We start from the raw sequence: 288,358 nt of genomic DNA on the forward strand, positions 1-288,358 counted from the left end.
AATGACCTTGACATGTGTTTCATAGAGCAGCACATTCAGAAAATGATAGGTACATAAAAAAAATGTAAACATTTTACATGCATTCATTTTTAAATGAAATATTTTATTTATTATATAAAATAAATATTTTATTTTGCCAATTATTGTACGTTTTTTATTTCTCTGGCTTCTGCTTTAAAGATGAAAATGTAAATTTTCATGTAAATAAAAAAATGAAAATGTGTTGATAATTTACATCCAAGATGTATCTGATTTTCTTTCTTCATCAAAACAGAAAAAAAATATTTTAGGATTTAATTTCAGGCTTGCTCATTTTAACAATGTAATTGAATGTACTCCACTTTCTTGACAGTCCAAAATGTATATTTAGGGTGCATCAAATTAATCCACACAACTCCAGTCGACAAATAAAATTCTTCTGAACCCAAACGATTGATTATTTTTAGAAACAAAACAATACTTATATACTTTATAACTACAAATGTTCATTTCCGTACATCTCGCGTCACGTGGGGGAGGAGTCAGGAAACGCCTCATTGTTTACAAGATAAACTTGCACAGACCAAGCACCGTTCACAAACCAAAACAGTCCGAAACAATTTCAAAACAATATAAAATAAAAAATCACTTCCAAATAATAATAAAAACAACATTACTGCAGTAAATAGCCATCCTTTATTTCGGAGCAATGTCGTTGCGTTTTCTACATGTACTTTTTCTTTAGCAGAAATACAGTAGGCCTATATATAGCCCAGCCAACATTTGTATGTGGGGCCCATGCGGTTATGAAATGGGCTGAAAAATAGGCCCTACATGAGATTGTCCACGGGTTCCATAATGGCCCCATGTCAGCTGCCCACATGGATTTCATGCAGGATTGCACTTGGTGCTAGGCGGGCCCCAGCAGGGCAACATGCGCAAGACCCATCTCCGTCCCAGTTTTAAGTTTTATGTGGGTACTACATGGGGACTGCATGGGCTGAAATCTGGGTTGCAAGTGGGATTGGCCATGTTTTCCATAATGGGCCCATGTCTGCCCACTATGGATTACACTGGGTGTTAGGGTGGGCCCAACTGGGCAATATAAGACCCATCTGGGCCCCATTTTTATGCTCTGTGTGATTGCTACTGATATATGGGTTACATGTCCCCTTGCAGATTGCACACACATGGGTTTCACACTGGACCTAGATGCACACATATACAGTGAGGCTATAATTAAAACCCCAACATCTGCTACATCTATATGTAAATACTAATGCAAAACAGATATGGCACAATTGGTCAAAAATAAATTCACAGTAAAAAACATTTTTGGTGTCTATTCCAGGGGGCCAGTATGGCTGCAGATTTTCGTTCCAGGAGCAGAAGCAAACTATACTTGACTTTCAACTGATTTAGTTGATTAGTCGTATCAGGTGTGCACTTGTATTGTTGTAATGAAAACCTGCAGCTACACTGACCTTCTGAAATAGACACATTTTCTTCTTGTGTATTTATTGTACAATAAATAGAATACACCAGCCCTTTGTGGACCGTACTCCCCATCCTTGGGCTATGCTACATGCCCCACAGACCAGAATAAAAGGTTCTGAACTATTTTCAAATAAGATGATAAATGCCTCCCTCGCTACGTTAAAATGACACAGCATTTTGTACACACAGTTACACTTAAAAATATTGTCCTATAATCCTTCTTCAGGCAAATCGGATTAGCAACACTACACAAATAAGTTAGCTAAATATTACAATGGCAGAAAGCATTAAAGCACACAGTGAGACTGAGATCTTTTCAAATTCTAATTTTATTTAACTACCCATCATACGAAGTCACAATGGAAGTAGTCCTGGTAGTCCTTTGCATAAGTGTTTACAACCATGAAAGCAGCATTAACACTTTGAACTCATGCTGCATATTTTTTTTTTCCTGGAATGTCTGATTGCACCCATATAATTAATATTTCTATAGCCCATTCTATGTCATTTCCAGAGACAATATTAACAGAACAGTGCCAGATGAAAAGGTATCTTTTCAAAGTTATCTAAAAAATGATATTACGGATACGTTAACTATTTTTGAACCAGTCTTGAGTGTTTTGGAAAGCTTTGAACGCATCTGAAAATGAAACACATTGGGGACAGTTAGAAGCAGCAACTCCACCTAAAACTTTTCTAATACTGCTTGCACTGCAGACAGTCTTTGGTGCATTCTAGATGCTCTCTGTCCTCCTTTGTCTCTTGCCCCAGTGAACCATTTTGACAGTGCCCTCTCAGCTTCTTCCTGGTTGACCTTTGATGTCAGTGCATTGTTCTTAAGAGCCTCTGCAAAACAAATTTCTTAAATGTGTTTTAAAGCATCATTTCATGAATTGAAAGGAGTTAACCATTTATAAAGAATTAATAAACATAAAATAATAATAAATTTTTTTGTTGAAAAAAAACAAAAGGTCTCTGAAGTCAGTTTATTGTCAATTTTACTATTAGGTGTGTTCTCACATTCAGATTCTGCATCCATGGACAGACAAAATAACATATAATAATTTCTTTATTATTGCTAATGATTTATGAGTGCATTGAGTATTAAATTAGAAACCCACCATTAAAATATTTCTATTTGTGTGTTTGGTTACATTGGCACACACACACAATCACAAGTGTGGGCCATTCTTCAATTTCCAGGATGACTTGACTGAAGAGTCACAGTATTAACAACTTAAGTTATACTAAGTTAATTTACCATACACAACGTTGAAAAGACGCAAGTCTTTAAACTTTTTTTTTCCCATGACGGCCAAACATATTGTACTCCATTGCCAACTCGTTTGATAAGATGTATTTCATCATTCTTCTGGTTGCGTCATCCACACTTGTGCCCCCTACATCTGCCACCATGGCAACCTAAGAATGAGAGCCAAAAGGACACAATTTGTTTTTTTTTTACATGGACAGTAAAGACAATAAGCTTCAAAGATTCAACAAATCAATTACCTAAAGCCGACTAAACATTTGAATTTGTAGCCTTTATGTTATTTAGCGTAATGCAATACATTTGCATATGATCAAATGTTACTTTGTAGTCCATGTACAAATTCAGATATTAAAACTTTATTTCAGAATAACAAGAGGGTCCATAGCAATAAAAAAAAAAGAAGACTACGGTCCCCCAGCTTCTCATCGAGAGCCTCAACATCAGCCTGGGTTTTCAGAGGTAAGACCACTCCTTCAGGGAACTCTACCACAGATCCTTCTTGCTTCTTCAGCAGGACATTTAACATCTTACCATGAACCCGTTGGGTTTCCTTCACTTCTTCTAAAATTGTTAAAAGTTTAGAGAACATGGCTTCACTAGTGGGGCTTGCAACCCTCTGGGCAGTGGGGCTGGCGACTCGTTGCGCAGTGGGGCTGGCCAGTCGTTGGGCAGTGGGACTGGCGACCCAGCTGATAATTTTCTTCGCCGCTGGCCCAAGGAGTTGGTCTGGGGGAGTGGGTGGAAGTTCCTCCTCTGAATCAGAATGCTCACTTGATTCTAGTTGGCTGCTCACTTGACTCTGGAGGCGTTTTGCACTTGGCCTAGAGAGGTTAACAAACATATAAGGCACACCATACCTACTGCTTCCATATTAATTATAGAGGGCATGGCCTTTAACCTGCATTACCCCACAAACACCTACTTTCTTTTTCTCGAGCCATTTTCAGTGTCAGTTAGGTCTGATGAATACTCAGCTTGATGTAGCTTTACCCTGGCATCTGCATAAGTGGCTGTAAAATACAATAACACATAATAACAGGAGTGAGGTACAAGTGTTTACTACCATTAAAAATACATGCACATACCTATAAAGCAGAGGTGTCAAATCTTATGTGCAAAGGGTTGGTGTGGTTGCAGGTTTTCTTTCCAAACAAGCAAGAGCACACCTGCTACAACTAATCAACTGTATAAAGACAGATCAGTTGAATGGGTGCTTCTCAAACAGAAGGCTGCATCCTATTAAGGGTGCATATCTTGGCTGCCATGTCAAGCGCAGTCTCATTTTGAAGGATCCTTGGAAGGCAGCAATCATTTCATGGCCTTCATTAGAAGGATGCATCAAATATAACTTTCGAGTCCTCTAATCACCCACAATCCTTTGAACAGAAAAAAAAAGGCGGGATACGAATAGACATTGAGCTTGCCCGAGTTTATTATGAAATGTAAGACCAAAAATATTTTCAGAGATGAAGGTATTCACATTTTATTTAGATTTGTTGTAAATTAATCACATAATGCACGTGTTATACAATGCTGGAATGTCAGAAAAGAAAGATATTTTAAAGATTTTTAAGAATTAATTAAAACCTAACCCTAAACCTAAGCCTAAAGTTAACCTAAATTAACTTTTTAAATGGTATTACAATACTACAATTACAAAAAAAACAATAGTACTTGTAAAAAAAAAATTATGGCATTACTGTTATGGCGTCAGTACTAGAAAAATAAAGTAGTTAGCAATTCACGATAATACTGCCATAACGTAATGCTAATATATTTTTGTGGCGGTTTTCTTACAATGCAGATCTCATACGTTACAACCCTAGCGAAAGTAAAAGAGAATGATTTGTGAAACTTAAATTATTTTAGCTCAAGCTGTTAAGTATTAATATTATACATTAAGCAGCAGTGAAGCAATACTTTATGCAAGTTCTTTGTGTTCTGTAAACTGAAGTGCTCTAAGCATATGTTCTTGTATTATTTTCTTTTGGAAAGTTATATAACTTATTGCTGTCTGAGTATGGTCATGTTGTAGTTCAAGTGCTGAAATTGAAAGTAAAATGACACAAGTTTTTCAGTGTAATGTTGCAGAGTCTATTGTCTTTATGGGGTGGAAACCTTCATGAAATAGCCATGCGGACTTACTAGACCATCTCATTCTAGCATTCAATGCTGAAGAGTGAAATTACTTTTCTAGGAAGGACACAGCCTCACTAGGATGCAGCCTTCCATTTGTGAAGCACCCGATTATGAGTCTGGTGTGATCCTGCTTGGTTAGAGTGGAAACCTGCAGCTTCACCAGATATTTATGGACTTGTTTTGACAACCCTGGTGTAGAGACATTAACACAAAAATAAAAAAAAGAGTTGGAGGGTCAAAGAAGCTTTTAAGAAAGGAAAGTAGTGCAGTAGTTATTCTAAGGAGGAAAATCAACGTTACCTGCATTTCCCATCACACGCACATTACACAGTATCCAGTTGCTGGCTGGTGGTGTGCCCTGTTTTCACAGCCTTGGTTACATTGACCAATGAGGCCGCATACATTTCTGTTGGTGCCTTTGAACCACTCTGATGGAATGATGTCCACCTTCTTGCTGCCATCAGGGTCAACTTCATCCACAAATTCCACCACACTGAATGAGGACATCCCGCAAAGTTCATCAAGTCATGTGCTGTGTAGCTGAGGCAAAGCCACAAACATATTCTGAAGAGGCAATAAAAGCAGTGGTTTTGTGAAGTCTGTTACTGGAGAACTGGCAAGTTGACCAGACAGTTTAGATAGCAAACGGACTCCTAGAGATGTCAAATCAATGGGGTAGCTGAAAAAACATGTCCCCGTCTCAAAAGGTTCATACACCACACGTGTTCCTCCAGTGGAATGCACAATGTTCCGAACAATCACAACTCAGCACTCAAGTTCAAAACAATTGGTACCACTGGAGTTTGAGATTATTGTGTCTTTTTGTTTATACATTTTGTATTGAACATACTGATGCATGGGAAATTCTGTCAACATTGGTCCAGATGCATGAGGCTGTGTCAGTTTAATATCTTCAGGCATTTCTTCAGACATGCAAGCAAATAACTGCCTTTCATAGACACGCCTGACAATTTGTTGCACAGGATACTGTGGTCTTCTCACCGATTTTTTCAACTGTCCCAAATAATTCTCAAATGGAAACCATGAAACCGAATCTAGAGGGCCATACTTTTCAGCATCGTCTGCTAAATGTAAAAGATTGTGTGTATTGTTAACCAAAACTTTTGTCCCATATATCTTAGCAAAGTTGGTAACAAACCATCTTAAAAATTTTTGGCCATAACCACAGTATTCTCTACACATAGGAGACAAAAGTATTCTCATAGCAGATGACAAAACAAGGAAGTTTTTGTACTGTTGACAGGGCAATCTTTGAAAAAGCACAACTGGCCCTGTATATAATAAAAACTGCCTGAATTCTGTAGCCTTCCATTGGCTGTACTCAGTCAAAGACCTTGGCTTTCTGGAGAAGCTCCGTGGTAAGCTTTGTCTACACAGTTTCAAGTGGTCAGAGATGGCGGATAGAACAGAAGATGACACCCGACAATGCAATGGTCCCTTAAACCACAGAGCAATCAATTTACGGACAATGCCCAAGCAAACTAAATGCATATAGTCCAAAGGAAATGCGGAAACCATGCCAATGCCCAGCCCCTGGAGAGGTGATTTAGAGTGATGGTTGTCTTCATCAGACATTGTTCAAACTGAGTAGCTGTCCGTGGGTTGGAATCCATGTCAGGAAACACAACTTTACCATCAAGATAAATGCCATACTGTGAGCAACACTCACAGGAACTGTAGCCACCATGATCTTTGATACACTTTAAAAAAGCTCTTGCTGGAGTGTCACAGATAAAAGCATCTGGAAGTGGTACATTGTAGTGTTTACCATTAAAAGTTACACCAACTGTTGTAATGAGTTTTAAATCTTCTATAAAATCATGCATGTAGTCATTTACTGATTCAGGTTTACAGGGACCTGCATATACACATATGATAAACACATTTGCTTTTGGTAGTTCAACTATTCGACCTAATATAGGCCACAGCTGCACATTAGAGCTCCTAGAGAGAGGCAATCCATCAACATTCACGCGAACAGTCAATGTATCTGTTGTCAGTTCATGCTCATCTGTCAATTTCAATTCAGAAATTATTGCACTTGCAAGCCCAAAATGGTAGTAGCTTCCCTGTCCCATCTCTTTCACCTCACAATCTTTCAATGTACTGAGGAGAGTTCTGGGATACTTTGGTAAATCCAGACCTAGCTCCAAAAGTATACCTAATAGCTCTGACAGTGCAGAATGAGACACATTTCCATTAGCTGCCCATTCAGCCAGTTTCCTCTTAGCATCAGAATGGGGTTCCTCTTCAGCAAAATCACAGCTAAAATCTTCATCAGGATCACTAGCCATGTACAAGTCATCAACTTCAGTTTCAATGTCAACATCCAGATTTACAGCTTCATCAGCATTGTCCTCCACATCTTCCTCAATATTTTGCACTGCCTGGTCCATGGCCTGATCAGCCTGTTCCACAGCCTCCATGGCAAGGCTCAATAAATGCTGCTGCACTCTGACTTTCATTCTCCTCCTCCTTGTCCGTGAATTGACATGAAGGTAATCCATTTCACTAAAATACACAAGAGGAGACCAGGTACAGTCTGGGGCTGCACAATTAATCAAAAAACGAATCATGATTATGTAATCGTGAAAACTGACAATGAATTGTTCAATTGAATATGTATAATTATATATTATAAATAAGTCTGCTCCTTTTGCTTCAATGGTTTCCATTTACAATGTGTTTTTGCAGCGTTTGAGTATTCTAACCAATCACTAACATGTCCGTTGAGCAATGAAATGGCAATGGCCAATCGAAGTCGCTTAAATTAATCCTCCATCCTATAATTGATCTTAATGCGCAGGTTTTAAACCATACTGTCATGTTAATAAGTAGGCCAATGTGAATTTGAATTGTACAAAATAGCAATAAAGTAATTTAGCTTAACAGTTCTAAGTTTGTTTTGGAGGTGTAGCCAACATAAAGAATATGGCATGAATAGCATATTTCAGGAGTCATCTTTATTGTAATCGCATCTGCTCTAATAATTTCTAACAATAATGCTCATTTGCCACGCAGCTGGTATTAGTAGATTTAACATTTTCAGGAATTGCAAAAACTCAGATCGCAAATGACTGTTTTTAATTTCTAAAGTGCAACCACTCTGGCCAAAAATGATCTAACGATGATCTAACGATGATCTTACATGAACAAGATCACCATTGAAGATCTAATGGGATGAATGGTCCCCTGTCACTCCATGAAAGGTCTTACTGAACAGAGTAACTTGGATTATTTAAATAGGCTGTTAATAAGTTTGAAAATTGAATGTCATATTATTTACTGTATGTGGACTAATAATTTAAGAAGTAATTTAGCAATAATTTAATTACATTTATTCCATAGATATCCATTTAAAATAAGTTTTATTTGGCCTAACATTAACAAACAAATATTTACTGCTTAAAAGAAACTGGAGAGCAGCTCATATCCACCACTGAAATCTGCTACTTTGCTTGCTTTGTGTCGTGACGGTAATTTTATAATTTAAATCAACATTAATAATCACGATTGCAATATCAACAATTATGATTTTTGCTATAATTGTGCAGCCCTAATACAGTCCCCACCAAAACCATTTTGAACAGCAAGGCCAATTCATTTGTTTGTGCCATACACTAATGACATTTTGGTTTGAGATCAAAACATGCATTTGAGAAGAGAGTTTAGAATTTCAGCTTTTATTTCCTGGTATTTATATGAATATGTATACAAAACAATATAATTGTGGAATAATTAATGCTTCTCAACAACTTCTCTGGTGATGTAATGTGGAATAATGAAGGCCTCTTTTATGTATCTTTTGTTGGGGGTAGCTACAACTGTTTCCTGTTCCAAAGATGTTCTAACGAATGTGTTTTTGTCTCTGTTCTCACGTTTCACACGTAACTGAAACATGTATGTCACCCCCATATAAGGTAAAGAACTATTTCCAGTGGAATGTGGTTTTCTGGACCATACAGCAGAATGCTGAAGCAATAAACGCTGAAGAAAGGATTTGATACCATTCGTGTCTGTCAGTTCTTCCCTCAGCTGAGCCGTATCGAGACGGGGATTGCAGATCAACAAATAAATTAAATACATTGGATGACAAAATTATCTAACAATAATATAATATATTATATGACGGTTTATGAAAATAAATTTACATGATAGATGATCAAATTGGCAGATATACTCGCCGCAGTTGAAGCAAGCTTGCAGCACTCCTTGCCTCGCGAAAAGATGTGAAAAAAAAATGACCGCCAAGATCTCAAAATGGCGCTATTACGCATGTCCCCTGAGTATTTTTGTATTAAATTTTTTTTAGCCATGACGCATCATACTTAGCCGAATGGATTATATTACATTACACTGTAATTGATTAATTAAAATTTTAATTTATTATTTTTCTCTCTCTTTTTAATATGAATAAATACAATTTTGAAGGAGAAGAAATCGCAATTATTGGTGAGGGGGGAAATCCTAACTAAAATAAATAAATAATAATAATAATAATAATAATGAAATAGATAAATACTGAACAGAAAATTGACAGGGAAAAATATATAAAATTCGATCTTCTCAAAGCTTATTTAAAAAAAATTAAAAAAAGGTCAACACATATGACGTTGAAATTTGTTTCCTTTTTATGTCTTGAAAAAAATAATAATTTACTTTCAAAAAATGTAATACTGTTTTTTTTAAATAGATTTTCTTATTCATATTAGTTCTACATTTTTATTTAATATTAATATATATATATATATATATATATATATATATATATATATATATATATATATATATATATATATATATATATATTTTAAAGAGTAAGGAAGTATAATTATTACTATAAAAATCTATTATTTTAAAAGTCTATTATTATTCCAGTGGCATAAGGATATTCTGCTGTTGTAGTCAATCACCCTTGACATTTGATGTGTTTTGTGTTCCAAGATGCTTTTGTGGATGCCACTGTGTGTCTGTTTGTTTTGCTGTCACCTTCCTGTCAGCTTGAACCAGCCTGGCCACTCTCCTGTTACCTATATCAATTTAATAGCCGGGGTTGATGTGTTTGCCCATATGTAACCAATACATTTAACCCACAGTAGCCCTGAACTACTGCCCACCCTGCCACCACATATTCTCTTACTGAACAACTTTTGGCCCATACAGATAAACACCTATTGGCCTGTGTTTGCCCATATGGTTTAGCCATGTGGGCCCCATATGTATTTCCCCATTCTGAACCCATATATTTATTACCTATTTGTGTACCGCCTTGGACCCATGTAGTCATCCTATGTGGGATTGACTGTGTTTGCACATGTCTAACCTATTGGTTAAACCAAAATGGGCCCCATTTGTGTTGCCCATTTTGAGCCCATACACTCATTACACAGCCCACCTGGGTTCGCCCATGTGGGACCTACTTAGTTGAACCAAGTAGGCCCCAGATAAGATGCCAATTTTGGGACTATGCCCTTTTGGTACCCATGTATCCCAAGCAAAACCCACGTGGGGCCCACATACATGTTGGCTGGGAGGCTATATGACTGTCAGGAATTCAAGCCACACAAGTTGTAGTTACTGAAACCAAGTGCAAGAGCATTTACTGAGATTCACAGGATTTACAGGACTTAAACAGTGAGGCAGTGAAGTGGTGTGAAGTCAAGTGAATTGATTGCAGGTGCGGTGAATTAGAAATTGGGTGATTAGGAGCGGAGCGCTGAGGGAGGTGCCAATCCCGAGGGAGGCGTGACAATGACAAAGTTTTCACACATACCTGAGTTCACTGGAAAAACAGCACGGGCATAGCCAATGAATTCAGAAATCGACCCTTTGTTTCTTTTGATTGCCTGAAATCCTCAGGGGTAAAATGTTCACAATATTTGAGAGAATAGGGGTGTACTGATATCCAGGTTCAGCGTGATAAGTCAGAGCTTCAATCGCTCATGATCATGATAGGCAGTCGATGCAAAGTTTATATTTTTCTCGGCGTGCTTTTTCTTTGGGGTTTCTGAAGGTTGAAGCATCCATGATACACATGCCAAATGACCATTCTGAACAATACACTTATACAAATACAAGCAAAAGACAATTAAACTTTTGTACAGCACTTCTTCTCTTGTAAACAGTGACGCGCTTCCTGCCTCCTCCTCCACGTGACCTTATCAACAAGCTTACGTCATCCCTCTCATGAATGCGCGTCACAGAGATGTATGGAAACGAACATTTGTAGTGAAAAAGTATATAAGTATTGTTTTGTTTCTAAAAATAATCAATTGTTTGGGTTCAGAAGAACTTTATTTGTCGGCTGGAGTCATGTGGATTATTTTGATGCACCCTAAATATGCATTTTGGACTGTAAAGAAATGGAGTACATTCACTTGCATTGTTTAAAGGAGGCCTGAAATGAAATCCTAAAAATCTTAAATTCTGTTTTGATGAAGAAAGAAACTCAGATATATCTTGGATGGCCTGAGGGTCAGTACATTACCCGCAAAATTTCATTTTTGTGTGAAATATTCCTTTAAGCATTATGGGTTCAGTGCATCATAGTTCAAAGAAATCTGAATTCAGAAGCATTCTATGAACTTCCTGTTTCGTCCAGCCTAATTGTGCCCTTACTTCCCGTAGAACATACTCATTTAAAAGTACCCAAAAGAAAGAACTCTTTGCATGAAATCTCACTCTGCAACATTTAGGAGTGAAGTTTCTAAACACTTTTAGTTTGATGTGGAGGAACACAATGTGTCCCATGCTAACACCTAAAAATATATATGAACTCATATTAATAAATGGATTCACAGACAGGCACATTTCACTCATACACTTTCCCCCATGTCTTTGAATGACATAAACGATAGCTCAATGTGTTGGTGTAGCAGATCAGATGCTTTTTATTGTTTTTTCACAACTTTCCTTTCTTCTTAATTTTCTTCATGTTATTTTAAATATTGAATATGACCATTTGTAAAACATTTTACAACTAATTCAATTTTAAAACAAGAATCACATGAAGTTTACTGAAACTTTACAGCAACCCAACACCAAAGCAAGTACCCAAAGTTATTGAAAAAGCATTTCAAAAATGCATTCAAATCAAACTATTTTCTAATCTATTTAGGCTCTTAGAGCTCTTGCTTTGGCTTGACCTGCCATATGGATCGGTAAGATCACTCTAATGGATAAGCTATTTCATTTCACATATGTCATGGTTTATTTGTGTGTATTTTCCTGATACATACTGTATGCAGTGCATTTGATAATGTCTAGATAGTCAACATTTTCAGTGATTAAAAATGACAATTCATTGCAAGCACGAGTCTGGTGAGACGGTTATGTTTTATTTTATAATTAGTTGGGAAACATTAGCAGACTTGTAAAAGCAATGTATTACTTTATTGTGTTAATGATCTTTCTGACTGAGCATTCTGGTGTGCACGCTCTACAAATTACTAATTATTACTTAATTGCAAAAGTAATCATGTTACTAATTAATTTACATTTAAGTTACTTTCTAAAACTCTTTTCCACTCAACAAATTAAAAATAATGTCTATATTTATTTTGTTCATTGTTACACACAAGTCATAAACTCAGCACCTCATATTTCTCCTTCACAATGCCTCATTACTTCCAATTCATGTATTTTACATAAATAATATATTAGAAATAAGCATAACCCTATAATGTACTTTTTATTATTAATTTATAATTAAATTAATTGAAAGTCAGTATATGTAATCTGATTAAAAGTATTTAAAATGTTATGCATTACACTACTTTTTGACTAAAAAGTAATTGGATTACAATAACTAAGTACTTTGTAAGTGGATTGCATCCAACACTGGCGTTATGTGTTTGTGTGTGTGTGTTAGGGCTGCAACTAACGATTATATTTATAATCGATTAATCTAACGATTGTTAGAACAATTATTGACTATTCAGAGATTATTGCAACAATTAATCATTAGCTCTTAACTGATTCTTCAGCTTGTGCCCTGAATTATAAGGTTGTATTAAACATGCTTATTAACAATAAAGAGGACAAAATCATCTTTTAACAATACCTCTAAATGACATTCACTGAATTAACGGGAAAAATGTTTTATTAAGTATAATTCAGTAAAGATATTCACTACAAAAAATTATATTGTTATCATGTGTTTTTGTCTTGTTTTCCATTTAAAATTGTCTAAAAATCCTTAAAACCAGATACATTTAATTGAGAAGCAACATATAAGATATTTAGACTTGTTTTAAGAGAATAAATATAAGTGTATTTTGTATGTAAGTGCATTTCTTTACTTGGTTATACTTCTATACTTCTTTGTAAAGACAAAATATACTTATATTCAAGATCTATTCTCTAAAAGCAAGTCTAAATATCTTATATGCTGCTTCTCATGTGAATGCATCTTTGTTTAAAGGATTTAAAAATATTTGTATTTTTTATATTATATTCAACATTCACAGATAAAAAGAAAAAAATATTCTGCAGTATTGCTGCTAAAGAAAATGTATGTTGTTTTAAAGGAGTTTTATTACCCCTTCTGTCGCTCACTGGACAATGTGTCGAATGAAGTGACACAAGGGGTCTTCCTGGGACGCCAAACATACCTCTGAACATGAGAAAAGGCCAATGTCAAGTTGGCAGACAAAATTTGCATGCCACACCCCGGACATATGGGTATAAAGGGAAGCGGGGAAGAGAGTGCCAGTCAGAATTTTTCTTCGGAGCCGAACGGTTGTGCAACAGCAAGCAGAGTTCAACACTGTTCCACTCACCTCTACTGGCGATAAGCACTGCCGTTGGATTTATGGTGCGTTTCCAGCTGGCGTTCTCTCTCTCTGCACGCTGTGCAGTCCATGCCCCTGGGTGCTTCGACAGCACTTTCATTGCCTGAAACAGTGTTTCTCCTCCTAAAAAGAGTTTATTTCCTCTAAAAGAGTTTGAGTTCCCACTCATAAAAGAGCAATACACAGCAGGCGTTGAACGTCCTTTTCAGGACGCATCTTTTTAAAGATGTCTTTCTGCCTCTGTGTAGTTCCTGGATGCGGTTGATTTCTCTCCACTTCTGACGGTCATAAAAGCTGCCTCGCGTGTCTGGGCTGCGATCACACGCAGGCAGCGTTTTATGAATGGTTCACGTTCTCAGTGCGAACCCCTCCGGCGTCGTTCCTTCTTCCCACGGGATTGAGGACGACCCGGCTGGCGATGAAGGCGATTTGGGGATGAATACGGGCTCGGTTTCGCCGGGTAAATTCCCACGAACCACCTGCCCCCCGGCACGCTTGCTTGCTTCCGTCTGAGCTCAGGATGAGGGCGGCTCGCCTCGCGGCGTGCCGGAATTCTCCCTTGAGCCCCCGGAATTGGATGCTGATAACTCGCCTGGGCTGCCACCTTCGGGTCTGCTCGCCCAGTCTGAGGCTGACGCGCAGATGTCCGCTATGCTTTCCTGGTCCGCTGTTAGCACAAGGCTGGACTGGAAACCTCCGTCCCCCTCTCACAGCTACTCAATCGGTTCTGTGGGTCAGGGCGCCGCTCATAGCCAAGCCCTCCGGTTCCGTTCTTCCCGGAAGTGCATGATGAGCTGACACGGTCGTGGAGGGCACCATTTACTGGCCGGAACCGACCCCTCCGCTCGTCCGCTCTCACTACCCTGGATGGCGGGGTGGCCCACGGGTACACGGATGTCCCCCAGGTGGACAGAGCGGTTGCGTTCCACTTGTGTCCCGAGAATGCCGCCACCTGGCAGGACTGCCCGGTGCTCCCCTCTAGAGCCTGTAGAATGACGTCATCACTGACCTCGAAAGTCTACACCGCCACTGGACCGGCCACCTCCGCCCTGCATGCCACGGCTCTCCTGCAAGTTCACCAAGCTAAGGCACTCAAAGATCTGCACCTGGGTAGTTCCTGCAGAATGACCCCAATGTGCTGCAGGAACTGCGCTCTGCCACCGACCTCGCTCTCAGAGCCATAAAGGTCACAGCGCAGGCACTCGGGCGGGCGATGCCCGCCCTCGTGGTCCAGGAGCATCACCTCTGGCTGAACATGGTCCAGATGCACGACGTTGACAAGGCATACTTTCTCAACGCCCCCGTCTCCCAGCTTGGCCTCCTCAGCGACACCGTCGACGATTTTGCCCAGCAGTTTTTGGCAGTGAAGAAGCAGATGGCGTCCCCCTGAGGTTAAACAACATGTAGCTCCGCCTCAACCCAGGCCCAGCTCTCAGCCCCAGCATCGGGCACCTTGCAGGCGGCAACCGCCTCCAGTCTCCAGGACCCCTTCCAGGACCAGGAAAGCTCTGAAGCACTCCTGAGACGGGCAACCCAGGCAGTCAGATGTTCGCTCCGGAGCTGGTACCAAGACAACTCCGTCCCCCGGTAGGGGGCCGGGAGGAGAGGCATTCCGAAGATGCCTCTCTAGGACCTCTTCCCCTGCAGGGTGCGCAGAGCAAGGTAAGTGCTTTGAGTATTTTCGCAGCACCCAAGCCTCGGGGTGCTCTTCTGCCTCCTGACACGCTATTACCCGCCTAGAAGGTGTATGTAGCTGCTATCACAGCCCACCACAAAGCAGTAGATGGCAAGTCCCTAGGTAAGCACGACTTGATTATCAGGTTCCTGAAAGGTGCCCGGAGACTGAACCCTCCCCGGCCTAGCCTGTTCCCCTCCAGGGATCTCTCTGTGGTCCTCGCGGGACTTCAGAGAACCCCCTTTGAGCCACTTGAATCAGTTGAGCTCAAGGCCTCTCCCTGAAGATGGCCCTCCTGATCGCATTAGCCTCCATCAAGAGGGTTGGGGACCTGCATGCGTTCTCTGTCAGCGACACCTGCCTGGAGTTCGGTCCGGCACATTCTCAAGTTATCCTGAGGCCGCGACCGGGCTACGTGCCCAAGGTTCTGACGACCCCCTTCAGGGACCAGGTCGTGAGCCTGCAAGCAAGCTGCCCCGGGAGGAGGCAGACCCAGCCTTCTCGTTGCTGTGTCCAGTATGTGCTTTGCATATCTATTTGGGCACGCAGAGCTCTAGATTTTCTGAGCAGCTCTTTGTCTGCTTCAGCGGACGGTGGAAAGGGAACGCCGTCTCCAAACAGAGGTTAGCTCACTGGGTCATTGATATTATTTCCTTAGCTGATCACACCAATGCCGTGCCCGTCCCCTTGCGGGTTCGAGCACACTCTACGAGAAGTGTGACATCCTCGTGGGCACTGGCCCATGGCACCTCTTTAGCAGACATCTGCAGAGCAGCGGGCTGGGCAACACCCAATATCTTTGCCAGATTTGACAATCTCAGGGTTGAGTCAGTCTCGTCCCGCGTTTTGTCAGGTCCGAGCTGGTAGAACTCGGTAATGCAGCACATCCGACCGGGTATTCCGCTTGCACACAGCGTCCTTCACCAAGTTGATCCAGTGCGCCTTCTATCCCAGGTTAGCCACTAAGTGTCGCTCCCTGGATGTTCTCCTCCCAAGCCTTCTGGCCGGCAAATTCAGCAGAGCAATTCGCGGCCAGACCCACTATGAGTCACAGGTGCTCTGTACTGGGGTCGGGCTCCACGGGCATAGTTCCCTTTTCAGGAAACTCCCCGTGATGTATTTCCCACGGTATGGTTCCCCTGTCGGCGGACCCATGTTTCCCCTTGGGCAGCCCCACTGCCACGGTCGCCGTGCTTGTAAAGTCCCCCCTCATTAGGCAACCACCGCGCCATTTCCCACGTACGGCTTCACAACGCTCGTGGTGTATTTTCCACATATTACCTCCCCCTAGACTGGGCAGGATGTGGCCTCCGCAGGGTCTTTTCCCCCAGAAAGAATAGGACCGGGAATGACTGCCTTCCCCGACGCATTTCATAGCATTAAGATAACCCCAGCCGATTCACGTCCTATGTAAGAGACATAGTGAAAGAAAAGGCGTGGCTGCCGGGCTTGCTCCCATGCTAGTCATGTAGTGCCTGCTCCTCCCCTCAGGGGTGCGGGGAACCTAAGGTCTGTATGTGATACCTCTTTGGGGGCATTGGGGAGGGCTGCGTGCAGCCGACACAGTTGCCTCTAGCACGCAGTAGCCTGCTTGCACCTGTCTCGGCAGTTCACGTAACACGGTCAGTGCCTGGCATTTTTATATGGGACCCCTTGTGTTACTTCATTTGACACAATGTTGAGTGAGTGACAGAAGGGGTATGTCTTGGTTACTGTTGTAACCTCCGTTCCCCGAGGGAAGGAACTAGACATTGTGTCCTTCCTGCCACAGCACTAGACCTACCACTGTAAATGGCCGTACCTTATTTTTGGCACCTCAGTGCAAAATCCTGACTGGCACTTGCTGCCCCACTTCCCTTTATACCCATATGTCCGGGTGGGGCAAATTCTGCAAATTCTGTCTGCCAACTTGACATTGGCCTTTTCTCAGGTTCAGAGGTACGTTTGGCGTCCTATGAAGACAACTTGTGTCACTTTATTTGACACAACGTCTCGTTCCTTCCCTCGGGGAATGGAGGTTACAACAGTAACCATGACGATATTTATATTGGAAAACAAGCCAAAGCAAAAACAAATCAAAAATGTATTTTGATTCAGTGTATAATGGGGTGAAGACTCTCTCACCTTTCTGTTCAGTTCAATCCATCTTTAACTCACAAAAAACAAACTCTTATTAATAAAGCTGCATATTGCCAATATTCTTCACGATAATAAACACACAGTGACACATATATTTTGATTCAATAAGTTGTGAGCCATCACGTTATTATCTAGCTGCATTAACCACGCACACTCGAGGGACGAGTATCCCCATGACAGAGTGTGCATCAGCCGGATGCAGTTTCAATCTCTCCCCCTTAAATCGCGACATTCACTCAACTCATAGAAGAGGCGCTGACCGCACAGAAAAATGCCAGTTTCTGAGTTTATAGCTATTTACATGATATGCTTCCGTATTATTTGAACTTAAATAAAGCTATAATGCATTAAATTAACTGCATTTAAGGGTAACACTTTAGAATACTGTATCTTACTTAATGCATAACTAATAAGGAATTACTTCAGAACTAATAGTCAATTCTTCATTAACACTTAAGTCACTACTATTAACCACTAAGGAAGATGTGTTAACTAATCAGTATGTAATAGCATTTTATAGTTGTGTTAAGTAACAATTAGCTAATCAATAACTATTCAGTCATGCCTCCTGATGAACTATTTTTAATTATCTACTAATTAAGCTTCAGGAGAAATAACTTTTGAGTAACTACTAATGAACAGTCGATTAATTACAATTACAATAATATCATAACAATTATCCATTACAATATTCAGGTTGTGGCCCTTTCTTCTTCCTTATTTCTAATGTTATTATGGAAATGCAATACGCATTTCGTGGAATTACTACACTCCCAAAATGAGTCATTACAGTGAATTTAGTAGATTTGGCATGTATGGTCAATTGCTAAAGTATTCAGTATTCTAAAGTGAAAATACAGGGAACCCATGATTTTTTAATACAGAATTACCAGATAATCATTCATTAATGGGGTTCCCTGTATTTTCACTTTAGAATACTGTTCCAGGTTGTAAGTAATTCCCTCATAATTATGTGGCAATTCTGTATTAATTACTCATGGGTTCCCTGTATTTTCACTTTAGAATACTGTTCCACGTTGTAAGTAATTCCCTCATAATTATGTACACACTATACTGTATATAAATCATAAACCTACCAGAGGTAAGTTGGCTAGTCACTTATAGTGGGGATGGGGTTCCATTCCGTTGTTGATTTCTGGTTACAGACCACACTCACAAAGCAATTGACCATACAGGCCAAAACTACTAAATTCGCTGTAATGACTCATTTTGGGAGTGTAGTAATTCCACGAAATGCGTATTGCATTTCCATAGTAATAATAACATTAGAAGTAAGGAAGAAGAAAGGGCCACAACCTGAATATTGCAATTGCTAATTGTTATGATATTATTGTAATTGTAATTAATCGACTGTTCATTAGTAGTTACTCAATAGTTATTTCTTCTGTTGCTGAATTAGTAGATAATTAAAAGTAGTTCATCAGGAGGCGTGACTGAATTCAAGTTATTGATTAGCTAATTGTTACTTAACACAACTATAAAATGCTATTACATACTGATTAGTTAACACATCTTCCTTAGTAGTTAATAGTAGTGACTTAAGTGTTAATGAAGAATTACCTATTAGTTCTGCGGTAATTCCTAGTTATGCATTAAGTAAGATACGGTATTCTAAAGTGTTACCCATTTAAGATGTAACGCTAGGTGTTTCCTTTAAAGTTGCTTGACATGCAAAAAATGCCGGCACAACTTATTCCACATCGATAGTTCTTCTGTATTTACTTATTTTGTATTTTTGCATTATTATTCCCTCATACATTGCGATCAACATTACCTGAATCTGTGAAAGTTTAGAGTGCATCTGGACTGCGATCTGTGTAATTCTTCCTCTCCTCAGTCAGACGTGAACTGCAGTGCTGCTCTCACGCATCATCATTACAGTTTCATGTGATCTCATGTTACATTAAATTCGGCAATTAACATTATTGTAGACATTTCTTTATTGTCGACGTTATCGATAACGTGGACTAATTGTTTCAGCCCTAGTGAGTGAGAGAGAGCGAAAGAGAGAGGCTACATTAAAATGAAAACTGATGCAAAGTATTAGATACACAGAATGTGTGGTGATTGTAAAGAACACATACAAATTAAAACAAACCAAATTTTGAAATTTGGACAATTTGGAAACCCCAACCAGATACCTTGTTAAACCAACAGCTAATGCTACTGTAGTGACTTCTGTTGCTAGTAAGCAATACCAAAATGTCCTCAGACAATAACCCCAATACCAAAACAAAAATATGAAAACAGTGCATGGTATCACGTAGCCTAGTTCAACATTTATCTTTAAAAAGACAGTAGCTTCTTAATAAACTAACCATATATCAAACATGCACAAAAATTGTGCAGTACATAAATACATAGCACATTGAAATACCTCAAATTCATATGCATGTGCTAATGCAATGTCATCCAAGTGTCATTTTGTATACTTAATACAGTATGCTCGGTAGATGCTAAGGAAAATATTGTAAATAGAAATTATTATGATTGTATCTGCTGTCAGTATAAAAACAAATTGATCTTTGACAAAAATCTAAAATTGCCTATTGGGAAAAACGTATGTAACCTCCGTTCCCCGAGGGAGGGAACGACACGTTGTGTCGGAGAAGCGACACTAGGGGTCTCTCTTGAGTGCCGATATTCACCTCTGATCTTATTGAAAAGGGCCAATGGGAGTTGGCAGTCGGTATTTGCATATCCCGCCCCCGGACATACGGGTATTTAAGCGGCGCAAATATGGGAGTTCATTCAGGATTTTTCTGAGGAACCGGAAATGGTCCGGCCACAACAGTGGCTCGGTTCAGTGACATGGCGGAGGAAAGACACAACGTGTCGTTCCCTCCCTCGGGGAACGGAGGTTACATACGTAACCAAACGTTCCCCTTCTGTCGCTCTCTCCACGTTGTGTCGGAGAAGCGACACTAGGGGACCCATTCCAGTCTTGCCATGCGCTGAACCGTGTACGTGAACCGCCGATCCAGAGGTGGGCAGGGATTTCATCCAGTGCCACGCATTGTCTGTACCTGGCTGCACGTACCCTTCCCCAATGCCCCATAAGAACATCGGAGTCCTTCTAGTTACCCTGGGAGGGGAACAAGGCGATGTTTGCCAACATGGGAACGGGCCAGCCTGGCTGGGCCTCTTTTCTCTCTATGTTTCTCGCATAGAGCAATCATGGCCGGGGCCCTTACACGCATATAGGGAAGGGGGTCTTACCCAGACCCTGCGGAGACCACACCTGCCCTTTTTCTTGGGGAGGAAAAGTGGTAGACACGTCACACGGCCGTCTTAGGGCTCGTGTGGAAAGTATAGTGCGGTGGTAGATCCAGCCTTGAAAGGGGGGAGTTGCTACAGCACGGCGACCGAGGCAGCTGTAACTGCCTAAGGGAGACACGGGGGTCCGCTCATAAGGGGACAGAACCATGGAATTACACACAGGGGGAGTCCGAACAGGAGGCCTTCTTATTTTACCTGTGGAGCACCTATACCAGTACGGGGTGGCCATCAGGGTACCCGCAGTGGCTTGGGTCGGCGAGTTCCTCCGCTGAACCGCGGACCCGGAGGGCTGGGGAGGAATCGACCAGGGGCCCGACTCGGAGTGGGGCGCCCTGGGAAGAAGGCGCACTACTTTACCTTGGCGTCAGGAAAAGGGCTGAGCGCAAGCGATCCACCCGGCCGGTCGGTCTACATGTTACCGAGTTCTACGGGCTCGGACCTGAGAAAACACGTGACACAACCGACTCAACGCGGAGGTTGTAAAACCTCGCGAAGGTGTTGGGTGTTGCCCAACCCGCGGCTCTACAGATGTCTGCTAGGGAGGTGCCCTTGGCCAGTGCCCACGAGGACGCAACACCCCTTGTTGAGTGAGCTCGGACCCGTAAGGGTAGGGACACGGCCTGGGTGTGATAAGCCAGTGTGATGGCATCGACAACCCAGTGGGCGAGCCTCTGTTTGGAGACGGCATTCCCTTTCTGCCGTCCCCCAAAGCAGACAAAGAGCTGCTCAGAGCGTCTGGTGCTCTGTGTGCGGTCCAGGTAAATGCGCAGGGCGCGCACTGGACACAGCAACGAAAGGACTGGGTCTGCCTCCTCCCGGGGCAGCGCTTGCAGGTTCACTACCTGATCTCGGAATGGTGTGGTAGGAACCGTGGGCACATAGCCCGGTCGCGGTCTTAGGATCACAGACGTATCTGCCGGACCGAACTCCAGGCAAGTGTCGCTGACAGAGAACGCTTGCAGGTCCCCGACCCTCTTAATGGAGGCGGCGCGATCAGCAGGGCCGTCTTAAGAGAGGGCCCTGAGTCCAACTGATTCGAGCGGCTCGAAGGGAGGTCTCTGGAGTCCTGCCAAGACTACCGAGAGATCCCAGGAGGGAACTAGGCCTGGCCGGGAGGGATTCAACCTCCGGGCGCCTCTCAGGAACCACGAACGGCGCAAACGGCGCGCTGCCCCCAGGAACCAATCATCCAACCGAGAAGGCTGTGGGGAGGATGGAGGGTTCCAGTCCAACCCCACGCTCAAGGCGGCCCGGGCAAGCATGTCGGACATCTGAGCGTCGGCCTCAGCCTGGGCCTGCTGGCCCGAAGGTGGCAGTCCAGGGGAGTCCTCAGCATCAGACACCGCACTCTCCGATGCAGCGGCGAGCTCATCTGCTTCGGACTCAGGAGGATAGACAGCCGGGCCGTGAGGCGAGCCGCTATCGCCCGTGGCGTGGGCGGAGACCAGCGAGCGTGTCGGGGAACGGGAGGTTCGCGGGGGGCTACCCGGCGAAACTGCACCCGCTGCCGCCCCCAAATCGCCCCCAGCGCCAACCGCACCATCCTTAATCCCGTGGGAAGAAGGAGCAATGCGGGGTGCAGCTGGGGTGGCTTGCTTTCTGTTGAAAGCGAGCCGCGACCGCAACGTGGTCATGGTCATGTTCTCGCAGTAAGAACATGAACCATCCACAAACGCTGCCTCGGTGTGATCGCGGCCCAAACACACGAGACAGCGCCTGTGGCCATCTGAAGCAGAGAGCACTCTACCGCATCCAGGAACGACACAGGGGCGGAAAGGCATCTTGAAAAAGACGCGTCCTTAAAAGGACGTTCAACGCCGCTGTGTTTGCTCTTTTAGAGAAAATTACTCTTTTAGTAAAAAACTCTTTTAATACACAGTGTGTGTGTGTGTACGTGTCTGCACTGTCGAAGCGCTCAGGGGCAACAGTGCACGCCGCGCACTGAGAAGGAGAAAGCCGCTGTTGTGCGCCGTCAAGATCCAACAGCATGCAGATCGTCAGAGGAAAACAGGAATGTTTAAGTGGCGTGTAACTCGCAGCAAACTGCAGACAGACCATCGGCTCCGAAGAAATTTTCTGAATGAACTCCCGTATTTGCGCCGCTTAAATACCCATATGTCCAGGGGCGGGATATGCAAATACCGACTGCCAACTCCAGTTGGCCCTTTTCAATAAGATCAGAGGTGAATATCGGCGCTCAAGAGAGACCCCTAGTGTCGCTTCTCCGACACAACGTGGAGAGAGCGACAGAAGGGGAACGATGAATAACTCTGAAATTACTGGACTGCTGATGCTGTATTAAACCTCAATGTATGCCATGTTAATGCATCAATGTTTTGTTTTATTTATGGACTGAGTATGTTAAGATAGCTTCACATGACATCCACAGCAGTTAAAAAGCATGCACTTATATCTTTTACTAGTAATTCTTGTCATAAATCTTTTTACCATGAACAAACGGTTTCATCTACATTTGTTAAGAGATGTAAAATATATCTCCGTTCAGAACCTCTAATGGAAAGAGCACCACCACAACTTCCCTTCATTAATTCAACCACGTTGCTGGTTAATCAGAAACAGAGCAGTTAAAAACAGCAATGTTTTCATGTGACATTCAGCAAGTTAAAATGGTCTACTTCAAAATAGCTCTATGGAAATAAAACATTTCACAGATATATATATGTATATATTTACCGTGGCACAAGATCACTTCCAAGGACAACATCTAAAATGTTCTAAATCAGGGCATATACCCTGTAGTAACCATTTGTGCAGTAGTATATACAATTGCAATAAATAAATAAATAAATAAATAAAATAGTGGGTTTATTCTTTTATTGAAAACACCCAATTACAAGACAGACTAAGAAAAACTAATTGGGTACCAATAAGTAATGTAACATTTAAAATACATGCAAGAAATAAAAATTATATTTAGGCTTGCTCACTCCTCTTTGTGTCTTTTGATCAAAAAATCTAAAAAATATTAACTCTGATTTATTTTATAGTTACCAAGTTGGTAACTCTATTTGTTATATTTTATTAGAAATGTTCACGGGGGGGACTTCAGCCAGGTCTCCTAAGCAACCAAATTGGATCGGTTGGTATAGTCACATGGGGTAACCTCCTCGTGGTCGCTATAATGTGTGATTCTCGCTCTCGGTGGGGCGCGTAGAGAGTTGTGCATGGATGCCACGGAGAATAGTGTGGGCCTCCACACACGCTATGTCTCCGCGGTAATGTGCTCAACAAGCCACCTGATAAGATGCGCATATTGATGTCTCTGAGTTTCGTCCTCCGCCACCCAGATTGAGGCGAGTCACTACGCCACCACGAGGACTTAGAGCGCATTGGGAATTGGGCATTCCAAATAAAAAAATAAAATAAAAAAGAAGTGATCACAGAGGCAAGGTTGTGCCTAAGATTATGGTACACACTTCTACTCGTCTTTCAGCACCACTGTAAACATCTAGAACAGGAGACGAAAGAGAGAGAAAGAAATGTCAGACAACAGAAAACCATTACCCAGTATGCTTCTTTTAAACTACACCACATGAAGGTCACAGGGTGTGGCTACTTACACTAGAATATTATTGTCTATAATAGTATCACATAGATAATAAATACTGCATCAAAGCTTGACAAATCACCTGGTGATAAATATTATTATGTATTATTGATATTAGATTTGATATTATAATTTTTTATATATTGACCTAGTTCCCTGCTGCACTTCACCAGACATGAAAAGGGGAAAACAATTTGAAATCATAACATCATTCTTCAATAATTTTCAAAAATAAGGATAGCCGAGTAATTGCAATAAGCAAATTAATAGCTTTACTTACTTAACACCTTAGAAAATGTCAAGCAACCACCCAGAACAGCCCAGAAACTATTTATAAACCACTCTGAACAACTTTCACAAACACTGGGGAAGTGGTCAAGTTTTTTTATTTTATTAAGAAAATGTAAAAATCTATTTGCATTCTTAATAATTAATTAGCCAAGTTTAAAATGGTATAAACCTGTAATTTTCTTTAAAATTCCTAAAGGTGTCAGGTTTTTAGGTGTTTCTTGAAACAACAGATGAGGTTTTAGCTTTTGTCAATTTTTTGTGGGCCTTCCAGGAAACTATGTTGATGTGTTTTTTCTATTCTCTGCTTTGAGTTAATGTGGACATGTGGTACTGTGAAATGTTTGACCATGTGCAGCATACTGTGCAGGCCTGTTTGGCTACAGTTTCATTTTTAGCACACACAGCCATGCTAGCCTCGTCAAGTGGAATTGGCTGCATTCTCACTGCTTGCAGTGCCCTCAATGTTCAGGAGGTCTTTAAGGGCTAAACAGCTGCCATCACATATCAGAGACTCCCAAAGCGCAAAATGTACAAACAGAGACCTGTGATGATGCTTCTTCAGATTGCACAGTTGGCTGTCTGTCAAGTCAAAACAAGGTCTGGACTGGGAAGAGAAATCGTCCCGGGATTTTACATGGCAACTGGCCCAAAACTTGTTGATCGAGACGGACATTTCCGCATATTGCAGTGCAGTTTTGTGGTCCGTTTTGCATAACGCAGTGGCTCATTGTAATTTAACGTGGCTCATTCGCCACGTTTCGCGGCCGATCCACCGGCCCGCTCGATACTCCCAATGGCCACTCCGCCCCTGAACGGCCCCAAAGTGCGTCGGTCCACCAGGAACATGCCCGGCATTCCAGATTACCAGTCTAGCCCTGGTCAAAACGCTGAATATTAGATGTGTGGATTCAGTCTATCCAGTCCACCATGATGAGAAATATTGAACCATTATATTTATTTCAGTCATGACAACTCTTGATATGGGTTGTAAAGTTTTATAATGGATATGACTGTCTAGTAGGTTTGGTCTTGGCCGACTAGATCTGAAATGAAGAGTTTCATGGCTGAACTTAAAATAATTTACAAATGAGAACTGTAATATCTAAACAGAGCAAAAGACTAAGGTAAGTACAGAATAGAAGAACCAAGTTTTTTTGTTTAACCATGAAATAAATGTGCGAAACCATAACAGAGACTTACTGCTAACTATTATTTTAAGCTTGAGCTGCTCATTTCTTTGAAGGATATCTGAGAAAATTTCAAACCGTCCTAGAGGCATAGTGTGTATTCAACAGGATTTACAGACCCTTTAAAGTTACCACAGAACAGACGTGCTTTTGAAGTACATCTAAAAATGTGGGAGCAGCCTTTCAGAACTTAAGTGTGTGAACTTCATGACCCTACAATAAGTTTTATTTTTAGAGTAACAAAAATTATGTGCGCTATAGCTCGATTTAGGATAGGTTCTTCAATCACTTGTTTGTTTCAAATTGGGGTCTGTGAACCCGCGTATGAATATGAACATTTACAGAATTTACTTGTGTTGTTTCTTTTTAGGGAGTGTCTCCACAACACTATCGCCTTCAGCTTGAAATATTTTCATGAACCTTGTGTGACCCTGGTGCACCTTGTGCACGGACATTGTGTTGTGTCTTCGCTATACACTATGCAAAGTTTAATTTAATTTAAACCAACTGATCTCAGTTCAGGACACTCTGTGTTGTCAGTAATGGGTTAAACTTTTTACGCATCGAGACATGTGACAAAACAACATGGCACCAATCACAGCAGAGTTTGTCTTTGGGAGATACATCAACAAAGCAACATGTGGTAAGAAACCTAGTAAAGTGTTTACATACAAAAAACTTTTTTGAATTCGCCTTCGAATGCGACCCCGAATTCGGAGGATGCACAAGGTGTATCCTTTATTGGCACTCACAACCCACAATTTTTTGCTTCAAAGGAAATGTCTAAAAAACAAATCACGCCAATTTGCCCGTAAATATGATGTTCAAATGCAAGTAATGTTAAATCCCAAGTTGAAGTACCTCTGTAGATGGGTGCAGAGTATATAATATGTATAATTATATTAATATATAATTAAAATAAAGTATTAGACTAAAAGTACACCTTCAAAATCTAATTTATTTTCTCTTTACATCATTATAACTCTCTTAAAATGTACCTCATACATTCCCTTCTAAAGGGACTTTGTTACTGTCTCACTCGAAGCACTCTTGCTTGTTAAGAGTGGCGTGCTGTCATAGCAACCATGTTACGTTACATTTCCGTTTGTCCTACGAAGGCCGTCTCGTTAAACAAGGTTTGTAAAAGGTTTCCTTAAAGAAGGACACTTGGTATACTGCAGCCTTCAAAGGACGTGTCCTACCTAGCACGCAGCCTTCAAAACGACACACAGCCAATGTATCATTTTATTCTAACATGGTTGGCAGTGATTGGACAATGCTGGCAATTACTTTGAATCAGAATTAATTATGCTAATTTCTTATTGGTAAAATTCTTCAGCACTGGCTATCACTAGTTTATTTAACAGTGCAAAGAGAGAACATTGTAAGTTTGTTGCCAAAGTAGAACATTTTTTCAAAGCAGCTTTAACATCTTAAAAACACAAATAACCAACATTCCTAAAACATAATATACAATTTGATTAAAAAAGGTGACTTTCTATAGCTTGGTTTTATTTAAATTTTCACAACTTCCTGTTTCCCCCTATTTTTAGGAAAACTATTAGCTCTTAAAAGCATGTATGTTAGGTGCTACTTGTTATAAATAAAAAAATGGAAATGGAAAATGTACACAGCAGTCATGCTTGGGTCTAAGAAGGATATAGATGCTTTGGAACAATATTATGTAAAAAGTGACATTTGAATTGAAAATGTTTCTCTTCAGGTGAAAAGTACTTTTTTTTTACTATTTCAATATAAAAGCCAATTATAAAACTGTGAGTACAATGTAAAATAAAATAGTTTTTGTTAAATTTACTGACCTGTGCAAATACGTTTATTTCTTCTCTTTATCATCCTGGATGATCACCTCTGGTAAAAGAGAAAGACTAATAATAAAATCTCAGTATATCCCATTACCCATACATACTGTACAGTGCACAGATACCCATACATTTATACATGTCATTTAAAACCAACTCAAATGATCACAGTCAGCACACAAAATGCTTGCTTGCTTTTCCTCTACTGGATAAACACCTTTTAAGGATCAATGTCTCAATAATCATATTAAAATGAACTACTAAATGATCCTGTACTTACGTTTGACCTCAAGCTTGCAGGCAACTGTAGCTTCTCCAAGGGCATTCTTGGCCCTGCAAGTATATACACCTCCGTCAAAGCTACATGGTTTGCGGATTTCAAGTGAGCACACTCCCTGGTTGTTGATCTGCCTATATTTGGGATCATCCCCTATAATCATCTGATTCTTCAGCCACTCGATCTTGGGCTAAAGACAAAGTACAGATCAAAAAAGTCATTTTAAAACTGATGTGGACACAAACAGGTTCAACAAGTTATTCAATACTGGTACAGTTAAACACATTTTAAACATTATAATTTCAACCTTCTCAATTATGTCTATTAAGATACTAGGGCTGTGAATCGATATTTAATTTTTTTATATATAATTAACAGTTGTCTGTGATTAATTGCGATTAATGATGTTACATGCAGGGTTGGGAGTAACAGAATACATGTAATGGGATTACGTATTTAAAATACAAAATATAAGTAATGGTATTCCACTACAGTTACAATTTAAATAATTGGTAATTAGAATACAGTTACATTCAAAAAGTATTTTTATTACTGAAGAGATTACTATGCATTTTATTGTCATTTATTTCATGTAATATTTAGTCCTTTCAGATGGAAAACATTTACACATATAAATGATGCGATCCAAAGTGCATTTGAACAGCGGTGAAACACTTTCTTTTGATGTGTTACATTCATACGAGCAGACAGAGAAGTAAGTTTGAAGCAAAGATATAGAAATAAAACTTGTGTAAATTGACAGCTTTATGCTAAGCTTAAATGTTATTTCATGTTACATGCACGTTACCAGCCATGATCATAGTTTTTTTATCAAGAAAATTCACATTAGATCATAATTAATTTTTTTTTGTAAGACCTTTGATATTAGGGCAAAAAGCATATTCTGTAATATAATAATTGTTGTATTGTTTTCCTGTAAAAATATCTAAACATCCTTAAAACAAGATCAATTTGATTGATCTTGTTTTAGAAAATAAATCATTTAGAGAATGTATTTTTAACATGTGTATTTTGTCTTTCTGTACTGGCAGAGTTTTTATAGTCAAAACAAGTGAAAAAAATCTACCAGTACTCAAGAAGTAATCCAAAGTATTTAGAATACATTACTGGCCATGAGTAATCTAATGGAATACGTTACAAATTAAATTTTACAGCATGAATTCTGTAATCTGTAGTGAAATACATTTCAAAAGTAACCCTCCTGACCCTCCTTACATTAAAAAAACAAGCATACATTCAAAGAACTTTCAGGAAATGGATTAGTCATAATTTATTTTAATTATTTAAATATAAAAAAATATATATTTATTGATTTCAGTATTTGGTACAAGTATATGAATATAGTACAGCCGTGGCCAAAAGTATTGGCAGTGACATACATTTTGTGTTTTGCAAATTTTTCTGCTTCAGTTGTTGTGGTGTTGATTCACATTGTTTCTAGATTATTGTGCAGAGTGATCAGAATCATTTTAAATAATTGCAAAAAGCTTCATTGGCCAAAAAAATGTACGATCAAAAACCCAAATATCACTGTTTTTTGGCCCTGGCACAAAATGTCCAGCTAACATAATTTCACTAATCATACCAGCAGCACCTGGGAAAGTATGAATGAGTACTAGTCTGGTGAAATCACTCTATCATACTGATTGGATTATAAGAGCAGACTGATTGCTTCCAAGCTGGCCCAGAAGCTGATATCCAGCATGCCAGAGCGAATTGCAGCGGTTATGAAGAACAAGGGTCTACACGGTTGATATTGACTCTTTGCATATATTTAATATTTTTGCCAATAAAAGCCTTTAAAACTCATGAAATGCTTAGCATTGTTTTCCAGTATACCATAGAAACATGTGAAAATATAATCTACAAATACTGAAGCAGCAAACTTTGCAAAACATAAAATGTATGTCACTTCCAATACTTTTGGCCACGGCTGTATATGCCATAAAATCAGTGGCCATTCTGTAATTAAAAGTTGGACAACATCTTCTGCCGTTTTCCATTCTACTGTTTTATTCATAAGATCAAATGGGCAGATTCAATTTATACCAATATTTTTTGGCAAGATAAACTTAAGTTTACATTGCTGATGCATTATTAGACATTGTACATAGAGACACAAAACAAATTAAATGCTGAAATTAAATTTGCTAAAGTGTAAAATCTCAAAACAACTTTTCTCTGGCTGCGTACAGTCTCCATGGCACACATGCTGAGTCTCTCTCGCTCAGTTTCAGATGACAGTGAGTGAGCATTTTTAAGTGATGCAAAGAGATACGGCTGCTTGCCCATAACTCTCCAACACCTGGCTTACCACTTGTGGGTGAAGTCTCCATTCTCGGAACCCCTGTAAAGCCATCCCCATGTTTACTATGCCCAGACATGTGTTGATTTATACTAATTTTAGCCACAGGAAGTAAGGGAAAACAATAGTGAAGTTTCAGGAAGTAAAGAAAAACATTTATACAGCGTTTCTTTACTGCAGAATACCAGCATTGCTGGTCACCAGCTTTCGTTTATGTTTTGGATGCTGTTATGCTTGTTTAGGCTTCTTCAGTTACTTAATCAGTAAGCCTCTCTCGGTCAACCAGTTTTTTTAAAAGAACATGATGGGCGACCACCATTTTTTTGCTGGTGCTCGACATTCTAGTCGACATGCTAAAATTGGTTGGTAAAACTGGTGATTGTGTTTTTATACTCTGTGTTTTATCCTTTAATGTGGTTTGTTTTAACCTAGATGTTGTACAGCACTTTGGCCAACTATTGTTGTTGTTTTTAAATTTGCTTTATAAATAAATGTGACTGGTAATCATGTGACCCTTTGGCGACAATGCACGTATAGTTTCTTGGCTCCGCTCTCTTAGCCAAAACTATCAATGATCATGTGGTTAAATTTGGAACATTCGATGTTATGCTCATTATGAATATCTCTACAACTAAAGATGCTCGGAATAGGGGGGGTCGAGCAGTCTCCAACTAAGAATACAATTTGAAGATTCCACCATTTCCAGAGAGGAGCTCAATGCTGCTATTGCTAAAGGTATCAAGTTATCTCTTGAGGAACAACAATGCACCCTGGATACAATTGTGGCCTCTGCAGTCAGAGAAGCTATCGATTCGATCCTGACTTATGCTTTATAGGGACTGCATGTAGACATAAGAAAGACTAACGAGTTGTCAAAAACCTGAGCAATGAATTGAAAAGCTAGCCACAACTGTAAAACGGACTCAGGACCGTGTAGACTCCAAGCAGGCGGCGGCACAAGACAGACATTATTTCTCAAACCTGAAGAAACAGCTGGATCTCCTCACTGATTAGATGACAGACATTGAGGCTAGTAGGCTTACCAGGGAATGCAGAGGGCTCCAATGCTTTCTCTGGTACTTTTTCTTGGATAGATTATATATTTCTTAGTCCTTCTCTAATCTTGACAGATACCTCTATTTCCATTTTACCAATTTTAGTGTCTGACCACTCTGCAATATTGTGCAACATTGATATCTCTAATACTAAAACTAAGGTTCTCAGATGGCATTTGAACACGTCTTTGCTTACTAACTCTAAATTTGTCAGTGCATTGAGGAAGCATATACAGATTTTTCTAGATTATCCCAATGGGTTGTGTCACTCCACAAATTCTGTGGGAGACAACTAAATGCATCATTCAGGGTTTCTGCATTTATTTTTCCATACAAATATGGCATCTAACAATCAGGTGATTATGGCCCCTAAATCCATCAACGACATATACAGCTGAAGCCTATCCAGATGAATCTCTGTGTAAGGAGTATTTAGAGAAGCTGAATCTACCTGAATCTACCCTAAGAGCAATCTGGATAAGACCATATTAAGCAACTATAGACCAATCTCAAATCTTCCTTTCATAGGCAAGATCATTGAAAAAGTTGTCTTCAATCAGCTGAACAGATTCTTGAACTGGAATGGATACTTTGACAATTTTCAATCTGGTTTCCGATCGCATCACAGCACAGAGACAGCGCTCATAAATATAATAAACGATATTCGCTTAAATACTGATACAGGCAAATTATCAGCACTGGTACTTCTCGACCTCAGTGCTGCATTTGACACTGTCGATCACAACATACTTCTTGACAGGTTGGAAAACTGGGTGGGACTTTCTGGGATGGTCCTAAAATGGTTCAGGTCATACTTAAAAGGGAGAGGTTATTATGTGAGTATATGAGACCTTAAGTCCGAGTGGACGTCCATGACATGCTGAGTCCCTCAAGGCTCAATTCTTGCGACACTCCTGTTCAACCTGTATATGCTCCCAATGAGCCAAATAATGAAAAAGAACCAAATTGCTTACCACAGCTATGCAGACGACACACAGATCTACTTAGCTCTATCACCTAATGATTACAGCCCCATTGACTCCCTGTGCCAATGCATTGATGAAGTAAACAGTTGGATGTGCCAAAACTTTCTTCAGTTAAACAAAGACAAAAATGAAGTCATTGTGTTCGGAAACAAAGATGACGTTCTCAAGGTGAATGCATACCTTGACACTAGGGGTCAAACAACTAAAAATCATGTCAGGAATCTTGGTGTGTCTCTAGAGTCAGACCTTAGTTTCAGTAGTCATGTCAAAGCAATAACTAAATCAGCATACTATCATCTGAAAAATATTGCAAGAATTAGATGCTTTGTTTCCAGTCAAGACCTAGTGAAACTTGTGCATGCTTTCATCACCAGCAGGGTGGATTATTGTAATGGATTCCTCACTGGCCTTCCCAAAAAGACCATAAGACAGTTGCAGCTCATACAGAACGCTGCTGCCAGGATTCTGAGCAGAACCAGAAAATATGAACATATCACACCAGTCATCAGGTCTTTACACTGGCTCCCAGTTACATTTAGGATTGATTTTAAAGTATTATTACTGGTATATAAATCACTCAATGGGCTATGACCTCAATATATTGCAGATATGCTCACTGAATATAAACCCAACAGATCATTCAGATCATTAGGATCACATCAGCTAGAAATACCAAGTGTTCACTCTAAGCAAGGAGAGTCTGCTTTTAGCTATTATGCCAGCCGCAGCTGGAACCAGCTTCCAGAAGAGATCAGATGTGCTCCTACAGTAGTCACATTCAATCCAGACTCAAAACACATCCGTTTAGCTGTGCATTTACTGAATGAGCGCACTGTGCCACTGTGTGTCCGACTGTTTGTACTGTATTTTATTTTATTTATATTCTAAACTGTTTCAATTATTCTTATTTTTCTTTTTTATTCTTATTTTAATCTCTTCTATGTAAAGCACTTTGAATTACCATTGTGTATGAAATGTGCTATATAAATAAACTTGCCTTGCCACTTGCCTACCCTGTTTCTCACAGATGGACAAGGATTCTTTAGACTCTCCTCTGGGGTTAGATGAGTTACATAATGCTTTAAAAAGTCTCCAGAAGGGTAAATCGCTTGGTTTAGATGTTATCCCTTCTGATCTTTATCTAGACATTTGGGACCTTGTGGGCCTGATTATGTTAGATTTATTTAATTTTGCAAATTAATTCTGGAACATTCCATAGAGACCCGAAAACAGGTTTGATTTCTTTTGAAAAAAGGAAAGGATCCATTAGAATGTTCTAGTTATAGGTTGATTTCCCGAATCTCATGTGATTTATAAATATATGCCAGGAAGTGATTTCCATCCATCATGAAAACGTAATTCAGTGTTTAATCAATGAGGATCAGACTGACTTTATTAGGGGCCACCTGGCTCTGAAAATGTACGGCGGGTTCTTCACATAATTGATGTTGTAGAATCTTTTCAAGTTTTCACTTGATGCTAAGAAAGCCTTTAATAGGCTGGAGTAGACTTATCTGTGGGCGGTATTAAGACATTTTGGCTTTGATATTAACTTTATTTCAATGGTCAAGATGTTTTATCATTCTCTGGCATCCGAGCTGACAGGCAATGTGATTTCCTCCCCCATTTCTTCTACAGCACTGAACACGGCAAGGCTGCCCGCTCTCCCCATTGTTGTTCTGTTTATCTGTTGAACCCTTACTGCAAGCGATTAGGCAGTCTAATATCTCCTCTATCATGATTCAAGGTCATAACCATATCATTTCACTATATGCAGATGATATCATTTTATACCTAAATCATTTTGATACTGCAATCCCTCTAATTATCAAGGAAATAAACTATTTTCATGGCTTAGCAGGCTATAAGATAAGTCAGCTTTAATGCCAATCAACAATGTTGATGTAAAATCTCATATAACTTCATTCATCCTAGTGAAAAATTCATTGTTCCCTTTCAAAAAGCTACACTTATGATGCTGCGCTGAAAAAGCGCTTTGGGAACAGCTTTAGGTGTGACCAGCTGTGAATATGTGTGCAACACGTCAATGAACATTGACCGGAATTTATATCCTCTGCCGGTGTAATCATTGGATGCATCTGTGGCAGGGCTATAAATAGATGTGTCACAGGCGCATTGTCAGATTTTTTGTCTTCAGATCACTCTGTGTGTGTGTGCTTCATGAGCCTGTCAGAAACTTTCTACTTACCTCTGTTAGGAGTTAGAATTGTTAGGCAAAAAAAAAGAAGGAAAAGAATGACTGATAAACAAAGCAAGCGGTGTGTGTTCTCAAGTTTACGCTCTATGGCTGAAATGGACACACTTCATGGTCCTTCTAGACGGGAGGCTAAAAAGCAAAGCATGGCGAATCGTGCTCCCCCTCGTAAAGACTGGGGGCCGATTCATCGTCCTCAGCAGCCCCCAAAGCAAGACAACAGGGCAGTTAATTCTAAAGAGAAAAAAAAAAACCCTGACGGTTTTGCACCCAGATTTGTGGGGTAGCACCCCCCTTGGGACGAGTCATGTGAAACATCCACCTGTGCCCTCCCGATCCTCCCACAAAACCGTTCCATTCCCGCTACCTCTGGTGTTTCGGGATTTAGCGGTTTCCAGCGAAATGTTGGGTGTTCCGTTGCTTCCTGCCTTAGTCCAGGACACGGGACACTTGACATCTCCTCAACAGGAAGTGTCAGAATAGATACCCATCTCAGAGAACCTGGCAGCATGGAATCTACTGCCAGGTGGTTCTATGTGGGTCCTAAGAACAGTAGAAAAAGACTACAGAATTTTATTTGTTCGCCATCCTCCGTGTTTCAACTGCGTGGTTCCCACTACCGTGAAACCGGAGCAAGCATGTTTATTGTGGAAAGAACTGCAAAATCTCTTGGTTAAAGGGGCCATAGAACACGTTCCCCTTCCAGGGAGAGAGTCAGGTTACTACAGCAAATACTTCCTGGTTCCCAAGAAGGATGGAGGGTTGTGTCCGATCTTTGACCTTCGAGACTTGAATCGCTCTGAGGGCATTCAAGTTCAAGATGCTAACAGTCAAGATGGTCGTGTCTCAAATCCAGCATTGCAATTGGTTGGTCACGATCGATCTCATTGAAACTTACTTTCAATATGTACTTTCATATAGATAGTCTGCCACAACACAGGAAGTTCCTGAGGTTCGCTTTCGGGGGCGAAGCTTTCCAAAATCGGGTTCTTCCATTCGGTCTAGCCTTATCACCCCGCACATTCACTGAATGGATGGATGCAGCACTGACTCCTTTGCGACCCCGGCGCATCCGCATTCTGAATTACATAGACGACTGGCTGATACTAGCATAGTCACAAGAACTGGCATTACAGCACAGGGATATCATCTTAGATCATCTGGTTTCTCTGGGGTTGAGGCTCAACGCCAAGAAAAGCGTCCTCTCTCCCACTCAGAAAACTACCTATCTGGGGATCATATGGAATTCGATCACAATCCGGGCACAATTGTTTCCCGCTCGAATCGAGTCCATTCAGAACACCCTGAGCAAAGTCAGGCTAGTCCAAGGTTGCACTGTTCGTCAGTATCAACGACTACTAGGTCTCATGGCAACTGCATCCTCGGTGATCCCTTTGGGCCTTTTTGCACATGAAACCATTTCAAAAGCCAGGGGATTTCATCCAAGGGCCAATACCCTAGGCTGATAAGGGTTACGCGCCACGTGCTACGTGCCCTTTCTATGTGGTTCAGACCCCGGTTCCTCACTTTGGGTCCCACTCTAGGTGTGTCTTGCTGTCGTAGGTTGCTAACCACAGACGCCTCCCTGACAGGCTGGGTAGCGGCCTTAAGTGGTCGTCCGGCTCAAGGGGAATGGGAGGGTCATCAGCGTGATTGTCACATTAACTGTCTCGAGTTGATGGCTGTATTTCTGGCCCTGAAATACTTCCTCCAGAGGCTGCCATATCTTGGTGCGGGTGGACAACACAGCGGTAGTCTCTTACATAAACCATCAAGGAGGTCTACGTTCATGCCAGCTGAACAGACTGGCACGGCAGATTCTCATTTGGGCCCAGAGCAAGCTCCTGTTGATCAGAGCAGCTTATATCCCTGGATGCCTGAATGGGAGCAGACAGCGCAATGTCCCTTCTACTTCTCTCTGAGTTACCCAGCCCCCCCCCTCCCCCCTGGTCTGGACGCAATGGCAAATATATGGCCCAGAATGCGCCTGTATGCTTCCCCCTGGTTTCTCTGCTCCAGGGAGTCTTGGCCAGAGTTTGATAGCACCGCATTGGCCGAACTGGATATGGTTTTCGGAGATAATGTCTCTCCTCGACGGCTCGCCCTGGCGATTCCAGACAGGAGGGACCTTCTGCCTCAGGCGCAGGGGACAATATTTAATCCCTGGCCCAAGCTGTGGAACCTTCATGTTTGGCCCCTGAAGGGTACCAACTGAGGGACACTGGGTTTTCACCTGAAGTTATCGAGACCATTCTAAGTGCTAGGGCTTCCTCTACTTGAAACAAATCTGGGTGAGATTTTACAGGGCAGAAGTGGACCTCTTCAACTCTCAACAAACCGCTGGACGTGATGGCGCATACATGGCCCAGAATGCGCCTGTATGCGTTTTTCCGCTACTCGCTCCCTTCATTTGATGAGCTATGCGACTGAGGCCTACTGCCAGGAGCTGGACCCCTTCATGGGACTTAGCAATAGTCCTTGAGGGTCTGGTTGAGACCCCTTTCGAACCTCTAGAGTCAGCGTCTGATAAACTTCTGACTCTCAAGATGGTTTTTCTTATGGCAATCACCTCTCTAAGAGGATTTGGGGATCTACAGGCTCTGTCTGTCTTGTCCGCCTGCTTAGATTTTGTCCCATGAATGACCAAAGCAATTTCGCACCCTCACCCTTACTACCTGCCAAAAGGTTCATTTCTCGACCTTACATCCGGTCACTCTCCAAGCCTTCTGCTCCCCGCTGTTTACATCGCCGGAGCAGGAAAGACTTCACAGACTTTGTCTAGTCTCTGCCCTTCAGACTTATGTCCACCGCACTAGCCAGTGGTATAAGTCAGGGCAACTATTCGTTTGCCATGGGGGCCGCAACAGGGGGGAGGCCGCCACCAAGCAGACTATGTCGCATTGGGTGAGGGACGCTATTGCCCTGGCCTACGAGGCGCGCGGTCAAGCTTCGCCAGTAGGTTTCAGGGCTCCCTCTATCAGAGGTGTCACCTCCTCTAAAGCCTTGGCTAGAGGTGTCCCTCTGCAGCATGTTTGTGATGCGGCAGGCTGGTCCCCTCCGCACACATTCATACGATTTTATAGTTTGGATGTTCATGCCACTCCAGGCTCTTATGTCCTAGAGTCGACATCTCAAGCTCATGTCTGAGACATCTCACGCTCTTGTGAGCACACTACACAACCGTAGGGGGTCCGGACAGTCACAGTGCGGAGGCGTGGGTATTCTCGTTCCCAAAGCGCTTTTTCAGCGCAGCATCATAAGTGTAGCTTTTTGAAAGGGAACGTCTCAGATAACTTAAGTGTAAACCTTGTTCACTGATAAAAGCAGAATGAGATGCTGTGCTTCATTGCCGCACTGGGATGCCCCAGGACTGCTCTTCAGACAAAATACCTGACGATGCGCCTGTGACACATCTACTTATAGCCCTGCCACAGGTGCATCCAATGATTACACCGGCAGAGGCTATAAATTCCAGTCAATGTTCGTTGACATTGTTGCACACATATTCACAGCTGGTCACACCTAAAGCTGTTCCCAAAGTGCTTTTTCAGCGCAGCATCTCTTTTATCAGGGAACAAGGGTTACACTCAAGTAACCCGAGATGTTTTATCTGGGCATTACCATTAAAAAAGAAATTAGCAAGATTGCCAGTGATAAATTTAACATTATTCTAATTAAGATTAAGAATGATCTTCGAAGATGGAACAACCTCAAGGCATCGCAACAGGGAAGAATTTCCACCATCAAATTGAATGTGCTACCTCGTCTTATTTTTCTGTTCTTTATGTTGCCACTTTCTCCTCCCCTAAATTACTTCAAGGATCTTAAGTCTATGATCTCCAGATTTATCTGGAACAGTCGACGCCCTAGGATTTAATTATCTACACTTCAGCAATCCAGTACGAAATTTTCAGCTATACTATTCATTCCACATTAGAGCCCTTCATAAATGGCTTGACAATCAATCTATGGTATTATGGAAAACAATTGAATCTGCTAAGGTAAAGACACATAGGCTGCAAGATATTTTATTTTGTGCATAAAGAACAAAACGGCTAATTCTACATTTGGCCCCATCGTTGCAAATTCTCTCAGGGTTTGGAAAAGGCTAGAGCAGCATGTTGGGGGCTTTTCAGATTTCTGCTGTACCACACCCCTATGGCATAACCCCAACTTTTTAAGAGGAAATCGACCATTCGTCCAATCCTCTTGGGCTGCCCTGGGTACACACACGTGCGACGATCTCTATGTTAGCTTAGGCCTTTGCTCACTTCAGACTTTAAGAACTAGATTTTCTCTGCCTGCTTCTTCATATTTAGTTTATTTTCAGATTTGATCAGCCTTAACGGCATATGGAGTACCTTGGGCATCCCCTTTCCCTTCTTATCCCTTGTTGGATTGGATCTCGCAATAAGGGGTGCGTGCGCCTGTCTCAATCTATAGTAAACTAATTGAAAATACCTCAAAATCTCTCCCCATCCTATCCACATGGAACTGTGAATTGGACATGCTAATATAAAAGTGGATTGGAAACAGTGTGGTCTAATCTCAATTTCACTTCCAAGAATTTAGCTCATCAAATTATCCATTACATAACTATTCTCAGAGCATATGTAACTCCTTATAAGAGATTCAAAATGAAACTACAACCTACATATGACTTTCACATTTGTAACACTGCTTCTCCGGGTACCTTTCTACATATGTTTTGGGAATGTCTCACATCTTTGGGTTCATGTAAATTCTGTTCTGCCATTCGTGCATATTTATTGTTTTGTTGTGTTTCGCTTATTTCAAAATAGAAATACAAATTTGATCACAAAAAAAAAAATGTAGGAGTGAAAGGAGCAAAGATGTAACAATATCATCATGCCCTAACTTGGATAAAAATGAACGTATCCACTGCAAGAACTATCTGATCCAGTCTAGTACTTGTTGACTTCCACAAATTGGCAATACTGAAATTACATTAGAAAATGTTATCTATTGAGGACAAAATTATTGTCTTTTTATGAATTAGCCTACATCATAGTGCTCTACTATCTTTAAGGGTTTGAAGTTTTCAACTGCATCCAACGGTCAGTCAATACACCCTGGACATGCCTGGAAATAATAGACAGTGAGCCTCATCACAGCAAGCATTAATAAGCAAGGTTTTTGGAGTGTCCAAGAAGGGTACATCAGGATCTGCATTCAGCTCAGGTTTGCATCTATCTCAGCTGTTCTCGAAATTTGACTCTGCACCCCCATCCTTGGGAATGACAGGCTAGCATATGACTGTCTACCAGCTGGCTTCAGTGGTCAGCAGGAATGGCCAACAGTGCTGTGCTTTTTCTACCTTATGACTACAGCTATCCAGTTCAGATATGTGTATAACGAAGCAGTCCATTTATTAAGATTGAATCCAAGAACGTTTGGAACTCTTGATACTAGCATTAGGATTATAAACAGCTGTCATTTAATTACGATGATACCCTTCATAAGTATATTTGTAGTAACACATCAACTAATTCTGGACTTCAAACATGTAGCTACTGTGCGTTCTTCATTCTCAACAATAGAAAATGTTGAAGGCTTGTAAATAAAGGCAAATACCAAATAATTAAACAATGCTAAAAGGGTTAGTTCACCCAAAAATGAACATTCTGTCATCATTTATTCACTCTCATGCCATCACAGGTGTGTATGACTGATTTAGATATATATCTTAGCTCAGTAGGTCCTTAAAAAAAGTGGATGGTGATATGACATTTGAATCTCCAAAAAGAATAAACAGTCAGCATAAACAACATCCATACGATTCCAGTGGTAAAATAAATGTCTTCTAAAGCGAAATGACCATGTTTTGTGAGATAAAGATAAATATTTAAAGAACATTAGGTCATGAACAATATGCAAGTACATTTTAACTATAAATCATCACTTCCAGTCAGCTTCAGTACATGCATGTGATATAATCGAATTGTCATGTTCACACGAAAACAGAAACACCCAGGGCTTAACATTAACACCTGGCAATCAAAATAACTCTGTCATCCTTACTAGCCACTTTGGCGGGTGGCTGCAGACGAAGCAAATTAAGCAGAAAATATGCTTCTCACATCTGACACTCACATTTTCATGAGCCAGAGTTCAGCGCAGAGCAAAACTTGTGTGATTCAGTCAGGCTTATCTTGGCGGACGGTAGATACCACAAAACTAACTTATATAAAATATTAAACAGCACTGACGAGGTAAAGAGAAAACAGTGTGAGACAATTACAAGGGTTTTAAAATACACATCATCATCATCATCATCCAAACTAAAATGTTTTTAATGCAGTAACACTAACTGGTATCTGTTATAGATGCATATAAAATCAATTAGGGTGAATATACAGTACATATATATATATATATATAAATAAAAGACTTAATTTATTAATATTATTCTGTCATAAATTTCTCACTCCATTTATGGAAAAAGGTGCAATGAAATTTAATGGTGACTGTGTTAAATCAATCTAACATCTCTTTTTGTACTACTCAATGCAATTATTACTTTGAAAATTGTAGTTAAAGGTTTAGGCTATTAGTTTTTCAAATAATATAGTTTTTTTTTTAATAAAGATTAAGAAACATTAGCCTAACCACAGCAATAATGTGGAACCATCCATGGTCTGATTGTTGCTTTATTACAAATGCCACTGTTAAAAAAAATGGTAAACACATTGGTAAAGTTTTATGAAGGCAGGTACAATTTAGAATGATAAAGGGACTTCCATTTGACAGAGGGACCATCTGAACTTCCAAGGACAAATGGACACATTATTGAGAGTTTTCCTCCTGTTCTATCCTTCTACTGTTCTAACTGGCCATGTTTGCCTTCAGATATGATGGTGACATTAGTGAACTCAAATCCTGCTGAACTCAAATATCATTCTCCTTCAAATAAAATGTCCAAAGAAATGCATGCAGTTCCAGTCTCAATTTAACTTGATACCATAGTAGCCATTGACCCAAAAAGTTAATTTCCATCCCTGGACGCATGTGACCCAATTGGAAGAGCAGCACTGTTTACAACTGAGTAGAAGGAAAGCTGTACAGAAGGTCTGTTGGATTTTTGGTTTAAATCTGTTCGTTTCCTCATAATGGGGTGTTTGTGTGCTCATTCTGGATGTTTCAACCAAGAAAAAAAACACGAGATAACATTGGTATAATGCCAATATGAATACGTTGCATGAGAACGTGTGAACTTCCCTCTGTGAATGAGCGTACTGGTACTGACTGGAAGCGATGATTTAGAGATAAAAAGTGCTTAAATATTCACTTTAGCAGACATTCATTAAACAAGTGGAGTTGTATGGATAACATTCATGCTGAATGTCTTATTTTTGGAGCTTCAAATGTGGTATCACCATCCACTTGCATTTTAAGGACCTACTGAGCTGAGATATACTTCTATTATTCTGCAAGCATTTCCTGCTGAAGAAAGAAAGTCATACACATCTGGGATGGCATGAGGGTGAGTAAATGATGAGATAATTTTAATTTATGGATAAACTATCACTTTTATAACTTTCAAGTTCCTACTGCACATCAATTATTTTAAGATCAGTCATGAAACCGTACATGGTGCAAGCTGATTGGTCCTTTGAACATGTAATCTGTTAGACAATTGGATAATATTTAAATTGCCTGAGTTTCATTGCAGTGTGTCATGAGAAATTTCTCTCTGAAACCATTCTCCTCCCAAGCACCAATTATATAGATTTTATTTTACAGTTTTATTTACTTTGAAAGGGTGTTCTCACAGACACAGTATCCAAATATTCATCACTGGACATTTGCATAAAGTTGGTCATCAAATGAATCTGACCTCCTGTAGCCTGAAATCGCTGGTGCTTGGCAGTATCAATATTGTCAGTATTGCTAGTTGTAACGAACCCCGCTCCTCTAGTTCTCCCCGCTTCATCGAGCTCACAGGCTCGCTCCCCGAGCTCACACGCTCACTCCCAATCACCCCCCTCTGGCTCTCATGCACGCTCCCAATCACCAGAGTATTAATTTCACCTGTACTCGTCCCAATCACCTAGTTATTCGTTTCACCTGCACCGCTCGTTTTCTCCCCTATATATATCACAACCCTTTCGTTTCACTCTTGTTGGTTATTGTTTAGTTTACCCCTTCGCTTTGCCAGCTCTAGTGTTCCCCTAGCTCCCCTGTCTATTCAACTCGCTTGTTTACCCGTTCTGCTATTCTGACTTCCCCGGCTTCGACCTTACGCTTTCCTCGACCACTCTTTTGTAGTTTTGCCCGTTGCCATATCCTGATTCCCGGCTTCGACCTTACGCTCCCTCGACCACTCTCTTCTGGATTTGCCCTATTTGTACTTTTGCTTTGCCTGCAATAAACGCAGTTTGACTATACATTGTGACTGTCTCTTCTTGTGCGGGTTACAGAATAACCAACCCTACAGAAGACAGTCACAATGGAATCCATTGAGGATCTCCGCAGCTCGCTAGAGCGGATTTGCACAGCGCTTTCTGCCCAAGGATCTACGGTTGGGAAACACGACCAAGCGCTCACGGCTCAGGAACAGCAAATACAGGAAATACTGCAAACGGTACGTACCATTTCCGATCAGTTTCAACCTGTTCCACCTGTGTCTGTCCCTGTACCCGTTGATGTTCCCACCGCATTTCCCAGCGCCCCGAGCTTTCAACCCCCGAGCGGTTTGACGGTTCGTCGGAAGCTTGTCAGGGTTTTTAATGCAATGTACTGTTTATATGACGTATCACCCCTTTTAAGCACTGACAGTGAGAGAGTAAATTTTTAATCTCACTGCTCTCGGGTAAGGCACGGCAATGGGCCACTGCATTGTGGACTGCCGAGAGCCCCCTTTTGACGTCATATGATCAGTTTTGTCACCAGATTGCCGTGGTTTTTAATCACCCGGCAGCTGGTAGGGATGTAGGCAGCCGCCTCGTGTTTTTGAAACAGGTGTCACGCACAGCCGCTGCCTACGCACTTGATTTCCGCACCCTTGCCGCTGGTAGCGGGTGGAGCGACCCCGCTTTGTTGACTGTGTACCGCCTGGGTTTGAATGACCAGCTCCAAATGGAATTGGCATGTCGAGGAGAATCGCTGTCGCTGGAGAACTATATTCAGCTCTCCATCACAGTGGATAACCTGCTTCGCGACCGTGCTTGTCGGAGCCCCTCTGTCGTCCAAGAGCCTGCTACGGGTCTCAACTCGCCTAAACTCGTTTCTCCCGAGTGTTCTTCCAAATCCGAACCCATGCAACTTGGTCGCGCTCCACTAACCCAGGCAGAACGAGCTAGACGGTTGACACAGAGCCTCTGCCTATACTGTGGCACCCCGGGTCACCGAATTGACTCATGCCCAGCCGGTCCCCGGCGTTCCCTCTCCAAAAGCCAGGTGAGAACGTCTCTTTCTCAACGTTACCCAGAAACAAGTCTGCCTCCCGGTAATGTTGAGTTTTAACAATGTCTCTTTTTCTACCCCAGCCCTAGTGGATTCCGGGGCAGCGGGACATTTTTTAGACGATGGCTTGGTCCAGAAACTATCCATCCCACTCAGTCCGGTCGTGCCACCTCTCAGAGTTAACTCTCTAGATGGGGCACCCCTCGGTTCGGGTCTCATTTCCTTCCGGACCATGCCATTGTCCCTCCAGGTGGGCTTGTTTCACATGGAGCTCATCCAGTTTTTTATAGTGCACTCACCTAGAGACCCTGTGGTTTTAGGCCACCCCTGGTTAGCGCTTCATGACCCCCACATTTCGCCAACTACTACCGGCGTTTTATTAGAAACTTCGGCAAGATCGCCGCACCCCTCACGTCCCTGACCCGAGGCAACCCGAAGTTCCTCACTTGGAACACACCCGCCCAGCAGGCCTTCCAGGCCCTAAAGGAGGCCTTTACAACCTCCCCAGTTCTCCAACAACCCGACCCCACTCTGCCGTTCGTGGTAGAGGTGGATGCCTCAGAGGTGGGGGTGGGAGCTGTACTCTCCTAACCACACGGGACTCCCCGCCAAGCTATACCCTTGCGCTTTCTATTCCCATAAACTGTCCTCCCCCAAACAGAACTACGACGTTGGGAATAGAGAGCTGCTGGCCATCAAGCTAGCCCTGGAGGAGTGGCGTCACTGGTTGGAGGGCTCTAGGTTCCCTTTCATAGTTTTCACCGACCATAAGAACCTGGAGTACCTCCGCTCAGCCAAGAGGTTGAACCCTCGACAGGCCAGGTGGGCGATGTTCTTTACCCGCTTTAACTTTTCTGTCACTTTTCGCCCGGGCTCCCAGAACATCAAGGCTGACGCCCTCTCTCTTCTCTTCGACCATGGCTCAGAACCCCCGGGGTCGGAGACAATCCTCCCCACGTCGTGCGTCGTCGCACCCGTTAGGTGGGAACTGACGGAGGCCATCCTGCAGGCTCAAGGCGACGAGCCCGCGCCTCCTCAAATGCCCCCCAACAGGATGTATGTACCCACCATTATTCACCCCAGCTCATGCAATGGGTTCACACTTCCCTCTGTTCTGGCCACCCGGGGATTACCCGTACTACCGAGCTCCTTGCTAGGAGATTTTGGTGGCCCTCGCTCAAGGACGACGTCCACGACTACGTCCTCTCGTGTCCGGTCTGTGCCCAGTCCAAAACACCTCGTCACCTTCCCGCAGGACTCCTCCAACCGTTACCTATCCCTGAACGACCATGGTCTCACATCGCCATGGACTTTATTACCGACTTGCCCCCCTCCGACGGCCGGACCGAGATCCTTGTGGTAATAGACCGTTTCTCCAAAATGTGCCGCCTGATTCCCCTACCCGGGTTACCCAACGCGACACAACTGGCCGACCACATGATCACCCACATCTTCCGAAACTTCGGTATTCCCGAGGAGATCACTTCGGATCGGGGTACCCAGTTCACGTCTCGCTTCTGGCGGGCCTTCAGTGACAGACTGGGTATCCAACTCAACTTCTCCTCAGGATACCACCCCCAGACCAATGGCCAGACTGAGCGTCTCAACCAGGAGATTGGCAGGTACCTGCGAGCCTACAGCGCCCAGACCCAAGGCAGCTGGCACACCTATCTCCCCTGGGCCGAATATGCCCAGAACAGCCTGGTCAGCTCTTCTACTGGTCTTACCCCTTTCCAGTGCGTCCTGGGCTACCAACCACCCCTTTTCCCGTGGGAAGCGGATCCCAGTGACGTTCCGGAGGTGGATGCCTGGGCCCGAAGATGTGCCCAGGTCTGGAGAGCCACCCATGACCGGATTCAACGCTCCACCCAGACTCAGAAGGCTAAGGCAGACCGCCGACGCCGTCCTGCACCCCTGTTCCATCCGGGCCAAAGGGTTTGGCTCTCGACCCGAGACATCCGCCTCCGTCTCCCGTGTAAGAAACTAAGCCCCAAGTATGTCGGCCCTTTTAAAATTATTAAACGTATTAACCCAGTCACTTACCAATTACTTTTGCCACCCCGCTACAAAATTTTTCCTGTGTTTCATGTTTCCCTTTTGAAGCCCGTGTTCTATAGCCCCATGTTCCCGCCCACGGCAGCCCAAACACCCCCTCCACCACTCGATGTCGGTGGTCAACCCGCCTATACGGTCCGGGCCTTGCTAGACTCCCGACGTCGGGGTGGCGAGTTGCAGTATCTGGTCGACTGGGAGGGCTACGGACCTGAGGAACAGTCGTGGGTACGATCGAGAGATGTCCTGGACCAGGCTCTCAAGCTAGACTACCATCGCCAACATCCTGATCGTCCCGCACCGCTTCCCAGAGGTCGCGCTCCTCGCAACCGAGCGCGGCCGTCCGGAGCCGTCCGCAGCAGAGGGGGGAGTACTGTAACGAACCCCGCTCCTCTAGTTCTCCCCGCGTCATCAAGCTCACAGGCTCGCTCCCCGAGCTCACACGCTCACTCCCAATCACCCCCCTCTGGCTCTCATGCACGCTCCCAATCACCAGAGTATTAGTTTCACCTGTACTCGTCCCAATAACCTGGTTATTCGTTTCACCTGCACTGCTCATTTTCTCCCCTATATATATATCACAACCCTTTCGTTTCACTCTTGTTGGTTATTGTTTAGTTTACCCCTTCGCTTTGCCAGCTCTAGTGTTCCCCTAGCTCCCCTGTCTATTCAACTCGCTTGTTTACCCGTTCTGCTATTCTGACTTCCCCGGCTTCGACCTTACGCTTTCCTCGACCACTCTTTTGTAGTTTTGCCCCGTTGCCATATCCTGATTCCCCGGCTTCGACCTTACACTCCCCTTGACCACTCTCTTCTGGATTTGCCCAATTTGTACTTTTGCTTTGCCTGCAATAAACGCAGTTTGACGATACATTGTGACTGTCTCTTCTTGTGCGGGTTACACTAGTTGGCAGTATCCAGCTATAGCATGAGGCAGATCATGTGAGCTTCACCGTTAGTTGCCATATTGTTTAGCTGCTTGTTTGCATAAAGTTGAATTCTGCTCAAACATGGGTGGTGCTATGGATGGGCTACCAGGACTTAACCCCCAAATGTTTTTCAATTTGTAGTGATGTAGCCCAGCAGAAGGAAATTAAAAAGAATCAACACAGAATTATACCAAGATGGCTTATAATTCCGGGAAATACCTCCTAAGAATTATGAAGCCAGGAAAGCGAACTGGCGCCAAGGAGTCTGAACTGACCTGTATCTGGCCAGTGTGGCTGTCACAAAACACCCAACCTTTTCACCCCAAAACTCCTCAATGCAACACATTCTGCCAAAAGACTCTGTCAAAGACGGTGCATTGAAGTCTGAAGCAACCCTGTGCAAATGAGACAAAATGCACAGCTGCATATGCTAACTTCCTTGTAAACAAAGAGAGTTCTGTGGACTCACCAAGATTCCTTCTCAGTCCATGTTGTACATTAGCAATGCCCTGAACGTTAATGATCATTACATGACTTAAAGAACATCTTCTTCAGAAAACCCCAGATTTGGAATTGGAAATCTAAGACACTTTTTGTCCTTCGATTTGACCAATTTGACACACTTAAAAATTAGACATTTCCTGTGTCATATGCTAAAACCATGTAAGAGATAAGGATGTATCATCATACTGCAGGAACTTTTCTTGGGTTTTAACAATGAATATACATGTATTATGAGCTATTACACTATAAAAGACTCCATTGTCTCATCATTCTACACTTCTGAACGCATATAGCCTAATTTTAATATGCTAAGATACCTCACATGATACCTGACTGTGGTTAGAATCATAGAATGCATTATGCCGACCTTGTGCGTACATGATGCTAAATTATACAATGTATAATAATGAATATTTAAATTTTAATGTGTAGTGAAGTAACCATAAATGTCATGTTTCATATATCATTTACTTGCCCATTTATGTAGAGAATGTTGATGTTAACAGATGTCATGTCTCTTACAATAATTTCATTATATAAAATGTATGATTAAAACATGTACTTTTTTTGAGTGGGAAACAGAAACCTTTTAAAACAAAGACTCATCAATCACCTTCAGATGGAGGTTCAGAGAGATGATCACATAGTATCTGAAAAGACACTTCTGATTGGCTCATGACACCTTTGGGTTGCGGCCAACCTCAACAGTGCAAAGCCTCCCCACCTAGGACAAACACACTGCTCCTCTTCTTCTGTTCCTCTCTTGCCCTTGTGGCTCTTAGCCTTCTTCGGCTGGCTTTGCTTCGGTATTCCTCTGCATAAGTTCTGCACAATGTCCAGGAAAACTCGGAACGCAAAATTCTGAAAAGAGTTATCTTCTCTGCGCTACGACTAACAAATGTGACAGCGAGTCGCAAGTCTTCCTCGGGGAAGGCCACGCTTCAAAGCCACACCTCATCACTCCAGCAACAAACTATACACAATCTTAACAGAGGTCCAAAACATACACGGAACAACCAGAACTTTCTACAGAGAATCAAAGAACCAAATGAATGCAAGGAAAAGCAAGTACATCTCAAAACTTTCACTGAAAGTGCTGGTGTCTCTTTAATATAATTTGAGCAACCCAATTGCAAATTGATTTAGATTAAATGAAGTATCGAATGGTTCTCATGGCATTGTCTATAGACTTCATGAAGTTCAATTTTCTCTGTACAGATCTTTTCCATTCACCTTCTGTTATAGCACACTTACCAATCTTTAGAAATAAAGCCTTGTTTGTATTCAAAGCTAATTTGACTGTGGTATATTTTGATAAATGATCTCATCTCTCAAGAATGCGCTCTGAAGATCGAACCATATCTAAACATATGTGATATTTTTTTCAATAAGCCATGAGAATAGTATTACTCCAATAAGTTAATTAATTGTAATTCCCTTATTAAGCTAATTTCTTACATATAAATTATGAGCAGATACAACAAGCCTGTTGTATTACGATTTTAATGGAGGAGAATTTTATTCCAATTTCTAATCTGATCATTTGTCATTTATCCTACATATTAATGGTTGAGTATGCGACAGTTTAATACAAATTTCCTACAATGATGTCAAAAGTACTAGTGCTTCGATATCAAGTCGATACTAAAATATAAAAGTATTTTTTATATTAAGTATCATATCTAAATTAATGATAACAGTAAATTAATGATGCAGTATCAATAATGCCAAATACGGAATCAATTCAGTACCCAGTCTCAATTACGGCTGCTTTCCAGCATTTATGCATACGTGCGCACAGAAGAGTGCTTGCGACTCATCATTGCGGCTGTGTGTGAACGGTCAAAACTTTTACTCAGTTACAGGTGACATGATTGGGAACAAAACAAAGCAGTTTGGAGCTACCTTATTTACACCCTGAGATATATAATGTCAAATCAGAAAATAAGAAAATATTTTTGCTTACAATCCAACATTGAAAAGTTTTCTTTAAAGTGAAACCAAACAATTGACCCTCTCTGGTTTTTTGTTGAGTTATAAGCTATTCATTTTTGGTATGCCACTGAAACAGAAAACTTTTAAAAACATCATCACAGCTTAAAGGGTTAAAACACTAAAATAGGCAATAAAGCTGTCATTTGAACACAATGTCAAACATCAAACTATGGAAGCCGTAACGGACACAAATATAGATTTTTTAAATCACGTTTTTTAGGTAAATGGTGTTAAAAGCATACAATGTATCTGAGCGTATCTGAGGCTGAGACAAAAGTTAAGTGGAACCTTTTAGATTTAGTTTCAGTAATATTTACTCTATAATAAAAGCTTAAATGTTACATCTGTGAGGTGTCATTTATAAAGTTTATTTTATTTTGATATGTGATATTCCATCAAAAACAAAAACATACTTATTCCAACGTCCTAGATTGCTCATGTTCTCTGAACTCACAATTAAATGCACAGTCTTACACCAATTATGCTTACCAAGTGTTAAAAAGAGAGCACTGCACCAAGTAGGCAAAAGACAGATAATTCATACCTTTGGACTGCCCCGGACTGCACACAGTAACTTAGTGGTGTAGCCCACAGTGGCAGCTCTGTCGTTGAGGGCTGCTGTGAACTTGGGAGCCTCACTGTAATCGTGCTCCTTGTACTCTGGTGGTTTGTAGACAATACCTACAGGACAGGAGACAACAACCTCAGCCGGGACTGACAGTTGCGCGGAGGGTATAGCAGTTATGACGACATGAGTAACTAAGACAGCCTAGAACAAAGTTTGCTCATCAGCGGAAAAAATATAGAAATTAGGCTGCATTCGATTCAACTCGGAAATACGAAGTCTTCCTAATAGGAAAAGTGCAATAGTTCCACCTTGGAAACTCATGGGGAAATCAACAAATCAGATTTTACCAAGATGTCAATGTGTGACATTACGCAAACACGTCAGCACCAAGAAAGTTTTACAAAATGATTTGCAAAATAAAATGCAGCTATGAGTCAAAGTTCTTCCATTACATAATAATAAAACTTGTTTAGAAAAATTATATTCTCTTTTGATAATCGTACACCTGTAGAACAAATGCTAGCATTAAAGAGACATGTCTGTTGACGATCGGACATGTGCTAAGTTAACGGGAGTTGAGCAGATTTGTTTGCTTATACGTCATCTTCCGAGCATCATGCAATGGAATGCCTTTATTGTTAGCGATCAGAGATATCCAATCAGAATATCCCATATCCCACTTTGAATGAAACGCAGCATTATACAGCTAAGGGCTTAACAGCAAGTAGTTTTTTCTACTGGTCGAGTCGGGCCAGTAGTTCAGATTTGTCCTTTTCCTGCCATTATTTTAACTGGCCTCGTTATTGGTTCATCAAATAACTAAATACCTTAATTTCGTTTAAATGTGTCTGACATTTGTATATGTATATTGGCATTTTTCATTAAACATTATTCAATGTAAACATTAAAAGTTTATATACTTATATATTTATTTATTTTTAATTATTTAAGATATTTATAACTTTTAAGTTATTCAAATTAAAACAATGAATTTGTAATTTTTTAAAACTTGTAACTGATATATCTAAGACTATCACAACTCATTCTCACAACTGCGACAAAACCTAATTTGCGCTAGTCAGCTATATAACCATACCTTGGTGACATACCGTATGTAGATAATCAGCAAAATTCGCATACAAAAATGTTCAATACATCACAGAAAACCACATGTTTAAGTTTGCAAGGTGTAAAAAAAATAAAATCACGTACATGATCAACAAAGGCAAGACTTATTATCAACGCTACATTGGCAATTTGTTAAGTGAAAGTTCATGCAACATGACTGAAATTCTCTCACACTGGCTGTGGGCCATCTGCAATCCTTACTGTTGAGCTCTGTTTACAGTTACATTCAGCAAAGACCATGTTCTGCCTTTTGTGCTTGCAGAATGCTTTTGCAATTACAGCTCAAGATGAGAGTTTACAACAGGCTGGAAGTGAAGTAGCATATTTGTTAAAGCCACACTTAGTTCAGTGCTGTGAACCACCTCTGGGTGTAACAGTTAACTGATCTTAGAACTTCATTTAAATGTCTAGGGTTGACTGACACATCTTGCCAAATTATTTTTACTTTGTTGTCATGCCACCACTTCTGCATAATCCATGTTATGCAGATCCTGTGTACCTTCTTATGTGAAGAATGAGAACTGACATTAGCACTCAAGATAGAGCCAAGTGTCATCTGTTCACAAGGTGGAAACATTTAGTACTTGCTTTCAATTTTTAGTGCCAACAAAAGGGATTCACATTTTTTACATGCTTTCAGCAAAATCTATGTATTTGTTTAGAGAAGTATTTAAAAAACATTCTGACTAAAAAGTGACCAGGTCCAACTGAAGTTATTTTATGATTTTCTTTCACTTCAGTCATCAGGTTAAATTAAAACGGAAAAAAATTGGAAGTGACCTCACCTGTTTTTTGAATATGAGCAACTTCTTTTGTTACAGCAGCGGCCTCACTGATCCCAACTTTGTTTTCAGCAAAAATTCTGAAGGTATACACATTTCCCATAATAAGGTCAGAGACTGTAGCGTTTAGCCTGTGGTAGTGCTCCAGAACTGTGAACCATTCCTGCCAAACACAACAATACTATTCAAATAAACCAATTCATCCAACTTATCAGTACTTTCACAATGCATGAATAGCAAAATGTGGAGTAGCTTTCAGGATAGTGATAAATATGAATTACATAAGTTAATATGATTAATGTATACTCATTGATCAGTAGAACACACAAAATACAACACACACGTGAGCATTAAACAGTTGCATACATTATATCACTTCTCAATAGTCATGCAAAAACAGAACAGGGAGATAATTTCATATTCACAATAATTTAAAGTTTTCTGACATGAGGAATCAAATTTTCCTTGATCTTTTGACACATAAGAGGGGATTGTACTATAAAAACATACTGTACGTTTCAGAAATGAAAACTTCCTAATATAAAAAGAAAATGTATTTAAACCAAACTGCAAAAGGTCTCGTTTGGAATTTGTGGAACTTGTGACGTTATAAGGACCAAATACATCTGCATATGACTGCCTCTTCAGCATGACATCAACACCTATTTTTCCATCATTATACCCTTGGCCCCGCCCACTGGTGCTCAGTCAGTCAAACAGGTGAAGAGGAGAGAGATGGTCATGAGAGATTAATAAACGCCAAAGTGGACTTACACAGGACAACTCCATATCTGGATTTAAATGTTTTTCTACATAACTTTGAACAGCTTTTAAAATATGCAACGTCAAGTTATAACTCCAAAAAAGATCCCCCATTGTGTTTCATTCAGCTGTGCTGTCTTGCTGTTGTACTGTTTTGAAGGCATCCTGGACAGTTTTTGCACCCATCTGTGCTATTTTTAATTATCTGTCTTTTGTAAAAAAGCACTCAATGGACTTAGTTTTGATGCGTTTATGGCAATGTGTGGTGTGTTTTCAGAGCAGTACAAGTGCAACTTTTAAAAATGCGTCTCATTCTTCTACTGCCATTGACTGGGAGAAACACATACCATTCTGTGTGTAAACAAACCAGAAAAATGTGAGATGTGAAGACCAGCGTCTCTGCTTTGGCCTGTTGAAGCCAGTGGATTGAAGAACATTTGCTTATTCAGAAGATTTCAGCATGGATTGCTTGTGAAACAATCACAATATGATTCAAGCTTTGCAAAATAACTATTATTGAAAGATGGAGCAGTTAAAATTGGACTATTGGATGAAAAACTGTAAGTTAACTAATGTTTTTTAAATGCCATGACTATTTGATAGTTTATGCTGTGCTTAAGTGAACAGTTTGATACATTCAGATTAAATGTGTTGAGTGTACGTTATATGTTAACAGTGAAATGTACTACAATTTTGTGTTGTGTTTGTTTATTTTCTTCTGATTGAGTTTAAAATAGGCTGTATTGGAAGGACTGCACAATGTTAGCCAACAACAATAGTGGGAGTTTACATTGAAGTCTTAAAGGGCCAGACAGCTTAAAACTGAGCGTTTCAGACAGAGGGTCAGAGACAGGGTGGGAAATTATGATATATGACCAAATTAATTTTTTTTGAACTTTTTAAAACTTTACTAACATTGTTAGTTGACCTCAGAGAAGATAATAAAATTATATATATATACAGTGGGTACGGAAACTATTCAGACCCCCTTAAATTTTTCACTCTGTTATATTGCAGCCATTTACTAAAATCATTTAAGTTCATTTTTTTTCCTCATTATTGTACACACAGCACCCCATATTGACAGAAAAACACAGAATTGTTGACATTTTTGCACATTTATTAAAAAAGAAAAACTGAAATATCACATGGTCCTAAGTATTCAGACCCTTTGCTGTGACACTCATATATTTAACTCAGGTGCTGTCCATTTCTTCTGATCATCCTTGAGATGGTTCTACACCTTCAATTGAGTCCAGCTGTGTTTGATTATACTGACTGGACTTGATTAGGAAAGCCACACACCTGTCTATATAAGACCTTACAGCTCACAGTGCATGTCAGAGCAAATGAGAATCATGAGGTCAAAGGAACTGCCTGAAGAGCTCAGAGACAGAATTGTGGCAAGGCACAGATCTGGCCAAGGTTACAAAAAACATTTCTGCTGCCTTTAAGGTTCATAAGAGCACAGTGGCCTCCATAATCCTTAAATGGAAGACGTTTGGGACGACCAGAACCCTTCCTAGAGCTGGCCGTCCGGCCAAACTGAGCTATCGGGGGAGAAGAGATTGATCCAATAATCAAATCGTAAACAAACTATGCTTTGGCATAGAGTGCCTTTAGATGAAGTGTTTTTAATGTACTTTATGCATTCACCTTCTTGTTTTCACATCAAGCTATAGCTGTTTTGTAATAAGACTCAACATAATGATTGAGTTATGAGCTGTCATCAGCTCTTTCTCCGCCATATGTGTGTGTTTGTGTCTTTTGGCTTAGTTTTATATAAAAATATTATTTATACTGTCAAGCCGGTTCTCGCCTCCTCCTTTCCCACCTAAACCCCTTTACACAGACAAAAACAGTACACAGAAATATTTTGGACAGCAGCTGATCGTGACCATTTCTTTCTGGAGAGATCTCATGATCATTGATTTATTGCGTGATTTTGTTTTATTTATGCACCTCGTCTGCGTTCTGTTGTATGCTGCTACAACAAACTACCTTGTTGTGAAATGTGAACAGTACAGCGATTTATGGAGTCTGACTGTCGTGTAGTGTAGAGAAACCTTCTATTCTTTTCTACCTATTCTATAGGGGCTTACTATTTTTGAGACCAAAGTTTGGTTTGTAGATTGATCAACTTATAATTCTCATACAATTAATGAAACATTTCTATTTGGTCATTTTTTCTTCTTCAATAACTTACGTAACAGCATGGAATGGTTGATGCTGATACATTTTGTCAATATTACACTTTGTGTAAAAATGTAGAAAATGTAATTGATTATTTTTTACTAGGGTTTTACAATTTTACGATTTACTTTAATCGGGGGGAAAATCATCCTTAACAGGGTTGCGTGTGAGTGACTTACTCCAGTTTTCTTGTCAGCCTTCTGAATAGTGTATCCAGTGATCTCAGTGTTGCCGTTGTCTTTGGGAGGGGTCCATTCCAGAGCTGCATTAAAGCCCCAGGTGTCAACCATCTTGACAGAGGCTGGAGGACCAGGCAGATCTGCACAATAATGGTCAACCATTACAAATTGATTTAGTTTTCGAAGTCTGGATCATCTTCCATTCTAAAGTCTTATTCAGTACACAGAGGTGTCAAGGAATGAACTAAGAATGAGAATGGGATGAGGATAGAAACAGACATGTTCCAAGAAGATAACTAAAATTAACAGTCTCTAGATCATTGCGTGCCTCACCGACAATCTGGATTATGATGATAGCCTTGTCCTCGAAGCTGTCTACCTTCACACTTATCTCGTAGTTGCCCGAGTCCTCCCTCTCTGCCTTGCGGATAAACAGGATGCTATCCTTGTCGCTGTTGCGGATATTTACCTTTTTTGTATCCAAAGGCTGGCCATCTTTAGTCCATGATATCACAGGTTTAGGTTTACCCTAAAAAATGGAGAATATATGATTTAAGAAACATTATGTCATATGTTGCTTCTCTGTTTGCAATATAAATACAAAAGTCTTGGCTTACACAGAAGGGAATGACAAGGTTGATCTGTTCTCCAACTTGCTTGATGTATCTTGACCTCAGGAAGCGGGGCATGCGGATTTTGGGGCGATCTGAAAGAAATGAGATTCACAAAATATAAAATACATATAATCAGTGTTGGGTAAGTTACTCATAATATAAAATCCACTACAAACAACAAATTACTTATCAAAAATATAATCAGATAACTTTACTGATTTCTTCATTTTAAAAGTAATCGCATTACTAATTAATTTACTTTTATGTTACTTTCTAAATCCCTTTTCCAAGGAACGTTTTTGGTTTTCCGCTCAAATTCAAAATGTTTATTTTCCTTCTTATTAATTTTCACACACCCTTCAGCTGTCACAGAAACACTAGCAGACATACATTTGAATACATTTTTTTTATGTATTATACAGTACATACAGTATTACTTTAGTGCTAGTAATGTATTTATACATAGTTACTCAGTGAAAGTCAGAAACTGTTATCTGATTACAAGAATTGAAAATGCAATGAGTTACATTACTTTTTGTGTTACATAACTGTTTTTAATAAAACAGTAATTAGATTACAGTAACTAATTACTTTTTAATCAGATACACCCAACATTGCACATAATAATAAAAAACAGTTTTTACTGTCTCAGATCCAGACTTTCAATAATAAACAATTAAATTCAATTATACAATATGAATCATTACATGTCTAAAACTAATGATAATTTAAACAAAGTTTAAATCAATATTTATTGTGTGAACATTTTTATAAATGTTTAATAATTATGTCTGATATATATATATATATAAAAATTCTAAAGTTTATGTCGAAGTACACTAACCTCAAAAATATCAGTGAAGAGCATGCTTGAGATGAAATATGAAAATAAATATTTAGGGTAAATATCTCTCATAAGCAGAGTTTTTTAATGGGCAACATTTCCAATAAAGCTGTAATTTTGCTCAAATTTAAATATGCAAATATTTTGTAATTGTGTGTATTTTGGATGTATAAAATATTAGCTATGTAATTATCATTAGAAAGACAAAGCAGTGGGCCATTTTATTTCAAAAAACATTAAAGATTAAATTTCCATCAGTGTAATTTCCACTAAATAATTCTATTAAACACAATACAGAATCTGAGATGCGCTGGAAATGACACTGTGGTGGGAAATTTCCTTTACTTTAGAAAACAATTGTACCTTAATCTTCTGTGATGCATGTACATCCATTGTATGACATTGTTAGCTGACAAATTGAAAAATATTATTATTAAAAGTATTATTATTTATTTTTTTATTTTACTTTCTAAAAGTACACAGTGCTTATATACTTGGTTTATTGGGAGAGCCTGTTTTGTAGTGATGCTACGATGTATATTAGGTTGCGGGAATGCATCCAAAAATAGATAGTGTGAAAAAAGGTGTGGAAAGGAATGTGAAAGTCATCACACGCCTGTCTGTCTGCTGGACAACAGCATTAATAGTATAGCCCCGTCTTTGTCAACAACAGACTCATCCACACACACAGAATTTTAACTAGTTGCTTCTTTAATTTGTAGTGTAAATTAATAAATGAATTAAAAAAACTGTGATATTTGAGGCACATTAAAATAAATTGAAACATTTGTAAAAGCTGATATTTTCTCCATTTTAAAGGGGGTTTCTTTATTAAAGAATTTTGAAAACACTACCATGAATCTCCATAAAAAACGAATCTTCCTGCTGAAAGGACCAGTTTAGACTAGCATGAATTTCCATGCTGGTCAAGACTTGCTTATGCTGACTAGTTTCGGGACTGGTCTAGTTTATCTGTCAGCATAGCCATGTTGTTCAAGATGGTGAAACTGTTCAGCCAAGGAAACTTTGCAGGTTAAGAAAATTAAGAGGTCTATTGGGGAACATATACCAGCACACCAGCATCTAAAGCTGGAGACCAGCATTGAAAACACATAAGCCATGTTGGTCTTTTTACCAGGGCTTCTTTTGGTTTAGAAGGGTGTTAGAATATGTGAGCATTGATCACTTTCTAGCACCACACAGCCTTTGACCTCTCAAAGATCTGATCATTACTGGCTGTCCCCTCCTCACAAATGTCACAATACACTTTCTGACTAAAGCATCTCAAATCTAGCTCTCCTTTTATTTTTAACAACTAAATATGCAATTGATCTTCAATCACTCGATTCAATCACTTTGGTAGAAATCAATTATGGGGTGCTTTCCCCATCATTTTATCACTGACATGGAAGCACTTAATAATACGTTAACATATATTTTAGGTTTTCACATACTATCTGTTAAAAAAAAAAAAAAGAAGAAGAAGAAGAAAAAAAGAGGCACTTCTGTATTCTGAAGTTTTAATGCAATTAAAGTAATATGTAGTTAAACTGAACTCCGGTCTCAAAGGATTTTAAGATGATTTGGTTTGTAACAGTTAGGGTCTAATCACCCCTAAAACGAATTGTCAATCAAATACGTCTTGTAACTTGTTTTACAAACAAACAAGGGGTAGTCATAGAAACAGGTCTGCTACCCAGCCCAACCCCATCGGGTTTTGGGCCCATTTCGGGTCAGTTTTTCAAGTATAACATTGGCTTCTGGTTTGTAATAAATGAAAAACAATGCATGTGAACAGACAATTTAAGGCCTGTTCAGACCAAACTTTTTGGCTTTGTTTTTCTATATAAACATGTATCGTATGAATGTCTTTGACCGGTGCGCGTACTTAATCTAGCAGTTTTTTCTGATATGCACATGACTGATGCATTTTCTAGACAGCATATCAAGTTAAAAAGAAGAACAATTTTAAGAAACGCTTATTCTAAAGTAAGTTCAGGTTGCAAAGAGGACTTCATGTGACTGTTACACATGATTCCAGATTGTTCTTCACCCAGAAATGTTTCTGCGCTTTATAAAATTCCCTTCTGTTCTGGCGTGTTGAGGGGTCTGCTGTGCCTTGTTGAAACTGTCTATGTTTACTGTTACTATACTGTTATATATGTTGATTATGCTGACGGTGCTTGAATAAAATACAGCACATTGCAACAAATTTACTTGCGTGGAGAAGAAATTATAAAGAGAGTGAGCAGTTCAGGGTCAGGTTCGGTCTTAAAATTTGAGGTTACTGGATGGGTCGGGTCACACAGTCTTGGGTACCAGCCAGGTTTGGGCTTCAACTTTAGACCTGTACAGACATCTAGTAATGGACCCTTTTCACACACCCATGTGTCATGAAGCGGAAGTCGTCATAGTTGGCTAAATTTGAATGGCGGTGAATGGGAGACCATAGCAAATTTCAACGATTATGCTTTCATGGCTTTGCAAAAGAAGATCAAAATAAATAGTGCTGGATAACATCAGTAAGAAGAAAGAAACAGATCACAATTTTTTTGTCACTCCCTCAGCAGATGTGTTAGAAGCCTCATCACATCTGTGGTAATTGATTTTTTAAAAGTTATTCATTGGGCAGTGGGACCAGAATAATTCCAGCAATTCAAGAGTCAATTCAAGGGTCAAGTGCTGGAGCAAGGAATTAAACATGGAATACAAACAGTTCTTATTCCTCCACTTGTTCAGTTCACACGATTCTCTTTGCTGGAAACATATTCACATACAAATACACAATCTATTTGCTATGTTTAGGAGGACAACGTATGTGTTTACAACACTTCACAGTCCTGAGCTCAGATTGCATTGACAGTCTTGCTTTAGGTCTTTATGTTTGTAATTTAAATGCTAATGAAAGCTCTTGTCAGCACAAGCTAGAGGGATTTATATACACACACATCTGTTCAATCCATTGAGGGCAAGAGAGGTAGCACCAGGCTGCAGTCCTCGGGAACCGCACTGTAATCTGTGCTTCAACATTAGGCCACGTTATCCAGGGCTCAGAAAATAGACAGGAGATTTATATCACTATGAAGTAATCAGTGTAGGAGATGACATTCACTGCCCATCACTTTGATAGGTACCCTACATATGGAGATATGCCCTTTCAAACCGCTGAGGTGGAATGCACACTCACCCACAATCTCCCGGACGGGAACAGACTCAGCAAGGGTGGCAGGCTCACTGCAACCTCCGGCATTAACGGCCACCACTCGGATGTTTAGCATGTCTCCGGTTGTCAGGTCCTTGATGACGAAGCGGTTGGACACGGTGAGCTCAGTGTTGGCAACCACCCATTCAGAAGCTGCATGGTGTAAAAATGGACAGATAGAGTATCACAAACAAATTACTCATAAAAAGAATAGTTCACCCAAACATTTGAATCCAAAAGAAATGGTGACCAGTTACAATGCATAAAATATACATTTTCTATTTTAAACATTCAAAAAATCTTTATATTGATACAAATAATTATGGATTATGGTATTATCTACCAGTTAAAGATTACATATGAATTAATACATGCTATCAGTGATGTCAGTATAGATCCACAAATCTAAATGTGGTGTGTGCAGATACAGTGACAGCTGGTTGAAAGCATCCCGTCCTAATAGGGAGACTTACAGGAGCTAGTTATAAATCAGTCTGCTGATGACATTTCTAAGACAGGTGCTTTGACATATAGTCATAACCTACTTTTCTGGAGACATCTGATAGTTCTGCGTGTTTTACTTTCAAGATGAAGGCACGATAATTGTAACAACCCATAATCTCACAAGCTTATCAGCAATAATGATGACACTATGTACCCACATCCTTCCTTGCAGTATTCCACGGTATATCCATTCAGTCCAGAGTCTCCAGTGGTCTCCGGGGATCTCCATTTAAGAGTGACTGAGGTATCGTTGACATCTTCTACTGTGAGGCTCTGAGGAGCACTAGTGGGCACTGCAAATTCATAGACACATAAAATAACAATCATTTAATGGTATAATATTCATGAATTTAAATGTCAGTGGTCAAGAGTGTATTCTTTTCAATGTTTAAATACTTTCTCTTATCCATTTAGATTTAATAATTTATGGTATCATGTGTTTTTATCCATCATGACTAACAAATGAGGAACATCACAAGAGCCAACAAAATCCGCAGTACCACACTGCTAAGTTTCATGAGTAAGCAAAACTAACAAATGCAGAAATGTACAGAAAAGAGAGAACAGGAAGAATACACATTGTAATGGGAAATGTCTTTGTTTATGGACAGATAATTCAGTTTAATATCGATAGACAACTATCAGATGAGAGAAAAGTGATAGGATGGATGGAGAGTTGAATGGATAGATGATGGATGGATGGATGGATGGATGGATGGATGGATGGATGGATGGATGGATGGATGGATGGATGGATGATAGTTGAGTGAATCTACAAATGATTGAATGGATGGTTGAGAAGACGAGTGATTGGATGGATGGATGGATGCATGGTTGGATGGATGAATGTGTGGGTGTAGGGATGGATGGTGGATGGATGAGTAGACAAGAGATTGGATGGATGGATAAATGGATGAGTAGGACAAGTAATGGGATGGGTGGATAGATGGATGAGTAGAAAAGTGATTGGATGGATGTAGAGATGGCTGGATGGTTGGGTGGGTGAAGAGAAGTATAGACAGTTGGATGGATGGATAATCAGATGAATGGATGGATGGTTGGGTGGGTGGAGAGAAGGATAGACAGTTGGATGGATGGATAATCAGATGAATTTATGTATGTATGGATGTATGTATGGATGGATGAATGTGAAAGAATAACATTTGTGGCAGAATGTTCTGCCTCTCCGGCTCGTCCTCATTGCCCTGCATTTTGGGGGGCTTGTGCAGCCAACGGACCCAGCTCATGCCTGGGCCATTCCATGGACACCACCCCACCCTTCATGGAGCCCCAATCTCACCGCGAGGATGCCACGTTCCCCCTTTGTTATGAACACTATTCCCCTTGACACTTTATTATTCCCCTTTAGGGACATGTTATTTTGATTATTATTTCCAATAAATATCTTTCCAAGGCATGACGCCACACCCACTGTGTAAGTCTTGTGCTCACCCCGCTACACATTGTAAAGATTACCTGCTGGAGGTGGAGGTGTTCGTGGTTTAGGTGGCTCCTCTACTGGTGCAGCCTCAGCAGGAGCAGCTAATATTCAAATATGCAGGAACATTAGGATTCAGAGAAAAAAACATTTATATATATATATAAGTTTGCTTCTTCTATAATAGGGTAAAGATTTTATCACCTATATTGATATAACCTCAACATACAATATGTTCTCCTTTCTTTAATGAACTGTAACCTTGAGGGTGTATCTCAAATTATAAAGCAAGTCTTTGGACCAAAACTCTGAAATTAAATTATTAAAAGTATGAAAAAACCAAAGATGATTTACCCTCAGCTGGAGTATCAGTAGGCGGAGCAGCTTCCTCTGTATGGCCTGATAGCAAATCGGTAGAGTTCCATTAGTACAGTGCTCAGCTTAGAAGAGGTCACTAGATTAGAACAGTTCTTAACAAGCAGCCTTTATTTGTTTAGTAATGGTAGTTTACCAGTTGCAGGAGCCTCAGCTGCAGCACCTTCTTCTACAACAGGAGCTTCAGCAGCAGCAGCTATTGTTAAATGTTAAAAATAGGTTAGTTTTGTCTGTAAAAGTCAAGGCAATAATCCCAATCATCTATAGCTCATATAAAAAGCTATAAAACAGATATGAAAGCGATTTGATTGTTTGTGAGAGACAACAAAAATAGACTCAATATTGTTGTTAATTTTGAAGCTTGTCCTCATCTAGGGATTGCACTCAAGCAGGCATAGACATTGTAAAACCAATGCTCATCTTAATGTATGAAAACTTTTCAAGAAAGAATAAGAAAACCTCAAACACAAAATACAGAAAAATGTCAAAGTCTTAACAAAGACAAAATCATTATTCAATACATAATTGTGGGTTACTGAATGAAAATTTGAGACATGATTGTCATACAATGACTGGCATGCATCATGCAGAACATCATTTGTAAATGCACACAAAAACTGCAATTTGTGCACTGCTTGTAAAAAAAAATATTTATCTGAATATTCAACTGTGTAATTCTGTACTGTGTAATTGTTCTAGCTTTCTCCTAAGCTTAGGTCCCACCTTAAGGGGCATCAGCCTCCTTAGCAGCAGGGATAGTGGATAGTGTTACATGTTATATAAATGTTAGAGGATGTTAGGTATATGTTAGCTGATAGGTGGTCATAAATATAAATGTCTATATACATCAAGGCCCAGTGATCTCTTAAATGGATAGTTCACCCAAAAATGATCTCATCATTTACTCACCCTCATGCCATCTCAGGTGTGTATGACTTTTTTTCTTCTGCTGAACACAAACAAAGATTTTTAGATGAATATTTCTGCTCTGTATGTCCATACAATGCAAGTGAATGAGTACCAACATTTTGTTGCTCCAAAAGCACATAAAGGCAGCATAAATGTAATTCATACTGCTCCAATTGTTAAATGCATATCTTCAGAAGTAATATGATAGGCTTGTATATTGATCTGTTTCTTACACACACCTATCTCTTCTTAAGATATGGATTATCCACTAAAATCTTATGGATTGCTTTTATGCTGACTTTATCTGCTTTTTGGAGCTTCAAAGGCATGATCACCATTCACTTGCATTGTATGGACCTACAGTGCTGAAATATTCTTCTAAAAATCTTCCTTTGTGTTCTGCAGAAGAAAGAAAGTCATTCACATCTGGGATGGCATGAGGGTGAGTAAATGATGGGACAATTTTCCTATTTTGGTGAACTATCCCTTTAAATAAGACTATTATTGACAGAGCTACTAAAAAATTGCAAGAAAAAGTTATCAGCAAAACCTGTTGTATATCTTCAAAAGACTTGGAATGTGAACTCACATGGACTACTTTTATGATACTTTTGTGATATGTTTAAGCTATAATGTAAGTCACAATTCACTACCATTGTATTGAAAAGGATTTTAACATGGATCGTGGTTTTTATTAAAACATCTCTGTTTGTTTCCCATAAGAAATAAAGCAATACGTTTTGGAACAACATGAGGGTGAGTAAATAATTACTTTTCATTTTTTGGGTGTGAATTAATCCTTTAATACAAAGCACATAAAATTTTCTTTCCCTTTTTTAGTAGTGCAGCGGTTGGAGAAGTGTCCTATAGCTGGTGTTAGAGATTTTCTTAAAGGTCTTTAAAATAGATTCTCTTAAAGGACTTATATATATATATATATATATATATATATATATATATATATATATATATATATATATATATATATATATATATATATATATATATATAAAGGAATATATTACCATTTTACCATGGCAACTATAGTTTCCCCAAAAAGAAAAAAAAAAAAACAGTTACTACAGTGATTGTTACCACAATAAAGTTCCATGTAGTTTCTCAAGTAATGAGGTCATAAAAACTGCATGAAAAATAATTATAAAATAAGTACATTTATATGAATAAATCAGTATAAGATTAAGTGTCTCACTGCAGAAAAAAAAATATTATTACCAGTATTACACTATTATTAATTTTTTGTAAATAACATCAATAGTTCTCATCCAAGTGAAGTTCAGAGTGTGTTGTCCAGGCTGCATGTCCTCGGCAATTCGTTCTTAAATTATTATAGTGTAAAGTACAAGCATTATCTTATACTGCCTGTGATGATATATATTTTAAACGTTAAATATGGTCTCTATAAAAGTTTAAACAATGCAACGTATCTTTAAAAGAGATGTTGTTGGGCGTAGAGACAATTTTAGAGATCAGTGCATGCATTGTGCTCGACAGTGACCCGAGTACCTTCAGGCTCAGGTGCATCCACAGACGGGACAGTTTCTGCCGGAACCGCTACGGTTGGAGGTGCCTCAGCAGGAGGCGCTTCTGCCGTGGGAGCGTCAGGTGCGGGCTCCGGTTCTGCGGGTTTCTCTGCAGCCTTCTTGGCCGACTTTTTGATGGGTGCTGGTTTGGCTGGCATGGTGCTTGGAAGACTACTACTGGACGGCCAGTCTTTGAAATGGCACTGTCTTTGGGGAAGTTCAATTTATACAGGCTCAGAGTGTGGACCCTCGATTCAGGACTCCTCCTCTTCTTTAAATAGCCACCAGTACACTCAAGTCAGTTCTTATCAATTCCCAGACCTAAATATTTGAGCACTTCTCACCTCGTTATGTAAGGGTAACATTTACGGTAATTGCGTTTTAAACGTCATTCATGTGTCAACTTTATTCCCATCTGTTGAGGTTTGTCGCCCTCTTCCGTGTAAGCTTTGTAAATGCAGTCTTCCCCTCAGCGTTCTGGACTCAAACAGACGATTAAAATCTACGCTGCATGTACCAATCTTACACAGCAACCGACTTCATTTTAAGCTAATTAAAACGTCATACTACGTATTGTTACCTGTATAATAACTGCACTTTTTCTTAACATATTGGCTACTGTTATAAGACTAATGTAATTTTAAATTGTGAGAGCGCGAATGTCTGTGGAGTGATAAGGAGAGCGCGTGGATAACGAACACCTTATTCACAGCAGCGTCATCTGCTCACAGTCACGTCAATGGGTTATACTGTGTTTAAAGTGTTTTTGGATCGTTTCGCTGACGAAAAACTGGGAAAAATATTTCTAAGAAATGTCAGTAGACAAAACTCCACAAAACACGAGTTTTGGAAAATGATATGCGATCTAGGCGCGTTTTGATATTTTATACAGTGCATGTCATTAAAGAAACAGTACGTCCATCCTTCACAGCCTCGTTTTCATTCTCTTCAAAAAAATCGAAGATGGCGCTACTGTGAATGAGGTGTATACCAAACCCAGGGATAGAAAAGCAGGTTTGAACATTTTCAGCTGTGAAATGTACACTTTATAACATCCATCTGATCATTATAAAAGCATTTTGGCTATAAATACTATAAACTGATCTCAATATCTACATAATATAAAATGTTGTGCTCTACTGATGTCATTAAACCTCCATGTGAAGTTCTGGTAAAGTTAGTAGGCCTATGGTAAAATAATATAAATTAAAAAAGAACATTCAATAAAGTGTTCTCAAAACCACGTATGTTCGGAACCACACATTAATTTGGGGAGTTTTCTGGGTAGAACCAGGGTTGCACATAGAGATACATTATATGGATACTGCTGTCATTTTAAATATCTTGCCAAAATGCTTGATTGAAAGACCTTTAATTGTATTTGAATGTAAATTGACTATTTTTAAAAGTAAACCTTTTCTTATCTTTAAAATTGACTGATGAAATAAAGAGATAGGAGATTTTCTCAAAGTAACTTTGATGCACAAAATTAGTAAAGAAACCTGTTTAAAGACAATTATCTCAATGTCTTCTTGATTATGTAAGGCTCTAGGACACACCAGTTTTAGAAACATACACTGATAAGCCAAAACATTATGAACACCTGCCTAATATGCTGTTGGTCCTTCACGTGCTGCCAAAACAGAGCCAGCTCTCAGAGGCATGGACTGTACAAGACCTCTGAAGGTGTCCTATGATATCTAGCACCAAGACATTAGCAGCAGATCCTTCAAGTTCTGTAAGTTGCGTGCTGGAGCTGCCATGTATCAGACTTGTTTGGTCCAGCACATCCCACAGATGCTAAAATGGATTGAGATCTGGGGAATTTGGAGGCCAGGGCAACACCTTGAACTCTTCATCATGTTCCTCAAAGTATTCTCGAATATTGTGAACCAGAGGGGATAGCCGTCATTGCCCTTGCACATCAATGAGCCTTGGGTGCCCAACACCCAGTCATAGTGGTTTGGACCACTGTTGGTTAGTACTCACAACTGCTGTCTGGGAGCACCCCACATGCCTTGCCATTTCAGAGATGCTCTGATCCAGTCGTCTGGCCATAACAATTTGTCCCTTGTCAAAGTCGCTCATGTCTTTACTCCTGCCCATTTCTCCTGCATTCAACACATTGTCTATGATAACTGATTGTTCGCTTAACATCTAATCTACCCAGACCTTGACACGTGGCCTTGTTAGGAGATGATCAGCATTATTCGGTTCACCTGTGAGTGGTCATATTTTTGTGGCTCATCGCTGTACTGTATCCTCAAACCAGTTACCTGAAACTGTTAAACTTGAAATTTAGCTGATTTATAGTTGACACCGGGTGATTCTAGGATTTAGCTGCTTTTAAATGTCCGGTTATAATGTTAATATAATCGTTGCAATAATTACCAAATAATATATTCCAACTAAAACAAGAATAAAAGACCAGTGAGAAGGCATGTTAGTGTAGGGATGGCACAGGTTTATTGAAAACTTGAGTGAATATTTGATGGATGAAATTCTCTCAGATCAGCACATGCCTTTATCACCTCTTTCCAGCAGACAGTCTGTAGATTGCAAAAAATAATAATACAAACCGACAACAACAATAGTGTCTCATCTTAGGGCCGGATCTTCATATTTTACTGTGATTGTGGTCGCAGAAGCGTTAACTATTTACAATGTTTACAATGTTCTATACAAATATAGAAAGATTTATTAAAAGAATTAAGACAAAGCAAGATTCACGTCTTAAAAACAAACATGAAGAGATATAGTTTTTGTTTGAAATCTCAGTGGGATAGGTAGGTCCAATGTGTTTTTTTTTACAGACAAAGAATGGTGACATACATCAACATTAAAACACCATTAAAAGTGCACATTAGCTTCATCACATACCATTGTTATCTGTCATTGGTACTAATGACTGGACCCAGGCTAAAATGCTACACCAACACTGCATAGTGACAACAACCCAGAAATATGTTTGATTAAACACATTTCATTCATATATAGCATGTTTCATCTAAGACAAGTGGAAAAAACATGATTTTACAATGTACAGGTTTTTGTATTGTTATTGTGCCTGTGTGAACATTCAACATTACAAGTCGAAAGTAGAAAATAAATTAATTAATCAAAGCGTTCCCTCTGCTAGTTAGACACCCCATTTGAGGATGTCCTATCTTTAACAGTTTGCTAAATTCCCCTCTTATGCAAGAAAGCAGATCGGATATATCACACAACACTAAGATGACATCTTTAACACGAGGAGACATATTGATTTGGAGAGTGGGAAATGGCTTTAGTTTGTGCTAGCCGGCAAAGTAGCCTCGTTTTCCATAACATTTGGAAACAAGACCACCAGCGAGCTCAAAAGCAAGCATAAAAAAAGCATAGCAAATTCGCTCACATTCTTATCCTCAATAGCAAACAATCCCTTGCAAAATACATAATAGTTTAGGTATTGCAATGTCCAACAAGTTGGCTTATATTAGGCACATTTTCAAGACAAACTATAGGGAATCGTCCCCAAATCCCCAAACGATCCATTAGCAATTAAGGGAAGTTTATGATCATAAAATGAGCTGTTAAGACAGATTTGAGGTACTGGTGTGAAGTGAAGCACTGCTACCACTTTCCTTAAATGTGTTTTTTGAGTTGTTGTGGTCAATTTATGGATAAGCCAATTCAATACCTTGTACGATCCGGAAGAGAATAAAGGAGGAAATTGTTTACATAGGCAACATGACTTTGTGGCAGTTAACCTGCAGGAAAGGCGATGAAGAGAGATGACTATGAAATTCCATTGTTACAGCGAAAATCCTTACTGTAATGTAAGTCTAGCAAGACACATTCAGTTTATATTTATTGTATTTAATCCTTGCAGTGTTAATTCTACTGTATACCTTTTTTTTTTTTTGCTTCCTTCCGGCTTTTTTTTCTTCTTGAAAATCCTATTTACAAATGTCAGACTAAGATGCTGTAGTAAAAAAAAAATCGTACAAAAAGACCTTTATAAAACAGTCTGATTATATGTCTGACAGTAACAGGACACTTAAACTCAAGAGCAAGCATCATCAAGAGCACTAGGCGTGTTGGCAAACAATTTTGTTTTTCAAAGCAGATATCTCCAATTTACATTCTGCGTACAATAGCGTGCCTTTAAATTTGACATTGATAGAGCTAATACTAACACCAGTTAGTACACGTAACTGACACATTCAATTTCAAATATGTCATAGTAAAATTTTAGGTAAAAGATAACTTTGCTCTTGTAGATTTGTTGCTAGCACATCCTTTGTGCATCTCATGATAAGGTGCCTTTTTAAACTTCATCATTCATCATTATTTTCCTCAAAGTTAAAGTTTTCATGCGCATACAGTTCTGGGCACCTGTAATCATTAGTTACAGTCAAGCAATCATTGTTATTATGTGTGTTTAATCACAAGTTTTTGTTAATATTTTGTCATTACGGTTACGGATTATAAAAATGATTTGAGAAATTCTAAAAGACCTAGAGTCACGTTGGGTTCATTTGACTTGCCATTACCCTAAATTAAAACCAATTATGACATCATTTCCAAGATTGGCTACATTGTTACAGAAAACTAAGGACACAAGTGCATGTAAATCTATAATCTAACACGGATGTTACTTCGCTTTGAACCTCCAGTATTTACAAAGACATTTGTTTCATCCACTTTGACTTTGTTCACACTGCACACAATTCTGATTTGTTTTTCAGATCCAGTATTCAGAACTGACTGTATGCACTTTTATTTTGCAAGATGGACCCATCTGTTCAGGCAGTGTAGTTAATATCCAATATATCGAAATCGGTTGTACTGATGTACGCCAACTAAAAATCAGACTTGGTCAGTGTGAACCAAGTCATTGATTATCTTGATGGTCCATGAGCACCTTGGGAACCTAAGGTCAAAGGTCAAGCACACAAAAGTAAGTACTGACGGTAAGGCCAGAAACATACTCTACGCATCTTGTACGAAAAACAGTCTGTCACATCTTTCCACTTGTGATCGGATCACCTGAGATGGATGTTAATCCTAGGTTTTAACAGGGCCTGAATGTGTTACTTATGTACCTAACTATAAACATATCGACTCTGCACTAGCGCCACCAAATAGAACTGCAAAAATAAACAATGTTTTCAAAAACATTCCGAATACACCCTTTATCTGCCATTGGTCACTCAGAGATAGTCCTGCCCCCAACTCACGCCATTGGTTGAGTAATGTTGTTGAGCCAGGTTTAAGCCTAACGGTCACTCTAACAAACCAAGGAATTTTTATAGTGTTTACAGTTTTTGAGACAATTAACCTATGAATGGCTTACTTATAGTTGTTTCTGCATATTAAGCTGGGATAAAAGTATTTTAACACTGAAAAATGAACAAACTTTGGCTTTAACTAACTTGCAAGATCTCTACAAACTGTTTCTTCAGCAGGACAGTAGTTGAAAGAGAAAACTGCAACAATGCTAATACGCTAATGCCCTCTATAGTGCCCCTTGTGGCAACACTGAGAATGCAATGCATATTTGCATTCAATATGACAGATTTCAAAATGCAACGAGAAGTGAAATGGAGCTTGTGCAGCTAGATGCATTTGCGTTCACATACGTGGATAGAGTATGTTTCGGGCCTAAGCCGTTGTATACTTCTCCAATGCACCTGTTAGCAGCACCTCTGTTATTGCCCCTCATGAAGTCTTTACTCTTAATCGAAAGCTATGAATCAAAGTGCATCTTCTCAGCAGCTGTTGTCTACAGTCTACGTCTGTATGTTTGAGGGAAGTGTTAAATGCTACCTGGTTATGGGTATGTACTGCACCTTGAAACTGCATCACTTTGCAACTGTGAGGTAATAAATAGTATATTTAGATTTCTATGGAACTGACTTAGTGATATATGAAGGGTTTCTTTTAAGGCTGGATTCTAAGCACCATCTTGTATGACATTTTGCATCCATGTGAGTTAGTTCAAATGGCGTGGCACTGTAACTGCACCTTTGAGTACAGGGTTCAAGTGACTTAATGATGAGTGGAGTAGATAATCTGGGAAATATGTCTACAGAATAAATATATTTTGGTCCATATGGTCAGATGTTACCAATAAAAAGTCAAATAAAATTGGTGCCCAATATGTTAGACAAGAAGATCTCACATCTTCACAATCATCTGATCTCCTCAATCCTCAGTTGCAAGTATTGCCATGCACTCGCAGATTAGATAAACCAAGGAAGGACTGATTAAGACAACAGTGCAAAAAAGATTCTTGCTCAGATCTGGTAGGATAAGCTCTTGTTTTTCTTTTAGTTGGAGAGTTTCATCTGCCTTGAAGAGAAAGATCTTAAGAGTTCCTTTTCCTGACTCCCACAAACCTTCTTAAGGAGACAAGGGAGGTGCAAATGTACAGGATAGTATATATATATATATATATATATATATATATATATATATATATATATATATATATATATATATATATATATATATATAACAGCACAAGCATTTAGTGAGTGCTTCAGTTCATCCTAGAAATTGGGGTTGCCTGAAATGTCCCATTCCGGTGATTCAATGTAGTTGGCTGACTCCTGGAGTTTCAGCAGCATAGCCATCTTAAAGAAGAACATAACATAGACAGTTCATAAGAACGCATTAATACTTGTTAAAGCAAAGCTCTGGTGTTGCTGAATTGGACACTCACCAGTGGATCTGACTCCATGGTGGGCAGTGGAGTGTCTTTGCTTGACCTGTTGTCACTGAGCTGTTGTGTTGGAGCAGCGTTTGGGCTTGTGGTTGGGGGAGGAAGGTGAAAGAGTTTGGCCTGGTCCTGTTGAGCTGAAGGCCAGGGCAGCGTATCCCTCACCCACTCCACGGGATCCTCCCATGCTGCTTTCTGACCATGGACCTGCAACACGATAGCGCATCCTATAGATTTATCTCCAAGAATGTCACTACACTGCAACAATTTGATTGGACATTCTGTCATGTAACTCACCAAATTTTATGAAAATACACAAAAGGTCCCTTTGATGACAACTTGAAGATGCTTTAAATGTAAGTACAATATTGAGACCATAATGTGCTTTTTAACTCTAAAGGCCACAACCTGAGGTCTTATTGTCTCCTACGGATGCCCACACTCATCTGATGCATTTTATGCACAAAATGGCTGAGCTAACAGGAAATCTGATTTTAGTCTGATTGGCTGACTTATATAAATTCAGATTTGAATGTACAGCCAGTCTGTAACAGACACTGCTGTACACTTATTTAAAAAAAAATGTTTGTGGTTTCAACTACAATCTCCACATTTACTCGCCCCTAAACAGCTTGTTAAAACAAAACAAATTGTGGTTGGTAACTTTTCATGTCGGTAAGACAACTTTATGCTGATGGTCAAAAGTCTGGTTATTCCGGCAGCAATATGTGACATAATTCCAAACAAAATCTGGCCAAAAAAAAGCTGTTTTTAAGTTTGTTGCAGTGGTTCGAAACAACTTGCCAGTGTGGACTCTCAGGAAAATTTTAGAGCGACTGCTAAACACCTTTTTATTGCCCTTGGTTCACATTATTGGTGGGTTTGAATGGGTGCTCCACCTACTTCGACATCTTTTCACTCTATTGTTTAATATGATGCTTCATTTATGTGCTGTCTCCAGCTGAAAGCCAGAGTGGGATGTACCTCTATTATCTTTTTATTTATCCTTTGTCTGTATTCTGCCCATTAACACTCTTTTATACACCCATATTTGAAGTAGTGTCAGTGTCACCATAAAATGAAGGATGTAAACCAGACAAATTACACATAATCTACTGCAAATATATTTCTTTAAATCATTATTGATTGGTTAAAACAGCTGATCTCATTTGGATTCTACATTTCTACATTCTACATAGAACTATGCCATGAGTATATCGGAGCCTTAAGCGCTCTCTTACCTTCACACCATCCTTGGCTCCCTCCTGCAGATAAGGAATAATGGACTGGTTCCAGAGGTCAATAAACCAGGACCGAAACTCTGGTAATGTCACTGGACAGGACAGAAAGAAGCAAGGACCTGCAGAGACAAGAACAATAGTTGAGATCTTTTTTTTAATCTTTTTTTATCTTTTTTGAAAGTCTGTAGTGCATAACTGAACAGAAAAAAAAATCTAAAACAGCCTTTGAAAGGTGTGTAAAGATGTTTTTGGTATCTTCAAAACAGCAATATGTGGAACAGATATCAAGGACCACTTATGCTGTACCTATGAGGAAATCTGAGGTGCTGTGTTTCTCCAGGAAGGTATGGAGATGATACCAGAGTTTAGGTATCCAGTCTAGAACCCTTAGAACCTCATTTCTCTGAACTGTGCTCTCATCCTCTGTCTCGATCAACTTCCTGTGCAAGTACCGCACTAAGAACCCATTTGCAGGCTCCACGTTGTTGGAGAAGGTGACCATTCTGCAGAAAATGGGAAAATCTTAAATGAGGAAGATGTTGAATATGGAATTTCAGATATGATAATAATTCAGGATGACATTATTATACAATAATCAATTTATTCAATTCATCTTGAATTAAATAGCTCAAGACATGAGGCTTCTTGTTGCAGCCTACCTAAAGCTGAGATGCAAACCATGATTGGATGACATCTTCACAGGCTGATTGGTTGCTCCAATGACATATGGGCTGCAATAAATATCCAAGGTAAATTATAAATAATTATGGGAAAATTATAAATAATACTTTAAAAGTCAAATTGCTTCTCATAAAACAATATTCCTGTCTTGTAAAATGGTGAATCTCACAAAACCTGCTCAAAAGTCATAATGGTTCTAAAAATAGCATTTTCTTCATGCTGAATCTAGTTTCTCCATCCACCCATCTATCTTCTATAGCCACTTGTCCTATGTAGGGTCACAGGTAGTGCTGAAGCCTATCCCAGTTATCTCGGTCCGAGGCAGGGAAACACTTTAGACAGGTGGCCAGTCCATCACAGGGCTAACAAACACACATTCACACCTATGGGCAATTTTACAGCCTCCGATTCACTTAACATGCACGTTTTAGACTATGGAGGAAACCAGAGCAAGGGGCTTAATGCAAACTCGACTCAAACTGGGGACATTCCTGCTGTGAGGCGACAGTGCTACACACTGAGAAAAAGCATACAGCTTCCTGAATGCAGGAGTTTTCACACTCACCATTTGTGATATTTGCAGGTCAGTGCACTGTTGACCAGGTCAGTAATGGAAAATGCATCACTGACTTCATCCAAGATTATGACCAATGGAATGTCCTCAGTGCCACAATCTCTGTCAATCTGATTGGCCAGATTAGACAAGTACAACTGTAGATCCTGGAGGAGAGAAGACTGATGTGAAAGTTGTACAACAGCTTACTACACAACACATCAGTTTGCAAGGTTCGAATTATCCAGCATCTGATCTTCTGTAAAACCTGGGTCCGGATTCATGAAACATTAAGAATTAAATTATTTTTAACTACTATTTACTTCTTATTTTCTAATTTAAGAAATAAGTTAATAATATTTTATATTTTCATTATTATTTCATACTCCTCATAATATATCCTAAGAACTTTCCTAATTTCTTTCTTCAAAAGACTTTTCGTGAATCCGCCCCCTGATTTCCAGGCAGCGCTGTACCTTGCATGTCCGTTGGTGCATGTTGAAGGTGGTGATAAGGCCAGGGCCGGGCTCACGGCCGCTCCTCTCCAGCAGGTACTCAGCCAGGCGGGTGGTGAGGTAGGTCTTTCCCGTGCCGCTGGGACCTGACAGGACCAGCCTTCGGTGCTTTAGCAGCAGGCTGATGTAGTGCTGCATCATAGGCTTGGGGATGAGTGTCTCAAATACTAGACTGTCCACACACTTCTCTTTAAAACCTGCAACAGAGAAGAAGAGGAGGTCAGCCGTGAGGAAAATAGAGATAAAGTGAGATACAAAGTAAGGTAGAAATATTAAGCACAATAGAATGGAACAGACTTGGGGAAAAGTATGAAACAGAAAGATTGAGATCCATTTTCTGGAGTTATGTATATACCTCTTTAATATTCCTCAACTTATCTCTTATAAAAAGCAGAAAAAAAGGCTAAATTGCAAAATATATATATATATATATACTGTATGTAAATACAGTATATATATATATGTATATATATATATATATATATATATATATATATATATATATATATATATATATATATATATATATACATGAACTGTATGATTTGGCTATTGTCATGTGGGTGTACTACTGAAATTATGTAACTTGTTCATCTAGAATCAAAAAGTGCCTGAGAAAATACATATGTGTAGATATGTAGCTTCATATGTGACAGCCAGTTGCATCACATAAAACTTTAGTGTGGCAGTAAAGAATCCTATCCTATAATTTTGCATCATCTCTTTAATATATGAAAAATAACACATACAAATATTCCAGAATATATTCAATTGTATTATTTTCTAACTGTCTTGATAAATGTTTTGAAAATTTGACACTATCTGGGCATTTTGTTGATCCAGTTGTGATAGATATATGTGCTGGGTCTCTAAAGACCCAGATGTTTGCTGAAACGCACATGCATTTAAGGGTTAAACAAACACACTAAATATTTAAAAGGAAAAAATAAACCATGAATGAAACTAAATAAAACATTAAAAACTAGCATGCTGGGTTGCTCTGCCCAGTGACATCTCATTGGTCCAAATTCCTGCTCTACATAGCTGTACATTAAACATCCAGTATGCTGACAATGCAGAAAAAAAAATACTTGAGGAAACTTGTTTTGTACAAGTTAGAACAACAAAAGACGCAAAAGATAAAGTGCTACAGAGTTAGAATTTTAAAGCATGTCTTTGCACCTTTAAGGGCAACAGAGATGAGTCCCAGACCCTTTATTAAACTGTCCCATGGTGAGCTCGATGGGGCTTCTTCTCCAATCACCCTCCCGCTCTGATTAATACTGTAACTGTGGATGGAGTCTACAGACAGCCCCATACTTGCACCAGGGTCCACCTGGCAGATGTAGTCCTAATGTAGGAAGAGAAACAGCATATTAGAAGAGTTACACCAACGGTACATATTCCATCATAAGCAGAGAGATATTTAAGTATGTATTGAGATCACACCTTAAAAATAGTGGAGATGACTGTGTCTAATGTAGACCAATCAGTCTTCCCATTAATTTTCACAGAGCCGATGTAGAAATCACGTTGCTTCATCTGTTAATTGTCCATCACAATGCGTATTTAGTCAACGGGTGCTCATTTTCACTAATATAAAATTTTTTTAATGCTATTTCCATGTATTTACCTCTCTATACATTTGCTGGTCAGCTATTCGGACCACCACACGCGTAAAGACCTCATCCCTTTGAGATGATATGCTCAGTGACTCCATAGGGGCAATGTCTACAAACACAGAGACAATGATATCAAAAATGTAACTCAATGTCCCAATTACACATGCTTGGTAGAAACTTGCTTTCACTTTTAAGGCCCTAAAATGTGACTTAAACAAAGGAACTCACCAGGGTTGGAGAATTCATTGAGGCTGAGGCTGAAGGACTTGGTGAGAGTCATGGGTGGTTTGGTTTGGCTGGAGTTGAGGAGGTTGGACAGGCCAGAAGGTTGGGAGGTGGAGGTTGTGGGAGGGCCACAAGGCAGGACGAGGGACGATGGGGCACTCCCTGTTTTCAGCTGGTCGTTCTCTGCCTTGAGATTCTCCACCATCATCTACAAGAAAGTTGGTAATTCAATTTCACTGTATAAGACCAATTAGTTTACTGGCAAAGTTTTTGTTCATATCCTGAACCAACGTCTACTTTTATCTTATAAACCAAGATAAATTGAAACTGAACTTGACAGCCAGTCACAATGCACAAAGAGCAGCTTTTACTTTTTGTAAAACTTATTCTGTGTTACATGGGGGAAAAAAGTCATACATTTGGTTTAGTAGATAATTACTTTATTTTCAGTTTAAAGTATGTGATCTGCGGAAGATGCAACTAAACAAATTTATGTGATTTCTGCCACAGTTGTTTTAGACAAACATTAACATTGTTACCTACAATATAGTCTTGCAACTTAATTCTCAAATATATATATTGCATTTAAAATCTACATGGCTAAAGGTGCAGTCACACATACCTTCATACGGCGAATTCCATGGGCGGAGAGAACATGGGCGGAAATTAAGCGTGTGTGAAACCAGCAAAAATATAATTGTCTAGCAGCCTCTTTTTAATGCTGCACTTTATACTCTGGGAGAGTGAAGTTTAAAAGAAACACGCTGCTAAAATTATATCCTTGTCCATTATATATTCATATGAATATGAATATTCAGTGTATCTGTGTATGAAGCACCACCCACACAAAGGTCACTGCCAAACCAAGCAACTTTCCTTTGATCAACACCTGTCTTAAAAAGTTTGCCTGTCAAAGTTCACCAAACTTGAACTCCACATGAAATCCGTGAGGGCAAATTCTTTGCCACTGTATGTCCTTCGTGTGAAATTCAGGATCGCAGAGATTCTAATTGAGATGACTGTATTTCGCCTGCAAAATTTCACAGTGTGCAGGTATGTGTAGCCACGCCTTAAAACATCTGAGAAGATACGTGACCCCTCATTCTGAATGTGCATGACACTTCTGATTGAAAGCAAATAATCTTTGCAATGCTTGAACAAGCAAGCTGTTGAACTATTGAAATACACATGATTTATTGATAACGAATTATTGAATTATGCACGGTTGTAGTCTAACAACAAAAAGTAATTCAATTTATAACTAACCTGCATGTTGTTCATGGTATCTCGTAGCTGCTCCAGCTGGTGTGCTGAGCTAAGCGCCTCCAGACGGATGTCTGTTAGTTTCATCTCTTTCTCCCACAGCTCAGACCGCAGCTCTGACACCACATTCTCATCGCTTTCATTTTCCTCAGTACTCTCGTGGATCCTGTTGACAAAAACCACAAAACCATAAGTTGTTATCTTTTGAAATGATGAAACACTGTTTTAAAACTTGAATTTTTTTTTTTTAATTAAGTATTACTCAGCTGGAATGAATCATCAAATTCTGCTTAGTTCTTCTTGTACAATAGAAGTTTTACTGGCGATGTGATTAGTAGATGAGGATGTTACTCACACAGAGGAGGCGGTTAATTCGGTGGATGGGAGTGAAGTGGGTTGGTTCTCTCCATCTTCATGGGCTAGTTTTGGTGAGTTGGGGGCTGAGGAGTCTGGAGTGGCGATCTCTTCAATATCAGAGTACATAGAGCCGCCTTTAGAGCCCTTCTTAATGCTGAACGCTTTGCCAAAAGAACTGCGTAACTACAGAAAGAGAGAAATGGCGAAGAAAGAGAGAGCACATCAACTAGATGACTGAAATGAAGTGGTCCTCAAAATTATAGAGGAATGATTGTTTAAACTAAAACAAAATCAGCTGCTTATTTGGCCAAGTCTCCAGTTATTCATTTATATTCTTAAATATATTTTGGTGGGCTGAGACATTTTGAGGTTCATTGTACATTCTGTGTACCTCATTAAGTTTTCTAGTACCAACTTCAAGTGCTTAAATCAGTGTACTTCAAAGAAAAAAAGGACAAATACACTTAAACGGCAGCACACTGAGATCTTATAAGTGGACAGATGCTTTTTTTTTTTTAACAAGGGTGCTTGAAACACTCCAGTCAGACTGCTGGTGTGGATAATTATACATTACACGTTAAGTTCCAAAAATGAACTTACAGCCATGAACAGAAAAAAGAAGAGGAAAAACAAGTACTGAACAGCTGTAACATAGATTATTTCAACATGAAAAGAGTTCTGTTAAGGCTGTATATGCTGGAGTTAGTACAACTGTACTAACAGTTGACAGTCTTAAATGTTGACATGCTTACAGCATTAATAAATAAGGCATTTGTTGTACATTCATAACATAGGAAATGTTGGAACATATAAAAGTGTATTAAAGTTTAAATTTGAACAACAAAAGAACTGGTAATGTGAGAGGAAGTCTGACTGTCATCACCTAATGACATGATAGAAACATTGTCCCAGAGTGATGATAAACTTACCTCATAGACCTTGGAGTTTTACAAAAGAAGAATAAATGAAAACTGAGGTTACAAACTAGCAAACAATAATAGTCACAATAATGCCATCCAGGTGACAAAGCAAGGCAAAGAAAGAAGCTATAATGAATAATTCCTCTCTTTTTCCACTTACCCAGCTCTTTTTCTTCTTTTTCTTGGCATCATCTTTGAGGCTGCCCACACTGGAGTGACTGGTAATGCTGTTTAGACTGGAGATGCTCTCGGATGAATTCTGCCTCCTCATACGGAACTCTGAGAGAGAAATAATGAAGGAATATTCAGCCTTGCTCCATGTTTTATTTCAAATAGTAGCCAAAAGTTTTTTTTTTGCTCTCCTCACCTTTGGGGGCAATATCAGGGTTACTGAGGGCTCCATGGATGACGGCCTGCGCCTCCATGTTCTTGGTCTTGAGGTTTTCAATTGTATCTCTTAGGTCCAGTAATTCAGTGTCCTACAGAGGATAGAACATGACTTAAAGAGATAGTCCACCAAAAAATGAAAATGCCATCCCAGATGTGTATGACTTATTTCTTCTGCCGAACACATTAATATTTTTAGAAGAATATCTCAAATCTGTAGGTCCATAGAGGGCAAGTGAATTGGTACCAACATTTTGAAGTTCCAAAAAGACAAAGGCAGCATAAAAGTAATCCATAAGACTCCAGTAGTTACATTAATATCTTCAGAAGTGAAATGATAGGTGTGGGTGAGAAACAGATCACTATTTAAGTCATTTTTTACTATAAATCTCTATAAGTCTTATTTTGTTTTTGGCGATTTGCATTATTCCCACATACTGGTAGTGTATATATACATATAGAAAATAAGGACTTAAATATTGCTCTGTTTCTCTCCCACACCAATCATATTGCTTCTGAAGACATAGATTTAACCACTGGAGTCTTATTGCTTTTATTCTGCCTTTATGTGATTTCTGGACCTTCAAAGTTCTGGTCATCATTCACTTGCATTGTGAGGACCAACAGAGCAGAAATATTCTTCTAAACATCAATAGTAGAATATTTGTGCTTATGTTCAGCAGAAGAAAGAAGGTCATACACATCTGGGATGCATGAGGGTGAGTAAATGATGAGAGAATTTTCCTGAACCATCCCTTTAAGACTGTGTTTATGCAATTAAACAGAACAAGAGATGTTAGGCAGGATGTTAACGCTGCTGTTTTCCATACAATAAAAGTAAATGGTGGCCATGTGCTGTCAAGCTCCAAAAATGCAATTAAAAATGTAATAAAAGTAGTCTGTATGACTTGTGCACTATATTCCAAATCTTCTGAAGACACATGATAGCTTTGTGTGAGAAACAGACTTCAATTTAAGCAAATATTCACCTCAACCATTTATCTTCACTTAGACACACCAATGAGGTTTGGCATTATTGATGTCAAATATTTAAATGCTTTATAAATAAACAATTGTCAAGCAACAATGACTTAGATTTCAGTCTGTTTCTTCACACAAAGTTATCATACGGCTTCAGAAAACTTGGAATAGAGTAGTTAGAATACAGTCAACCATATGACTTGTATGGTATGTTTATGGTGATTTTTGAAGCTTGGTGGACATACTTCAGATCATCTCCTTTTGTGTTCCATGGAAGAAAGAAAATGGTACAGGTTTGGAACGACACAAGCGTGAGTAAATAATGCCAGAATATTTTTTGTTTTGTTTTTCTATTCCTTTAAATTCTGCTTTCGAAAAGGATTCCTTCACTGCCCGCAGCTGACCAATGATATTTGAAGCAGACGCAGCCACAACAAAAGCTCTTCCAGCTCATCTCTGGTACCTAATTTATTTGCTTTCTCAGAATCACTGACAGAGTCTGTTGGGTTATTGCAACTGTAATGAATTGAGAAATTCGGGTCACTGCCTTGCAGCATAAGCTTTCTAGACCGGCTGCCGTCTTTCACAGAAGGCAATGTGCAATGAAAGACCTTGTTTTACCTCTAAAACACATTAGCTCATTTAGCCTTGAGGCAAATCATGCAACCACGCATTTGGGGTATGGCACAGATAACGTTGTGACCCTTGGGGAGTAGTTGAAAATCCAACAACCCCCCAACCTCCATTCAGTCATATTTTCACCCAAATGTACTCTTTCCCTCTCAACAAGGTTACACACATGTCTCTATGTTTAGCTTAATGGGTGGTGCAAGGGCAGTTGAGGTTGGATATTTCAGACACATGTACCAACATGAAGACCTTACAAGTATCAAAAGACATGCATTCTGCTCTGTTACTGTAGTACAAGATACTAATGCTCAAACTGTTAGCTATAAGCCAGTTTTCTATTTGATTTTAGTACATCAGTGGTCATATTACAGAAACATCCTATTTTGTCTGTTAATAACATGGCGATTTCAGTTAGGATCTAATTTCCAATATTGAATTTGTAAAATCAGAAGATTCTCTAACACATACCCAGACATGGGGATTGTTTTAGAGCTCGTTTATTTGTATTAGATGAATGTGTACCTTTTGATCAGCGGTTACAGAGAGACTCTGGAGTCGTGATGTCATAAGCGTGAGACTCTGCTCAAACGCTGCCACCAGGTTGGCCTAGAGAGACAAGAACTGATTTACACTAAATATTCATTGGCATATTTCAGAAGAAAAATCTAATAAAATAATAATAATAATCAAAAAAGTAGAAAACCAGTTTTTTTAATTCTAGGTCATCAAAAGAGCATTTTATAAGGTTAAAAGTCATAATTGAACTATCCCAAACATCTCCCTGAGGCACACTATGATATATCGCTGTAAATATGACTAATCAAAGCAGAGACATAAGACAGTGAATTATGCTGGTAATTACTTACTTTAAATGAAACCGTTTACATTACATAGGAAAAACATGTACAAATGTGACAACAACAAAAGCATGCCATCAACTATATAAAATAAATAAAACATTCATTAAAGGAATAGTTTATCTAAAATGAAAATTCTGTCAGCATTTACTCACTCTCAAAGTGCTTAAATCAAATATGACAAAGCGATCTTATGCCTTCAGAAGTCTTGTATATAGTATAGCATGCACAAGTGGCATGGACTGCTTTTAAGACACTTTTGGGTGCTCTATTAAGCGATAAAACAAGTCTCTATTTACTGTAATTGTATTGAATTCAGTCAATGGGACATCCGTAAAATTATTCAATTTCTTGTAAAAAGAAAGTCATATGGGTTTGGAATAACATGAGGTTGAGAATAAATGACAGAATTTTCATTTTAGGGTGAACTGTCCCTTTAAGATAATGCGTTATGTTAAAAATCCCAATGAGTTTCTGTACAATTTTGTTCAATATATGATGTAAGATAATTGAACTAGAGGAATCATTTGAAAAGAGATTTGAAAGGGCATGCAGATATAAAATCATTTCAAGCACAGGAGTTGAGATTATGATAAAACATATCTCGGAAAGAGGAGCTGAAATATAATGCATTTGATAGTGTACACGTACATTAGCAGACAGCTGTGAGGTCAGATTGGCCACCTTCTCCTGTGAAGATTCCAGCTCTCTCCTCAGCTTACGGATTTGCTGTGAAAAGACACACATTACTCGAAACATATTTTAATAAATAAAGCAGACCCCACCACCCTTGAAACCCACACTGGCTTTAAATGATCACGCTGTTTTCTTCAGAGACAAATCCCTAAATTGCTTTTCCTAAATTAAAATTTTATAGATAGAATAATGAACATATCGAATTCCTGGAAATTTAGCTCACTGCAGCTGCTGGAAAAAATGTGGCAGATGATTTTTAGCACTGCCAATAGCAAAGCGTGCACTGTCTGTTTATATTAAATATATTTTAAATGGCTTGAAAAATTCTATCCATGACACTGAAGGTAACAAATAGACAAATAATGAGTATGTTCACACAACGTTGCAAACTCAAGCAGAAAAACACACAGAAAGAAATCTGACTCTCTGCCAGCCTTTCAAGCTAGAAATGCAAAACTTTAAATGTATTTTTTCCAGTATTGATCAAGTAGACACATTAATGAAAGAGAAAAGTCCTATTCACACCAATACATAAAACATGCAGGACACAATGTTAAAACTTAACAATGCAGCACAATGAAGTCTGAAACATTGCACAGTGATTTTTTTTTTTTTCAAGGCTAGGATGATTTTTTTTTTAAATTGTTCAACTCTTCAGCTCTGCAGACATGCTGGGGGTCCTAAAGGGGGTGCTATTTCGTAAAAAGAATTACGCTTAAAATGTTCAAGTTTTCGGATACATTTGAGGTATCGTTTGAAAGCTTGGCATCTGGACTTTTCAGAGATATCCGTCACATTTCCATTTACAGTATGTTACATAAAAAAGGCCTCAAAATATCCACGTCGCAAAAAAGCGCCACCTAGAGGTAATATTAGAGGTAGAAATATGAATTAATATAATGTCTTTCAAATAAATAGACAATAGACAAATCATATATCACATGAAATCTCTCATTCTCTGGAATGCAACTGTACCTATTTTGTTTCCCTAACACCACAGTTTTCTACAAAATTAGCATGTCTGCATTGTCTGTGGGGTTGGTTATGTGAATAATCCAGTGTAATATCTTAGATGTCCAGAACAAAATATGTGGCCTAGCAGGAAAAGAATGCTAAACAAATCATCTGAAATATATGTTAACGACTTTTAACATAAATCATCGCAAAGGGGAGCATCTCAGCTTTAGATTGAGCTTCTAGTCCACTCAGAGGCCGAGATGTTCGATAAAACATTGGGAGTGGTGCATGGATGAAAGATTATACTAAATGTCTGTGTACGAGTACATCTGTGAGGGCTAAAATGCATTAGAGCGCCAAATACATTTCAGATAGAATAAAATAATACTTTCTGGAGGGAGATGGAGTGAACAGAACCAGAATTACATGCTTACAAAGTTAGGACAACAACAACAAAAAGTAAAAATAAATAAATACATTTCTATTCATCAAAAGATTGTTAACATATAAATATCATTTATGATTAATTTAAGTCTTTTTATTATTATTTGGGTGTTTTCTCAAAAATTAGACACATTTTTGGCAATTAGTTCACAGTATGTATAAATGGTGAGCTTTACATTTGTAAAAAATTGTAGGCGGCAGCCCAAAAAAGCCCCAGAGCTGAAGAGGCTAAGACATTCTTTATCTTTTCATGCTTTTCAGATATACAGTCTTTTTTTTAGGAATGTTGAACTGTCGGCATCTGACTCAATGTGAATATTTTTGATGCGCAGAACTGTCTGTGAATATTTCTTTCATGTCATTTAGTCATATCTCAGTGAATTATAAAATTGCGTTTTCCAAGACAGTAAAAGTAATGAAAATGTATAAAATCTTAAAAAGTCTTGACTATTTCTATAGTGAATATTATTTTATTTCCCTAAGTTTTAAATATTTTATTAGCAATCCTATAAAATGATTATTAAAAGACCTTGTCCAGTAAACATGAATGATGAATGACTGGAAAATTAATGCAAAAGTAATTGAAATTCATTGGTCAAAAGCTCTTAATCACATTCAGACTTGGTGTGAATAGACCATGTCATTGTAGGCATGAAACACAGAACGTGAAGGAAATTACGAGTAGGAAAAGCACCAACATGAGACCACATGGTCAGCTACATCTCCATGAGCCCATAGACAATTGGCCAAGAATGGATAAAACACATCACTTGACAAAGACAAAGCTCAGAGTTTTCATAACAGCCATCTGAACAGCTGATGGCAGCTGATGTCATGAGATGTGTCATTAAGTGGCACCTGACATTGGCTGTCTTTGACTGTTATGAACTCAGACAACATTTTTGAGGACAACAGGTGATTAATATGACAGTCACATAGGTAAACATGAGAGACAGAGACGGTGGTGAAGGGAAATCGAATGAGAGACAGACACTTACCTCGCCCTGCATTCTCTCCTCTGCCTGAGAGATTGCACGGAATAAGAGAAAGAAAGAAAGTAAGATACTAAACAAATACAGCTCTCTAGTGGTGAAAAAATTTGAGATCTAAGAGGAATATATGATATTAATAAGTAATGGTAAATGACTTCATTATTTACTGGCCATGTGTGTGTTAGACACTTGCTTTTCTATGATCTGTCTATGATAAGCAGTATTGTTTTGAGTGAATCAGTGAAAATAGCGCTTAGATTTTTTAATCAAGACAACATACAGTATATGTTACAGGTGTTTAAACTATCCTTACTTTCCCTTTTTACACCTAAGTAGACATAATAGACATCTCAGTTATGTTTTATTTAAAAATTAACATTGTCTCAGATGTTTCTCCTAACTAAAGAGAAGAGGAACAAATCTGAGAGGCTGGATACATAAGTAGAAAGAATTGAGGTATTACAGATATTTCATCTGTTGCTTTTCTTTCCAATGGGTAAGAAGTCAAAAAAACATTTTGCTTCATCTATCCAATCAATTACATCCACACATAGTCATGAGCAGCAGTTACATCTCCATTTTCAGTAAGGAAACCGCAGTAACGATCTTATAGTTCCCCTGCTATGAGGATCCTATAAATCAACAAGAGTGGACCGACAGTTCCAGCCCAGGTGCAGTCTGCACTCATGCACTGTACGACACGTGTGTGCAACTCTGAGGAAACTGAATTCTGTCAAGATCAGTGGTGGAATACTTACAGAAGAGTAGCTGGAGGAGGCATTAGATACAAGTGACAGCACTGAGCCATGAACTGCAACAAAGAGAGAGAGAGAGAGAGAGAGAGATAGAGAAGAACATATAGAGATATCAAAATATATCATATACATAAATATATAATAATGTATTTTACAACTCCAATCCTGAAAAAGTTAGGACAGTATAAAGAATGCTAATAAAAACAAAAAGGAGTGATTTCTAATTTATATTCACTCTTTGCTATATTGAAAGTACTACAACTACACATTATATGATGTTTAACCCTGTGAATTTCATTGTTTTTTAAAAATGTACAGTATTTTCAAATTAGATGATTGCAACACGCTCCAACAAAGTTGAGACAGGGTCTATTTAAGACTAATAACAATTTGACGAGTTGAAATAACAAAGTGATGTGAAACAGGAGATGTTAAACAGGTGAGGCAATTGTGTCATAGTATATTTATTGGGAGCCTCCAAACCAGCCTGTTCCTCCAAAAGCAAGGATCGTTAATATCAATCAACTCACTAACGCACATGTGAATTAGCTATACAAGCCAGAAAAATTGCTTATTTCAGCATGTTTTATATGTGGTAAAGAAGCACAATTTATGATTCCAATATTATCACATTTTATTGCTGATTTGAAATGTGTTCTTTAATCATAATCTTGACCAACCGTTTTTGAGATTTCGGTGATCCTCCATTCAAGCAGATAGGAGCTGCACTGGCATGACTGGAAATAGCCTCCCGAGAGCATTTCAAAGATGGCCGATAGTGGACTGACTTGCCAGAAAGACTTCCACCATACCTTCCAGCATATATTTATATATTTGTATATTTTTGAATACGACAAACCACTGGCAAAATATTGCCTCACTTCCTGTTTTATGTCATTAATGTAACTTTTATTTGTTAACGTAAATTTTCAAAAAAATTTAAAATCTAAATTTGGTTCATTCATTCTGTGCAGATCAGTCTAGAGCAGGGGTCGGCAACCTATGGCACGCGGAGGGGTAATCAGTGGCACACCAGCATTAGCGAGTGAGAAGTAGACTCATTTATTTATAGACTACCTGCATTCTGATCAACATCTTGATATTATCCTTCCTCGTGATCACGCAGTGTGTTATTATGAGCTGAATGGGAGGCTAAACAAAAAGTTAAAATTTGACTGCAGTATACCCAACGGACTCGTGCAGCGCGTGCAAGCCATTCACACATCATGAGCCGGCAGCTCTTCACATTCGGTTAATCGAGCGACAGCCTACATTCAGAACAACAAGTGACCAGCCATTGACCGGGAAAATAAAAAATGCCACTCCATGTCAAAAAGGTTGCTGATCCCTAATCTAGAGATTATTTTGAGCCATTGTTTAATAAAATTGGGCAAAGTTTGAAGGAATAGCAGTAAAGAAACGATAAACGTCATAATCCAAGGTGGCTGCCACTTTAATGGGTGGAGTTATAATTTAAGCAGTCCATTTGTATTATCAGGAAGAGTGTAATTACATGCAAAAATTATTTCTAAAACAAATGGTTCAAAAGATACGTGCAAAAGAAAAGTGCATTTTTGAACTGGAGGTGGCGCTATAGAGATTGTCCAAGAGACTGCAAATTTGTTATGGGGCTATTCGTGCTCAGAAATTACTCTTCACTTTAAAATGGCTTGAACGCAATGAGAAACCAATCCCTCATGCACCATTTAATACCATGACCTTATGAAGGTAAGACTTTTAGCTCCTTAAAAAAGGTAGTCCTTTTTTAAGGCCTTAATTTGCAAAAGGGCAATTTAAGACATTTTAAGGCTTTTTCAAACCTGCAGAAACCATGGACAATTGTCATTTTGACTCCTCTCTACAAAATAATGGATTACTCAGTCAATATTGATCAATGGCATTTCATATTTTAGCTTTCATCATAAATTATCTTTCTTCAGAAAAAGTATTAAACAAAATGAGAAAATTCAGCAAAGGACATTTCTGAAATTTGGTTGATTTGACTTGAAATAACCCAATAAAACATGGGCATGTACCTTATTGCTTAATAATAACAAGCCGAAGTTATCCAGTACATTAGTAAGTAATCATTTAGCTGGCACTTTTATCCAAAGCAACTTGAAGTAGCTGTTTACAGGGACAAGCCAGGTGGAGTAACCTGGAGTTAAGAGACTAACTTAATCGAGTCTAACACAGACTATACCATATTTCATAACCCAAAGTCTCACCATCATCGCCAGGTTCTCTGTCTCTGAAGGAGCCAGACCGGATCATGCTCTTTGGCCGTTCGGCAAGCGATAGAGTGCTGCCCAGTGGAGAGGCTTGATACAGCTCAAAGCTGGCCTCATGGGTGGGGATACTGTTGGATCGGGTAATTCTGGGAGTGCCAGAAGTGGGGCTTGGTGTCACTGCAGATAACAGACAGCAGAGGGAGCATGTGTTCATACATGATATAAAGCAAAGCACATTGGAGAAAGGTGCCTTCTGTATGGCATAATCTGTTGCACTCTGAAAATGTCACAATGGACTAATTTAACTTCCATTGTGACATGACGTATTTTAGCATATTTAACAGCAATAAATTGAAAAAAGAAACCACATTTGAATATGTACTGAACACTTCAAAAATTAAATATGCCTTTCTAAACAATAATACAAACCCTCAAAGTTCAGACTTAATGCTGGAGAAGAGTGGCAGATACTTACTGATGCTGGTCAGTGGCATCTTTGCTGTCAGTATGGGTGAAGGGAACTGCGGTGGACTGTCCGTCTCTGTCAAACTCACTATGTTGTGTGAGTGACGTCTCTCTTTATTTTCCTCCTCAGCCTGTGAGGGGTTGTGCTGGCTGATGGGAAATGAGTGTGTAACATTATTTCATCATATTTACTAGTTACTACATCAGATCAAACCTTTGTACACCAAGAAAATAACCACAATTTACCACTAGATAACGTTAAATTAGCAGTACCTTAAGCCTTTCTTTGGCAGAGTATTTCTGTCCCTTTGTGAGCTGAAAGAAAGACAAGCCAGACACAAAGAGAGTAAGAAAAAGAACATTATTCAAAAGACAGCACGCTTATGCATGGAAATGGAGAGATCATATTTCCAAAATAGATCAGAGTCAAAAAGGCAAAATGAGCAATTAGGAGTTCAGTCAGAGGGATTATTAGCGTAGATGTATTGAAGCGTTAACATAATAGCCAATTGTTCATCTCTATTTTTTAGGGTAGATGAGAATTGAGCAGAATATGGTGTAATGTGCTGGAATATAAAGTAATATCAAGGCTATTCTTGCTTGGACCTTGCAAATATTCCAAAATTGTGGTTTAGGGCTTTCAGATCATATCTGTTAGCGTCTATCATCTTCTAAAAGCTTTATACTAGGAGTAAAACATTTTACCAGGTATAGGCATTTAACATTTATTTGCATTATTTTACATAATGTTTGTGTGAGCTATGCACTTTTAGTGCTTATTAAAGTATCACAATGTTAGCTTAGCAACATGCTAATTTTAACTACATTCAAATCAACTGTTTGCATTAGACAATGCACATGAGTGGTGATAAGAGAGTTGCTTTCTATGTAGAGCTTATAAAAATCAGTCACTTATGAGGTTACAAAAGCCACTTTAGAAGGTAGTTGCCTATGTAGCTAGCAAACAGCGAGGCAGCTTACTAGGTTTTGTAACAAAGCTACAGCAAATGAAGCAAATTGCACAATTTCTGCTTCAGACACCTCGTTATCCATTCTGCTTTCTAACTATCTATAATGAAGACCAATATAAATAAAGGAAAATAGGGTACTTGGGCTACTTGTCCAGTTTTTAATCTCACTAACTAAGCGTTAACATTGTGGTGGTGCTTTATAAAGGACACCATACTAAAAACAAAGAGGTTATGAGTGTTAGAGAGTTGCTTGGACATTGTGGTGAAAATAACCTCGGTAACAGGAAGAGTGAGCTGCTTTTAGCTGTTTCCATTGGTACACCGTTCATTGATGAGCTGCTGCTTTCAACACTATGCTGAATATGTGAGTTTTCTTGTGGTCATATACATGGGAGGGCTGCTTTTTGAAGACAGTGACAGGAAATAACGTCTCGGTTATGTATGTAACCTCGTTTCCCTGAGATGAAGGGAACGAGACATGCATCACTAAGCTGACACTATGGGGAGTGTCCTTCTACATGACCTGCGTGAAGCTGTCCTGTATAAAAGCGGGCGTGCAAACACCATTCCTCAGAATTTTCTGACTGAGGGACAAAGAGTGCATCACTCGCACCTCAAAAAACCCTGAGTCCGTAGTGAGGTTACATACATACGTAACTGAGACGTTCCGTTACAATTCAGTACACTTGACATTGCGTCACAAAGCTGATACTATGGGGAACAGATTCCCATCATGCCACACTACACGACATAAGAGAGACATAAGAGAGAAAACATGGCAGGCGCTCTAGACAGAGATGACTTACTATGAGAGAGACGTTACTTCTACAATGTAAAACCTTGCAAATGTGTTTTGAGAAGACCATCCTGCTGCAAAACATATGTCTTGCATGGAAACACTGTTCGTCCATGACCATGAAGAGGTCACACCTCTAGTTGAGATTAATTTAACACCAATTAGGCAAATCATACCCTGTGACTCGTAAGCCAGGGGGATTGCATCAACGATCCAGTGAGAAAGTCTTTGCTTGGAGATGGACATTCCTTTCGTGTGTCATCCATAGCACACAAAGAGCTGGTCAGACTGTCTGAATTGGCAGATGTGCTCAAATGATGTGTATAGCGCTTGCACAGGGCATAACAAATGCCAATGCAATGTGGAACATCGTTTGAGCCAGTACTGGAAAGGTCTTATGTGTAACAGACCTAACAGTATGACGGCGGATGCTGCCGCTATAACACCCAGCATTCTTTGAAATGACTTCAGTGGTAATGTTGTTCCAGTAGAACTGAGACAGACACCGAAGAATGGTCTGTACGCGCTTGTTCGTGAGGTGTGCGCGCATGCTCAACGTGTCGAGACAAACACCTAAAAAGGAGATTTCCTGGTTGGGGAAAAGTGTCCTTTTCTCCCAGTTGACATTTTCCATATGGCAAAGCATCTCGGGTTATGACTATAACCCTTGTTCCCTGAGAAGGGAACGAGACACTGCGTCGTTGAAAACGACTCTTTGGGGAACGCTCCTTAGCGTGTGCCTCTGAAGTATGAATGAAACTATTCCAATCTTGATTGGTGTTGTGTCATGACGTAACATGTGACAGCATAACCGGATGCATAAAAGTGACGCCGGCACACACACATTAGCCTAGCGATGAAGCAAGCCGCTCTCAGGCCTTGAGGGGCGTGGCAGGACGACGCAGTGTCTCGCTCCTTCTCAGGGAACAAGGGTTATAGTCATAACCCGAGACGCTCCTTCCGAGGGAACTCGCGACTGCGTCGTTGAAAACGACTCTTTGGGGAACGAATGCCCACTAGGCCACGCGACCAAAAAAGGCCTGCCCTAGGGTGAAACTGAACTCAGGCACTCAGCTAGGACGAGAGCACACGTGCGCCAGGCGTACTAGGGAGGTGCAGACTATAAAACCTGATGAAAGTGTGTGGGGTAGCCCAACCGGCTGCCTCACAGATCTCCTGGAGGGGTACTCCCGATAAGAGAGCCCTAGAGGACGCCATGCCTCTAGTTGAATGAGCCCATACGGCCAAAGGTGAAGGCAAATTGTGCACCTTGTAGGCCGAGATAATAGCCTGAACAATCCAATTACTAATGGTTTGTTTCGAGGCAGGGAGCCCCTTCCTAGGTGACCCAAAACACACTAACAGTTGGTCCGACCTCCTCCAGGAAGAGGACCTCTCGAGGTAACGCTCAAAGCTCTGACAGGGCAGAGCAAATGGAGCCTCTCTTCTTCTGCCGACACATGAGGTGGAGGATGAAATGCCTGCAGGATCAGTAGACCGTGCCGTGTTAGACGGCACCTTAGGCACATAGCCAGGTCTCGGTGCAAAATGGCTTTAACTCCGCCAGGGGCAAACTCCAAGCAAGCTGGCATCACTGCCAGGGCTTGAAGATCACCCACCCTCTTTAGAGAGGTAATAGCTAAGAGAAAAGCCATCTTGAACGCCAGGTCCTTGGGCTAAGCCGACTGAAGGGGTTCAAGGGGGCCAGGGATAACCCTTCGAGAACCACCGCCAGGTCCCAGGCAGGAACCCTGGACCTGGTTGCCGGTCTCATCCTCCATGTACCACGGAGAAAACGAATGACCAGCTGGTGCCTCCCCAGAGGCCCATCACTCAGTGGTGCATGGAACTCGAAATGGCAGCCACGCACACCTTAAGTGTGGAAGGGAGAGACCCGCAGAGAAACGATCTTGAAGAAACTCCAGAACTGAAGCCACCGGGCAGTTAACTGGATCTAATTCATGTTCTCTACACCAAGTGGAGAACACATTCCACTTGAGGCCATATAATCTCCTAGTAGACGGAGCCCTAGAGCTAAGTATGGTTTCAACCACCACCGCTGATAGACCAGCATTTAGGTACTGAACCCCCTCAGAGGCCAGACCCACAGTTTCCACAGCTCTGGACGAGGGTGGAAGACTGTGCCCCCTGCCTGAGACAACAGATCCCTCCTCAGAGGAATCTGCCATGGCAGAGCTATCAGGAGTGAAATTATGTCTGAGAACCATACTGGCCGGCCACATCGGGCAACCAGAAGAAGACTGATGCCCTCTTGGCGACCCTTTCCAGGACTCCCGGAGCAGAGCGATCGGGAGAAATGCGCACAGGCTAAGCCTCGGCCAAGCCTGTTCCATGGCGTCCAACCCCAGTGGGGCTGGATGTGAGAGGGAGAACCAAAGTGGACAGTGGGACGTCTCTCGAGAAGTGGATCTGTCTCTCGAGATAGATCCACTTCCGATGGTCCAAATTTGTCCCACATCAACTTCACCACCTCTGGATGAAGTCTCCATTCCCCGGGCCTCAGCCCCTGCCTCGACAGGATGTCTGCTCCCTGATTCTGAACCCCCGGAATATATATTGCTCTGATAGACAGTATTTTCCCTTGGGACCAAAGAATTATCTGATGCGCCAGTCTGCACAGAGGGCGCGATCTGAGTCCTCCTTGTCGGTTCAGATAAGCTACCACTGATGTATTGTCCGAACGCATTAGGACATGGTAACCTTTGATGTCTGGAAGGAAGCTCCTCAGAGCCCTGAACACAGCCAACATCTCTAGACAGTTTATGTGCCAAGAATGATGATGGTCCTGCCACAGACCCCTGGCAAAGCTGCCATCCATGACCGCGCTCCAGCCAGTGAGGGAGGCGCCTGTCGAAACGGTTTTCCGGCGACATGATGCTCCCAACACTGGCCCTTGGGACAGGAACCAAGGTTTCTTCCATATTAGCAGAGAACGAAGGCACCTGCGCTGCTACTCTGATTATACTAAATGGATTCCCCTTGGGGAAAACCCCTTGGTTTTCAGCCACCACTGGAGGGGCCTCATGTGTAGAAGGCCCAAAGGTACAATGTTGGATGCCGCTGCCATGAGGCCCAGCAGTCTTTGAAATTGCTTTACAGTGATGGCCTGGCCTAGCTTTAACCCGCCACCATCGCCATAAGGGACTCGACACGTGCAGGAGACATGCGTGCCTGCATCGTAACCGAGTTCCACACAACGCCCAGAAACGTTGTGCACTGGGATGGTTGTAACACACTCTTTTTGTGTTGAGTCTCAACCCCAAACTTCGAATGTGGCCAAGAATGACATCTCGATGCCGAATCGCCATTTCTCGAGACTGGGCCAGAATGAGCCAGTCGTCGATATAATTCAGTATAGGGATGCCCTGAAGTCTCAGTGGAGCAAGAGCTGCATCCATACATTTGGTGAATGTGCGGGAGATAGTGCTAGGCCGAACGGAAGAACCCGATATTGGTAAGCTTCACCCAAAGCTGAACCTCAGGAACCTCCTGTGACATGGAAGGATGGATACATGAAAATAGGCGTCTTTTAGATCTATCGTGACAAACCGACAAGTCCTCGGATCTGATCTGACTCACGATGACAGGAATAGTAAGCATTTTGAACCTGAACCTCCTCAGAGACCGGTTCAAAACTCTGAGATCTAAAATCGGCCTCAACCCCCCATCCTTTTTGGAACTATAAAGTACCGGCTGTAAAAAACGGACTCCCTGTCTGAATGAGGAACACGTTCTATGGCCTCCTTCAGCAGCAGAGATTGCACTTCTTGTTCCATCACCTGAGCCTGCCCCGAACCACTGTAGTCTGCACCACCCCAGAGAATTTGGGGGCAGTGCCCAACTGCAGTCTGTACCCTGATTTTATTATATGCAGGACCCATGCAGATATGTTGGGTAGATGATTCCATGCCTCTACAAAATCTACTAAGGGAACCAGCCTCTCGGTGTTTTTTCAAGCACTGTTCTCGACCTCCTGAAGCGGATACCGGCAGGATTTGGTCGATACAGTTCTTGTGACCACAATTGATGTGTGTTTTTTATCTTTTGACGTGAATGGCACGGTGTGCGCTCGCTGGAAATTGGTGTGGCCCGAGCGCCAGAGATGGCGGAAACCGACACCGATTTCCTGAGGGCTCCGCTGTGAGAACAACCTCGGTTGCTCTGCAGCGGGGCAGCCCTCGGAGGTTCTACCACCCCAGTTAGGACCTCTTCCCGAAGCCCTCCTAGCCTTAAGGACGCCCCTCAGGTCGGCCCCTGGCTGGAGGGCTTCGCTGGGAGCCGCTTCCTCTGTTGCCAAGCTCCTGGAGGAGGGGCTCTAGAGGAAACGCCTCCTTTGCTCTGCGCTGTGCGAGGAGCTGACTGAAGGCTGGGGCTGATCTGTTTGCCCCACCCTACTTGATTTAGACTTGGATTTACGGGGAGAAACTGCTTGAACGCCGCAGACTGTTTCCTCGCCTCCTGAAACCTGTCGACGACCGATGTAACGGCGTCGCCAAACAGGCCAGAGGGCTGAGAGCGGGCATCAAGCAAAAAAGCTCTGTCTTTTTCTTTTATTCCCGACAAATTTTGCCACAGATGCCTCTCCGTGGTCACCATAGCTGCCATAGAGTGGCCAATAGCTGGGCCGCCTCTTTAGTGGCCCGGAGAGACAGATCTGCGGCTCTGCGCAACTCTGCGATATCTTCGGAGTTGGCCCTCCCCTCGCCTAAATCTTTCAGGAGATCGGCCTGGTACGCCTGCAAAATCGCCATTGAGTGCAGGTATGAACCAGCCCGACCTGCCGCCATGTAAGCCCTGCTTATTAATGCAGATGTATCTCTGCAGGGCTTACTAGGCAGCGCCGGGTTTTAAGGGAAGATGCCGACTCAGGAGAGAGGTAACCGGCTAAAGCCTCCTCCACACCAGGCATCTTCCCATAGCCCATATCCCGTGCCCCTAAAACATAGCTGTAATCGACCACACTGGGGGTGGAGACACGGGACTAATGTGGTTTATCCCACGATCTCGAGATCTCTTTGTGGAGATCGGAAAAACGGCAAACCCCGGCGCTGGGGTTGTGACGTGTGTTGCAGGAAACGCTCGTCTAATTTGCTTCCTACGTGCATTCCCTGCTTATTTTGTGGCCAGCTAATGTTAAGTCTGGCCACAGCACGCGTCACAACCTGAACTAGCTCCTCATAAGCCTGGCCGAAACCCGGCGTGCTTGGCTCACGGTCGTCCACATCAATGCTGAGCATTTCCACTTCCTCGGAAGCAGAGAGCTCGAGCATTGGGACCTGATCGTGGGCAGAAGAAGCCGCGACGCGGGCTTCTGCACCACTCACAGTAGGCTTGGGATCCTCAAACGAAGAATGAGAAAGTGCCGGAGCAGTCTCATTCTCATCTGCAAGATCCTGCTGCAAACCCCACGATCTCAATCGCCGCGCTGCCTCAACAGACGCGAGCCTGACCGTGCTCATCAAAGCACGCCAACCGGAGCGCAGCACTCTCAGGGGTAGTGCTTCACAGCTTTCACAGGCAGATCCCTCGAGAGCTGCCTGTGCGTGCTGCGCTCCCAAACAGTTCACACACAAATCGTGCGTGTCCCTACCCGTAATAAAACGAGGGCAGGGGTGCACGCACTTCTTGAACTGTTCGGTGGCCATAATTATTTTAAATAGGACAAACAACACCAAATAAGACAAACAATATACATAGAGTGCTTGCTGAAGAGCGAAAGCTAATGTGTGTGTGTGCCGGCGTCACATTTATGCATCCGATTATGCAGTCACATGTTACGTCATGACGCAACACCAATCAAGATTGGAATAGTTTCATTCATACTTCAGAGGCACACGCTAAGGAGCCTTCCCCAAAGAGTCGTTTTCAACGACGCAGTGCGAGTTCCCTCGGAAGGGAACAGCAAGTCTTTGTGTTCGCTCAGTAGTGCCTCTGATTGGCTAGTAATATCCAATCGCCGAAGTAATGCAAAACACGCACAACATTCATTTTCAATGGGGCGAACACCACATCAATATATTTTGTGACTGTTCGGGAAGCTAGAGACTGAAATGAAGAACTTTAAATTGATACACATTTCCCTCGAACATGAATGTAAAAGGACGTCTGATATATGAAGTATGCGTCCTTCAGATCTATTGACGTAGGACCGATGTGCGATAAGATCTGTTTCTCATTTAACATTTGAATGGGCACGTCCCGAGTTTAAAAAACCCAGTCTGACATGCCCAAGATGGCTTGCCATGCATTCGCACAGCGGGAGAACAGGCTTATTAATTAATCTGAAACAACCTGTATCGTGTTCTTTGTGAGAAGATTAAGTATTTCTTCTCATAACAACAGACCGTCTTCGGACAGAAAAATGGAAGACAGAACACCACTGAAAGGGGACAGCTGATGTGCAAATTGGATCGTATAACCATGTTCGATAATTTTTTGCACCCAGTCGGAAATCCTCATAAGGGCACACCACGCGTCCGCGTAATGGGACAGAGGGTAATTTGGTTTGTTCATTGTATGATATAATGTGCTGCTAACCATTTAAAAGTGGTTGTGCATAATGTGTATGCTTTGAAGTGGGAAAGAGCTCTTTATTGAAAAAGTATGTGTGCCTCGTGCATGTGCAACTAGCGCTGTACACTTTTTTCCATTCTTTATTGCATGTGTTTGTCTCGCCGCTGTTTCTGTATCTCACATTCAGAGTAAATGTTCGCTGACTCATGTTTGTTGAAGGCGAAGTAGTAGAAAACATCTAGACTAGTGGTAAATCGCTGTCTTGAAGGAAGGAAATTCTGAGAAACTGTGTTTGCATGCCCACTTTTTTTCTGACAGCTTTGCGCCTAAAAGGATGGGGCTTAAACACTTAAGCCAATATTGGCATTATTGTAGGAAGATTTCAACTAGGTCGTGTAGAAGGTCACTCCCCATAGCAGCAGTGTAGTGAAGCAATGTCAAGTGTACTGAATCGTAAGGGAACCATGGTTTTGCAATGTTTATTATAACATGAGAGATGAAGATTCACATCACTCTTCGGTAGTTTGAGTTAATTGAGACGTAATATTTATCACGTTATGTACTGTTATTATGGTACCATTTCCCATGAAGTTGTGTAGTGGCCATTAAGTGTGTTAAGTCTTGAAGCATTATAGAAGCTACTAGATGTCAATGGGGTTTTCTTTGATAATGCATTTGTACCTGTTTGATTTGATTCAATCATGTTATTTATGTCAGATAAAATAATAATAATAATATAAAATAAAAAACAGCAAAGTTCATACTATCTCTGTTACATTGTGATTAAACCATTTTGTAATTAAAAAAACGAATGGCCAACTGACCAATAACTTGACCAACAAACAACATGTTTCCATGCATTTGATCCCTAGGGAGAGTTAATTTTGGACACTGCTTGGGTGCCACATGGTGGTTCTTGATCTAAGGTTCTTGATTCAACCAATGCAGTAGACTGTCTGGTAAAGTGACTGTAAACATGTGAAAAACTGAAATTTGCTTTCAGATGGATTTACAAATTACTGGAAATGCCCTCACCTGTCTGTCGTGAGAGTAAGTGAAACCCTGCTTCCTGTTGACCAGCCACTTACTGGCCCTCTGTCCTCATGTCTGGATCTGGACTCTGTCACAGTTCCCACTGCTGGAGACACACTCATCTGCAGGGACAGGGACTCCATGCTACGATGCAGCCCAGAGAGACGGGGGTAGAGTGAGGGAGAGCCACCAGCACTGCCCCCTCGGCCCACTGTGTCACTAGAGAAACATTCAGAGGAGTTGACATTGAGGACAGGAGCCGGGCTGGGGGTCAGACAGGTTGTGTTTGGGCTACTCATTCCTGATAGCTCCTGTAGTTTGGAGAAGGGCGGCACTTTGGGTGGAAGTTGGTTCACAACGTCAACTATCCCACAGTTGAGGCTGTTGGAGTTGACCTTGTCCAGATGAGCAGGTTTGGGCAGAGATCTGGCACTGGGCGGCCTATGAATCCCAAGATAAAGAGATTAATTAAAACTGAAACTAACACTGTAAATTTATAATAAACAGTAATGCCACTTAGTGATGCACTTGCATGTGCTGTGCATAACATCCATTTGAGTTGTGAAGATAATTAGTGAAATATACAAATATTAGGGATGCCATAAGCTATCGAAATATATATTATTGATTTGCACGTTATTTTATCAATATATCTTTGAGGCATAGATATATTAAAATTAGCTGACATTTAAATTAGAAGCCTAATTTGCATGCTTTCCAATTCACCCAGCTGGCCTCTGTTTTACAGTCTGGTGTATTAGCATTGGGAGACCCAAGAGGGTGATATAACAGCCGGTCGCAGTCACGATTTCACACACACACACACACACACACACACACACACACACACACACACACACACTTGACGAGCTGATGTGGCGCAGCAGATGGCAGTCCAAAGTTACGTGCCTCCAGTTGCGTTAAGGATTCGTACTTCTTCAACAATGTAGAAAGTTATGTTGATGAGTATGCAGGTTAGTGTATGAAACTGGTGTAACTGTGCAAACTGAACAATTAGAAATGGCGACATTTATTATGCAATTTCTCTTTTTGTAGCTTTGAGTAGGTCTTTGAAGTGATCAAACCACAAAAAGACATTCTTGTAACTGAAGATACATTGTGTAGGCTATATGAAAGATATATATACACAATATATCATACAGCGATGGCTAGAGTAGATCATTTTTGTCCTATGTTGATGATTTCGGTCGAATTTAATGGAAAACTATGAGAGTTGCGCTCCATAGCACTTCAGAATTTTGTCACTAAGTACTGCCGATGTGTGCGTAACTTCGTAGAAAATAATTATGAATTTTAGAACATGTCATAATGTCCGCCAGACACGTCCAGTGTCCCTTTAATTTACCCTGCTGCTCACACTTTTACATTTGATTAGTGAACTTTCAGGTTTTTCATTTTAAGGTTTAAATTCGATTTTAAATCCCAGATTTTCAATGTGGCCTCAAGCCTAATTTACACAATGAAAGGAGTCAAAAAATGTCACTGTTTTTATACTTAACTTCAAAACCTCTCTTTCCAATCACTCAAAACGGATCTCATCCATTCCTATCTGTCAAATGCTCCATCAGAGCTTTCTCAAGAGTTTAAGTGCCCACACGTGTTGCAGTAGTATCAGGTTATGGCAAAAACTTAGATTAGCATGGAAGACATCTATCACCGATCCTTTATCACATTGCACCTGATTAGGACACTGATCATATAATAAATACGGAGACAAAGACTTTTGGCCTTATCAGTTAATCTTACCTTTGGCTGTTTGGAGAGGGCAGCTCTGAATATTTCCCCAAGCTGGATGGTTGTCGAAGCCCCAAAAGCTTGGAAGGTGGCTCCAATCCAGACTGTATTGGCATTAACGTACCGTTCTTTAACGAGTTACTTCCGCAACAATCAGAATCTGATGTCACTGCTTTGGCTTTGGCCTTTTCCTTCTCACGGTCAGTCTGATTAACTGGGCCAATCCCTCCTGTACTAGCACGGCTTGAGATCTTTCCACTGCCTGGTTCCTTAAGTCTGGACTGGGTGGGGACTGTTTTTAGGGTCTGTAGACCAGCATCCATGTTGCTGCTAACAGGGCGATTGCCAGGCCGACCTCCCGTCAAACTCAAGGTGCTGGACTTTGCAGGTCTTGGGAGACTACGATACTGGATGTTGTTGCGTGCATTTGGAGCCATGAAACCTGGATCACAGTTTGAAACATCAAGGCTGGTCTTCCGTCCTGCACCTACACCACCATTAGAAGGTTTCACAGGAATGCCAGTGGTTTTAGGTGCTTTGCTAACAATCGCAGAGTCTCCAGAAACTGTATTTCCACCAGTTGTTAGCACAGTGGCAGTGCCAGTTGCAGGAGCTGATTTTTTGAAACCGAAGGAATTTACAGTGGCGGAAGAGGGACGGACGAGGCCGGAGGGAGGTTTTTGATGTTCACCACGATCTTTGCCTGCATCCGAACTTGAACGTTGTAAGCCAGCTGTTTTTACTGCCTTTTTGGTTTTATCCAAAACTCGCTGTTCGTTCCTTGTAACTGTAGGCAAATACAAATAAACATAATCAGACACGTGTATAATTAACCCATAATTAACAATATTACCCTATTACAAAAATTATTCCAAGCTTGTATAGATGGAAAAGTATAGCTTGAAAGAGTATATTTGAGCTTGAATATTTGTCTCATTCCTGTTTACATACCCTATCTAGGTAGCTATTTCCAGTGATACACATTTTAAATTGTAACCCTATTAAAACATATAAAATCACACTGTTAATTAGAGAAGTTATACAAAAAGAAAAGTAACCATTCGCTTAAACATTAAATCTTCAATGAACAATGAATCTTCTATAAACAGCAGCATGTTTCGAAATATAGTCTAGCAAATTCTAACTAATTAACGGTTCATGCTAAGGCAAGCATCACATTTGTTTATACTTAGGGTTAGGGGGCTGTACTACGGAAAAGAATGATACCTCGAAATGTGAAGAACAAGCATGGTATTCATTTTCTAAACTATCAGACTTACAATTTTCGCCTGACAGATGATAAAACACTGAAAAAATCCCATAGACTTTCAATGAAGAAGGGACCCGAGCCATATTTGGGGACCATAACAGAGATATACATAGAGACTTGGGGGTGGAATCTTTTGACTTGGGGACCAACCAAAACCACCTAGCAACAACCTAGAAACCAACCAGAATACCCTAGCATTGTGACAGCAAGTATTGCATGGACTAGCACCATTAAAGGAATACTTCAAAATTTGACAACATTGTTGTCATGACAACAAAACACAGGTAAACTCCCTACTCTTGTAAATGCCCTAATGCCATTCAATCCCCAATTTTACATAAATCTATTTCACCATAGTTATTTGATGGTTTTCTGACACTGAGTGGCTTGTGCTGTGCCCAGGAAAGCAGGTTGCGTTAAGTCAGATTAACGCAACCACTAACCACACCCTTCACCAGGGGTCGGCGACCTATGGCACGCATGCCAGCATTGGCACGCAGAGGTAATCACTGGCATGCAAGCATCGGCGAGAGAAGGGAAGACTATTTTATTTATATAAATTCCGCCCTGCATTACAATCTATATCTTGATGTAATCCTTGATTTTTTTCATGAGCAGAATGGGAGGATAAATATTAAAGGATACCGCCACCTGACCTACACACACACTGACAAACACACCAGCCCTCTTAAAATAATGCAGTGGAGGTATGCAAGTTTATTGCTTATGTTAGTGACTTTAATTCACTCAGCTGTATCCAACAGACCACATGAATATTAAAGAGATAAACTATGACAAAGGACTCATGACGAACACACTGGTGGAGGTATTAGAAATAAACAGAGTGAGTATGGCACAGCCGTTAGAGCACTGACAACACTAAATGGGTACACCCGCAAAGCCCACCCTGATGGACATCTGGATCCCCTCAGTAATATTTATAAATACACAAGAAGAATGAAGCCAAAACACTTCGTAATCGTGACTTGATCACTGAACGAATGTGAAAACACACTGAATAGATTGTTCGCAAACTCGAAAATTGGCTTAGCTACAACAACGGAATTCAAAATACGCGAAAACCCTTGCAGGAGTAATTTAAACATTTAAACGGCTCAATTAGCAGACCACACAACAAATAAAAATGGCGTACCAGTGAAATACAGCATGAATTACTGTCATGGGTCATTGTAATTCACACCAGTTGCCACCCAGGACGACAGCCAAGACAAGTAAATACAGCTGACTATTGAGATGAAAATTAGATGTGAAAAGAAATATGTTGAGCTGGAATATTTCAGTCTATTAATGTACTGGAGTTAACACAAGCACAATCATGTCAATGGGAAAAAAATTTTTTTTACACATTTGTTTAGACTGGAGGGAATGAGTACAAGGGAGTCAGAAACAACAAGGGGGAGTCAATGGGGAAAAAATGGGACAGAGAGACAAAGTGGCTAACCGAAACAGTCTAACCGTTAAGATATCAGAATGACAGAGCTGTGAAGAGAGGAGTGGAGATAGATGTAATTTTCCCCGCTGATACTCTACAACTATAACTGTCAGGCTTGTACAACAAAATATATACTTTACATTAAACATTGTCTAACTAAACATTACAAGACTGTGGCTCAGAATAACAATGTGTCAGTAAGATTGTGAAATAATGAAGATCCATTTCCCCAACGACCATCATTTTTTCTTCATTAACTGTGTTGGCTAAGGCAAGCATCACTATTACGACTACTCATACTGGCAATTTAAACTTTGGTGTATAGCTCATCATGCACCATTTGTATACCTCAAATCACCTGGCTTGTTGAAGAGAGGTGTGCTAGTACTATTCTAAATGATCACACTGGTAGATGATAAAACGAGTGAAAAAATCTGGGCTCATTCATTCAGAAAATTAAAAAAATATTTTTGGGGTTAAAAACGTGGGCCCTTCTACCACACAGCCCAGAGAATTATATCGTCCCTCTATCTGAAGAATGGGATGCCATAAAATAAGATTGATCGTCCATTTCTTTCACTGTATATGAGAGGCTGTATTTCATGGACATCTCGCATGACAGGGATAGAGTTCTCAATTATATAACAGTATTTTTAAATATGGATATTTGAGGTCCAATTCCAGGGGACAATAAATGGTAAAGACTGAATAAATGCAGGAACTAATTCTCACTAGCTATGTTTCTAAGTTGCAAATTTAATTTATGTGAAAAACCATAAAGATGCATTTTAAGTCATTTTTTGAAGACAGAGAGTGAGACAGCTTCACGGATGGAGTTGGGAAGGTCATTCCACCAATGCGGTATGATGAAGCTGAAAGTCAGAGAAAGTGTTTTGGTGCCTCTTTGTGTTGGTACAACAAGGCGACGTTCCTTAGCTGACCGCAGGCTTCTAGTGGGCGTGTAGCTCTGCAGAAATGATTTTAGGTATGTTGGAGCAGACCCAGTGACTGTTCTGTATGCCAGCATCAGAGCCTTGATTTGATACGTGCCTCAACCGGTAGCCAATGGAGAGAGACGGTGTAACATATGCTCTCTTAGGTTCATTAAAGACCAGACGTACTGCTGCATTCTGGATCATTTGCAGAGGTCTAATTGCACATGCAAGGAGGCCTACAATGAGAGTGTTACAGTAGTCCAGTCTAGTTATGACAATTGACTGAACAAGCAGATGTGTGGCATGTTCAGAGAGGAAAGGTCTTATCTTCCTGGTGTTGTAGAGTGTAAATCTACATGATCTTGCGGTCTTGTTTGGGAGCAACAGCACGTCACACACTTCTGGGAGTACAATATATGTGCACTCATCCATCCTTATGGCTATAGGCCTACCGTGTGTAAGATTTTTTTCAAAAGTGTCAATATACCTTCACCTATACGTGACCTTTTTGATGCACAACTTTTATTCCTAAAAAAATCAATAGGAGATTATTCAGTAAATGTGTTTTCATCATAGTTTATGTGCATTTCTTCTTATCAAATAAAACATTTATTCACCTGAATAATATTTTATGTGCATTTTGGAGATTTATTCACATCTTGGTGTTTCCATCCAGCAGTTGATGGAAATGTAACAGTATGTGGATATAATCATGCCACATCATTCTTTTCCAGTACCATCTCTTGCTCGGTCTGTCCAATCAAAGTGCCCGTCCACAGAGAGAGGCAGATAACGCTGACACACAGTTTTCACTAGCCTGTCGGGAGTGTCTACACACTAGCTGAAAGACTAATGACTACTTTACTCTGCTGTCTCTGGAACAAACCACTCCACTCAAATGTTCAAGTTTTTGCTGTCCTGTTGGCATTCAGTTTAGCTGACTTAGAGACCTGCACAATCGTTCTTTTTCCTGTGGACGTCAGGAACAAAATGCTTTTTGATTTGTCAGAGTTTGCCATTCTTAGACAATCTACGTGGCAACTGGGTTCTACAGTAAAATATGGCCCCAGAATAGTTGTGAGGTACATGCAAGACAACCTCCTTTCAATACAAGTTAAGCGCAATCGACTGTATTTGTGGCATAATGTTGATTACCACAACAAATAATGGAAGTAAATGGGACCAATTTTTGGATGGTTTAAAGGCAGAAATGTGAAATTATAATTTTATAAAAGCACTTTTATTAACTCTTCTGTTAAACTCATGTGTTATATGAACTGTAAAGCTGTTTAAATAGTCATTTTACACTCATTGCATGATTTGTTGACATTACATTGTCATTACATAGCTTTACACTATAATCATGTTAACACTAATCTTGTTTATGTTTTGTGGCCATACTTTTGAAATATTGAGTATTTTAACGTTTACAGATTTGACCCAGATTTTTGACCTCTTTTGAAGGGGCAAGTCCAAATACATTTTGTGGATAATAATCAATATTATTCCAAAAATGATGTTGATTGAGCTTTACTTGTATTGAACCTGGAATATTCCGTCTCCTCTAACCTGTATGCTTATTTTGTATGGTATTTTTAATTTTTCCATGGAACACAAAAGGAGATATGTAGAGTAGGGCTGTCAATTTAACACGTTAATTTAGTGTGATTGATTATATAAAAAAAGAATGCAATTAATCATGCCTCCTGTCTCATGTGCAAATTCCGTAATAAAAGTACATATTTTCCTATCATCGGAGCAATTCAAGCTTGAAGTATGTTACTTCGTGTTTTTACGGGCCATGTCATCAGGGAGCCTCCAGCATGCCTAAACAAACCTCTCAAACCTCTAAAAATATTTTGTAAAGAAAAGGCTTTTTCTATTGTCTAATGCTTTATTCATCTGTCACAATTATGCAATATATTTGAATCTGAATGAAAATATATATGCCGATTGTCACTAAATTGTCACTATGAATTATAATTGTATGAAAAATAGCATGAAGTTTCTGAACTAATTCTCCTTTTGCATTCCACAAAATAAATAACAGCATATAAGTTTGGAAATATTGAGTAAAAAATTACAGAAATATTTTTATTTTGTGTGAACTGTTTCTTTAAACTGATTTGAACCACTTTGCTGAACATGCAAACATCATAACTTGTGATACATTTCAAAGTCCAAAGTGAACTTTCTGAATAAAAGCAGATAAAGTTGCACAGTTCATAGGGTGCAATCGCTTAAATCTGGTCTATCTGTCATTCATCCTCTTCTGTGTGTTTAAAAACATAACCACATTCGACACCACATAAGTATGAGACATATGCTTAAGTGTTTAGGTGCTGGCTACGTTTCAACACATACTGGCAAAATGAAAGACTAAATATGCCTGCCTTTCATTAAAGTGGCATCATGATGTAATGTACAGTACAGTATCCAGATGGTCTCTTTCAGGTCCAGCTGTATCAGAGGTGGGTAGAGAAGTCAAAAACTGTACTCAAGTAAATGTACAATTACTTAAAAAAATAACTACTCAAGTAGAAGTAAAAGTGCTAACATAAATAATTACTTGAGTAAGAGTAAGAAAGTACTCAAACAGTGAGTAACTCATTACTTTCACAAATGACATAATGGACATTAACTCCCTATATTCCATTACATAATTCACATTTAACATGTACTACAGAATTATTCTTTTTATTATTAATGGACATTCTGTAATCATTCATCATCATGTTGTTGCAAACCCATATGACTTTCATTCTTCCATGCAATACAATAAGGAGATATTAGACAGAATATCAGTCACCATTTACTTTCACTGAATGTGTTTATATATATATATATATATATATATATATATATATATATATATATATATATATATATATATTTAAAGTATATATAATACAAAAGGTCACACGGGATTGAAACAACATCAGGGTAGGGAAATGGTGATGGAATTTTAAATTATGACTGAGCTATCACTTTAAAGCAATAATTCACCCAAAAATGCAAATTTTCTCATTATTTACTCACCCTCATGCCATCCCAGATATGTATAACTTCCTTACTTCTGCAGAACACAAATTATGATTTTTAGACGAATATTTCAGCTCTGTAGATCCATACAATGCAAGTGAATGGGTGCCAAAATTTAGACGCACCAAAAAGTACATAAAGGAATCATAAAAGTAACCCATACAACTCCAGTAATTAAATCCATGTCTTCAGAAATTATATGATAAGTGTGGGTGAGAAACAGATACATATTTAAGTAATTTTTTTTGTTAGAAGTTCTGCTCCCAGCCCAGCAGGGGGCAATATGCAGAGATGAATGTGAATCACCAAATACAAAAGAAGAAGAATGTGAAAGTGATCTGTGGGTGATTCACGTTTCTGAAATTGTGACTCCTCGTTTCCTTTCCTTGCTTCCTTTTCTCATTTCCTTGCTCCACCCTCTTAGGAAATGTGAGGACTGAGGAATCAAAGCAAGACGTATTTGTAAAATGGAATGTCCTGCTCACTCACGCGTCACTTTAGAGTGCATCTCTGTGCAGCTGCATTACACGGAGCACTTGATGTTAATTGTTGAAACTTTATTTATTGATATTTCCATTATAAAACGTAATAATTCAAGATGCACAGTTAAAGAATCCAACAATTATGGTTTATTTAAACTGCTAATGTGAAATATGAATTAAAACTGTGGTGTCAGATGTGAAGGGGGAGGATAATTTATGCATGCATCATGTGCTTTGACCAAAAAGTCTTCCGCATAGGAAGCTCAGGTGTTTCCTCGCTCAAGCGTCCTCGGTATGCTCCCTCTGTCCTCGATTTAGAGAATCTGTACACCCTTGACGATGGCAGGCTTTGACCGGATTCTGGGTCACATTCTCGAGGACGAAGGAGTGAGGAAACGAGGATGCACAATTTAGGAAATGAGAAGCACACTGTTTCTCACCCAAGCATCATATCACTTTTGGAGATATTGGTTTAACCGCTGGAGTCTTATGGATTACTTTAATGCTAACTTATGTGATTTTGAGCTTTAAAATGTAGGCACCCATTCACTTGCATTATATGGATCAAAAGAGCTGAGAATTTGAACTAAAAATCTTTATTTGTGTTCAGCAGATGAAATAAAGTCATTAATCATTTACTCACCCTTATGCCAAATGTGTGAGAATTTTCATTTTTGGGTGAACATCCCTTTAAGGGCTCTTGTCAGATCTGGATTAATTTGTCAATAAGGTTTTGAAACATTTCTAGTAATTATTACAGTGAAAATGTGATCGATGTCACACAGGGACATTGTATATAATGCTGAAATAAAAACCAAAGCAAGATCATGTTTTATAAATGCCTACTTTCACTATTTAATAGCTTTTAGCTCTTAATTCAGTGTAGTTACAGTTTTCAGTGTCGAAAGAATTTAGATAATTTGTTCTGTACACAGTACCGCTGCTCCCTAAATGCAGTTGTCAATTACACGTTCAGCAGAGCAAAAGGCATTTACACTTAAAGTGGCTGTTTACATAGATATATAAAGTTAATCAGCCTGAAGTAGATGCAATAGTTGCCAATATACCAGCGAGGGCGCGGTGTAAATATGTCAATACTGCTAATGACGTGCTGGACAAAGCGCTCTGATATATTGCTGCCATGATTTAGAAATGCACACTTAAAAACTGATGTCACAAGGGCCCACTTTATCATTATAGCCTCGACTTAACTCAGCGTACTGCCTTAATTTGTAGCTGCAATTTTAATCTTGAAATATCTGCTTGTCTTGGTGTATAATGGCTTTGATGATGAAACTACTACTTTTCACTGTGTGGAGCGAAGAAAGTGTTTCACTTAGTTAGAAGAGCATGATGCTGCTTTTTCGGTGAAAGCACACAGCTGTGTGAAATTCTGGAGTCATAAAAGTCCCATTCAATAATCTCTCATTAAATTACGCATGAATTAAAATTAAACCCAGTAATGTAATAACAGGAACACCGTCCATTGTAACAAAGCAAAAGTAAAAAAATATATATTTGAAATGTATTTGAGTGAGAGTAAAATGTACCCATTTTTAAACCTACTCTTAAAGTAATTTTGTTTCCAAAATGTTAATCGAGTAAATGTAATGGAGTAAATGTAGTGAGTTACTACACACCTCTGAGCTGCATAAATGCTTATTGTGTTCCACACTGTGGCTCTCGCTTTGCTTGGAAACAACAAATGACCTCTTATACTAATTAGAGCTCTTTTGATTCAAAACATGAACTTTCTAGTTGTAAATTGCAAAAGCAACTGGACAGGGAGTAAATCAAGCAAATGGGGTGAAGCAAAGATGGGAAGAGGAATAGTTGGTGGTGGTGGATGATTTAAGATTTCAGGGCTGTAATCATGCCCCTACCCACCCCTCTTACCAGGTGGGGGACAACAGCTGGCCAGGCCTGGTGTCAACCCACCAATCCAGCACTGAGCCGAACAGGGCATCATTCTCTAGAAGTGATTCACCCCATGCCAGCATCAGAATCAGGCTTTGTTGAAGCTCTGTATTGGATCTAATGACCCAACACTAACTGCTATCAACTGAGTTTGCCACAGAGACAGAGAGCTGCATTCAAAGATGTGGCCGATAAGAAAAGTGTCTTTGTTTTTTGAGGTTAAAAGCATTGATGCTGGCATTGGTTTTACTCTATAATCATCCATTGATTTGTTGATTTAATGGTAACTTAATGCTCTCAGATGATTACATTAAAACAGTATATTTTGGGCATACTTATTAATTATAATTTAAGATGGTTTGGCAAGATTTGGAGGTACAGTTCTACTGAAACTTCTACTCGTTCCCTAAGAAAGATGATTTAGGGTGTATTTTCATACCATCCGGGAACACTAAAATATTAGACCATGCTCTGAATTGAATACTAGTGTATTGCTTGCATACAGTGCAGTATACACTTTATCCTGCCAAATATAAAAAAGTAGGTATGTGTTAAATAATAAAGTTGGCTTTGCTCATTAAAAGAAGCATTAGCTATCCCTTGTGTCAGTTCCAAAATATATCATCAGCCTTATTTATAATAATTAAATTAATAAAATAAAATATACTTCTAGGGAATTTCGTAAAAACTCTGTAAACAATTGTACGTAAATATTTCAGCATATAGGCTATGTGTGCTATAAATAAATTGTTTAGCCTATATCACATCTATTTCTTCATTATATTGGCCATCGACCAACCCACACTCTAGATATCAGTATGTAGCAGGTCACTTGAGTATGCTTTGTATACAGAAAATGTGCATTCTAAGCGAAGTATACATATTGTATACTGCAGACATTTTATGATTAGCATGGAAGTATGCTATTCTGAACATAGCCATAAATCATCTATATATTTTCAATGTTGCGACATCACTGACCTCCTGGTACTTTGAGCATGCTCTGTGTAGTGTGCGTGATCGGTGATGTCACGCCTACAGGAGGGTTACGGCTCTTCTTCAGTCCACTGGGTGGGTGGCCAAGCGTCTGCGGTTTCTTCAGTTCACCTTTGACGGCTGTGTCATCCTGCACTCGACTCTTTTTCCACTTGTTGGATGACTCGGCCTTAAGGCTGCCCGTTTCGTATCCTCCCCTGGTCTGGCACTGAGACTTCCCCTCCTCATTGTACCAGGAAAGGCCGCTTTCAACCAGCGAGCGTTTCTCGGCATCAGTACGCAGCTGAGGGAAAATAGTTAATGTTGAAAAACAGCCACTTACTATAATATTTATATTATATATATATATATATATATATATATATATATATAAATAACTCCTGAGACAAAGTGCTAAAGATGAGTGCTAAAATTATGTTGTTAACATTTTCAAACTACTTTTAGTAACATGTTCCTTGCACTTCAAGTTTTCTGAAGCCAAATTATAGCTTTGTGTCACTGTGATTTAAGTCATTATTCATTGAAAATCTTCCCACCACGTTAATAAAAAAAAACTTGCCATTTCAAGATATTTAGATTAAGCTATTTGTTCTCACACGTTAAATGACTGATCAAAACACACTTAAAATACAATATGCAAACATAACTGAGATTTGAGGCCCACAGCAAAATGAAATATTGTCAGCAAAGATAAATTTTTCAGTCAGTGGTGCATTTATGGTGCTTTTTGTTGGAAAACAATACTTGACATCACAGTCTGCTTTCATATGAACATCTATTGTTATGTTTCACAAAAAAAGAACATCATACCCAAATGAGGGTGAATAAATGGCAGAATGTTTATTTCTCTAATTGTAATTAATTGTATTTTTTACTTGAACTGCTGCCACTACAGTGGCGCCTATGCAGGTGTTCTACTAATTGCTATCCGATGATAAACAATAGTGTCCAATGTAGTACCATGAACCACTATCTGTTAAATGGAAAAAGAGACAGTTTTTCAAGTCAACATAAAAAAACACCAAACATGGAAGTTGTGTTTCTGTGACCAGTTCTGCTTTGTGAAATGCATTGTGGTCACATTCCATCACAAGCAGTGGAGATGAGTAAAACTAACAGATGCTGAGAGCAAGATAAATCACCACACCACAGAACACATCCTTCAAACTGCTGTGAGAGCTCCATCCTAGAGCAGTGTGACTTTGCTTAGGGAAACCTAGATCATTTGTTCAGGCTTTATTCTCTACACTCTATGTTTGTTTAGTCCCTACACTCTATGTTCGTTTAGTCCCTGCACTCTATGTTTGTTTAGTCCCTACACTCTATGTTCGTTTAGTCCCTACACTCTATGTTTGTTTAGTCCCTGCACTCTATGTTTGTTTAGTCCCTACACTCTATGTTCGTTTAGTCCCTACACTCTATGTTTGTTTAGTCCCTGCACTCTATGTTTGTTTAGTCCCTACACTCTATGTTCGTTTAGTCCCTGCACTCTATGTTTGTTTAGTCCCTACACTCTATGTTCGTTTAGTCCCTACACTCTATGTTTGTTTAGTCCCTACACTCTATGTTCGTTTAGTCCCTGCACTCTATGTTCGTTTAGTCCCTACACTCTGTTTGTTTAGTCCCTACACTCTATGTTCGTTTAGTCCCTGCACTCTATGTTCGTTTAGTCCCTACACTCTATGTTCGTTTAGTCCCTGCACTCTATGTTCGTTTAGTCCCTGCACTCTATGTTCGTTTAGTCCCTACACTCTATGTTCGTTTAGTCCCTGCACTCTATGTTCGTTTAGTCCCTGCACTCTATGTTCGTTTAGTCCCTACACTCTATGTTTGTTTAGTCCCTACACTCTATGTTTGTTTAGTCCCTGCACTCTATGTTTGTTTAGTCCCTGCACTCTATGTTTGTTTAGTCCCTAAACTCTATGTTCGTTTAGTCCCTATACTCTATGTTCGTTTAGTCCCTGCACTCTGTTCGTTTAGTCCCTACACTCTGTTTGTTTAGTCCCTACACTCTATGTTCGTTTAGTCCCTACACTCTATGTTTGTTTAGTCCCTACACTCTATGTTCGTTTAGTCCCTGCACTCTGTTCATTTAGTCCCTACACTCTGTTTGTTTAGTCCCTACACTCTATGTTCGTTTAGTCCCTGCACTCTATGTTTGTTTAGTCCCTACACTCTATGTTTGTTTAGTCCCTAAACTCTATGTTTGTTTAGTCCCTGCACTCTATGTTTGTTTAGTCCCTGCACTCTATGTTTGTTTAGTCCCTAAACTCTATGTTTGTTTAGTCCCTAAACTCTATGCTTGTTTAGTCCCTACACTCTATGTTTGTTTAGTCCCTAAACTCTATGTTTGTTTAGTCCCTGCACTCTATGTTTGTTTAGTCCCTGCACTCTATGTTTGTTTAGTCCCTAAACTCTATGTTTGTTTAGTCCCTAAACTCTATGTTTGTTTAGTCCCTACATTTGATCAGGCTCTACACTCTATGTTTGCTTAGTCCCTACACTCTATGTTTGTTTATTCCCTGCACTCTATGTTTGTTTAGTCCCTGCACTCTGTTTGTTTAGTACCTGCACTCTATGTTTGTTTAGTCCCTGCACTCTATGTTCGTTTAGTCCCTGCACTCTATGTTTGTTTAGTCCCTGCACTCTATGTTTGTTTAGTCCCTACACTCTATGTTTGCTTAGTCCCTACATTTGATCAGGCTCTACACTCTATGTTTGTTTAGTCTCTGCACTCTATGTTTGTTTAGTCCCTGCACTCTATGTTTGTTTAGTCCCTAAACTCTATGTTTGTTTAGTCCCTAAACTCTATGTTTGTTTAGTCCCTACATTTGATCAGGCTCTACACTCTATGTTTGCTTAGTCCCTACACTCTATGTTTGTTTATTCCCTGCACTCTATGTTTGTTTAGTCCCTGCACTCTATGTTTGTTTAGTACCTGCACTCTATGTTTGTTTAGTCCCTGCAATCTATGTTCGTTTAGTCCCTGCACTCTATGTTTGTTTAGTCCCTGCACTCTATGTTTGTTTAGTCCCTACACTCTATGTTTGCTTAGTCCCTACATTTGATCAGGCTCTACACTCTATGTTTGTTTAGTCCCTATGCTCTACGTTTGTTCTCTCCATACACTCTTCATGTATGTGTTAGTCCCTACACTCTACATTTGTTTAGTCCCTTCCCTGTATGTGTTAGTCTCTACACTCTACATTTGTTTAGTTCCTACACTCTATGTTTGTTTACGTTCTATGATTGTTTAGTCCCGACCAGTGTTGTAGTACTTGAGTCCAGGACTCGGACTCGAGTCTGACTCAAGTCGCGATATTGATGACTCGTGACACATCTCGGACTTGAACACTAATGACTCAGACTTGGACTCGAGCATTGGGTGCATTCTGACATGGAGGAAAGGACTTTTTACAACCATAACATTTTGTGTTCTGCCCCCTTTATGGCATGAGATCACATGTATGCCATGTACCAGTTGCACGAGAGCAAAACTCTGCACTCACTCTCAAATCTCCCTGCTCTCGTTAAGAGAGTGCGTGTGCATGCTCAAAACATGTCATGTGTATTCCAAATTTTTTTATAATGCAAAATAACTTTCACTCTGTATATTCAGACAAATATTCTGCCTCTGTATAGCGAGGGAGAATACCGGAGTTTGAGGAATCAACTCGCCATTTGGTAGGTGGTGCATAATACATGGTTAAAATTGTACTGTAAGAATGATACTCTGATGCCCACTCACAATGTAAGAGACATGAGCAAATCAAAGGACAGAAACTGTTAACAAAGAACAAGTTGCGACTCAAGTCCTCTCAAAAATTTCACCTCAGTAGAAAACTTACCTGCACAAGTTTATCAGGAACGTATTAAGGATGTTTCTGAATCTACGTGGTGGCAAATATGTAGAAAATTTTAAAATATGTGGAACAAACTCGTAAATCATTATTACGAGTTATAATTATTATGGAAACATAAGATCGTGTCGATGTGTGTTCATGCTTTTATGACAGGTGCAGCTTCACACAGAGACTGGCTCGTGTGATGCCAGTTTATCACAAATGTACGATAAAACAGTAAAGTAATCTCATTGTTAAAAGGACAAACATCCATCCATCCAGCCATCCATGAAACATTATGTGAATTGCTGCAATGCCTGAATTATAATGAGTTTTGATAAAATAACACTAAAAGGACAATACCTGAAAAAAATAAAAACTTAAAATAAATGGCAAGAAGGCTATTGGATAGAATCTATAGTTTGTTCAGTATAAAAATCATTATATCTATGGAAAGTCCTCATAATGATAAGTAGACAAACATTTGTGTGTGTGTACGCCAATAAACTTATAATGGCTTTGATTGTGATTTTTTGTTTATTTTATGACATAGACAAGGACTTGTAACTCGGACTTGTAAGCCGTTATTGGCGACTCTACCTGGACTCGATATTTACAGTAAAACTAAATATTTTTAATATGGAGGGGCATACCTGGTTTATTTAAATGTAAATAACCCTTTGTGAAAGGTTGATGTAATTCAATCAGTGGCTGGTCGTGCATTTAATGTCTAGGCCCTCAGTGTTATTATTGCCATTAAGGAAACAATTAATAAGACACCCTATGCTTTTGGGTATCAAACATTATGTCACAGCTAACTAGTAATACCAATTGACATTTTAAAAACAGGTGCACGCACGAAAGCCAGAACTTGAAACAACACTTAATGCTCAAGCAAGCCTAATTTTAACTGCAGCATTACTATACTGTACATTCAAAATCATAATTTTTCATATAAATCTATCAAGGAGGTCTATAATACCTGGAAAATCTATCTCATAATATTTGCTATTTAAATGTTGCTTGCAATAAATTTTGTTTCGTCAGGGTACACGGTTATGCTGCGTTCCATTCAAGTAGTGATTGAGAATGAATGGATGAAAAATATTTATTTATTTGGCATGTTAGGCCAGCAGAGAAGGCTTTATTGGCCCTGAGAATTCGCCACTGCATTTAAGGTGTGTTGGCTCACTCCTAAGGAATAATGGGATGCAGGTGAGCTCACATATTTGACCAACAAAGCCTGTCTGGACATTGATGTTTGTATAACTGTGATGTTGATATGTAATTTCCTTCCCGCAGAGTGGGGGTCAGATTAAGAAAGAAGCCGAGTACTGTTGCCTGAGCCTCCTCATGAGTACAATACACACTCAGTTGAAGGGGGAGTGAGTTGGTATGCGAGTCTGTGGGGGGTTTAGAGGAACATTGTGACCAGTTTAATGGAGAGGATATTGAAAACTGCCAGCAGAGAGTGGATCTTGGTGCCTTAACCTCATGAAGCAGATTACTGAGTATGTGGTCCTGGCAGAGAGGTTAATTAAAGTTTATAATGGGATGACAGGGGAACACAATGCTTACAATATGAGTGCTTATCGGCCTGTTTTCATCAGAGGACCAATTAAGACAATTTGTACATACCATAGACCTTACTCTAAGACATCATGCTTAATTATATTGTAACAAAAATAAAGCTTTTTGTCTACTGGACATTTGTGAAAAATCATATTGTTTTTACAAGCTGAATGATTGACAGCCCGGTACACAACAGTACAACATATTGACGGTATAGTACTTCATTCCCTCACAGCCTTGTTTTCAATTTAAAAGGTTACTTATAGGTTCAGACTAAAATCTACAAGGACATTTACATTTTATGCAGACATTGTGGAACAGATGCACTGTACATAAATAATGTGGTGAAATGTCTCTCACAGAGCCAAGTTAAAGTGATTTAATGTAGTCAGAATGGCTAAGACTAAACCAGAAAGCGGTCTGGTCTTTAACAAGTCATAACCAACACAACACACACACACACACACACACACACACACACACACGTTCACACACGCAGAGGACTGAGTAACTCTACTTGGGAGTTCATCTTTGAAGATGAAACCAGAGCCTCCCTAAAGACTTCTTGTCCAGGGTAGTCACATTTGGGTGGGATGAACTCTGCCGTGTGTTCTAAGGTGATAGATTTCAGATGAGTATTGACTGAGTCAGTGTGCACTCCCTCACTCTAAAACAGTTAGTGGTTTGTAACACATTCATCCCATTAGCAATAAAGTACTGTGTGCTCTGTTTTGGTTTGCCAGTTCGACTGATCTAGTGTCATGTGTCTGTTTGCAATGTCAGAAAGTAACATAAACTGATGTAACAAACTTTGAAGAAGAAACATAAAACATGAGATCAATATGTCAATCCAAATAGATGTGAATTACCACAATGGCAGAATTTCTCCTGGAGCCAATGGGAGTGGTTGGCAGAGAGTTGAGGGAGGAGACTGCATTGAACTCTTCTGAGCTGAGGTTGTCTGAACCGTCACTCAAACCGCTGCTGATAGAGCTGCTTTCATCCCAACTGCAAATAAAACATAAGAAACACCATCACTGTGCTGAACCAGAGCTGTTGATCTTCATACATAATCAGACATAATAATCAATTGCTTAAAAAGGTCATCTTGGAAAACAGGTGTTTCCATGTTCTTTAATCTTTTGAAATAAAAAAGTTCATGTTCAAAAAGAGAATACACCCACTTTATTTATGGTAACTAAGCTGCCAAAATGGGTCATAAAATATGTGTAAAGTGTGTCATTTATTTCCCAACAAGAGGCACCAAAAAGAATGGCAAAAATAACACACCACAAGTTTCAAATACACACCACACCTGCCATTGGTCAGACAATGACATAATTCAATCCAATACTCACAACATTGATTAAACCAGTGCTGTAATGTTGTTAAAACATTGCATTTCGGATTGGTGCCACTAGTGGCACAAAACTTACAAACTTCACATTTAAGATATCGTCATGATTATGATGTCACATTCATAAGCACATTGACATATCAAATCCTATTTAATATTCAGCAACATGTCTACTCTGATGAACAGAGAGAACTGTCAGAAAGCAGAGGTTAGCCATTCATAACAGAGGTCATTTACATATAGAAATCTTAAAGGTACAGTAACAAAAAAATAATCTGTTTATTTCTAAGGGTAGAGAGAGAGTTGAACAATGGTCATGTCAAAATTGTGAACAACTGTTCTTGATGCAAAAAACGTAATAAGCCTATATTATGCTAATTTAAATGTTAAAATTTTTATTTTGGGGGTCTACTAGAATAGGTTTACATGCTTTAATGTTCAGAAAACACATACTGTAAATTGCTGCAGTACCCCTTTTCACCCTATGGCTATGTTGTAGCTCCTGTCTCTTTAAAGCCCCCCTTTCCAAAAAGCTCAGTCTGCTCTGATTGGTCACCTGGCCCAGTCTGTTGTGATTAGTCAGCTGACCGTGTGTCGGAAACACCCCTTACCATAACCGAGTTACAGGCTCCCTGAGCAGCTGTAAACACTATTGTAACTACGGTAACAGTGGCGTCAGGTTTTGCCATACCAGTTAGAGCCCGAGTCTGATAATGAAAGTTTGGAAGAACAAGCTGATCGACCCGAACCACTTTCGCAAGCATGAATTGAGCAAGACATTTCACAGTGGTAAGTTTTAATTTTGTAGCTTTCTTACAAGTACACCATTGATTATTGTGAACCTAACAAAGCTTGAAGTAAAAGACACAGTGCATCTAAATTAGTCATCTTTTGCTGGAATGGGTGTAGCCAAACTTTTTTAGCCAGAACTATGAACAGAGTACAGAGGCTTACTCCCGCTGGGACATTACCATGGGTATTAGAGAGATAGTGAGCAAGTTAGCCATGGACTAACGTGGATAGCGGCCGTAACATTCCAGATTGTAATTATAAGTAAACCTCCACACTTTACCACTGATAAAGACTCTTGAGATCGACCATTTTGTTACACAGTTTTAGGTAAAAGCGGCCCACAGCTGAATAGTAAACATTTACCTAAACAATAATGTTACATAACAAGTTAGTCGAGCACAACCATGGACTGCAGACATAAAATTACCATTTGTAAAAATAAACCCATCTCCCCACTTTTTCAATATTCATGATAGTAAGAACAACAAACAATCTACATAAATCTACACAACTCTAAGTAAAAGTGGGCCCGCAGTTGATCAGCAAATATATTTCAACACAATAAAATTAGCTAGCAAGTTAGCAGAGGCCTACATCTGAGCACTGGGTGTACACCGTAGCTACAACACAAAACTCCACATTTGAACTCTCGGTAGCAGATAGATCCACAAATAATCAAGCCTACTTACAGGTTGTGATCCTGAAGCGCCAGACTGTCCCAACAAAGTGGGAACTGCACCCTCTTTCAGGAGTAACCGACTTGAAAATCCAGCTTTCGTTGTGGTTGTAATGCTGAGGAATAGTGGCAAAAATAAATTTGAACCACTGATTCTTCAATTCGTCTGCCTTTGGAAGTCCAAACAAATATGTTTTGCTTTTGCAGTGAAGAAAACAGCATCTTCTCAACATGGTGACAACACTATAACTACCTTTGTTTGAGGGTGGGCCAAAGTAGCCCTTAGGAGGGCATTATACAAATATGTTACATAATGACATAGATACTTTACAGAAGAAATGGCTGGACTACAAACCAGGTGTTTCATGTAGTTCAGGAGCAGTGTTTTCTGTGGGAGAATAATTCCCTTTGGTGTGGACTTTGTTCTTTGTAACTTTGCAGAACTTTTACATGCACAAACAGCTATAACACACTAAAGGAAAGGTAAAATCCCCAAAACCATAATAGGGCCTCTTTAAACAGTTACAAAAGTGTAGAATATGGCACATTTAATAATTAACCGTTCTTTAATTAGTATTGGTATGAATAGAGGTGAATCTGACCCAGATGTGTCAATGATACCACCTGCTATGAGCACAGAATAGAGACAATTCATGCCTATTATTCCTGCATTCAATGACATGATTCTGGAGTAGCTCAAATAAAACTCTTTGTTTGTTTTTCTACAGAATCTCATTGAAGATTAACAAGGATATGTATTATTTGTCTGGTCTTGGTATATCAGACTCCTTAAGAGGCAAATGCTCCAGGTTGGAAGGTGACTTTGAGATAAGACCACATCTAATCACAAAGGACCTGATAACCCCTGAGAAAGTGATAAAGCCCATATCCTGCTAATACCTACAGCCACAAAGCACTGAAAATATATGCTGGCAAAAACTGTTGAATGTTGAAATCCTTTTTCTCAAAACCAACAATTGAAAAACTTGAATCACAAAGGAACCTGACTGGTTTCCTAGTAGATAAAATGTGTGTTATATAACTGTAACAGGTAAAGGACGGGCAAGGAGTTGGCGGGAACCAGCTGAACAGTCAAAGTAAAGTTTAATTAAATAAATTAACTTAAAATAACATAAAACATAACGATACACAGACACACATGCAGCACAGCAACGTGCATCTCTCTCTCTCAAACTCTCGAAGGCCCGGCCACACCCTCCTCCTCGTTACACTCCTCTCCCACCCGATTCAGCCGGGCGCCACCGGACTGACGTGGAGATTCTGCCCTTCTAGCCATTTCATCAGCCAGTGTAAAGTTTACATAAATTTTAATGATATAAATTAACTTAAAACATCATAAAACATAAAGACACACAGACAAACATGTGTCTCTCTCTCTCGATCGAACTGGCAGCTCCGGCTTCCCTTCATCTCGCTCTCCCACTGATCATCTGATTCAGTGACGGCCGTTCATCCTCACATCCCGGCCACGCCCTTATCCTCGTCACAGTAACCGTTGCCCTTGTATCAGGACAAACACACTCAGGAGGGCTCTTAATTTTTGCAAGGCTGTGACAGGGGTGTTCTGGTCAGCTGTGATGACATATGAAATGAAACAGCTGTCTCAGGGATGACATTCTTCATTTTGTAGCATTCCATTGGAAACAGACTCACTGATGATCCCTGTGATGTTTAGAGTTTTATAGAAAGACAAGTAGCTGATCTGAGCTGAAGTGTTTTATGATGTTGTTTATGTCAAATGGAAAAGTAGGATGCAAAATGTAAGTGTGTATGCCAGACAAGTGTGCAAGACTACGCAAATTTGTGTCCTCCTCTAAGGTCCTCCAAAGACTGGAAAACAAATCAAGTATTTTAATATATTTGCTTTCAAAAGAAAGACAACCTTGATTTTCACTAAAAAAGTACTAGAAAGTAACATGGTATTACCATGTATTTGGACATGGTAATACCATGTTAATACTATGATATTCAAGTACCTTGGAGTACCATGTAAATGCAATGGTGTATGAATATGTTAATGATTTAGAACCATGGGACTTATTTAAGTACCTCACTCCACCATAGTACTTTTTTTGCATGAGAGGACCCCCTACTTGGTGCAACTACAACGCTAGAGGGTTTGAGTAAAAGATCCCAAATTGTGTGAGAGGGGCTAGCAAAATGTCTGCATTTTACTGCACAGGCTTCTATGGGCTGCCATTGAATTCAAGAGCGGAAGCAGAATAAGAAAACTAACAGAAACAATAGGTGTCCACATTTGGTGCTTGGCCTCTGATTATCTCTTAAATACAACATAGAGCTGTTTAAACTAAATAAAATGTAATGAAATAGTGTACTTAAAAACCTAGGTCAACTTAAAGATTTCACATCAGAAACCTACTTACAGCCCAAAATCCTGTAATGCCATTAACAATGGCTTTGGAATATCATAATGGCCTCTGAACCTCATCCACGATACACAATAGACCCTACATACTTTTCCTCCACTTCTCAACTTTTCATGCTTTACATTCCTCAGATGTCCAAGTGACACCTAAAGATGGGATTAAATAAAGGTCTATTGTGGGTAGTCTGTCATTATAAGACATCTAATCATGTTCAGCTGTTTTGTATGGCCTCCAGCCATGAGATGCAATAGGCTTCGAGTTTCAATGCAGTTTAAAACCAACATGGTCTCAAAATGAACGTTACTATAATAAAATTTTTGTAAACTGAGTTCTACGTGTGCCGTTTTGCCTCAGTTTTGTGATGAAATGAACACTAGAGGCGCTGTAACAACTGTACATTTTATCCACTTTCACACAAATCATGAGTACAATAGCTAATTATGGCTTTATAAACACACACTGCAATGTTATTATATCAAAACACATTTACTGTAAAAAATAAGAAACCCACCTAGATTTCAGACCCACCTAGATTTCCACACTTATTCCAAAGTGATTTACTTGGGCAGTAGTTCAACTGATAGTGGTGGGTTTTGGACTTGTAAGACCGAGGCTCGAGCCCAGCCAAAGTTACGTGGTTGCTTAAAAAAATTTGCTTTTCACGTTGCATTTGTTTTCAGGACACTATCAGTTAGGCTTAGGTGTTGGTTCAGGGTAAGGATGTCTGTTTTGTTCACCTCTCATTTATCTTTTTGAACACTATCGGTTAGGTTTAGGGTATGCTGGTTTTGTTCACCTCTCGTTTGCTTTTAGAACACTATTGGTTCGATTTAGGTTAAAGTTTTATAGTTTTATCCATATAATATTCACATTAAAAACCTTGTCTGGTTACGACACCATTTAATTCGCTTTTGGCGCCCCCTGCTGGACATTTCACTGGGAAACTGCAATGAAATGTAATAAAGCATGTCATTTCCTCAGGCTGTTTATAACGTCAAGCTTCAATCTCTGTGATTTCACTGCAAGTTCTCCTCTTCAGACATTAGACGAGAGCACTCCACTAAAGGTTTTAAATGGAGAACTAGTCTCGTGTTTGCCTTGCACAGCTGGGAATATTTGTCTCAGTTGGCAGCTGTTTCTTTTTTCTTTGATACATTGCAAGAGCACCATTTGTGCAACTTAAAACGCTGCTATCTTTCTCCAGGCCTGCTCGTTGCTGGGAACTCAACAGCTATGACAGCTTGGAGGCTATGAAGATGCAGAATTTAATCAAATGGAGAATCACAAGGAACATCTAATCTGTGTGATATAATTTTGTTTTACCTAAAAATACCACTTTAGCTTTGTTCAGATGGGCAAAAGAAAGCAGATTAAGGGCTAAAGCTCAAGTCACCATTCACTTTCATTGTATGGCAAAAAATAAATAAAATAAAAGTGAATGGTGACTAAAGCTTTCATTATGTAACATTCTGCCTAATCTCATTTTGTGTTCCACAGAAGAAAAAAACATATTTTATTTGTTAAATTTATTTATAGGTGATCTCTATTTTAAATTAATTATGATAGCAAATGGTGTCTTCATACCTTTATATGGAATCTTCAAACGGGTGCAGTGTAAAAAAAAAAAAAAGCCTTTTAAGAGCACAACATGATGAGTAGAGCTCCCCTGCAGAATTCCTACCACACAAAATCAGTGATGTGAAAAAGGACAGCGAGGAGACCTTGAAAACCTCGGCTTTACCTACAGCCTCCCATGGACACAGTCCTCAATTCAAAGGCATGCCAAGGACACCATGCAGCTTCCGATAAATTCAGACTAAACCTGCGTGTTTGATGTTGTTCTTTGGAAAGTGGAAAATGCAGATAAGCACAGCAACCTTTTGGTGATGAGCGTGCTCCCCTGGCCAGCCCTATTGATAGTGCCAGTGGGTATGGATACAGGATTTTTTACTAGATTGACTTTGTGTGCATTCATAAGGCTTTAGTTCTGGAGAAATAAAAATTGAGTAGCCAAATCTATCCGAAAGGCTTAACCAATGTTGATAAAACATAATACTGTTAAGTAACATTCTGGGGGGAATTCACTAAGAATTAGTTGCACCCGGTAAATGAACTATTTAGTAGCATGCACTCTCTGCTTTGGTTTAGCACCCCATTCACTAAATTATGCAGATAAGGCAACAGTGCATACACACCCACAAAATCGCTGCTGAACACAATTTGAACGCATAATTCTGAGCTAGCGGGCAGATTCTGAGCGCTATATAGTTGAGGGCATGTCGGTACTGTACAGCATCACTGTAAACCAGACACCTGAATCACCTCTTTAACATGCCAAATGTGCAACTGACTACAAAGCACATCTGGATATATGCCAGGTTATAACACTCTTCTCCTTAAATAAAATAAATGGATGTGCAGCGTAGTTCTAGCGGGAAGACTAGCAGCTGTACATCATCACATCTTTAGCTGGGTAACTCCTAGCCAATCGCATGTAAGCCATTGCTTTATAAGTCTGCTCACAATCTATCAAATTGCTGTTTCAGTGTGCTAACCGGAAACCTCCACCACCCCACCACCACCAGTAATTTTAAGATGCAGTGCAACTTCAGCGCTCATTGCGCCTACTTAAAATAGAGTGCGTGAACTGTTATTGAATAAGACGCAGGTTTTTGTGCTAAAATACCATGCACAAAAGTGGTGCAACTGTTTAGTGAACCCCTCCTTGGGTTCTTAGATTAAAGGATAAAAAAAGCATTCATGTTTTGCTTCAAAGGCAACATAAAAATATTCCTATTTCCTTTCTTAATACACATTTTTTTGTAATAGTGTAATAATTTGCTCCACCTCAAAAACGTCCCCTTTCACCGACGTGTGACATGACATGTAATATGGATTACAAATCACATTCCACACACATTACATTTAAAAATATGCATATTCAGGATAGACAAATACATTTTCTACATGTATATCTCATGAACATCCTGTTTCACTCAGAAATATGTCACATTACGGAAGTAAAATGGGTTGCGAACACCATTTCACGCTGATTTTTTTGCCAATTTATTAGATTGACATACCTAAAGAAAAAAACAACATTTAATTATGTGGTGATAAAAGGGGGAAATGGCACCACGACATGTTGCCAGATGGACTAGAACTTCAATTATTAAAATTTCTGGTTTCACTCTGTTCCTCACACAATGGAATTATTATATTACTTTTGTATAATTTTTATTAAAAAAAATATTATTGTGACTGTACTTTTATCTGCTCGTTATGTCTTTAATCATGTTGGAAATTGGTTAGGTTTAAGCATGATCATGGAGTCGGGTGTTTGAAAATATCTAAAAAATGGTGCAATGTAAATGTAAATTATTTTTGGTAAATTTACCCAACCCCATTCCTAAACTTGCCAGTTATCAACTATGTTAAACATGAAACTTCATTCATGATTTATATAGTTGATAATTGGCTACGTTCAGGAATGGGGTTGGGTTAGAAGATCTAAAATAATCAACATGATCATGTAATATAACCACAATAATATATTTATAAGTATAGTAAAACATATTGCGGTTAAACACACGTAATACTATCTGAATATTTGCAGTGTCGCCTCCCTTTTAGACTGCCCTCTGCATGTGTCAGATACAGATGCCAGAGTGTGCTTTTGGAATCTGTAGATTGACGCGCTTGGCTCTTGTACAAGCGGCAGTATTCGACACCTTGGGAGTGAGAAATTGAATAAAAAAGACAAACACTGCTGAGCTACAGTAATTATGCTACTGCTGTTAGAGCCATCACTGACTGAAGCCCACTCCTCTTTCTGTCCTCCTCTGCCAGAACAGAGCTCTAAAAAAATACAATAATGCTGTGTCAAGGCTGCACTGTAATTGCAGAGAGCCTGAACCCCACCAGCTCGAAAAAAACCTGAGTGATTTGAAGATAAAGTGTCCTCCTCCCCAACCCCTCCACCCTTAACCAAACATTAACTTTAATTGCATGGATGCTAGGCAAGCAGATAACAGCAATAGTGATTTTCTAGAGAAGGCATCCACAATCTACAGATTTTTGAGGAGTTTTAAGGGCAGAAAGAGTGAGTAAAAAAAAGTAGATTTGTAGTTTCAATGCCCATTTTGTATCATGACTCGCAAGTGTCTCGATTTAAAGTTGATGACAGAGTTGAAATTGTAATTATTTCCAAGAATCAGTTCTTTTGAACTGTTCGTTTCAATTAATCGGTTAAATGATTGGTTTGTGTCATCACAAATAATACAATATTATTTTTACCTCTACCTGCCTTCAACTTTTTCAATCTACTTTGCAGCAAATAGCTGTTCGGTTGAAATGACCAGTCTGATCTCATCAAATTTACACCTTTTTGCAAACCATCATTACACATTTGGCTGCCGTTTCCCACGAATATGTCCAGCGGGGGTGCCAAAATCAAAGGAAAGGATATTGTAATCAGACAAGGTTTTTAAGGTGAATATTATATGGATGATTTAGAGAATAAAACTTAACTCTCTAACCTAAACCTAACCGATAGTGTTTTAAAAGCAAATTTGACATTAAAAGCAGATTCACTGAAACAACCACATCATAACCTGGCCCTAACCTGGCATCATGTTTCTTTTGTTTAAACATATAAGAAGCAACATTATGGATATTTAGCCTGTAGCATGTAGCCTATTTCATCAACACATACAGAGGCATATATGAATTGCCACTACATGTTCTGCATTCATCGTGCTTTTCCCATTCCAATTTGTCCAGCTTAGCAGAATTCCAGAGTGGCAAATGACAGGTGGCAAAGCCACTTTCATCAACGCCAACTGCTCGCACACAACCCATATAGAGAGTGATGGCCCAGAGCGTGTCCAATACTATAAATTACCATATAAGCCATTAGAGTGCTGCTCATTATCAATCATTTGAACTTGCACATAATCAAAATGACACTATCTGATCTCAAAAAGCAAACGAAAATGATTCTGCATAATAAGCTATAGCATTAAATGCACTATTGTTGAAACAATGGTACAGTTGTACCACAGGCGAGAACAAAGCCACGGTTAAAGCCAACATTTACTGCCAAATTTGGCTCAGGTGTTCTTTACACTTGGCTGTCCGCCAATATTATTATTTACATTTTTTTATTAAGATCACAATCTGTATGTTAGATATATTATACTGATATATTATCCATGTACTGTAGTAGTACAGAATGTATATATACTGTAGTAGTTTGATGCAGCTTATGGGTAAAATTATTTTGTTAAGTTGACTTGTCCTGCAGTATGACATGACTAGATGCCACCATTTTGCAAATTATTTTATATTTATTATACATGCATTATTTTTTCTCACACCACATGACCATTTGAAATTAAATATAATGAATGGAAAAGATGCTTAAAAAAGGTGACCAGTCCTTTGATCTAAATACACACATACTGTATATATATATATATGCCAGACTTGTTTGAACTGACAAAGTCTACCGTAACTCAGATAACCGCTCTGAACAATTGTGGTGAGAAGAATATCATATCAGAATGTTATTCTGAGATGCGGGTTTGTGCTGTTTTAGTGGCATGAGGGGGACCTACACAATATTAGGCAGGTGGTTTTAATGTTTTGGCTTTATAATGAATAAATTATAATTGATTTAATATATAATATTATATAATATAATAATACAGCCATGTAAAATTAAATGATGAACAAATCTGTAGCATATTTCCTTGTTTTCTCTCCCTTTAGTCAAAGCCATTTCTACTCACCTGTGTCTTTGTTCCAATATCCCTTTACAACATCCCACTTATTTCATCCCTCATAATGGTGATTTTGAACTCAATGAGTACTCTGATTATAATTAGTCTCAACTGTGGCAGGTACACTGATACACTTCATGCATGTGTTTGTGTCAAGTGTTGAAGAGTGGGCGGGGAGATGGCTGCGACTGGCAGCACAGATGGTCCACAATACGGGGTGTTAGACCACCTAACCAGCTAAGCTTTGGAGAACAGATTGCCCTGATAACACTGGACCAAGACAGCTTATCACAGATACAGTTCTTATTAAGGATGCATGTAATTCAGATTTGACAACATCAATAATGTGTTTTTGCAAAGCTCAACATTTTAAAATGGGTTTGACAGCAAAAATGATGGATCTGTTCAGACAGATTACCTTTAAATGACACGGACATTGAAAGTTCTTGAGAAGAGTGATAACTGTGCATAAATGTTGCTATGGTGCATACACGGAGCAGGTTTCTTTCGGGTTCGAGAGCGGAGCGGAATATCTCATCTGGTCGCAGTAATAGCAGTCACACTATACGGCTGCGATGCTAAATTTCAAGCACTGCCCAAATTTCGTTGGAGGCTGAAGATCATCACAAAGGCTGTTAATCGGCCGTCTGTGAACATGTCACACTGAATGTTGTAAGACTGATGATTTTGCCTTGTGACGAGAGACATTTTGGGAAATTTGTCTCAGATGGCCAAAATCGTACAGTGTGCACCCCGCCTTTAGGGATTCTCAATCAAGATGTAAACATAATATTATATGCTATGGCAAAACTCCAAATATATCCATTTGCTACACCAATGTAAATAATGATTCCACTGTTACAGTTTACAGAATTTATCAAGTCAAGCCATAGTTCAAATAGAATAATGTAATTACATTACCTGATGTTGACCTTGACAAACTTGTTCAGCAATGTAATAACACTGATTTGAATTACTCCGTATATTTAAATATGTTCTCAAAAACAAGAGTAAAAGCTGTACACAAACATTGTTGTGATGTGTCATGTTTGTTTATGGGCAGGTAAAGAAGCCGCATAACTATTTACATGATTGTTTGGTTCTGAAGTCAGTTGAAAAGCCTGGCTGGCTTACAAAAAATTGCCCCGGCTGTGAACCATCGGCACGCGAGCCATCACCATTTTGGTGGAAACGTGCTAACAGAGGTAGGTCTATGTCTGCCAAAAGCTGTCCATAGCTCAACGGTGCTTTGTTGTTTGCTATTCTCAATGGGTCCAGTCATTTATCTGATTGGCCAGTTGTTCATGTGAAAACAGAAATCTATTTCCTCCTTTACATATTTTCATTGTCGGCTGTATTTTTATTGCACATTTTAAAATGAAAAACAACAGAATAAAAGATAGAATAACAGGCCTGGTTTTGCAAGCCTACCAAAGCAAATAAGACTATACAAAAGGGATTAGTTAGGATTATATACTCTCAAATTAGAATCATTTCCCAATTATTACATTGTATTCCATCTGTCCAGATTGTGGTAGAGTTGAGTACATTTGGAGAGGTGCTCTGAAAGAGGGGGAAGTTATAAAACTAGAGATAATCCCTTTATGTACCAAAGCAGCACTAGCTACAGTATCTTCTCTTTAAGCTTTGTTACGTGGCAATGTTAAAAACTACATATTTTCAAACCTGACTAGTCGATGGGCTGATTGACAAGTCATCTAGGCTACCTTAATACATAATTGGGTGGTATCTGGCAAGTTTAAGGAACATGTTTCAGGACACTAAGCAAAGATCATCAATAGGCCAACTGACAGATATTTAACATCTAAAGGGGCTAAATAACTTTTATAGCACAATACTACCATAGTTCTCATAAACACAAATAAAACTGAGGAGATTGACATGTTGCATCTGAAAGTTCACGTACCCTGTATTTGGTGGCAGAACCTTCAACCTACAGATGCTGAATTCACCATGTGATCAGTCTGGCCAATTCAGTATTTGAATTTCGGTAAGCACAGACTGAGTGCTTCTCAATCGAAATGGCTGCAGCCTATTTAAGATGGATATTTCTGCTGCCATGTCATCAAGCACCATCGAAGACTCGTTTCACAGCCTTCATTCACCATATTTTGGAGGACGCATCAAGTGCATACTTTGTGGCCTTCAATCGCCCACAATCCCTTGCATATGCGCACTTACCAGACCAATATTATGGGGCTTTTCCACTGCGTGGTACAACTCGACTCGACTCACTTTTTATGTGAGCAGATGCTATCTAGACCGGCGAGCAATGGGAGGGAGAGTGCCCTGACTCAGCCACAACGTTGTTGAAGTCCACGATGGAGGATGGTACGTTAACTCTATACTCTGCATGAAAGCTTCACTTTATTTAGTTTACCAGCTACTGGAAGCTTCTAAAATAACCAGGCCAATTTAACTGTTACACTTGTGTAAAATCACCATGCAACAACTGCTTTATGCAGCACAATGAGCTAGTAGCTAATAGCTAGTTGTCGTGTTATTGTTTATGGTTTATGTTTGTGTCGTGTTAAAGATGATGTCACGGCAGTAGAGGCGGCGCAACTATGATGATCGGTACTAGAGTCGAGTCGAACCAAACTGTAATGTGCAGTGGAAAAGTACCATTATTCTAGCACTGAATGCTGAGGAAGAGCCTAGCCCACAGCATCAGAAAGACTGGTCTAAGACCCTGTTTCCATCTGGTATTAAGATGCATTTAGGGTGATCCGATCACATGTGGTCAGCCCTAAATACAGGTGTAAACGGGGTCTAAAGCGTTTTGTGATACCACATATGAAAGTGGTCAAAAATGCATGTGTATACATCACATTTGAGGCGTAAACACTAATGTGTCACCCCTCACCTGTCAATCAACCACTGCACTTAAACAAGGGTTTAAACTTTGTTGATTACAAACGGCTTTAAAGGGAAATAACCATCTGATCAGAAAAGTTTAAAAAGCAGATACATACACATCACGAGAGCTTCATGGATCTTCTTTAGTGTGTTTGATATCAACACAAATGACAAGCATGAACACCTGAAGCTCCTTTAATACAGGTAATCCACTTAAATAACAGATAATTCTGCTTGACATGTGGCGTTTGATCTTAGATTTAATTTTTGCTTTCTTTGTCTTTACTATCATGCAGTAACACACTGACAAAGTGGTTGATGTATGTCGCCATGAAAAAGAGACCCTCCCCTCCAAATCCTGGTCACAGGAAACACATTTAGCGACCAGGTGTAAACAGCATTGTGTCTCACCTGATATCATGTGATCGGATCACCAGAGACACATTGTAATACCAGGTAGTCACAGCGTAACTTGGATGCAGCCTTCCCATACTGAGAAACCACCCAATGATTTCGACAGCAGAACGTTCGACCTACGGTTGCTAATTTTACTGTGCGATCAGTCTGTGTCCTCTATGAAAGGTTAAATATAAATAATAAAACAAAACAAAAATAGTCAGTTGTTGGACATATTGTCAACCATTTACATTTACACATTTAGCAGACGTTTTACATTCAAGCTATACATTTGATCAGTTTGTGTTCCTTGTGGATCAAACCCATAACCTTGGTGTTATCAGGTGCTTTAACAGTCAACTACAGGAACGCTATCCTTATCCATCCTTATTCTTAAGTATACCGCTGACCCACTCGTTACTATAAACATTAGTCAGTTAGGTCAAGCTGGCTGAAATCTTCTTACTGGATTTCCTGCAAACCCCTCAAAACTGTTCTGCAATGGACCATTACTCATTACTTGAGCACTGTGTCACAGATTACAAAGTCTGTGAACCCAAAACACGCAACCAGTCTCAAACGTTTAAAGCAACAGTTCGAACAGCTCAGAGGGCTACGGATATTTAAAGTATTGAGCAAGCGACCCAAACCAGAATTACGTTCTGTGTGTAATTCATTAGTGTTGTTCTAGAGCTCCACGCCACCTGTAATCATTTTCTGGTACTCTGCCTATAACTTGCCCTCTCTTCAAAAGGGTGTTTAAAGTTTACACTTTAGGATAAGACTTGTTTTTATCTAAAATTAATTGCTGTTTGGGATTTTAGTGGCCATTTTCCCAGGCACAGATTAAGCTTAATGGAACTGCTTAGTGGGGATTCTCTATTGAAAATCCCTTGCAGTTTTGGACAGGGTTAATCTGGGCCTTATAAACTAAACTATGCAATCTGTGAGGACATATTTTCCACTGTAAAAAGTGTTTAAGAATCAAGGCTATTCCTTATATTTGAATCATCCTGACACACAAATAGACTGTTCTGTCTGCTATTCCGTATAGTTATTTCTCTTTTATGAAGGACAGTGGCCCGTAAAGTACTCGGACATTTAAGACACACTAGAAATGTTATGATTGTCATTGCATTAGATAACTAAATAATATCTAACCAAATGGTATTTATTTAAAGAAAAGTAGCACAAGCACACTTTTCAAGCAAAACATGTTACAAAAAAGAAGTCTGGTAGGTTTCAAATGGTTAAACAATACAAAACACTTTCTGGTTGCAAATATATATAGTGATCCATGCTGATCGTTCATGTGATGAACTACACCGGTGGTTATACTCTGCTTGGACACCTGTTTGAAAATAAGGAGAACTGACCTCATGCATTAATTAAAATTAATCTTTAAGTAAAGCAACTGCATTAATGGCTTGGAAGAGTGAAGCTACTGAATATCTAAGAAAAGCTAGCATCGTTTGTTTGCATATGTCACTTGATTTGATATTTTACAATCAGATGTAAAGACATTTATTCAGTCTTAAGTGAGGCCAAATGCTTTTTGGGGCCACAGTCTCTCAATCTTTCTCTCTTTCTCTTTTTGAAAAGAAGCACAAGGACTGTCATCCCGGGAAGGCGGTTTGTCCTTTAGTTCAGTATCTTATTTCATTCCACCTTCAGTATCAGAACACAACCTGATGGAAACTAAGACATCTAAACCAATGAGCTACATGATAAGTTCACGTTTCTTGTGGCTGGCCTCCAATCTTGACGGTTGATTTAACGGACACACTCCAGTTTGAATTTCAGGATGCTGAGAGAAATGTTTTGGTTTCAATGAGGGGGACTGGTAAAGGGGAGGACAGAGAAGTAGAGTAAATGAAGAGTGCTCCTCCCAGACCCTGGCCTAACTCATAGCAGCTGTGGCCACAGTTAAACCCAGCGTGGCCTCTTCCTTCTCTTTCCAACTGCTGAAGACCAACTGCTCACACCACACTCCACTGCAATAACAATACACAGGTACAGAGTCACCTCTATACCTCACCGCCACTGGACAGGAAAGAGAAGGAACCAATGCTGGTGAGGACAACAGGGAGAATTTCGAGGAGCAATGGTTTGAAAATACTGTAAGCTTTGAGAAATAAATGAGAAATAATTTGCAGGATTTGCCCATTTTTGGATTCTTCACTGACCGTTGTATAAAAATGATTTTTGAACATTCAAAATGTATTAAACTGATATTGCTATTAACACTAGTGTTCGACCAATATGTGTTCAGTGTTGCCAACTATTTTCAATGGAAAGTAGCTAAAGCCTGCTCGAAAAGTAGCTAAATGTCGCCAGATGACGTCATGCGTTATTAGCATATTAATGATGTCATTGCGTCGGATTTGCATTCTGCCTAATTTGTCGGTACTGTAGCCTACTTCAGTTTATAATCACGGTTATCTCCCCTAAACCGTGCTCATACTGTTTTTATATAAGTGTATAGCCGAATGTCCAGTAAAACGGTTCTCAATTACATATTTTCTGTTAGACAACGGAACGTAACTTAGCTAACGTTACATGTTTATGAGTTTGAAGAAGGTTTACTGTTGTGTTTGGATAAGTAAAATGTATAGAGTCTGTAAATATACGATCTGAAGTCGGAGAGTTCAGAAACCGAACCGGAATGAACTAAAACTCTGATTAGTAGTGAATATAAGCGCATGCCAAGAAAAAACGGTCAAATTAAATGTTTTGAATTAAAACAAAGGAGAAGGCAGCTGCTATGTGATCACTGATTGGTTCCTGCTAACACAGCGTGCACATGCGCAGCTCATTCATGTCTATGTCCGCTGGTGTGCAGTCAACGGAATGTGCTGCTCCTTTCAGCCACTCACTGAACAGAGCAGACACAGCGGGAAGTAAGTCCTCACGCTTGCAGTACTGGCGATATTTGGAATTTGGAAAGTTGCTAAGGTTTGTCCAAAAAGTCGCTAGATTTGTCGCTAGTCGCTTTTTTGAAAAAATGTCGCTAAAGGGGTCTGAAAAGTCGCTAAAAATAGCGACAAAGTCGCTAAGTTGGCAACAATGTATGTGTTTTCAATGCCCAATGGTGATATCTTAAGAGCAGGATGGCTGATATAATGTTGATATACATACAATATAATGGCAAATGACAGGTAAACACAACTGCTGAAATTAAATGTTCAAACAATATTTACAACAAACTAAAGAAATCTATTTCAAAAATATAAAATTATCAAGCCCCGAATGATTTTTATCTAGACCTGAATGTTTTTTGTTCGGAACTGCCCAGGTGTTGAGTTGAGTTATTAAGTACATGTTGGTTATTGCAGGTTTTTCCCAGCAAAAACAAAACAAAATTATGAAATACATGAATCTCACGTTCGTTGCTTTAAATGTGCTGAATATGCTTTTCAACTGAAACACGCATTTGTGCAGCGTGATTGAAGCCTGGTTTACTTGTGCGACCCCTCACAGAACCAAAAGCTTGAGTGGTCCACTCTGCTCTATCCTAATGTATCTGGAGCGCGTGCCTATCAACCAGGCTTCCCTTGATTTGCTAGCTTCAGCGATACGATAACTCAAAGCGAATCACTCGCTCAAGTCATTTGAGTGAGTTTCCCTCGATATCGTGGCTCATACCACAAAACCTATGCGATCCATCTTAATTCTACTGAGAATATTCTACTAACAGTTTAAAGCGGAAGAAGTCAAACCAGTCCAACAGCTAGACAGCACAGACATTATTAACAACATTGACAAGGAAAAGCCACAACATTGTTCCAAAACATATACTAGAAATAAATTTAAAAAAGACTATATACATGAACCCTTACCTGCGCTTAAGACAAAGGCAAGTACTGTACATAAATGGCTTTAAAGTATAGACCTTCAAGACTTATGGACAAATATTTCCTGCTATGTAATAGATGTTCTGCTCTACTGATGTATGAAAAAATACTGGCCTTGATTGCCTTTAGATGTTTCTAAAGATTACTTAAATCATTAAGAGCCTGATGAAATGAAATTGGGTGTTTATTACTGTAAATCATACTAAGTTTGATTTCCCGTAGCAAGTAAATAGTTCTGTGTCAAACTCAAAATGTTACAGATGCTTACAATAGATTATACTATAGATGGTACTGTCACAGCAGGCTACTTTTTTTGAAAGGTCATTGAGAGAAACTTCAACTAGTGAGGTTTTCCTTTTCAAAATGCGGTGGGGGGTGATACCATCAGTCCCTGATGTTGTGGCTTCAGCCCCTGATGTTTTCAAACCCTACAAACACCCCTGTTTACACCCAAAACAGGAACTTGTGTGCCCAGTTCTCCTCCCAGTGTCCTAGTTTGAGTTGATCATTGTCCAGTATGTTGTTTACAACAATAGCAGACAGGACAAAAGCTTTCTAGTAACTTCTGCTTTAACAGAGTCAACCGTCTCTTCCCACCCCCCTGTAGCTACAAAAGGTTTAGCACAGGAAACAGTGGACCTGTAGCTCATCCATGACAACAGTAAAAGGTAACTGCACAAGAATAAACCATGACTTTAAAGCAGGTCTTAAGTGACTCAAGAGTATTTTTGACTCAAACAGGTTGGGATTTTTTGGCTTCTCAGTCACATCAGACAAAGCAAACTTCCCAAAAAGTGACTTACACCACAATTAATGTCTTGACACAGGCATAACTCTGCTCTGGTCAGGCTGGTACTTTACATAGCACAAAACTAGCAAGAATCAATATTGAAAAATAGATATTTTTCCCAGTATAAATGACAGAGTCTACCAGCTGCCCAACAATATATCACCATCTGGCAGCACTATTGTTTGATTTTAAACGTTCCAAAAACTTACATAAACAGATAAAGAGGTTGAACCTGGCAACATTGGGAGAGACTCAATCTTGATATAACTGATAAACCTGACAGCTAAAAATGACGCTGTCAACCAATCTCTGTCAATGACGCTTACATTTTCCTCAACACGTTCTCGCTTGTGCGCCGATCTACAGACTCAAAAAGCAGCAAGTGCGTTCTTTTCTACGAGAAACCTTTGAAATTAACTGACTGATGTGATGGCCGTCAGAATTTTAGCATTGTTTATTTATACGTCGGGGTACTATTTTGTCATTGTGACATATCTGTGGGTACGATTTTCATTTCATTTGAAATGAGCAACATTTACTCGCAGTAGTTAATATTTAATCTGTTGTTAATCTTTCTATTTAATCTGTCTGTAATCTGTCACATTTCCAAAAACTGCTGCCTCAAGCGGCACTGACACGGGTTTGACGTCAGAGATTATGTCATTGGCTCTCGCGTGTCTTGTGACCGATTACAACAACAAGTTCGGATGTACATCTATTTTTTTTAATGAGACATGCCGGTAGAATCAGGATGACACAGGATCAGGATGCCTTCACGGAGGGGGAATATTTTTACAGATTAAAACTTTCAGTTTCACTCTGCTACTTACACAACGTTTAAGTATAATTTGGAATATTGTTACAGTGCATTCTTTTTTTAAATGATCGTGACTATTTTATCTGCTTGTTACGTATTTTCTATTGTTAAGAACTGGTTAGGTTTAGGCATAAATGTGCGGTTGGGTACTTAAAAATATCTATAAATAGTGCAATGTATATCAAAGTGTCTCTTTCGTGTTTTATATTGTTGATTATCAGTTAGGTTTTGATATGGTGTTGGATTAGGGGATCTAAAATATTATACGTGATTGTATAATGTAAAATCACACTAATATATTTATAAATGTAATAAAACATTCAGGTTAAACACATAAAATAATATTCAAAGATTGATAAATGACGACAAAGTTTTCTCATTGAAAACAATGGGGTTTCTCACCGCTTGAATAAGATGACGCCAGAGGGCACCTTTGGCGTCATCGTGCATAAGCGGACGGCTTCTGCACACATGGAAAAATTGGACGCTTAGGGAATGAGAACAGGTTGATACTACATACACTCAAAAAATACTTTAGACTATTTTTAAGATTTATGCATTTCAATTCAAAGTCCCATCTTACTGAACTGTGTAGTGTTTAACAAAAGGAAATGAATAAAGCTTAAAATATTTAGTTTTTTTTTTTTCATTTTATTATATATATATATATATATATATATATATATATATATATATATATATATATATATGGTGAATTACTAAGTAATGTAACATAAACACTAATGCCAGATTTGATGTCTATGACACTTGAAATTTAGCTCAGGTGCATCACATTTCTCTAGATCATCTTTTCTACACTTTGATTGGAGTCCAGCTGTGGCAAATTCAATTGATTTGACATGATTTGGAAAGACACAAACATGTCTATATAAGGTCTCACAGCTGAAAATGCATATCTGAGCAAAACCCAAGCCAAAACCCAAACCCTACAAACACCCCTGTTTACACCCAAAACAGGAACTTGTGTGCCCAGTTGTCCTCCTAGTGCTCCTAGTTTGAGTTGATCATTGTCCAGTATGTTGTTTACAACAATAGCAGACAGGACAAAAGCTTTCTAGTAACTTCTGCTTCAACAGAGTCAACCGTCTCTTCCCACCCCCCTGTAGATAAGCAGTTTAGCACAGGAAACAGTGGACCTGTAGCTCATCCATGACAACAGTAAAAGGTAACTGCTCAAGAATAGACCATGACTTTAAAGCAGGTCTTAAGTGACTCAAGAGTATTTTTGACTCAAATTGTTTTGGTTTGGCTTCTTCAGTCACGTCAGACAAAGAAAACTACCCAAAAGTGACTTACACCACAATTAATGTCTTGACACAGGCATAACTCTGCTCTGGTCAGGCTGGTACTTTACATAGCACAAAACTAGCAAGAATCAAAACAGAAAAATAGATATTTTTCCCAGTATAAATGACAGAGTCTACCAGCTGCCCAACAATATATCACCATCTGGCAGCACTATTGTTTGATTTTAAACGTTCCACAAACTTACATAAACAGATAAAGAGGTTGAACCTGGCAACATTGGGAGAGACTCAATCATGATATAACTGATAAACCTGACAGCTAAAAACTGGTCTCTGTCAAAAGACGCTAAGAAAACTTGCACGGAGCATTAATGGCTAAATGCACTATGCAATAATGGCTTGATCTCTTTGTTCCTAATAGCTTTACATAAAAGGTCGATTGAAGGGGTCAGCCATCCAGAAAGAGCACAAACAGGGTTGTGCTTTTCAAGGTCAAAATCAATAAGGACAGCACGGAGAGAGGGGGGCACCGTCTGTTAACTTCACGGGGTGAGGTCCCATTTTAAGTTGGTTTAGAAGACCTCTGACGATCATTCTAGCTAACAAGGGTGATAGCTGTCTTGAGTAAAGGGTTTTAATAAGGGGGTGGAGCTGGGGGCATACATGCCATGTTTATTTATTTAATCAATTGCTAAATGCCTTTTTGACATGGCTGCTGTGTCAGATTGATTGACATGAAATTGAATTGATGCAATTGCTAGATTGACCAGTAGATTTTTGGTCATTTTGAGATTATCAGCATCTGAGTACATATTCGGGCCTCATTCTTATCAGCATTTTGAGTAAATATTGTGGAAAATGGTCCTTAAAGTTCATACACTGTGTGTAAGCTATATATATTTTTATCTTTATTATGTATACAATTTCCACAGATGGACAGGTGGATAGATAGATAGATAGATAGATAGATAGATAGATAGATAGATAGATAGATAGATAGATAGATAGATAGATAGATAGATAGATAGATAGATAGATAGATAGATAATAAAAGAAAAAAGAACAAGTTTGTCTCCATTACTAATTAGGCTATTTGCTTTGTCAAAGTTGTTCTTTTTAACATTATATGATAAACGACACGCCCCTCTTTTGAATTTAAATTCAAAAGGAACGTTCGGATGATTCGGATGATGCGTTCGAACGCGTTTATTATGTCCCACAATGCTCTCTCCTCTATATAGGTTCACTGGATTTAAACAGCCCTATACAGTTACCAGAAATGTGGAGCACTAGCTCACAGCACCCCACTCGCATCGTCATATGTAGGTCATTGATGAATGCAGCCGGCAATATTATAGCCTACTGTACATAAATAATACAACTGAAAAAGGCAGACACGTCATCTTCCGTGAGTAACCTGCGCTTCGGACAATCCACAAATACGTGTCATGCCCCAACAGTCAGCAAACAATAGGAATACTTCCTCCTGAGAGCGAGATATCGCCTGTTACCCCCTCCGCAATGCACCCCCGATACACACCTCCATTCATTCACATTCAACGCCTCCGCCTGCGACACTTCACAAACCATCAGTGCAACAATTTACACGGCACACTTTCAAACAACTTACAAAGGGATACAAAGGGACTGGAATTGCTTACACAACACGCGCGTACATTCATTTTAAACGAACAGCGGCTTTTATAGGCTATCAATTAATTATGATATGACTCCCGAGAGACATACGCGCTATAAAAAGCGGAGTATATGTCAAGCAGGCTAATTCATTTAATATACTGCAATATCTTTACGTTGCATTGACAACATGCTATTTTTAATTGTCGGGTTAATAATAGTTCATATATGGGAGATGATTGCAAGCAACAATTGACATGCAACTAATGATGCTTATACTATTTAATACAATATAGTCAGCGATGTTGGTCACAATTGTATTTAAAGTGCACTGGCATAGCACACACCTTGCAGCTGAACTCTTAGCGCATGATCGGCGCTTTAAAAATCCTTATTGTCTGTCTGTAATAAGAACGATTAAAAAAATGCGAAGAATAAAACAACGACTTTCATGCACAACAATTCAGCACTCGTCCAGCACTCATTTGTCTTACCTTGAGAGGTGATAGTGTATTGTCCGTCCTGCTCTCTGACCCTGAAATTGCAGCATTTTCCCATTGAGAACTCGCCCGCTCATTATTTCTGACGCCGCTTTGTTCCGGGATCACATACTATACAGTATCAAATCCCCGCGTTTGCGTTCTCGGTAGCTCTTTGCAGGGTTGAATGAAAAGCGGCTCTCTGCGCAAAGCTTCGGACTCACAGTGACAGAGCGAGACAGAGGCGAGGAGAGGAAAGGCACCACCCCCAAATTTCCACCCCCTTCTCTTTCTCTCCAGAGCGCAGCCAGCTGTGAGTCTCACTGCCCACCAACCGATCTCACTCAGGCAGACTACTCCATCATCTTTCTATGAGAGATACAAATACCGCAATGCATCCTTCAGGTCAGACTAGAGTTTCAGTCAATGACGCTTACATTTTCCTCAACAGTATCCTCAGTGCTTGACAGTTTTGATGTTTAGTAAATTTGATAGCTTTCATTGGAAACACTTCACATTACAGTATCAGCGTTCCATGTTTTTCTGAATATATATTCTATATTCATTGTGCACTCAAAAAATATTTTAGACTATTTTGAAGATTTACGCAATTCAGTGGCACTCCAGCATAAGTGCCATCTTACTGAACTGTGTAGTGCTTAACAAAAGTAAATTAATAAAGCTTAAAATATTTTTTTTTCATTTTATAATATATATGAGAGAGAGAGAGAGAGAGAGAGAGAGAGAGAGAGAGAGAGAGAGAGATTTGGAATAATGTACATATTTTGCTCTTATGGAAAGAAATTGGTACTTGTATTCAAGAAAGTGGCATTCAACTGATCACAATATATAGTCAGGACATTAATAACATGAAAAATGACTTACTTATAATCAGAACTTCATAAACTACTTCAAAGAGTTCTCACCAAAAAATCCTCCATGTGCAGCAATGCTTTGCAGATTCTTGGCATTCTAGCTGTCAGTTTGTAAGATTCCAGATTCTAAGGTGATATTTCACCCCACACTTCCTGTAGCACTTGCCATAGATGTGGATGTCTTGTCAGGCACTTCTCACACACCTTACAGTCTAGCTGATTCCACAAAAGCTCAATGGGGTTAAGATCCGTAACACTCTTTTCCAATTATCTGTTTGATTTTATTATGATTGATTTCACTTTATTATCAGAATTTCTTCCTAAATTTGTCTTGTGTCCCTAGACGCACACTGTTTAACATCAATAAAATTTTCACAACATTTTACCAAATGACAGAAACTAATACTACAACATATATTACGACAGACATTACAAATAACTGGCTGAGGTGCATCAATATAATCACTTCCTTCAGTGCTTAGTCCATATAGTAACAGTGAGGCCTATTAGAACCCAGACTCTGATTTAGCAGTTTGACAGACTGGTGAATAAAAGAGTTCCGCAGCCTGTTCAATCGAGCCTGTGGGACTCTAAATCTCTATTTGATGGCAAAAGCTCATATTCTTCAAATAAAATATGAGAGGGGTCAGACATAATTCTTCCTGCAAGAGACAACATTCTTTTAATATACACAGCTTGAAACCTTGACTCAAGCATTTGACCCACAATATTTGAACATATATGTAGCAGTCTAACCAGTCGAGCTTTACATTGAACAGAGAGAAACAACTGTACCATGCACTGATTCCATACTGCACAACACTCTGTACTATAGAGTGAAAAAACAATAATAGCTTTTTTGTTTAGTTTTTTGCTCCAAATTACCTTAGTCTCCCAAGAAAATAAATGTGTTGTTGTACCTTACTACAAATAGAATCTACTGTACAGTATATGTGCACTCCAGGATAAAGCAGCGTCTACAAAACTTCAATCTGTGTTTTATGAACGGTCACTGGAAAACAAAATCTTAAATTTTTAGCAATTTAAAGCATTGTATAGCCTTCATTCCTCAAAACAATGATTGACTGATGAGTTTCTAGAGAAAGCTGTTTCTTTTTTTTTTTTTTTTTTGTTGCCATTTTTGACCTAATATTGTCCTTAAAGCATGCCAGTGTATTGCATACTTTGGCATCTCAAAAACAAACACAAAGACAATGTTAAGATTCATTTAATGAACCAAATAGCTTTCTAACTTTGATATAATGGCAAGTGATTTTCTAGTACCAAATTAGCAATTTAGCTTGAGCACTCAAGGATAAGGTGTTGGAGTGATGGCTGCTGGAAATGGGGCCTGTCTAGATTAGATAAAATTTTTTAAAAAAAATAGTGATGGTGCTGTTTTTTACATCAGTAATGTCCTATATTTTCAGCTTTACTGGGTCAATAGGAAATATATATGTTAGACTCCCAAAAAATATTTTTGAAAATAGAAAAGATTGGAATAGAAGAACAGGGAGCCCTGCAACAGATACCATGGCCCCCATAAGCCCCCCACTGAACATCAAGTCATCTGAGATTAAATAAAGAGACAGAAGCAATTGAGACTAAAATAGACAGAAGAACTGTGGCGATTTTCTCCAAGAAGCTTGGAACATCCTATCTGCCAACAACCAATAAAAACTGTGTCCAGGTGTATCTAGGAGAATTGCTGCTGTTTTAAAGGCAAAGATGGCCACACCAAATATTGATTTGGCTTTTTTATGTTCAATGGACTTTGTATGACATTAAGTGATAAAAACTATTTATGTCCTTATTTTTGAAGACATCCTCACTATGCAACATTTTTCACAAGTGCCTAGAACATTTGCACAGTCTATACATATATATATATTTATATATACACTCACCTAAAGGATTATTAGGAACACCTGTTCAATTTCTATTAATGCAATTATCTAATCAACCAATCACATGGCAGTTGCTTCAATGCATTTAGGGGTGTGGTCCTGGTCAAGACAATCTCCTGAACTCCAAACTGAATGTCAGAATGGGAAAGAAAGGTGATTTAAGCAATTTTGAGCGTGGCATGGTTGTTGGTGCCAGACGGGCCGGTCTGAGTATTTCACAATCTGCTCAGTTACTGGGATTTTCACGCACAACTATTTCTAGGGTTTACAAAGAATGGTGTGAAAAGGAAAAACATCCAGTATGCGGCAGTCCTGTGGGCTAAAAATGCCTTGTTGATGCTAGAGGTCAGAGGAGAATGGGCCGACTGATTCAAGCTGATAGAAGAGCAACTTTGCCTGAAATAACCACTCGTTACAACCGAGGTATGCAGCAAAGCATTTGTGAAGCCACAACATGCACAACCTTGAGGCGGATGGGCTACAACAGCAGAAGACCCCACCGGGTACCACTCATCTCCACTACAAATAGGAAAAAGAGGCTACAATTTGCAAGAGCTCACCAAAATTGGACAGTTAAACACTGGAAAAATGTTGCCTGGTCTGATGAGTCTCGATTTCTGTTGAGACATTCAGATGGTAGAGTCAGAATTTGGCATAAACAGAATGAGAACATGGATCCATCATGCCTTGTTACCACTGTGCAGGCTGGTGGTGGTGGTTTAATGGTGTGGGGGATGTTTTCTTGGCACACTTTAGGCCCCTTAGTGCCAATTGGGCATCGTTTAAATGCCACGGCCTACCTGAGCATTGTTTCTGACCATGTCCATCCCTTTATGGCCACCATGTACCCATCCTCTGATGGCTGCTTCCAGCAGGATAATGCACCATGTCACAAAGCTCGAATCATTTCAAATTGGTTTCTTGAACATGACAATGAGTTCACTGTACTAAAATGGCCCCCACAGTCACCAGATCTCAACCCAATAGAGCATCTTTGGGATGTGGTGGAACGGAGCTGCGTGCCCTGGATGTGCATCCCACAAATCTCCATCAACTGCAAGATGCTATCCTATCAATATGGGCCAACATTTCTAAAGAATGCTTTCAGCACCTTGTTGAATCAATGCCACGTAGAATTAAGGCAGTTCTGTAGGCGAAAGGGGGTCAAACACAGTATTAGTATGGTGTTCCTAATAATCCTTTAGGTGAGTGTATAAACAACTTTACAGCTCAAATAATGAGCTTCAACAGAAGAATTGATGTAAGTGCTTTTATTGTCTCAAATCAGAAGCTTTACATTACATTTCTACCCCATTTACTTCCATTGTAAGTGTCTCTCTGTAACTTGATGAGTTAAAATATTTTTTGGTGGTAATCAACATTATGCCACAAATTCTGTTGATAGAGCTTAACTTGAACAAGAGTGCATTTTTGTCATGAGTTTATTAATCAGTACTATCACCATGTAATATTCTGGAGTTATATTATATGGAGTGGTGGTGGCGTAGTGGCTAAAGCACAGGGCTGTTAGTCAGAAGGTCGTTGGTTTGAACCCCACGGCCACCACCATTGTGCCCTTGAGCAAGGCACTTAACTCCAGGTTGTTCCAGGGGGATTGTCCCTGTAATCATTGCACTGTAAGTCGCTTTGGATAAAAGCGTCTGCCAAATTCATAAATGTAAATGTAATATGGCATATTAAATATAGCTTATCAATCAAACCCCAATTGATTGATCACTGATCTGAATATCAAGAGCCTGTCCCCTCAATATCTATTGTGGTAATGACCCTGCTATAATGTTTGATCCTTCCTTTTAAATCAGGACTCCTGGTAAATTCACTTCAAATGTCATGTCCTGCCACTGGCAATACTGAGAGACAAATTCTACCTGTCTATCTGTGAAAATGACATCAGCAGGTTTGGCTTTAGAGAAAAAGGTCATCATTGATAAGACATTAGAATAGAGAGAGGGACTTTCTTTCAACTTGAACAAACAACACAGCCCTACAAAGAGGACAGCAGTGTAAAAAAAAACACTGTTCTTCTGTATAGTCAATAGCGGCTTTTCTAAATGAACAGTCTGCTTGAAGAAAGCCAAGACTCTATTGGAACCAATGAGATGATATCATGAATAAACCTTTATAAACAGGAGAGCCCAGAGAGGGAGTGACAAAGAGGGTCTTCTTCCATTGAGCACGCACACACACACACACACACACACACACACACACACACACACACACACACACACACACACACACACACACACACACACACACCAAGCATAAAAAAAGAACACAAACACATCGTTGGTGGCCCTGATGCTGGTTAGTGTCTAGCCAGGTGTGTGTGTGAGCTTGGATGTGTGTTTATTCTACAAATGTGACAGACATGCCTGATTGGTCCTGGCAGCATACACAAAGACAGAGGCTGCAGGTGTGCCAGTCTCTTGCTCTGAGTTTTGCCTGGCACCAGGAGACAAGAGGGAAAAAGAGCGAGAAATAAAAGAGACACTAATGAGTAAAGAGTCCTGTATAATGAGTGATTTCCCTCCCCTGCCTTTCTGATCTCCGACTGAGACAGGCTGCTGTGGTCAGAGAGCCAATGTATCCAACCGCTGTAAGCATGCAGTTGTGGTTTTATTACACCCCATAAATGTTTGTGGAGAACAGTGTGTCTGGTTTTATCAACAACAGACAACCTGAGTTACTGAAGAAGCTGTTTAATTCCAATAAAATAAAGCAACACTTTTCTAGAACTATATTTAATTGCGTTCTATCCAGTTACATGTGTAAAACTGAAGTTTACTTTAGCCATTTGAGTTTGGACTAGATTAATAATTTTTGTAGCATTGATGAAACTTGGCAGGGGATTTCCATTTCCCAGCATGCTTCGGATGGGACTGGATGGGGTGAACAAATGTGAAATGAAGTGTTATTGTATGCATTTTTGAGCTAGATTAGAATAGGAGATTTGTTCATGTTAAATGTTCTGTTATATTGGTATTTAAAAAGAGTGTCTGTTATGCTGGAGTTTTGGGGGTTACCATTGTGGTGAAGATTGGCACTTGGTCTTAGATTGAGGATGGACTTTCTCATTCAGGTAATGTTGGTTTGAGTTCTGCTTAGCTTTACAGGCATTTGCTATCAAATTGACCGTGCAATAGTTTTACGGTCATTACACTTGCTTATCTGGCATATACTATTGATTACTAAAACAAATTAAGTTGAAGCAACAGAAGAAATTGAATACAATTAAACATTAGTACATTTAGTTTGACGAACCTAATAAAGTTACGAGTCAAAACTACTATAGTATATTGATTTGACCCAAACCCACTAAATTGTGTTGGCTGAATGAAACAGACTTAACCTATCCCAGTTGATTCTGCAGACAATGTGTTTGCAGTGTTGAGGAAGCTACTTTGAAAACTATAGCTGACCAGGCTACAAGCTAATCATATTGAATTATTTTTTTTTTTTAGCTACACTTAAAGTTACCAACAAAAAGTAGCAATGGGGACAACAACGTATAACAGTGTGGTTCCAGAAGTAAAAATCCCATAGATTTTTTCCAAAGGGGAATTCATTTTTTACCATAACGATTGCCACAAACATATAAAGACAGACCTACCTTGAGCTCAGAGGTTGCAAATTAATTGTATATGCTTCTGTTAATGCCATCAGTCCACATTATATTAACTTAATTAAAAACAAAATTGTTTAGTAGTAAAATGTGTGGTGAATATCTACACTTCCCATGATCCTGCAGTGAAAGACCAACCAGAGAATCACTACCAACAAAGTTCACCAAAAGAGCTCTTCAGCGACCACCCACTTCCAAGCATTCTGAAAGACATAATCAAGTAATTCTCCCTAATCTCTCAAACTACTTTTATATTTGTATATATCAGAATATTTTTCAATAAACCTAAATATATTGTTTTTATACTTACAATCAACAACTTTAGATCAACAGTTTTATATTTTTCCATCAAATTTTATTTAATTACATCATTCCCAGTGCTTCATGTGATTGTAGTTTATTACCCCATGAAAGAAGAACACAGTCTTGTATATTTTGTCCAATTTCCAAATACGTTTTTGCTTCAAATCAAAGTTTGTAATGTGATTCACCTCGAAGCTGGTTTAGATTCATGGCTTGCAACTTTATTAGGGAGGATTTTATGAAATCTCTATGGAAGAAATGAATGGGGAAAATACTTCAGGAACCAAGACGGCTGAAAAAGAGGGAAGGCACTGTTGCACTATTTTTCTTTTGGAAAATTATCAGATAATATAGCCAGCTTAAAAAAGTATTTAACTAGCAAAAAACTATGATATAATCTTGCTGACAGCATCAAATCTGAACATATAAATGTACACTAAATACAACTACAAAAATGCTGAATTGAATAAACAATACAGTATTTAATGTACTATAAAAAAATGTGGCTCAACCAGTGGTGTTAGTTTGGGGTGGAACTGCCTGTTTGTATGAGCATTAGATGGAGAGTGAGGTATAAGGGTCTGTACCTATTTGAAAACAAACATTATTTATAGCATTTGGTGGCGTAGAAAATTTGCCTTTAAACCTTTAAACATAGCGACACTACAAAAAGATATACAAACACATCGTTTCCACATTATGCTTAAGATAAGTAAAATGTGTAGCTAAAGACAGCATGTTTATAAAATTATGCAAGACTATGAAGGTGTCCACAGCTCATAAGCAATAGCCATGAGCCTTTCCGTACTCCCACTTCTCCCAGATTTTGTACTCTAAGAAGTCTTGTGGTTTACTTAATTGTCAACTGTGGTGATTGTCAGGGCCCCTTCCTCAACATAATGGTTGGGCACCAACAAGAGCCTTTGATTTCCATGTGAACCTGTCAGTGTATAAGAGATGAAAGAGGAACTGAGGAGCTCAGAAGATAACTGGGAACCCTCATCCACCTTATGAGCTACCACTCCCTTTATTTCTCTCTCTCACTCCCTTCGTTAAGGAGTGGATCTCCTTGGCAACATTGGAGGTTGACTTAGACTTAGAAAGTAAACAATGAATTACTCATCCATATAGACCTGCATGGATGACCAGGATATGATAAAGTAAGCTTGAGTATTCCTGAGCTGAATGTATGGGTGTGGACTGATTGATGCCTTGTGTGAGTTTGCGGGCAACAACTCCCACCTATACACGTTAGCTTTCACTGTGCAAGGTTACATTTCTCTGCTGCCAGTCTATCCAACACAGTGCACAATTAGCTCCATTGTAGAAGGTCACAGTGCCCGGTGTAGAACAGGCTATGATAATGAATTGTTCAAAAATGAAAATCAAGGCATCATTTTCTCACCAACAAACTGTCCTGAAAATGTTTGGCTTTTTCTGGAACACCCCATGTATGCTTGAAAATGAATAATTTGAAAAATGCTAACCATTAGGGCTCCACCTCAAGCAAACTTGTCAATTTCACACTGATAAAGCACATTGAAAATATGGCCCCTGCATATTTGCGTCTGTCCTCCCATGAGATCTGTACAGTCTCAGCATAACAGGCTTCAGAACTTGCAATGGAAAGAGAGAGTTTCCACATGTCTACATTACATGTGTATCATCAACTGAGTCAGTGTTTTCTTTGGAGCCTCTGGGTCCTTCGGTATGGCCCAAGAGCGCAACCAAAGTCCACATATTTTAAAACACACTTCCCCTCTTCATGATGTGGCCTTTAAATTGTCTATTAGAGAGTTTGCTAGTAGTGTCTGTAAATATTAATAACAGCTGTAACAAAAGTACACCTGACAATTGTTGCCCTCTTCAAACTCACTACATAGAAGGTCGCTGTTTATGCAGTATACATATTAAAATGTGGGTGATGAATACAATCAGCTCTATATTACTATATGTTTGGACAACATTATGACACAGGAAATCAACATGAAACTTCTGAATGTTAATGTGTCCTGACAAGTGCCATTCCTCATCAGACATTTTTGCAGCAAATTAAACGTGTTGATCTTTATCTGTAGCGCTCCTGATGAGTGCGTTGTGCGAGAAATACCCAAGACACGGTTTCTGGTCAGAAAGTAATCCTGTTCACTCTGAGACACAGGTTCTTGACCCGTGGAAACCTGAAAGTAGTTACGTTCACATACTAATTGGTGAGTTTGATTCGGAAGTTGGAATGCTCTGCATATGTCTGCTCTAAAATTGCCTTTATACTCCACTAACGCTTAGGTGTAGGGTTAGGGTTTGGGTTAGGGTGTATGGTTAATAAAATATGCATTCCTATAGACTGTATTATGTAATTTAAAAACAAAAAAATGACTCCCTTTTGGCGCCACCTTGTGGACATTTCATCTTAACAAAACTGCCATCTTCAGCCACTGGGGGCAGTGGTTCGAATTTTGGTAAGCACAGACCGATTTCAGTAGCAGAACTTTCTATCTTCGGTCACTGAATTCACAATAATAAGCTCCAGAACATTTTAACATATGATATGTTATGACACAGTACAGCAATTTTCACTATAAAACATACATTTTTAGGAGGAATGGAATCATTAGAATTTTTATTGCCAGTTTTTGAGATATTTTGTATATTTTGAGATATATTGTAAAGATATGATTGTTCAGTCACTTGTCATAACTAGACTGGACTACTGTAACGCTCTCATTGCAGGCCTTCCTGCATGTGCTATTAGACCTCTCCAAATGATCCAGAATGCAGCAGCACGTCTGGTCTTTAATGAACCTAAGAGAGCACATGTTACACCACTCTTTGTCTCTCTCCACTGGCTGCCGGTTCATGCACGTACTAAATTCAAGGCCCTGATGCTGGCATACAAAACAGTCACTGGGTCTGCTCCAACATACCTAAAACATTTATGTAGAGCTACGTTCCCACCAGAAGCCTGCGGTCGGCTAAGAAACGTTGCCTTGTCGTACCAAAACAAAGAGGCACCAAAACACTTTCCCGGACTTTCAGTTTCATCATACCACGTTGGTGGAATGACCTTCCCAACTCAATCCGTAAAGCTGACTCACACTCTATCTTCAAAAAACAGCTAAAAACACATCTTTTCCAAAAGCACTTAACCGGTCACTAAAAAAAAAAAAATTATACTTACAATTCTTGTTGCACTTAAATCTGTTTTGTATACTATTCTGATGATAGTGAAACTTTGTAGTACGGCACTTTTCATACCACTGTCTCCTTAAGATGATTCGCTTATGTTTTCCTCTTTTGTAAGTCGCTTTGGATAAAAGCGTCTGCCAAATGAATAAATGTAAATATCTATCAAGCAAAGCATGTGACTGCTATGAGTCAAAATTCTAAGGCCCAGACTGCTGAAAACACCAAACTTCTGTCCCTCTGAATTTGACACAGCTGTCTGAAATGCGCTCTTATAAAGTTGTTTTATAAATGAAAGACTACACAGCTTCAAAGCAAGCTCAGCTTTTGGATACAAACGAAAGCTGAACATATTCCATAGCGCCAAAGGGGAATTCTTGTAGAGTAACTTTAAAAAGAAGCTATTTTACTCTAATTCACAACTTTCCATTGTAAATGACAGTACAAAAAATGACCTCAAGACAAGGGAAAACCTCTCTTTGCTCTCTTTAAACTCTCTTCCCTATAAAGTATATTGCCACTGTCTATGATGTGGTCGGACAGAAGAACCAAATCAAGGGCTTTCCAATCTCTTTAGCAGCAGCTGCGACACTTTAGCTGGTTGGCTGCTCAGCTTTGTCAGCCTATTCTTGTTCCATTTAGTCTTTTTTTATGAGAAAAAGGGGGGTTGATGTGACTGAGTGGCACTCCCGCAGGCTGTTATAAGCATGGTGAACGTGGGACTGGCTGTAACAGGTGAATTGAAGAAATAGAGTGACTAATGCATGGCTGCCTACAGGAGGCCATCAAATAGATCCAGCAAGAGGGAGGGGAGACTCTTGATTTCATTTGCATTTCAGACCCCTTTAGATCTCCCTGTTTGACCCTGCAAGTGTGAAAATGTGATTGTGTTTTTGTTTGTGCCTGAATTCTTCCTGAAAATGTGGGGCAACTAATATATTTGAATTCAGTAGGTTGAAATTTCTTTTTTTTTCTTTTTTCTTAAATCGATCTGATCTTACTTAAATTTGAACCACTGGTGCAGTGGTTGAAGCTGGACGTAGTAGTGAAGTGTTTTTATAGGTATATGCATGTGTGAGCTCTTTTTCGGGTGAAATTTGAGTGACGTCATAAGAGATTTCATGCAATGTAGTCACAAGGGAACATATTTTTTAAACCATTCCTCCTAACCTAAACTTAACAGTCACTGGTGTAAAAATGTCATTTTAGATAAAAAGAAAATGCAAACTCTGAATCACGCTCACCATTGTTCATGTAAAGACAATTACTTCCTGGTTCCGACAGGACCAGAACCCATATACAGTGAAATGTGTTAAAGATTGACTTGATGCATAAATGTCTAATGCGGAACAGCAATTGTCAGTACTGATTCTACAGAATGGGGTTGATTTCAGGGTACATTAACTTTCAGTGGCAAAATGTCGATTTCACGTGTGATCATGTTGAAATACTATAGTTCACCCAAACATGTCAATTCTGTCTTCAATTTCTCATCCTCATATGTTGGATCAAACATGTACGATTTTCTTTCTTCTGTCTGATTTGCACTAAAATGACATAAGGGTAAGTAAATGATGACAGAATTTGCCACGGCAGACACAGAAACTCATGGCAAGTTTGTTAACCTTGAAGGACTTCAAAGGCTCTTCAATTTCCTTCCACTCGCCTTGCGCAATATTGTTTTGTACGGACCCTCCACACAATTATTCCCATGGCCCACCCAGACAGCTTGGACGGAGAACAGGGCCTGACAGGCACTAGTTGACTGTGCTTAATCCTTTTTAAGTTTTTGAAGTCTTGAAATCTTTAGTTGAATCTGTGGCCATTCTGCCCCACTCTGGCCCCCTTATATTTTGACAGAGTTCTAAAATTCCCCAAAGCAAACCGTTAAGCTGAGGAGTGAGGGGGCTGATAGATTGGGTTTCCTCAATGTATCCAGTGAGGTTGAGTGTTGGACACACAGAAAATTAGCAATTTCAAAGTCCAGCTGACAAATACCCAGCCAGATTGTTTATATCATGGCCAAAGTTTCAAGCCTTACAGATGTCTCCCACAAACAAGACAGCACAACAGAGGTTTACATGGTTTCTGTGCAACCAAAGCCATTTGTGGATTTTAAGGAAATTTAAAGGAAATGTGGTAGTTGTACAAGCATTGTAAACCACCCACCCACGTCTTTATCCACTTAGCCTGGGCATGTTATGATTACAAGGGTCAGAGCGTTTACAAGTATAGGCATCCTTTTGGCTGGTCGTCAAAGAGGACCACGACAGAGACACTTTATTAACTTCATTCTCTGTTGTCCACATCATCACAATTGTTTCTAGTCCTAATTTGGGGTAATTTGATCTCTCGTTAAGATTGCTTTGGCAAGTTGAGAGATTTTAAGACCACAATATAACCCCTCCTTAACCACAACCTTTTAGGATATGCTGTTATACCAGCTTCTCTAATCACTCTTGACCCCCTTCATTTCAGATCACACTCCTTTGGTGAGCTGAGAGCAGGATTAGAGACCTTCCGGATCATTCAGTTCCAGAAAGCTTAGAAAAAGGCAGCAGTTGAGGAGGGGGGAAGCTTTAGGGGGAACAATGGATGGAGATTACAGTGAAGATTTGCACAGTACCAGCAGGAGGTTGTCTCTTCTTTAGAGGCAGGCAAACACATGCCCCTTTTCCACTGGCAGGGTGCTGGTACCCAATCTGGAACGGTTACGCATTTTTCCCCTGAAGAAAATAGCATTCTAGGTTGGAAAAATTGGTTTTGCCAATAGTGGCTGGGGGGCGGTATAATGTTCTGACTTCATTCAAGTTTTAAAGCAACATGGCTCAGGCTGGCTAGACCGACACAAAACAAAACTAGATTGCTCTTATTCTAATTGTCAAAGCCTTCTACTCTCAAAGCGCATGGTCCAATACCATGGTTGGTAACACTGTACAAAAAGGTTGTTTTGTTTACCTAAGTGAAACGGGACGGGATACTTCAACTCAAACAGTATGTTTATTTTACACTAAGAACATAAATAGCTTTGCAGCATGGGGTAAACAACACAGCCTCAGCATGTGCGGGTCACTCTATCAGTCTCCGCAGGGCTCCAGACTGCGTCTAAAATGTTCGCAAATGCGACCAAAATGAATTGATTGTGACAATAATTTAACATCTAGTTGCCAAAAGAGTCGGGTTGTGTGCATTCATAAGCGGTTTCCTCAGATATCATCTTGCGAGTTATTGAATAAGTGTATAGAGTTTGCACCAGTGTGTTTTGAGCTGCTTTTCACTCGTTCTGTTTCGGACAAGCTCGCTGCACGCAACAACAAAACCCAGCGCGAGAGAGTCGTGAACAAATTCCTCTTTTGAACCGGTCTTTTTCATGAATTACTCGAAAAGAACTGAGAACTCAGGAGCTCAGTTTAGCAGTTTGAATCAGATTCACTTTCTCAGCGAATACTCTGTCAGTGTCCTGACATCTGGGAGTGCAGACATTTTAAAATATGTGCCCCATGTCTATTTCGGGCTTCTTAATAATTAAAAGTCCCATATTGTGTACCACTTTTTTCTTCTTCTGGTAATTATTGATTGGGATTGGAGTAGCACAATAAACTGCATCTGGAATTTCTTTCAATTTGCACTCTTGTAGTATCTGTGTCGGGGCCATCTGGTAACAGTAAAGAAAGACTAAGGCAATATTTAAGAAAATATATATTATATATTACACTTAGGACTATAGAGGGACTTGTACATAACTATTACACAAGGTACACACATTCACTGATGCTCAAGAAGGCAACACACTACTATATGCATACTATACTTTATGTGATTATCTGTAATGTAGATTGTGAAGAGCAGTATTCAATAAAGCAATCTTTTATCTCTTATATTTGTGTAAATTATGAAAGGTATGTGGACATTTGAGACAAAAGGGAATGCAAACTTATCTTCTCAACAATATATTCTGTTTATTAAACCTCAGATTAATGGGTTATCAGCTGACTTCCTTTTCATCGGCTTTCTATCGTGTTTATGTACAGCAATCTAAATCAAGCAAATCTGTGATTTGGCTACTAAAACAGCCATTTGGCTCCTTAATGTTTCAGTTTAGGAGCCAATGGCTCCTACGTCATTTTTTTAGTCTGGAGCCCTGCTCTGGAGTGGTTCCTCCTTATATCGCTCTCCCCATTGCTCACTGCAAATCAGAAACAGATGTTAGACATATAGCGCTCAGGTGTGTGCACCCTTAACCTTTCTCTCCAGATGAACGCTTGACCACATCCCTTTCGCCACAATTAGTTAACTACATTAATTAACATGAACTAACCATGTTCAATAAGTTCTCAAAACTAGAGGTACTGTAAGACTCGTACACAAAGGGTTGCAATGTGCAATACAGTTTTTGTTTGTGGACTATTTACTGTATGTTTTAATGAAGCCAGTTAAGTCATCGCTCGGTTCCCAAGTCAGTGGAAATATGGGTTGGTTCTTAGAGACATTCACAAATGCCCTGACACTGGCACCAGCCCCATTTCAGTAGAAAATGTTTGTCAGATTATGAGCATCACTGTTCCACTTGATATGAGGCCTTTTTTTACTGACTTCTTCCTGAAAAAACATAGCTGGGATCTAAGTTATGTCTAAGACATTCTTGAAATGTTGCTGGGACATTGCTGAGGCATTTGATTTTAGGTAGAAGAGTATAATTGTAATTGTCATCTTATCACACAAAATGCATCCAATCCCTGCTATTTCCTCTTTGGGTTTAATGTTTAACGTCGTAGTTTGGGTACAAATGAAAATATGAGTTCTAAGTGGAGTGTTTGTGGAAGGAATTCATTGGTTTATAACGTGGCAATTTTGAGGAGCCATAACTATAATACCGGAGAGAAGCCTGCTTGATAATGAAAAAAGCAGCATGATGATGTAATAGCCGCGGTATACTACAGGCAGATAGAAACATGCTTTAGAGCAATTTAAACACAGCTGTTCACAGTCCAACCAGACGGTAATAATATAGTAGAGCCTTTACCGTTCAGTTCTTTTCCATTTGGGAATTTATTTCACATTTATGTTTCCCTAATGGTCATATTCTTGAGGAGGAACACAAAATCCCATTGAAGAACCTGTCACAAAATGTTTCCAAAACCACAGAGTATGGCCCATTCTTTAATTCAAATATCTATGGCAGTGTATTTGATTGACAGCACTCCTGGCTAATGACAGCTTTTTCATTGCAAACTCCCCATGTTCCACAAGTCAGGACATGTCCTGGACAATGGGGGGTTGTCAAGCTTCATCCACATCAGCCTCCCACATGTCTTTGCTGAGCGATGACCTTCAGCTCATGTAGAGGAGTGGTTGGTTTGTTTGGGTCACGTGACCCAAAATTCACCTGAGATCGTGGGAGAGACGTCAAAGGAGTAGCGCCTCAGGGCATGAGGGGAGGTCAACACCACTGCATTGGCAACATGCCAGCACAGCAAAACATACAGGAGAACAAGACAAAGCAATTTGCATTTTATTGCAGAAGCATTGTGAGAGGTTGTAGGAAATGAAGCCACTATATATAAAACACCATACAGAGCATCAGTGAAGAAATCATTTTATGCATTTGATGCCCAAGCTTAAAGAAAGACAAATGAGACACATTAGGAAACAAAAACAACAGTGCTGTATTTTATTGTGCCAGCGGGACAATGGGAGTTTGTGTTTGTGACAAATAGACAAAGGCAGAAAAGCAGAATTGCTCTCTATGATCATTCCAGTAGAGAGCAAGGCTGAGGGAAAGCAACATTGCCCTGCAAAGCTAAAATTCAGAAACCTTAAATTTGCAAATAAAAATGGTTATGACTGAAATCGTGACTTTTAGACTATGATCTCTCCTGTGACAGACAGGTTTGTCTCAATTATGCTCAGATTCAGAGAAAATGAATTGAGACAATTTCATAGCCCACATTTGGCTGGACAATCTATGTGGTTGCTATGGTGTTCTAAGTTGTTTTTTAGCATGCTTTTATGTGGTTGCTAATTTGTTATTGGTGGTTGTCAGGGTGTTGTTATATGGTTGATAGGGTGTTCTGAGTGTTTTTAGCCTGCTGCTATTTGGTTGCTAAGATGGGCATTTGTCAGGGCTTTGCTATTTGTTTGCCAGGGTTTTATAGGTGGTTGTCAGGGTGTTGCTATGTGGTTGCTATGATGTTCTTAGTGTTTTTGGCACACTGCTATGTGGTTGCTAAGGTGTGTGTTTGTCAGGACTTTGCTATTCATTTGCCAGGGTTTTATGGGTGGTTTTCAGGCCATTGCTATGAGTTTGCTATGGTGTCTAAGTTGTTTTTAGCATGCTGCTGTGTTGTTGCTAAGTTGTTATGGGTGGTTGCTATGGTGTTCTGAGTGTTTTTGTTAGCATGCTGCTATGTGGTTGCTAAGGTGTTATGGTGTTTGCTAGGTCTTTGATTCTTTGCTTGCTAAGGTGTTATGGGTGGTTGTCAGGGTGTTGTTATGTGGTTGCTAGGGAGTTATGGGTGATTGTCAGGGTGTTATGTGGTTGCTATAATTTTATGAGTGGTTGTCAGTGCTTTGCTCTTTTGTTTGCTAAGGTGTTATGGTGGTTGTTAGGGTCTTATTATTTGAATGCTAAGTTGTTATGGGTGGTTTTCTGGGTGTTATTTGTTATGAGTGTTTTTAGCATGCTGCTATGTGTTTGCTAATGTGTTATGGGTGGCTGTCAGAGCATTGCCATGTGGTTGCTAGGGTGTTTTGAGTGGTTTTTTAGCATGTTGCTATGTGGTTGCAAAGGCCTTTGTGAGGGCTTTGATCCTTTGTTTTCTAAGGTGTTATAATTGGTTATCTGGGTGTTGTTATGTGTATGCTATAGTGTTATTGGTGGTTGTCAGGATGTTGCAATGTGGTTGCTAAAGTGTTATGGGTGGTTGTCAGGATGTTGCAATGTGGTTGCTAAGGTGTTATGGGTGGTTGTCAGGGCATTGCTATGTGGTTGCTTTGATTTTCTTAGTGTTTTTAGCATGCTGGTATGTGGTTGCTAAGGTGGAAGTTTTTCAGGATTTGCTACTTGTGTGCTAGGATGTTATGGGTGGTTCTCAGAGCATTACTATGTGGTTGCTACAGTGTTCTAAGTTGTTTTAAGTATGCTGCTATGTGGTTGATAATGGGTGGTTGTCAGAGCATTGCCATGTGGTTGCTAGGGTGTTCTTAGTGATTTTTAGCATGCTGCAATATTGAGTGGTTGTGAGGGTGTTGCTATGTGGTTGTTATGGGGTTATGGATGATTGTCATTCCATTATTATGTGGTTGCTATGGTGTTACGGATGGTTGTCAGGATGTTGCAATGTGGTTTCTAAGGTGGGCTTTTGTCAGGGCTTTGCAATTTCTTTGCCAGGGTTTATGGCTGGTTGTCAGGGCATTGCCATGTGGTTGCTATGATGTTCTAAGTTGTTTTTAGCACACTGCTATGTGGTTGCTAAATTGTTATGGGTGGTTGCCCAAATCTCTGATATTCTTGTCCCAAGGTATGTGTGGAACGCCATGTCAGTCTATGTTTTTTTTTTTACATCAATGCCTGACCGAAGTATGAGCAATAGTAATAGTGATGCTTTCCCTAGGATGCAGACTGTACCACCATAAAATATTATGACATGTTGACTGTGGTTTAGACAACAGCCAGAGGCAGAGGTTCACAGGCCAACTCTTCAACACAGATATGGGATTTGTTTGACTGCTCATCACCACCTCTCTGCCAACTTTTCACCATCACACACTCCTCTGAGCTGTCAATCCATCATCAGCCATCTACTTTTTCTCAAGCCAGGCCACATGGCACAAGAAAAGAGAAAAACAAATGATTGTGCTTTTCTTCACAGTGTCTGGACAACACATTTGGAAGTGTATGATTCATTTTGTTTGGGTTTTTGCATTGCAAACCATGCAAATTATATTGGCTAGATGAGGCATTTTGCTTTACAGGTCCATACAGTTGAAGCAAGGACAAAGGGAGAGACAAGAGAGAGATGATCTGCATTATTGCAGTCTGAATGCCATTATATCTCAAATCAAGATCTTAAGTACAATTAAAGAGACTCTACTTGAGGAGGTTTACATTCTATTTGGTACAGAGTGTAAAAAAAACAAAAAAACAATCACAAGCACAGAGGTTATGGACAGGGTGGAGTAAAAACTCCACATTGTGCTGTTTGGTTATGAAGGTTTATTTGAACAGAGATGCTTCACTGAACTAAAGCACCATAAGGGCATTTTGAAGACACTAATGACAAAAGCATTCACAGCAGGGAGAGTTCAGTATGGAAAACTAACCCTGGATATTTGCAGCGGGACAAGAGGTGGCAAGAAATAAGGAAAAAATATTGGGTTTGGTGAGGAGGATAGCAATTGCCACGTCTGTACAAGAGGTTTTACACTGTACTATAAGTGGTGAAATGAATGAGGAAGAATTATAGCAAATAATATGGTGCAACTGGAACAACTACATGCTAATGTCTGATTCTGTAACAGTCAGTGGAAAGGATCAATCTCAAACTTTCAGGTTTTTATAGACTTTTAAATACACTGTGAGTGATCAAATAATACAGTGTTTCTAAGGGCATAATGACACGGAGGTTTATTATAGAATAGTTTTTTGGGTCCTTCACTTCACACAGAGAAATTCAATTTAACAACTGCTGAATATGGGCTAAAATGTTGAAAAGTCCAAAAGTCCATTGTTACTCTAATTGCAGTAAGCCATTTTTTACACAGTGTTGACAGAATGTAGTTGTTCAATTAAACTGTCTTCCTTAGAACCGCTTACAAATTAACTAAAATTTTTTTTAAATATATTATCAGATGATACATCACTGAACAAAGGCCTTTCCTCAACAATAAAGCTTCAGTTATACATTTACAGGAAAAAGTCATATTGTAAAGCATCAACATTGAAGTGAACATTATTAAGAAAAGTGTCTGGCTCTCCGCTACCCTTACTGATAAAAAATGTCATATAGAATTTTTCATTAAATTTTCATGCGTTTTAGAATGATTTCCCCTCCCACTGAACACGACTTCATGCTGACAGGAAAGAGAATTGATTTCACGGTGGCACAAGCAAAGCAATGAAGACCCCTGGGCAGGTACACAAAGATGGCCTGAAAAGAGGAGACCATGAATGAAGGTAATATTATAATAGGGTTATAACGGAGAGTTTTCACAAAGGGTTCATTTGAATTATTTACATGTCTGCACTCTATCAAAGCAATTCATCTTTAAAAAAAGAGCAAATAATATCATAATGCAATTTACTCTTGTTAAATAAATTAAGGCTAAATAAAGATACTAAGTATTCATGGTCTTTTCATGTATGTTCTTTTTACCCAACATTAGATAAGTAAACTTAAAGGGAACATACTATGCAAAACCCAATTTAAAAATAAATAAATAAATGTTTAACATAATTATATGTCCCCAGTGTGGGTAGACAACATCCTCAAAAGACCATCCCCTCATTTCTTTCCTTTCTCCATCAATAAAATCTCAGGATTGCAGCCACTGATGATGTCAAAAGGGTAAGGTACCGCCCACGGCTGGCAAAGAGATCCGCCCAAGTAGCTTAGATCCGCCCTCATTCAAATCTGAGCGAGCAGCGCACAGACCACCATATTTACCTCCTCGCTAGAGCTGCTAATTCGGCCTGCTCCATCAACGATGGTCAAGATTTGCTTTAAAGCAAGGATGGATCGATACCAGCTCTCCGTGACCCAACTTCAGATTTGCATGTCGTTAGTTTCACACTAAATACTTTTTTAATGTTTGCAGTTTGGCTTGCTGAATTTGCTAATTTGCATGTGCAAAACATTGTGCTTTGTGTAACGTAGCAACTAGTCCCTAACTACCTTATTCCATAACTATGAAGCTGTAGCTCTGTTTCGGTTACAATATAAACGGATTGGTATCATCCACAGTCCCGCTTGAGTGGTCATGCAATGAAGATTTTCAATCATTATTTCAAAAATGATTAGGAAACCACAGTGGTATTTTCAACAACTATAGCTGTTTTTCATATTTCATAACTAGACCTTTTTTATGCACAATACATTAAGATGATTAAGTGTGTTCTCCATGTTATTTGCACTGTTGTCTCCGGGGTATCCATGGCACCAGCAGGAAAGGCACAGCCCACTTCCAGAAAGGGGTGTGGGGAGCAGCTCCTTTGTATTTAAAGCTACAGATACTAAAACAGCCGTTTGGAACAGGGCTGCAAAACAGGGGTATAAAGGCATGGCAGAATAACTGATCTGTGAGGTATTTTGAGCTGACACTTTCTGGGGACACCTGAGACATAATATGTCCCCTTTCAATGGTAATTTAAGGGATAGTTTGCGCAAAAATGAAAAATGAAATGAATTTTTTTTTAGAAGAATATTTCAGCTCTGTAGAGAGCAAAATACAAAGCAAGTGCAAAAAAATCACATAATGGAAACAAAAGTAATCATATGACTCCAGTGGTTAAATTAATATCTTCAGAAGTGATATGATAGGTGTGGGTGAGAACAGATACAAATTTAAAATCGAAATCTCCACTTTCACTTTTACATCTGAAAACCACATGTGGTGCCTGTTTAGGTTCACTTTAACATCTTAAATGTGACAACTAGCCCCAGAGTTGACCACTTCTTGGGGGTATTAATTAGCGCCTTGTGTTTTGGCATGAAGAGTATATCTTAGATGTTTAGTACACAGATTTGTTTGGGACACAGTGACTCAAACACCCACTAACCACCCATCCATAGCTCCACAGGGGGTTAAAAAAGAGCTGGCTAAAGAGGGCACGCGACAGACAAAAGCTCTCAAAGCTTCTTAGATGATCACTTTGATGACAACAATGTCGCTATTCTTCTCCAGTCTATTCTCCACCACTGACAATCCTAAACACAATCCCACAGTTTAACTCAAACGTTTGTGTGCACTGCACTCATCCTATCCCTGCTGAACAGTTGTTGCCATGGAAAATGTGTGTGGCCCCTGGGAACATGTGTCCATTCTGTTTTAATTGGTGATGTTTGGGAAAGAGGAGATAAGGTTTGTCACCAGGATCTTTCCCTCTGTGTGCAAAAAGTGTGCAAACATGAATTACAGTATAACTTATATAAATCATACATTTATAAAATGAATACTTCACACTCAGAAAAGATATCAATATTTCACAAATGCTCAAGTATGCATCACACGTATATGTTTATGTCTGGATTCATGCATTAGTAATCAACTTCATACTGTGGTGTTCCATTAGCATTCTAGAGAGAACTCTACCAGAGAGAAACAGACAGACCACTGCCAGAAAATCAGCTGAAGTCAGAGATATAGAGGGCACACACCCACAAAACACACACAAATAGAGCACAGCTGATTGCAACATGCCCTCAAGAGACCGTCCGGTAGTATCAGAGTTCCCACACAGGGTGGAGGTACATCATGCGTGTGATATCCCTGGTTTGCATTAAGATCACAGGTCAGACCATCATCCAATTGAGTCAGAGAAACCTTGACTTATTCCAGCTGCTGAGATGACCTCATACCCACTGGCTCTGAGATACCACAGGAACTAATTACTCATCCTGGTTACGCCTTTTAGTAACAAGCCCAATTACCCCCCACAGCTCTCAGCTCCTGCTCACTAAATTAACTGATAATGGCACATTAGAACTAAAATCACCAACGAACATAATCATAATGCCATCATAAAACTGCAATTAACCTCTGGACAGGAAACTAGTTTAAACAAAATGGAGAATCAAATGCTGTTTGAATCAGCGAGTGGAAAAGGAAGAATTTCACGAAAACGTGCCAAGGTCATATTTCACCCCAATATTCCACATTTCATTGTTTCATTTAAGCACATTTTCTCCAAAGTTATCATTACTGTAATGTGCAGACTTTTCTTTTATGATTCCCATTACTGTAATATACCACTGTTTTATTAAAATTAGCATAAATTAAATGCAGAAACTAGTACCATGATGTATAAATAAAATACTTAAATTTGATATCTATATAATGCTAAAACGTTTAACTATTCTTAAACGGGGCTTATTTGGAGTAAATTATGACCTGTTCTTGGCAGGTTTTGTGAGACTCATATAAAAAGAATGGGAAACATAACTCACTGGTGGAATTCAGGTATTAAGACAAAGGTTATTGAGAGAGGCAATGTGCCACTGTGAAAAGTGCACTTGCATTTGTTGTCCTGTAGAGGGGGTAGGTGGCAAGTTAACAGAGCCTGACCTTTAAAAAGCCTTTGACTGGGTAGTGACCTCATTATTAGCCGCATAGCTTTATCTATATAGCACCACTACTGAACCAAAAGCAGAGATGCTTCTTAAACCTTTTGAGTAAACTATGAGGGGATGTATGACATCCACAGAAATATCAGCCAATAGTACTACCAAAATTGCTTTATTTGTCCTTCCTCCATGCTAGAGTTAACATTGGTATTCTTCAAAAGAATGAGCACCATGACACTGTTAATATCACATGCTGATTTAATCCCTGAAATGCACGTATGAGAGCATGCATGCATAAAACACACACGCACAAATATACAGGCCTACAAACGCACAACACTATGCCAATTGCTAAGCCTCTGGGGAGTCTCAAAAGGTCAAGTGCAGGGCCGTAACATCTTCACTGCTGACTTATCTGATCCACCATGCCAGGCAAACACACAGTCAGCATGCAGTAATTCTCTCTGTTGTTAAAGAATAGGCCCGAGTGGTGATGTATGACTCATTTTACGCCTCAATACTTTAATAACATTGAAGTTAACTGTGTCATTGTTTTGAAATCATGACGTTGGTCATTTATTCTTATAAATACAGTTACGTTTGAAACACAAATGTATTAGATACACTTGAAAAGCTGCCTTAAGCAACACTAGACCACATTGTTTGTAATGCTAATCATCCAAAACGCTTTTAAATTTAAACTTCACAAATCACATATTATTGTTGGTGGCCTGAATCGTTTACTAACCAGCCGGGATATTATAAAATGACAAATCTTTTAAGCCAACTGCACACTACACGACTTGGAGTCGGCACCCTGTTTTCTGTTGTACTGGTGTACACATGGCAGGACTGATTGTACACTAGGTGTATCAACTACATGACCATTCGTCCCCAACTGAGGCCCTGTGTTCTTTTTAAGATTAAGTGGAATGTTTGTAAAAACATTGGTGATTTAGACACAAATGTTTCAAGTTGACTAATACGTGCTCACTGCTATGTAATTCCAGCACTTCTGTGACTCAAGGGTTCATGGTGAGTCAAGATGATTTATGTGACACAAGTGTATAATGCCTGTCATAGTGAAAAGGATGTTAGTCAAAGAAGGTGCTGGAATAGATGTTGTTTCAAAGCATCACATAGAGTTTGAATGATGAGTCGGAGTGGTGAGTTAGCTGGGGAGTCTCTGAAATGTATTTACTTTCCTTTTCATCCCTTTTTACAACCTTCTTTTCTCCATGGGTCTTCTGACAGATCAGAGACCCCCTAACTGACTAATAAAGATCCCCTCAGGTCAACAACTCACAGTCCTCTGCTTGTGACCTTTTGGCCCCACTGGGATCTTGGGTTTCTACCTGCTGCATGGGACATCCCGTATGAGGTATAGCTGACTGTCTGTTTGTATGTATGGAAGTGAAATCTTATCTAGGGGCTACAAGACCCCCCATGCACAGGAAAAGGGAAACAGGAAATTCGAGATTATGTCTTGACAACTAATATGCTAGAAAAATGAGCAGTACATGCAATTGGCTGAAGAACCTCAAGAAAGCAAAGTTTGTGTTTTACACTATTCGGATGGCAACTGTTTCCTAAATGGCATTTGAGGTACAGTTATAACAAAGTAGGATGTTCTTGGATGTTCTTGATTGTACTGATTTGGATAGGATAAGCATCTCTATATGTAGGTATTTCTAATGTTATAACTGTAGATATTACATTTTGTATGAGAAATAAATTATGAACCTATCGAGCAGAAGACTCCATTCGTCTGATGGAGAAGGAAAGAGAGAGAGGAGAGAAATAAAGAGAGACATCTTGTGTCTCATCCTTAAATACATTAGTCATCCGCCGAACAAAATCTCTCAATTACACCCTAAAACTAAGACATGATGGATGACTATGCTGCAAGGATCATGGGATATTTTTACCTCCCTCATAGCAGTAATTTTCTGAAAGCTGACGTGTTTCGCACCAGTACAGTCCATTTTAACCTGGATCTAACCTTTTCCTGATGTTACAAGCTATTTGAAACATGATTTTCTTTGTGTTAGGCAGTGAAAAGACACAAAAGGTTTCACTGAATAAGATCTACTGCTGTTCAAAGCAAGTAACCTGCACAAAGTTCTGGGTTATTTTGTCAGCATGTGGCATGTCGTAAAACATTTAGCATTATTGACATTGCGCATCTAGCACAAGGTTGCCGGAGGGTAGCCTCATGGCAAATAAAGCTCTTAAAGAGTTTGCTCCTCCTGTGGGGATTAGATACTTGATCCTAGGAAAAGTGCAGTATACAAGGAAAAATACACCACGTATGCTGAATTTCCAGAATACACATTTTACCTCCCTTGCTAATCACCTGCTAGGACAATAAAAGAAAAAGCCAAGCTTAACCTCTGATGTTAAATTCAACATGATCACATAGGAAATCATCATATTGCTTCTGAAAGTTCATGTACACCAAAATAATTTCCATTCAGCAAAATTACTGAGAATTACTGACATTTTTGCAGTAATTCAAGTGTGAACACATTTCCTTCTAGCACGAATCATAACGATTTGCACGCTAAACTTCTGAGACATGAGCTCTGGTCCCATGGAATCCAGGAAATAATTAGCTGCATTTCCATTATTAGGCCAAATGAGGGTGTGCTAGTGCGTTCCAGGACCAGTTGCATTCCCACTTTCACTTCCAGGGCTTTATCATGCCTCCTCGGGGCTTTCTCGTGGCCAACGGCCGATGGCCTTTGGCCCGCCGAATACATTTGTGCCAAACAAGGCCAACCAGGGATTGAGGTGGGTTCAATGTCAGGTGGAGTTTCGCTGAACTTCCCAGTTTGTGTATCCAGCGCACAACAGAACAACGCTTTTTGACAACGCTTTGGAGTTATTGGCCTGATGGTGGGAACTCAGATCGATTTTGGTCTTGCAGCTCGAGGTACAAGGCTATTGGCCATGGGTGGCCAATTGATAGTGGTGATAGTGGAAAAGAAGCTATTGTGTTTAAATAAACAATGGAGAGCGTGATTGGGATTGTGTTAGTGCATATGGTTAATAAAATATGCATTCCTTTGTTACAACTGTATTATATAATTTACAACTAAAAATACAACTTGCTTTTGGTGCCACTGTTTGGACATTTCTTTCGGAAACTGGAGCTCACATGTGCTCATACAGTCAACAACACTTCTAGCTTTGGCCACTTGGGGCAGTGATTTGAGTTTCAATAAGCAGAGCGATTTCGGTAGCAGAACTTTCGATCTACTTTTGCTGAATACACAGTGTAGTAATTCCAAATGCCACTAAGGTAAAAGTTGGTAGCAGATGTGCAAATGAATAAACTGGCCTATAGGAAAGAAAAACAACAGTTGAGATCTCTGTAATATCTCAATAGTTTCTCCTAGGAGGAAATTAATGTAAATGGAGAGCAAATGAAGATTTTGGCTCAAGTGTCCTGCTTCTCATAATTCACCCAGAGAAAAACACCCCAGTAACCTCACACGTGTCTCCTCATCTTAACTATGTTTTCAACTGTGCTCAGACTTGCCAAGTCTGAAATCAAAAGCCAGAGATTACAATATGATCTTAAATTCCTCATCAAATTCTACCAAAACCAAACTATATGAGATATTCTAACCACATACATGTTATAGCCCTCTATATACCATATTTTGTATTTATCCTAAGGAATTTTAGGAGAAACATCAGAGACAAAGTTAAATGAGAACTGAGAAAATGAGAACTGAACAATGGAAGAGCAACTTTTGAGCAACCAGTTCTAATTATTTTGGCTTTGGACAATGCATAAATTATTATTATTTATAAGGCTTAATTTTACATAATATATTTACAAAACCATGGAAAATCAGCTTAAATGTAAAAACCTTATGTTCAGTAGGATAAATATAAATGTTCAGTACCCTGGCTAGAGGCAGATTATGCCCAGAGGGTGGGCTTAGTACAGAATAGATTTATTTTCTGCTGGGTGGGAAGCTTCGTAATGGTAACCATGGAGACGAGCTGGCTAAGCTAAAGCTAGCTTACTGCTCTGTGTTGTCCTTCCATCAAAATATATAAAAAATGTAGAGTAACAGTAACACATATTTGCACATATTTTGTGTCATAACTTTTGTAACAATCCTATACAAATAAACAAAATTAAAATGGAATTGCTCTAATAATGTATCAAAATGCTATGGTATTACCATCTGATACCGTAACTGAACCATGGTACCGCAACAGTACTTTTGGTAACACTGTACCTTTTAGATAAAAACCTCCTATGTTTTACACTGGCCAATCTCATGTAAGTGGAAGCGTCTGAAAAAACATTTCATAACCATTAGCAAACACTGTTTTGAACCATTAGTTAAGTGTTGAACAATATTCTTGTCATATTATTTACGGTACTCAGAATCAGAGCTAATTGAAGCAACAAACCTTGATATGTTTGTCACAACAGTGGTTGTTCCCACTTAAAACCACTGACCTAAATACACACACGCCACACACACTCTCCTATGAGCCGTCTTTGTCTACTTCAAAACCAACACACAGCTCTGTCAGTGGCTTTGTGGGTCAGTGTTGCTATAGCAACAGACGAGAGCTGCACAAGGTGGCGCCAGAATTCGCTGGCCAGCTTCAGTGAGTATGGGCATAAGTGAGGGACCCCCTACTGATGCCTGGAAACCCATGACGCGCCACACAAAACACACCTCATTCCATAACAGCATTCAGGAAATGCAGTCTCTAATAATATTTATTATTAACTGACTGTATACCATGCAACGAGTCATGTCACTATTTCTTCGCAAAAACCTGCATCTTATATTACCACTGACAGTCCAACTTAATCAGATCCTAATTGAACAGAAATAATGCTGTGCCATATTTAAATTAAGTTATTGTTATTTTTTAAGCAAAAACAGGTTTCCTTTCTTTTTAATTTAGGCTTATTATAGATTGTGCCTTATTCACAAAACTCATCAGAATTTACCTGCAACAATTAACGTCAAGCCATTAATGCCCAAGCAGATGATAAACATAACAATGGGAATGAAAGGCAAATAATCAATGCTGATTGTGAGCCAGATGCTATCAGGCTTTATGTCTCCAAAAATCATTACCCAAAAGCTAGGGTTCCAGGGTAGGGTAGCATGAACTCTTAAGTCTTTAGTGAGGGGAACGCTTATGTATAGAATTCTTTGTTATGGACACTGGGGCCAGTGTAGAGCTTTACTGGTGGTAGAGTTATGACCCCTGTCCAGGGTGTTTCGGGGATGTTATTGTTCCACACCACTATGATGCTGAACCATGTAACAGGAACCCAATGTAAACAACTACCAGTAGACCAGGAGATATGCCCATATCATATAAGGGTTACAAATCTCTCTGTGACACCTTAGCTCAAAAGTGAGCTACTTTGATGTCTACTGCCTACATTGGCATTCTAACCCTGCTGAAAAAAAGCAGCTTAAGCCTGCCTAAAGTGGTTAGCTGGTCTCCTAACCTGGCGAAGCTGGTCAGGCTGGTCTGCTTCAATGGTTTTAAAGGGGTTTTGGACAATTGTCAAATAGTCTGGGGAGACCAGCTGGCCAACCATCTACACAATAGCTAAAAACCTGCTTGGCAAGGCAGGGAGCAATACCAGCAAAAAGCAGCTAAGACCAGCAACCACCTTAGGCTGGTTTAAGTTGTTTGTTTCAGCAGATGACTGCCATAGAGTGACTGTTTTGGAATGCTCAACAAAGGCAACAACCTAACGCAATATGCAAAATAGCACTTTTCAAGTGAAGTGCAAAGGAGACTCAACTCACAATTGATCTAATAGAATTGGATGTTAGCAGGTTGCTAATATAACAGCACAACACTCTAAAAGTAGACATACAAATTCATAGTAGACACAACTATTTGGAGAATTAGACCATTTCTAATCAGACTGAGCTTTTTTATTGACAGTTTGATGTTAGCATGTTGTTAAGCTAACAGCGTGATACTCTTACACTGACGTGCGGTCTGGGTAGGCAAACTAGGCACTGCCTACCCTGCCAAAATTCAAAAATAAAATGTTTATTACATAATAAACTTGTATTTATATTTTTACTTTTTATTCTTGTGATTTATATATGCAATATGTGTGTTATTCCAATTGTTTAGACGTTATGATGACAAATGTAGCAGTTACGCATAATCAACTAAAAACAAATGGTAGAATAAGCAGTGCTTTTACGGTCCATTCATTGCAGACGACAAGCTGAAAAACCCATGTTACGCATGCGACTTCGATCCTGTATTCTTTAACACGTACGGCAAAAAGCACAAATCTGCTGTGCCTTTTGACGTAAATATGTTATGCCCGTAATCATCTCCGTTACGTATCAGACATGGACCAATTAAAATCAAGATATTCCTGGACATTTGCGTAGCTGACGTCATTACATCACAGCTAGCGTAGCCTACATGCCTAATCCCCGCCAAATTCAAAATCAAAATGACAGCACCGGCCGTAATCACGGAATTAAGACATTTTTCCAAGTTCGATTTTAATTCCAAATATGAGTTAATTACAAGAGGGAGGTCTACGCCAGCCTTAGATGGACTAGTACAGCAAAAGGGCCCAAAAATTATCCGATCATTTCAAACTGATTGGTATGTAAGAAAAGATTGGCTATGTGGCTGTGCGCTTGTGTGTGTGTGTGTGTGTGTGTGTGTGTGTGTGAGAGAGAGAGAGAGAGAGAGAGAGAGAGAGAGAATACACTATATACATCCTGATTTTTACATTTCTTGATATGCCGCGCTTGTGTGTAACGTTCACTGTTATTACGTATTATTAGCTTAAACAATAAATCAGGTAATCTGGCTTTCATAACTCAGTGCCTAGCCTCTTTAAGACATCACCGCACGTCACTGTACTCTTATAGGCATAAAAATACACAGTACACACAAATGTTAGCTAAAATAGAACATTTTAAACCAGACTGAGCTATTTTATTGATAGATTGACATTAGCATGTTGCTAAGCTAACAGTGTAATATTCAGACAGGAATACAATGCATAGTATGCAAAAATAGTGGGTAAAATATACAATGTTAAAATTAAATTGAGCTATTTTTATTGATAGCTTGACATTAGCATGTAAGCTAACAGTGTATACATAGTACACAAAAAATTATGGGAAAATTGAAAATTTCAAATGAGATTGAGATATTTTTATTAATAGTTTGAATTTAGCATGTTCCTAAGCTAAGCATGATCATCTAGTAGGCATAAAAACGTATAATACACACAAATAATATTCAGTTCATTAGGATTTTAAAACAGAACCCCTGTTTCATTATGGAGAATTTTCCAGGACATTTGAAAATGTCTTTCATCTGAACTTCGAATGAGAGGTCAAAATTAGATAGCTTTCCACCCTCTGCACATTTTAAGTCTAATTGCATCGCAAACTGTATAATTAAATGATTGCTTTGTGCGTTACTTGGTCCAATGGATGTAAATTTTAGGATCCTATAATAACCTGGAGTAGTGTTCATGAATTGAAGTCTCTGTTTGTGGGCCACAGACATGTGTCTCGTATTGCATATAAAAATCAGCTCCCTGAGACAAAGCACAAGGAACTGATTATGTAAGGGCTACTGGTATCGCCAAGGGGGGTTTGGTATAAAAATCTCCACAAAAAATGTAATAGCATTGCATGTAATTGTTAATCTGGTAATATTTTGTGTGTAAACTACTCAATGAAAAACACACTAGCAATCATCCAAAACACCCTAGCATTGTTGTGGAGAGTTGAGCACTAGCATCACTCACAAATGTGATTTAATTCACATTACTGGCAATGATATATGAGTAATATTCTTTGGGAGATGACTTGAATTTGGGTCATATATTTAGCAATTTGTCAACTTTGAGCAATTTCCTGCTCATTAATACTGTACATTCATCTTATTACAGTAATGTGCAGAGCGGACAGAAGACGTCAAATGAGGAAAAATATGAAACATTGTATGAAACAGAGGTATTCGGAGATGGTTCCCATGGCAACACGCATACCTGGGGAGAAGATTTAAGAAGACTCATCATGAAAGAGTTCATGGAGGTTTAGATAACTGAGCTCCCACAGTGTTTAAAGAAATATGTGTCACAGTTCAAGTGCCGTATATGCAGCCAGCATTGCTTCAGGAGGGTTTATCATAAGAACCGAGGGCAAAATGTTATTGCACAGTGGTTCCTCTTTCACAGTTCAGAAGACTCTCATTTATGTGTCATATAAGTATCATAGAAGACAAATGATTTGCGTTTGGTGGGTGTTGACCTGTGCTTTACACTCTTTTGTTTAGCTCCCTGTATTTGCTTTAATAAGCTGATGACATTCATGTCCTGTCCGTGCACTCAGTCACCTTGACAACCCGAGGCAGATCTCAGCATGGTGCCCAGAGGGACAGCGGTGAATAGAAACAAATGCAAATCATCTGGTCATCTCAAACTAATCAGACAAGCAGAGGGCAAACCAGATAAAGACAAATATGAACCTCTATGGAAGAGCAGACAGCATGTCAAACATCTGAATTATTGAAACAGTAGAAGCCAAGTTAAAGACATACATTTACTGCATACTTGATCAGTCTAAAGAAGTGAGAAGTGATGAAAGCTATATCTTCTTTGTAAATCTGAGATTTTGTCCAAACTGCAATAAGTACCGGGACATTTTGGTGTCTATTTTTGTGGCATTGTCCTGGAAGGCCCCGCCCATAGTGAAAACTGTATATTCAAAACCAAATATGTTGTAATTGGCTTTGACTGTGATGCATAACGCAGAAGTTTTGCTTTCAGTGTGGACAGACTGGAAGTTATGATTGGAAACTTGTCGCTTTACGTAAACTTTACACAAGCGATAATTCCAAAAAACAACTACCGTAATTTCCGGACTATTGAGAGCACCCGAATATAAGCCGCACCCACTGATTTTTAAATAAAATATTATTTTGAACATAAATAAGCCGCACCTGTCTATAAGCTGCAGGTGCCTACCGGTACATTGAAACAAATGAACTTTACTCAGGCTTTAACGAAACACGGCTTGTAACAAAAATAAATAGGCTTTAACGAAACATGGTGTGGCAGCGGGGGCGTGGTCAAGCGCCCGTCCGGGAGAGAAAAGCAGTAAGGGCGCTTACACCTGAGCTAAATTATGTCTAACACCGGTGTCTAATTTCAGTAAGCATGGGGAGAGCGTCATAAAAAGGCAGCAGCCACAGAGCTGAGAGAGTGACACACGTCAGTCTAGTGTTGGCGCATAGAAGAATTGAGAAACTTTATAAAATTGATTGTAAACATTGCTGTGGCCATTAAAAGCCTTACCTGGAACGTCAAGTGCCCTGCTGAAAACTGTCACACTGGTGCCCATGTGACAGTTTTCCCAAGAAGGACATGTGAAGCAGGGCACTTGAAATTAGACACCAGTGTTAGACATAATTTAGCGCATGTGTAAGCGCCTTACAGCTTTTCTCTCCGGACGGCGCCTGACCACGCCCCGCTGCCACACACGGCTTGTAATAAAACATTTGCAGTAAATAGTAGCCTACCAAGAAAGTCATTGGTCACTATCTTCCTCGTCCTGTGCACTGAAACCACTGAAGTCATCTCCTTCAGTGTCGGAGTTGAATAACCTCAGATTTAGTTGTCTTTTTGCACTGAGTCAATTCCTCACGCTGCTGTTTCCAACGTCTTATCATCGACTCATTAAGACCAAGCTCCCGTGCAGCAGCTCTATTTCTTTCCAACAGCCAGATCAATCGCCTTCAACTTGAAAGCAGCATCATATGCGTTTCTCCATGTCTTTGGCATGGTGAGGGTGACAAAATTACTACCGTAATCAGAATGATGGGAAGTTTGAGCTTCGATTTAATCTAAACAGTAAACAAAAAAAGTTGTTTTGACCTTAACCCGTTCGGCAATTTCATTTGTCTAATGAAAGCTTCACGCCGCCAAAAAACTGAGCACGTCACAGAATGTTTTTTTTAATATATATATATAACATTTGAAAGCGGGAAAAATCCATATATTAGCCGCGTCATTGTATAAGCTGCAAGGTTCAAAGCGTGGGAAAAATGTTGCGGCTTATAGTCCGGAAATTACGGTATCGGCATTGATTAATCGGTAAAACCGATATATCGGTCTAACTCTAATCAAAATTAGGTTTTATTCAAGTCAAGTATTATTTAACACCACTGAATTAACCTGAATACATTAGGGTACACCAAAAAAATTAAATAAAAATAATAATAATAAAAATAATAATAATTTTAAGGGTTAGATCAAATAGAAATACTATTGCAGGTTACGACTTTTTACGGTGCATACCCTTGCCATTGCTGGCAATATGCTCTATCTGTTGAGCTACAGGAATAGTCACACTTGACATCGGCTGTTTTCACACATGGAAAGGTTTGTTAAAGTTATACACTATGTTCATAGTGTTGGTTTTTACAGTGATCTACAAAGGTAGGCTCCTTATCTGATTTCAAGTGGTGTCAACTACCACGAGGTGAAGTACTATCAAACCTGTTCCACTTGATTTTGACTTTCTCACTTTGCAGTGGCTGACTCAGTAGCTGTTGACAGAGTTTCTCTATCACACTAAACCACCAGCGCAGGTTAAGAGAGGGCAACTTCAAAGCTTCGCTGACGACTAAAACAAACACATCTCATTTCCACAGTAATTTCCTAGTTTTGTGTGCACAAAACCTGCCACATAAACACACATGCATTTAGCACTACATCTCCAACAAAGAGCCGTCCTCCACACACAGCTGCGGCTACATCAGAGCCATCAGGTGTCTGACACTGAAAATGATGGCCGGCTCTGCACAAGGCCCCTCAGGGTGACACAGCCAGCTCTAAGATGTGGACATGAACATGAGCCACATATGGCTCCTAAATGAGACCCTCAGCTGATTTTGACATGATCGATCACTGGGGGGCCTTAGGCTGACAGAGAATCAGCCAGTGCTGAACAGAATTGATCTTAATTTAGCTCATTGGACAAAAAAAGGAAATATCTTCATGAGTAAAGTATTGTGCATGAGAAAATAACATACCTTTTATTGAGAGCCCACTAATTATTATGTACTCTGCATAATGTATACTGTATATAGTACAGTGCACTGGAGTCCAAAAGTATGAGACCATTAGTAAAAGCTTTAAAAAATAAATACATTCTTATTACAAAATTATATTATCAATTTGAGTAAAAAGTTTTGAAATCATTAGATGAGTTTCAGAATTTCTTAGTATTTATTAAAGTATGCATCTTTTGCTTGAATGACTTGAGCATATACTCAGGCTGGTCTGGTATGAACTCCACAGGTTTGTGCAAAACCTGATGATACATGTTCTTAAATATTATTATTATTAATAACTATTATTATTCTTAATCTTATTAATTATTATGCTTAGTTGTAGTAAAAAACAATATTGTAATATTTTATGATTTTAATAATATTTATATTTTATTCGATTAATATAATTAAATATAATATTATAATATTAATATAATATTAATTGCATAATTTATGAAGCCCTATTTCCATTTTTTTTTTTATCAAACTGATTTAAAAAAATTAATAAAAATAAATAATTTATTATCCTAAACTTGATTTCAGATTTTCAATGTGGTTTCAGAATTTTCGACCTGACTATTTATAGAGTTAATTCAGGTAAATTGGGCAACTTTTGTTCATTGAGTTCAAGTGTCACAATTGACCCGAATTCACCATATATACTGTATATATAGTGCTATATATAATATAGGTAACACTTCATATTATTATTTCATTATATAGTGCACAATAATAAAGAGATTGCCAGCAAAGAGTAAAATGAACAAACACTTACCCATTAGCCAGGTCATCATCATCGACGTCTACATCATCATCATCATCGTCGTTGTCATCATCATCCTCTTGTTGGCTCTTGCCCTTCTGGTTTACATCACTAAGGTAACCAGACTTGAGGTCGGCCATGTCATCGTCCGTGGCATCCAGGCCCTCGATGAGTTGGATGCGCTGCAGGTGGCTGATCTGCATTGACGCACGGATGGGCAGCGAGTGGGCGGTGACCCTGGAGGAGGGGGCATCTCCAGCTTGCAGACGTGGGCTAGACTGGCCTTGGCGCCAGGAGAGAGGGGAGGAACGGTTGGACAGGCTGGAGATGCTGCAAGCGTTGGTTTCATCACTGTCATAGCACATGGTGCTTTCAATACAGCTGAGAAATAATGACAAAAGAAAAGATGGTTAAATCACTATATTCAAAAATATAAGAACACATTTGAAATACAGGATCCTTTTATGTGTTTTTGCAAATAGGTCATATTTTATACTTAATACTGTGTTTGCATAATGTTAGAATTACTGTAATTACACTTTTTCACTATAGAGCACAACAGTCTGGTTCCGGAAGTAAAAATCCCATTGACGAATTGATTTTCAATGATAACATATAAACGTTTAAAGACAGACCTATCGTGAGCTACGAGGTTGTTCATTGATGGTATATGCGTCTGTTGAAGCCATCTGTCTGTGTTATCTCAATTTCATTGTTTAAAAATCATGTTTGATAGGAGAAGTCATTGTAAACTACATTACCCATGGTACAGCAGAGAAAGTTCTACCAATCAGAGAACTGAGTCCAATGAAACCCACAAAATATGGCTTAGCGCGACCACTTTGCCTTTCTGTCTGATTTTTAAATACTTTATTGCCTCAAAACAAAGTTTGTGATGTTGTGATTCACCTCCGAGCCGGTTGGTTTGGTTCATGGCTCACAAGTCTTTAATGAAGGATTTTATTAAAAGTCTATTGAAGAAATGAATGGGGAAAATACTTCCGGAACCTAGACGGATGAAAAAGTGGGTGGGCACTGTAATTAGTCCCTCTTTTCAATGTCAGTTGATAGTGATACTTAAAAGCTTAAAATGCGACCAAAATGTGTTATAAATAAAAAAAAGTCCATGTGACTTGTGCTTTATATTCTAAGTCTTCTGAAAGCAAACTATATTAAAGTTGCTGAATTGTTCTTACCAAAACCAGTATGACATGAGGCTGAATAAATTACGGTAAATGGTCTGCACTTATATAGTGCCTATTTAACCTTAACGGCATTCAGTGCGCTTTACACTACGTATCATTCACCCATTCACACACACACTCACACATCAATGATAGCAGAGCTGCCATGCAAGGTGCTAGCCTACCATTGGGAGCAACTTGGGGTTCAGTGTCTTGCCCAAGGACACTTCGGAATGTACAATCACGTGGGCCGGGAAACGAACTGCCAACCCTGCGATTAGTGGACAACCCGCTCTGCCACCTGAGCCACAGCCGCCCCAGCTTATAACACACTTTTTAACATTTTTAGGTGAACTATTCCTTTAAATGTAAAAATAATTAGGGTGAGATTTGATTTTATCCAATGGGAATTGATTGGAGTGATTGAAAATCTATTTGTTTAAATACCAGAATTAAGTAGAGAGGAGGGGAGGGCTTGGCAAATAATAGGGTATTATTGGTCAGCCAAAAAATAATACAAATAAATACATCTTTTCAGAGCAGGTTATTACATTTTTAATAAAAAATAACGATGAATCATGCACAATAAAATCAGGAATGTGCATTTAGAAAGTAAATGAGATCAAATTTGATTTCATTCTGATTCATGTTGCAGTATTTTGCTGTCATCAATAACAAAGACACACATGGATCCATTTTGCTATAGAAACGAGCCAGAAGACTGTTGTTATTTCGTAAATACAGTAATTCCAACACGACTGGGTTTAACCAGAGAAAACCTCTTCAATGTGGTATTCTGGAGCCATATTTCTGGGAGTAAAGGTAATAACTCATTCGTCACACCAGATATAACCATCAACACAGCACACACACTCATTTAATCAACACAAGCCTCATTTCAGTCTTAGATATCTTGTATATGAGTACGTGTGTGTAGTCTTGCTGTTTCACTGGTAAGTGATATATCATCCCTGATGCTGGGGAACATGAAGGTAAAACATCTCTGAGGATGTCTCATTTCCTTCATGCGTGCCACAAACACTGCTCAAGCTTTCTACAGGAAGTGAATCACACACACACACAATGACCCCTAGGGTCCCTTTTTTTCTGATTTCAAAGTAGAATGACAAGCTTCGGGGAGCTGGAGGAACTGACTGACCTTGTGGCCTTTCAACACCTGTCGCTGCTAAACCCCTCGTCTGGATCAAATCATATCCTTCTGAGTTGTGTTGTCCCAGCACTGATATTCAATGCCCTTATTTTGTTTCCAGGTGTTTTTTTTTTACTTTAAATCCATGCGGATGGATGTACAGTAGATTATTTCCCATTGTCCTTGAGTTTTGGTAGACTTTGGATATACTGCATGCTCAAATTTAAATGAATGTGTCAGGTTCAAAACAGACAGCATCTGTGATGTGCTGTCAGTTACTACAGACAACAATTTTGACTCGTCCCTCAGTTTCTAAAAGCAAATAAAACTCATGTTTTCACAATTGATGTCTAGGGGGCAATGCAGTCTAGAGGATTTCTATCAGGAAGACTTGCAGACTTGAGTGAGATTTAAGATGACATTTATTTGATGAACATAAAACAGAAATGTAATGTCTCTCTTTGGCATAGGCCTTGTCTGGGGGTCCGAAGAAGTTGTACTAGGAACATCATATCCTGCCGGAGATAGGAGGCAGGGGCGAGGAGCCTACCCCCGTGCAGGACGGGACTCAACTGGTGGTGGTGGGGTGGTGGAGGTTGCCGAGTTAGCACACTGAAACAGCAATGTGACTTATAAAGCAACGGCTTACATGTGATTGGCTGGGAATTACCCAGCTAATGGTGCGATGATGTACAGTTGCTAGTCTTCCCGCTAGAACTACGCTGCGCTTAAATTTACAGGCAGAAATGTGAAGTTTGCGGTGTATTTTGACATTTATTTAAGTGAAATGCCTTTAAAACTTCTATTGTAAGTGCATCACTATACAAAAAAAGTTGACTTGTTTTCTCAAGTTGTAACTATTTTCTGTCTAATTAACAACATGTCACATTCTATAGAGCTTAACTTGTTTTGAATACAAGTTTATCGTGGATTTCTGAATATATTTCCTTTAAAGAAAAATTGATGAGTAAAATGTCTCCAGAAAAGAAGACAATGCTTTTCAGAGAATTGACAACAATGTGAATTATCCTTTGAAAATGGAAGAAGCTTCTGTTTGCCTGACTGTTGGGCTGAATAATAATGACGGTTAAATGGCAGTGATTAGTGTTCCTTTACTGCTGAATATAGTTCAATCAGAGGAACAGAAAATATGACAAATCAAGCAGAGCATTCTACCATAAGGCCATACAAAATAAAGGCATACGTTCATTACGCACATAAGCTCTAAGTTTGTGCTGCCTTCTCAGAACAGTTCAGACTCTCTACTCAGACATTAGCGTTTATGTGCAGATGATGCACTAAATCAGGCCAATTATGTTAAGCTTTTAATAGAATGACTTTACAGCTGCTGAGGCAAGGTAATTTTATACCAGGTGGGAGATCTAAAATCACTCACTCAAACAAACACACTTAAACTAGGTGATAGGCAGAGCGCTAAGATACACTATTATGGTTCTCTTATGTGGGATGAACTGAATGCATGCAAGCACCTGATTTTGGCTCACAGAATTGCATACACACTATAAATGCATTAAGGGGTGCTTTGTGCCAAGTTTTTGCCATTATGGGCATGCAGAGTGATAGGACATGAAAATTCGGGATAAAGAGGAGTTAAAGCAAAATTCAAACCTGCATCCCCCACATGAGCACCAAGGCACGTTTTTTTATGTTTTATTTGCAGGGCTAAAAGCTTGCTGGTTTATAATGCACCATTAACAGGGTCCTTAAGTATTGCATCTGACTTCCGCGGTGAAGGAGACTTTTTTTTTTTGAAACAGCTCTCTGCTGTATAAAATATTGCCACCAGCTCTGTTATTCAGTACACTAACATACAAGCCCTGCTTGAAGACCTCACACAGTATGTGTTGCTTTCTGCTGAGAGGGTAATCTATCCTTTTGCTATGGTTTTTGTATGTGTGTTTGTGGACCTTGGCAAGGAGGAAACAACAGAGAGAGAGGTGCTGATGTGAGAAGGACAGAGAAACATCTGTTGCTCTGTTGACTGCCGATACCGATGTTTGGACTTTATTCATTTGGACACATGTTATATTGCTCTGAAGGACATTTGTATATGGAATTTCGGCATTGGATGACATTGTATATGCTAGATCACACAATTGTGTTTATGATATCACCAGGGTTCCCACACCCTGAATGACCAATGCATTTACACTGCTGTTCTTTGACTGTTCCAGTTGTTTGTGATTACTGAATTAGGGTTCTTATAATGACTTTAAAGAGGCTGCACTCATGAATAGCAATTCCTTGGCAATTAAATATTTCAGAACAAAGCAAAACTAGAAAAGATATATATTATATGTAGAACATTCCATCACTTTCTCATAATTTTGCTAATTTCCATGACTTTTCCAGGCCTGGAAACCAATTTTTTTCTCATTTTAAATGCTTTTTTTTTTTAATAATAATTTTTTTTTATTATTGATTTATTTATTGATTATTTAATGAAAATTATTGTTTTTAAGATGAAGTGTGTAATTCCTGCACCACTATGTCAGCAAACATAATTATAAATGTAATGATTATTGTCAGGTTTCTCAAACACTCAAACAAATAGTCCCGCCCAAAGCCAATGTTGATTTGTCGGGCTGGTCAGCTCATAAAAAAAAATTAAAAAAAATAATAAAAAAAAACAGCCTGGTTTTGAAAGCACTACAGAGCCACAATACGAAACAAACAAATGGTTTACTTATAGTTGACTCAGCATTGACTTTCATTTTCACAGTATATTGCTAGTCCGTCCCCTAAGTCCAAAAAACTATAAATATCAAAATTATATTATTAAAAATTTTATAAAATCATAATAAACATAAAAAATAAAATAAATAATAAAAAGTATGAATAAAAAGTTTAATTTTCTTTTTCTTTCATATTAGTATTGCAATTTTTTACAGTTAACACAATTTGGGACATATCTTCATATAAAATAGATTAAAATTCAAACCCCGAGTTGTGTCATTTTTTTTTAGTAATAAACAGTAATCAAATAGCATTTATACATTTATAATATTAATAATAATATAAGCAAAACAAATTAAAATGTAAAAAATAAACAACAGAGTGGGCAAGGGGCCGTTCAAACTTGTACTAAAAAAGCTAGATGCAGCAAAACAAATTGAACAAACCGCAGATGTTTCGAGACACGTTTTTAACTGTTGAAGTTCTTTTTAAAGGGTGCGAATCAGATCAATATTTAAGTATTTCTTTACTATAAATTCTCCTCCCTGCCCAGTAGGTGGCAATATGCACAAAGAATGTGAATCGGTAAAAACAAAAGGACTTAAATATTAATCTGTTTCTCACCCACACTTATCATATCACTTCTGAAGACATGGATTAAACAAATCGAGTATTATGGATTCGTTTTATGCTGCCATACTGTGCTTTTGGAGCTTAAAAATGTTGGTACCCATTCACTTGCATTGTATGGACCTACAGAGCTGAAATATTCTTATTAAAATGTTTGTGTCCTGCAGAAAAAAGAAAGTCATACACGTCAGGGATGGCATGGGGGTGAGTAAATTATGAGAGAATTTTAATTTTTAGGGGAAATATTCCTTTAACTCGACATGACATCTAAAAAATGTGCCTCTCCTGTACGAGACACTATTAAAAAAAGTGAGACGTGGTGCATCAGCTAGCTAAATGAAGATATTAAAATTAGGAAAGCAAATAGTTTACATAGAAAAACAATTGAAAAACAGCACTGACAGACACAAAATAGTGTTCGGTGTCAATGGGCCCTAACAGGGTTGCAGATTTAGTCTAAATTAGAAAACTGATGCCTTGATCTGAAATCTCCTGTACCTGTGGCTGAGCTGAGACCCCCGCAAGCTGGACATGGTCTCTTCCAGGTTCTGCCGGAGGTCGAGGACATTCTGAACAGTACGTTTCCTCTGGGACTCTGGATCTGCGGGAATGGGTAGGATAAGAGAGGATGAGTGGCCTGTTAATGCAGCCATTTAACATTAACACAGTGATGTGGCCATGCATTCATAGACAAACACAAACACACCCATGTGCATTAGAGTTAAAGCTTCGTAGAGGAGAGCCAGCAAAAACATTAGTGTATATCTAGTTGAATAATATCGAGCTTTACATCTCTTTTCCACTCACACATACAATATCTCTGTTTTCAGGAACATCAAACAGGCTGCTTAGTCTCATGGCATAAGAGCACTGAGCAACGGAACATGGAATATGACGACTCAGCAGCGGGCAGCTTTACAGGCAGTACTCGGATGAATTAAACATTACATATCCAGCCTGCCAAGATGCCAAAAACACTTTGAGCTACTGTACAACTGAGCTCACTTACACAAGACATTAGTATTTATAAAAGGTCTCCTTTCAGTTTAAATGCTTTCTTTATTGAGGTATATGTGCTTATACAGATTTATTTGACATCCAAACTGGGAGTGGGGTTATTAAGAGGTTTCTCTGCTGTTATCAGTATTTAACCTCTCATATTCAAATTCCAAATGTCATTCACTACTACAAGCTGATCTGAGAACAGCAGGCTTTACACACCCACAGCACATTTGCCTTTGTATAAATGCTGTATCCATATAGGAAACAAAATGACAAAATTTAATATTTAATAAAATTGTTTCTCCTTGATAGTAATGAGATTAAATTGAAAGCAAAAAGAGACTTTGGTTTAAGCATCTTGATTCTCAGATTGTCCTCCTGAGAAAAAGACCCTAGTACTCTCACAAGAGTCTCCTCTGGAGTTTCGTCAGAGATCTCAACAATGTCTCAGACTGTGCTCACATTTACCAAGTTACAAAAGTCTTCTATAAAAAGTCTCATTTTCATATCAAATTCAACATTAGATTCTTCCAAGACCAAATTATCTTGGCTATGCTATCCACATTAGCTCTATACGCTCACTATATCCTCGTGCAACCCCGCGTACACATGTGTGGACGTTGTATTTGGGCTTTGCTATACGTGACGCATAACTTAAATTAATTTAAACTGTCTGATCTCAGTTCAGAAGACTCTGGGCTGTCAGTTAAACTTTCGAAATACGGCGCCATGTGACAAAACAACATGGCGCTGATCACAGCAGAGTTTGTTTTCAGGAAAAATGGCAAAAAACTACATCTCGTAACAAAAAGGTAAGAGTCTCAAGTTTCATCCGATATGTCATTTTTTAAATTTGAGCAATTTATCGTGATAACCAACGCTGCTAAAAACACTATTGTGTATTTTAGAAAATGTTTTCCCCCATAAAATTCTACATATACTGTGCATTTTCACATTGAGAAAAAATATATCTTTCAGAGGCTTTATATGGAGTTAGGATGGAAATAAGGTGCATTGCGATCTGTTCTGAGACCAGAGTAGACAGATAGTACAATGGAGGTTAAGTAATTCTCTAAATATGGAACAGTAAGCATCCTAAAGCTTTCCTCTGCAGATAAGTGCCTTCACTCCTAAACCAAGGTCACTCCGACCAAAAGTTCAGTTTCAGGTTGCAGATGATGTTTGAAATTCTCAACATGTTTGGCAGACATGGGACAATGCGAATCAATCCATTGATTCAGAATTTATAATGTTTAATTTATTTTAACATAGTTGGCAGTGATTGGATGATGTAATGTCTGTAACACTTAAAAACATTAATAACCAACACTCCAGGAAAAATCTGACTTTCTATAGCTTGTTTAAAATTTCACAACTTAGTCCCGCTGTCCACATATGTTACCATCAATTGAAAATGCACACAGCAGTGATGCTCAGGTCTCAGGAGGGTAACATCCTCGTGATCACTATAATTTGGTTCGCTCTCAGTGGGGCGCATGGTGAGATGTGCGTGGATGCTGCAGTGGATGGTGTGAAGCCTCCACACAAGCTATATCTCCACGGTAATGGCTTAACATGCCACATGATAAGATGCGCGGGATGACGGTCTTTGACGCGGAGGCAGCTGAGATTCATGCTCTGCCACCCAGATTGAGGCGAGTCACTACACCACCAAGAGGACTTTGAGCACATTGGGAATTGGGCATTCCAAATTGAAGGAAAAAGGGGGAAAAAAAACAAACATCTGAGGCAAAGTTGAATGAAACAATGAAACATATTCTATGAAAAATAACTGAGAACTGACTCAAACATGACTCAAAACAGATAACTGAGCCATGAAAGTGTTAGGAAACATCTGAGCAATAAAATTAATGAATAATTAAATTGGTAAATGGATGGATGTATGGATGGATGGATGGATGGATGGATGGATGGATGGATGGACGGACGAACGAAAGAATGAATTAATTTTATATTAATAATGAATAAATTCTCTAGGCATTTTTTGACAATAGACAAAGTCTTACCCATTTTGAATCTTATTCTGGCCAAGAACTGCCCATTTAGAAAGGAAGAGGCTATAAGCGTGACTGACCACATTTTATAAGTAATGCACTTGAAAAAGTAAATCTGAAATGTCCCTGAAAGTCTAAAAAGACAATACTGAAAATGTCCCAAACTTTGCCAAATCCATCATCTAGTTCTACCTTGGAAGTGCACATTGACTGGAAAAAATATGAATAATAAAAAATAAATAAAAAGCCAGCCAATCAGAATGGAACTAACAATTTCAACAAGCGCTTGCCATTTTTCTGTTCATGAGACCAAAAAGACTATCTATATGGTCAGATTAACCTCTACCTGTCCCTGCCACCATACATCCTATCTAAAACTTCATCTTGCATGTTTCCCTGTGGTGTGCAAATCCTGAAGCTTGACCAGTCAGCACAGCAAGACTCCATACCAAACACTCTGTATTGACATCCAGATGGGCATTAGACAAAACCCAGAGTCTTAAACAGTCTTAATTCACTTTAATCTTCACAATTTAATGTCCTGCCTTAAAACTATGTGCAAAAAATGAGCTGTGTGTTGTCTGAGGGTGTGTGTATTGGATAAGAACACATGGAGGTGGCTCATGGTTTTTAGATGAAAATGGAGAATACTCACAATATGGCCCCCTGGTGAGTGTCTTTTCATTGAGGCATAATCTCATACAATGGGAATCATGAAATACAATGAGTCTGCCAGAGTGGTTGGAATGACCTGCTGTAGTAGGATGTAAGCTTATTGTGATGATGGTGGTTTGATTTGTATTGTACATAATGCAATCCTCTCTTTTGGTTATAAGAGAGTTACTATATGCTTTGCTGTCTCATAAAGTTATCTTTGCTGTCTTGGAAACTTTCTTCGTACAGTGGCATGCATGTTTATGTGAGAATTTGCATTGTTTAGCGCTAAAGCCAATGTTAATTTTTATGTGAACTATTCCTTTAAAGGCTTAGATAATTAATCAACACTCATTCTCTACATAATACTGCATTCACGCTGTACAATAAATTAAACTGACTTGGGTGAACACATGAAACACATTATGCACATAAAATATCAACATGAAATACCCTCCAAAAATGAAAGGCTGCATCAGAAGCCCTTTTCATCGATATGACACTGTGCCATCTTTACACTGTAAAAGCCTATAAGAGCGAGATATCAAACATAAATTCAATATGCAAATCATTGCAAGAATGAAGACCAATCACAATCCATGATTCAAATATTACAATTCCATCAAGATATATGACTATACATTAGATTTTGAAGCATTCTTAAGATGTACGTATGTCAAAATCAGAGCCATGGCTTAGTTGTTGGGGTACATCTTTCAAAATATTGAGATACGGTGCTCACAGAGACAAGTCTGGATTGTATAATTTCCCGATTCTTGTTTCCTGCTTATATCTGAAACAAGTAGTCAAACCCCTGCTGAAAAGACCAGCATAGCTGTTCACAAGCTGTTGTGCTTTGGACTGATGTGCTGGTGTCCCCATCAGGCATCTAAAGTAGCATAACCAGGAAGGCTTCCTTTATCAACCAGGATTCACCTGACATACCATGGTTGACCAGCATAGCCAGCTAAATTTGGCTAGTAACAGCATATTTAGGTCCACCAGGAAGTCAAGCACTAATAAGCACAGAACAACATGGAAGATGGTCTTTTTGACGCAGAGGGAATAAGTTGATTAAGTGAACTTTTAATTTAGAAATGTTTGTTGCTTGTACAATATAGCTAAGTTACAGTAATATGAGTCAGAACAGACTTTCACTGCAGTCCACACTAAAAAAAAAAATTACGATGATGGTATATGCAACATTCTGTGGCTTAAAGGACCATAAACTATATGTGATAGCACACAACTGGGCTTAGAGCATTAGACTAAGAGGGTAATTATCAGAAAATGGACAGATTTGAAAGAACATATTGAAGCCAGTGGACCTTTACACCAAAAATATGCATAACCAGATTGCCCCCATAAATAATTGGATTCAGTTTCTATATCGGAACAGCCATAGAAATGCATATAAATGCATCACAATCCAGACTTATAAATCCAGTACAGCACGTTACACATGCAAGCCAATAATTGGACCTAACATTTTAATCATTAGTTCATTAGTTCATTCATTGAAGTTATTTTTTTATTTAATTTATATAAAATACTACTTATTGCACAGAACTCATGATGTCTATCTTAACAACATTGTTAAGCAGCCAGTAAGTCTCACAAGCCTCAAGAACACATAAAACAGTAACAATTATTGGTTCAGACATGATGTAAGTCATTTGTGGTTCAATAAGCAAGTCAAATCAATTCCGTAAACCCCTCCGACTGATTCATAAATGTTTTGATTAGGGATGTGCTAGGGTGGTTGACTAATTGTCCAACAACCGACTAGTCAATTAGTGGGGTCGACTACTAACATTCATAGTTTTAGTAGTGGTGGTTTAATGGGAGACGCAATTCTCAAATTAATTGAGAGACGCCACTTCTCGGAGACCGTTTTGTGTGATAATAGTTGCTCCGCTTAAAAGCGAGCCTAATTGAGTCTAATTATACACAAACTTGTCGCCTAGTTGTTCATTTATGCCACCGATCCGTAGTTTTGATTCACTAAAAAGAACCAGCTCATAAGATTCATTCTCAGAGTAATTTCATACAGTATCCCTCCTGCATCAGTGGAAGAATTTGTTTGGTAACCATTAATGAAACCAAAAGTCATGCAATCCTTCGGTTTTTATGATTAAGCTTGTTCCCAACCCTAGTAATCACTGAGGTTGTGTAATGCAAGGAGAATGAGAAGATCATTACACTTCCATCCCCACACCCACAGACCCCTGTGAGTCGGTCATCGGTCCAGCTGGCCAGTGCTGTAATGACCTCCGCTGAGAGAGAGAGGTCATGAACCTATGAGGTGTATATCACTCGTCTCAGCTTCGCCAATCTGGCAACACCACTCGATGCATCTCTGACGGGAAAAAATATGCTCATGAAAACATGACATTGATTTCACCATTAAGAGGTGTCACATATAGGGACAATTGATTTTAGAGGCTTTGGGAATAAGCTCAATAGTGAGATGATGGAGTCATTAAATGCACAGAGCTGCTACCAATTGTAATACCATGTGCTGATCAAAGTGGGAAAGCTGTCAGATCTCAAAGGTTATCTCCAGTGGAAAAGCAGCAGGGTGCCAGATAATAATTTATTCAATAATTAGCAGCTCTTGCCAAAGCAAGCATCACGATCCCTATATTTACACTGGTTAAGGTTACAAATAAAACCCTAATACCTTGTATTCAAACTTCAGATTTTGTGTTCACAATACCTTAAATAGTGAAAATCTTTTAACTTGGGCCAGTAAGGAACCAACTAGCAGCAACCACACAGAACACCCTAGTAGCATCCTATAAACCACCCAGAACATCTTGGCTACTTCATGGCACTAAAACCAGCAACCCATAACACCCTAGCAACACCCCAGCAACCACCCTGAACACATTAGCAACTTCATGGCACTAAAACCCACCACAAATAATACCCTAGTAATGACCTAGCAACCACCTAGAACACCTTAGCACCTTCCTGGTACTAAAACTAAGCACCCAGAACACCCTAGTAGCACCCTAGCAACCACCCAGAACACCTTTACAACTTCATAGCACTAAAACAAAGTACCTAGAACAAAATAGGAATGTCCCAGAAACCACCCAGAATACATTAGCAACATCATGGCACTAAAACCAAGCACCCAGAACACCCTAGTAATGACCTAGCAACCACCCAGAACACCTTAGCAACTTCATGGCATAGGAGCATAACTATAGTGAGGGCATGGTGGGCAAGTGCTCTAGAGCCCTAGCAACTACCCAGAACACCTTAGCAATTGCAAAGCCCTAAAACCAACCACCCAGGACACCTTAGCAACTTCATAGAACTAAAACCAACCACCCAAAACACCATAGAAAACACCCAGAACACCTTAGCAATGCAAACACTAAAACCAACCACCCAGAACACCCTAGTAATGCCCTATCAACCACCTAGAACACCTTTGCATTTGCAAAGCACTAAAACCATCTACTCAGAACACCTTGGTAATTGCATACTTATGTTGTAGCAACCATCCTAGACATCCATATTAGAGTTGGGAGGGGGTGGGGGTTCGAGTCAGACGAATACCGGTATTACCGCTGGTTGGATGCTAGGTGGTACTATGGGGTAATTTTAGTTAAGCAGGGTTAAGGTTAAGCCAACGCAAAGCAAGACACCTTGAGTTCAAACTTTGAACTTTATTTTTTATTTATTTTAACAAAAAATTCAAATAAAACTAGAAACAAATTAAGTGCAGTTAAAATGTGTGTTGTTCAACATTTTGAAAGATGGCTTTACAACAGTTGTGAAGGGGAACATCTCTTTGGCAAAGGACCTACTTCATCTTCATTCTGTGTATTTAGTTGTCTGGGAAAATACATCATGTGTGTTAATACAGTTGTTTTGTTCATTCACATTATATATATATATATATATATATATATATATATATATATATATATATATATATATATATATATCAATATCCAATTACATCGGCAACCCCTGGGCCGAGGGATCGATTAAATATTCTTGCTTTAGTGATTTTCCAATGAAAATGTATTAATTTATTTAAAAACTTAAAAACTTATATCAAATACATTTCTAAATTCAAATTGCACTCAAAATGAAACAAAAACACAATTAAAATTATGACGTGATCAAAAAAAAAAAATATATATATATATATAAGTAACCACATTTCAATTTAACGTCAGGCAAGTCTAAACATGCAGGCGGAAAATTATTTTATGAAGACAAATGAAGACACAAAAACAACTATAAATGTAAAAAATTTATTATAATGATGATAATGATCACTGAAATATAAATCATGGCTTGAGATGAATGTGTTTTTGTATTATTTTATGTTTTAATCACAGATGTGTCGGCTGCAGAGTTGTGGTCACGATTAACTGTTCTGTGGAAATAAAGTGACCGGAACTCAAAGCACCTCCTGAGCTGAGATGTCTGAGGACATTTGCAGCACTCATAGATGATACTCTTCTTGCAAATAATATAAAAATGATAATAATAAAAGCCTAATAAAAATTATTTAATACATTAATGGGAAAACGTGCCAATTATTGATTTGACATCATCAAAGGCATAAGCTATTGGCGATCACTCTGATCATCGTTGACACCCCGATATTATCGTCTGTCGGCACATCCCTAATCCATATATCATGACGGTGAGTTAAGCACAGGCAAGTACAACACACCTTTCTTCAGAAAATGCCAAAATCTATTCACAGCCTACTGTTATAAGATTACATCAGTACAGTCCTTCTAAACATGAGCGATCATTTACGAAGAATATATTTTATCACACTCTACAGCGTATATTCAAGAACCCATTTTTTGCATATTATCTACTGAAAAAACTCAATCACGTGTAGATTTTCAGGATGGCATAGATTCCCATTCTTGTTAGTGTATCATATCTGCTGTCCTACACTAGATGGCACACAAGCTTGGACACTTCCCTATTCTGCTTGGCTGAATTGCTGCTTTGCAACATCCACAATGCACATCCACATTCATTCAATGAGCAGTGTTTGTTAAAACCATATTAGACACACTTGAATCGACCACTCTAGGACAGCTCATTTCATTTGTGCATGACATAAATCAATTCCCCTTTACAATCATCAGGATGAATGTAACAGCAAAGCAATGAAAGCTAACAACAGACTTTAATTTGTATTTATTTTTTCTTAGAGTATAAGGAGCAGAATTGTTAAGTATGCCTTATACAATTATGAACATTGTCTTTTTCTAACACCATTTGTCGGCACAGAAGGAAATAGCATTGGAAGCTCTGTAAAACTATTCTTTGTCCATGTTCGGTCATGCAACCAGGCTGCAATTACCTCTGGTCTTTAGTCACATGACATATAGTGCAGACTGCATGGCATTAAATAATTATTAAGTGTTTCTGACAAGCTTTAGCTTTAACTGGTTTCCTTATGCTTTGACACAAAGGCTTACTCTTGGATCCAATAAAGGGATATACAACATGAAACATCCTGAAACAAAAGACATCAGCAAGTGTATGGGGTGTATGGGGGTCGTACCAAACTAATCCCTCCATTGCATCTAATCAATTCCATGAGGTTGTTAAGCACAGCTCTCATTTATGCTAATTAAAGTCTCCCCACTTCAGGGGTATGGTTGACAGAACGGTCCAAGTCTGTCAGACTTCCTATTTTCCAAATCGGCCCAGAGGACCAAGCTGCAGCCGGGACAAGGGAATGAGGAAATTAGGGATGTGAATTTCAACCCCCCCTATTATGTTCCCATGGGGACAGCTAATGAATCAAGTTTAGCTGGTTAAATGTGGAGAAGGGGGGAAATCCAGTACACCTGCCTCCCCCATTTTACACCATAATTTTCTCTTTATGGGGCGCAACGAGAACACGTTCAAAGCAGCCACTAGTAGCAATACAGCTTTTCTCTTTTCTCTGCCTATTCAGGGGCATACATGTTGACTAAACACTTAAAGACTGTCCATGGAAAAGGAGAGACTCTGGGAGAATTCTAATGGTTGAGGCTTTGAAAGCAAAGTGGCATCAGGCCGATGGTGGAAACACAGTAGCTTGGTTGATGTACAATAATAGATTGCAGAGACAAATCATTGGGTGGATGTAAGCTTTCAAAGGAATGGGATGAATCTACTGTATATCTAACATGAATTTCCAAAAGATAACACAATAAAAGGCTGCAAAGTTGTTGCTTTCTTTCTTATTTTTTATTTTCTCCCCAATTTCCAATGCACTCTAAGTCCTCGTGGTGGCGTAGTGACTCACCTCAATCCGGGTGGTGGAGGACGAATCTCAGTTGCCTCCGTGTCTGCAACCGTCAATCCACGCATCACATGGCTTGTTGAGCACGTTACTGCAGAGGCCTAGCATGTATGGAGGCTTCACCCTATTCTCCGCGGCATCCACGCACAACTCACCACGTGCCCCACCAAGAGCGAGAACCACATTATGGCAACCACGAGGAGGTTAACCCAACGTGACTCTACCCACCCTAGCAACCGGGCCAATTGGTTGCTTGAGAAGCCTGACTGGAGTCACTCAGCATGCCCTGGATTCAAACTTGCAACTCCAGGTGTGGTAGTCAGCGTCTTTTATTGCTGAGCTACTCAGGCCCACCTAAGTGTGCCGCTTTCTAATGGAAAACATTGAGACCATTTAAAGAACTTGTCAACTGCCTGCATAGAGGTAGTCACACCTCATTTAAAGGGATTTAAAATTGACCCTCTATCACAAGAGGGAAGATTAACAGTAATACCATAATTACAGTTGGCGGAAAATTGGGATTTGCTAACAGATTTATGAGGGGCTCACAAGTGGCTCTAGAACATTGGCCATGATTTTGTGGTCTTTAATGTTAAGAAAGTTTTGGGATATGCATAGATTAAAGACTGATAGCTAGACTATGTGGTTCAAAAAAGCTATCAAAATATTTTCATTATTTTACCCATGCACTCCACACTAAAATGAAAAAAAAAAAAATTATAAAAATAAAACCTTAGAAGCCAACTTTTGAGGATGGCCTCACACAAAGGGTCAGTAAGATCAGACCACGGATCTTAATGAAAAGTAATTAGTCATGCATTCTAAACCTAATGACCACATCTTCTGGATCTGTTTCAAATCCTTAGACTTCTAGAGATTCCAGAATAAGTAAGAGTCCAAGTCAGGTAATTGCAGTATAATAGAGATCATGGGAACTTTTCATGGGGAAAATGAAAAAGATAGCTCTGGTAAAATAGCTCTTAAAACAGTCTGTAGGACTTCTGAAACAATATTGAAGATACAAAAAAATGGCAGCCAAATTCTATTCTCAAGGCCTCACAGCCCAAACAAACTTGATTGTTGCGTTTTGTTGGATAATTGTTTGAAGCCTGTTCTTGTGCTAAAAAATCTAGATGCAGTACAACAAATGGAAGAGAATGAAGGTGTTTCAAGACATATTTTTAAAAGTTCTTTTAACTTGACATGTCATCTTTAAAATGCAACTCCTATACAAGATGCTGAAAAAACAGTGAGATGTCTTAACCGTCAAAGTCTTCAATTTATTGCATGTTTACATAGAAATCCAATAACAAAAACTGCCCAGACGGATGCAAAAACCTGTTTTGTGTGAATGTTCTTCTTAACTTTCTAAATCCAACTGCCAATGTTAGATTGTTTAAAATGTAGGGGTTTTTGAATGTTGGAGTTTGTTGTGTTTGTTAAAGCAAAGTGAATTAGCCTTTATATTCCAATCAAATATTACACCAATTACATATTTCAAAGACAAGATTGTGAAGTCTTATTTTCATCTCTAAAATGCTCTACGATCTGAAACAGAGCTGCCACACTGTCTCAACAGCACTGGCTTAAAAGTCTGTAAATGTCTATCTAATGACTAACTGAAGCATAGCATGTCAATAGATAAGCTAATAGGGTGTATACAGATGCTTACTGGAACCATCTTCGGTCTTTCTGAGAGTGCTCTGACAGCAAGAAGGGAAATAGATGAACTAAATGGATGACAGAGAGTGCTCATAGCTCTGGAGGAAATTTTTAGCTGAATTGGGTTACTTTTCTAAAAGGTCTTGTCTGTAGGAGGTCTGTGACAAAGCACAGAATGGAATTATTGTTGGATCCTTTGGTCTTTAAAAATGATGGTTCATTTTAATCCATTATTGTTTCCATTTTCCAAGATTCATTACCAGGGTTGAGGAACAGATGATGTTTAATTGGTTAATTAAGGTGCACTTGATGACATGGATCTAAATAAGGCCAAATGTTTCCCAAAGGGAAATAGTAGTTTAATGGCCCAGCATTGCCAAAGCATAAAAACATTTGTCGCTACCTTGACAAACTGACCTTTAATTAAAGGGACAGTTCACACAAAAATGAAATTTACTCACCCTCATGCCATACCAGATGTGTATGACTTTCTTTCTTTTGCTGAACAAGATTTTCCTTTGCATTTTGGTGAAAAAACCTGCATCTTATTCACTAAGCGGCCGCAATCCAGTTCAATCATGTGCTAAATATGCTAACTATATCTTACACAAGTATACGTATGCAGATGCCTGGCCAACACACTGTCAATGCGTGGTCCCCTTGAACATGCTTAATGTTCATGCTTGGTGACCTCTGCAACATGAAAACAGGAAGACGCATTCACACGCAAGCATGCCGCATCTGTGAATGAAGGGACTCTTCAATAACAATGGAGTGTCCTGCAGATGCTGTAGACATATTGTAGATGACACACTGTGGGAAATGAGAAACGGACTGGAATATCCGCTCAAAATCACAATAATATCCTTGGGGATAACTACAGAGGAAAGAGAAGTGTGTGGCACCGTTCCTATCAGACTATTGTCGTTTACCTAAAATAGTGTAAGAAGGGTTCCTTGTCTTGAATCACTCACAATACTATCACATGAAACTAGACAAGAAACTGTTTGTGAAACAGTGCAATAGACCATAAACGAACAGAATCAGAACAGCTGAGAAATCCAGAGTGTCAAATAATGCAAAAGACCTGCTCCCATGACAAATCTGATTTGAAGTTCAGAGATATTCAGCCAAGAACAAGATGCACAGAGAGAGAAATTTCTCACAATACTGAGGCTAGGAAAAATCCTTCTGCTGTTTCACTTATTTTAGACACGTTCAAACACAACAAAGTCAATTCAGAATCAACATTGCGTCCACCCTTCTGGACACACATTTTAGGCCCCAAACAAACAATGTCTTTTTTTATGGTCTTCCAAATGTGGATGGCTCCCTATTCATGAATTCATCTGAAGGTCTTACAGTACTGGCAAAAGGAAGTTGATAGCTCTCTGAGGACTGTGAGAGTATTTATTTGATGAAATTGCAAAAATTATTATTTTTAATGATTATTTCTATATTGTTTTACAGTAAAAAAATAAATTAAAATAAATAAATAAAAATAAAATATATATATATATATATATATATATATATATATATATATATATATATATATACTGTATATCTTAACATCCTTAACAGAAGAGCTGGGCTGGAATGACTTGAGGGATAAAGACGGTCGGTGACGACAGTTCGAGAGAGAGAGAGAGAATTACGGGCAGCTGCCCTGTATGTGTTTGTGTGTGTCTTTTTATTGAATGAAATAAATTCCTCCTCCTTTCTATTTAACCCCCTTACATTGGAGCTGAAACACAGGAAGGAGGAGGGATGCACGTCGCAGAGTCCTCGACACTGCCATCCGCCGGGTGACGGAGTTGCCCGACCGCCCGGATGCGTGTAACGTAATGCCGGAGGCTCCCTGGTCTGAGGCAATGCCGGGAGGAGTGTAGAGCGGAGGGGGCGTGGCCGGGCTGCAATGACGCACGTCCGGTCCCCAATCAGCCTGATGGGGCGTGCGAGGGATAAAGGCGCCCGGTGGCAACAGTTCGAGAGAGAGAGAATTACAGGCAACTGCTCTGTATGTGTTTGTGTGTGTGTCTTTTTATTTAATTAAATATTATTAATATTGTTAAGCTGGTTCTCGCCTCCTCCTTTCTCATTCAATTTCAAATACTGGTTATTAACTTTACACAGATATGATTTGTAAGCAATTTTATCACAGTAAAATCATGACGGGTGTAATATTTATGTCTGGTGGCTACACTTTTTAACAGTGAGTATTTTAATTGGGGCTGTAAATCGATTAACATTTTTAATCAAACGAATGACATGGTGTCCCGATTAATTAATCGCATTTAATAGCATATACAAATATTTGCTGAGAAAGCCCCTCATATAACAATAAGTCAATATATAATGATGAAATAATAATACATAGTTATCTTTAAATATATGAATATGTGGCAGAAGAGTTAATCGTTGATAAAACAATACAAAAAGCAGATTTAGAATACAATGTATTGTTTACTACCATATTATTGATCATAAGTCAATCATTGACACACAGTTCACAGCAATCCATTTCACAAGTGAATCTGTCAATCAGTTGGAGATTCATTATGAGGGATTGTTTAAGGACACGTCAATTTACACCTGCGTCAGACATGCTTGTGTAGCGTCTCGGGTGTGTTGCGTCATAAACATAAAATGTTTAGTTCACTGTGTCAAGTTAAATATAGTTTAATAATTAGAACACATCTTGAGATCCCTTAGTTTGCATTTCTGCTCCTTCAAGTGTTTTGAATGCAAGTACGTAACGCATGTCTGTGTTGTTCTGCTGCCGAAGGTTGTTTTCTTCACTGTATAAACTGTGTGTTGCTCACACAGCTGAAATTTCACTTACTGCCCTCTGGAGTAAACAGGTGGTACTACAAGCTTGCATTTCTCAGGAAACTTCCTTATTATGGTCCGGGGGTATGGAGGAGAAAACATGCAAAAATAATAAATAAATACATAAATAAATAAATGTAATAATAAGAAAATAAATAAAGGAATAAATGTCTTGATAAAACAAATATAATTAGTATTTAATGAAAGTTATTCCTGAATTTATTTTTGTATGACTTTTTTTCCTTCATTTATTATTTTCTCTTTTTATTTTTATTCTTTAATACTTTTTTATTCTTTCATTTGTTTTTGTTTTAAATTATTATTTATGTATGCATTCATTTATTTTTACATTTATTTATTCCCACATGTATTTATTTCTATATTTAAATATTCCCACATTTATTTATTTTTGTATTTATTCATACATTTCTGTCTCTTGTATGATAATTATGTGGGCGGGTCCTGCTTACCATTGGCTTATTGTAGATTGAAGCGTGTGCTCGATTACTGTTTTGATGTGACGTTAGGTCATATATTGTGTAAACTAGAGCTATTTGTGGGGCTAAAAACATAAGAGCTTCAGTCACTAAAATCACAAAATAAATGGGGAGCTGTTTCTTCAACAAATCCACAAAATGAGCAAGTTTCATAAATTATATGATTTAACCTTATGCTTTTCTTTTTTTTCTGTGTAAATAACTTCATATTTTGATGTTCGCAAATCCATATTATTGATTTCTGTTGTTATGCTTGTTCATTGTAAAAGATACAACCATGCTTCATTTCCCTGATCGTTTATGTATGTATGTAGCCTATAAGTTCTGCAGTAAAAAAAAATTATTAAAAAACTATAGCTGACACTTCACATATATCTAGAGAGTTGCGCAACTTGCGAATGAAGTCGATAACCATGCATCAAATTAATGTTTCATTAACAGTAGAGGTGCTTATTGATGGTTTAGGAGAGCTATAGGCCAGTATGAATGTTGAAGCACATCCTGGATTGTTAAACCCTCTGCAAAACCTTCCCTGCGTATTCAAAATCTGTGGGAGTCAAAGGGTGCTATGGTGGGACGTCCATCTGCTTCCGATAAGTACTATTGAGCTCTTAACCAATGATGCACCAGAGCTCCGCAAGGACCGCCTCCCTCATTTCCACAGCAATGTTGCACACAGAAAAGTAAAAATAAATACATGTATAAATAAATAAATATATATGGGAATATATAAATGTGGAAATAAATATATGTGGGAATAAATAAATATAAAAAATAAATGAACTTTGAAATGAAAATGAATTTTTTTACAGATCATTAAAATGCATTACATTATTTTGGCACACAAGTTAAGCATTAAAAAGGCCAATACAAAAAGTGGCTTTAGGATGCAATATAATGTTTATTTCTATATTATTGAACATACTGTATACCAGTTATTGGTCTACAGTTCAGAGCAATCAATTCTGCTATTGTATTCGTCCATCAGTCTGAGATTTATTATTATTATTATTAGCGCTTGTTTAAGGACACATCAATGTACACCTGCGTCAGACGGACACTTTTGGAGCGTCTTAGTTGCGTTGCATCTTAAACATACAGTTTCAAGGTCTCTGTGTCAAGTTAAATGAAGTTTGAAACTTAGAAAAACACGTCTTGAGATCCTTGTGTTCAGATTTGCAGTCCATCAAGCTGTGTTTGTATGCAAGAACGTGTTCTCATCTTGTTTTGTCTGCTGTCGGTAAGTGCGGTTTGTTCTCTGTATAAGCTGCATGCTGCCTATACAGCGAGTTTTGCTTACAGCCCCCTGAGATCACAGGTTGTACTCCATGATTACATTTCTTAGTTGGCAGGAATATTCCTTATTACGGTCCTTGGGCATCATTAATTGCTTACATTTTTGAACACGTTCTTTTTTATATAATTAATCGCACTGAATTAATGCATTATATCGACAGCCCTAATCTTAATGTTTATGGACTGTCCCCATTAACTTCCATTGTAAACGCCTTACTGTAACAGCTTTTTCTTTTGTTTTTTTTTCAATAAATGAGAGACGAGTCGAAATAATTTTGTGTATGTATTGAAACAGGAATATTCCTTACACGAGAAAAAAAAATGGCCAATGGGATTAAAATAATAAAATGAATTAATAAATAATTAAAATTAAAATTAACTTAATTCAATATTACAAGTCTTAACGTATTACGTGATTATGATTCTCAAGTAAATGTGTTTTGTTTTTACAGCATTTTAACTGGAAAACAAGACAAAAATATTAAGATTACTAAATGTATATTAAAGCTCAGTGGAAGAGGGAAGGTTAAATTCAAGTTATTCTATTTTGCCTTAGAAAAAGGTTATTTTACACCACTTGACATTGCAGAAGAAAACTTAAGCAGAGCTCATGTTTGTTGAGGAATCCCTATGCCCAGAGGTAAGGAAGTGTGAGGTAGGAGTGATGCCCAGTCAACTGCACGCTTCATAAACTGTCTGGCACAGAAAAAACCTGGAACACCACAGCTGCATCATCTGAAAACCTCTCAGAAGTTGGGAAAGATAGAGGTCCGACCTAGCTGTTGTATGTTCCGATCACCAGCGGGAATTACATCAAGGAATAGAGAGCCATAAAAAGAGGCCCATGCGGAGTGTACTGTTTTCTCGCCAAAGAATGTTGCATAACTAAGTTCTTCTGTAGCTCAAGTAAGCAAAGGATGTTGCAGTGCTGTGTGACAAACAACAACATCATAAGTCAGAAATGACCTCAGGACAGAATGACCCCATCACACACAGACCAGCTGTGGAACTGGAGACCATGTGTGGAGAAAACACGAGATTAACCACATTTTGTCCCTTTGGGGAAAAATGCTTACCTACAACAAGGGTTGCACAGTCTTCCCTTCATAAAGTGTGAAATTGAAATTAGTTCATGTACATGGTGTACATTCAGAATTGTATTCGGCAGAGAGGACTCAAAAAAACCATTCGCCAATTACCTCTTAGTCTCAATGCACTAAAGATCTCTAAAATCCTCCTGTGTTCATGCACTGTAATGCCAACACGTTTCAGATTAGATTCTATATCCCTAGAAGTAATCTGGACAAAGCTGCTAGTGCTGAAATAATGTTTTAATTCACATTAGTTTGTCAACAGGGATGCTAAAATACCCTTCGACTAACAGATGTACAATCTGCTTGGATTAACATAATCTAAAAAGAGTCAGCAGATGATTTAGAAGTCTTTTTTAAGGAATTGGAAAAGGACATCAAAAGAACATCTGCATACTCACGTTTCCTCCTTTTTTTTAATGATTAAACAAGCTTGGAATTCTAAAGCTTTAAAGTCTTAGAATCTCAGCTTTAAGCAAACAGTGTTAGTGTTACTGTTAGAGATGAACAGGTATTAAATATTATGCTTTATAAACTTTTAGCTGGCCAATTCTGCATCCTGTGCCTCTTCGAACCTTGACTGTGACACCTGGGTGCTAAAACAGTCAATTCTGTTTGACTATAATGGCACGTGGAAAGATCTGCTGTCAGCTTTTTCAGTCAATGTATTAGTGTCTCCAACACCAGCGACAAACAACACATCAGTGAGAAGACCTACGACTCCTTCCAAACTCTCAGCTGTGTTTACTCTTGAAGACCACTTGTGTTGTAAAGCATGAGAGTTTCGAAATGAAGTTTCAGGTGGCTTGTTCTTATTGAAAAATTGTTTTTAACTATTGCAACATACTAACTCTATTCCAAGACTTCGTATGCAGCCTCACTTTCTGCTGTTTACACAGGCAGCTACCTTCTAAAGGGACATTTACATTGATAGCAATTTTCAGCAACAAAGCATCTAGATGTCATTCATTTTCATTGGGAGTTGGCGATTTGAGGCCATATGAGCGAACCTTGGCGATGTAACTCTTAAGAGCTGTCCTCAAAATCTAAATGAGCATTGATGTGATGCAGTGACTATCAATGGAAGTGAAGCTCACTTGACCTGCTGCCTGCAGTTGGACACAGCAGTTGAGTATTAACGCCTCTACAAGCAACCAACAGTACAGCGATTTAATGTCAGTGTGAACGCACCTTTAAGCAACATCCTAGCTGAAATGAACTTTACAAGTGACTTAAAAAAATACAATTTTCTCACTAAATAGTGTATCTTATTTTCCAGTAAAAATATCTAAATCTTGAAAATCAGAATGGCTTATTTAACGGAAGATATCTGTCTAGATTTCAGAGATATCTAACAACATTTGGTGGGGTTCATGCTTAAAATAAGATACAAATTATAAAAATGTACTTTTTTCCTTTGAATATTTTTTTTATTACGCAACTGACAAATAGTTTTTTCCTGTTATAAGCATAAACGTTCTATCAGAGAAGACTTATTTGGATTATTGGGATTAATACAAACATAGAAATACTTGGCGTAAGCCTCAACCTATGGTTCAGCGCTCTGATACTCGCTTGAACCATCGGATCCTGCCGGAAGTGATGATGGCAGGGGAGCAGAGCTTACCCCCCCCAGACTGGTGGTGATGGGGTGGAGTTGGGTGAAAACAATGGAAGTATGCCAACAATGAGAAACACCTGAACGGCTTATAAAGCGGAGGCTGTATTGTGATTGAATGAGATGCATGATATGAAACCTGAGATCTTCCTGCTTGAACTACACCTACACTTACATTTACAATATAAAATATTAAGAGTAACAGAAGTACATTTTTCTTGTTTTAAGAATGCTTACATATTTTTACTGGTAAATAAGACAAAAATACTCAGTAAGAAAGTAATTTTTGCAGTGAAACTCTCACAGTTGATTCCCATTAAGTCTGACATTAGCATGTTGCTAAGCTAATGACTTGATATTGTAATCGCTAAGCAGAAAACATACAGAACACACAAATATTAGGTGAAATTAAAGGTGCAGTAAGCACACCTTAAGTGCACCGTCCTGGTTAATATTAATATGTTTTTATTTGTACTTTTATGTAATACCAATTTAAACTCTGCATGAATGAGTTGTATTTGAAATACTGCCCAAAAGCTTATAGTTTCCTGCTAAATATATACTGTTTTACTCCATTTGCATTGCAAATGCCATTTCATGTTATTTTATAGTTTTGATCATAACACACACTGCATACACGCACACATTGAAACAGACATGGATATACTGTAATGTGATTGGAGCTCAGTGTCTCGTTATGCTGTTAAAGGGTGTGTCTCAGAGCGAAGGACATCCAAACAGCATCCATACTGGGTGCATTTTTAAAAGCATAAAAGTAAAAGTATATATTTAGCAGGAAACTATAGGCTTTTGGGCAGTATTTCGAATACAACTCATTCATGCAGAGTTTAAATTGGCATTACTTAAAGTACAAATAAAAACATATGAATATTAACCAGGAGGGTGCACTTGAGGTGCGCTTACAGCACCTTCATTTTTCATGGAAAGGTATGCAAAAAATATTCCGGACCCACTTTATATTAGGTGGGCTACTATTTACTTAACCATTTGATACAATGTACTTATTACCTACATAAATGTTGTTGCATTGTGATTACATTTAATTACATTACTTGCATTTAATTACATTTGTAGTTATACTGTTAAATTTACCCCTAACCCCAACACATCATTTACCCCCAAAACCTAACTCCAACCCCTAATCCTAACCCTACACTTACTCATAAACCTACACGTACCTCAACCTCAGTAACAGTAAATGTGGGAATTGTGCAGAACAACAGGTAGTTACACAGTAAACACATAGTCTTGTATGTATTTAATGTTAGTACATAGTAGTTAAGGCCACCTAATATAAAGTGTGACCAATGTTCCTACTCTTTGAAAGATATTAATGAAATAATTGTCCTGAGATATATCTCCAGTTTCTGTGAGCTCTAGACTCCGTAAAGAGCTAACAAAAATGTGTCAGCGGTCTCTGAAGCTTTAGACCAGTCAATAATTTTGAGCATTCTCATAGCATTGTAAATTCAGGGAATTATTGAGGCATAGACCAATTTTATGCCATTTTGTTCATAACAATATTGTTATTGTCATCTATACTCTCAATGAAGCTCATTTTGAAATCTTTGGGGTTTGGAGTTTTGGAAAGAGGGGGCACGGTGTATACAACGGCTCATTCAGGTGGAAGTAGAATGGCTGTAATCGCTTACAGCACTTTTAAGCATTTCTAATTAGATGGAACTGTTCTTTTATTAATACTTATATTTAAATATACATTTCCCTCAAACCTGTCCACCATTTGTATGAAAATGTTTCACATAGCTCAATGTAATGCATTATGGGATTGCCAGAAGGATCCATGTGATGCTGCTTTGCGCCACATTAACACTAATACACTTTCTTTGAATACTCTGTTTATAGCTTCCTATCATCATCATTTTCCAAATGTAGTCTGCAGATATAGAGTATGTTTTCGAAAGTCTCTGTTTTCATTGGAGAAAAACTCTGTTCCAGTGTGGATGAGATTTGTAAACATAACTAAATCAAAGCTTTTTAAATGAAAAGGTATTAGTGTGGACATAGCCTTAGATTCTGACCAAAGGCAGGCTACTCTGTTGGCTTTGGAAGAGAGCTACTCTACTTTGCCTTTAGATAAGTAGCACAAATTAGCATAAACATTTTCAACAAGTTTCATTGCTTTTGTTCGCTATCAGTGCAACAATTAATGACGTGCAACAAGGAATGATGCTTAGGGGAAGAATTGATTCCTTGCCCTGTTCTAACACTTGCAAACCCAAGAATAGTCCTCATATGAAACTTAGAAAAGCTTACACAATCATTTACCCAAGAGCGTTTTAAGCAGTTAACATCTAGGATATCTGACAGGAAAACAGAATTATGTTTTCTAACGACTGAAAAAGGCTGTAACGGCGGAGGCTGCCTCAACCACAAAACAATTAAGGCATTCAAAAACACGACTCTGCTGCTACTGCATATATGAAACCACCACTTGACTGAAAAATAACTAGCCATTTGAGCAAGGCCCACAAAACAGTTTTCACTTAACTGACATAAAACAAGCTAAATATGTCCAAACATGCAAGAGCTGACCATTTTACACGAAATACACTGGAAAGTACAGCTTTTTTGAGAGCTATTTTACAATCTGCTTAAATATAGGGCTGCATTTGCCATAAAGTTGTAGACAAATTAAACTCCCCCATTGCAGAGCAGGCTTGGAGCAGGCAGCAGAAAAACCATTTGGCAAACAATACCAACAGCTGTAATTCTAAATGTTTTAAGAGATAAACAAACATTATTTCCTTGTTGCATGCTTGTGTAATTGAGAGGATTCTTTCCGCTCCCAGTTTTGCAGACATGCAAAAATTAGATTAGGAGTTAGATTGCATTAGTTGCACACGGCATGCCAAGGCATGGGGACGTTGGTCATGACAGTAATCGCATTATGAATCTGCTGGCCGTCAAACACAAGTCATCATTTCAGCAGTCACAAAATGGAAGCAGGTGGGTTGTGCGCCTTTCCATGTTAACAGAGATGGATGAACCAAAACTTGACCTTTATTTGGAATTGCACCATTCCTCTTTCGTTTCCTCATTTTGTTTTGCCAGCTATTTTGTGTTCGTGACAGTTGTTCACCAGAAACTGATCGATACTGTGATGAATGGACGCAAGAGCATAGATCCTCAAGTTTAATCCACAGATGTAAACAAAATCCAAACTCAATAAATTAAATGCCCAGAATCCAAAAAGGGAAATATTATTGTATTCTTTATAATTATGCATTATATAAGTGGTTCCCAACTTGTGGGCTGCAGCCCAATTAAGGATTTCAGGTCTATTCAAAACAAATCAAAGCTAAATGCAAATGGCAAAACCAGATTAGAAACACTGCTTATAATCTACTTTTCAATAAACATTATTTTATGACACATTATCTCACATGAACTTTCGTTGACTATATAGTATGTCTGGATGAACGTGGATGATATGCCTTTATACATACTGTATGTGTGTATATGTGTAACGTATGTGTGGTTTTCCTTGAGATCTGCTGTTACACAAGCAGACCTGACTGAAATGAAATCATGACCGCACTGAAGAGGAAGCTGGCAACATGCTGGGATGTCAATCATTGTGACTTTAACCCTTGCAACACTTTCCTGGCTCGGCAGCACAGGCAACCATAATATACAAAGCAAAACCACTACATATAACTGGTGGTTTCCTTTAAAAAGGGCCTGCTTATCATATAATGGGTCTAGGCCACCCTGTTCTTATAGGGTTGCTTTGAGAATGCTATAAGCACAGAACGTCTCCCGCTGTCAGCAGCGATCATGTCAAGAGCATCAACAGCACCACTAACCCAGACCAATCAGCGTAACTCAAGAGAGCCAGAGAAGGAAATGTTGATGAGGAAGAGAATATGCCCCCAGTAAGGATGCTGTATGGATGTCCTTCGCTCTGAGACACACCCTTTAACAGCATAACGAGACACTGAGCTCCAGACACATTACAGTATATCCATGTCTGTTTCAATGTGTGCGTGTATGCAGTGTGTGTTATGATCAAAACTATAAAATAACATGAAATGGCCTTTGCAACGCAAATGGAGTAAAACAGTATATATTTAGCAGGAAACTATAGGCTTTTGGGCAGTACTTTGAATACAACTCATTCATGCAGAGTTTAAATTGGCATTAATTAAAGTACAAATAAAAACATACGAATATTAACCAGGAGGGCGCACTTGAGTCTTTTCATTATCTTTATGCACACTTAATCCTAAAATCCAAAACTGGTTTGATTTATTTAAAAGGAGTTTTTGTAGGATGCTAAAACTGGTAACGCTCTTATCAACACATAAAGTATAAAGCATATGTAATGTTCCTTAATATTTCTAAGACATTTTAGGGTTTTCTGTCTGATCTTAGCAATGATTCTCTTAATTATCTGCTTAACCCTTGACTATCATTGTCTGCTACCAGAGATATCTAAGCTCCTAAGCAGCATCCTAACAACTATAGACCTGATTTATATATTTAAAAGTGTCAGCTTGTATTCTCAAATATATTATAATGTATAATGTAATATTATAATATTATATAAATCAAACTATTTTGAATTGTGGCCTGCACTTGTTCTCTGACACAATGCATGTTGGCTCTTACACAGGCAATGCAAGTTAGAGTCTAGCTTATATCATTGTGTTCCATCTTCTTTCCTACTGTCTGTATTGCTAGAATTCAAAAAATACCAAAAATAAAAATTGTCACAATGCTGTACTGTGATCAAACTGACATGACAAAAAATTAAAATAGTATGTCTTTAACAACATACGCATGATTTCATAGAACAATCATAATCCCTTAAAAAACAGTGTCCAACCAAACTGATTGGAGGAATGGGATACACACTCAACACTTGTTCTTGGGGTCAAAAATTTGAGGCAAGAGGCTAATATGCTATCAGTCACGTGAATGCAGAGAACAGTGTTTCAAAGCCCTGAGGGAGGATTTAAACCTCTGCCTGCTCAGCTAACCCCACCGGACAGAACAGACCAAAATAATCAGTAATGTACAGCGGTCAAGGGGTTGAAAAGAATATAAAATCTGTATCAGCTGTAAAATATAAATCTAATATTTTCAATTCAACCCATCCGCTTCTGCAGGTGCCATGTGGCAAGGTCCAAATAAGCTCCGGGGAAATGAGTATAGCAAATAAACTGAATTCCTTTTTCTCCTATCTAGACTAAATGGATCCAGTTGGCACCATATTTCAGGCCACACTAGTGTTTAATGAAGCAATACACTGAAGTGCAAGCTAAAAATGTACACAGTTGTTCAGTGGCAGATTGTTGATAGTTAGGTAATCATGCTAAAATCATCACTTTATTACATCAATTATCAAGGATGTAACACATTTTATAATGTACAAATCAGTAACTGAAAAACCCACATTAATCAACTATTATGAATGGCTCGTTTTCACATTTACGGATTTGGAGTGCTGAAGTAAACTATAGCAGGGCAAACATCTATTAAGTACATGGGAGACCACAGCAAGTATAATTTTTACTTTCCCATAATGAAAAAATCCACTATTACATTTCCAAGACTTTCCTAAAGAGGACAAAATAGAGAGAGATGGATTATGGTAGTCAGGTGAGTGAAAGCACCCATTACCCTGCTAAATTAAAGAGGAAATGCATCATCACAGTATGTGAAAAGGGTCCATGCTGGGGGAGGACCAGTATTCAGTGTCTATGGTGGTTTCGGCCCTATTAAAAATGAATAAAAATGTATTGTAATTACAAGACTAGAATGGGAAGGTGACTAAATAATAGCTAATCAATCTGATAGTGGAAAGGTAAACAGCTAATAAGTCACCACATTGTTAATGTATTCTTAAACACAAACAAAACACAATGTTTGTGTGTCTTTGCCATCTCATTCTGAGTCACTGACCTTCTCAAAGAGTGTGACACCCTTATTATTGTATTTGAAGTCCCCCGGTAACAGAGAGAGGGAGAGGGATGGGGAGAGAGGAAAGGAGAGGGGGACCATCTGTCAACTGCCCCAGAGATCAATGGTACCAGCGGCAAGGCTAAATATGTTGCCCACCACGACTTGAAAACAATTCAACCCAGTGAGGTTTATTTTTTACCACTCGCTTTGGCATCAAACACCATTTATTCTGACTTATCTAGCGTGAGCATGAGCTTTTCCACATAGTTTACAATCACGCATGCTGAATTAAATAGATGCAGAATTGATATTATTACTACAAAGAACATCAGCAATAAAATTCTCAGCCTGAGGGAACAAAATTGAGAAATGCAAATGTTGGAGAATAGGGCAGTGTGTCAGTTCACTATGACTGGTATGATAGTAAAGCAAATATAACCCTGGAAGAACCTACAACCCCCCGATTGGAGCACAGATTGGTCTCGCCCAATACGTGCACAGATGCAAGACATGAGCTTGCAATGTAAACAAAAAGGTCTGTAGTGATTGTTCAATACATCAATACAGTGTTTGAAACCAAAAATTGACAATAATGATTAACAAGCAGGCAAAGCTTTGAGCCAAGAATAGATGAATTGAATAAGTGTGCACTGTAATGTGAATGGATAGGACAAATGAAAGCAAGGTGGTTGCTAAGCAAGACCAGGGTTGGGTTGAGCTATGAAGACATGAGGATTTTTGATTTTGGTTACTTCAGCCAGGCAGTTTGAAAGCATTCCTCATTACTCAGCATTGCAAGCAGATTATCAGATCTTGGCATTACTCACCCAACATCTGACTGAAGAGAAGCTGTTCCAGGTCCCCAAGTACTGTTACGACAAGTTCTGGATCCACCTTTAGAAAGGTCTTGTCCTCTTCCTCATGTTCTGATGCATCTTTGCCTCCAGTTCCTGGAGTGGCTGCTCCCGGGGTACAAGATTTCTTCCCATTAGCTTTAGCCTTGCAGGACAAGATTTCATCATCTGACTTGATGTCATCTGCTAGCTCTTCAGCCTTGCTAATAGGTTTTACCTCTGCATAAGGACCCCTGGGTATCCGACTAGGTTTACTCAAGTTAGAAGGAGGAGGACTAAAAGGTTTTGGCTTTCCCTGAAACAGTGAATGCTCCGACTTGGAAAGGTTTTTGGAGAGTGGGATAGATTTTCCAGGAACTCTTCCAGTACCTTTGAGCTTGCCGGTCTTGTTCTGACCTGCCCCAGGCTTGTCCATATCATCTGACCACTTGGGCTGGTACAGGTGCATCTTTTTCTCAGAGTCCGTAAGCACGCATAGATTGGTCAAGGACTTCTGCTTGCGCAAGTTGCTAGGCACTGGAAGACGACCCTCTAAATTTCCACCTCGGTAGAACTTCAGCTCAGCCCGAGGAGCCGCTTGTGGGAGCCCAGACTTACCCCTTTTTGAAGCCATGCCCCCTACTCCTTTGGCTTTTGCCTGGACCTGAGCGGTTTTGTCTTTGGAGGTGTTCTCAGTCTCCAGATCTACTCCTGGTCCTCTTGGGCTACCCCCAAGATTTCCTCCTGCGAAAAACCATGTAAAAGCATCAGTGAGTCAAATGGTTTCACAATAGAGAAAATAAGAGACAAGTGCAAGGTCCGCAAGCTCTATCGCTTGCTTCCAAATCCTTATCACAGGGAAAACTACCTCTCCTTTCACACATAGAGAAAGACCAGTAGGGAGATCCTGTGTTGAAGACGTATTCCGTGCGGTCTGGTGTATTTATCATGTGTATCCAGCATCTGGCTTCTCTCAGTTAGCCTGCCTCTTTTGCAGCTGTTCTAGAGCTAACCAGTCACTCATTTTCTTCCTGCCTTTCCCTCTGTCTATCTCTCTCTCCTCCCTCCAGCATTGTGTCTTGCTGCTTCGGCGTGCAGCAACAGAATGACAGAGAATACAGACGCAAAAACAGTCCCGCCTCTTGCTCCTCTGCACTCATTCAACCACGTGCACCCTCCTCCTCCCCCTTCTCTTTTGGCTCTCTCACCCTCTCTCGCTCTCACTTTCTAACACACACCCACTTTAAAGATGCTACACTGCTCTCCTGCAAAAATGTTAGCGCATGAGGGACCAGTGATAAATTACTCTCTTTTTTTAAACAGTTGCCTGCCAGCAAGCTTCCTCTACTGGCTTTTTTTGGTTTCACAACAGCACTCTACTGTCCTAAAACCAATAATGTTTTCACTGCAAGGAAATAATGAAGTTTTTACCTGGAAGAATATCCTGACAAACTTATAATGAATTTAAGTTCAATAATGCTTTCTAAAAGCTTCAGGACAAATTAATTTTAGGTAATTTTACCTGTCAGAATGAAACGAATCTCATGCAGTCCGGATCATCTATGAACAGAAATGGGGCATTTGTCCCCTCAGAATTGTGATCTATGCAAATTTTGAGCCCTATTTTAAGTGTGCAATCATTACATGCAATGCGATGCCTTAAGTCATAATTGCAAAGTCAATGGGCATGACCATGAAGTTTTGGTATTTTCATGAAAAAAAGCCCAAAGTCCAAGCGCAAGTGGGTTTGGCGAAATCAAGCGTGCTACAGGCAAAAGTCTGGACCAAGTGCAATTTAAATCTGAGGTTCTTTTCCGGTTATTCCAGCATCTGCATCCTATTATATAGTACATTCCCTCAAGCACCAGTGATATAAACAAAGACAGCAGATTCATAAGAAGTTGGTAGTGTAAATGGACTATATGCAATGAATCAAAAGAATAGAAATATGGGCTGACGTTCTTTCATGCATTATCCTTGATTATTGCCTAGCATATTTCTATGACAGTGACACAATAATTTTATATGAATGGAAAATGTGATTCTTGACAGAATTTGGATGTATGCTCCTCTAAAAGAGAATGTAAGTATTATTAATAATTTTCACTAATTGACAGACAAATCACGGCTAGTGTTAAAAGTGAATGTATTGGAACGTACTTCACTTCTACCGGTTGATTTTGATTCGGAAAAAAATTTATTAATTTATTAAAACACGAACCAATTAAACCAAATATATGTCTAAATTCAAATTACACTTCAAACAAAACCGTCCGCTTTTGCAGTGACTTAGAAATCACAAAAAAAAATACAAATAATTTTTTTTTTAATACCAGTTTAAAGTAGATCATAAATACAATTGTAAATATAAACATTATGATTATAATTGAAAGATAACCTGACAGTGATTGTCAGGGACTTAATTTAATGTTCCACTATATTTTAAGAGTTTGGACATGAACTTTATTAACACCTGCTGGTGGAATCACCAAACTGCAAATGCAAGAACTGAATTTGGACCTTGCGCTGAGTTAAGGCATGGAATTGAAACGTCTTAGCGCACCGTCCAAATTCTTAGGAAAATAGCAACACACCCAAAAGTTGCGCTAGAAACTTTTTGGTTTCCGTCACTTTGATGGACATAGTTGTCAAATTTCCATCATGGTCTATTTTTATCCATTTGCAATTTCTGTTAATCTATCAAAAAAATGCGTAAATGACGGAGAATGTTCGGGTTAATGCAACCAATGAATCCTCCCACAGTATGCGTGCCTACAACCACAGTTGCGCAAACACTCCCACCCACGGCCATTTCCGAATTGCGCTGGCACGAAAACTGCATGAATTAGCGCACTCACACAATTGGATAAGATGTTGCACACGGCCATGTAGTGCTACACTTTGTGCACTCATGAAAATAGAGCTCTTGGAATGCAAAATATAGATTTGTTTAAGTTCCACAATTGCTGTTGGTAGAAAAAAAAAAGTGTTTATTTAAATGCTGTGTCAGAAATTCCCCACTGACTAAATCTAAATTTGGTCAGTCCTATCGAGTCTCACCTTCTGCAGATAATTTGTGTTCAACTAAACATTCTGTCATCATCTACTCACCCTTATGTTGCTTTAAACTTTAAATATTACATTTTCCCATGGACCTCAAAATAATTATTATCAAAATACCAAAGTTGATCTTTTTCGTACAAAATAAATGCATGGTGATCACTGACAGTTAAGTTCAGGTGCAATTTTTAGTTAATATAAAACAAATATTGCATTGTACTTACGTTTAAATTACCTGCATGTGTTTACATCAGTAGTTACACTGTTAACCTTAACCCTAATCCTAAACCTAACCCTACCCCAGCCCATACCCCAAACCCTTACCCTAATCTTAACCCTAAACCTACCTGTTCCTCAACCTTAGTAGCAGATAATGTGAATTTTGAGAGAATTTTGCAGAAAAAACATGTAGTTACACAATAAGTGCATTGTTTTATGTGTATTTTAATGCTAGTGCATAGTAAAGACACCTAATATAAAGTGGGACCAGTGAATTTTCTCTTTGGGCATGTTGTATCTAACCTGGGACACCAAGTGAGCCAGAACTGCCCTGTCAAAAATAGGTGCCTGACACCCCTTGCAATCGAAAATGTATAGGCAACTAGGTGTCTGCTCTAATGTATCACAGTGAATAATTCAACAAGATGAAAAGATTGAGCTACAGAAGAACGGCCACCATTCTGTCGAAGCATGGACCTAATTTTTTGTCAGGGCTTGAGAGGACATGTCACAATAATACAATACACACAAGACTGCACACAGTTTCCTTCCTCTGAAGCCAAAAGATATCTGTGCATGTTTATATCAATTTTGAGAGTGTTCTACTTAGTTCTGTCATTTCACTTTAACAAGACAAAGCTCTACCAACCTGACCATCCAAGTGGAATTGACTGACCTCACACAACATCTTAGCTCATGGAAATGGGGTTGATGGGGATGGGGATTTTTTTTTAATAAAATGCAATTAAGCCCACTCTTCTCTATTCATATCAAGTTCAAATAATTGCAAATAATGGTCAGCAAATAAAACTTGATCAACAAGGAAGATGTTGAGACACTACTTTGCTCTCAACAAAACAAACTCCATTATGTCTCTACCTTTATTTGTCATTGAATCAATAAGTTCAAGTAAAGTGCATGCTTTCAAGGTGGTGCATTCTCCTATCCATTATTACAGGGTGTAAATACAGTACCTTGGTTTCTACCATCATGCACTTTATATACTAATTCCTCATGGCATTTTAAAACCAAAAGTCAATAAGGAAATTGCTGAACAGGGTCTACAAAAGTGCCTCAGTTGTTTGCAGATTTGGCAGTCATCCAAATGGTAAACGCAAAAATTAAAATGCATCAAATATTTTGGAATGAAAACAATGTTGCCATTAACTGAAACCATTATGATCAGTATTAAAAAACTGCTCATTTGCACACCACTGGTCAGTTATTATATTTTTATATATCAGTTCTTTTTGACAGATGAGAAGTCAGGAGTAGATCTGGACAGACTAGTTCTAAATTCCTCCCAGTAGAGACATTAATGTCACCCCAGACATAAAATTGTTGGAATAACAAACAGAGCTCGATCTGTTCATGGGGTAGCCCTTGCTTATAAACAGCACTCTGTTTTTAGCTTGCTGCGCAGCAGGGTTCAGGACAACTCCACTCACGTAAATTTCACCACAGGTCGCCACCTCGTCTCTTGCTTGTCAGGCTCCAACACTGAGCCGACTGTCCAGTGATGGTGACCCAGACACTATTGCGCAACTGCTGGACAAACTTCAGAGACTCGCTCAAGATTCTGCCAGAGGTAAACATTTAAAGTGTAATTATGTGATCCATTTGTCATTTTGTAGCTGTACAAAAAAACATTTTCTAGCATATTTGTCAACTATGTGAAGGAAGTGACAACATTTTAAACATCAAGGCTTATTTTTATATTTCCATGAACAAATATGTTATACATATATATATATGAGTTTGAGCTCTTCCCCCTCAGGCCTTCAGAATTTCCACAGAATCCCTCAACAGTGCAAATGAATGAGCAACTAAAGTCAGATTGTCAGATTCATCAGCCAATCAGATTGATTTATTTGTTCTTGATGGGTGTGGTCTTTAGGATATGTCCCAGTCCAGGCCTACTAGCTGGCACTGAGTGACGCAATCACGCTTTATGTGATGTAATTTGAAAGCGAAGAGCGTGAGATCTAGCTGAAGAGTCGGCTGTCATCACTGCTGCTATTGCCATTGAGAAAGAGATTCTTATGGATTTAAAAACCTGAGATGTTCTGCATGATCATGCGATTGATTAATTAAACATGAAAGGAGGGCTGATTTCACTTCAAGCAAATTGGTAAGTGCTTTTTGCATTGTTCTAGCCTGGGGTGGAAAGCCACATTGGGCTTTAAAGAGATAATTAACACAAAAATGAAAATTCTCTCATCAGAGATGTGTATGACTTTCTTTCATCAGCAGAACCAAAATTTTGAAGCTCCATATATCACATAAATCAGCATAAAAGTAGCCTAATCCATGTGACTCCAGTGGTTAAATCCATGTCTTCAGAAGGGATATGATAGACTGCACTGGGAACTTTCAAGAGCTGCTTTACAAAATATATTGATAACACTTTACAATAAGGTTACATTTGTAAACATTATTTAATGTATTAGGTATGATGTACTAACAATGAACAATATATTTTTTACATAATTTAATAATCTCTGTTTATGTTAATTAATAAAAATACAATCATTGTTAGTTCATGTTAGTTCATAGTACATTAACTCATGCTAACAAATACAACTTTTGCTTTTAATAGTGTATTACTTTATGTTCAGGTCCAAAGGGGGCGCTATATCGAGAAAAGGTTTACGCTTAAAACGTTAAAGTCCCCGTATACATACGTCAGACAAATGAGGTATCATTTGAAAGCTTAGAATCTAAACCATCAGTTCTGCATTTGTGTTACATAAAATAACAAAATGAGGCCTAAAATTATAATAACACTAATGTTTTGCAAATTAGCGCTTAATAGCGGTAATGGGGTAGAAATATTGATATGAAAATAAAAGTATTTCACAAAGCACATAAATGGACAAGTTATATATCAAATAACAGCTCTCACTCTCAGTAATGTGACTATACAGTCTATTGTGTAGCAAAAATAACACAATTCAAATGATTTGCAAAAGAATCACAAAGTGAAATATGATTTCTGTAAGTCATCAAATACAAACCTGCTGCTGATATCAGAACAAAGTAGCCAAAAATTTTATTTCTGCTTTTACATTAGGCAGTTTTTAAAAATGAGGTATTGTTTACTTGTTTGTGAGCTTGCTTGGCTGAATAATCCAATGTTATATCTTAGATGTCCAGAACAAATTATGCCATCCAGAAGGAAAAGCATGCAAAACAAATCATCAGAAAAATTTGTTTTAGACTATTGATTTTAAAATGTTTTAGATCATCGCAAAGAGGGAGGCCTCGGCTTTCTAATGACACATAGATTGAGCTTCTAGTCCACTCAGAGGATAATACATTTAATGAAATAACAAGAGTGGTGCTTGAACTGAAAATTAGACTGAATATCTATGGACGAGCACATCTGCGAGGGCTAAAATGTGTTAGAGAGCCAACTACATTTCAGATCAGTATATTATGATGGAATGTGATATAGAGAATATTTTTTTTTTAGTGCTTTCTGCTATCTAGTGGAATAAAATAAGACTTTTCAAAGTGAGGTTAAGTGAAAAGAACCGGAATTACATGTTTACAAAGTTAGGACAACATAAAAGACAAAAAAAACAGCCTTTCTGTTTATCATGAGATTATAAACACATACAATATTATTTATCTTTATTATTATTTGGGGGCTTTCTGAAAATGAGACAATTTTTTGGCAATTAGTCCACAGGATGTTTGAATGGATAGCTTTTAAATTTGAGTGTGAAAATTTACAGGCGGCTGTAAGTTTAATAAATGCTGTAAAAGCATTGTCCATTGTTAATTCATGTTAACTAAAGTGGTTAACTAATGTTAACAAATGGAACCGTGTTGTAAAGTGTTACCAATATATTTTACAATACAAGTACAGTGATAATTTGAAACTGTTTACAAACTTCACACAATGCCACATATGAAAATCAAAGCAAACAACAAATGTTTTATGAGGTGGTAAAATTACGCTTTTCATTTCAGTTAGCTTTAGAAACAAGGAATTGTGTATAACTTTTTAAACAAATTTGTCCATTTGGCTTAAAGCAGGCCTATGTTTATACTGTTTCAGTTCATTAAAACTTTCTTAAAAAGGAAAATGACTATCACTGATGGCTAAACTGCACACCACACCCAAGTATGACTCAAATACCGATTCCAAGGGCCGAGTTTTCCAAACAAAGCCACAGTGACCAAAGGAACTATGACTGACTCAAGAGGAAATCCTCTCTACAAGCCAGACTAGCATTGGACTTACATTTTATTGCATGTATAGGCTGTCTATTCATATGACATTCAAGTGGAAAATTCCTGTTAATATAATGTCTGGAGGAGATCAATATCACTTTTAGCTCTATTGTCTATTGAAATGTTTTTAGCCGAATCGAGTGTTAAATGATCATGCTATTGTCTTCTACCTGTTTTCAAGTTTTTCAACTGTGATGATCAACCAAGATGAGCTCAGAGGGGGAAAAAATGACATTGCTAAATAGGTAAATAATGTCTCTATATTCAAGCAAGCAACTACCTGCTCTTTACAGATGATCCACTTGTGTTCTTTCCCTTCACATGAAACACCTACTCCTCAAGCCTTCTCACAATCCCACACTGCACACATTAGATCAGTATTGTTGATCCCACATGCCAAAAGCTCAGAGATGTCATCTGGTTACAAAGCACTATTCAGGCCTTAAATGGAGTCAGATCTGATTAGTCAGAGCTGATCCACGAGTTGTAAGAGTGTCTAAGTGACAGCACCAATTCTCACCTTGTGATTGGTGTCAAACGTATATGTCTGCTCATGTGGTGTATTTTTATCAAGTTAAGTATACATTAATCGGGTGTAATCAATGCCATTTTATTCTACAATTATTTCTGATGGTCAAGCAGGGTATTTACTGTGTGTGTGTGTGTGGTTAGAGGCCTGTGCAGGAACAGGAATAGCCTCACATATGTGCTCTCATGACTGAGCTCAACATATGTGTGTGCCTATTTAGAGGTCTGTGCAGGTTTTCTGATGACTGCTGAGAGAATATATGGTGAGGATCTTCCAGAGGTCTCCTGTCCATTTCTTAAAATAATTACACTGGAGTCAAAGAATAGGATGATGGGTTATGGTGACACGTTTGAAGTTTATTAGCCCCACCTTGTTAGGACATGTATTTAAGTGAACCAAAACCCAGAGATGCTTTAGTAGTTCTGCTGGCAACTCGGTTTATTGTATGATAATAAAGTCTATTCTTCTGAAATCAAAATCCCAAAGACGTTGAGTGATTTTTTACAAATTGGGTAGAAACTGCTACACTCATCCTAATAAACCCTGTACACTGATCTATGAGAAAAACTATGCATGAAAAAGCAGAATCCAGATTAGAAAAGAGGCCTTTATGTATGTCCTTTTGTGGATTTAGTACAGTAGCATGAAATGGAAGTAATTTAGATATCGAATGTAATGAGTAATCATGTTTGTCACTAAATCATTCTTTATCTTGCTTCAGTAAAGGGGGATATCCTGCCTATTGGTGTATTGAAGGTCTCTCTCTCTCTCTCTCTCTCTCTCTCTCTCTGTGTGTGTGTGTGTGTGTGTGTGTGTGTGTGTGTGTGTGAGTGCAATTAAATGTACTTCATTAAACTAAAGCAACACAATTCTAGAACATTTAGTCACAATTTTACTTAATTGTGGTCTATCCAATTAAATGTGTCAAATTGAAGATAACTTAATATATTTGAGTTAGGATTACATAAATATTTTTTGTGGTATTGATGAAACTGGCAGGGGATTTACATTTCCCAGCATGCTTTGCATGGGACTCGATAGGAAGAGCAAATATTCAAATGAAGTGTTCTTTTATGTGTTTTTGTGCAAGATGAATATAAAGGGGGATTCTTGTTAGTGTTTAATATTTTGTAATGTTGAGATTTAGAAGAGTTTCTGTTAAGTTGAAGTTTTGGATTTCAATTATGGTGAAGATTGGAGCTTGAGCTAGCAATGAGGACAGGTAGATGTTGTTTGTGAAACTGATTGCTCACTTTGTTAAGAAAATGCTGTGCTAACCATAGCATAGTAACTAAACTACACTCTGTATTGCTTCCAACCAGCATGTATTTAGCATGCAACTTTCACTAGTTAGTACATAAAGGCCACGTACGCACTACAACGTTTTGGAAGTGACAACCGCACTTAAATGTGGCAATGAATCTGCTAAATATTCATTTCATGTGTATACGGTACAGGACTGACTCCCGCAAGAGTGATGATTGACAAGTGATAACTATATCAATGCTGCAGCGTCTCACATATGTGAAACATGAATGGCAATTTAACCCATTTTGTGTTTGCTGTTTTTGAGCAAAGAGATTATCCACCACATATATATTATCATACAATAATGTTTTGTTAGCTGCCGTCCAGAGAATCACTGTGTTTTGTTTATGTGCATCTAAACAGCTGTACTAAAACAGCACTCTGGACTGCATTGTACCTCACACGTCACATCGGCTTCAGCCATTGGATAAGAGTGCATTTGGGCCATTCAAGACCTACTACAACCACACACTGGATGGTGGGATGCGTTCTAATCCTGGAAAAACAATCAGCATATACCAGATCCTAGGATGTGTAAATGAGGCCTTCCTATCAGCCACGACAACTAGAATATCATCTCCGGAATCAGGTCCACAGGGATTTTCCCATACAATAGAGATCATTTCTGTGATGCAGACTTGGAGCCATATTTGCTGTCTAAATGGCCGATCCCAGAGCTACCATCTGCCGCTGATGGTTAGTAATAGTTAGTAGGCCTAACTGTTTTCTCAGATGGCTCAACTTACCCTGAGAGCTGGATCAACTTACCCCTAACATGAGGCAAGTTGAGCCACAATGATTTTATTTGGGACCCCATATTTTGTTTTCTATTTGAGTTAGGGACACTGCTAAGGTTTCAGTTGATGGCACACATCCTGAAATTGTGGTCTCATATTCCCTTGGCTATAGGTCGACTAAAGTAAAAAACGGCTCATCTTACATTATTTTCCCTGCCCCGGGGCCACAGGGCTGATGAGAGAAACTACAAAGGAGAGAGACAGACTGGAATATATGAATGAATGAAGAAAAATACAACTGTTTGTGTGATTTGCACCAGGAGAAAATGGATACATCTCACACGTACCATTAATCACATCAGCAAATAGTTGTTCAGTTCGGTTCTGTATACACCATGTGGAGTATTAGGAGTTAATTCGATTGTAGTATGAGGTCGTAACTCGTATTTTATCGAACTGTGTGTATGCAGAATGTGTTTGCCCGCACCTGCATCAGCAACGCACGTACAAGGTTCAGTGCATGGCGTGATTAAATATGGACCCCTAGTGTCGCTTCTTCGACCCACTGGAGGGAACGAGACGTTGTGTCCTCCCGGCCACGACGCTGAACCGAACCACTGTTATGACCAAACCTCAATCTTGGCTCCTCAGGGCAAAATCCTGAATTGACACATGCATCTCCCTCCCTTTATACCCGTATGTCCGGGGGCGGGACATGCAAATTCTGTCTGCCAATTTCTCATTTACATTTTCTCAAGTTCAGTGATGCATGAGTCTCTCAAGAGAGACCCCTAGTGTCGCTTCTTCGACACAACGTCTCGTTCCCTCCATCAGGGAACGGAGGTTACAGTAGTAACCTAGACGATTTAAACTCAAATTACAATCTCATGTCCATTTACTTATTTATTTAATAAGTATCCATGTAATAAGATAACATTACATGAGATTTGCTTTGGGGTCCGAATTATTCTGTGAGGGTTTATTTTGTAATGACGACCAGCTGAGTATTCATTATTATAAAGTCTGACCACAGAATGTTGTGATTGATCAGAATGCATAAAACATACTAATTAAATTGCAAATATTTATGCAGTTTGTGAATTAATTAATTTTCCATGTCGAATTGTGTGCAAGGCACAGCCACGCACAAAAAAAACACACCACCCACCTTGACATTGCCTTTGACTGTGCCCATTACACATTGTCCCTGCTGGCATGAAGACAATTAGCATTTACAGTGGCTGAAAGTTTCCCATATGCACCTGTTTTCCAATAGCCAATCTCATCTCTAATCCATTTAAACATTTATTTTTAAGATATGAATATTGTTCTCATTTGGCACAATGAGTCTGTGTCAGGGTTTAAGAGCAGCCCTAAACCTTTCAGAGAGAATCTAAGCTTAGAAACAGGTTAAAAACAGGGATTACGTTACTTCTCAGGCAGAGATTAAATATATTAAAATAGTAAGCAATGAGGGTGATGCACAGCCAAAACAAGCGATTAACAAGCAACAGGGATGATTTCCTAAAATCCGATAGACGTGTCAATAGGGTTTGCTGGCATGAGTTTGGTATGTACGTGGGTGATTGTTTGTAGTTAGCTGTAGTATGGGGACAAATTTAGCCCCCAAAGGGAGCTTAATCTGACATCCTTTTAGACAAATTAAACAAAGATAAAACACATCAGATTTTTTGCACCTTTAATGTACAAATTACAACCTATGCAATGCCACTTAAAACCTAAGCTGAAAGTCTGCAGTTAAAGCACATCTTGTTCGTTTCATTTAAAATCCATTGTGGTGGTGTATAGAACCAAAAAGATTAGAATTGTGTCGATGTCCCAATATTTATGGACCTGACTGTATCTCCTGTATTCTTCATCTGTCTGGGCTCTGGGGCAGGGTGGCAAGACCAAGCCTTTTCTGACGAAAAACACCCAAGCCCATCAAAAACCTATATCCAGTCTCTGTTATGGTCTGATGTGACCAAGATTGAACTTTTTGCCCAAAATTGTAAAAGGTATGTTTGGTGCAAAAACAGCACAGCACATCATCAAAAGAACACCATACCCAGGGTGAAGTATGGTGGTGGCAGTATCATGCTTTGGGGCTGTTTTTCTTCAGCTGGAACTGGGGCTTTAGTGAAGGTGGAGGGAATCATGAATAGCAGCAAGTGCCAGTCAATTTTGGTACAGAACCTTCAAGCATCTGCTAGAAAGCTGAAAATTAAAAGGACTTTCACCTTTCAGCATGACAATGATACAAAGCACACATCAAAATCAACTAAAGAATGGCTTCAGCAAAAAAAGATTCATGTTTTGGAATGGCCCAACCAGAGCCCAGATCTGAATCCTATAGAAAATCTGTGGGGGGACCTGAAGAGGGCCATACACAGGAGATGCCCTCGCAATTTGACAGATCTGGAATGTTCTTGCAAAAGAAGAGTGGGGAAATATAACCAAGTCAAGATGTGCCAAGCTAATAGACTCTTATCCAAACAGACTGAGTGCTGTAATAAGATCAAAGTGTGCTTTAACTAAGTATTAGTTCAGGGATTTATGCAGTTAGGTTATTCTAAGTGTTTTTTTTCTCTGAAATGTGTCACTTTGGTTTTCAGTGGCATTGCATAGGTTGTGATTTTTATATTAAAGGTGAAACAATTCTGATTTGATTTATCTTTGTTTAATGTTTTACACCACAAAAACCTGCTGTTTTAACAGGGGTGTGTAGACTTTTTATATCCACAATATTACAGTTCTCCCTAGATTCTCAAATGCTGGAGAAGTCAAATCTGGAAAGGAAATCTTAAAAAGAGGCCACTGCTGATTTGTGATTTGTCTTTCTGCCAGTGGGTCCATTGCACCTCTCTCTCCACACCATATGCTAAATGTTAATTCAGTCTTGATCTTTGCAATCTGTCAAAATACTTTAAACAATTATAAACGCTAAAATCAAGCTTTTATTCCAATTAATTGCCATAAAACCAGATCTGGCAGCTTTTGGTTTGTATCCTGGAAGTACTTATAAAAGCTACCCACAGCATTAAAGAAATCCGCTTTTGAACAAAGGGATTACATTTCAGATGCAGGTCATACTCTGTGTGACTATATGATCATATTTATGGACCGAAATCAAGTCTAATGTCCAAAATGGATTTAAAATGTGTATTATTTTTATGGAATATGAAATCCAGAGTTAGCTTCCAAAACTGCAACCTTGTGCTCAACCTAATTATTTTATTAAATATGCACTAGTAATGGCATAGGCTGTATCAGAATGGAATACTACAGTACTGTATACTGCACAGTATACCCTAAATACTGCAACTATTTTTTTTTTAAATAGTACAGTATGTGAAATGGTATGGAATGATTATGCACTATTATGATTATGCATTGAAATGCATGCACTCGTGTTTTTGATGTGAAATCATTATTAATAAAGTAAAATTGACAGTAATGATTATATTGTTACTGAAATTTTAAAATGAGTATTTGCTGAATATAAGTATACATATGCTTGATTGAAATTGTGTATATTATTTTATTGAAAAATCCCACTGAAATCCATGCATTAAATATGATACATTTGACTTTTGAGGTATATCTCTCGGTCAACATTGCAATCTATTCATTCCCTACCACAAACAATAAAAAAAATAAAAATCACAAGAGTTTTGAAAATTCTGACATACTTTTTATAAGATATATTTAACATGTGAACTAATATTTCTGTGTATTTTCATATATGCAGCCTGCTCTGTCATTATAAAGATATTATGATGTCATCTTCCCTTAATTTATAAAGCAGCACCCAGTCATTATTTTGCAAATAAATTTTACTTTTGCTTTTTGTTTATCAAATTTTTGGGCAACATTTATTTTATCAATCCAATTAAAAAATGGGTCAGTGTTGAAAATTGTGACTGATTTTGCTTTATTCATGACACTGGAAATGGATGATCACGTCAAGCACAATGCATTGTTGGTATATGTGCACCTTTGGCAAGCACTGATGATTCAGTGTCAAGAGTATCTCTTCTCAACTCTCTTCCCTCAATGTGACAGACCTCATAAATATAAATAACTACTGTCTCTTCCTACGCTGCTGGAGAAGTGATGTTTCTGTATGCATATGTTGATGAGAAGCTACAGAGTATTGTCTGTGTGCATACTGCATGTGGGTATGAAACATCTGCAAGCAAATGTAGCAAGCAGATGCTAAAATAGCAAATGTTCCATTTGCAAATCATATTTTGTCTACTTTTAGGTGTTGGATCTGATCCTAAACTTCACGAAACCTATAACACACCATCAAAGCAAGAACACACACTATAGAAAGGACACCACATAATTCTCCTTAAAAGTTTTTCACTTGAGCTGTGACTCTGCTGACACTGAACTGATAGGCCTATTATTATTATATGTTGTGAAGGTTTAAGAGGCGACAAGAAAAATGTTTACACAGCTTAATTACAGGACTTGTTTCACCCTTGACAGGGTCCTGACTTTGAAATAAAGTACCAGAAATAGCTAAACAAGAACATACTCTTTCGGTTTTAACAGGTATAACTGATCAAATTCAAAGTCTATTTAAGTTTGTACAGATACAATTGGCAAAAACTAAATTCAGGGCTCGAGTTGAGGGGGGATGTGAGAGGATGTCAACCCCCTTGTTTCAAGAAATGCCAAAAACCATTGCCCTTGTAAAACCACCATCCCCCCTAACCATCCCCTTTAGATCAATTGTGTCATGTATTATTTAGAACTAATCATGCAAGAAAATATTTAATTCTCAATGTTTGATAAGCAACAGACTTTCATTTCAACACGTTTGGGGTTGCCAGCTTTCAAGAGTTGAAATCCCCCAATCAGATCTTTACACTTACACTGTTTGGAAATATTTTGCCAGTGTGACACTTTAGTTGTGCAATCTGGCAACCATGAGCATGTGAGCTCTCTATCCACCGCAAAATATGGCAGTTTTCTGAAAGCACCACTGTGTCACCACAAGACAAATTATTTCCTTGTACTGTTCTCTTGGCCATAAAGTCTGCGTAACTTTTGAAAACTTTTGAACTCAACCATTGCTAAACTCCGACACACCTGCTTGCCAACAAGTTACAACATGAACATATTTTTATCTCAAACTATTTTCAGGGTTTCGCCGATAAAAAAGCTTTTGTGTGTAAAATAACATTTTGCATCTCTGTTTGAACATCCATCGAAACAGCCCAATTTTCCATTATATTTCGGTTATTGGAATAAAAAAAAATGCATGTGTATGACAGTGAGCAAACCTTTTTCAGAATGTGGATTCTATTCACAAAATTCTTCATAAAATACAACGATCATTTATTTTTTTTATTCAGATCTATTACATTTAAAATACATTACAAATGCAATTCACACTAAGCGTTTACTTGAAAACACAATTTCTATGATGAGCATATTTTCAATTTCTAAGCCAAAGTCTCGTTAAAAGCTGAAATAATAATAAAAAAAAAAAGTTGGCATAAATAGTGCAGAATAATCTTTTGTTGTTATTTCTTTAAAAAATTATTCATTTTTAAAAAATTTGTCCACCAAATCAAAGTCATGTGGTGTAACCAACATGTAGGGAAGCATTGTTATGTTGACCATAAAAATACATAAATCAGAGCAGACACCTTGAGACCCTCAAGACTGAGCGTGAAGTAAAAAAAATAAATAAATAAAAAAATAAAAAACAACTGATATTTATTTAAATGAAAAGGCACATTTTGTTCAGGTATTGTGGGGTAACCCTGAGAAAACGTATTTATATTCTTAACAAAAAATCAAATAAATATTATATTTACCTAAAAAGATTTGTTTGAAAACTATTTTTTTAATTAATGAAGAAATTAAGAAGAAAAAAAAGAGAAACATTTATGAAATTAGGTTGTTTATACTCATAAACATGTACATGTATTCAAGGTGCAAAGAAAGTATTATAATACTTTTTATTTATATTGCTAGACGACATTTCATTTTAAAGTAAAACATTTTAATTAGAAAAGAGTTTTTTCAAAAATTATGAAACTAAATTGGACAAAGATTACATTTCTAAGAACTTGATACAAGTGTTTTAAACTAGATTTTAAAAAGATTTATTATTTTTAAAACCTCAGACAACCCCAAAGCCCCAAACACAGAACAAATCACCACTGACTAAATCTGAAGTAAAAATGACTCTATGTACTATTCTGAAAGCCCAACTTTCTCATGTGAGAATCTAAAGTTCTTGGGAGCACGAAGTCCCTCTCCTTGTGCCTGTCCCTTCAATGTAAAAATCAATCCTGTTAAATATACGGTAAAAAACTGGCAGCTGTTGTTGCCAGAAATTCACTGTAAAAAATACGGTAACCACGCTTCAGGCTTTACGGGATGTAATTTTGATGACTGAATATTTTATGGTGCATTACTGTCGTGTATAATATTATATGATATAAACTTCATACATGAACCTTTTAAAACTGTATAAATCTGTTTTTTATAATATATTGTTACTCACCGTAATATTTACAGAAAGGCATATGATTACATGAAATTCATCAATAATGGCCTTTCCAAGAGCAATGACCAATAAGCATGTAGAGACAGAGCTCAGTGTCACTCACACAAACACTAAACACCATCATGGTAACATGTGAAATTAAAATAATGCAATAAACATTAACTAAACCTCATCAGATATAACACAGAATACCTGCTGGTTCACATGCTACTGAATGCAATGCAGCCAATACTCCAATACTGAGAATCAATTCTTTTGTCCGTTAAGTTTCACATAGACGAACGTAGTCACTGTGTCATATGACTTAACACGGCACACAATGCACACAGACAGTCTTGTGTGCAGACTGTGCTGATGTGACCTTAGCCTCGTGCACTGTGCGTGAGACATAGAGGCATGCGGAAAACCAAAGTATACTTTGGCCTTTAGAAGGCGACATAATGTGGCTGCCAACCATTTGAAACAGCCTTCATGTCGGGAGCATGAATATGATGCCTTATGATGCTGTCTAGGTAGGCAGCTCATTAGATTTTTGGAACAGTGTCTTTGTGGTGGATACCTGTTATCATAACTAAACTGTTGTTTGAGGCTATTCTTTTAAGTAATTCTCACCACTTTATGGGGATTTGTTAGTCACATAAGAAAAAATGGGCAGGCCTGTGAAAGAATTAGCAATTCTGTAATCCTCATCATGGGCAGCACTAGGGGTGGGCTATCATGGCTTAAGCCCAGAATCTTTTTGTCATTATTTTAGGGATGTCAAAAGTACCAGTACTTAAGTATCAAGATGATAATAAAATATAAGTATACAGTTTATTAATTAGAGCTTTCAAAATAAAAGTGTTAGCACATGCAATTCATTTCAAATGACTGACGCATACATTTTCCTGTTTCACATTCGATTCTGAAATTGTATTCAGCGCCATGTGAGTTCTAAACACTTTCTAGAATAGGGTGGAACCTTTGCAATGTGCCCGGGGTCAATTACACTGAGGCATACACCACAAACACACACACACAAGTGTGATCAAGTGATTGAGAAAGGAACTCTTACAAAACAAACTCAGACTTGTGACAAAAATCAAGTAACTTGCAGACTTTGTAAGGCACAATGTAATAACCACAGAAGCACTTCAAGTCTTAACTATTACCTAAAAGCAACATATGATAAATGGCACTGATGAGGGTCCGCTGTGGTAGTCTAGCTTGCTCTCTCATTTGCGGTCTGTCGATGCACCACTCAGAGTTTAAACAATTTCAACTTTGAACCCATGCCACTGATCTTTCGAAGAGTCAGCTAATTATTACCGGCCAGTTTGGATAAAGTATCATTAAGTGGTCAGCGCCAACGCTAAAAACAAAACAAGACATTGGAAGTGTTCTTGCTCTTACTATTTCTGCATGCACAGATATGACAGAAGCAGTAAGAGTAGTATGGGTAGTATGGGTAGTATGGGTAGTATGCCATTCCAAACTCATCTGTTCTCTTTAGCGCTTTTCATGTGGAGTTTGAAGCGGATCTTAACTATGGATATTGAGTGGATAGTCACATCCTGCCAGCTGATTTATATTGTTGAGAATGAGGGTTTAAGAGATTTAATGCCCAGTTCAATGAATACTCAACCTATGGGGACTAGTTCTTTCATTTAATCAACCTCTTACTTAGACTAGGAAACAGCGCCAACACACATCTCCGATTTTCTGAGATGCTATTCTTCTCACCACAATTGTACAGAGCGGTTATCTGAGTTACGGTAGACTTTGACAGTTCCAACCAGACTGTTCATTCTCTGTTGACCTCTCTCAAGCCATTTCCATCCATAGAACAGCCGCTCACTGAATGTTTTTAGTTTTTGACAGCTCGCCATTGCACTCTTGTCGCAAGTCAATACAGCTGCCATCTCACTGCATGGCCAGTACATGGTTGGAAATTAAAGGGAGCTTGGGGCAAAAATGGCAATAAAAATCATAAACATGCTCCTAAAATTCAAAATGTGGGGGTAAAAATGCCTTCGTAATTAATTCTTGATTTTTTCTTTTCTTTTTTTTTTTTTATCTGTAACCTCTGATATATTTGTTGATGTCAGTTTAAGGTAAGATGGAATACAGTCTCAGACTTAAGAATTTGTATTAATTAATTGATTAGATTGACATTTTGAAATAGTGCAATTTTACTGGTATCATTGTTTAGTTGGGGACATGGTGTGCAGAAAACTTTCAAATTGTAAAGTAATCTATTTGATTGCATTTCTCTTTCTTTGAAACTGAATGTAGTCAGATGATGTTACTTTAATGTTGTAATATTTGGATTAGTTTATTGATTTAGGGGTCCCCACGGTCATAGAAAACCTGGAAATATCAGCAAACTTTTAAATTGTGATTTCAAGGCCTGGCAAAGTAATACAAATTAATATTTAAATTAAACTGACATATTTTATGGGCACATTGTACACTTGTACAATTATTATATTCCAAGTAGCCTGTATGTAAATGTATTTAATGTGTTTTCTATCTTTAATAGTTTCTTTTTCTTGATGAAGACACATTAGGGGTATTTAAAGGTGCTGTAAGCGATTCTTTTCATGGTAAGGTGTGCAAAAAGTTGTCCTACTCCCTGAAAGATATTACCTGAAATAACTGTTGTAAGACATCTCACAGGTCTCCGTTCTGCACTAGACTCTGTATACAGCAAATAAATATGTGTCCACGGGCCACGGACAATGACACATGCGACCTGTCAATCATTTTGCGCATTCTCATAGTATTCTAGTTGCAGCAAATTATTGAGGCTTAATGCCATTTTTAAGCCATGTTGTTCATAACAGCTGTCAGTTGAGGGTGCTATTTTTCTGCTGTTGTTTTAAACAACCGCTTCTGCTCAGTGTCCGTCTCAATAAAGCTAATTTGGTATCTTTGGTGTTTGGTGTTTTGGAAAGAGGGATGTGTCTTATTCAACGTCTAAATCTTGTGGAAGTAGAATGGCTAAAATCACTTACAGCACTTTTAAAAAATACTATAAATGCATTTTTTTTAAAAAGCAAAATTTAATCGTTAATCAAATCGAATTTCACTGTTAATCAAATCAAATTGAATTGTTTTGAATTTGAAATTAATCAAATACCTTTGAATTGAGAATCGAACCGATTCGCTTTCCACCCAAAGATTCCCACCCCTAATTAGCCAGGACATTTGCCATGAAACTTGCAAACTTTGTCAAATCTAGCAATTATTTGTTTCTCCTAAGCACCTATTTTTATCCTGCTAACTTTTAAACATACTTAAAACACCTAATGCATCTAACAAAAAAAGAGTGGTTTTTTTTACTTTTAAAAGACTTAACTTCTGTTCTCTGAGCGTATCTGAGGCTGAGAAAAAAAAATTGTGCAACTTTTTAGTTTTAGTTCCAGTTATATTTAAATATTAACTTTATATTAATGACACCTCACATATGTAATATTTCCAGCAGCATCTGGCCAGAGGAGGCAATGTGGAGGTGGAGCCTCCTCAAGAATATATAAAAAATAAACATTGTTCTAATCAGTTTACAAACTTACATACACAACTCAGATGCCTTTAATGGAAAAAATATTGGTTTTTCTATTTGTTTTACTTTCATGCGTGAGTTTAAATTACTGTATGAATTGATATGAATGCCAGAAGAGGCTGATGGCATACAGCCTCCTCTCATTAGTAAACTGACCAATCAAAATGGACATTCAAATGGTGCAACATCATCAGCTTCAGTTCAAAGAGCATCCAAATGTAGGCAAAATGAAATTACCAATAACAAATCATTATCAGAGGTAACCATTCAAGCCAGTCAGCTTTAAGTATCACATTTTGCTTCATTAAGTCTGCTTGTGGATAATGTGAAAGGTGAAAAGAAACTTGCAAAATATAGATGGTATAAAAGTTATTGGAAGACCTAAAAACATGTGAAAGACTGAATGACATGATCATATATTTATTGGACCAGTGAAGCAGTGGGGGATGGAGTTCATCTTCTCATACAGTACAGTAGACTATTAGGTGAGTAGATGTTATTGTACTTGGAATGGGGCCCTCCATTCATTTATAAATGTTTGCATTGATTGTAGTCTGTTGCTGGCGCTGTGTCATTTGTTCCATTCTTTTGTTGTTTTTACAAGTGTTGAGTTGGTGATCAGAAAGAATACAACACATCTGTAGTTATCAAGACTATTTTAAGATATCAGGGAGAGGTACAGGGGCATAATTACCAGCATATACCATCATATTACATGATATTTAGAACCTCTGCAATCTTTTATTGGTTTTATCTTTTGATACAAATTAATATTTATTTGCCTCGCCTGAAAATGTTATCACGAACTGCCACTTAATATTTCAACTTTTATAATAATGTACCATGTATCATATTCCAATATGTCCAGAATGCCCACTGACCCTAGAATCACCACTGATCACCATCAAGCTTGGAAATGTTTTTTGTGCAAATGCCACTCCAAACAATATTTAATCACATATTCTTTACAATTGATGTAATCTGTGACCTTCAATAACTAAAACCTCCATGTCATCAACCTTGGAATCTTTAACCAGATCTTTAACCAATTTTAGAAATAGCATACCTAATTGAATTTGTGTTCCACAAAATTCACCACAATTACATCAAAGTTAATTTTAAATGAAACATCCTCAAATATGCAGCCAAGTCCAATTGAACTGTAGAGCAGAGAAGCACTGTGGACCCTCCCACCCCCCAATATAAGTTGGTTGATTTCCTCACAACCAGGAGAAAACTTTAGTCATAAGTCTCAGAAGTCTGATCATTTAGAACAGTAATAGCTGTAAACTGTAAAGTCTCTTCTAAAACACCCATACAGTTCTCCAGAACTGCAGTTGAGGGTGGTCTATCTGAGTGTGGGTCAGACTAGGCCAATGTGTGTGTATGTGTGTTAGAGAAGTAAAGTGAAGACTGTCTTTGTGACTGCTGTATTCACTCTCTCTCTGTAGGGAGTGGATATCCTGCAGCCATTGCTCTCTTGGCCTGCTTTCTGTGGACCATGTACCAAGAGCCATGGGCGACAGGGCACTCAGAGATGTAGAATTAGGCCAGAAAGGAGATGTAAGGAAAAATGTGATCTCAGGGTTCTTTCTTTCTTTATTTCTTTCTTTCTTTCTTTCTTTCTTTCTGATAATTTGGATTAATATTAAAGCCTATGTAAAACATGGTAAACAAAGGAGAATGAGGATATGACTCACCAGTAGTGAGGTCATCACAGCATACTTCTATGGAATCAGAAGAACAGTCGCTAAACTCATCTAGGGATATAACATCTTCCTGAATCTGCAGCCTGTGTAGCACAAAATGAAATGGATGAGAAAATTAGACACAGTTCTCCACACAAATATTTTTTTTTTGCGTTAACTATTTCTTTAAAAGTTTATGTGACTAATCCTGTTTTTGAAAGTAACAATCTAATAATTCCCTACATCTTATTTCAAATGTAACAATGTTTTTTTGCAGTTATGTCACTGTAACGGCTGGTTTATATTCAGTTACGCTAGCGCGCCAGTCGCCCTGATGCCAGAGTATCCCATGCCCACACAGCATCCACTGCCCTGAGTCATTAGAGCATATAATTCAGAGTGTGTTCAAACTGTTAGAAGAAGCTTTTTATGCCCTAGAATTCCCAGCAGGCATACACAGGGCACGAGAGACAGAGTCTATGAAGGCGAGACAGAAACTTAAACCGCATGACTGATTCAGCGCTGGAAAGATTACGAGAGTAAAAAGGAGGCTAATCTGTCAGTGTAAGTGATGGACTGTCATGTATGTCAAAGGAAGATAAAATGGGGAAAGAAAGAGTGAGATAGACAATTGAATAGATAAAAGAGACAGGCAGATACAGAAGTGATGATAGAGGCCAAAAAGCCAAAAAGAGTGAAGACATATTATACTAGCTGAAATGTAATGATGGCAAGGATGCAAACAAAACCTAATTTCTCCCCATCTGTTCCATCAATTACTTTCACAGTTTAGTCCGCCTATGAAACATCTCACCTGAGAAAAACAGTATAGTTGGTCACAAGCATTTGCTATGTTTTTGTCCATGGTGCGCTGATGTCCCTAGCAGGCTTCTTAACTAGTTTAACCAGCAAGACATCCTTGGTCAGTCTTCTTCACCATAAAGACCATGCTGGACGTACAGCTTCATCAGCTTACATCATCTTTACCAAGTTTTGTTGGTGAACAACATGGCTATGCTGATCCACATGCTAGACCAGCACCAACTATGCACTAACCAGCATAAATTAGCCTGGGCTGCATTTACCAACAGCATCGTAAGATTAAGACTATCATAGAAACCATTTGCGACAATGGACTCTACAATTAACTTAAGCTTGCAATGCTTTTGTGAAACACTGCTCTGGTCTTTTTTGGTGCTGGTCTAAGCTAGTCTTTTCTTCAAGGCTATTAACCTTAAATGTAATTAATGTAACTTACCTGTATCTGAATGGTGCCACGGCAGCCATATTAACCTTTGGTATCTGTTTGGTTTTGAGCAGCTCAGCGCTAGAGGCTTCCTGTTTCAGGGTGACAACATTGTCCTCTGGAACTGGTCTCTGTTGGACTTCTGGACTGAGGTCATCTGGAGTGCACATCTCCTCATCTGAGAAGCTACTGGAGGCACTGTTCTGCAAAGAAACTCGATCTCTTTGGACTCTGAGAAGACTTGTATCTGTGTTAGTGGATCCAGGCCTCAGATTTTTGTTACTAAATCTGAATGAAGGAATTCCTGTTTTGCTTTGACTGCTACCAGAAGCAACACTCTCCTCAAGACATTTGGGTTCTGAGATCAAGCGGTTACCATTGTCCATTCTTCCAGACTGAGACGGTAAGCTTCCACTCTGGATGTTCTTGTTGACAGTGGACCGGAGGTCTAGCAAACTATCGGACTTAAACCCATCTACAGCACCCTTAGAAAACTGAAACTCTTTCCGCCGAACTTGAGGACTGCTTTGGGCTGATCTTGAGTTTTGGGTTTGCATTTGAGGATTCATGGTAGAACGTTGACTAGGTGGACTGCCTCTCAGCAGCATATGCTTGTTTCTCAGGGTAGTGTCCCTCAAAACATCTCTAGAGGAGACAGCAGTAGAGTTAGTACAAGAGGTTCTGTTGTTAACGGGGACATATGTGGACACTCTCGGCAGGCCACTGCAGGTGCTTTTGGGCTCAGGTTTTGGGGAGGGTAGTCTGGTTCTATGCATAGGGATGGCAGAACCTGTCTGGCCCTGTGGAAGACTCTTCACATTCACTCCTCCACTCATTGTGGAACCAAGTTAGATGCTGAGGAAAAAAGGGAACAGACAACACAATGGCCTGAATCAGAGCATGTTGCTATTCTATTTTTAAATTGTAACATGTTTTTAAAGATTGACTCTGAATGACATGCACACACACACAAACGCTTGTATCCTCTCAACAGCCAGAGGTCTGTTAATAAAAAACAAAACAAGACAGATTCAACTTGAGCAAAAGCTAAAATACATTTTTGCCTTTACAAAATATGCCAAGGGAGAGACTTCTAAATGTGAGACATTGGTTAGAACATTGTTAAAATGGTGAAAGTGTTGTAAATATTGTTTGCATAATACAAATTTATTAAATCTCATTTAAAAGACTAGCTGGTTACCAGTATGATGTGTTTTGAATTCTAGTCTGCATTAAGGTATGCTGCATTAACCAGCATGGATATTCATGCTGCATTAAGCTATATTTATTGAAAGGATAAAATATAATTACAGGGAACATCCAAGCCATTCTAATGAGAAGTCGTAATAATAATAATCATACTAGATAGCATATCATTTGAGTACAAAAACTTGCGATTGTTAAGGATAAATAAACTAACCAATGAATTATGTTGTTGCTATTTTTGTTGTGAAGTTAACACCTCAACCGAACCCAACTATAAAGTCTAACCCCTTACCCAAACCCTAAACACAATTATGATTTTAATATGGGAAAAAAATGCTTTGTAAAATGGAAGACATACAATATTGGGGTTTGCAACAAGATCATTATATTGTAATTTCACCATCTTGTACGAATTATTAAGAGTTATCATGAGACGTTGTTGGGGATTTCAGTTGCTACTCTACGTAAATAATAGCCTATACATCATTGGGGATCATCTGACAAAAAGTTTGGGAACCCCTAACAAACAGAGTGTCAAAGAAAGAAAACAGAAGACTCTAGAGAGACCAACTCTATGTAAAATGTGCAGGTGTTCTAAACTCCTTCCTGTTGCATTCAAACACAAATGACATGGGCATTTTAACGAGATCTGGGCAAATCTGCTCAAGAGCTTGTCTGAGACTTATGGCTAACTCTTGCCAAGGGAAAAGATTGCTGCTTAAGAGTCTTTTGAAAGAATAAAAGAAAAAGAGACTTGTTTTTAGAAATACTTGATTTAGTGTAAAAATGAGTGATTATATCAATCTCACTTTGTTAAAACAACAAAACTCTCTCCTAAAACTTTAAAGTTCCATCTGGTCACCAAAACAAATTCTAATAGTAAGTCATGGTGACATGCACTGTGTTTTAGTCAAAGACCTTTAAACTCCTGCCAGTTCAGTTGGTCTGCCAAATATACAGTATTTGTCACTGCTCAAATGCCCCAAAAGTCTTTCATCCGACCACTCAGAAAGGCCAAGATGGCCCAAAAACATCACTTTGTACCGGTCCCATGGTAACTATTGACCTCTAATGAACGCACAACACAGGGTTACAGGCCAATCCCAATCCATCAAATGCAGGGCCCTGCAAGCCACACATTTTCATTTGAAGGTGGCAGTTATCCTAATTCTCTCAAATCAGACTCAGAGCCAGGGATACCATTCAGACATTGTAGGACACCGCACGAGAGCTACGATACAAGACAATCATCTGTGGTCTGAATCAAAGCTGCAAAACAGTGTCAAATTGGAGAACACAATAGCTCTGCATTAAGGTTTAAGCTCTTTCAACTGTTTAACATGAGACTTGAGAATGATCGGTTTTCATACAAACTACAGATAGGCAGTGAAAAGGTCATAACCCAATCTATTTTCTCAACTGATTTACTGACAATTCTTATATTATTATAAAGGGTTCAAAACAGTGTTACAATGAATGTAAACTTTAATACAGTGAAAAAGACACTCTATAAGCATAACATAACATGTAACATGTATATAAAATAATAACAATTTCCAACATTCTTTTTAATATCCATGTACTAAAATAAAATGAGTGTACCTTCATTTACTATTACTATTATTTTGAATGGACGTGGAAAATGAAGCAATGTGATAACAATTTTACCTGGTCAGAAAAAGTAGTCTGTTAATTTACCTGATGAACTTTCACCTTTTGCTGACCCTTTATGCTTCGCAGAGCTAATGTGTGCTTCAATCACTTGCACCTTTATTAGCAACTGACACATAAGTGCCATCTTTACATGTCATACATTCTGCTTCCTACGGATCTTGACCTGGACGAAAGCATGGGAATTTTTTGTGCAAATCTTCTGTAAATTTGCACTTCTCTTTGGGCATTGTTTCAACTCAGCTGTCATTTGCTGCTACTGCCAAGCAAGTGTTTAATGCCAAACACAACAGCGCTTTGTGCGTTCGCGGAGAGACTGAAATTTGGAATTTGGCCAATAGTTGCTGCAAGCCTCTTATAATCGACCAATTGGTGTGCGAGAAGGCGGGACTTACAAAGAAAGGTTAAAGCAATGCAAACATGCGCACACTCACAATAAAGTATTAGACCAGATGCACATCATAATACCACTACAACCGAATCCTGGACATTTTCGCAAATTTTGAAATTCCGGCCGGATTCATTTTTAAGGTCGAAAAAGAGGACGTATGGTCACCCTAGGTATGATCTACTGATATAAGTCAGAACATTGGGTATGATGAAGGGATTTGCAAATGCACTGTCACATAACAATAAGACAATTGTTTAACCACTGAATTTGACCCAATTTAATCCAATAAATCAACATTGAAATATGCAGCGTATTAGGTATACCTAAACTTGATTTATGCATCTCAGAATATTGTGCATGAGGTTGTTAATACCTCAGATAAACTGTGAAGCCAAGCCAGAATGATTACGTAGAAAAATAGCTTTAAAGAGCTATTTATCACCCAAAAACCTAAAATATCACACCGAAACACCAAAAAGTTAGCCAAAAAGAGTTCAAAATCAATTCTCAGACCAATCATATAAGAGCACATCTAACAGGAACATGTAACCAAATTCATAATTTAATAATTTTTTTAACCTTTCACTGAACTGTGGTTGAACAAATCACGTGAATACACTCAAAAAGCAAATGAAACTATTGTCCTCAAGCTAGCAATGCACAACATACTCATGTGAGTAAAACAACAATAAGAAGTTCCTGTGACTTTAATTGCGAAATTGTGAATTGAAATGTGTCATTCATTTAAGAAGGAGACACCGGTCACAATGGTCAACAATTGACAAAATCATCCACAATACCAAATTCATATGAGGAAACATGAAATAGAAGCAAAATCATCAATCCTCATCTTTACCTGCACAAACACTCTGACTCTCACCTTCAGCAAACTATTCTGCAACTGATGAAAGCAGTAACACAATGTTCCTCAATGTGTCATGAGCTCGTGCTTGAGTAGAAAGAGGCAGACAGGGAGATGAGGAGGAAGTGTGTCTAGCATGTGTGTTCAGCAGTCACATGATCAACAAAACTCAGATTAAAGAACTTAGACAATTAAAGCATTAAAAAGTGCCAAATGAAAAGATGCATACAATAAATGGATAGAAAAATAGCTTCTCTAAGTCCAATTATGCAATAAAATGAATACTTTTTAAAGACTTTAGTTATTGTTAAGACTGTTAAACGATCAAATTCAAATTAAAGTTCAAATAGTGTAAGAAGGTGATATAAAATAGTGATATTGCTATGAATTGAAGTGCAGAATAAATGTGGAGGATATGTAATGGACATCATAAGATAGGACATCACAGAGGACTCTAGTTTGTTATCACTAAATGTGGAGCAACTAAACAGATAAAAAACATATTTCCCCCTAGAATCAATGTTTCAGGACTGTCATATTCCAAATCCACATTGAAATTAATGACATGTGAAGCCAGTTCTACTTAAGCAATATTTACACAACATTTTTTAATGCAGTTATGAAAATCTGATTAAATGGCTTCTTTCATTGACATCTGGCCATTCCTATAGGAGAATATACACTCATTGATGCTGATAGACAGGACAGAAAATGTACTATATGTCTTCCCTTGCCAGACATTTGACTAACGGCATGAAGTCTGGTCAACATTTTGTTCTGGTCAAGAGCAGCCCACTTTGGTGGCCAAAAGTTTGGAATACATTTTCCATAAATGTTAAATGAAAGAAATTTCATTTTACAGTACTTTTATTCACCAAAGTGGATTCAACGGATCAGAATATATAGTTAGGACATTAATAACGTGAAAAATGACTATTACAATTAGATTTTTTATTTTTTCAGAACTTCTTAAACTACTTCAAAGAGTTCTCATCAAAAAATCCTCCATATGCAGCAATGACAGCTTTGCAGATCCTTAACATTCTATCTGTCAGTTTGTCCAGATACTCTGGTGACATTTCACCCCACACTTCCTGTAGCACTTGCCATAGATGTGTCTGTCTTGTCGGCCACTTCTCATGCACCTTATAGTCTAGATGATCCCACAAAAGCTCAAAGGGGTTTAGATCCATAACACTCTTTTCCAATTATCTGTTGTCCAATGTCTGTGTGCCTTTGTCCACTCAAATGTTTTCTTTTAGTTTTTCTGTTTCAAAAGTGATTTTTTCTTTGCAATTCTTCCCATAAGGCCTGCATCCCTGAGTCTTCTCTTTACTGTTGTACATGAAACTGGTGTTGAGCGGGTAGAATTCAATGAAGCTGTCAGCTGAGGACACGTGAGGCGTCTATTTCTCAAACTAGAGACTCTGATGTACTTATCCTCTTGTTTAGTTGTACATCTGGTCTACCACATCTCTTTCTGTCCTTATTAGAGAGAGTTGTGCTTTGTCTTTGAAGACTGTAGTGTACACCTTTGTATGAAATCTTCAGTTTTTTTTAAAGTTTTTTTTTATTTATTTCAAGCATTGTATAGCCTTAATTCCTCAAAACAATGATTGACTTACAGGTTTCTGGAGAAAGCAGTTTATTTGTTTTGCAATATTTTTAACAAAACACTGACCTTAAGACATGTCAGTCTACTACATACTGTGGCAACTCATAAACAAACACAAAGACAATGTTAAGATTCATTTAATGAACCAAATAGCTTTCAGCTGTGTTTGATATAATGGCAAGTGATTTTCTAGTACCAAATTAGCAATTTAGCATGATTACTCAAGGATAAGGTGTTGGAGTGATGGCTGCTAGAAATGGGGGCTGTCTAGATTTTATCAAAAATGAAAATGTTCAAATAGTGATGGTGCTGTTTTTTACATCAGTAATGTCCGGACCATACTTTGTGTTCAGCTAAATGCCACTTTGGTGAATAAAAGTATCAATTTCCTTCCAAAACAGCAAAATCTGCACATTATTCCAAAATTTTGGCCGCCATTGTAGGTCTGTGACATCAAAAGTGACCAATAATAAAACTGTTGCAAAAACCTCAACAATTGCACAGCAGTTGTCAGTCTGCAAAATTTGTGGAAATGTGTGATTAGAAAGTATGTCCATACAAAAGTAGTAAGGACTGATTTAGTCTGATCTAATGAAAAAGCAATGGCAACATTTTTGCAAAATGATAATACATGGCTCTTTACACGTCACGGCAGTTGAATGTACAATTGCCGCTAAAAGCGAGTACAATTTTCTTCCAAACAGATGAGGTTTATAGGGGTAGTATTGAGTTTAAAATTTACAAAACCTATCTACCTAAACCAAAGCAAATGTGAGATGAAAAACACAATTGCTGAAGCAATCATGCCATTTTGTGGTGCTTCTATGACACTTTTAGCTCATGTGCCAACTTGTGTGCTCTTAAGGACTCATATCCTGGTCCTTTACATCACAACTGCAATGCTCCAAGAGTTGAACTACCACAGAATTTGATCACACACAAACAAGCATGTAAATGTATTTGGTCATGTAATGCCACTATTAAAATGTATCACCTTACAAGTCACGCGCTTTAGTAAAAGTGTTTTGATGTCATGAGAAATGTGAAGAACAGGGCGAAAATATACGTATTTTGTATTGTTTTATACATAAGTATTATTAACATCTCTGATGCAATAAAGTCACTCCCCTGTATCTCTCACTCCAAAAATGAGACATGCTTCACAGTGAAATGTATGTATTATATGAATTTAGATTTATATATTACAATTAATATATTAAACCTGCATAATAACCAAATAAAATGATAATTAGAACTTTATAAACTTTTAAAAGTGCTTCCTTCTACCAGTCGACCCATCACGGAGCTGTCGTGTGACATAAGTGCAATGACGTGTTCACGTGAGATGTCGGAAGCGTGCACTTTGTGTACAGAGGAACGAACTCTTCGCGAGAGTTAGTTCATTTCAAAGAATCATTTTAATTATTGTTTTGTTTGTTACACAAACATATTGATTTGTTTCAGAAGACATTCATCGATCAACTGAGTCATGTGGAATAATTTTATGCAGCTTAAATATACATTTTGGACCGTCAAACAGCCAGCCGCATCAGGGCATCCATTCACTTTCATTGTATGGACAAAAAGAGCTGAAATGTGCTTATAAAAATTTTCATTTTGGTTCTGCTGAAGAAGGAAAGACATACACATCTTGGATGGTTTAAATGTAAGTAAATAATGAGAGAATAATCATGTTTGGGTGAACTAATCCTTTAAAATGTGTTATTAAGTATCTTTGCATTTCTTTACATACTATGCCTGTATGCAGAGCGTAATGCTGAGAACCTCGGAAAAAAAATACTGCTTGCAGAAGTGTTCGTAAGGTGATTCTCACACTTTAAAGACACATTTATTGTGTGACGAGTCTTTGCACATGAACAAATATAGTGGTGACATTGCTTGCACTTAAATTATATTTGACTTTTAATTTAAATTCATATAAAATCGTTACATTTTTGATAATATATAGATATGATTCTTTTAAAATTAATAAGTCTGTGTCTTATCGTGGACCTATATCAGTTAAATTGCACATTATTTAATATAAACATTTTCTTTTTTTTCTTACGCAGCAGCAGCTGTTTCTTCATGCTGTGTAAATGTTGAAATTCTTAATATTTTCATAATAATCTCTTGACCTTCAGTGGAAATGTGAATCGTGCTGAATTTATCATAAGAAGTAAATCGTAGCAGAAGTAAAATTCTCTCCAAGCTTCAACCATTGGCTGATCGTGGCAGATGTCACTCACTGATGTGTACCAGCTTCAGGGAACTCAGGATCAAACTCTGAGTTGACAGAGAAGGTTTGTACCAAGCATCTTGAGACCGCTGAACCTGATCTACACCGGTTTGGCTCTATGAACCTGAAACTTATTCTGAAACTCTTCACGCAACAGGCCACTGATGTGCTCCAATTGGTTTTGTTTGAAAACAGACCAAACTCTCCTTTTTCAATGTACATCTTGCCATTGAAGTCTCTAGGCACAATCATGATTTCAAGCTTGATTACACTTCCTAGTATTTGAGGCATGCGCAGAGTGCTACATGGCTCTAGAAGGTGTAATCGAGCTTGAAATCATGATAACCAAGGAGACTACTGATGTCAAGATTTATAGTGAAAAAGGAGTAATAATTTGGCCTGTTCTCACCCTAAACCAATTGGATTTCTTCAGAAAAAAAAATATTACACCACTGAAGTCATATGGATTACCTTTATGCTGCCTTTATGTCATTTTGGAGCTTAAAAATGTGGTCACCACTCACTTGCATTGTATGGACAAAAAGTCATTTGAGTCTGAAACGACATAAGGGTAAGTAAATGAAGAGAATTGTCATTTTTGGGAGACTAGCTATTCCTAGTTTATTATCGATTGAGCAAGATAAAGAAATAGATTTTGATTAGTAACTGCGAAACATAATCTTGCATGTTTACTAAACAAATGCCTTATACATTTGCAAATAAAAAAATAAAAAATGTAAGTGTGGACTGTGTGATATCAAGGCTACAGCTAAGATTCACCCACTCACTGCACTATCTCCATGAATTATTGGTTCATGAAGGGCTCCATTTCCATTCCTGTTTGGTGAATGGTTATTTCTAGACCCTAAAAACTAGCAGCTCAACTCTAAATACCTATTATCACAGAGAAGAGCTGTGAGTTTAATTACCACTGTGTGATTATTGCTTTCACAGCATTGTATCTTTAAACTCTGAGTTAGTCAAACCCTCAGCAGTGGGTTGCTGGAAAGGAAAATACAGTATTATTATTATTTGTTTGAATGCATTTGAGAACCCACAGACAGTCAGAAATAGACAAAGTGATGGGATAGAGAAGTATTTATCCTCAACATGTCTTTAGTTTAGATCATGACCTAGTAATAAATCTCTGTCTGGCCAATTCAATCAGGCAGCTATGTATGAGGGAAAGGTCATTCAATCTAGGACCTAGACATTGCACCGAAAACTGTTTGGGCATATCTGCCTCTGTTTTTCTATTTTCAGCTGAAATTGTATAATATCTCAATTCAAGAAGAGGAAGAGTGGGAGAGGAAGGAAATAAAGGGCTATAGAGAGACAAAGGTTGTGTATGAACAGCAGATAAGCAGACACTAGCTCATCTATATCTATTTTCTTCTTTGTATTGTAATAATCCTATAAATGTCAGGGAAGGTCTGGGGCTCTTGAAATTCCCTTTTAATAATCATTAGAGTCCGGCACCAGCAGATGGGACCCCGTGTTGGTGTGTAATGCTATGGAAATTTTCACCCAGGAGAAAGTCAGTCAAACACATGCCTAAACACAAGGTATTCCACAGAGACCAAGGCATACCACTGTACACACACACACACACACACACACACACTAAATTACACTTTTAGCATATTCACATTTTGAAAACATTATTGGATTATTTATGAATCTTTTTTTTTTTCAAATGAGGACATCCATGATGTTCATAACGTATATAAAAACTGATTTTTACAAGGTATGCATACGTGCATACTATGGCGAGCAAGCACAAGGTAAAGATTACATACTGCTTTGCATAGTGTTTATCACTAGGGTTGCCACCCATCCCGTAAAATGCGGGATCATCCCGTATAAAAAGCAGGGTTGCCACCCATCCCATAAAATACGGGATCATCCCATATTAAAAGTAGGGTTGCCACCCATCCCGTAAAATACTGGATCATCCCGTATTTAAAGATAAAATTATGCGTCCTATATCTAATCAGTATGTTACACTATTTGTCCCATATTTAAGCTAGTCAGATGGTGTCATGGAGAAATCGTTCCATATTGCTAATTTAACATTGATACGAATTGGAAAATGTGCCTATGGTGGGTAAAGGACTATCCGAAAAGTCCACATATGGTGCTAAAACTATGGATTTTTTTCTATATAAATGTTCAATAAGATCAAACAATGTATGAATATAATCATTGAGTCATAAAGACAAGGTGAAGGAAGAAAAAAAAAAAAAAACATATAAACCAACCAAAATGTATACATAAATAAGATAAAGGAGACAAATAATCCAAAAGATAAAAATAAATATATTTTTGACATTGACATTCAGTCAGGGATCAGGACAGTTCTACTTCCAACATATAAGAAAGGGTAAACAGTTTTGATTAATTACATATATTAACTTAACACATTTATTGCTAAAACTGGGAGGATGTGGTTATACAATGCATAAAACAATACTGAGGCAATAGGAGACTTTTTTGTCAGCTGAATCCCCATCACAAAACATCGAATACAATACTTTAAAAGCCTCAGTTTATTGCTCTTTCTTATCTGGTCCACTCAGTCACAGGCACAGTCAGAATCTGTGTAAAGTCTGACACCTACTGGTTGGAATAGGAAGTGCCATAGAACCGAGCAAAGTTAAAAAGTTTGTCTAATTTTCAATAAAGATCCAAACACTCAAGTCATTCGTGTTGCCATTCTTTTCAATAAAAGAGAATATGAGTGAGACCAAACATTTAGTCTTCAAACATGTTTATTTCATTTTTGTTGATTTGTTTTTTTTTTGTTGTTGTTTTTTTTGTTGTTGTTTAGTTTGTTGTCGCATTAAAAGGTTTTACTTTCATTGTGTCTAACAGATGTTCCGCCTATTTTCTTGAAACTGCATATTCTTTGACCTGATACATAAAGTGTAAGTAATATGTCAGACAGTGAGAGAGTTCATCACAAACCTCTGTTTTCTCACTAATTGAGTGGCAGTGTGACTCATGAAGTCAAACACAATGGACACCCAGTCCGAGTTCCCTCCACCCTTAAACTGCATTAGCTTCACTTCAACACATCTGAAGAGAATCTTAATTCAATTTCACAGCAGTCTAAATGCTGCTTCCAGTGATGACCAGAATGTAACTTAACTCTTCTCTTTTGTCATAATACTGCATACTGTGCGTGTGTATGTACGTGTGTATATGTGCGCGTGCGCGTGCGCGTGTGTGGGTTTGGGTGGTTTTCGAGAAACAAATGTAAGGTTACAAACTGGTAATTACAAGGTTATTATGCTATAAATGTGGTTTAAGAGGACAATTCTAGTGTCCCCATAATTCAAATAGCTTTAAAAACATACTAAACAATGTTTTTTTTTTTTTAAGTTTTAAGTTTTTTTGTGAGGGTCAGGTTTAGGGTTAGGGGATATAATCTATAGTTCAACAGTATAAAAATCATTATGCCTATGGAGAGTCCTCATAAGGATATCTGCACCAACATATGTGTGTGTGAGCGCATGGGTGGGTGTCATGATAGAAGTACAAAAATGCCTAACATGAATGGCCTGTGACATATTTCCGTGTATTCTCATCGGTTTAATCAGTTGTCTAAAGCTCTTATAGCTCATCAGAGCTGAACCTATCCAGGTTTCATTTAACAATTAACCTTATTATACATTTGATGTATTCACAATGTCATATGCTTAATATGTGTGACAGTGTACATTCATTTAAACGGGATAGATAGAAAATTGTATAAGTACTTTAAACAATCATTGGCTTATAACAAACAGATGTCCCTCTATTACAGCATATCACTGTCAGCATATTATCCTTTAATTAGAAATGACTGACCTCTATCTGTTGCTGCCAAGTGTGTTAACACTCAATTTAACAAATGACAAAGAAATACTTAAGGAATAAATACATAATATAATATAATATATGGTGTGTATTGTTTCTATGTTTGGCAATAGTTAATTTAGCTATATAACATTTTATTATACTGCTTTTCATCCCTTCTAAAAAATTACACCAGTGGTTGTCAACTAGTGTGTCACAACCTGATTTAATGGGACAGTGTACAGCAGGTTCCAAATAATAATAAATACAAATAAATAAAATGCAACATGACAAAATAAATAGACTTATCAACTTGGAGAAAACACTTTCCATATTTTTTGTAGACAAATAAGGCCATACGTCAAATCAAAGTCTACAGAAATGTTTTGCTGCATCACTTGTCACCTGCCCTAATACTCAAAAACCATAAACAAAATGATGTAATGTAAAATAAATGTTTTAATAAATTTTGATGTTGGATTTTTGTTAACATTTTTGATAAACGTACATTAAATAGTGTTTTAAATTAAATTAAATTATACGTTGGTTTTACTCCAGGACCCAAGGTTTACATTGGACAAGTTGTGACCCAACAGTACAAAGCATTTTAATTTAATTTAGCAAAAGCCAACATACAAGTATTGAAATACACTTTAAATGAGACAGCTCATGATTGTGACAGCCTTGCCTCCTAGAAAATGTAATTCATCCAATTTCAACAGACCCATTAGACATCACTGGAACACAAAATGATATGTCGCTAGTTAAAAGTGCCGGCTAATTTTTCAAACATTTCCTCTGCTTGGAAAAACACAGTTGCCTTATTCAAGAAACTGTCAACTTGCTCTCATACCAATATGCCAATCATTCACATACTGATACATTCAATAACTAAGAAAGTGTAAATCATTTGTAAATGTTACCCCTTACCTTACATTTCCACTTTAAACTCACATTTCTTCGGAATGCCGTTGAGGAGCAAAGGCTGTGGAGCGGTTGTACAATCCTAAGAAACAATAGGATGTGTTTTTTCCTGGATTACACTTGCATCCTCTGGCATGCTGTTTCAGTGAAACACAGCGTCCACTTGGAGGAAACAGGAAGCTTTCTCAGAGTCCAACAATGCCCTTGGCCAATCAACAGTTTTCAATTCTTTCAGTGCAAGGATGTCTTACTCATTCAGAGAAGTTATTGAAAGCTGATCTAACTCTGAAGTCATTTTCATACAGCATGACACACAATATCCGAAGACGATGACTGTGTCAAAACAACAGCCAATGACCTTTAAAAAAATGGATAGCTCAACATAAAAGTGTTGAATTAACCAGTTCACCCAGAAAACTTCACTTAAAGCTATAGTGACAGCTATACTCACATAAAAACGTGGTTCTCTTGGAGGAAACTACACTTACACACTCTGCAGTCATTCACACCGACGCACATGCTGGGTCCCCAACAAGTGTCACAGTGACTCATCCATACTACGTATCTCTGACTAGCTCCTGAAAAGGGACTCATTTAACCTCCAAACAGAGTACTTTGATTAAAAACGAAATCTACTTATACCACCAACCCCTTCCTATTTGGAATACGGGCATCTCTCCTTCTTTTCTGCTGTGGCTATGCAACAAACAATCAGAGATCCGAATGAGGGCTGTATCATGCCATACATCTCTCTCTCTCTCTCTCTCTCTCTCACTCTCTCTATAACGTCATACCCCTCCTGCCGCAGTCCGCCTGCAGTCCAAATCACCCCCCTCCCTGTTATCTTTCACTCTTTGCCAGTAAATGGACCCGTTGGCTGGGTTCCTCCTCGGTGTGAAATATTAGCCCTCTTCTACAGCAGTGGCTACCTGGACCACTAGGAAGATGAAGCAAATGGACAGATTTGTTTAACAGACTGTGAACACTGACAGAGACTCCTGTGATGCTGCAAAAATGACTAACACAATGTTTGTACATGTGTGGCCTATAAAAGCAGGGGTTAAGGAAGAGGCATAATCCAGGCAAAGTCTATCTGAAACCTGGGTTTACTGTTTGCCTAAAAAATGCACTTCAACGATGTCTTCTTATCTTTGGCTATAATTATAATAATTCTGTATATTTGCATTTGTATATACTGTACACTACATTAAAGAAAATACTAATATCTACTAATATTATAACTAATAGGTTCTGATCCATCGCGTAAGAAAGTAGTTCCATGCACAAATGCGTTTTTATGACCGTACTCAGTTTTTCCTAATTTTTTTTTTTTTATTTTCTTGTTCATTAAACTGTTGTATAAAAGCAATATCTTGGTCGTGTGATATTACTTAAATATATATATATATATACACAAAGGTGAAACTCGAAAAATTTGAATATCGTGCAAAAGTTCATTAATTTCAGTAATTCAACTTAAAAGGTGAAACTAATATATTATATAGACTCATTACAAGCAAAGTAAGATATTTCAAGCCTTTATTTGATATAATTTTTATGATTATGGCTTACAGCTTATGAAAACCCCAAATTCAGAATCTCAGAAAATTAGAATATTACATGAAATCAATAAAAAAAAGGATTTTAAATACAGAAATGTCGGCCCTCTGAAAAGTATAATCATGCACATGTACTCAGTACTTGGTTTGGGCCCCTTTTGCATTAATTACTGCCTCAATGCGGCGTGGCATGGATGCTATCAGCCTGTGGCACTGCTGAGGTGTTATGGAAGACCAAGATGCTTCAATAGCGGCTTCAGCTCTTCTGCATTGTTTGGTCTCATGTCTCTCATCTTTCTCTTGGCAATGCCCCATAGATTCTCTATGGGGTTCAGGTCAGGCGAGTTTGCTGGCCAATCAAGCACAGTAATACCATGGTCATTGAACCAGGTTTTGGTACTTTTGGCAGTGTGGGCAGGTGCCAAGTAAAGTCCAGCTGGAAAATGAAGTCAGCATCTCCATAAAGCTTGTCTGCTGAAGGAAGCATGAAGTGCTCTAAAATGTCCCGGTAGACGGCTGCGTTGACTCTGGACTTAATAAAGCACAGTGGACCAACACCAGCCGATGACATGGCTCCCCAAACCAACACAGACTGTGGAAACTTCACACTGGACTTCAAGCATCTTGGATTGTGTGCCTCTCCATTCTTCCTCCAGACTCTGGGACCTTGGTTTCCAAATGAGATGCAAAATTTGCTCTCATCAGAAAAGAGGACTTTGGACCACTGAGCAACAGACCAGTTCTTTTTTTCTTTAGCCCAGGTAAGACGTTTGACATTTGAAGCCCATGTCCAGGACCCGTCTGTGTGTGGTGGCTCTTGATGCAGTAACTCCAGCCTCAGTCCACTCCTTGTGAAGCTCCCCACACATTTGAATGGCCTTTTCCTGACAATCCTCTCCAGGCTACGGTCATACCTGCTGCTTGTGCACCTTTTTCTTCCACACTTTTCCCTTCCACTTAACTTTCTATTAATGTGCTTTGATACAGCACTTTGAGAACATCCAACTTCTTTTGCAATTACCTTTTGAGGCTTTCCCTCCTTGTGGAGGGTGTCAATGATGGTTTTCTGCACAACTGTCAGGTCAGCAGTCTTCCCCATGATTGTGAATTCAACTGAACCAGACTGAGAGACCATTTAAAGGCTCAGGAACCCTTTGCAGGTGTTTAGCTGATTAGAGTGTGACACTTTGAGCCTACAATACTGAACCTTTTCACAATATTCTAATTTTCTGAGATTCTGAATTTGGGGTTTTCATAAGCTGTAAGCCATAATCATCACAATTATATCAAATAAAGGCTTGAAATATCTTACTTTGCTTGTAATGAGTCTATATAATATATTAGTTTCACCTTTTAAGTTGAATTACTGAAATTAATGAACTTTTGCACGATATTCTAATTTTTCGAGTTTCACCTGTATGTATATATATATATATATATATATATATATATATATATATATATATATATATATATATATATATATATATATATATATATATATTTAAGTAATATCACACGACCAAGATATTGCTTTTATACAACAGTTTAATGAACAAGAAAATTAAAAAAAAAATTAGGAAAAACTGAGTACGGTCATAAAAACGCATTTGTGCATGGAACTACTTTCTTACGCGATGGATCAGAACCTGCCGTTGCTGGTTCAAACCAAATGATGCGTCCAAGCCTCCATTAGGAATTCAAAATGTTCACTTCAGAAATAGTATCACGGCTTGTGCTGTTTTGAACAAGTTATTGGATAAACAAGGATGGATTGATGAGTGTGTGCGTGCATGTGTGTCTGTGTGTTTGTGTGTGTGAGAGAGAGAGAGATAGAGAGACAGAGCATGTGCGATCACCTGTTGCCACTCCCAAGCAGAGATGCGGTCAGCGTTCTGAAGGTCAGCTTTCTCAGTGGAAAAATAGCGTCCAAGCGGGGGTATTTCTCCCTATTTCGTGGTAGCCACGCAAGAGTCAATCACTATAGAAACATTGATGTCCTCCGCCATTTTAAACAGTGTGTAGTCAGTTATGTAATCAAACATTCTGTTGTGTCTCTCAGATGTGATGAGCCTTAATCCTGAAATTGTTAAAGTTTAAAATAAATTGTTGAAAGCTTAAGTAATGTAGTGGTAATACCCGATCACGGAGCGCTGTTCTATGTAAACAATGACTAACGGATTCACTTTACTTCACCAACTGGCTCATATTACACAAAAAAACTATCTTTTGCCACCACCTGCTGGCTAACATATGTAATTTCAAAAATAAAGACAGTAACTCCTAACAGATATGCACTACTCTTACACTTTAGTTTAGAACAGCAGGAACACAAGCAGAGTGATACACACAAAGTGAAGCGTCCGAGTGCTGATGCTGTCAGACCATCAGTGCTCATTGAACGTCTCTCGTCCAATCAGATTTGAGGACCAGAACTAACTGTTGTGGATTATGTATTTTAACCCCATTGTGTGTGTATATGTATGTATATAATGTACATATTTAGCTGTTTCTGAAGGAAATTGGTACTTTAATTCAACAAAGTGGCATTGAACTGATCACAAAGTATAGACAGGACATTACTGATGTAAAAACATTTGAAAAAAGTCATTTTTGATCAAATCTAGACAGGCTCCATTTCCAGCAGCCATCACTCCAACACCTTAATGTGTGTTCGATTAATCAAGCTAAATTGCTAATTTGGTACTAAGAAAATCACTTGCCATTATATCAAACACAGTTGAAAACTATTTGGTTCATTAAATTAATCTTAACATTGTCTTTGTGATTGTTTTTGAGTTGCCACAGTATAAAATAGACTGGCATGTCTTAAGGACAATATTAGGTCAAAAATGGCAAAAAAGAAACAGCTTTCTCTAGAAACTCATCAGTCAATCTTTTTTTTTGTTTGTTTTTATTTTTAAATAAAGGCTATACAGTGCTTGAAATTGCCAAAAAAAAAACTGAAAATTTCATACAAAGGTGTACACTACAATCTTCAAAGACAAAGAACAAATGGCTCTAACAAGGAACAGAAAGAGATGTGGAAGACCAGACTAAACAAGAGTCATCAAAACATCAGAGTCTCTAGTTTGAGAAATAGATGCCTCACATGTCCTCAGCTGACAGCTTCATTGAATTCTACCAGCTCAAAACCAGTTTAATGTACAACAGTAAAGAGAAGACTCAGAGTGCAGGTCTTAAGGGAAGAATTGCAAAGAAAAAAATCACTTTTGAAAGAGAAAAACAAAAGAAAAGGTTCGAGTGGGCAAAGAAACACAGACATTGGACAACAGCTAATTGGAAAAGAGTGTTATGGATCTAAACCCCATTGAGCTTTTGTGGGATCAGCTAGACTGTAAGGTGTATGAGAAGTGCCCGACAAGACATCCACATCTATGGCAAGTGCTACTGGAAGTGTGGGGTGAAATATCACCTTAGAATCTGGACAAACTGACAGCTAGAATGCCAAGGATCTGCAAAGCTGTCATTGCTGCACATGGAGGATTTTTTTTATGAGAAGTCTATGAAGTAGTTTAAGAAGTTGTAAAGGGATCAATGGAAAGGAGAAAGCGAGAACCGGCTTGATAATATAAATAATATTTTTAATGATAAACTTAAACAAACACACACATGACGGACATGTCCGTAAACGATCTCTCTCTCCCGCACGATCCTCTGCAGTTGACCTTTATCCCTTTCGGAGGCTTGATTAGCCTAATACGGGACCAGGTGTGTAGGATCATGACCCGGCCCCGCCCTCCGCCCTGCCACAGAAGTTCTTAAATTTATTTTTTACATTTTTTTTTATTTTAACAGTAATTTTTCACGTTATTAATGTCCTGACTATACATCGTGTTCAGTTGAATGCCACTTTGGTGAATAGAAGTACAAATCTCTTTCAATAAGAGCAAAATCTGTACATTATTCCAAACTTTTGGCCTTTAGTGTATATTCTCATTAGCACTGACACTGTCGTATCAAACAAGGAAGAATTAATCTCCAGGGTTCATAGCATATGACCAAGAACTCCCTTCATTCTAAAATACTTAAAATATAAATTCAATCACAGTAATTCTACATCTGAATCAAGTAAAAGCTGCTAAAACAAGACCAGTCTTTCTTTACGTGGGGAATAATAGTAATTTAGGTCTGTTTGAGAGGGATTGGGTGTAAAACGGATGCGATGCTAACTAGCTGTTAGTGACAGAGGGGATGTTTTAATGGGAACTGCAGGAGGGCTTTGTCGAGACACAGCTGTGCTCATAAATGGGCAACTTCTTCATTTCATTGAGCTGTGTAATGAATAGGACACAGGAAACACAAATTAAAGCTGTGGGTGATGAAGATTTACAGAAAGATGGGCCATCATTGCTAGCTGGGATACCAAGATAGATTATCAACAAGCAATCTTAAGAGGGCTAAGGGTTACACAAAAGCAAAATCACAATTGATGTGGCATAATCATGCCAAACAACACTGTGTAATGTAACAGCTCTCCTCCAATTCAGAGGTTACAGACTGGATGGGACCTAAATGATGCTATCTATACTTAGCAACCATATCTAGCCTAATCAGTGACCATATACACATTCCCTAAATAATTTTTCTGTGTGTTTACAAAGTATAAAATTTACTCCCAAATTTACAATGGTTGACATCGTGAAACATGAGCAGCGTTTTGGCATCACTGTTTTAAACAAGACATTTGGTAGCCAATAGTTTATCTTGATTGGTGTTATCCATTTTTGGCCAAATTAATATTAGCGACCAGAGAAGTATTATCATCCAAAAATTGTTAGTAAACCTCCATCGACATAGGTGTGTTTAGCGCTAAAAATGCATTTTCTTACACAAACCTGCAAGCCACTGTATAAAAGCTTCTCTCATGCACTCATGAATGTGCAACAGATGTCAATATTTTCACAAAAAAATTATAAATATTTTCAGTTTTGAATTAACTATTTCTTTACGCTGTTGCTCTCTCTGTTTTGCACTTTACGCAAATTAATTTACAAGTAGTCATTCAGAGATGTGTTTCCCATCGTTAGCCAAGTGTGTTTGCATTTTCCATCGTTACCAAATTAGTTCAACAATTTGGTGTTTCCCAAACCGTAGTTCCAACGAACATTCACAAACAGCTTTGCAACGTTGTGTGGTTAGAACTACAACACTCCACCCAAGGATAGAAGCAGATTTCATTGTTAGTTTACTGTGTGGACAACATTTGACTTCACTGAGGCTTCTATATCTTTATTTCATATATTTTTGTCATTCTTTCTAGCCTTTGACCACGTTTACAAACACTTTAAAAAACTGCATATCCTGGGGCTTTTCTGAAACATCATGTAAACGCAAATGCAGCCTTATATGGGATTAAAGGCTGTCAATAAAAAGCACTTAAACACACAGCTTCTGACAGAGAATCTTGGTTACTGATGTTCCCTGATGGAGGGAATGAGATGTTGTGCCAATGAAGTGACACTAGTTGTTCGCTCGAGAGCCCAAATCACCTTTGCTTTATTCAGAAAAGGCCAATGGAAATTGGTGAGTGGAATTTTCATGCTGCTCTCCACCCCGGACATACGGGTATGAAAGGAGATGGCATGCACCACTCATTCAGATTTGTGTTGAGGAGCCGAGAGAGTCCCGGCCATGTCAGCGGTCGGATCAGTGCTGCGGCAGGAGGGACACAATGTCTCATTCCCTCTATCAGGGAACAGAGTTTACATCAGTTACATCGATGTTGTGTCGAGGAAGTGACACTAGGGGTTTCTATAAGAAATGCCGTATACGCTGAACCGTGACACGAGGTACGGAGGAGCGGACAGGGGCAAGCTGCTGCATGCTTCGCAGCAAGCGCTCAACCACATCGTGACCTTCCAGTGAGTTAGGTAAGGTGTCTTCCTGGTCCCGTTAAGGGTGGGAGGAGGTACTTACCCAAGGAGGCAACAGGTGGTGACCTTTCCAGATTTTTGTATTAAGTAATTTCTCGTAGAGCACCTGATAGAATAGTACTGAGGAAGTGCTCTTCCCTCTCCAGGACAGAGAGCACTACAAAGACCACATCCTACGGAAAGGGAGGTTAACATGTGGAGAATACCTCACATGGACTTATCGACCGGGAAGTTCACATATGGAATGATGCCACTGGTGAGGACCCTATCTACGGAGAAGGTACACAGTAACAGTGGCCAAGGCAGAGGGAAGCTCTGTCGATGGGAAACACAGAGTTCACCGAGGGGAAACCGAAAGTGGAAACGTATCATACAGGATTACTGAGGGGGGGGGAATCACCACGTATGGAGCTCATACAATGAGTTCCGGGAGTGGTGGTGTTACTCCTCCGGCGAGTTTGTCACTGAACAGTGCTAAAGAAATTAAGAAGTTGTCCAGTGTTCACCAGTTGCGGGGAACTGTTGTGGATAAGATAGCGCACATTATCACCTTGAAAGGGGACAGGCGCTAATTCAAGATATACACCCAACCGGCTTCCCGGCCTAACTGTTGTTACCCCGTGACACTTGCGGAGACTATGCGGAGCGTTACCTGTCGTGAGAGCAAATCCACTGCACGATTGAGGAGGGGTAGAGGTGGTGAGTGTCTCACAGAGACTTCAACGTCTACTGACTCCAGCTTGCGACGTGAGCGCACGCCACCCTAGTGGTACTGCCTACCCATTCCAAATTTGAGGCATCCGTCATGACCACGACGGACCATGAGACATTCTCTAAGGGAACCCCTGCCCGCAGAAATGCCAGATCTGACCAAGGGCTGAAAGTATGGCAGCACCGAGGCGTGGGAGTCACACACTGGGTGCCGTGGCGCCATGCCCACCTCGGCACACGAGTCTGTAGCCAGTGCTGGAGCGGTCTCATATGCATCAACCCGAGTGGGAGTACCACCGCCGAGGATGCCATATGCCCCAGGAGCCTCTGAAATTGTTTCAATGGCACCACTACCCTCTGCCTGAAGGACTTCAGGCAGGCCAGAAGTTGACCTGAAGACCCAGTCGGTCAAGGTGCTGAAACATGAGGTACCTGTACGCACACAATAGATCTCGCGAGTGAGCAAGGATCAGCCAGTGATCGAGATAATTGATAATGTGAATGCCCTTCTCCCTTAGCGGAGCCAGGGCAGCCTCTGCGACTTTAGTAAAGACGCAAGGAGATAGGGATAGACCGAAAGGGAGGACCTTGTACTGGTACGCTCATCCCTCAAAGGCAAACCGAAGAAAGGGTCTGTGTTGAGGAAGGATCGATATGTGAATGTATGCGTCCTTCAGGTTGATGGTCGCAAACCAATCCTGATGTCGTGCTGATGCCAGGATGTGCTTCTGCATCAACATATTGAACGGAATCCTGTGTAAGGCAGTTTTTTCAAGGCACACAGATCCAGAATTGGGCACAACCCACCCCCTCTCTTGGGCACGATAAAATAAGGGCTGTAAAAGCCCTTGTGTGACTCGGGGCTCTATCGCTCCCTTCGCCAGAATGGTGGTGTCCTCCACCGAAGGACCAAGGCATCCTCGCCCCGCATCACAGTGGAGAGGATGCCACTGATTGTGTAGCCATGATGGATCATCCTGATGTGCTGCCCTAAGAGCCCGCAACAGTGGCCGGTGGCTGGGGTATACAAACGGCCCCAAGAACCGCAGCACTTACCTGTTTGCCAGATATCTTTCGACGGAGAACAAGGGAATGCGAGATACTAGCATCTCGCTTGTTGACTGGTGTGAGGGCCGGAAGAGCTTAGCATAGGATGATGACCCAGGAAATGAGGAAAATGCTCTTATATTGACAAATTGTGTGCAGGGCCCAGAAGGCACCCGGCGCTGTTATGAGGGTACTCACCTTGTGCTGGCCCAGGGGTGGGAGTGGGCCCCGTACGCTCAATTGTAAGCCTTCGCCACTAATGATGAAGAAAACTTGCATGCCTTGGAAGGGAGCATTTGTTGGTTCTTCCCTTCAGGCAGAGGTGCACTGCCATGGAGCACTCGACCTGGGGAAGCTCGACATATCCCTTGGCTGCTCCGCCGTTGAAGATAGTCAGGGTGGATGATCCCGCGAAGCATGTCCGGGTGGAGAAAGGCGCCTTTCACGACTTTGTGAGCTTCTTTTGCACTTCCAAGAAGAAAGGCACTGGTGCAGCCCCAGTGAATCGTGATCCAAGCCCAGAAACCAATCATCCAGCTGCAAATAATTAGGGCAGGGCAGAGGGTTCCACTTCAGCCCAATGTTCACAGTCGCTCGGGCAAGCATGGCTGCTAACTCAGCATCTGCTTCATCCTGAGCTCTACTGTCCGATAGTGGAGCTCAGAAGATTCGTCTGCTTCCGAAAGCAGGAGCCCACCCTCCGATGCTGCAACCGATAACTCATCCTCGTCACAAGCCCCGAACGAGACATTAAATCCACCCTGAGGTGGACTGCCTATATCGCTCGTGAACTCTACCGGGCAGAACGAGCACGCTGGAGGATGGGAGGACTGCGGGGACTGATCCGGCGGAAACACTCCCATATCCACATCCAGATCGCCCACGTCGTCGCCGACCCAGCCGCCTGAGATTCAACCCAGGACAGACCGGGTCGGGAAGCAGCCACAGAGGATCTCTGTTTCAGGAAGAAGGAAGAGAGCCTCAACCGCAACGTTCTCATGGGCATGTTCTCAGTGAGAACATGGCCCCTCCACAAAAGCTGCCTTTCAGTGGATCTTGACCCAAGATCTCGAGATTTCGTGGCCATCTGGTGGGGAGGGAAAACAGCTACACCCAGTAGCACAAAGGTGAAAGGATATCTTTAAAAATACGCCAATCGTTTGAGCAAGCTCTTTTAGAGAAATTATACTCTTTTTACACCTGTGGACTCAGCCACCGAAGTGCTCAGGGGAAGCACAACACTCGACCGTGCGAGGGTGACTGCTGATACATGCCGTAATTCCAACATAGCAAGGTGACGCAACGAACACACATGTGCGCTCGGCTCAGTGGTGTTCTTCTAGGTTTTTGAAGACTGCGCATGAACATATGTGCTAAAGTGTGTTGGGGGAACCCCAGAGTCTGACATAAAGGTAAACCCCACTATTGCAGCACAAAGCATCTGTAGCACTTACAAAGTGCATGCAGCTTTCATATTTTAAGCAGCTTCCGTGCATTAAACAGCTTTCTGGAATATGTGTAAATGAGCTACTATAATCTGCGTAAAGTTTTACTCCACCCTCTGCATAATGTCATTAATGACAGCTCTATATTGTCAAACCGATGTAGTTTGAACAATGGATGTGTGACATAATTGCTACAGTTTCAGGAAACAGTTGTGACTAGTAAGTTCATTTCTCCAATGATGAATGTGGTTAAGCAGTGAGTTATGTAGTTGTATTGGAAATGCAACCCAGTCCTGCTCATTACATGATAGATTTAATAAAATGTTTGTTTTTCACTACCTGACTTTTTTAGGAGTGAATTCAGCTGTAGAATGTGATTGTCACTCACTTAAATAATTGAACTCTTGTCTGCAGAACAGGCTTAAGCACTCAAAAGTGTCAACTGATGCAGTGTGTACGTGACCAATATTTCTGTTGCTTTTGAAATTAAATTATTATTTTCCTCTGACAAAGGCAACTTCTAAAAAAAAACAAAAGTATTTTCCTTCAGAAACAAGAGGGTGGATAAAAGTACAATCCACTGTACAACAGAGATGGTCAGTGAGAAAATGTGGATCCCAAATGTTTGGAGAACTCATAAACACACCACATACAATTAGCTGTGCACACCCATCTACAGAAAAAGAACTGCACAGTTGTATAATTAAGATGCTAAATTGAGAATCAGACCTGCTCGTGTAGGCAATATATACCCTAATGTTTCAACATATTAACCTCTCAAGGCTCCAAAATGTTGAGATGGGTGACTCACTTGTCTCTGGTGAGTCATATATGGGTTATATTATTAGTGGTGCTTGCAAAAGCAAAGCGTCACTATTATAATCTCACATACTTATTATTGTTCATCTTCTGTACAAATTGTCAGCATCTAACTCGTCCCGCACCTTTTGGTGTAGACTAATGAATGAGGTGTGAAATCGACCGGCCTATTGAGGACACCTGATCTTTGACTTTTCTAAGGGGTGTTTCTTTTCTAAGAAACACTTCCAGAAAAATCCCATTGACTTTGCATTGCGGCGAATTTTATTCGATCATATCTCTGGTTCAGAATTTCATAGAGATGTGTGGGCTCATTTCTTTCAGCCTAACAACCCATTTTGGAGCATTACATTATATTGGGGTTAAGATGTATCCCTGTGGGGTGAAACTAGCCTAAAAATGCCCCATAGGCATACCATGTCAATGATCTCATCCTTTAAAATGATAGTTTTTTTCATACTATGGAAAGACACTGAATTTTGTGGGATCACATCTCCCAATCAGAATGTCGTACAGACGTGGGTCAGAATTATTGCACTCAGGCTATCAATCAGTCTTTAAGTATCACCTTGGAAATTGCGTATCCATGCCCTAGCAACTATTTACGTCACCCAAGCAACCACCCCCATAGACTTCCATTCAAAATGGCTCAGAAGGATATCTTCAGAACAGAATTGTGTAGAGACTTGCAGATTGGCTTTATTAATCAGACTAGCAAGCAGCCTTTAAGTATCACCCTGAAAATGACTTAGCCATGACCTAGCAGCCATTTAGAGCACCCTAGCAACCAAACCCCATTGACTTCCATTCAAATTGGCTCAGTGGGCTATCTTTTGATCAGAATATCATACAGATTTCAGTGTTAACTCGTTTGACTCAGGCTAGCATGGAGCCTTGTTAGTATCACCCTGGCAACTGCCTAGCAACCAAATTATCCCACCCTAGCAACCAAGTAGCAATATATATATATATCTTGGCACTAGAATATCGTACAGACTTCCGGGTTGGCTCATTTGACTCAGGCTATCAAGGAGCTTTTGAGTATGGCACTGGAAACTGCCTAGCAAACAAATTAGCTCACTTTAGCAACCAAATAACAAAAAGTATCATTGTAGCAGAACATTGTAAAGACTTCTAGATGGACCCATTTGACTCTTTTTGAGTCTTTTGAATGTCACCCTAGTAATTGCCTTGCAACCAGATTTTGGTTACCCTAGCAACCAAGTTGCAAAACACATATCTCTGCACCAGAAAATTGTAGAGACTTCCTGGTTGACTCGTTTAACTCAGGCTAGCAAGAAGCCTTTTAGTATCATACTGGTAACTGCCTAGCAACCAGATGGGGGTCAACCTAGCAACTAAATTTCAACACTTTCTGTTGAATCTCAATCTCTGCACTAGAATGTCGTAGATGCATGTGGGTGGGCTCAATTTACTCATGATAGAAAGTATCCCATTTATTGTTACCCTGGCAACTGCCTATAAACAGATACTCTTTCAACTTGGGGCAGTTGGTGGGGCATTGTGGCGATGAGCTTTGCCACAGAAAGCACCACTAAAATTTTCTAAAACACATAACACTCTAAAAGCAATTGTTTTGAGAAGTGCCCACAGATTGTGAAGGTCATGGACCGAATCCTTGGGAATTTAACCTGAAACATCACCCTCGCTCCTGCAGTATTACTTTACAGACAACATCACCCAGGACCGATTTATCCTATAAAGGGATTCGGTGACTCAGCAGCTTAGTAACTGATCCTGATAAAATGGATCATATTTATTTATATGGCTCTTTGAGAATGATCAAATTGTTTGGTCATCAGAATATGAAATGCATCACCAGACAATTAGATTTGCTCAAACCCTATATATATGCCTGACTACACCATTTCGGGACAAAAAGTATTTATCTCTAATGGCGGCCATTCAAAGTAGACAAAATACTGTTTTTTTGCCAGCATCATATACATAGTACACATTTCTTTATAATGTAGAAGATGTTTTGCTAATGACGATTATTTTTGGAGGGCTACAATTAATAATTTTTTAAACGTACAGCTCAAGATAGTCGCTAGTGAACTGTCGAGCAACTGCCACTGAGATGAATATAATACTTATGGATAGCTCTCTCCAGGTATAATAGACTTCCTTATCTCAAATTAGGACAATGCCAGCTGTCACCATTCTGACACAAGAATGCACATCTATCTAAATTAACAAATACAGTATACAGATACACACTTGTGGTCTATATATGGTTCAGCAAAGCCAGTAAACAACATCTAGCCTATCACTCTGGCAGCTGTCTAACTGTAATTTATAGTGCCATTTCTGGGAGCCTGGGATAGAGCATGTCTCATGTTGAGATAAAACATGAGCAAAATAAATATGCTTGTTTTGAGAACAGTTCAACCTGTCAGTTAAAATCTTCCTTCATTATATTGTTGAGCCTTGCCTGAATGTATGACAGTATTGTTTAATTGTGTTCAAAAGCTATAGTAAAAAATATGATATTGGAATTTCAGTTTGAAGATTGAATTCACAAAAAAAAAATAACATGCGTTACTGGACTTTTGATTAAAAACCATATAGTAACAAAGATATAGGCCTGTGACAAATTACACTGTTTACTATCCTCAGTTTCCACTATTTGTTTGGGTATCTCTTTCACCCCCTACATGACAGTGGAACTGCACATCCACTAATGTGTCTGCGAACATAATAAAATGCATTACACTACTGTATATTGCTGTAAACTATGTAATCTGTGGTGATTTAACACTTTACAAACATCACACGCCTACAGATAGGACATTAGCGGAGCATGAAGGAACCAGCTGAATGCTTAGTTACCTTGCAATTCATTACAGAGACACAAAGAGGTGATCTAAAATGATGGAAATGACTAATCATCTCACTGCATGAGAGAAGCTTTTAATGCAGTGAGAAGTACCATGTGGGCATAAGTGATGAATCCATAACGAATTTCGAACAGTGATTGTGTCAAAGCGCACAGTCGGTGAACACATGACGATGATGACTTTAAGCACTCAGAATAATTTAAAATGGAAAATTAAATGTCAATTGAAATATTTGTTTATGACTTCAAAAGAGTAATATGTAATTACTGAGAATAGCTCTAGTGGCAATGTTAGGGCAGACACAGATGTAAACAATAAATTAGGTGGAAAGTTCAGTCTTGAGGAGCATTTCTTGCCCAACTCCTGTCACATTGCAATCTGCTGAAGCTCTGATACAGTCCTTGGTCTGTTCCTCCATGACACTGAACATTTTAAGTATTTTTACACATGCTCATAGCTTTGTGTTGGGGCCTATTGATTTTATGAATGATATTTTTCCTTGTTAGCACACAGGCTATGAGTACAGTGCAACATACAAAGCTTGGTGCTTTATATGCCCAGAGTTTAATTGTTTTTATGTATGTTAATAATGTGTATATTAAAAGTACTGTACAGTTTGTGGTGCTCTGCTTAGAACTCAATGACTAAATATCTGTATTAATCACATTATGATCCACTAATGTTTGTAACATCAGAAAGTGACCAAATAATTTTGTCTTGTACATTGTTGTCTAAACATTATAACTATATTAGTATTTTTTTCCTTTTCTTTTTTCCATAATTTCCATACTTTGATATTTTATTATTTATGCAAAGATCTTCATAATTTTTTTAAAGTGTGGCTTTAGAATCCAAGTAGTTTTAGGACCACTGCATTGGTATTCCAAGTTCCTTAAAATAATTCTATAGTACTAGTTAGTTAGACTTTATTTTTCCCTGAGGGGAAATTTTATTTGCTGCATACTTGCATGGCATTTCATCACAACAAACAGAGTCATCAATGGACATTCACATACCCTTACTGTGCACCTTGCAACAAATTAATGCCTTGTCCACACTAATACATTTTTGTTTGAAAACGCATATTTTTCTCTCCGTTTTTGCCTTCCATCCACACTGAGATGGCGTTTTTGTTTGTGAAAACGTCTTGGGTTACATGTGTAACCCTTGTTCCCTGAAAAAGGCGGAACGAGATGTTGCGCTGCTAAGCGCTACGGGGAACAGCTTTCGCTGTAAGCCGAGCTGAAATATTGTGTGAAACACGTCAATGAACATTGACCGGAATTTATAGCCTCGGCTGATGTAATCATTAGATGCACCTGAGGCCAGGCTATAAATGGATACGTCACCAGGTGTCGTCAGATACTTCTTTTTGAAGAGCAGTCCTGGGACGTCCCAGTGCGGCAAAGCAGCGCAACATCTCGTTCCGCCTTTTCAGGGAACAAGGGTTACACATGTAACCCGAGACGTTCCCTTTACAAAAGGCTTCACTACGATGTTACGCTGCTAAGCGCTACGGGGAACGCAATACCCACGCCGCCGCACTTGGGGCTGTCCGGACCCCTACGGTTGTGCAGTGTACTCACAAAAACGCGAGCGGTCTCAGACATGAGCTTGAGATGTCAACTCAAGGGCATAAGAGCCCGGAGTAGCATAAACATCTAAACCATTAATTTTTGATGAATGTGTGCGGAGAGGACCAGTCCGCTGCATCACAAACTTGTTCAGGCATGAGCTGAGATGTCGACTCAAGGGCATAAGAGCCCAGAGTAGCAAAGCATCTAACCCATAAAGTTCGATGAATGTGTGCGAAGAGAACCCTATCGCAACACAAACTCGTCATAAAAACTGATGAATGTGAGCGGAGAGGACCAGCCTGCCGCATCACAAACTTGTTCAGGCATGAGCTGAGATGTCGACTCAAGGGCATAAGAGCCCAGAGTAGCAAAGCATCTAACCCATAAAGTTCGATGAATGTGTGCGAAGAGAACCCTATCGCAACACAAACTTGTCATAAAAACTGATGAATGTGAGCGGAGAGGACCAGCCTGCCGCATCACAAACTTGTTTAGGCATGGGCTGAGATGTCGACTCAAGGACATAAGAGTCCGGAGTAGCAAAGAATCTAAACCATAAAATGTGATTAGTGTGTGCGGAGAGTGCCAACCTGCCGCACCACAAACTTGTTCGGTGTCAACTCAAGGGCGTAAGAGCCAAGAGTGGCAAGAGCATCCAAACTATAAAAGTTTAATGAATGTCTTGTGGAGAGGACCAACCTGCCGCACCACAAACTTGCTGCAGAGGGAGACCTCTAGCCAAGGCTTTAGAGGAGGAGAGCCCTCTGGAAGAGTCGCCCTAAAACCTACTGGCAAAGCTTGAACACGCGCCTCGTGAGGCCGGGCAGTAAGGTCCCTCACCCAAAGTGACAACCCGGTCCACGGCTTCAAAGTGAAGAACTGCTGCCCTGACTTTACGCCACTAGCAAATCGCGGTGGACATAATTCTGAAGGGCACAGACTGGACAAAGTCTGAGTAGTCTTTAGCTGCTCCAGCATTACAAACGGCAGGGAGCAGAAGGCTTAGAGAATGACTGGCCAAGGGTCGAGAAAGGCACCTTGGGCAGGTAGTCAGGGTGAGGGTGCAAAGAATGCTCTTGGTCCTACCTGGGGCAACTCAAAACAGGCCGGAAAAAGAGACAGAGCCTGTAGGTACCCAAGTCTCCTTAGAGACGTAATTGCCATATGAAAAACCATCTTGAGAGTCAGAAGTCTACCAAACGCTGACTCTAGAGGTTTTAAAAAGGGGGGTCTTACCCTATGAAGAGGTCCTAGCAAGGATGCCTCTTAGAGGGCACCCTGCCCACCAAGGCGTGGCAAACCGAAGTGGAAGCCACATAGAACCCGGCAGTGGCGAGGCAAGTGCCCGCTGACAGTTCTTTCCACAGAAAATCCAGAACTGAAGCAAACTGGCAGTTAGCTGGTTCTGTAATTTGAACTTATTAGAAGGAAAGCATGCAGGCGCATTTGTGCCATGTATGCGCCACCACGATCAGCACCCCTGGGGGACTGGGTGACTCGGGAGAAGTAAAGGAGACATTGCGCTATCAACAGAGGCTGAAGAGGTCCTCTTCTGCCCTGTAAAATCTACCCAGATCAGTTCCAAGGGAGGGAGCCCTAGCGCTTGCAATGGTCTCGATAACTTCAGGAGAAAGCCCTGTGAACCTCAGTTGGTACCCTACAGGGGCCAAGCATGAAAGGTTTCACAATTCGGGCGGGGATGAATATGCCCCTGAGCCTGAGAAAGAAGGTCCTACCTGTTCGAGATCGCCCAAGGCTGAGCCGTCGAGGAGAGATATTAACTCCGAGAACCATATCCTGTTTAGCCAGCGCAGCGCCATTAATAGGAGGCAAGACCCTTGCTGGTGAACATTGCCAAGACTCCGGGAGCAGAGAAACCGGGAAAGAAACGCATACAGACGCATTCTGGGTCATGTATGTGTTTAACGATCCAGACCCAAGGGGGCTGGGTGATTTCAGGGAGAAGTAGAGGAGACATTAAGCTATTCATAGAGGCGAAGAGGTCCTCTTCTGCCCTAAGATCTCACCCAAACTTATTCCAAGTGGAAAAAGCCCGGCATTTAAAAAGGTCTCGATAAACTCAGGAGAGAGCCCTGTGTCCCTCAGTTGGTACCCTTAGGGGCCAAACATGAAAGATTCCACAATTTGGGGCAGGGATGAAATATTGCCCTGTGCCTGAGACAGAAGATCCTTCCTGTTCGGCACCGCCAAAGGCGAGCCGTCGAGGGAAGAGATTAGCTCCAAAAACCAAGCCCTGTTCGGCCAGCGCGGTGCTATCAGTAAGAGGCAAAAACCCTTGCTGGCGAACTCTGGGCAACTACTACCTTAGGGTGGAGTTCTTAACCCCCCGTTGGTATTTTCTGTCTGGAAACGGGCATATACGGGCATCTAGGGATATAACTGGGAGTGGTGGTGGCGTAGTGGCTAAAGCACAGGGCTGGTAATCAGAAGGTCACAGGTTCTAACCCCACGGCCACCACCATTGTATCCTTGAGCAAGGCACTTAACTCCAGGTTGCTCCGGGGGGATTGTCCCTGTAATAATTGCATGGTAAGTCGCTTTGGATAAAAGCGTCTGCCAAATGCATAAATGTAAATGTAAATGTAAATAACTGACCTGAGTGACAGGAGCTTGCCCTGGGCCCTAAGGAGAACCCAACGTGTCAGAAATACAGCTGACAAGAACGTGGGTCTCTTTGATTGTTTATGTAAGAGGCTACCGCTGCATTGTCCACCCGCACCAAGACATGGCAGCCTCAGGAGGAGGTATTTCAGGGCCAGAAATACAGCCATCAACCCGAGACCAGTGACTGTGACAACCGAGCTGACGATCCTCCTATCCCCTTAAGCTGGACGACCACTTAAGGCCGCTACCCGCCCATCAGGGAGGCGTCTGTCGATTAGCAGCCTGCGACAACAAGACGCATCTAGAGTGGGACCCAAGGCAGAGAACCGGGTCTGAACCACATAGAAAGGGAGCGAAGCCTGAGTAGCGTAACCCTATTTAGCCTAGGGGTTTTGGCCCTTGGAAGAAATCCCTGGCTTTTGGCTACAACAAAAACGGTCTCATGATCAGAAGGTCCAGAGGGATCACTGTGGACGCCTTCGCCCTGAGACCTGGAAATCATTGATACTGATAACAGTGCAACCTTGACCTAGCCTGACTTTGCTCAGGGTGATCTAAATGGACTCAATACTAGCGGGAGACAGTTGTGCCCTGCATTGAGATTGAACTCCATACGATGCCCCGATAGACAGTGTTCTGAGTGGGAGAGAGGACGCTTTTCTTGGCGTTGAGCCTCAACCCCAGAGAAACAGATGAGCTGAGACGATGTCCCTGTGCTGAACTGCCAGTTCCTGGAACTGCGCTAGGATCAGCCAGTCGTCTACATAATTCAGAATGCAGATGCCCCGGAGTCGCAAGGAGCCAGCGCTACATCATGCATTGTGAATGTGCGGGTAAAAAGGGCTAGGCTGAGAAGTGAACCTCAGGAACTTTCCATGTTGTGGCAGAACTTCTAAATGAAGTATAGAAGTGCGTCATAAGATCGATGGTGACCAGCCAAACGAGTTGTAGGGCTTGAGACACGACCGTCTTGACAGGCATCATCTTGGACTTGAACACCCACAGGTAGTTCAAGCTTTAAGATCTAAGCCAGACGCCACCCCTCACCCTCCATGGGAAACGGGAAGTATTTAGTGTAATAACCTAACTCTCTCTCTGGAAGGGGAACACATACCATGGCCCCTTTAACCAGGAGATTGAGTTATATATTTTTTTTACATAAAAAGAAATCCGGTTAACGGTAGTGAGAACATGCCATTGAAACATGGAAAAGCGGCGAGTGAATTAAATCCTGACGCCCTTATAAGACCCACAGAAAATAATATATCCGGCAGAAGTTCCCACGCTGCCAGGATCTCTGAGATGGGTATTATATTTTAACACTTCCTGTTGAGTGGTTGTCGAGTGTTTCGAGTCCTGAATAAAATGCAGGAACAGCGAAAACACCCAACTGGGAGGAACAGCATAGTGTGCAGAGCAGCATAGTGTGCAGAGCAGCGCAAGCGTCTCTTCGACCGGCGGCATCACTGAATACCGCCGTGCCTCAGCACCCACGACAGTCGAATATAATGACGTCGAGGGTATGTGAACACGGGAAGAAAATATATATATATTTTTTTTTCTTTTTTTTTTAGGGGTTCTCCATGAGCGAAAAAGCTCTTAATGGAGGTTTATCAAAGAAGGGAAGGAACCCATGAGGCGTTCCCTTTCTTAGACTGGAAGATAAAATCTATCCCCTAATTTGGAGCGTTTGGGTGTCTCTTTTTCGCGTGGCCAGACCAAGCTGGCAACCGCATGAGTAACAACATCGAGCAATTCCTCCGTAGATTTTTTATCGCGGACGGAAAGCTCGGAGGCGGGAAGAGAATCGCGATCCACCTCATGATCCGAGAAGCGTCGAGATCATGTGAAGAAACAGCTGGGTTTGGGGAGAGAGTGAGAGAAAGGGATCAACCCGGAAGCAAGCGAGGCGAGCACGACGCACTCTGCCTGTTAAAGCAAATCGCAGTGCTCGCACCCACCCTGCTGCAACGCGAGAGCAGCGTGCTCCCAAACAAACAGCAAAAACTGATGTGTGTCGTCTTCAGCTATAGAGCGAGAAGAGGGAACACGCACCGTTTATGACTTTCAGTCATTCTCTCTTTTTAGAAATATATATATATATATATAATATTTTCTAAACAGAAGAGAAAAGAGAACAAAGAACAAAGTTCACTGCACACTGTCTAACTGATTCTAACTCCTAACAGAGGAAAGAAAGTTTTGACAGGGTGTGTGAAACACACAGAAACAGAATCGCTCTGAAAAAAGAGTTTCTGACGACACCTGGTGACGTATCCATTTATAGCCTGGCCTCAGGTGCATCTAATGATTACATCAGCCGAGGCTATAAATTCCGGTCAATGTTCATTGACGTGTTTCACACAATATTTCAGCTCGGCTCACAGCGAAAGCTGTTCCCCGTAGTGCTTAGTAGCGCAACATCGTAGTGAAGCCTTTTGTAAAGGGAACTGAGCTTTTTGAAAACGCACTCCAAAGTGGATACATTTGAAAATGGTGTTTTCGTGTTGTAGTGTGGACTGTGAAAATGGATATACCTGAAAATGATGATGTATTTGTTGTCATGTGACGCAGTCACGTGATCTATCCAACCAAACCAATCAAGATGACGGCCCGTGTTATAGCAGCACTCTTGTACTTGATACTCACTTTGATAGCGTTGTTAAAAAATAAATGTTACTTTGTACAACCATCACGGGGGAATAGTGACCATAACAAAGGGGTAATCTGGCATCCTGGCAGTGAGACGGGGCTCTGTGAAGGGCGGGGTAATGTCCATGGAATGGCTCAGGCATAAGCTGGGTCCGTCGGCCACACACGCTCCCCTCCAGGGTCCTCAGCACGAGGGGCGGCAGTGTCCTTGGCGGCCTGAGGGGAAGGCAGCCTGGCCTCTAGCTCGTCAGCTGTGACGTGTGCCGTTCTCCCCCGGTGACTCATTAAATCTGTCCGGGGGGTCCAAGGAGCGGGTCCGGTGGCACATCAACTCATCCGAACCCTCCCAGCTCTGGTCCTGGGCATGCGAGAATGCCAGTGTGTGAACACATGGAGATTTGAAGCCAGCTCCCCAAGAAGAGGTGCACTTAAAGACAGCGGTGATGAAGCATTATTCACATCAGGTGTGCTTCATTCACCGCTGTCAGAACGAGGCTTATTAATTATGCACCTCTTCTCACTCTCCTGCCCAACTCCTGTCGTGAGCCTGGCTGAAGGGTGGCCCTAAGAGGCAGGGCAACTATGATGAGCCAGAGGAACGGATCATTCCACCACAGAGTCAATACATGTGATCATTTTGTTAGAAAGTGACTTTACCTGCTGGATTCTACGGCTTAAAAAATCAACAACCCATGTAATCAAAGCTTCAAGTGAACATTATTTAGCCAGTATATCTGATACTAGATATTAGACCTAAGATACTAGGACAAATAGTATTAAATGCAGATGAAAAGTCCACAAATTAAATCCAAGTGTGAGTCTTTGGTTGCTCAAGGTGAGTATGCAATAAGTGCAATACAGTCAGATTTGCATCCTCGACCCCCTTAGAGGCTAGGTATGCAAATTACAAGGGGTCTATGAGGAGCTTTGTTTGAGATACAATGTACTGCTTCACTAGATGTTCAAACCACGTCATGACCAGCGATGTCAATGCTATTAGTCGAAAGTCATTATGACCTATAGGATTTTTGGCACAGGAACAATTATATATGTTTTCCATAGAGTAGGGACCTTGAGGAAATTATAAGACAACCTAAAAAATGTCAGTAAATACTAGTGCTAACTGTTGAGCACAATCCTTCCACAAATGTTGTCCGGACCTGTGCTTTTTCGTGGGTTACAGTCTCTAAACAGCTGGAGAACTTCTGATTACTATATAGTAAAATTAGATAAAGAGAGCTGGGCTGGGAGCATCATAGTGGGAACCTTAGCACTGCTGCCACTCTCATGGTGACAAAAATAAGTGTTGAGTTGGTTTGCCATCTCCAGTTTCTCACTGCTTTGCAAGACAAGAGCAGATTTTCCACTGCACTTGTGTGCAACATTGGTCATTGTTTTAATTCCCTGCCATGAATGTCTGGAATTACCGGATGCAAAAGTGGCCTCTATCTTTTGTTTGTAGCTGTATTTGTCTAGCTGTATTTGCCTTTAATCTGTCTTTGTATGTCCCTTCTTGCTGTCTCATTCTTGATTCTGTAATCTTTTTTCCTCTGAATGATAAGATTCTTTATTTCCTTAGACACCCAAGGCTTATCATTAAGACAAACCTTAAAAATGCTAGTGGGTATCACTGAGTCTACAAAGAAGTTAATGTAATCAGACACTGCCACAACCTGTTCACTAATATCAGGGCTATTGAAGACCTCCAATATTATGCACTGAAATCATCCCTGCAAAGCCATTGTGTTGTCATAATTCCACACTTTTAAGCTTCTCCCTCTCTAGTAATCTCTGATAGACAGTGTGGAGACTGATGCCCCTAATGGTGGGAGAAGGGATGAAATATAGGCATTTTTAACAGTTACATAGCACATATCGTATCTAAGGTCTTATTTTTTTCTAGTGGGGCAATCAACATACTGATAGTATGTGTGCAGGCACTTCTTAGCAGAACAGTTATTAAAATCTCCATGAATAAACTTGGGAGCATCAGGAGTAAGTGAATTTAGTTTCTGTGAGAGATTATAAATACTCTCTAGTGCCTTATTAGAGTTTGCTTTAGGGTGTATGTATACCACTGTGAGGAAAATTTGGGGAAACTCCCTGGGCAGGTGGAATAGTTAAAGAGTAACACAACAACTCGATGTCGTGGGTATGATTCCCTATGATGTTAGGTCTCGTTCGGTCCTAAAAACTGAGAAACCTGTAGCCTCTACCTCACTGGATGCAATGTTACTGTCCAGCCATGTCTCGGGGATTGCATGACACAGGAGCTTCGGTACTCGTGCAGGTAGTGGATGTTGGCTGACAACACATCTGTATTTGCTTGCAGGGACTGTGCATTGATAAGCAGAGTAGTGGGCAGGGGTAGTTTATTTTTTAAGCTCTTCAGTCTGTGACGAAGACCACCATTAAATCCATGTTTCCACTTCGTCTGTGTAGTGCCTCTCTTCGGTGTTCTAAGACAGTTTGGTATCGAATCCACAACAGTTAAATATGTATCAGCAGTAAAAATGTTCTACTAAATTGGATTTCGCCGGCAACGCTGCAAGAAGTATAACTGTGATTGTGTCCATGTATAAAAACGTTATTTAAAATCACCAAAACCAGTCCAATCACACACCATAAAGTAAAATCCAAAGTTGATACTTAAATGCAGGTAAGGTGCAAGATAAAAAGCTTAAACACATGATGAAAACATAGAAATACGTAAACAATGCTAAGCATGAGGTGTAGCAGGGGCAGCCACAGAGCAGCGCAACTGGAAGTATGGTCTGCCATCGAAAGTATAGTCCACCCCTGGAAGTGCTACCTTGGTACATGTAAAAAAAAATACATTGTATTATGATGGTACATGTCCAAAAATCCTTATATTACCATGGTACAGTACATTTCCAAACATTATTGTAATAATATTGTATTCGTCCAAAAAACATTGTATCACCATGGTACATGTCCAAAAACCATTGCATTACCATAGTACATGTCCAAAAACCACTGCATTACCACAATACATGTCCAAAAACCACTGCATTACCACAATACATGTCAAAAACCATTGCATTACCACAGTACATGTCCAAAAACCATTGAATCACCTTGGTTCATACCCAAAAACCACTGCATTACTGCAGTACATGTCCAAAAAACATTGTATTACAATAGTTCATGTCCAAAAACCATTGTATTATCACAGTACATGGCCAAAAAATCCTTATATTATCATGGTACATGTACAAAAATGATTGTATTACTATTGTATATGTCCAAAAACCATTGTATCATATGGTACATGTCCAAAAATATTTTTTTTTTACCATGGTATATGCCCAAATATTATTGCATCACCATGATACATGTCCAAAAACCATTGTATTGCCACAGTACATATCCAAAAAAACATTGAAATACTACAGGACATCCAAAAAACAAGGCATTACAATGGTTCATTTCCAAAAACCATGATATCACTATGGTACATGTCCAAAAATCATTGTTTTACCATGGTAGATGCCCAAATATTATTGCATCACCATGGTACATGTCCAAAAAACATTGGATTACCACAGTACATCCAAAAAACATTGTATTACAACAGTTCATGCCCAAAATACATTGTATTACCACAATACATGACCAAAAATCCTTATATTACCATGCAACCCGTTCTCATTCCCAAAGTGTCCAATTTTTACCAAAGGTGTCCCCTGGCATTCTCTTATTGACACGGTGAGAAACTCCATTGTTTTCAACTAGAAAACTTTGTTGGTTTTCAGTATATGGATATCATTTTATGTGTTTAACCTGAATGTTTTATAAATATATTAGTGTGATTTCCAATCATATATAATATTTTAGATCCACCAACCCAACCCATCTCTAAACCTAACTGATAATCAACAAGATAAATGACTGCCTGGGCAAGCCCCACCCCCCTAGGAATTCCAAGAAAGCACAGCGGAAACGAGAGAGCAAACTGGACCAGGCAGACAAGGTGGAGCAAATGGGGAGTCAGAAGGCCGATGTGAACCAGGAGACCAAGCAGATCAATCAGACCAGGGCAGCTCAGGAGGATGGTCCAGAGACCAAGGAGGCCAGATTAGTGGTTCCAGCAAGGGAACAGAGTCCGGAGGTTTAGGAGGTGGCTCCAGGAAGGGAGAGGGGTCCAGTGGTTTGTGAGGTAGCTCCCGGAAGGGAGCAGGGTCCGGCTGTTTGCGAGGTGGCTCCAGGAATGGAGTGGGGTCCGGTGGTTTAGGAGGTGGCTCCAGGAGGGAACAAGGTCTGGTGGTTTGGGAGGCGGCTCCAGGAAGTGAACTGGCGGAGGGTCAGGAGACCTGGACAGAACTGATGGAGGGTCAGGAGACCAGGACAGAACTGGCGGAGGGTCAGGAGACCCTGACAGAACTGGGAGGGGGTCAGGAGACCAGGATATAACTGACAGGGGGTCAGGAGGTGGAGATCCAGGGGACAGAGCAGCTTAAGGTAGGGACTCTGAGGGAAAAGCTACCAGGAATGGAGGCTCAGTAGATGGAACCAGAGCTGCTGGAGAATCAGGAATTTGAGTCTCAGGGGGCAGAGCTGGAGGTGTAGTGGGTAAAGCCACAGGAGGAGCAGGGTATTGAGACAGGGGGGAGACAGGAGGAGCAGGGAAAAGAGTGGACAGAACCACTGGAAGAGGAGACTCCAAAGGAGCGGATGGAGCTATGGAAGTCTCAGAGGCCTGAGCCATGGAAGACTCAGAGGGCTGAGCCGTGGAAGTCTCAGAGGTCAGAGCTTCTTGGGATTCAGACAGCAAGGCACTTGGGGACTCTGAGGTTAAGTCACTAGGAGACTCGAACAGCTCAGAGGCCAGGGCCGTGGAAGACTTGAGGGGCAGAACCATGGAAGACTCGTGGGGCAGAGCCATAGAAGACAAGTGGGGCAAAACCGTGGAAGACTCATTGATAGCCCCGGGAAATTTAATGTACTTAAGGAACTGGACAGACTCAGGAAACTAGACAGGCTTTTGACAGCCTCTGGGAACTGGACAGGCTTTTAAACACCCTCTGGGAACTGGACAGGCTCGTTGACAGCCTCTGGGAACTGGACAGGCTCGTCGACAGCCTCTGGGAACTGGACAGGCTCGTTGACAGCCTCTGGGAACTGGACAGGCTTGTTGACAGCCTCTGGGAACTGGAAAGGCTCGTTGACATCCTCTGAGAACTGGACAGGCTCATTGACAGCCTCTGGGATCTGGACAGGCTCGTCGACAGTCTCTGGGAACTGGACAGGCTCGTTGACAGCCTCTGGGAACTGGACAGGCTCATTGACAGCCTCCGGGAACTGGACAGGCTCATCAATGACCACTGTGTTCAGGAGCGCTGGCAGAGACTGGGACACTTCCTCTGTTGCCGTGAACACTGGCAGTGACAGGGGAAGGACCTCCATAGTTGTGGACACTGGCAGTGACAGGGGAGCAGGAGCCCTTCTCCTCCTCCTCTTCTGGACAGCCGGGGGTACTGCTGTGGGAATGGCCTCAGTGGCCAAGGACGCTGGCACTAGGACAGTTGAGGCTTCAGGCAATTGCTTGGGGATGGATGAGGATTCAGGCACTGGCTCTGGAATGGACAAGGCTTCAGGCACTGGCTCTGGGACGGACGAGGCTTAAGGCGCTGGGTCTGGGATGGACGAGGCTTCAGGCGCTAGCTCTGGCATGGACGAGGCTTAAGGTGCTGGCTCTAGGACAGACGAGGTGTCAGGCGCTGGCTCTGGGACGGACAAGGCTTCGGGCACTGGCTCTGGGATGTCAGAGGCTTCAGGAATTGGCTCTTTGACTGTAGAAGGTGTGAACACTGGCTCTTTGACCATAGCAGACATAGACAATGGCTCGTTGGCCGTGGCAGGCATGGCCGCTGGCTCATTGACTGTGGTAGGTGTGGGCGCTAGCTTGTTGACCATGGCAAGTGTGGGTGCCAGCATGTTGACTGTGCCAAGCGTGCGTGTTGGCAGCAGCTTGGGATTATTGCCATACCCCACAGTGTAAGGGGGAAAATGCAAGCCTTAACACACAGTCAATGAATTAAACTAACAAAAGATCGCATCTGCCTCCTGGCAGACATGACTTCACTGGCTCATTGAGTACGAACCAATAACAGTCCTTGAATTCAGTATCTCCCCAAATGAGAACCTGGGCGAGACCGCAGAACTGCTCGGTATACTGCTTAATGGTCCTCTCTCCCTGTTTGAGATCAAACAGATGAAAAGCAGCTAGATTCATAGCAGAGGTCAGTTGTTCTGTAACATCTGTAGGAACGAGGCATGAGAAGGAGGATCTAAGTGCAGGCTTTTATTCATAAAATTCTGAAAACTAAACACACTTAACTCAAAACACAACAGAAGAACAAACCAAACATCCATACAGGTTTAACAACTGACAAAGACAGAGAGAACACAAGGGCAATATATACACAGACAAGGGAAACACATGACAAAGACAACCAATGATAATACTTAACTAATAACAAGATAAAAATACTGCTAAATAGGAACCGTTAACAAAACAGAACTGATAACAAGTTAACAAGACAATACACCAATGAGAATACGCCAAGCTGGACGTCTGTTTAACATACACCAGTCACAGAAGATCACACAATGTTTGCAGACGAAATGTGATTCAGATGCTTGAATTTTATACAAAATAATCAGAAACATTGTTCAATTGAAAGGTTTATGTGCTGCTTAATATAGTGCCTGTTGGGTGTGCAAGAAGTACAATACATTTTAATATAAATAAAGGAGTCAGTTTTTGTAATAATTTAGAATGTTATAAATGAACAAACACCCTATGACAAACATAATATAACATGATATAAACATGATGTACTTTATGTTTATAAAAACATGAAGTTGTGAGTGTTTTCACAGAACAGGAGGTGTCAGAATAAACACCATGGTAATGGCATCCTACCATACTACTCTACTTCTGCCATAGACCTACTACTCTTACCACTTCTGATATGTCAGAGTAGTATGCGAAGTATGCAATTGCGAACGCAGCCCATGAAACACGTTTAACCTTTGTCACGTTGTGAGTCTGGCCAATTGTGAATGAGCTGTGTCGTCATTCAGAGCTTGTGCAGCTCCTCTGGAGCAACTGCATGGATGCACCAGCCGGCTGCTCTCAAATCACTCTTGCAGTACTTTGATGGCATATGTCATGGTGACGTGGTGGTGGCACCGGTTCAAGTCGGACAACATTTCTAATCAACATGCACTGCTTCAAGTTCAGCACCGATCGGTCTGCACAGTACTGTATGAATTCGAACACACCTAGTAGTAAATACTTGAGCTTGTGACAATCGGTCACAAGATAAGTCTCTGACATCATAACCGTGTCATTGCCGCTTGAGGTGGCAATTTTTTAAATGTTGCTGATTTCAAATGAAATGAAAATCATACCCCAACACGATGACAAAATTGTACCCCAATGTATAATTAAACGATGCTAAAATTCTGATGCCCATCACGCCTGTCAGTCGACGACAAAGGTTTCTTGTTGAAAAGAATGTACTTGCAGGATGCGTCGTAAAACTTACACCATAGGGCGCATTTGGCCTCTGTTGATGACATGCTGGTCTCTTGCACAAGTGTCAGTCTTTGATGCATTGGGAGTGAGAACATGTTGCACCAGGGTACATGTTCAAAATTATTGTATAAATATTGTATATGTCCAAAAACTATTGTATCACTATATTACATGTCCAAACAGCCTTGTTTAAACATAGTATATGCCCAAAAATTATTGCATCACCATGGTACTTGACAAAAAACAATTTATTATCATGGTACGTGTCCAGAAAGCATTATATTACCACGATACATGTCCAAAAGCTAGGGTTGACATGATTATTTATTGTGATTAATTATGTGAAAAATAATATGTTAAAAAATGTATGCAATGAATCATGCCCCTGACCTGACCGTAAATTCCGTAATAAGGAATTGTTTCACTTTTGCAGCAATTCAAGCTTGATGTACCACATTGATGTTGAAGAGGCCAGTCAGCACTCCAGCTGTACTGGCAACACACCTTGTCAAACCAAAGAGAGTAGGCAGCATACAGCTTTCCACAGATGCGTTATTACGCTTAAAGGAAGCTAGAATGAACTAGGATATCGAGATGTGTTTTTCAAAGGCTCAAACAACTTAAATTGGCACATCTTCCTAAAAAACACAGCATGAAAACTAGTGAGATGAGACATAAACAAATTAAGATGTTCCCAAAGCATCTGTCTAACACATGAGTACAAAGACCAAAAATGAGAGGTTATGTTAAATTATGTGGAAATAAAACAAACCATATTTGGACTTCTAATACACCTTTTGTATTGTCTAAATGCTTTACTTGTCTGTTGCCACAATATATGTATAAGAAGCAATGTCTTTGAATCGGCTGAATTATATTATATATTATATTTATATTTACTATATTCTAAATTATATTTATTTAGAGGCCAATCACAGTAAATATTGATATGCAATTCATTACAACGTAATTAATTTGGTTGACAGTGTCCATGTACAGAACAAAATAGAAATAAAATAAACATAGTAATAACATAGCATTTTTTGGAACATTTTTGATAGTGTAATCTTATACTGGCATGGAGGACAATGTGCCACAGTTGTCTGCTATGGACTTGTGCATGGACCAGCACACATAAACAACCACTATAATTATCTAATGGTTTCGTCGAGAATGTGCCAAGGAAATAAAGTAACTGGATTGACTGTTTTCAAATAAAGCTGAAGCAGCTGTAAGGAAGTACTGGTTCCTACATATTGACAATGTTTTAAGACATAAAAAAACTGTAACAACATCAAACAGTCTATGCAAGCTTGCAAAAAATAACCAATAAGTAACTACTCACAACATGAAGACAATCCGTCCAATGCAAAGTTGCTTATCCCTCAACTAAGGTCCCTTTACGTCTTCTCAGGAATGTGTGTGTATGTGTATGTAGAGGCAAGGAGCTCTCTTGAAATGAAGGACACGGTCACTCTTACACTTATGGACACACACTGGGATATCTGTTGCATAGCACGAGAACACTCTTACACCAAGACAAGGTCTTTTGTGTGGCTTCACTACAGATTAACCAAAATTCCATATGACAGTGTGTATGGGTGGGGCGCAGTGAGTGAGTGTTGTTGGGGGCAAAGTCAGCCGAAGCCAATCTGCTTTTGGCCCCCAGGCACGCTTTGTGCCAGCACTATTTGGGGAAGCCCCGGCAGAAGCCACTGCAATGGTGAGCCTATGCCAGTGTCCCCCCAACTTAGTAAGGGGCCCCCAATTTATTGTACAGCTCGCTAATGACGACGCGAACACAGCCATCTGTGTGCGGACACAAATAAGCAGAAAACATGAGAGAGACAGCATGATTAGATAGCGAATACAATGCAAAGTTGGTATGAGATTATTATATGGTTCTTTGTTGAGTGCTCTGAACTGTTTTGGCAGCATTATGCAAATGACATGCAAATAAGGCTAGAACCTGACTGGAAGAAATTTAATGTGATTGTTTTCATAAGAGGATTTAACATAAACACTGATTGTAAATTAATGTTTGAAAATGTAATTAAAATAAATTGTACACAATTTCAGACATATGCACAATCTCACAGAATTGCATTACTATATCTACATTTTGCAAAAATGATTTATACATGTCTCGTTGTATGGATCACTGCAGTTTCTTGGTGAAATGAACACAAGATGTGCTACAATAACAATTATTTTTATTCACTTTCAAACAAATCATGAGTAAAATGTCAGATTATTGGTTCATACAAATGTACTTTTCACACAAAATGCTATCTTATGTCATATAAACACTTTTACTATTGCGCATGACTTGTAAGATGATACATTTTAACATTTGCATTATATAAACAACTACATTTAGATGTTTGTTTGGGCATGAACAAATTGTGTGGCAGCTCAACTGATAGCTGCATTGTACTTGTGAAGGACCGGGGTACAAGTCCTGAAGAGCATGTGAGCCAACAAGTGAGCCTAATGTGTCATGGAAGCACCAAAAAATTTTGCTTCAGCAATTGTGACATTTGCTTTTAGGGTAGAGAGGTAGGTTTTGTTGACTTAAAACTCAATAGCGCATTAACCTTAAAAATACTCATCAGTCTGGGGGAACATTTAACTCACTTTTACATTTATTTACATTTACATTTATGCATTTGGCATACGCTTTTATCCAAAGTGATATACAGAGCCCTTATTACAGGGACAATCCCCCCCGGAGCAACCTGGAGTCAAGTGCCTTGCTCAAGGACACAATGGTGGTGGCTGTGGGGCTCGAACCAGCATCCTTCTGATTAACAGATTACCAGTTATGTGCTTTAGACCACTAATATTTAAGAATCCATGTAATATGATTTTACACAATTGTCACCACAGTCACATAATTTTCATGAGATTGTGCTGCAAATGCCATATCCTAGCACAATAATCAGCCATGGGAAGTAGCAACAATTTCAGTGCTAGGATTAAAAAACTGCTCTCTGAAGTTTTCAAACAGTGCCTTACCACACCCTCCACAGTTTTTACTAACTGTAGGCACAATTTCCAACAAATATCAATATTAAATTAATGATCTTGAACAATTTTAATTTGGGACAATTCTGTATTTAACAGGACGGGACACAATCATAGGTGTCACAAGGCTACATCAGAGTGCACAATGTGACGGTCTCTTACTAACTGTAGGCACAATTTCCAACAAATATCAATGTTAAATTAATGATCTTGAACAATTTTAATATGGGACAATTCCGTATTTAACGGGACGGGACACAATCATAGGTGTGTCACAAGGATGTAGAGGAAAAAAGCAAGGGTTTGCGAAAGTGACGCTTCACACCACCAAAAGTGGAGAAAATAAATTCACTCTGATGTAGCCATCCATTGACCAAAGCAAATTTTAAAGGGACGGGTGAAGTTGTGCTTTCAAAAATCATATTCACTATATTCTCGCTTATCAAACTGACCCGGCTCTTTCGCAAAATGATCACACAGGAAAACAGTGTGTTAGTTCAAAACATTTTGCCACCCGTTCGGACTAAAAGTCTTCACAGGCCTTAAGATGAAGCACAAACTCAGCTCACACTGCCCAGCATTATCCTGTTGAAAGAAGCCAGGCTTTCCCAGCAGAACATTGTCCAGAGAGTCACACTCCCTCTACCAGCTTGTCTTTCCACAGTGCATCCTGGTGCCATCACTCCTCCAGGTAAACGGTGCACACGTACATGGCCGTCCAACTGATGTAAAAGAAAACAGTACTCATCGGACCAGGCGGCCTTCTTCCATTGCTCTAAGGTCCAGTTCTGACGCTCTTGTGCCCATTGTAGGTGCATTAGATGGTGGACATGGGTCATCATGGGAACTCTGACCAGTCTACATCTCCACAGCCCAATATGCAGCAGGGAGAGATGCACTGTACAATGTGACACATTCCTCCCCTAACCATCATTAAAAATGTTCTGTGCCACGATAGACATTCTGTTGGTTCGGAGCAGATATGATTTGGTTTGGATTTTGGTTTTGGTTTGTCCCTCCTCGGTCCACTGTCAGTAGGAACTCAACACTGCTGACCGGGAGCACCCCACAAGCCTTGCCGTTTCAGAGATGCTTTGACCCAGTCATCTGGCTATTACAATTTGGCCCTTTTTATAGTCAATTAGGTCTTTACTTATGTCCATTTTCCTGCATTGACTACGAGAAGAGATAGTTCGCTAACCATCTAATCTACCCAGACCTTGACACGTGGCCTTGTTAGGAGATGATCAACGTTATTTGCTTCACCTGTGAGTGGTCATAAAGTTTTGGATCATCAGTGTATAATTAATGAAGTCTGTCTTTTTACAGTATCAATAACAACTTATACCATCTCAAGTACCCACGCAACTGTTTTGTTGGTGGCTGCTTTCCAGCACTCTTACTGAATGTAAGAAGAGCACTCGTGACTGCGGCAAAAAGTGTCAAAACTTGTGTCAAAAGAGTCTGAGCGAGTCAAAATGCCTGTCTCTGTGAGATATTAGAAACTGTGTTGAGAGTAGGTCCATCCAGATGCAGTACATACCAGATTTTAAGATATAGGCCTATAATCCTGAAAACAATGAGCAATATATAGATGTGCTCAAGCAATCTGCAAACCTCATGTCACAAGCCATGACACAATGCCATGAACTTTGGCAAATCAACCAAAACATTTCCTCATAAGCACCTATTTTAGCCTATTTAATGCCTGCTTATCTGATAAAAAACACAGTTGAGGTGAACAGCCCCCTAACTCATCCTTTTGCAATGTGTCTATGAGTTTGAAACAAGTTACGTAGGACTATTTTTTTTTTAAAAAACTTATCTGAATCCTGCCTCAAACCTGATGGTTTGTTGTGTCAGTTCAGGCTCGGGTTGGGACACAACAAACTTGTCAATTCAAAGAATTAAGTTATTGTGCTTGTGCTGTAGTTCCAGCTTTGGCCACTGGGAGGGGTAGTTCAGACACTCGTAAAGTATACACAGATTTTAGCAGACAAAACACTCAACCTTCTGTCACTGCCAATTTTTCATGAGATCAGTCTGCTCTTGTCAGGATGGCAGGGAGACAGAGGAAAACAGTCAAATGGATTTATTAACAAACACACTGTTTTCTCAAACCAGCAAAGCCCAGAATTGAGTTACAGTACAGGCGAAGGCGATCACAGGCAAATCAGAAGTTTACTACACTTCTGAAACAAAACAGCAGCAAGCTCCAACTACACAAGAGAGCACAGTTAACACTTTACAGCAAACATTCACATTGACACTCACAGTAACAATGACAATGATCCGACATTGGGCATTAGACATTAGAGGATTTAAATAAGCAGGGAAAAAACAAGGGTCAAGTGCTACTTGCAACTGAAGGTTGTAACGATCAGCATTCCAAATGAAACATAATGCCACGGCCCTCCTAAGACAAAAACTCAACCTGGCAAGGTAATAGGGCCGTGACATCCCCGGAGTGTGCACGGTAGCAAGTCATGCATGGTGGTCCCAAACAACCGGACATATGCACTCACACAATTCACGTACACGAAACACAAGACAGATAGGGGATGATGATGTCATGATAAAACCCAACCTGACAGATTGACAGGACCATGACATCACCAGAGAGCACACAGCGCTAACACATACATTGTGGTCCCAAACAAACGGACCATATGCTCACACAAAGAGGGTATAAAAAACACTGAGGCAGGCTGATACTGCCACTGACCCATCAGGCAGAACCCCAACATGACAAAGTGACTGGACTGTGAAAGTACCCCCCTCAAAGGGACTCCTCCTGGCATGGACGTGGATGCTGATAGTGGCACGGGAATGGGCTTTGAGGCCGTGAGCACTGGTAAATGACCTTCGTGGCTGTGAGCACAGGCAGGGATGGGGGAAAACCTCTGTGATCATGGGCATTGGCAATGGCAGGGGAGCAGCCTTCATGCTGTGAACACAGGCAGGGACTGGGAAACAACCTCTGTGGTCGTGGGCACTGGCAGTGGTGTGGGAATAGCCTTCATGGCTGTAAATACAGGTTGAGACATGGGAACGACCATCGTGGTCACTGAGAGTGGCAGGGAAACATTCTCAGTGGCTGTGAGCACTGGCAGTGACAAGGGAACGGCCTCTGTGGTCGGGAGCACTGGTAGCGACTGAGGAATGGCCTCCATGGCCGGAAACGCTGGCAGCGACTAGGGAAAGACCTCCATGGCCAAAGCACTGGCAGTGACTGGGGTATGGCCTCCATGGCCAGGAGCGCTGGCAGTGACTGGGGTATGGCCTCCATGGCCGGAAGTGCTGGGGTAACGGCCTCCGTGGTCGGGAGCACTGGTAGTGACTGAGGAACAGCCTCCATGGCCGGAAACGCTGGCAGCGTTTGAGACTCCCGTCCAGTTCCTGTAGGCTTAAGTCGTCACTGGCGGCTAAGGCCTACGATGCTGCTGGACATACCGCCTCCACCCTGCATGCCGTAGCCCTCCTGCAGGTGCACCAGCACAAGGCATTAAAGAGCTGCATAAGGGTAGTTCTGAACCAGGCTTTGCAGAGACTCCCTTTCAAGATGCTGATGCAAAGGCTTATTTTTGCAAGTGTCCGTCATCAAGATTGGTTTGCGGCAGTATCAGAACAAGGTCCTCCCCTTCAGCTTGTCCCTTTTCACTTGCATCTTCACGAAGGTTGCAGAGGCACCCCTTTCCCCATTAAGGGAAGCGGGCATTCACATACTCAATTAACTTGACAACTGGCTGATTACAGCACGCTCTCAAAAACAGCTGTGGGCACACAGGGACCTGGTGCTAAGCCGTTTAGGGCTTTCAGGTCAAGTGGGAAAAGAGCAACCTCTTCCCTGTTCAGAGCATCTCTTTTCTCTGGATGGAGTAGGACTCAGTCTCCATGAAGACGCACCTCACAAACGAGCATCACGATGCAGTGGACGATAAGTATTTGGGGAAGCACGACTTGATCCTCAGGTTTCTGTGAGGCATGGGGAGATCCATTTGAGCCCCTTAACCTGTTGATAGGTGTATGTGGCTGATATATTGGCACATCATGATGCAGTGGACGGTACGGAGTTAAAGGTGCTCTCTTTGAAGACTGTCCTCCTGATGGTGATCACCTCCATCAAGAGAGTAGTGGATCTGCAGGCGTTCTCTGTCAGTGAACCATGCCAGCAGTTCGGACCAGATTACTCTCACGTCGTCTTGAGGCCCCGATCGAGCTATGTGACCAAGATTCGCACGACACCGTTCAGGGATCAGGTGGTGAACCTGCAAGCTCTGCCCCAGGAGGCACACCCAGCCTAAGTGTTGCTGTGTCTGGTGCGTGCTTTGCGCATCTATTTGGATCGCACGCAAAGATTTAGAAGCTCCGAGCAGCTCTTTGTCTGCTGTGGTGGGCAGCGGAAGGGAAGCACTGTCTCCAAACAGAGGATCGCTCACTGGGTAGTTGATGCCATCGCTATGGCATATCACAGCCAGCGCATGCCACCCCCTGTTGGGTGTAGCAGCCTCTTGGGCTTTGACCAACTGCGCATCTTTAGCAGATATCTGTAAAGCAGCGGGATGTGCAACACCTAACAACTTAGCAAGGTTTTACAACCTCAGGGTTGAGCCAGTTTCATCCTATGTATTATCAGTTGACACAAACAGGTAAGTTCGAGACAGCTGCCCAGGTGTACTGCTTGTACATAACGCCTTTCCCCTCCCTTGAGGTAAAGATGTGTGCTCCTTTCCCAGTGGTGTTCGAAAAAATGGGTGAAACCTGGATGTAATTCCTCCTTAGCCCAGTGGCTGGTGTGTCTTCTGAGAAGCTCACCACCAGCCCAGTATGTGTGTCAACTAGGCCCTGTACTGAGGTAGATGCTATTTTCTGCAAAAAGGTTTCCCTGTTGGTAAACCGTGTCTCCCTTTCCAGAGGCTCCTCTGCCTCCGGTCACAGTGTCTTGTAGTAACTCCTCCCCCCCTTGGGAAGTATCTACCTTGGGACCCTTCCACATGTCGTGCTTCCAACCTGAATGGTACTTGGTAAGACCATTTGTTGTATTTCCACTTTAAAATCCCCACTCCACCCTCTTTCTGGGTGGGATGTGGTCTCTGCTGGGTTCTCCTCTTTGGAGGGACAAGGTGACTATTTTTAAAACCAAAATTTGACTTGCAAGTGTAAAGCAACTTGTAAGAACTCAATACCTCAGCAACATCTGGGGGGAAAACCCACAGTATTGTGAGTACCAAATTAGCATTTTAGAATGTTTTTTAAGGAAAAGTTGATACAATACATGTTTGCCATCAAGGTAAAGAACATTTTTTTAAATTAATGCATCTTTGGTGAAAGGAAGCATACATTTCTTTCAAGAACAAAAATGTCTTTACATTCTATAAATGGAAGCATATATACAATATACATTATGTAGTTTTCATAAAGTAACTTGTAATTGCTTGAGTAGTTTTTCAGCAAACTACTTAATTACTCTTACTTGAGTCATAATTATTTCTTAATACTTCTACTTCTAATTCATAAGTGAATTATTTTTTCAGAAGCAGTACTCTTACTTAAGTAAAAAAAAAAAACAGTACTCTTTCCACCACTGGTTCAAAGGAATACAATTTAAAAGATTCCATTCAAATTATTCTTTCAACAAATCACACATCACTATCATCAATCTTCATGCATTTTTGCACATACAGCTGTTATTATTTCAGGGGTGTTATGTTGCAAAATTACCAAAATGGTCTGGAGACATTTACAGTAAAAGTATACATTTTCTCTTAAAATTTTAGAAAAGAGAAAGTCTAAAGAAATATTTATACTCAAGTAATGTACAAATATTAAAAATCTGTACTTAAGTACAGTAATGAAGTATTTATACTTTACTAGTTACTATACACCTCTGGTCATTTATTGTGGATTCTCCATAAAGCTGTTCGAAAATACTGTTTAAAATGAAATGTCTGTGTTGCATGATGTGTATCAGACACAACATTCTAGTGCAATGTACTGTTCAGGGAACTGATAGAGCATTTATTGAGCCAATGACACCATCTGTCTTGGTGGGTGTAAATGCTGAAAGTTTGTCTGCTGTTTACTTTTAGAAGTGACTGACATAATTTAATTATTTGTCTCATAAGGTCATATACAGTTCAAGTTAAAATGAGGGACAGCTACTGCAGTAGTTTCTCAAAATCATTTGTTTGATTCCACAAGATGGAGCCAGCGAGTACTAAGCATGACTGAATAGATGTCACAAATGTTCCCTTTTCAAAAGGCTTCACTACGATGTTGCGCTGCTAAGCGCTACGGGGAACAGCTTTAGCTGTGAGCCGAGCTGAATAAATGTGTGGAACACGTCAATGAACATTGACTGGAATTTATAGCCTCGGCTGATGTAATCATTAGATGCATCTTGCTCTATAGCTGAAGACGGCACACATCAGTTTTTGCTGTTTGTTTGGGGGTAGAGCACGCTGCTCTCACGTTGCAGCAGGGCGTGCTCGCCTCGCTTGCTTCCGGGAGTCAGCACTCACGAAAAGATCGTTCGTGGGGCTCGTGCATGGATTTGGCTGAGGAGCAAGAGACGGGTTGATCCCTTTCTCTCACTCTCTCCCCAAACCCAGCTGGTCCTTCACATGATCTCGGCGGCGTCCGACGCTTCTTCGGATCATGAGGTGGATCGCTATTCTCTTCCCGCCTCCGAGCTTTCCATCCGCGATAAAAAATCTACGGAGGAATTGCTCGATGTTGTTACTCGTGTGGTTGCCAGATTGGACTGGCCACGCAAAAAAGAGACCCCCAAACGCTCCAATTAGGGGATAGCTTTTATCTTCCAGTCTAAGAAAGGGAACGCCTCATGGGTCCCTTCCCTTTCTTTGATAACCTCCTTGAAGAGCTTTTTTGCTCATGGAGAACCCCTAAAAAAAAAATAAAAAAATATATATATATTTTCTTCCCGTGTTCACATACCCTCGACGTCATTATATTCGACTATCGTGGGTGCTGAGGCACGGGGGTATTCAGTGATGCCGCCGGTCGAAGAGATGCTTGCGGGCTCTCTCTCGCCGGGCTCGACATCGTCACTTAAAGCCCTCTCTCCCCTCAAAGCCTTGTAGGACAACCTCCACTTTAGTGGGAAGGGCTTATCAAGCAGCAGGTCAGGCTGGTGCTGCTCTGCACACTATGCTGTTTTTCAGGCATACCAGGCTGACCTCCTGGACGACCTGAGTGTGGGTTCTGCGCTTGACGAGCATGCCTCAGACCCACCTCGGTCCTGACTGAAGGGAGGCTCAAAAGCAAAGTGTGGCGAGTCGTGCTCCTCCTCCCAGGGATTGGGGACAGTCTCGCCACCCTTGCCAGCCCTCAGGACTATAAATTCTAGTAAGAGAAAACCCTGACCGGTCTTGCGCCTAGATTAGGGGTAGCTCCCTCGGGACCGGGCGTGCTTCACTTCACCCCTCCCGGTACCCCCTCGAAGCCCCTCCATTCCCGCCACCTCTTGGTGTTTCGGGTTGCAGAGGCTTCCGTCAAAATTGGGTGTTATCGCTGTTCCTGCATTTTATTCAGGGCCTGAAACACCCGACAACCCCTCAACAGGAAGTGTTAAAATATAATACCCATCTCAGAGATCCTGGCAGCATGGAAACTTCTGCCGGATATATCCTTTTCTGTGGGTCTTATAAGGGCGTCAGGATTTAATTCTCTCGCCGCTTTTCCGTGTTTCAAGGCGTGTTCTCACTACCGTAAGCCGGATTTCTTTTTGAAAAAAAAACTCTCAATCTCCTGGTTAAAGGGGCCATGGTATGTGTTCCCCTTCCAGAGAGAGAGTTAGGTTATTACACTAAATACTTCCCGTTTCCCATGGAGGGTGAGGGGTGGCGTCTGGCTTAGATCTTAAGCTTGAACTACCCGTGGGTGTTCAAGTCCAAGATGATGCCTGTCAAGGCGGTCGTGTCTCAAGCCCTACAACTCGTTTGGCTGGTCACCATCGATCTTATGACGCACTTCTATACTTCATTTAGAAGTTCTGCCACAACATGGAAAGTTCCTGAGGTTCACTTCGGGGCGAAGTCTTCCAGGGTCGGGTTCTTTCACTCAGCCTAGCCCTTTTTACCCGAACATTCACAATGCATGATGTAGCGCTGGCTCCTTGCGACTCGGAGCATCTGCATTCTGAATTACGTAGGCGACTGGCTGATCCTAAGCGCAGTTCCAGGAACTGGCAGTTCAGCACAGGGACATCGTCTTAGCTCATCTGTTTCTCTGGGGTTGAGGCTCAACGCCAAGAAAAGCGTCCTCTCTCCCACTCAGAACACTGTCTATCGGGGCATCGTATGGAGTTCAATCACTATGCAGGCACAACTGTCTCCCGCTAGTATTGAGTCCATTCAGATCACCCTGAGCAAAGTCAGGCTAGGTTGCACTGTTATCAGTATCAACCATTTCCAGGTCTCAGGGCGAACGCGTCCACGGTGATCCCTCTGGACCTTCTGCTCATGAGACCGTTTCTGTTGTGGCCAAAAGCCAGGGGATTTCTTCCAAGGGCCAAAACCCCTGGGCTAAATAGGGTTACGCGCCTCAGGCTTTCGTTCCCTTTCTATGTGGTTCAGACCCCGGTTTTCTGCCTTGGTTCCCACTCTAGGTGCGTCTTGTTGTCGCAGACTGCTAACGACAGACGCCTACCTGACGGGCGGGGTAGCGGCCTTAAGTGGTCGTCCAGCTTAAGGGGATAGGAGGATCGTCAGCTCGGTTGTCACAGTCACTGTCTCGGGTTGATGGCTGTATTTCTGGCCCTGAAATACCTCCTCCTGAGGCTGCCATGTCTTGGTGCGGGTGGACAATACAGCGGTAGCCTCTTACATAAATCATCAAGGAGACCCACGTTCTTGTCAGCTGTATTTCTGACACGTCGGATTCTCCTTTGGGCCCAGGGCAAGCTCCTGTCACTCAGGGCAATTTACATCCCTGGACGCCTAAATGTGGGAGCAGATTTGCTGTCCAGACAGAACATACCGAGGGGCAGTGGAAACTCCACCCTGAGGTAGTACAACAAATTTGGGAGAGATTTTACAGAGCAGAAGTGGACCTCTTAGCCTCTCAAGAGACTGCGCAATGTCCCTCTACTTCTCTCTGAGTCACCCAGCCCCCTGGGTCTGGACTCGATGGCGCATACATGGCCCAGAATGTGTCGGTATGCTTTTCCCCGGTTTCTCTGCTCCCGGGAGTCTTGGCCAGAGTTCAGCCAGCAAGGGTCTTGCCTCTTACTGATAGCGCCTCACTGGCCGAACAGGATTTGGTTCTCAGAAATTATATCTCTCCTCCACGGCTCGCCTTGGGCGATTCCGGACAGGAGGGACTCCAGGCACAGGGGCGATATTTCATCCCGGCCCGGATGTAGAAACCTTTCATGTCTGGCCCCTAAGGGTACCAAATGAGGTTCACGGGGTTTTCTCTTGAGATTATCGAGACCATTTCAAGTGCTAGGGCTCCCTCCACTTGGAACTGATCTGGGTAGATTTTACAGGGCAGAAGAGGACCTCTTAGCCTCTGTTGATAAGCGCAATGTCTCCTCTACTTCTCCCGAGTCGCCCAGTCCCCCTCCCCTCCCCTTGGGAGGGGCTGAGCATAGTAACGCAAATGCACCTGCATGCGTTTCCTTCTACTAAAGTTCTTATTATAGAACCAGCTAACTGCCAGTTTGTTTCAGTTCTGGATTTTCTGTAGAAAGAACTGTCAGCGGGCACTTGCCTCGCCACTGCCAGGTTCTATGTGGCCACTGCGGTTTGCCACGGCTTGGTGGGCGGGGTGCCCTCAAAGAGGCATCCTCATTATTGCCGGGCCTCACGAGGCGCGGTCAAGCTTCGCCAGTAGGTTTCAGGGCGCACTCTACCAGAGGGCTCTCCTCCTCTAAAACCTTGGCTAGAGGTCTCCCTCTGCAGCAAGTTTGTGATGCGGCAGGTTGTCCTCTCCGCACACATTCATTGGATTTTTATAGTTTGGATGTTTTGCCACTCCGGGCTCTTATGTCCTTGAGTCGACATCTCAGCCCATGCCTAAACAAGTTTGTGATGCGGCAGGTTTTCCCCTCCGCACACATTCATTGCACCTTTTTAGTTTGGATGTTCTGCACTCCGGCTCTTATGCCCTTGAGTCGACATCTCAGCTCATACCTGAACAAGTTTGTGATGCGGCAGGCTGGCCCTCTCCGCTCACATTCATCAAACTTTATGGGTTAGATGCTTTGCTACTCCGGGCTCTTATGCCCTTGAGTCGACATCTCAGCTCATGCCTGAACAAGTTTGTGATGCGGCAGGCTGGTCCTCTCCGCACACATTCATCAAAATTGAATGGTTTAGATGTTTATGCTACTCCGGGCGCTTATGCCCTTGAGTCGACATCTGAAGCTCATGTCTGAGACCTCTCGCGTTTTTGTGAGTACACTGCACAACCGTAGGGGTCCGGACAGCCCCAAATGCGGCGGCGTGGGTATTGCGTTCCCCATAGCGCTTAGCAGCGCAACATCGTAGTGAAGCCTTTTGAAAAGGGAACGTCTCGGGTTACATGTGTAACCCTTGTTCCCTGAAAAAGGCGGAACGAGATGTTGCGCTGCTTTGCCGCACTAGGGAGTCCCAGGACTGCTCTTCAAAAAGAAGTATCTGACGACACCTGGTGACGTATCCATTTATAGCCTGGCCTCAGGTGCATCTAATGATTACATCAGCCGAGGCTATAAATTCCGGTCAATGTTCATTGACGTGTTCCACACATTTATTCAGCTCGGCTCACAGCTAAAGCTGTTCCCCGTAGCGCTAAGCAGCGCAACATCTCGTTCCGCCTTTTTCAGGGAACAAGGGTTACACATGTAACCCGAGACGTTTCCTCTTAGCATGCCAAATTATTAAGGATAAGTCAATTAAATTATTTAATAAATAAAGTTAATAAAACCAGCAAAAGTCTAAGTTTACACTTATTCTATCTCCAGGTAACAGCTATTAAATTATGCCAAAAATGTCATCTTCAATTATACATTAATCCATTATCCAATATATACAAACGTCTTCTCTTGCCCAAGCATACCCTGGAAAGATCTTCTTTACAGCAGCACCAGCTTTGATTTTTGATTGACAACGAAACTGTGAGGGACAGACAACAGTCTTTTCAATGGGTTGTACTGCAGTTTAAAGTGTTTTTGGATCGTTTCGCAGACAAAACATTGAAAAAACATCTTTTCAAGAACATTCAATACACAAAAAACTCAAAATCATATGTGATCTAGGAGCTTTTTACAGATTTATACTGTTCGTACCATTGAAGAGATGTAAGTCTATCCCTCACAGCCTCATTGTCATTCCTTTCATCAGAGTTGATAACAAACCACTTAAATAAAAGTGCTAGATTCCCACTCACTATTGTCACATAATTCACTGTATTTAATTACTCTGGTATAAGAAGAGCCATTTTGACAGCCAGATGTGAGAGAGCAATGTCTGATGGGAAATGAAATCAATATGAAGAGGAACAGTAAGTAGTACATTGCCCACACACTCCTGACATTTCCAAACCCACTCAAGCATCAAAGTCTGAAGGTCAACTTTGTTTCGATGTTGGCAGCTGGACTCCATCTGTCAGTGTCAACAGAGCATAAAAAATGGACTGTAAATTGTCATCAAGGTCACTCTGCAATATTTTGACTGCATATGTTCTTTATTAAACACAAGTCCATTCTAAAAGACTTTAAATGCTGTATATTCATTTCTGTTTTGTATAGCCCCCTATACCTATAAGAAAGAAACATCGCGAATGAGATCTCTTTAATATACCAATTGACTCTCCAAGACAGCAATGAGACAAAATAGCCCAGTAGCCCAAGAGCAAATTGAGACTTTTGAAAAATATTTGATATATAATACAATAATATACCTGTAATCTCACGTATCTACTTCAGAAGAGATCTCAATCTAAAGATTTCAATATTAATTCAAACATTTCCCATGATCTGGGCTATCCACAGGTCTATCCACAATAATTGTGTAGCCCTATTTCAATGCTGTTAACAAGTATATCATTTGTTTTTATTTAAATTTATTTTACAGAATTGAAGGAAAACCTCGGAGTCAAAGTTTAAGTCTACTGAACTGTGAAAGAGCTCTGAGCAATAACATTTGGGATTTTGTCAGCCTGACTGTGTACAGTAGATGCCAATTCTCTCACAAAAACACATTGACTTAAAAAACTTTCTAACAGTCTCTAAAATATTTGATTATGATTGGTCAATCACTGCATTCTATGGTTAAATATTTTCTATTTACCATGGGTCTGTTGAATGCTTGATTCTGATTGGTTGACAGACGTTCTAAGGTGTGCAATTATTTTTCAGTAAACACACAGTTTTGAAATAGTTCCAGATCTTGACCGCAAAACTGTTCCATATCACTTTGCCAAATTATTGAAGTTATTTCAAAGAGCAGTAGAGGCTGCCACAGTAAAATAACAAATTAAAACAAAGATATTGGTTAAGAACGACAATGTGTATAATATCTTACATTCATTTCCATGTCTGTTGAAAAGCTTCCATGCACTCCCTCTCTCTTTCGCTCTCATATCACTCACACACAAACTAGAGTCGCGACTAACAAATAGAGCCTTGATGTTAACACTCCTCCATGACTTGATTAATACAACAGTTTCTATATAATCCAAAAAACTTGTCATATCTGTGGAAAGCACCCTCATGTGCACACACATACACGTGAGCCTGACACACAGCCTTGATGTCAACAGACCCCTGTATCTTAATAAAATAGTTGTTTGGCAACAGCAAAGCTATATATGTTGACGGAAATGTAATTATTGAAAAATAATGCACACCCGAGGCCGTTACACCGCCTCTCCGCTGTGTGCTGTGTCCACATTACCATTATTTTTCAATAATTCAACAGTCCGTCGTCAAATATTCCTTACATAATGGCTGTATTTTGACCATTGTCCCCGGCAACTAGTCAGCAGTTCACGTTCTCTGAAATCAACCCAATTCTGCCAAATTAATAGCAAACGGCAACCCTCATTGGTCATTTAAGCATCACTGGTCACCTTCCCCTGTAGTGCTATGAAGAATGATTTGAAGGTTGCATTATCACTCTGAAATTAAATATTTACTCCACTGAAGGTTAGGTTTAGGGGTGGGGTTAGGGTATAGCGTTAATGAAATATGCATTCCTGTTGAGTGTACTAAATCGATTACAACAAAAAATGCTGCTTGCTTTTGGTCCCATCTGTGGACATTTCGACCAGAAAAAGCTTACACGTGCCCATACGTTCAACAACACTTCCAGCTTTGACCACTGGGGGCAGTGATTCAAATTTCAGTAAGCACTGACTGATTTCAGCGACCTACTTCGCCAAATTCACAGTGAGATCTGCCTGCGTGGTTCTCTCATAGCACTTTGCAGTTAATTTCTACACGCATAGTAAAATAATTTCAACTCGAATCAATAATTCCTATCCTTTTAATCATTTATTTATTTGTTAAGTAGCAACGTAATACATTTTATATTCACAGTACACCATTATCTCAAAATAAACCCCTTCAGGGTGATACTGAAGACCTGATTAACCTGTCAGGGTTTATTTTGCAATAAAGACCCAATATCTCCCTCACACACACCAGTAAAGAATATTCCAATTAATGCACAAAATATCTTAGACCTTATTTGGATTTTTTTCTCATGTTTCAGAGTAAGAGAGGTTGAATGTGTGTCTTTCAGTTCAGCAGAGGAACCGCAAGTAAACACACACACACACACACACATACACACACACAGAGCTCAGGTCATGAGGTAGCACTGTTCATTTAGCTTCCCACCACAGCACATAGTTTGACTCACTTCCCTCACAGGCCCCACCCCAGAGCTCCTGTACTCAATTTTGACACAGACTCCACCGTTAGCTGTGTTAGAAAAGAAAAAGCTATTCCTGTCCCCACATCTGGAATTCTGTTGAGCTTCTGTCCATATCCACGTACCTACGAGAACATTACTCCAGGTAAGAATCTCTTGACACATTCTTTCAATCTCTTTCTGACCACGTATTTTTCATGTTTTCTTCTTTCTCTGGTATGATTTTACTTCAAACATGTGTGAGGCTACAAACAATGCAACCGTTTCAGGTTCTTCAAGTCTGTTGTTGTTTTAATCCTGAAAGTCTTTGAATTCTTTCAACCCCATCAGAACTTCATTGGTTATGCTCAGCTGACAAATTCTTGACATGCACAAAGGCACAAAAATGTCACTTGTGTAATATGAAAAGCATAATCTAGCATAGCATATACAGTTCTATTCTCTACCACAGTAACAAAAACCTGACTTTTCTGATCTAGAATCAGGAATGTGACATGTCTAGTCTTGTCTTCTGCTGGAATAACTGGATTTTGAAAATCCTGCAGTCTGAGAAAGTCTTTGGAAAAGTGGATTCTTCACTAACAACCTAGATGTGTTATCAAAGAAGACTTTGAACAGATATCTGGTTCCACACAATATTAAATATATGCCTGTGGGAACGGTAACCTACTTTAGTATTTTATTATTATAAAAAAATGGCACGCAACTCAACTTAGCAGTTAGGTACTTGGCTGTGGTTGATTCTGTGGGCAAGCTTTGAGACACATATCTCATATTGTGACTGCATTTTCCCCTATATGGAAATAAGACTAACACAGCATGGTGGATTTGTAGGCATCAACAAATTGTAGTATCAAGGATCTGAGGCAGATTTCACCATTGGCAACTGCTAAAATTTAAACAATTTAACAGTATTATTGCAAGTCTGGCTACAAGCCTATCTATCACATTGTTATGACCTTCTGCAACAGCTTCAGAAGAACAAGGAAGGGAAATTTGTAACAGAAAGGAAATGGCCTTCAATAAGTTTTAATTCTAAAGACTATCGGTTGCATTTGTGACTTTGTGCCGAGTCATGCCGTTTCCTCACATCCTAGATGATCTAATATGTTTGGAGCCAGGTTTAGACTGGAGGCAGCAGAACTATGCAGGAATGTCTCAATTACGTCGAACAAGCCCTTTTATGGACAAATTCATTGAGACATTTTTGAGCAATACCAGCAGATAAGGGAGGAATGACTCATTGTAATATACAGTATACTGATGGCAGCATGTTCCTATACTTGGTTAATTGTTTTTGTTTTATTGTGTTGTTTGTTGTATTTTTATATTTTTTATTTTTTTTACATTTTGTGTTTTTTTTAGGGGTTCAAGACTGAAGGGCTAGAAACCCTATTGTTTTTTCAGGATTATTATTATGATTCTGCCCTAAAACTGAACCAAACCAAACCATAAGGCCTAGAGACTTGAAATGTTCAGGGATGGTAGTACACCAGCTGGTTAGCCATATGCATGGAATTGGCCTAATCAGCCAATAGTTGGCGCTATAGTGAAAAATATATCACATTTTGGGCCATAACTCTTGAACCGTAAGGGATAGAAACTAAAAAAAAATTCCCAGTGATTCCTTGCGTCTTGGCGGATCTTTTAAGCTCCTCTAATTTTGGCTATGCCAATCCAGTGCAGAAAGAACCAAACCAGAACCAAACCAGCGCAGAAATATTCAGCAGAGTCTTTTGATTTATTATCAAACGGTACGCCAAAACGTACGTAAAGAGTGTGGCCACTTTTACTAAAACGGTTATAACTTTTTAACAGATAGAGATATTATTAGCAAATTTGGTACACGTACGTATGAGGTCCTTGTGAGGACACACAGAAAAACTGCACTCTGTCTCTAACAATGAAACTTTTGTCCAAGGTGCCATCAAGTCCTATGAGGACAATCGCATATCTTGAAAAGAATGGCCACCATTGACCAATCAACTTTTAGCAGCTTTTTGATAAGGTTAAAAAAGTTGTATCGAAATGAAATAGGGTTACAAACGAAATGTGTCTCTTGGCCCGAGATGTCTGCGCAAAATGTGAGCAAAAAAATGGCCACAGGGAGGCGCTATCGCGTTTTAAATGTGTGTAAATAGATGTATGTATGGCTGTTTTTCACAAAGAAACACATTATTTATAATATATGATAGACACTTTCTGAACAACTTTGCCTCAAGAACCATTGGTGTGAATTAAATCATTTGTTAAATATTTTAGATTATTACTTTTTCAAACTAGTCCCAGGCCATTCATCCGATCGGAACCAAACCAGTGCAGAAAGATTCTCTGGAGTCCCAATATTAATAATTATCAAAAAAGTTTGAAGTTTCGCTGCACCATTGCAACTCTACGCCAAAACGTACAAAAAGGGGGTGGCCACTTTCCTTAAATTGTTAAAACTCTACCATGTCTCTGTGCTCCCAAACCTGATGTTTCAGAAAATTAAGGCACTTTAAAATTGTTTTAGTTGCAAACAGACTGTATAATTAATACTTAAAATCTGTTACATATGTACTTAAATGACCTTAAAGGCTTGAACCCCATTAATCGCTGCTTGCAGCTAAATTTTTGTTTTGTTTTTTGCGTTTTGTTTTATTTTGATTTGTTTTTAGCTTAGTGTTGTGTGTTTTTTTGCTTTGTGTTGTTTTGTGTTGGTTCTTTGATTTCTCATATGGCTTTCTTTCTTCCAGGGAACACAAAAGGAGAATGTTAGGGACTGTCAGCCTCAGTCACCATTCACTTTCATTGCATCTATTTTCCATATAATGAAAGTGAATGGTGAATGAGGCACCTGAACACTTGTTCCATGGAAGTCATACCAGTTTTGAACTAAATTAAATTATGATTTTTTTTCATTTTTTTTTTTTTTTTTGGAAGGGGGAATATCCCATTAAAGTTAGATCTTGCTGATTCCAGCTGAATGGAGTGCAGTGGTGATGCTATCTACATTTCAGAAGGCAGCAATATTCTCTGAAAACAGAACAAATGTGTTTCTGATCCAATTATTGCATAAGCATACTTGTAAATGAAAGAAGAAAAAAAAACAGTTTGGGCTGTATGAATACTGTTTGTTGTCACCTATATAAACAGATCTTTCCATTTCATTATGCTAAAGAACAGCCATACATAAATACAATATGCATGTTGTACAAACTCTTCCACATGCAAACAGTAACATACTCAATTATCTGACCTACTGTGTATGTATGTGTGTTTTACAGTATGCCTCTTGGGGGAGGAAACAAATGTGGCTGCTGTCAGAAAACTGTGTACTTTGCAGAGGAAGTGCAATGTGACGGGCGGAGCTTCCACAGATCCTGCTTCCTCTGCAGTAAATATCTTTCCTGTGTTTAAATGAAATTACATGGGCAGCTGGTCCTGTATTTTAGTGTTTCAATGTTTTTTTTTTAACAGACTTTAAGGAGGGAAGACACACTTTAAAATATCATACGATTTATACAGAACATATCAAATTGTCTGTTTAGTTATATTATTGTTTATCTTTTCTACAGTGACAGGAACAGGAACAGCACCCAGCTTAACTTAAGTCAAGTTATGACTGAACCTTTTTACATGTGTGTGTCTTTAAGAACGGCCTCTTAGCTGGAAGT

At 39.5% G+C, this 288,358-nt stretch overlaps 3 protein-coding genes across 5 annotated transcripts in view; 1 reads left to right on the plus strand and 2 right to left on the minus strand.

The window, feature by feature from the left end:
* Positions 1–23,615: 23,615 nt before the first annotated feature.
* LOC127618459 (myosin-binding protein H-like) lies at positions 23,616–64,692 on the minus strand. 2 transcript variants are annotated; one of them, XM_052090912.1, is made up of 14 exons: positions 64,469–64,692; positions 62,172–62,231; positions 62,015–62,059; positions 61,699–61,764; positions 60,381–60,515; positions 59,704–59,871; positions 55,676–55,764; positions 55,392–55,587; positions 55,059–55,198; positions 51,928–52,087; positions 49,991–50,127; positions 27,962–28,148; positions 27,682–27,730; positions 23,616–24,284 (listed from the first exon to the last, which is right to left on the minus strand). In XM_052090912.1, the coding sequence occupies exons 1-13, from the start codon at positions 64,641–64,643 to the stop codon at positions 27,696–27,698; spliced, it is 1,593 nt and encodes a 530-aa protein (XP_051946872.1). In that variant the 5' UTR covers positions 64,644–64,692; the 3' UTR covers positions 23,616–24,284; positions 27,682–27,695. The 2 variants fall into 2 exon arrangements, with proteins under 2 accessions (XP_051946872.1, XP_051946873.1); XM_052090913.1 differs by lacking the exon at positions 62,172–62,231.
* Positions 64,693–70,992: 6,300 nt separating this feature from the next.
* On the minus strand, positions 70,993–204,245 carry LOC127618450 (neuron navigator 1-like). 2 transcript variants are annotated; one of them, XM_052090897.1, is made up of 30 exons: positions 204,045–204,245; positions 203,171–203,920; positions 177,934–178,036; positions 171,787–172,155; positions 115,430–115,568; positions 109,132–109,429; positions 99,064–99,838; positions 97,300–97,737; positions 88,237–88,278; positions 87,974–88,113; positions 87,496–87,675; positions 85,271–85,323; positions 84,519–84,542; positions 82,075–82,152; positions 81,089–81,172; positions 78,936–79,047; positions 78,729–78,847; positions 77,647–77,831; positions 77,295–77,457; positions 76,032–76,236; positions 75,815–75,912; positions 75,631–75,723; positions 75,364–75,532; positions 74,143–74,378; positions 73,679–73,833; positions 73,092–73,163; positions 72,739–72,935; positions 72,433–72,551; positions 71,195–71,398; positions 70,993–71,105 (listed from the first exon to the last, which is right to left on the minus strand). In XM_052090897.1, exons 1-30 carry the CDS (start codon positions 204,124–204,126, stop codon positions 71,022–71,024), a joined length of 5,766 nt encoding a protein of 1,921 aa, XP_051946857.1. In that variant the 5' UTR covers positions 204,127–204,245; the 3' UTR covers positions 70,993–71,021. The 2 variants fall into 2 exon arrangements, with proteins under 2 accessions (XP_051946857.1, XP_051946858.1); XM_052090898.1 differs by lacking the exons at positions 171,787–172,155; positions 177,934–178,036; positions 203,171–203,920; positions 204,045–204,245 and adding an exon at positions 137,711–137,877.
* An 80,427-nt stretch (positions 204,246–284,672) lies between these two features.
* The window catches only part of LOC127618474 (cysteine and glycine-rich protein 1-like), a 10,496-nt gene continuing 6,810 nt past the window's right edge, over positions 284,673–288,358 (plus strand). Inside the window, exons 1-2 of the mRNA XM_052090940.1 lie at positions 284,673–284,847; positions 287,969–288,078. Of these exons, the coding sequence (XP_051946900.1) occupies positions 287,970–288,078 (109 nt within the window). The 5' untranslated portion in view covers positions 284,673–284,847; position 287,969. The remainder of the gene's footprint in view (positions 284,848–287,968; positions 288,079–288,358) is intronic.

The sequence above is a fragment of the Xyrauchen texanus genome, chromosome 25 (assembly GCF_025860055.1).
Source record: "Xyrauchen texanus isolate HMW12.3.18 chromosome 25, RBS_HiC_50CHRs, whole genome shotgun sequence".
NCBI classification, from domain to species: domain Eukaryota; kingdom Metazoa; phylum Chordata; class Actinopteri; order Cypriniformes; family Catostomidae; genus Xyrauchen; species Xyrauchen texanus.

Bases quoted from the DNA above. Each gene is read 5' to 3' on its own strand.
- LOC127618459 (XM_052090912.1), bottom strand. From the start codon at position 64,643: ATGCCAGCCAAACCAGCACCCATCAAAAAGTCGGCCAAGAAGGCTGCA. The intron at 62,232-64,468 runs GTACTCGGGTCA...ATTTAACAATAG, and splicing joins GGATGCACCTGAGCCTGAAG to CTGCTGCTGCTGAAGCTCCT. The intron at 61,765-62,014 runs GTAAATCATCTT...TTTGAATATTAG, and splicing joins TACTGATACTCCAGCTGAGG to CTGCTCCTGCTGAGGCTGCA.
- LOC127618450 (XM_052090897.1), bottom strand. From the start codon at position 204,126: ATGATAAATACACCAGACCGCACGGAATACGTCTTCAACACAGGATCT. The intron at 203,921-204,044 runs GTAGTTTTCCCT...GGTTTTTCGCAG, and splicing joins CTCTATGTGTGAAAGGAGAG to GAGGAAATCTTGGGGGTAGC. The intron at 87,676-87,973 runs GTAAGTATCTGC...TGTTATCTGCAG, and splicing joins GATGCCACTGACCAGCATCA to TGACACCAAGCCCCACTTCT.